The 288,358-nt window shown below is 37.6% G+C and overlaps 1 protein-coding gene across 5 annotated transcripts; it reads left to right on the top strand.

The window, feature by feature from the left end:
- Positions 1 to 24,511: 24,511 nt before the first annotated feature.
- Positions 24,512 to 238,208, top strand: PPP3CA (protein phosphatase 3 catalytic subunit alpha). 5 transcript variants are annotated; one of them, XM_070948213.1, is made up of 15 exons: positions 24,512 to 25,110; positions 116,581 to 116,781; positions 152,231 to 152,355; positions 169,531 to 169,642; positions 171,717 to 171,862; positions 176,648 to 176,787; positions 188,269 to 188,346; positions 193,778 to 193,872; positions 197,134 to 197,259; positions 203,698 to 203,772; positions 216,979 to 217,005; positions 225,768 to 225,852; positions 228,369 to 228,466; positions 231,721 to 231,750; positions 236,435 to 238,208. In XM_070948213.1, the coding sequence occupies exons 1-15, from the start codon at positions 25,053 to 25,055 to the stop codon at positions 236,629 to 236,631; spliced, it is 1,593 nt and encodes a 530-aa protein (XP_070804314.1). In that variant the 5' UTR covers positions 24,512 to 25,052; the 3' UTR covers positions 236,632 to 238,208. The 5 variants fall into 5 exon arrangements, with proteins under 5 accessions (XP_070804314.1, XP_070804315.1, XP_070804317.1 ...); XM_070948214.1 differs by having other exon boundaries at positions 216,982 to 217,005; XM_070948216.1 differs by lacking the exon at positions 231,721 to 231,750.
- Positions 238,209 to 288,358: the final 50,150 nt, after the last annotated feature.

A 288,358-nucleotide genomic window follows, 5' to 3' on the forward strand; every position in this document is an offset into this window, starting at 1 on the left:
TTAGCGTGCCTCTCTGGAGCGCAACAATCTTTCTTTAGCCAATCCTTCTGGTTCCATGTTGCACTTCTGTACTGTAAACCAGGTAACACTCACAGGGAATCTTGAAATACAGAATCCCTTAGCATCCTTCCCATTTAACAATGTGTCATTAAAATATTAGAATGTGCAGAAATGGATAGGCTAACACTGACAATTAAGGAAAAGAAAGAAACTGAATACTTTTTGACCCGGGACTTATTTTATCAATGGTTAGCTGACAAAAACAGGAGTTAGAAACAGGGAAAGATAAGGAAAGGATCAATGATTTAAGGGAGGTATGTTAAAATGGTTAAGTAAACATCATCATCATCATTATTAATATTATTATAATCAATAATAATGATTTGATTGCTTATTAGTAACCTATGACTATCACTAAGTGCTGTATCTTATGATTACCTATCACCTCCCACTCATGACTATAACCATGTCGCTTGTATTTTTACGATTTATATTGTTGTGTTTGTTTCCTAGTATGATTTGATTGCTTATTAGTTGCCTATGACTATCAGTAAGTGTTGTATCTTATGATTCTTGATGAATGTATCTTGTCTTTTTATGTACATTGAGAGAATATGCACCAAAGACAAATTCCTTGTGTGTCTAATCACACTTGGCCAATAAAGAATTCTATTCTATTCTATTCTATTCTATTCTATTCTATTCTATTCTATTCTATTCTATTCTATTCTATTCTATTCTATTCTATTCTGTAATGAACACTGATGTAAATATTTTGATTACTATTTCCTAAAACTATGTGTACCCAGACAACACACTGTTTAATTAAAAATGGAATTTTTATATGTTATAAAATAAAAAACTTGGAGGGAAAAAATGTGTCACTGAATTGCACAGCAGCCGTCCAGATGAACGTTGACAGAACGTCAGATGTCAGAAACGTTCACAGAAACTTGTAGTCTTTTATATGAATATGTTTAATATTCAAATTTACAGCAGTCTTTGTCATCATCCAGAAAAACATAAGGTAGTCAGGAACACAGTAACATCATGAGGTAAATCCCAAACAGTATAAAGAACACACAGAAAAAAAGGAGGGGGGAAAGGGAAACTCCCCCTTTATACTTACAACAACCAATTGTAGCGTAGATTGCTTCACGCATGAGTCAGCACTCTCTTAACTAATCAAGTACAACTGTGTGTTCTGGCCTATTGTGCACTTTTCTGTTCCAGCTACTAAATTCATTATCCTAACACAATGATGCTAATTTATTTCCAGCTCATAGGGGGTCTACTTGAAATCTCTGGAAACATACTTGGTTGAAGGATGAGATATTGTAGATCTGAGGAATGTCTCCATTGGCAGAAAAACTCGATCCCACCATGCTTCCCTGCTTCTTCAGTCTAGTCGCTATTTCACAGTGCTGCTTGATGATTATTCAGTTCCACCTTCCTAGAAACTGCTAAAGATCTTTGCAGATGGTCAGATAAATAAATGCAATGTGAAGTAAGGATGGCAGTGGATGGAATTTTTTTTTGTAAACTCCCTTCCTTTTGCATGCAGTAGTATAGGAAGATTTTCTTTTCTGCAGCAGCTGTGATGCATCAGTGCTGGGCAATTATTTTTGCTTCTTTTTCTCAGAAAGGCAATGTTGTAGAAGTGAAGACTGCTTTTAAAGAATTTGGAAGTGAAAGCATTGCAGTGTGGAAGAATCCACCCAAATCAGTTGAAGTCCCCCCCCCCCATCCCACATCAAATAGCATGGACACACTCAGGAAGAAATAACAAGCAGCAAATTATACATTTGCTGATGTCATCCCCCAAATGATCAATTTATGTACTTAGATCTGATGTTAGGATGCTAATATATAATGGTGGCATTTATGTGATGGCGTAATCCATTGTGACCTATCATTTTGGTGGAGTAGTTTGCTGCAGATGCCACTGGGTAATTCTATTGGGTTGCTGTTTTTAAGAAAAGAGCTAATGCAGTTAATTTTTAGCAATTGGAAATAACTCAATTTAATCTTAGATGAGTTATTATCAAATTTCACCCCAGCTTTCTTCCCTGGTCTACTGTGCATGTAGGAACAATTGTAAGCATCTGCAACAACTGTATTTTATGTAGGAATCAGGCCAGAAGTGTGTATTTTCCAGGTCATATGCAAAAGAAATCAGATCATATACAAAAGTTACCGTATACAGTATACAGTAAAGGGATTCTTCAAAATGATGAAACCACAGGGTTTTTTTTTACCTTTGAACAAAATGCTAAACCAACTGGCACTTGAAATCCAGAACATGAGGCAAGATTTCATGCCAAAGGGAAACATATCCCAAAAATTCTGCAGAATTTCATGACTACCAGTAGAAAGCACTTTCCCACCCCAGGAAGATATAAGTACTGATGATTCTTTGTCACTTAATATCAGGGTTACCTTGATCTTTTGAATGAAAACCATTGAGTTCATTGTGGGTTGATAATATGACTTCCAGGATCATAGAATTTCTATGCAAATTCAGAAAAGATCTTAAAAGAAATGAATTATCTCCTGCTTCTCTGATAGACTTGGTGAAACACCTCAGGTTTTCTGGTTTCCAAGCCAGAAAACACTAATCATGGAGGGCCACCAAAGGACAGAAATGTAGATTAATGGGAAGAAAGTTGGATCCAAGGAACAATTTAAGGGGCAGTTGCATGTGGAAATAATAAATAATTGAAAAAATCAATTGAAACATTAAACATATATTTGCACATATATTTCTGAAACCTTATCTTTGTAACCTTAAACTTTGAGATAGGATTTGATGTGTATACTGTATATATACATGCACCTATGGATAAAGGTAAAGGTTCCCCTCACACATATATGTTAGTTGTTCCCGAATATAGGGGGCAGTGTTCATCTCTGTTTCAAAGCCAAGGAGCCAGCGCTGTCCGAAGACGTCTCCATGGTCATGTGGCCGGCATGACTAAACGCCAAAGTTGCACGGAACGCTGTTACCTTCCCACCAAAGGTGGTCCTTATTTTTCTACTTGCATTTTTTATATGCTTTCAAACTGCTAGATTGGCAGAAGCTGGGACAAGTAACGGGAGCTCACCTCATTACACGGCACTAGGTATTCGAACCACTGAACTGCCAACCTTTCGATTGACAAGCACAGCATCTTAGCCACTGAGCCACCGCGTCCCTACACCTATGCATATATGCATCTAAAGCCAATCTTCCAGGCTTACTGGGAATTGAAGAAGTCTGTAATATCTGAAGACATCTCTGGAATGCCACGTTAAAAAAACCCTGCTTTTGTAATCCTACACTTGCTGCAGTTCTACTTTTTTTTTAAAGGATTAATTAGTAGCTGAGGACCACACATTGCAAATAGTAAGAAAAAAAATATCTTATTTTTCTCTCTGCCAACAGAACACACAGCCCTCATTTACTGCTATCCCCAAGGTATAGATCTGAAAGCCAGAACACTTTGAATACATTTGTCTTGGATACTAACGCACTGGGATGCTGCATCCATGCTCTTGGGAAGAACATCACAGCAAGAAATGACCAACCAAATCCAAAGAGCTGTTTCTGCCATCTGCAAAACCTAATCACCAGTAGAAGGCAAACAATAGGAAAGATTGCATCTAAAATACAAAAAAAAAAATTCCAGCTTTTCAATTACTGCTTCTTTCCTTTGTACAAACAGATCTTTTCCCTTCATTCCCTACCTTTTACATGTCTTGCCACTTTAAGATTATGAGGATAGGAAAAGCTCCTAGCTTCCTTTTTTAAAAAGTTTACGTGAACTTCTTTTTTGGAAACAATGGGCCCTTTCATGCCATCGCTTTTACTTACCAAATCCTCCAAAGCAGTTTGAAAATGACCAGCAATTGCCTTCTTGGATGCTGCCTTAAAATGCAGGGAACATGCTGAGAAAATCACTGGCCAATCTTTGCTCCGTCCAGTTGCCCAGTACAAAGGTGGGGGCGGGGAGGGGGAAGGCTCCATTAGCGTCCTGCCCTTTTGTTGCAGTTCCTGAGGAATTGAAAAATCCCCTGCTTCATTCAGCTTTTTAACACAAAAAAAGGAAATAAATTGCTAACCCCCGTGAAAAGCTGTATGAGGGTGTCCTGTTAAAAAAAATAAAAAAATAAACACACTAAAAGAAGCATTTAAGCTGCTGTACTACCGTCACCACACTGTGCATAAAAGCAGCTGAAGGTCTAATACCATCTTTGCACTTTTCCATCTATAACTACTACTAGTTGCAGCTTCTAATATTTCAAATCAGTTGCCTTCCACTATAGTGGCTGGAGAAAGGGAAAGAAGAAAAGTCTTAAACCAGTAGACAGAATCCAAAAGATTCATTTTAAAATGCAGCTGAGATTGAGATCCAGACTATTTACAGCTCCTCCTAGAGGCGCAATACAGGTAGTCTTCGATTTATAAAAGTTCACTTAATGACCATTTGAAGTTACAATGGCACTGAAAAAGTGATTTATGATCGTTTTTCACACAACCATTGCAGCATCCCCATCAGGGCCGGATTTAGATGAAAAGAGGCCCTAGGCTATTCCACTTATGAGGCCCTTTCACCTATAGTGAAAGTGTAATTTTAATTTTGCTAACAATTTGAATGTAGGGCCCTCTTGATCTTGAGGCCCTAGGCTGAAGCCTAGTTAGCCTATAGGAAAATCCGGCCCTGATCCCCATGGTCACTTGATTAAAATCAGGGGTGAAATGCTCCCGGTTCGGGAGTCTTTGTTGAGAAAACTACACAATACATAGCTTTAGCAGTGCATTTGTACACCACCCTTTTTCTAAGAGTATACACACTTTTCTGACAGATACAGCTGTTTTTCCTTCCACATCAAAGGTGTACTACTTTTTCATCTCTTATTCTCAAGAAAGGCAAAATCCCTCCTGGTGGTTTGTAACATTTTCTAGTCATCCAGACATCCTTTGGCTCTCCTGAAAGTTGAGCGATGTATAAATTTAAACAAATAAATAAATAAAAGCACAGGCTTTAAATTGTTTTGAAAATGGTTGGATAATACTAAAATATGCCAAAAGTCACTGGTTGGGATCTGGCCAGAAAGAAAACTAATTTAATAAGAGATATTATATTTTCAAATTAATAAGAGTTGTTCAGGAAATATGGAGATATGACTTAATACCATCATGCCCTTGAAATAATCAGCAAATCAAAATGAACTCAATCATGTCTAGTGTTTGTGTTCTCTATTATGATGAAGTAGAATCAAGGGTGAAATCCAGCAGGTTCTGACAGATTCTGGAGAACCGGTAGCGGAAATTTTGAGTAGTTTGGAGAACTGGCAAATACCACCTCTGGCTGGCCCCAGAGTGGGCTGGGAATGGAGATTTTGCAATATCCTTCCCCCTGGAGTGGGGTGGGAATGGAGATTTTGCAGTATCTTTCCCCTGCCATGACCACCAAGCCACGCCCACCAAGCCTCGCCCATAGAACCAGTAGTAAAAAAATTTGGATTTCACCACTGAGTAGAATGCAGGAGAAATACAAGTTCTAATCTGGTTTATATTCATGATCACATGAAACCATAGTGTGGGTCTGGTAGGTTAGCCATTGAGTTGCATGAACTTAATTTATCAGATTGTTGCTTCCTCGCCTAAATTCTTGGTCTGAGAAGGGGAAAATATGCAAATCATTTTTACTGGGCTTAGTTCTGCTTATATAGAATTATTTGGCAATGATATGGTTCCAGGTCTTGTTGGGTCCTGAAAATGTGAGTTCTGAAAATCCTGCTATACTAAAGATATAACTAGATCTTTTATTCTTTCTTTAAAAAAAAAAAGTAAAAGAAGAAGAAAGCCTAAAATCTAGATAAGGATTCTACCAGGGTATGTATACATGTAAGCGTGAGAACCTCTGCATATATAATATAGAATTTTGTGAACCTAAAAGTAAATTTATTATGGAACTATGGTCTAAAGTCCACTTTGATTAGAAACATGATTTGTCATTCTCAGTTGGCAGATATATAATAAACAAATAGTACAGTACGGTAAATAAATTCTGCAGTGATTATATATGCAAAGCAAGTATAACAACCAATCACTGCAGAAATATTTTTTGGGGGGGAAGATATTGATATCACTGAGCTATCCGCCAAGTTCCCTTTTCCAATCAATCAGTGGTGGGTTCAAGTCATACCAGTGCACAATAGTTGTGAAGGCTGAAATCTTTTGTATCAACATGCATCGCTTGCAATGGTTTTACTGAAATTTGTTATTTTAAGGCCCATAGACTAGGATTGGATGAATACATATTTGCAGTGGTGAAATCCGAATTTTTTTACTACCGGTTGTGTGGGTGTGGCTTGGTGGGCGTGGTGTGGCTTGGTGGGAGTGGCAGGAGAAGGATACTGCAAAATCTCCATTCCCACCCCACTCCAAGGGAAGGATACTGCAAAATCCCCATTCCCTCCCCATTCCTGGGGGAAGGATATTGCAAAATCTCCATTCCCATCCCACTCTGGGACCAGTCAGAGGTGGTATTTGCCGGTTCTCTGAACTATTTAAAATTTCTGCTATCGGTTGTCCAGAACCTGTCAGAACCTGCTGGATTTCACCCCTGGTTTAATGTCAGTAGCAAACATTATATAATGATCAATGAACTATCTGCCAGTCTGGCTCTCAGATGCAAACCTGACTGCTTAATCCTCAGATAGTTCATAAGCAAACTGAAAAATATTGCTCTCAAAAACTGACTTTGAAATGAACATTGCCCATTTATTCTTATTTTTCTGTTCTTTGTTCTTTAACCACTTCCCTATCCATGACCAACGCCTCCTCTCATCTGTCAGTTTGTGTGGAAGATTTTTGTCAGAAATTTTGCTAAAGGCTTTTCAAGGTCCAGTTCATGTTTGTTAACAGCTTCAAAAATAATAATAAAAAAAGTCTAAAAGGTTAGCCAGTAAAGATTTACTTTTGCAGGAACCCTGCTGGTTCCATTTCACCAAAGCTTATTCTCCTCCATGTTTGTTTGTTTATTTATTTATTTTAAAAAATACGTTTTCACATGTTACCAAGAACCAACATTAAGCTAAAAGGTGTGTAATTTCCTGCATCTCTCTGATCCTCTTTATAAACTTCCCTCCCTACACCTACAAACAAAAACTGTGAAGTTAAAATGTCTACTTTCTAATCCTTTAAAACTCCCTTTTTACGATCCGGTGATCCCTTAATTCAGGGTAGAGTCGGTCGGGGCGACTGGATGGAGCTGAGCGTTTACTGGCTGGCTGATTGCACATTTTTGTGGCAAAATGGTACAGTATATTCAGTGGTGGGATTCAGCCAGTTCGCACAACTTCGGGAGAACTGGCTGTTAACTTTCTGAGCAGTTTGGCAAACTGATTGTTGGAAAAAATCAGGGCAGAGAACCGGTTGTTAAATTACTTGAATCCCACCAGGGATGGGTTCTAAATTTTTTTACTACCAGTTCTCTGGGCGTGGCTTATTTTATGAGCATGGCTTGATGGTCATGTGACAATTCTTTAGGATTTAGCAGAGGTACTGGTCTACCAGGCTTTTAACTGCTTGCAGAACTGTACCGGTCTACTCATTTGTTTTGGGAGGCACTGGTCTACCCATTTATTTTTGCAGGCACCTGTCTACTCATTTGTTTTTGGAGGCACCGGTCTACCCATTTATTTTTGCAGGCACCGGTCTACTCATTTGTTTTTGGAGGCACCGGTCTACCACCACACTGCCTTTTAACACTGATCAGCTGTAGGATGGCCCTTTGAAGCCCCGCAACAAGAGTTTAAACAGTTTTTTTCCTTCTAGCTGATCAGCTGGGACTCAGGAGGCAGCAATAGATTGGGGTTGGGGCCAAATAAAAGGTAAGAATAACGCGGGGGGGCAGGGGGCGGGGGGGCAGAACCAGTTCAGTGACATCATATCATCTCCGCTACCGGCTCGGCGGAACCGGGAGGAACCCACCACTGAATCCCACCACTGGGTATATTTTAATTCTTTAAGAATAGATAAAAGTATCAACAAATAAAAACACTGGATGCTCTCTTGAGTTTGGTTGTCTGTTGACCAGGTAATTTCATCAACGCTAGTATATGTGTTCAATCCTGAGCTACAGATAATCTCCTCTGTTGCAAATATTATTATTATAATTATAATTATCACTTATGGTAACTGCTAGAGCAAACATGTTTGCATGTAAGTAACTGTCTTCACAATATTTATGGGTTAAGTTTCTTTCAGTTCAAAAATGTCAAGGATAAGAAACATGGTGCCTACAGCCTTGGCAGTAGTATTATGGGAGATATAATCCCAAAAATATCAAAATTTATAACATAATGTATAAAACAGCTTTTAAAATAGTAGATTTTCCCCCCATCTGTTCAATCGTGTCCAGTTGGACATTGCCTTTATAAGTCCCTTGTCAGATGTAAATGCCTTATTCTCTAATGTGTAAATAGTATATGAACGGGGTATCAGGGGTTAATTTATTCTTCACTTCTTAATGTATTCATAATTCACCACTCCCATATCTAGCTCCACCCATTGTATATATAAGGAGCTGTATGCACCCATTTTCCTTGCTTCTATCTGTGAATATTCAGTGAATATAGAATGCCTAATGTAAATAAAAGGAGAAATATTTAAACCTTTAACTCTTACTAAATTTATTGAGTCTGATCCTGAAAATATTGCAACAATCTGGTAGCAGAGGATGGTTAATTGACTCAATAAAAAATTTAAAAATGTCTAAGAGAGATAGGCCCAACACCAGGGCATACAGCAAAGAAATGGAAACGGACCAAGAAATAATCGACGAATCCACAAACGCGATTTCGAGAGAATCCGAAGAATATACCACTGAAGACGAAGAAATAATAGATGAAAATGATGATCGGGAGGAAATCGAAATAGAAAACAACGAACTCAGGTCAGAGATATTAAAACTATTAAAGAGTCAAAAGAATGATGAAAGCCTCATCGCGAACCTCCAAGACATGCTGAAGAACAGCGGAGCAGCGAGAGAGAAGCACATCACTAATGAAAAACCAAAAGACCCAAAAATAGTGAGTGATATGACTGCAGAAAAAAATACTGTGAAGAAGAAAAACGGTGATCCCGCGCGAAATTTTGAATGGCAGCCATCTTGGTTTCAACAGACCTCCAGGGTGAGCGAAGCAGAGCCAATCAGAAAACTCAATTCAAAATTTCTGGCGCGAAAAACATTATCAGACAACGAAAACGAAAAAGAAGATTCAAACACCTCAGAAGAATCAGAATCGGAAAGTGAAGGTGATTCAACAAATAATCAGATAAAATCAGCAATGAAAACGCTTTTTGCTGCATTTGGGCCAAAACTAAAAATTACCAAAAAGTTAACTAAGAAGCGAGCGAGCAAGCCAGTGCCTCAAGACCTAACCGCTCCCATCCTGACTACAAGAGCGCCGACGCCCGAACCCAGAGAGCCCTGCCGATACCGCCCCACGCCACAGACCGAAGCAAGCACCAACGCTCTCAAAAGAAGAGGAAGAGCAGTCACCATCGTCAGGACTCCCAAGATCGAGCCAGAGACCGATTCGTCTGAGGAGGAGCAGAACGAGCGAGCCGCAACGACGAGAACCTCTCACGACGACTCCAGGGACGAAATGGACAACGTGCATGCGCAAGACTACGCAGACGGTCCGGGAAGACATGAATTGCTGAGAAGACCATGCAGGCTCGTTGCGAGCATCCCCACGCCGTTTTGTAACTTTCAGCATTTACGAGACCACGGACTACCTCAGGTTGTAAGTAATGGACCTAATAATGTCGGAAATTTACCCAGTGACTTCCCAAAGCTGAGGATAGATGGCATTAATTTACAAGAATGGTATCAGCAGCTCCAGGTTGTCTTTATGAAAGAAAACTTACTGTTTTTTATCACTAGTCCCCCAAAAAGACCTTGGACTCTAAAATTAGACTGTTTACATCATAGAGCATTTTTCTTATTAATTTCTAGTGTATCTCCTGCAATGTATCACAGCATTAAGCAAAATCTGAGTGTTTCAGAAATTATTCAATGCATGTTCAATTTGTTTCACAGTGACAGTGTAGCTACTACCACAAGGATGTCTAAAGATTTCTTTTCATCTAGGATAAAACCAGGGGTTTCCATAAGTGAGCACTTAATATCTTTAAACAAAATAAGAGCTGAACTGCATTTAAGGGGGGAGGTGATTTCAGACCAAACAATGAAAAGTGTTATCATCAACTCACTTGACCCATCATGGGATAATTATATGTCACACTTAGACACAATCAATCTAGGATACTTATCCATAGAAAGTCTATCCAATAAGTTAATAGCAGAAGACAATTCAAGAAGGAATCGTTCTAACAATCACATAGAACACAAACCATATAGAAAAGTAGCTTTTCAAGAAAAATATAATGAGACTTTTAGATGTCACAACTGCGGATCCAGGGAACACAATAGAAGAGATTGCCCCAAAATTTCAAAAGAAAGACATAGGTCAGAATATAGAAACAAATACAATTATAGACAGTCTTCCATGGATAGACATAGATATAGAAGCCCACCAAATTACAAAGAGAATAGAGGGGGCAGAGATAATTCAAAGGATAGAAAATCTGGTTCACTGAATGGGTTAAATAAACAAGACAACATTAACATACAGCAGAATGAGAACAATAATTGGCTTATTGATTCTGGAGCAACTAATCACACCACTAATAACAAAAATATATTATCTTCATTTGTAGAAGATAAATTTGTAATAAAGGTAGCTAACCAAGAAAAGGTTCAAGTATTAGGTAGAGGGAATGTAACCTTACCTGGCCTAGGAAAAATAGAGGGGGTATTACTAATACCTGAAATACCTCATAACATACTAAGTGCCATAAAACTAAGCAGGGATTCTGATATTAACATTGTTTTTTCTAAAGGAAAAGCGACTTTGGAGAAAAATAAAATAGATATAGGCACTGTGATGATTAAAGGAGGCCTACCTTATCTAATAACAAAGGAAAAATGGTTGCACAACATTGATTCAAATATGGAAGATTGTATTGAAGTAGATGATGAAAACATTAGCAACAGTGACAATGATGAATGTAAAATATCTCATGATCACAAAGATGCACATAATGAAAAAAAACCAAAAATAGGCAAGCCAATTCATGATGAGTGTGCTCACATCTTACATAGGAAGTTAGGACATGCCAGTTTTCCTGTAGTACAAAAAATGACTGAACACGCAGAAGGTGTTAAAATAAAAAATTGTGAAAACTATTTGGAATGCTCAGTATGTAAATCTACAAAACTAAAAACTAGCCCCAGGCCAAGAAAATCTACTAGGTCAACCAACAAAATTTTTGATTTAGTACACATGGACTTAGTTGGTCCACTAACTCCATCAATCACTTATAGAAAACGTTACTTCTTGACCATAGTGGACGATTATAGTCGCTATGGATTTGTTTATACATTAAAACACAAAGATGAAACCTTTCAGAAATTTAAAGAATTTTATAAATGCATAGAAACACAACACAATATCAAAATAAAACAAATCATGACAGATAGGGGATGTGAATTCATGTCTAAAGAATTCTCCCAATGGTTGAAGGACAAAGGAATGTTACATTACACATCTAGTCCATTTTCTGTGTTTCAGAACGGAATTGCAGAGAGGAAGAACTCAACATTACAAACCATGATTAGATGCACATTGGAAGATGCTGGCTTAAGCAAACATTTCTGGTCAGAAGCCCTACATTATTCCAATTACACACAGAATAGAACCTGGTCCAGCATTATAAATAAGACACCATATGAAGTGATGTATAATAGGAAACCAAAATTGGCACACATGCACATATTTGGAGTCATTGCAGACGTACACATACCTAAGCAATTAAGAAGAAAGAGAGAAAACGTGTCCAGAAGACTCAGATTTATGGGATACGAGACAGGCACTAAAGGGTACAGATTCATTGATAATAATAACAAATTTATAGTTTCCAGAACAGCTGTGTTCCATGAGCAGGCCAACTGGTCTAAAATACATCTTAATGAAATATTTCCAAGTAACAACAAAGATACAAAATCTCAAGAGAAAGGGACTATAGAAAAGCAAAACATCAACAAACATAGAAACAAAACCAAAACATGGACAAATAGCCAACACAAAATAAAGACAGATACACTAACAAAAAAGGAAGCAAGATATTTGCATGATAATAATAGTAAACCTGAAAAAACAATTAGAAACACCAGAAATCAGATGCCAAATAAATACAAAGATTACATAATGCATATGGATGGTGAGTCAACTACACCTAATACATATGAGGAAGTGTTAAAACTTCCTCGTAAAGAAAAAGAAAAATGGGAATTAGCAATGAAAAAAGAGATGGAAAGTTTACAAGGATTAAACGTATTTACACCTGCAATTGCACCAAAAGATAAAACAATTATTGGTACTAGGTGGATATATAAAATTAAAAACTTAGAGGGAGGCAATACCCTATACAAAGCTAGACTAGTTGCACAAGGTTATGCACAGAAATATCCGGAGGACTATACTGACACATATTCACCCACAGTAAGAACTGAGAGTGTCAAAACAGCTCTAGTAGTAGCATCAGCACTCAATCTCGATGTATTCCAATATGACATACAGACTGCGTATCTACACGCAAAACTAGATAAGGAAATATATGTAAGAGCACCTCACAGTCAATACACAAACAAGAATGAGACTTGGTTGTTAAACAAGAGTTTATACGGGTTAAAACAATCTGGTAAACGATGGTATGATTGTTTAGTAAAAGTACTTAAAACTATGGACTTCAATGCTACCACCGCTGATAACTGTTTCTTTGTCAAAAAGGGTGATGATTACATAGAGTTTGTATTGATCTATGTGGATGACATTTTACACATAGGAAAACATAAAGAGAGAAGAGAAACATTTGTAACTAAGCTAAATGAACATTTCTCATTGAAATCTTTAGGTAAAGTAAGTAAGTATCTTGGTGTTCAAATTAATAAGACTAAAAGAGGATTCAAACTTACTCAGAGAGATAAGATCATAGAACTCTTAAACAAATGCAATCTAAGTGATGCCAAACCTTGTGATACTCCTATGCAGACTGACTTTCTAAGAAATGCTGATGAATCATCCCCTGAATTCAAAGATAACACGTTTTATAGATCAGTCATAGGTTCACTTCTTTATATCTCCAATTGGACAAGACCTGATATCGCTTTACCCCTCAATTTATTATCCAGACATGTCAGCAAGCCAACAATGTATCACTGGGAAGCTGTTAAAAGAATATTAAGATATCTGAAAAATACATTAGACTTTTGTTTAATGTTAGAACCTAACAATAATAGAGAACCAAAGCTCACATGTTACGCAGATGCGGATTGGGCTGGAGACACCTCATGTAGAAAAAGTACATCTGGTTATATATTCCTCTTAAATGACTGTCCAGTTTACTGGTACACTGGTAAACAAGAATTAGTGGCCACTTCAACGACAGAAGCAGAATATGTTTGTTTATCTAAAGCTGCGAATAACCTTGTATGGTTTAATGATTTAATTTCAGATGTTTGGAGAAAACCTGCTTTACCTTTTGTTATGCATGAAGACAATAAAGCAGCTATTGAAATATCTAGATCTGACGCCATTGGACAAAGGTCCAGACACATAGATATAAAATTTAAACATGTGAGACAATTATCTCAGGATGGATTTATTAAAGCAGTGCATTGTGAAACTTCAGAACAATTAGCTGACATATTGACAAAGCCTTTACCTTCTAAGCAGCATAAATACTTGACTTCTAAGTTATATGTTTTGTACTGTCCTGAATCTGAATGTAATTGGTGTAGCATAACGAATCGGCATTTAGAGGGGGATTTGTCAGATGTAAATGCCTTATTCTCTAATGTGTAAATAGTATATGAACGGGGTATCAGGGGTTAATTTATTCTTCACTTCTTAATGTATTCATAATTCACCACTCCCATATCTAGCTCCACCCATTGTATATATAAGGAGCTGTATGCACCCATTTTCCTTGCTTCTATCTGTGAATATTCAGTGAATATAGAATGCCTAATGTAAATAAAAGGAGAAATATTTAAACCTTTAACTCTTACTAAATTTATTGAGTCTGATCCTGAAAATATTGCAACATCCCTGTTTTCTTGGCAAGGTTTTTCAGAAGTTGTTTGCCACTTCCTATGGCTAAGAGAAAGTGAGTAGCCCAAGGTCATCCAGCTGGCTCCATGCCTAGGGCGGGACTATAATTCACAGTCTTCTGGTTTTTAACCTTAACCAGTACACCAAACTGGCTGTTTATTATTTTTCTTAGTTTTTATTTAATTTTTCTCTTAATTTTCTTTAAACAGAAAATGAGAAATCAATAATTATAAATCTGGAAAAATATACGGGGTATTTAATGAGGTTGGCTGTCTTAGCCACTCTTTCTATAGCTAAGACCTATTCCTTTTTGCTACCGCTTAGTAATGCTGAATTCTTTTTATTTTATATTGTTATAGAATTGTACCAGCATTCACACAGTTCTTTATTCACAGGGAATGACTACATTGAAACAAATGCAACCATGCAAGCAAACTAAAATCAACATTTGCTCACATCCAACTTATTTTCAATGCTTAGCTTTTAAATGTCTAAGTATAAATGTGTATAGTTTCAGATAGATTTATAATGCTGAAGCATCTTTTCCTCTTGCAACAGTTTCTTGATCTGTAAAAAGTATTATTCTTCATTCTTAGAACAGCTTTGCCTTTTGCAATGGGAAACTGCAGATTGGGGAATTTGAATTGAATTTGGCCATATGAAATTAGAAACACAAGGAATTTGCAGAAGCTCTCAGTGTACATGCAAAGCAACCAGATAATGATAATCATCATTCTAATAATACTATGAAGATAGTGGAGTAAGAATAATAACACTACATCCATATTGTATAAGAAAATACACATAGACATTAGACAGCACTGTGTTCAGCAGATTGAAGGTGTGAGGGAAAAAACTGTCCCTGTGTTTTGGCATAATAATAATAACTTTATTGTTATTGTATGTGCATACACAATATACCCATACAACAAAATTCACTTAACACCCAAAGACCAGGTGCAACACACATAACAATCCCCAAACACCCCCCACCCACCACAAATTCCCCACCCCTAAACCACCCAAACATCCACACAACAGACCAAGTAATGCTGTCCAACTGCTCACTGATGGTGGCCCTTTAGTTCATTGTTGAGTGCAATTATAGCTCTGGAATAAAAACTATTCAGAAAATGTCTGGTCTGAGTTTTAATTGTTCTGTATCTTCTGCCAGAAGGCAACAGTCCAAAAAGATTAAGGACAAGAAGAGTCTCTGAGAATGTTATGCAACTCTCAAACAGTGAGATTTGAAGATGTCGTCCAGGGCTGGTAGCTGGAGCCTGATGATATTCTGGACAGTTTTAATGATGCAGTATAGCACCATCCTGAGAGAAGGAGTTATGTCCAGGATGTGAAGGGTCTCTAGATACCTTCTCACCCCTCTTTCTGACCAGGGCAATATACAGGTCTTGTAAATTTCCTAAAATTTGCTCAACATAAAAAAAAACTCCATTCAAATCTGAAATTAAAAGCGTTCAAATGGAACAGGAGGCAGACTTGACTAATCCATTGATTCATACCTGCTTTCCTGGCTTTCTGGGCTGAGTTCCCAGTTATTGGTTCAAATCACATTTCCTCTGTGATTTGCTGGTTTTTCATAGCAATCCTTGACATAGAATAAATCAAGGTTTAGCTAACCTTGGATGCATTATGTAACAATCACAATCTGATCATTTTCATGTTGAAAAACTTCCATGGCAGAGATTTTATTGCATTCACATATTTTTTATAGATCCACATCTATAAAATCACCATCAGTCATAGGCATAACTATTTGCGCTGTCATGTTACAAATTACATCCAACTGAATTATTAAAATTATGGAAGTGTTGCCACTATAGGGGCAAAACATGGGTCCGAATCATGGATCCTTCTGAATTCAGTCTTTATCTAAATGAAATCATATCAAAATCATCATTATATTAGAGTTTACATCCATTGGCATGCAATGAGCCATCATGCAATCATGGAGCCAGAGATTTTGATGCCACAGTGGTGAAAAGATTTGACTCTGAACTGCACTTTTTTTTTAAACATGACATCTAAATGGAGCCATTATCAAATTGGATATAGCCAGTTATATATAATGAATCCAATGCTCGAAATCAGGTCTTTCTGAAATTAACTTTTCCACACAATAATTCTGTTTAGGATTTTTATTTGTTTGCTTATTTCTTATTTTGTAAGATTTCTTATACATCTATAATAGTAAAATAAATCATGGAAGTTTGATAGGAAAATTCCTTTTTCAGAAAAGGCAAACTGTGAATTTCTTCCTTATATTGAGAGCTAATTCTACTGGAGAAAAAGATTTTTTTCAGAGTTACCCATGAGCTTTCAGAAATAATTGTAGTTAATCCATTATTTTCATTAACTTGCCTGAACACCATGGAACCAGCTTAATCTATTAGTGCCTGATACAGTTCTTCAATTAAAAAGAAAAGAAAGCAGTATTTTATTCCACTTTCTGCCAAGATTCTGCCAACTTGAAGGAACTGTAATTTACCTTTCAAGAACAGTATAACAGCCTTAAATATTTTCGAAGTATATCTTGATCTTTCCAAAATTAGCATTATAATTGAAATGATTAGCATCATTTTGGAAAACTTTATTTACTTATTCAATTTATATGGCCACCTATCTGAAAGATATGACTCTTTGCAGGTGTGTGATGTCTTGCTATAACCAACATTACACAGCAATGGAGTTGCTATGTACAGAATAAAGAAATAACATTCAAATAAGTTCTGACATACGGTTTTGCACTTTCATATTGGGAACAAATACAGCATTTGCCCAATTTAACTCCATAGTGTCAGTATTTATTTATTTATTTATTTATTTATTTATTTATTTATTTATTTATTTATTTATTATTTTTTATTTATTTTCATGTATTTATATGCCGCCCTTCTCCAGAAGGACTTAGGGCAGCGAACACAAGTTAAAAACATGTACAACAAAATCCCATTTTAAACCAAATTAACTAATAAATAATAAATAATAAAACCCAGAATCAGAGTCAGCCTATTTGCTTGAACAACCAAGTCTTCAGGTCCCGATGGAAGGAGTGGAGATCAGGAGCCGTCCGGAGCTCAGTAGGCAACTCATTCCAGAGGGTGGGAGCACCCACAGAGAATGCCCTGGGCACCGCCAGACAACATTGGCTTGCCGTCAGAACCCTGAGGAGAGCTATGTGAGTGAACAGGACGGTGAGAGGCAGGCAGGAGAAGGTCCTGCAAATATTCTGGATCTAAGTCATGTAGGGCCTTATAGCTGAGAATCAGCACTTTGAACCGGACCCGGAGAACGACTGGTAACCAGTGCAGCTCACGCAAGAGAGGTGTTATATGGGAGTAACGAGGGGCTCCCGTAACAACCCGTGCGGCTGCATTCTGGATCAGCTGGAGTCTCCAAAATCCAAAATCTCTTCTGGTTTAACAAATATATTAGAAGCAATAGACCATTTGGAAATAATTATTTTGTACTTCAGAGCTCAAGATTACAAACTAATGATATTTCAACTTTTTATTCCTAAATTATTGTAATTTTTCATTATCTTAATAAAACTGTTCAGTTGTTTATGTATTGGAGTTGTAGTTTAAGGTCCACTGTTTTTGTATGCTCCAATAATTTAAGTGTTTCAAAGGCTGTTAGTATATTCGGTCTACATTAAAAGATCAACAGATATTTTAATTTCATATTTTGCATTAATAAATAACATCAGCTGTAATTCTCCAGCACTGTGTTGTAGGAACTTTAAAGAAAAACCCTTAAAATGAAAAATGAAAATGGAAAAATTTATGGAAAAATGACTGTACTTTTCGGAGTATAAGACACACTTTCCCCCTCAAAAAAGTGGGTGAAAATTGCGGTGTATCTTTTACACCGAATGTTGCCGAAGCCCTGCCAACCCACTGGCCCCCCATCCTTCGGCCATTTTTGGCCTCTGTGCATTGTGTTTTTGGCCTTCGCACGCTCCGTTTTAGACCCATTCCAGGCTGCAGGGATCGCCGCCTCCGTGCATTCTCTGTGCGTCATGTTTTCAGCACCTACTGCCTGGAACTGGTCAAAAATGCAACATGCAGAGGCCAAAAATGGGGCATGCAGAGGCCAAAAATGTGATGTGCGGAGACCAAGCTGTGATGTTCGGACACGGAGGTGACGATCTCTGGTGATGTACTGTGGTGATCCCCACAGCCTGGAACAGCTGATTGTCACTATTCCGGGAGGCCAATCCATCTGCCAATCAGCTTTTTGTGCTAAATCAGGCTGCAATAATGTGCTGAAGCTTACCAGGTTGTTTGATGTTTGCTGCAAGGACACTAGCCAGATGAATACCAATGGATGCTGGGAGGCAGAATTTTTTTTTTCTCGTTTTCCTCTCCAAAAACTAATGTGCGTTTTATACTCCGGAGTGTCTTATACTCCGAAAAATACGGTAAATAATGGTTTAGCAAAGTAACCATTGTTTTTGGTTTCTTTTGTTACAATACTATTATTTGATATTTTTGTTACATAGCGACTTCCATCATATGCTAATGATGTTCAGCTTTACATTTCTGTCTCTGGAAAATTAAGTGATGTTGTTGATGCCTGCCTCATCGCCTGGAAACTGCTGGAATTTGGAACAATGGACTTCAGAAAACCTGAATGAATTTGGATTTTGGGAACGTCTCATTCCAGAGACTTATCACCTCTTGTTCTGGATAACATGGCACTGCCCCAAACAGACTTTGTGCACAATCTGGAGATCACCCTCGACTCACAATTCCTATTCAAAGAGCAGATGGCAGTCACCGCCAGAAGGGTCTTTTCACAACCTCATGTTGTACCCCAGTTGTGCCTGTTTTTAGACCAGGAGGCTCTAGTATCATTCACTTATACTGAGTCACTTCCCAAATGGATTATTGCAATTTGCTCTATATGTGGCAGCCCTTAAGGAGCACTCTGGAAGGTGAAGCTGGTCCAAAATGTAGCAGTATGGGCAATTTTGTGTACTCTTTGATTGGCATATACTGTTTTCAGTATGCTTCTGAGTTCACTTCAAGGTGCTGCTAATGACTTATAAAGCCTTACATGCCCTGGGATCAGATTATCTGAGAGACCTTTTCTCTACTTACATATATCCAATTAGGTATGTCAGGAAAGGCATACTTTGATTCCAATCTATTAGGGAGTGCCACCTGAAGGGTTACAAAAAGATAGCTATTTCTGTTGTAGCACACACATTATGGATTATCTTAACCCCAGAGCAGGGGTGAAATCCAAATTTTTTCCCTACCGGTTCTGTGGGCGTGGCTTGGTGAGCGTGGCAGGGGAAGGATATTGCAAAATCTACATTCCCACCCCACTCCAGGAGAAGGATACTGCAAAATCTCCTTTCTCTCCCCTCCTGGGGGAAGGATATTGCAAAATCTCCATTCCCACCCTACTCTGGGGCCAGCCAGAGGTGGTATTTGCCAGTTCTCCGAACTACTCAAAATTTCCACCACTGGTTTTCCGAACTAATCAAAATTTCCATTACTGGTTCTCCAGAACCTATTAGAACCTGCTGGATTTCACCCCTGCCCCAGAGATCTGACTTTGCTGGCCTTTCAGAAAGTGCTGAAGACATGATTTTACCACCAGACTTTGGGATCTGATTGGGGGGTAGAATCTGTTCAACATTCATAATGTGAATGGTTTCTCACACCGGTTGATTATGTGATTTGAATACAGATTTTAAACTAGTTTTGTGTGCTTTTATTTTTATCTTTATTTATGTTATTGTTGGTATTTTAACTATTATGACTTGTCTAGAAACACGTGAGATGGCTAGCTATACAAATTGAATGAATGAATAAATAAATGTTCATAACAATGCAGCTCACACAAAATACGTAGCATTTCCTAAGAAAATAGTGGTCAGATCTAATAAATTTAAGAGCATTTTGTAGCTACTGGGAAGAAAGCATCTACACAAATCTAGGACTATGTGCTGGTTTGTGACATGGATCTAAAAACTAAAAACTACATATTTCATTATAATAATCCATCAGTACAGATGTTCTGTACAAACTGATGAATGTGAGAGAGGGGAGAATGACCTATAAAAATCCATAGGATTAAAAAAAAAACTCAGTTCCTTGTTTTTGGGTCATGGTAATGTCTTTAAGCTGAAGGTCTATCATTCAAAAGTGAGCAATTTATGAGCTCAGATATGTGTTTGGAAGTTAGTTTTAGAGGAATACCCTGAAGAAATCCAGAAAATCCACATTGAAGCATGACCTGGAACCGTGATTTGCACTGCGATTTTTTACTTTTGCTTTCTGATATTTGGTACTGCAAATTTTGCATTATGAAGGAGCTATGAAATACAGTCTTTAATTATTTAAGTGATCATAAATACGATATACAAAGTCTAGTTTGGTATAATGCTTAAGGCACCAAGCTAGAAACTAGGAGACTATGAGTACCAGTCCAATCTTAGGCATGAAGCCAGATGGGTGACCTTGGGCCAATTATTCATTCTCATCACTAGGTAGAAGGCAATAATAAACTATTTCTGAAAATCTTTTCCCCAAAACTGCAGGGACTATCCAGAAAGACCTCAGGATTCAATCTTGACTCCAAGGCACAAAATAAACTAACAAAACTAACATAATACATACTGTGTAAAAGAGAACCCATAATGAAATCATCTAAACTTTTTTTAGAATGCATTTTATTACAGTTGTTCTTCATTATGATTTTGCTGATTTAGTCCATGGAAACATGTGATATTTCATTCTGCAATGGCTGTCTGATTTTTCCTTATATGAAATCAAGCAAACTTTGCTTGTATTCATGTTTGGGGAAAGGCGATAGCACAAACCATTGCAGCCATGATTATTTATTGGTGAAGGCAGATTCATTACGTGCTTGATGCCAAGTGAATTCCATGTAAGAATTTTGAGAAATAAGGGGATCAGGGGTGAAATCCAGCAGGTTCTGACAGGTTTTGGAGAACCGGTAGTGGAAATTTTGAGCAGTTCGGAGAACCGGCAAATACCACTTCTGGCTGGCCCCAGGAGTGGGGAGGGAATGGGGATTTTGCAGTATCCTTCTCCTGCCACACCAACCAATTTAATTTAATTTAATTTAATTTATATGCAGCCCCTCTCCGAAGACTCAGGGCGGCTCACAATACATTTAAAAAAATCATTATAAAAAAAAATTAAAATTAAAAACATTAAAAACTCATTCACACCATTCATGGCCGGATCTCGCCAGATCACAAAAGCGAGATCAACGGCCCAGGCCTGCCGGAAAAGCCAGGTCTTCACCGCTTTTCGGAAGGCCAATAGGGTGGGGACCTCAGGAGGTAACTGGTTCCAGAGAGCTGGGGCAGCCACAGAGAAAGCCCTCCCCCGTGGGCCCGCCAGCCGGCATTGTTTAGCTGACGGGACCTGGAGGAGACCAACTCTGTGGGATCTTACCGGTCACTGGGAGCTATGCGGCAGAAGGCAATCTTGAAGATAACCTGGCCCTGAGCCATGTAGGGCTTTAAAGATAATAACCAACACCTTGAATTGTGACCGGAGATCAGTAGGGAGCCAGTGCAGCTCGCAGAGAATTGGTGTAATGTGGGTGTAACTAAGTGCACCCACGACAGCTCGCGCGGCTGCATTCTGGACCAACTATAGTCTCTGAACACTTTTCAAGGGTAGCCCAAGCCATGCCCACCAAGCCACGTCCACAGAACCGGTAGTAAGAAAATTTAGATTTCACCACTGCTCCAGATAATATATTTTCCCATAACATTTAAATAGCAGTGGCACTCAAAATCATACATATTTTATATTCCTTCCATTATGAATATGTCGTCCGAGAGCCAGTTTTGCCTAATGATTAAGGTGCTGCCTAGAAATCAGGAGAGACTGTTAGTTCGAGTTCTGCCTTAAGCACGAAAAGCAGCTCAGTGACTTTGGACCAGTTACTGTCTCTCAGCCCAACCCACCTCACAGGATTGATATTGTGGGTAAAACAGGAGGAGGAAGGAACATTCGGTATGTTCACACCTTGAATTACTTATAAGGAAATAGAGGCGGTTTAAAAAAAAAAAAAAGTCTGATAAAAGGGATGCACGAGTCCCTGCAGTTTTCTTGGCAAGGGTTTTCAGAAGAGGCTTGGCCTTAACTCCTTCCTGGATTAACTGGGCCAAGGTCACCCAATTGGCTTTGCACCCGAAACGGGATTAGAGGAGCCTGTAGAATAGTGAACTAAAGCACTGTTATTAACATCTGCTGCTTGCAATTACTGCAAGTTCAAATCTCACCAGGCTCAAGGTTGACTCAGCCTTCCATCCTTTCAAAGGTAGGTGAAATGAGGACCCAGATTGTGGGGGCAATAAACTGATTTTGTATAAATAAACAAAAGTATGAAGGCTATTGCTTAATGCATTGTAAGCCATCCTGAGTCTCCAGAGAAGGGCGGCATATAAATTAAAGCAAAAAAAAAAAAAAAAAACCCCACCTCAAAGTCTCTAGCCTGATGCCTTAACCACTACATAAACCGGGTCTCCTTTACCAATGTTGCTTTATTTTGATGCCATCTTAGAAGCACTTCCACCAGTGCAAAATCTGTTAGCTTTATCAGCCATTACCTGGGCGAGAAGGCAGGAGACTGGCAATGGTCAGAACAGGGGAAATAAAGAGGCAGAATAGGAAGTGCAACGGGGGAAAAACAAATTTCACTTTTGTCAGGCTAGCTTTCCGCTGAGTCAAGCGTGGGGAAATGCACTTCCCAAATTCAGAAGTGGGGAGAAGCCGCTTCGGGGACGAGGGCCACGTTCGAGGTGTGCTTCACGTGTGGATAAAACTTCGCGCTTTTCCCTCCAAAGCGCGGTTCTAAAACAAACCGGCTGGAACATACGCTGGGATTCAAAGGGAGCCTCCTTCTCAATTCACACAAGCCGTGCGTGCGCGCCGAGCCTAAAATTCCAGATTTCAAAGACATTGTTGGCGTCACTGCGAGCACGTGGTTGTTTGACGCTTGCAAGAAGGGGAAGCTCTCCTGACAGAACAACCATCGATCAAGCTTTGCAATTATTATTACAAAAGAGCCGGGGGAGGAGAAAGAAGGGGGCGGGAGAAGGAAAGAAACAACAGCAGCAGCAGCAGCCCTCTCTTTCATCCTCAAGAGCTAAAGCGGCTCTTGCCCGCCTTTTCCCGAAGAAGTAAAGGCAAAAGGCGGCGCTGGCGGCCGAGCGCGAGATGCAGGAAGTCCTCCAGGCCCCGAGGGAAGCCTGCCAACGCTGTCCTCCAGCCTCTTTTCTTTCCTTCGCTCAGGTTGGCCGCAACACCGCGTGGAGAGACGTGTCTGGAACGGCTACAAAGGACACGCAGGCGCGATTCTCACCCCGGTGCTTCCTCTCCTCTCTCCCCGCCCCCCCTCAGTCTTTCTGAAGCAAAAGCGGTGAACGGTGACTGACAGGTGACTCGAGTCCGCCCCCCTCGCTAATGATACGCACATTCTACACAGTACTGTACAAGCTTTCTCTCGGCGACTGCAGCGGCCTTGAAGCTGCCCGAGTTGGGGCGGGGGGAGAAATATGAGGCGCCAAAGGATGTTTCTCAGCAAAGACCCGGCCACCTCTCGCTCCCGCCTCTCTCGGGAGCCGCAACAACTGCGAGCTGCCGCTTGCAACAAGCTGCCTTGCGGTTTTTTGTGTGTCCCCCCACCCCCCCACCTCGTCCCCTTCGCCGGAGGCGTAGCGCAAAAAGGGCGCCTCGCTCTCTCGGCTGCCGCTCAACCAAACCCTCCTTGGAAGATGCCACCCCCTCCCCGCCTCCCGCTGGTACCAGCCGCCCTCCCACCTCCCTTGCCATTGGTGGGGCGGTTGGGTCTCGCTTCTCCCGCCGGCGGCAGCCCTCCTCTCCTCTCCCCTCCTCGACGCGCCCGCCCGTTCCAAAAGGTGGACGGAGCGGCACTGCTACGCCTGGTGGCAGAGAACACCTGGGAAGAAGGGCAGAGGCGCCCGAAGGGGCGGAGCTTCTTTTTGACAGTGATTGGCAAGTCGGGCTCCGGCCAATCGTGGCGGAGCTAGCGCTTTTGGCAAGGCAGGCGGGCGGCGCGAGAGGAAAGCCGAGGCAGGCGAGGATAGGGTGCGCCTTGGACTGAGCGGCGCTCTAGTGGCTGGGGTTGCGTGAGTGAAAGGAGAGACCCTGCGAAAGGGGTGGCGGCAGCGAAAGAGGGAGACGACGCCGAAGAGGAGGAGGCGGCGGCGGCGGCGAGGAGGAGGAGGAGGAGGAGGGCAGGGCGCAGCCCGGAGCTTGTACAGTGGCGGCAGCGGCAGCTCGTCTCCTCTAGGCTGCTGTTGGACTGATGCGTTTTTCCCTCCCGTTCTAGCAGCCTGTTTAATAACCTTCCGATCTTCCGCTCTGCCTCTCCTTGATTGCAATTACTCTCCTCGGCCCGCATTTCTAATACGAGAGAGGGAGAGAGAGGCGTGATTGACATCTCGAGGGGGCAAGGAGGGAAAAGAAAAAAAAAAACCCGGAGGAGGAGCGGTGGCGGCGGCGGCGGCAGCGAAAGCAGGAGAAAGCCGAGAGCCAAGGAGAAGAAGGCAAGGTTGGACGCGGCAAGAGCAGCAGCGGCGGCAAAGGCGTGAAAGTTGAACCTGGTCCTGAAGTCGGGGCGAGAGACGCCGATCGCTTGGCCGTGGTTTGCTGCTGCAGCCGCCGTCGCCTTCGCAAGCTTTGTGTCTGGTGAAAGGAGAAGAGAGAGAGAGAGAGAGAAGCGAGCCTTCCGCCACCTTCCTCTTCTCCTCCTCCTCCTCCTCTCTCAGGTCGCTGGAAATGTCTGAACACAAGGCGCTAGATCCGAAGATATCCACGACGGACAGGGTGGTGAAAGGTAAGAGCCCGCGGACGCCCAGCCGGCCTCAGGAAGGAGCCGGGGTGTGCGGGGAGGGCCAGATCCGTCTGTGGCCGCCTGCTAGACGGGCAGGCTCGTTCCCGATCTCCCTTTCCTCCTTTGCGCTATAACTGGGGGGGGGGGGGAGCGGGGAGGCGGCGGGGGAGGAAGTGTGTGTGTGTGTGTGTGTGTGTGTGTGTGTGTGTGTGTGTGTAAAAGAGAGGCTGGCATAGCCCGGGCGGTGTGTTTATTTACTGTGGCTGCGGTTGCAAAATGAGTAAGGCGTATGGAGGCGGGGAGGGGAGAGAGAGCGAGGGAGAAAAGAAGAAAGGAGGAGGTCTGGTTCGAAATAGGAAGTGGGTGACTGGTTAGGACTCTGTTGGGGTGGGAGGAGGAAGAAGAAGAAAAAGAAGGGGGGGAATGACCAATAGATGGGGCGCGCTACACTACCGACGTAGGCGGAGAAAGGCTTTAGGTGCAGAGGGAACACCTAAAGGGACGTTGCTGGGGCTCGATCGGCAAGAGATCGCCGGGGGGGGGGAGTGCAGCTTCTGGAACGGCTCCCCCCCCCTCTGGGGTTGTGGTTTGCCTACGGCTTGAAACACACGTAGACACACACACACACACAGCGCCTATGCTTTTCTCGCGTTGCAGCAATTTCCCAGCCTCGGCGTGGTTGCGCTGGATGTGCCTGCCGGGCGGGCGGAGGAGCGGGGGGTGGGCGGGGGAAGGAAAACCCTCCGTTGCTTTCTTTGCGCCTGGAAGATCCGGAGGAGGAGGAGGAGGAGGAGGGAATTCGCACCAAAACTCCCTCCCTATTCATCGCCCCCTCCCAGTTCCTCGGGGGCATTTCCATCTTCTCCCCGCCCACTTTTGGGGTGGGTCGCTCTCTTGAACGCGGAGCACTTCTAGAAGTCTATTTGGGTTCGCTGCCTGTGCAAATAGGCCTCTGTGTGTGTTTATGTGTGTGCGTGTGTGTATGCAGCTAGGATTTGACAGCCGGATCTCTTCTCCCAACATATTTGCTTCTCTCCCCCCCCCCCCACACACACTTCCCTACCATTAACGTGTTGCTTGATATGTATGACAAGCTGGAGGTAGTGACTGTAAAGTCATGGAGGGAAGGTGCCTGGAGTGGGAGAAAGAAGGGAACATGAGGGAGGGCAGCTAGTTCCCCTCCGTTGCCTGCCCTTTTTGGCCCATTGTGTGATTGTGCAGAGGTGCAAGAATTCACCTGTGCAAATACAACTCCCTCCTTCCCTTTTCTCCTTCCTTCCTTTTTAGCTTCTCCACCCCCCAACCCCAACCAGGAAATGCTGATATGGTAACAGGCAAGCTTATGCTGCAGTAGCAACAAAAGAAATCATAGAGTGGTACCATTTTATCACTGGCTAGATCCATCCGGTTCCGGATAAAAAATCTGCATTTTTCATCCATGAATCTCCAACTAGACTACTGCAGTTTAAGAGATAAACGGAAATGTTCTGGTCCTCCAGCGAAGGAAACAGAATAGAAAGAGATACAGTGCTTCCCGCATAATTTTTTATTTTGCATTCTTCTTTTCCGTACCCTAAATACATAATGTATACAGCTCCCAGAATTGATTGGGTGGACTTTTAAATTCTCTAAGGCACCTCCCCAACTTTAGCTTATTTCGGTAGGGTAGGATGGGAGACTACCAGAAGATTCCGTAGCAGTAATCTAGTTTGTTAAGACTAGGAAATCAAAACAGAAGGAAGGAAGAGGAAAAAAATGAACACTAGAAGTAGGTAATGGTAAATTATGTTCATGTCAGAAAATTTAAGTGGATGTGTCAGTGCAGTCATCAGGAGTTTAAGGGACTCAAGGGACATTTTATCTTCAGTATACCTAGGATTCTAGCTTTGTTATCTGATTTTACATTTATTTTTTCCCCCAAGTGAGAATTTAGGAATTGTAGCAAGTGGGTTGTCTATTCCACAGTGAAACAAATATCAACATTCCTTGATTGCTTTTGGTCAGGTAGGGAATATGCCTGCGTGGTGAAAACAGTGATTTGTTTCGCTTAGTATAGCTTCCCAATCTGAACATCTTCCAGATATGAACTCTAGGTCAGCATTCTTCAATAACCATGACTGAGAAAAGTTTTAACATCTGAATGGTGAGCAGGGTGAAGAAGAAAGGTTTGGTTTCTTGAATTAATCCACCTACCCTATCTTGTAAACACTGGTTTGTAATATAATGTTAGGCAAGCCCATTGTTGTGATGGGTTAAGCATGCTGTGGCTTAATGTGCAAGGGCTGAAGTTTTCTTAGAATGTATTTGCTCCCATTTTCCTCAAAAGGGTTGGAATCAATGGAATTTGCAAACCTCAAGAATAATAATGGCATCTATCTGAGCTGGTGTGAATATTGATCTAACATTATTGGTTCTCCTGCATCTTAATCCTAATATATGATTATGCCAGCATTCCAAAGAAAAAGAATTTGTCCTTTAAAGCACTAGTTTTTGTTTTTTTGTTTTAATCAAAGCCTACTTATTTAGGGGGAAACAAAGTTCCCTTAAGCTCAGTGAAGTCGGCTGAATAAACATTCATGAGATAGTATCAGAACCTGTATTTAAACTGAGCAAATCCATTGAGCTTTAGCTGCCTGCTTTCTGATCTTTAATATCAACTAAGTCTTCCATTTTCAAAGGTCTGAATCAGAGCATTGTATGAACGTTACATCCTTTCATCTTATCAAAATCTAGAAACCCTGGGGTTTGAAAATGGAGAGCTATCTTAAGTGTTGCGGAAGATTCCCTGCAGTTTTAGGAGGAAATTCGATAGGCATTCCCTGGCAGATTTTTTAAAAAATTGCATTGATTAGCTATGCCTAAATGTGCTCTGTTTGTGGACATCCCTTTCTGTTCACTAAAGCAGCAACGTTGAAATACTAAGGAGAAATTCTAATACACACCTATCTGGGGGCAAAAAACACTGTTAAATCACTAAGGCATCCTTAGTCTAGGATTAGATTCAAAGTGAAATAATTAACTTGCCAGAATTTTCATGCTTATTTTCTCATTTAGACAAAATGAACTTGTCATTGAAAAGACAATTTTGATATATTGTTTCTCAGTTTATAAAGCCTGTTTAAAAGGTAACTACAGTTTATTCATCCAACATTAACAGGAACTTATGCAGATTTTGCAAGCATTTTTTTTTCTGTGGAGGATACAATGAGTCCATAATTTGTTAAGTGTCTGCTCAAATAACTCTTGTCCTCTAATATACATTTTTAAAGAAAACATAAATATCCTTAATACTTTTCTGCCTTTATCTTCTTCAAATTAACTCTTACACTGTCTGCCACAATAAGATTGAAGCAGTGCATTAAATGACACTTTGCTGTTGTTCCCCAATGTTCCCTATGGCAAAATGCTATGGGATACAAAGTAGAAAGATGAAAAGACCCAATTTTTGACAATCCTGGCATTCTCTGGGGACTGTCTTCCCCCCGCCCCCCCTGTCCCGAATATTAATACCTACCTATGCATATCTAAGTACAAGATGAAGGTTGATTTAATTCAAAAACATGGGACATTTGGAGCAAAGTTGTCCAAATAAGGTATATATTTATGACTTAACTAGCTGAAACCAAACCTCTATGAAATAATTAGACCGAATCAAGAGATTTTGTGCATGGTACAAAATATTGGTATCCTACAGGAAACAAGGACATGTTGGTTATGTTTAATACCGGCTTTTGCATGCTAATAAAGTCTCTGTTGCTTTCCCCAGGAGTAAAAGAAATGTAATTTGCCTGTGATCATGCTTGTCAAAGTGGCATGCTGTGTTTTTTCTATAAAGCTGGATAATTACAAAAAGTACTTTCAGAATAATGAGGATAGAAGCAAGCTTTCCCTTCTATCAAAGAAGAAGAAGAGGAGGAGAAGAACTTAGCATCTTTAGCACCATAATTTAACTTGCAGTATTGTTCTGAAATATGTGGCCCATCTACCTGGCTTGAATGGGACAAAAAAAAGTTCACTTCATATGACTTTATTGTAGCACATAATCAGTTTATTACATATTAAAAAGGTCTGTTACTAGCTTATTATTCATCTTTATGAACCTTCTGAGTAGATGCATAAATCCTTTATGTAGCAAGAGAAATTTCCTTGCGTGGTAGGTTAGAAGTAGCAGCTTAATCTTTGATCAGCTTTTTGTATTATGTTAATCTGTAGTTTGGGTTTAGCATGTACAGTGAATTAAACCGGATGTAGTTTGTTCACCATAGTTTATGGCTTTGTGCATTGTGTGAATGCAGCCAGCTGCAGTTTATTTTGCAAACTATGTTTAAACATGCCATGGCTCATTGCAGTATTAAATCTGGAGTGTGGATGGCTAAGAAAACATTTGCTAGCTTTGATCTAGAAACACTGTGTGAAGACATTTTGTATCACAATAAGAATACAAAGTAATACAGTGGTTAAACATTTGGTTCAAATCGCCAAGCTTCCTACAGTAATGCTATCTTTTAAGTAGTTGTACTCATTTTGAATGAAATTATAGATCTGAAAATGTTTTGTATTATTTTTTTCCACTTGCATTTATCTCAAGAAGCTCCTTCTGTATTGTACTATGGAGTACTTTAATGCATAAATGCTACAGGGAGGATGGCAGTCCCACTCGTACTGATAAGTCTTTTCAAAGTTTTTTCATTTACCATTTAGGCTCTGAAATACAGTAGGACTCCAAACCATTTTGTGGTTGTGAAAGAAATAACAGTGTTGTTTCTAGCAATGACAGATAACAATTTATCATGAAATTATCATGTATTTTCTTGTGAAATACCTGGTGATTTTTTAAGGAATACTAATTTCATTTTTTTTTAATCTAGACTAACCTTTGGTGTATTCTGAGATGAAGCTAAATCAAAAATCTGTTTAATTAGTATGGACTCTTATCTTACTCCTTACATATCTGATTCTTTGAATGAAGTCTTAGGCTTATTAATATTACTTAAAGTCAGGGTAAACACCATCTCAGCTTTACAGAAATCTGGAATTGTAGGACTACACTCAGTTATAATTGGCAATTTCTGTAGACCCCAAATAGCAGCTGCCGAAATAGGTTGACACTAGTCTATTACCCATGACTGTTGGGTCATTGTTTCAGAGATATTTTCTTTCCTAAAACAGAAACAGAAAGACTAAGGGCAAAAAAGCAGAGAGAGTGGAAGGAATTTCCTGCTGGCTTGACTGTGCTAACATCTGGCAGGTGGTGGTGGGATTAGTCTGCTTGGCTTCCAGAGAGCTACAGTGGGAACCAGTCTACTATCCTTCCGTTGGCAATGCAGCAACACATCAGCACTGAAGCAACCACAAATTTGCCAAATTTCAATCCCATGGAAGTCATGGGTCCCAGATTTTGAATGCATTCTGTAAGTTAGCCCATTTGAGATGTGTCGGTTCAAAATTATTGCCCTATGATACACTATTTTACCCAGTGAACGGTTGCAAACTTGAGAGTTTTAATAGCATATAGATACTGTAGTAATTCTAAAACTTCAGTTAAAACAACTGCAAATGATATAGGGTATGATAGCTTTTGCTTTAGCATGGTGTGTGACCACAGCCATTGTGTTATTGATTGGGCAAGAAGAAGGAATGCTGGTTAAAGGAAGAGAGAGCTTAATTAATAATGTAATTGAGCCAAATTAAACATATTGAAATCCTTTTGCATTAAATGGGAAGAGTTTTAATTATCAGTTTGAAATCAGTCAGATAGTCTTAAATCTGGAAGGCACTGACTCGTGAGTAACTAAGAAGGGAAAACTAATTGTATTAGTTTTGAACTAATTACTATTCTGAGTTGGAGATGAATATACTGTTTTTGAGAAGTTGGATTTGGACCTACCGGTATCAGAACAGCAATAGGAACAATACAGAAGCTGCATACATACTGTTTTACTGTTTTCCTGGTTGTCTCTTACCAAGAATCAAAAGTTTATATATTACCTAAATAAACATTATAATTAGAGGATTATTGGACAATCTGGGAAAGTCTCTGGATTCCACAAGATAATGGAAGTGAGATTATTATATGATTTTTGCAGATTTATTCCTACCATCATTTGGGGGTGATTGCTTCAAGATTGGACAAACTGTTTCATAACTATGGCTGGAACATACATACCCTCTTTTCTTAATGAGGGATATTTTCAAAAAGTATTCCACATTATTACTTGTGGAATAATGGGATACTTTTCATTATCTCTCGCCTCCTGCTTCTTTGCCTTTGGTTCCCTGATGAACCATGACTCCCACTGCCAAGTACTGCTATTTTCTGTGTAAGAAATTTTTAAAGAAGTATTTGGAGGGAGGGAAAAAAAAACTTGCAGATACCTCTGTGCAGGCCTTTCCACATAGTTCACTTTGTTCTGCCCTGTTCTCTATTTTTTATGCTTCCAATTAGTACAGAATCATTGGTACTAGAATTGTAGGAAAGGCCATAACTCTTCGGTGAGGTTATAATAGCAGCTGACCTGTTCATAATGGCAAAGTTTTGCAGGAAGGTACTTGATTTCTCCTCTCTTTTTTTTGCTGTTCGAAGAGATATTTCTAGGCACCAACATCATACATGTAGCTTTGCCCACTTCCTTTATTGCATGATGTGTGCAAAAAGAAAATAGTTATCGCATGTAAAGACATTCTCTGTTACTTTATAAGGTCCTTAGCTGCATGGAGAGGCTGGGAAGCTGGCCTGTACATAATTCCCACTTAAGGACTTTTGGGGCAACTTTTGGGCAGTCCTCTTCTGAACCCTTTCCACTTCTATGTTATTTAATTGTTCTCTTATTGTGAGCAAAATGTACATTTGGTTAATTGTACCAAATTAAAGTAATTCAATAATTCAGCAATACTGGATACTGTCAATGTATCCTTTAGCACAGGGGTTGCCAACCTTTCGGATCTCAGAGACCACTACATTCATAATTTTAAATCCTGCGGACCACCAATATGAATTTTTCAAAAAGATAAGTAGTATTTAGTGCAATATAAAAAATGCAAATAATTTTTCTGCGGACCACCAAAATTTTCTTACGGACCACCAGTGGTCTACAGACCACCGGTTGGTGACCGCTGCTTTAGCAGAGTTAATTAAAAATAATGAGAATTGCAGGTTCCTGACTTTTGTGCCTGTCCATCCATTAAGAAGCATTTTGATCACTCACTAAAAGTTAAGTATTAGGCTGGGAATGCACTTTTAATAGTCTTTTTATCTTTATTTTAGCCTGAATTGTACAAATATTTATTTATTATTTATTATTTGGATTTATATGCCACCCTATCTCCAAAAGGACTCAGGGCAGCTCACAACAATAAAACACATACAGTCCAATCCTTCCTTTTAAAAATACCCAATAAAACTATAAAACTATAAAAACCATTAAAATCCCCTCTAAAACCCCTCTAAAACCCCTTCAGTCCAAGCCGGCCAGGCGAAATAGCCATGTTTTAAGGCCACGGCGGAAAGAGCGAAGGTTGGGGGCCACCCGGAGACCCAGGGGGGAGCTGATTCCACAGGGTAGGTGCGCCCACAGAGAAGGCCCACTCCCTAGGGGTTGTCAGCTGACATTGGCCGATGGCACCCCAAGGAGGCACTCCCTGTGGGAATGCACCGGGCGATGGGGAGCTGTCACTGGCCGCGGATGGTCCGCCAAATACCCCGGGCCTAAGCTATGTAGGGCTTTATAATATGTTTAAATAAACTTTAAAGCTGAGGTCGATATTTCTTACAAATAATGTAATGGTTGACTTAACAACAGTTCATTTAGTGACCATTTGAAGTTACAACTGCACTGGAGGAAAAAAAAGACTTACAATCATTTTTTCATGCTTATGATGGTTGGGGCATCCCCATGGTCACGTGATCAAAATTCAGATGGCAACTGGTTCATATTATGATGGTAGGATGCAGTGTCCTGGGGTCATGTGATCACCTTTTGTGACCTTCTGACAAGCAGAGTCAATGGGGAAGCCAGATTCACTTAACAACGGTGGCAAGAGAGGTTGTAAATTGGGGCAAAATTCATTTTAACAACTGTTTCCCTTAGCAAAAGAAATGTTGGGCTCAATTGCGGCCATAAGTCGAGGACTACCTATATTTATTCTTTTGCATCCTTCGAGAAGCCTCATAAAGACAAATGGAGGAAGCCACAGCTACAAAAAAAAGTGGATGCCACTTCAAGGCAGACCTTCACAGGCACCGTATTTTATGTGGTTAAATGAGCTATGATTTAAAGATGTGTCTTTGGTTTTTGCTCTATCAGAGACTTCCGAGACTTCCATTTTTTGAAAGGATTTTCATTAAATTGAACTTCATTTCACAAAATGCTTCACAAAATGAGATTGAGGCTCTAACTATGAATAGGAATTGAGTGTGAGTGCCATCTAAACGTTTCCACAGAATGCATAAATGCATAAAAGACAACTTGAGGCAAAAACCAAGGGTACAAGTAGTCCTCAACTTACGACCACAATTGAGCCCAACATTTCTGTTGTTAGGTGAGTTTTGCCCCATTTTACAACCTTTCTTGCCATTGTTGTTAAGTGAATCACTGCAGTGGATAAGTTAGTAACTGTTTGTTAAGTGAATCTGGCTTCCCCATTGATGATGTTGGTCAGAAGGTCGCAAGAGGGTATCACATGACTTCATGTCATAAGTATGATCACATACTTATGACACGGCAACGGTCATAAGTATGAGCCAGTTGCCAAGCAATCTGAACTTCGATGGCACAATCACGGGGAAGCTGAAAAGGTTGTAACTATGAAAAATGGTCATAAGTCACATTTTCCAGTGCCGTTGTAACTTTGAACCATCACTAAATGAACCACGGTAAGTCAAGAACTACCTGTATTGTAATTTCCTATATCATTTTGATTATATGGTACCATGAATTTGCCATGATCTTCATCTCTAGAACTTCCAACCCAGTCTTAAAAATCAGCTGAGGAAGACATTTTTTCGTCCTTCTTGAGCCTAGAATTTACAAGTAGCTAGAAGTTGAGCAGGCTTAGTTTTTAGCATTAAATATGCATCTGTAGCCTGTCTGAGTGCTATTGCTAAACCACATAAAAGAGACATACTTATATAACATAACTTGGATCCAGAGGATAGAATAAGTTGTCATCATTGTGTTTCATTTTGCACTTTGTCCTGAGCAAGGCACTATCTGAATAGCAGTTTGAGGATACAGCTGTTATATCTGTCTTATATAAGCCACTCTAGAGGTCTCTATTCTTTTCACCAATACTGTCAAACTACGTTTCATGTTTTCTTAAGTCTCTGAACAAGAAATAGCTTTAAGTATGGATTTTAACTATCTCGTCTTCTGCATTCCTTTGACTTTGAAATAGTGAAAAGGATCCAGTGTTATTTAATTTTTTTTTGATGGACAGTATCCGAACCTATTGTAAAGAAGAACAATGTGAAAACTCTGTGTGCATTATGCTTTTTTAGTTGTCGACTTCTGAAAATGATGGAAATCACTGGCTTGGTTTATGACTTGCTTTCCTGGTTTGATAATGGATATTAATCCAGATTTCCTAGATAAGTGGGATTTCTTGTTGAGGCAGTGGGTACGGAGGATTATAGTGTAGAATATTCAGAGGGCTGCAGCTTGAAAAGTTTGCTCTATTCAGGCCTGGGATCTTTAATTAAACCTAAAATACAAGATGTTCATTTCAGAGTTTATAATGTCTGTATAATCATTTAATGAGGTCACATCTTCAAGGATGAACCTTCAGCAGCTGAGGGATTTCAACTCTCAGAATTTTCAGCAACAGGAATGCCTTTTGCATCTGCTTTTCTGTAATAAAATATTGTCATTTAATGCTGCAGCTAAACAAAACTTGTATTTGGAGCATCCTTCAAAAATGGAGAGGCTTCTTTTCCATGTAAAATTAATTTTTAAATCATTAGCATCGATAGAGTTTTCTTTCAGCTGGAGTCCTAATGTTAGAGCTTGCTGGTGTAATTGTTTCATTTATTACTAATTTATATGGCCGCTCATCTCACAAGCAGTCAGCCTGGTATATAGCAAAAACTATCAAATGATAAAGAAGAGCCTGGATAGCTCTGCAGACAAAGGCACTGTAATTTAACACCAGCTGTCTGCAATTAAAGTAAGTTCGAATCTTGCCAGGCTCAGGGTTGACTCAGCCTTCCATCCTTTCTAAGATAGGTAAAATGAGGACCCAGTTTGTGGGGGCAATAAGCTGACTTTGTATAAAATATACAAAAGTATGAAGGCTATTGCTTAAAGCACTGTAAGCCGCCCTGAGTCTTCGGAGAAGGGCGGCATATAAATCAAATTTAAAAAAAAAATCAAAAACAGTCACTTTTAAAAAGTAACACACACACACACACACACACACACACACAAAATTAGATCAACAAGGGAGCCACTTCAAGATCTCATCAGTTCCCTGAAGGCCCCAGGCCTGATGCCATAGCCAGGTCTTGAGGGATTTCTGAAAAATAAACATAGGCCTGGAACTGGCAGTCCCCAAAACCCAAGCCGCTCAGTCAGAGTTTAGCTGTTGACATTGGATATGACTTCCACAGCATTACTTAATTCCACAGGGGTGGAGATATATAATTGGGGTATCCACAACGTACTGACGATACTTCATCCCAGGTTATTTATTTATTTATCATATTTAAGAACCACCCATCTCTCTCACAGAGGGTTTTCCTGATTTGGATGAATAGTAAATGAAAGGACCTAACATATTGCTGAATTACTGCATAATTTTTGTTTAATTATGCAGCCTAACTAGATACTTAATTGTTGTGCTATTGCTAAAGAATTTTTAAATTATTTAGTTAGAAAACAAAGGATTCCTTGTTTGTTAACAGAGAATTTTTTAATGATGTTCGATCTGTAATACTATTTTAATGATTTTTTCTACTATTATGCTGCTGCTGCTTGTCTATGTCAAGGGGATTCTGATAGCTACTTTGTATTAGCATATTTGCAGAATATTTTCTGACTCTTATTCCTCTGTCTACTCATAACGTATGTTCTACATTGAGTGGTGTTTGATGGGGCATGAGTTTGGCCACCAATTGGAGTGTGTATGTTGAGTTTAATGAAAAGAATGACTAGGGTTGACATGATAGCAGTGTTCCAATATCTAAGGGGTTGCCAAAAGAAGAGGGGGTCAACCTATTCTCCAAAGCACTTTATTTATTATTTATTTATTAGTTTGATTTATATGCCGCCTTTCTCCGGAGACTCAGGGCGGCTTACAATGCTTTTAAGCAATAGCCTTATACTTTTGTATATACCTGCTTAGTAGGGCTTTTGGCCCCCCCCTAAGTGGTGTTCTATTTTATACAAAGTCAGCTTATTGCCCCCACAAACCTACTTCGGAAGGATGGAAGGCTGAGTCAACCTTGAGCCTGGTGAGAATTGAACTCACAGTAATTGCAGGCAGCTGCAGCTAAATACTACTTTTAACAGTAGTTTAGTCCACTGCACCACCAGGCTCCTACTTGAAGGCAGAGCAAGAATCGACGGAAACTAATCAAGGAGAGAAGTAACTTAAAACTAAGGAGAAATTTACCGATGGTTAGAACCATTCATCAGTGGAACAATTTGCCTCCAGAAGTTGTGAATCCTCCAACGCTCAACTTTTCAAAGAAAAGATTGGACAACCATTTGTCTGAAATGTTGGAGCAGGGGTTGGACTAGAAGACCTCCAAGATCCCTTCCAACTCTGTCATTCTGTGATTCTAAATTGTTGCTGGCATATTTGAAAAAGTAGCAGTTTTGTGTGGAAAACAGAAGGCCTGTTGCAAAAAAGAAGTAGATCAGGATTTAAAAATCCAATAAGAGGGAAGAATAAAAATGATATGCTCTAGCTTTTACAAACAGAATATTTAATTAAGGCTAAGTTATCATTGGGACATAATGTATGATATTTGCATTACATTTTCTTGTGTTTTATTAGTAATGGCTGGGATCTAAATCATTATATGCAAGAAACAAGTTGTCCATAGTCTTGAAGCATTGGACTAGCTCAGTGGTAGGCAAACTTGGCTCTTTCACACCCTGTGGACTTCAACTTGGCTGTCTTAGGAATTCTGGGAGTTGAAGTCCACGGGGTGTGAAAGAGCCAAGTTTGCCTACCACTGGACTAGCTGATACATTCTCTTCTACTTTCTCCCAAGCGTAGTAGAATAAATCTCCCTGAAGTCATAAAAGACGAAGTACAAATGAAGAAGTAGCAATAGTAGAATAAAAGTGCGGCTATAGATTAACGCTTTCTACATCTCCGTGCAGAGTTTTTGGTTTTTCAAGTTCACTGGAAGAAATAGCGTGGCTTTGGGCCCGTCACTCTCTTTCAGTCCAGCTCACTTTATAGGATTGTTGTCGTGGAGAAAATAGTAGGAAGAACTGTTGGATATATTTGCTGCTATGAGTTATTTGTAAAAGTAAAAAGGCAGGCTACAAATAAATAAAATATATTTACTGAGAAATATTGAGTGGTTGTACTGCATTATTGGGGTCAACATAGTGGATGCTTGATTTGAAGCCTTAAAAACCTTGCATGCAACTGTCCTTTGATATCCTTAATTAACACATGCTTTTAATATATTTCTGGGTGAAGAAGGCACACCTGAACATTGTACTGCCTTTGTTTACATATATTTACATTTTGTCTAATAACTATTTCAATTACTTCTTCAGAAATGTTTTGTTACAATTTACCTCCCACCTGTCATTTATTTTTGTTTAACGTCAGCATTGTTTTTGTTTCATTTCTAATTTGTAAGTTGGTTTTAGGTTTTTCTCTAAATAAATTTTTCAAGACCGCTTCCAGCAATGAATAGAAAATGCAAATAACAACAGAACTTCAAACAAAAGAACCGACGATCAGTTCTTTTAAATTTGATAATCTTATTTCAATTTAGGTTCATGTTTGAAAAGCATTTTTGTTCCTTTTGGCAAGTCACAATGGTATTCTAGATTACTCATTGATACTGGTTTATATTTTTTGTATGTTTCAGGTATTTTAATTTGTAATATATATATCTGTAAAATGTAAAGTACATACATACATACACATATACATACATACATACATACATACATACATACATAAATACATACATGCATATATGAATTGTCTTTAGGTATATTAATGGTGGAACATCAGGCCAGTTAGTTTGCTATAACTTTGTTTCTTTATTTTCATGCACCATTGGAGTGACATGCATTAGGTGGCAAACAATGATCAGAATACATTGAGTTCATGAGGTAAAAACATCTTCCATTCATACAAAACTCTATTTGTGGTCTATAGTTAGTTTTCAAAAATTTTCAGTCCACATAACTCATTAAAAAGAATTACAGATTTCTTCATAAAGAGATGAAACTTCAGAGATAGAAAATGGTCTAGATAGAAGGTAATCTTCTACAGTAGTTTTCACAGATCCCTGTTATGTTCTTGAGAAACACTGAGTTCTCTGAATCATCCATATGACAAAAACTATGTACACAGGAGCAAAAATAAATATTATGATTGTTAATCTTGCTTATTCAAAGAGCTTGTGGTTCGTGTTCATATCTTCCTCCTGAAATTGATAGCATTGAAGCAACATATTTTGTTGCATACTCTGACATTCTGCCTTATCTATGCAAGTCTGAGTGCAGAAAAACTTCTGGATACTCAAATTCCCTTTCTATTGCCCCCAGAGTTTCCTTTAATTAACACAAAACATTCAGTGCTAAAGTTGACCAAAAAATAGAATGGTTTTATGACATTTTAAGGTAAGAATCCTATGAAAAATTCTGTGTAGGTTCATAAAATGCAAAGAAAGCTACCAGTCCTTTTACAAGCAGAAATTTTTGCTCATTCTACATCCCTCTGTATTATATTGTGTTGCTTTGCTCACTGTGTCCCTCAGCAAGTGCAGTCCTCAGTGTCCAACAGGTTGTCCATTCATGTTGTAGGATATGCTTCGAAAGGGCCATATAAGGGCATAACTGAGAATCCCTCCCTTCTGGAGGATGACAATTCTGTGATCATGACCTATATGCCTGGGTCATTTAAATGATATCCCATTCGAGCCACTTTTTAAAAAGTAGACTTGTGTGACCAGGGTAACCTTGGAAAGGCCTCTGCAATACCTACATATAAGCAAGGCATGCTGCTGTTGGCATAGCAACTCTGCTGTTTGGAAGTCAACATGGGCTATCTTATTATTTTGCTAAGGATTTTTACAAGGCTGCCAACTCTGAGTCCAAGTTAACTTGTTTATGCAAAACCCTGAGGTTAAGATGCCAGAAGACAGTAACAGAAATTATATTGCTGATTTATAACTTCGTTTATGTGAGTTATGAGAGTGAAATGCCAATTGTAGCTTGATATGGTCCTGTAAACTGTTTTGCGATACAAGCAAGCCAGGAAAACCAGAGGGCAAAATTCAGGTTCTGTATTTTGTTCTGTGTAACTGCAGTCCTTTTATGTACTGTCCAAAAGGGTAGGAAATCTTCCTCTCTTTTCTAATTATTTCATCTTTGGCTTGCCCAACCTTTGTTCTATTTAAATTATCTTTCTGACATCCATCTTGTATGCATCTTAAATATCACAGATTGATTTTTATTCCTCAAAATTATGTAGCTATATAAACTGTAGATAAATCTTGTATTCTCCCAGATTGTGGAATTGGTGGCCTAGAATAACGAGCATCAATAGGATTGCTATGCTTCACAGCTGGTTGAGCACGGTCCTGCTTGATTTTTTTGCAGGCAGTTTTCCACAGAACTAAAAACCCATTTAAATCCTACTAACAGTTTCCTGCAAGGTCATTTTGAAAAATTATCATATCTACCTTCAGATTGCATTTAGATCTTTAGACACTTATGATGTTGGAATTCTGTATCTCTAATTTTCTCAATTGAGGATGGCATTGTCATAACTTGATAGTCCTCTGCAAACAATAAAGATTTTACTGGGATATTTGCTGATGTCATGTTTGTGAGGTATATCAAATCATTTCATCAGCCCATTACTTTAGTGTAGCCCTTTATAACTTGTGACCCTTGTAGCTGAATATAGTCCATCATCCATGCAATATCTTGTCATAAAACCAGATGGTGGGCCATCTATTTCTGTTTCCAGCCTAGAGATTGAAAAAAACAGAACAGCTGTTACTTATCCTGCAAGCCACAACATAGTCCTTAGTCTTATGTCATAAGAATAAGGTTGGTGGGTTTTTTCCCCTAGAGGTCTACAGCTGAAAGGAATTCCCTACTTAATATAGTTAGAAGTTAGAAGAAATTTCCCCAACTGGACACCTTCCAGATAACTGCCCAGAATCTCTGGCAATTGGTTAGTAAGCTGATTTAAAATTGAAATTTGTACTCCGGCTTGCTGCATTCAGCTCAATCACTAATAACTACTGAAGGGAGCTTTAATCTAAAACTGTCAACATTTGCCAGAAGATGATAGCATGCTGATCCTGGAAGACCCTTTCCTTGATATGCTCTTCCCTTAAGTATTGTGCATCTGAGGTCAGATGTGGTGAAGCCCATGCAGGGAGCCATAATTGGAGCAGCCATAAATTAACCAATAAGCAACAGCCATACATCAACAAATAAAGTATCAGCTTTGGAAATCATTGTAAAATTGGCTAAGGAAAGCCATTATTTTAAAGTTACAAAAAGCAGATTCCTGCTCCCAGGTAAGCTTATAATAATAAGTAAGCTTAAAAGGAACACCTATTGACCCACATTTTACATATTTCCATTTCCTATATATAAAGGTTGTACAGAGATTATGTTTATTCCTGGATATTCTGGTAATAATAAAAATGGGGTAATTCTCTTCATGGTGTTCCAAAGATGAATAACATAATCAAGAAAATGGCAATGGTAACCAAGAAAGTCCAGTTGCCTTTAGAAAAAAGCACTTTTGGGACAACCATGACCTGGATGATTTGAAACCCTCCATAGACATTCTCTTTATGTTCCCAATATTTGTTTAGATGCAACCAGCACCTGTGGAATAGATGGATAGAGGTGGGTAGTAACAGAATGCCACAATACTAAATACAAATAGCTTCTTAGTGTATAGTCAGCATTATAATACTAGAGAGATTCATTTCCTTTTCTCAGAACTATCCTTTTTGTTTAATTTTCCAGGTCTGGGTAAAGATTTCTTGTGAATTCTCCAAGAATTCTGCTCATGCTGGTTTTTCTTCGTTTTATAATAACTCTTGCCTTCTTTTAACTTTTTGGTTATATTTGGACTCTAGCGATAATAAATTTCTCCCAGTATTACAATGTACATTCTTATAATTGGGGCATTTAAATTTTCCTGCAGTTCACTAATGTTTTACTGCCAGGGTAGATGTATAACAGAAGGGGGAATCTTTTTTTCCAGCTTTTACAATCTACAAGCAATCTACTGCAGGATAAGTATGTTAATCAGTGAACTTTTCAAGTATATCAATTGATCTCTCCTTTTATTTGACGGTAAATGTTTTAAAACTGCACCTAATAAACTACACTGTACATTGAAAACCAATGTAGTTTGGTTTACTTGATTGTGAAAGATCAGGCTTTTATGACATCCAGAATATAACCTCACACAGGCAATGCTTTGTACCCATTTGCTAACTATAATTGAAGGCATATTATTATTATTATTATTATTATTATTATTATTATTATTATTATTATTAATTGAATTTGTATACCGCCCTACTCCCGAAGGACTCAGGGCGGTGAACAGCCAAATAAAATACATATAATACAAATGTTAAAAAACCATTAAAATACAATTAAATAATTGGCCCAAAAAATGAAATATTGAAACAGGACTGTAAGAAATCCTTCCCTAATGGGTGGAATACTGAACTATAACCAGTGGCTGGAAATCCTGTCCTTACATGAGCCAGTCTTGGGCGAATCGCTTATCCCTGGATTACAATTGCATAGCAGTTTTCAGTATATTCACAAATATACAATAGAAAATGAAAATACGTAGCCCTATCTTGATCTTGCAGAAAAGGCAAGATAAAAAATAAGAACAAAACCATTTGACAAATGTTAATACTGTCTCACAAAAGAGTTTGGAGCCGATACATATCTGCAATTGCTTTGGGGTTTTGAAACGTATCCAAGAGAAAGACAGCAATTGATAAACAGTTGTGCAATTTGCATTAAAACACTTCAGTGTTCTCCTAGAGTTGTATTTTTGGGAGGAAAACTAATAATGTGGTCTTTCAGGAAAGCTTGTTTGGCGTTTCTGATTTTGCTACTGGGAATTTCTTTGCTAAGCTTTTTAGGATGGGCTTCGCAGTTTATGAAGAGTACTAGTTTGGGAAGACAGTTATGATTTGCAATTTTAAAATGAAAATCTCCCTCCTATACAATTGTGTCCTGGTTCTTATGTCTTTCTAAGTATAATTTAAAGCAACAGCATGACTATCTTTATAGTCTTACTTGTTTTTTTGACCAAGTTACTTGCTTGAAGTTCGAAAAGATACTCTATGTTGTTTTTATTTGAAATGCAAAAGGGACAGGTAAAAATTAATCTCTCCCTGAAGAAAATGCACACATTGGGGAGTAGAAAACCCTAGCACTTGCACTGTGATTTCCCTAAGGTTGTGAACCTCAGGTGTAGCAGTCTCTCAAGTAAACAATGTTGCTTTGTAGGGATTAGAATAACATTTTCATTAGAGAATCAGAGAAGAAAAATGAATTGCTCTTGTGTTCACTTCAGATTAATTATATATAATTTCATTGGCTTTCACTAATCTCTGTGAAAGCCAACTTTGGTTAGAGTAAATGACTGTAGACACATACTTGTTGTATAATCTAGTAACTAGGGATTTACAAATACAGTACAATTCTCTTCATAGCCTAAATTTCATCTGAATAAATGGCCTGTTACCACATTTTCAGAAACTGGGAAATGAGAAAGTGGTGCAATGGCTACAGAGGAGGGTCTCAGAGGACAGGGGGAAGCTGTGTTATCAAGGCAACAGTCAGATAAACGATGGTTGAACCCAGACCAAGAAAGTAGTTTATGAAAATGTCTCAGGATCCTGCTCCCCACATTACATGAAGATAAAAGAAAGAGGAATGAAGCACATTCAGACTTGTAGGATTCTATTACAATAACAGCTGAATTAAAAGTAGCTGTCGGTCTATGTAGTGTCTGTTTCTTAGTCTGTTGTACCTTATAAGGCAGATAGGTAGTTCGGAAAACAAACCATATTCTGAAGATCTGCTTATTCTTTCTTTTTCAGAGAAAGAGAGAACTAACTTTCCTGTCCTTCCAGGGGTGTTTAAGAAAGGTTGTCCCCAGTAACTCACAGACAAATTGGGTTCTAAAATTGAACATATGTAGTAACTGAGTTTTCTGTAACCAATCTTTTTTCTCTTTCAGTGAATCTGATTATAGAGATCTTTGTGAGAATCGTGTTTTCCATTGCCCAGAGCTTGACATATCTGTACCAGTAGCCCATAAAGTATCAGAAACTACCTTTGAACATTTCCTCTTCTGCTGTTTTTTTTTCCTGTTAGGTTCTCATGACGCTGCCTTTCTCTTAATCCCACTCTGAACCTGAAACAATTTAATCCTCAGATGATCCAGTTTCATGTAGTTTTTATTCTCCCATGCAATTTTTGCCATGGATCCACCAACACAGGCTTGCCACTTTAGGTTCCTGCAGCCCATTCTCTTTACTCTGGTTATTTGGCACTACCATGCAAGGCTGCTTTGCCATATGCCATTTGCCATATGAAGAAGAAACCAGATATAGGGCTTCAGCAGAGACATGTGTTCTAGATCTGTTTTATCACTCTTTCAAAATAATCCATTTGGGCACATCTACACTTTTCAACTGCTTCTACCAAAATGTGGCCATAATGTTTCACCGTCTTTATTATTTTTATTGTAAGTCTCCCAGAAAAGCAGTATAATTACTGTCCTTTATTTCTTTCCATTTGTTTGTTGGGCGAGTTGACAGTAGATGTAATTCTACCGTTCGAAGTATCCATCTACCCTGTTTTCCCAAAAATAGGACCCAACCGGAAAAGAAATCCTAGCATGATTTTTCAGGATGCTCGTAATATAAGCCGTACTCCCAAAATAAGCCCCAGTTAAGATTGTCAGCCAGATGGATGCATTTAGTACCGTATTTCCCCAAAAATAAGACCTAACCAGAAAATAAACCCTAATATTGATTGATTGATTGATTGATTGATTCTATACTGCCCTTCTCCCGAAGGACTCAGGGCGGTGTACAGCCATATTAAAACATAGATTTACAAAACTTAAAACCAATTAAAATCAAATATATAGAATTTGGCTCAAAAATTAAAACACACCTACACCCCTTATAAAATTCCTATTAGGCCAGTCCGGCTTGCTGGAACAGAAGGGTCTTCAGGGCGCGGCGAAAGGTATGCAGGTCGGGGCTAAGACGAATCTCTAGGGGGAGCTCATTCCAGAGAGCTGGTGCCCCCACAGAGAAGGCTCTCCCCCTGGGTGTCGCCAGTCGACATTGTTTGGCTGATGGCACCCTGAGGACTCCCTCTCTGTGGGAGCGTATTGGCCGGTAGGAGGCTGTCGGTGGCAGAAGGAGGTCTCGTATATACCCTGGTCCTAAGCCATGTCTTTTGGAGCAAAAATTAATATAAGACCAGGTCTTATTTTCGGGGAAACATGGTAATCCTATAGCATGCTTCACCATCCTAAATTTTAAAGAATGATTGGTAATTTCTCTCCCACCCCCCACCCCCAAGCAGGAGATGCTTGGTGAGAGGGGACACAAAGTTGGAGAATCCTTGGATCCCTATCCTCAACTTAGTCTGCCATTAATAATTAAAGATGGGATAATCTGCTGCACTCGGTGTGACAGAACAGAGCCAGCAACAGGGCCAGTAAATTTGCCATTTGGAAGATGCTGACGTAGTTTTCTGCTGGCCCAGGAACTGGTGGATAGCACTTTTATTTGGTTGCAAGGAAGAATACTTTGTGGACAGTATGATACACTGTGTGAATATTCACAGCAACCTTTAACAGCACGTGTGGACAACATGTAGGTGATATTTGTTGCTCTTTTTGTGAGTTGGGAAGCCCAGCCTACTTTTTCATTCTGATCAGCTAGAACTAAGCCTGTACAACTGTTAACAATGAGGATATTTTTATCATGGCTGAAACCTTTGGAGATGAAAGAAGAGTGATTTTTTAAAAATCATTCCAAGTAAAATTATTGCATAACATCAGAATTATAAATCTACATTTGATCAATCTGATTTGGATTATTGGATTACTGCTATTTTCTATTAGCTAACTTTTTTTAAATTAATTTTTGTTTCTGACCAATTTTTTTAGTTCTTGTAGCCATGCTCCAAATTTCCAAGCAATGTTTTCTTTTTATTGTCGTTCCTTTTTATTAAGAGAATTTTTATATATGACATGCGTATATATTCATAGGATGTTTTTCATATCAATATTGAAAGATAAATTTGAAATGTGTGCTTTTTTTTTTTTTTTGTTAACACCATCATCTTTAGATAAGTTAATATAAGCTTATTCAGTAAGGAAGAAAAAGAAACATGTTTTTCTGATATCCAAAACGGTAGAAACTTTTAATAATTTTTTTTAAATTACTCATCTCCAGGAATATTTATAGCATTTCTCTGTTTAGTAAAACCATCAAAGAATTTTGAAGTACCCAGAGCATTTAAAATAGTAAACTTGTTCCCGAGAGTGAATTCTCTTGGATAAATATAGGCCACCAAAAATAATAATAATAAAAAAAAAATATTAAGGTGCTGCAAGACTTTCTCTGTATGCGAAACAAAACCAAATCCCCAGATTTTGCATCTAGAGGTGATTTGGTTTGAAGTTTGAACATAAATGTTGCATGTTCTTTTCTAATCATCTTGGAACGATTTTAGAATAAGTCTGCATTTGAAGTAGCAAGAACATTTTGCTTTGAAATCTTGAACTCCTCATTCTGGAACAAACTTCAATAAAGTTTATAAAGGCATATTTCAGTATGATATTAGATAATGTTGAGAGGTTATATACAGTATACTGTTTTTAAGCAAGAGACAAAAAGCAGAAGGGAGAATACTTAAATTCTTCCCAATAATGACCTGATTTTCAACCATTAATATGGCTTGTGCAACAGGGTTTGATATGCCAACCCAACAATAAACAGCTGTCTGGAGAATGTCGAAGATGTATTCCCCTGACAATTAGTTTAAAGCATGCAAACTTCATTATTTTGTTACCGAATTCCCAGCATCCATCTGGAATGAATTAATTCATGAGACACTTATTTTTAAATCCTGAGGAAATAATTTAATTCATTTTCTATTGCTAAATTAGTGTCTCCTTATTTACATTAACCCTTTGGGGAGAACACAGAGACACATTGATGTTTCTAAAGAGCATGTTTTTAACCACATGACAGTCTTTTCTATTTGATTAGCCCATAGTGAAATTGTTCTTTAAGATACATTAAAGGATCTATTAAACCATTAAACTTATTCATGGAAACTAGAACTAAGATAAAAGCTACATACTGTAGTTAAAAAAACTATTCTTGGAGTGACCTTTCTCATTCTGAGATATTTAGTTTATGGAAACACTGTGAAACTTTTATGGGTACTCTATAACAATGTACAATAATGCTACCAGGATGTATAGACTTTAGTTTATATATAATATAAATTCTACAGCATGGATATTTATTTGAGAAGCTGATGAAAAGTGCAGTCCTTTCTTTTGTGAACGTGAGTTCTTAAACTGCTTATTTTCTAAAAACCTTTGTACAGTATAAGCATGAAATATCAGTCCAAACTGCAATCCAGTTTTGTTTGACTCCTGCTTCAAGAATGCAGATGTGAGAAAGAGGATGGAGGGCATTTATTTCATGGGAGTTGCTAAAAGTTTGTAGTAAGTTTCAGATTCAGGATATGTCAAGTACTTCTTGAGAGGGTACTATTACAATCCACAGCATTATTTTGAGCGAATTGGAAGTTTTTTTTAATGCTTAATTGTGCTCAACCTATTTTAAACTTATACTAAGGATATTAGGATGTCATGCTGGCAATTTCAGCAGTTAATGCTAATAAAATCTTGCAAGCAGGTGGAAGGATCTACAGAAGCCCATCCCTCCTCCCACCACTGAAAGGGGGTCATGGGCTTGGGTTAGAACAGCAGTGGACAATCTTTTTAGGGTTCAAAACCTCTGTTTTCATCTGTAAGTTAGAGACCCTAAGCAAGTACGGGCACAGGCAGAAAAAAATAGGTAAAACTAATCATAGGGTAGCCTTGGAAACTAAAGCAAACTGTATTTATTTAAATAAATCAAATATTCTTCCTTCAACAAAGGCCAGTCATTTTCCTTCTAAATGGAAAGCTATGGAAGGCTTAATAGATATAATAGCACATTCTAATAAGTTTCCAACATTTCCTTTATTTTCTTTTTTTTCAGTTGAAGTTCAGATCTTCAGAGCCATCTATGTCTGTATTTTTTTGTTCATGCAGAACCAATCTTTCTTATAAAGTAGGGCATTTAAAGAGATGAAAAGATGCCATTAAAAACTAAGTGGAGATATTCCAAAGTGTTCCTGATGTATACTTTAATATACTGTATAACTAGTCCTTAAACTCATATATCCAGCATGTTTCTCATTTGTTTACTACTATTTTTTATGGCCCTATTTCCAAATGAGAGAGAGGTTTTCCAAGTAGGTTGCCAAGAACATTGGATTTTCAGTGGGAAATGGGAGGCAGCTGTGAGAGTCCAAGACTAGGATCGCTAAATGGACTTGCAAAGATAAAAGAGATTATTAAATCAGGCCAACAGTCCCTCTTCTCCAGCAATGTTTATAATAATAGGGTTATCCATATTAGATACCACTTCATAGTGCTTTATAGCCATCTCTAAGCGGTTTACAGAACCAGCATAATCCCCCCCCCAACAATATAGGGCTTCATTTTACCGACCTCGGAAGGATGGAAGGCGGAGTCAACCTTGAGCCGGTCAGGATCGAACTGCTGGCAGTGAATAGAGTTAGCTTGCAGTACACATTCTAACCACTGTACCATCATGACAACACTATCTCTTTCATTGTTGCTCCTTAACAATTAATATTTAAGGTATCTTGCCTTAAAGATACCCTGGAACCATCCAGCCCAGTAGATTTTGATAACCAAATGGCATGCCATTATAGAGCCTTGGTGGCACAGCAGACAAAAATGCTGTTAAGTAACACCAGCTGCCTGAAATTACTGCAAGTTCAAATCTCACCAGGCTCAAGGTTGACTCAGCCTTCCATCCTTTCGAGGTAGGTAAAATGAGGACCTGGTTTGTGGGGGCAATAAGCTGACTTTGTATAAAAAAGAACACCACTTGGGGCCCCTGAAAGCCCTACTAAGCAGGTATATACAAAAGTATGAAGGCTATTGCTTAACGCATTATAAGCCGCCCTGAGTCTCCAGAGAAGGGCGGCATATAAATTGAACAAACAAACAAACAAACAAACAAACAAACAAACAAATAAAGCTGTTGTTCATGTAAGGGAGGCATGGACTGGGGTGGCTTTTGCCAACTGACAATGCATGGCAGGGAAGTCTAGCTGAAACAGTAAGAGATCCTGGCTTCTAAATGTGGGGAGGCTGCAGTGGATTTCTCTAGGCCAGGGTATCAAACTCAAGCCCAGGGGCTGGATCTGATCCATGGGGTACTTAGATCTGGCCCACGGGGCTGCCCTGGAAACAGTGAAGGACTGGCCTGTAGTGCCTCTGCCAGCAAAACCGGAGCTTTGGAGGGCCATGGGCGGCCCTCCCAAACTCTGTTTTCGCTGGCAGGGGGTTGCAGGAGGCTGTCGCAGGTGAAAACGGAGCTCGGGAATCCATTTTCACTGGCAGAGCACTTGGGCCACCACAGGTGCTCCTGACACGAGTGATGTTGAGCTGGCCATACCCACCCTGGCCCCCCAAAGTGAAACACAACCCTCAGTGAAATCAAGTTCGATACCCCTGCTTTAGACCATCAATATGCATAGACAAGATTTGAGGCAGAATGCCAGATCATGCCTTGAAAGACCTGGTTCAAATCTGCATTCAGGGATGAAGTTGACTAGGATGAGTGCTTAAACACCACTCAAAAAACATCAACAAAAAGGGAACAAAATGCTTCACTGGCATGATATTGATGTATTAATATTTATGTGTAGATGCCAATTTAGAATTTCCTATAATTTAATTACGACTGAGACACATCTTACCAGTGTGTGAAAGAGTTTAATCAGATGAAATGTATGGTTTTCAGTCAATTATCCTGTTAGTGAGTGTTAATAGATAGTTTCAAGATGTTAAACAAAAAAGCTTTTGTTTTCCTATTTTGTTTTGGGATACTTTTAGGAAGTCTTTTATTGTGCATTTGAGCCTATATCGTTGCTACAGAGAGTGTTTTTTTATACATGGTCATCTGAAATCTTCCAGGGTATCCTCTCCTCCTGAACCCATCATGAGATAAGTCACCTCAAGAGATTTTTCCTATGATTCAATGGAAGAGTATGAAGGCAGAATCTGGAAATTGCCAGTTATTAGACAATGATTTGACTTGATTTTTTTTCTCTTGGGGGTGGGGGAATTAAAGCTGTATCTTCTCTATTAAATTACATGAAACTGATCGAAAAACACAGAATAACTTTTTAAAAATACAATATTGGATATTGCACATAGAAAGGAGCGGTAAGAGGTTCTTGGCATGAAATCAAGTCATCCTCAGCAAACAACAATTATTAAGTATGGAGAGCTTAAAATTTACTAACTATAATAGGGTGTTTGAAGAAATAATGCAAATATGTATGAAGTGAGCTGAACATTAATTGGCTGTTGATAAATAATGCCAGGTGGCATTATTAAAGTGTAATATAAATATATATTACCATATGTTGTCACCTAAATTTACTGTTAGATTTCAACTTATGTTTTTTGTTTCATGTTCTTAAATACATGCAGACACAAGAGTAGTATTGTTTATTATATGGGCAGATAATAGGTGCTCTTGATGCACTTATGTAAATAATTATTTGTTATTTGTGAAGGGCAGAGAAAATGGCCATGAGAGACAGGAGAAAGAGCTACCGAAGAAGGCAGTCAGACAAGAGGAACCTGAGCCCAGGCCAACAAAAATGACGTGAAAAAACATCTCAAGCAAGCTCCTTCCTAGTTAATACAAAAATAAAGAGAAGAAGGAAAAAGCACATTTGGGCTTAGAAGATTCTGTTCCTCCATCTGTTACATTAAAAGCACCAATGACCTACAAGGCATTAATCCATTAATGTGGGCTACCTTGTAGGGGCAATATTTTGTACACTATGCAAATTGTGCTGGACTGCTTTATCTTTGAACTGTACTTTAGTTACAGTTAGCTGAATAAGCCACAGTTTACTAGACTCACACAAACATGCTGAGACATTAAAGTTAGTGCATTATAACCTAAGGGATGCGATGGCTCAGCGGTTAGGATGCTAGGCTTGTTGGCTGGAAAGTCAACAGCCACCTTTGAGACTCGAGCACCACATAGCAGGGTGAGCTCCCTTTACTTGCCCCAGCTCCTGCCCACCTAGCGGTTTGAAAGCATGCAAATGCAAGTAGATAAATAGATATCATTTTGTTGAGAAGGTAAAAGCATTTCGTGCACCTCAGTGTATAGTCATGTTGGCCACATGATCATGGAAATAGTGTTCTCTAATATACATGAGAGACACTCATATGACATAGAGGAATACTCTGGTACACCTTATTCCTAAGGAACAGAGTTGTTGAGATATGGGTTATTTTAAAAGAGAAGATGGGGGCGGGGTGGGGGGGGTTCAAGTTTGTTGAAGAGTAAATTCATGTAGGCTCTGCATCTTAATCTTGCCACCCAGATCAAGTGAGAAACAGATAAGAGATTTGGAAGAGGAAGAAAACTAACGTGTTTCCTGTTTTAAAAAATATTTTTAAATTTTAACCCTGCTTGCCCAAACAAAAGTTTTCTATACTAATGTTTCAACTTGGTTCATGTGACAATTTTGCAATGCAAAATAATTCTGTCTGCGTATATGTGATGAAGGGATAGTAGAATAACAAGGTAAAAATGTAAGCCTTCAATAGTTTGTAAATATCATCTTGGGATTTGCTTCTTTTGTCCTAATGCAGTACATAAAGACAAATATTTACATAAACAATCTTGGCTTAGTTTGTATAATACACTATATTTACAATGGAATTTAGAAAAAAAATCATACAATTTTCATCCAGGCCTTCAAATCTGCATTTTATTTATTTTTTTAGTTACATGAGATTTCTTCTTTATTCTAAACTCCCGGTTTGCAGCATACAGAATAAAACACCAACCTCCAAGGGAAGGGGGAAGGAGGAAGAGGAAAAGGATGAGAAGAAAAGAAGAAAAGAAATGAATAAAACAAAACTGAATGGAAAGGGAGGATGCTATTCTGTTTGGCATGAGGAGCACTGTAAATATTGTGGATTAGATGTACAATAGTGTTTTAGATTTTATTTGTTCAGTTTCTTTATTGGACTGCTTCATTGGCCACCAAGAGGTCTTCGAACTTGTAGACTTTAGGGGTTATGTGTTTTTCATTTTTATTATTAATAGTGCGAGAAGATACTCATTGATAGGGGTATATTGTGACCGGATTCTAGTGTCTGTAGATGGTAATTTAGGGCTCATCTTCTTAAACCCCTCTCTCCACAGGTCCCTTCTCCCTCCAGAATATAAACTGAGAAGAGGTATCACACTATGCTTTGATTGATAATGCTAATACCCAATTTTTACAAGGTGGGCAAAATATTTCACCTCAAAATATTTTAAATAACATTTGCAAATCATCTTACCCAAAAGTGAAACAGGCTTTTTGTCTCACTTTAAAAATGTTTCAAGCAGGAAATAAAGACTTGAAATCCTTTTTTGAAAAGCACAGGTTTCATAATTGCGCAGATGTCCAGTGAAAAGTACTTGGGTTGTGAGTTGTTCCCATTTCACATCTGCAAGATTTCTAAATATTAACTTTGTTTACTTGTTTTTCATTTACTGGTTCAGGAATGCTAATTTTGAATTTCAGTTGCAGCATAGCTTTGTACCTGGGTCCCAGTATAATAAATAGACAGTCCAGTGTTCCTCCAAATATTTTCCTTGCTCAAAGATAGCTCCTGTCCCATCTCACTTTGAAACTGGCAAGATGCAAAACAAAGTGCCAGATTCCAGCAAAATCATTTTTTCCGAGAATACTGCTGCATTCCACAAATATCCCACAATCTTCTTTGGAAAACTTACTTTTGTAACATGCCAACTTGTTTAAAAATAAACAAAACAAAAAGAAAACCAAGGAATTGATGGAAATCCCTCAGATGACCAACAGCAACATTCAACCTGATTTAAAACATGGTTGAATTTTTTTCCCCCAACAGCTTCATGAAATGTTAAGGCAAAGGAACCTGTTTGAAACTCTGAAGGCAAAGATTTTTGATGTCCAGGGGTCCCAACAGAAAAGGCTTCTTATCTGGCCTATGCCTTTCTTACCTTCTGTAGATATGAATTTCCCTCTGCTTCTTTTGGAAGTGTATCTACCTGCCCAGAATAGAAGAACAAGTAACCTGTGATAATCTCCCCTGCTTTTTAATATGTATAACAGTGGTGGCAAACCTAGGGCACGCATGCCAGAGGTGGCACTCAAAGCCCTCTCGGTGGGCATGTGTGCCATCGCCCCAGCTCAGCTTCACCATGTTTCCCTGTGGTATTTCTCACCGTTGTTTGCAGGGAAACCGAAGTTTCCTGCAGAGCTGCAGGTTTTGTGATGCCCCACCTCCCTACTAGTCTTCGGCTCTCTGGTCTACGTGCGGGTGTGTGCGCGACTTGCAGTTTCGGCACTCAGTCTCTAAAAGGTCTGCCATCACTGATCTATAAGAAGCCACTGGCAGAAGTCATCTAACAACTCAGAGTGATCAAAGTTCATGTCACCCCAATCCATGGAAGAGATGCGATCTCTACCCTTGCCTGGTCCTGTAGGCTGTGAAAGTTGAGATGGACGATTTTGTAATTATAGAAGGTTACAGCTTCTCTGTAAAGGACAATTTGGTTTGCTCTTGGTTTTTTCCCCCAGAAATTGTTTAAGGGAGCTCACCCCCTGATGTGACTGCTTCCACCTTTATTTTTATATATTTTATGTGTACGTTATATTGTTAGGCTTTTAATTTTCTGTTGTTATTGCAGCTATTATTTAATCTGCAGCTGTCCTATATAAGCCACCAGTAGCCTTTTGATTGTGGCAGCACAGAAATAAAGACAGAGAATGAAAGATTTATTGGAAGATAAGACAAGTGACAGCTAGCAATCTGGCAAATCAATGTTTTCCAATTATTTTATATATCTAGTGGAAGCAGTTTTGTGAACAGACTTTTCTCAGAAGTTGGGGACCCCAGTTTTTTATGTTGGTCCCAGCGGGGCTATTCTTGCTTTTTCTGAATCAAAACAATGATCAAAAGATATTGCAAAATTTCATACCATATAATCATCATCAGGCATAAGTATGCGAAGAGACAGGGAAAAAAATAACAGGCTTCCTGGTATATTTTGTTTAATGGTTGCCTGATTACATTAGATAATGGAAAGGAAGTGAAATGGGCAAGCAGGAAAATGTTTGCTAGGGCATGATATGAAATGAATAAATAAGGATTGGGGGAGAGGAGGGGGGAAACAGAAATAGCAGGATGTTCCACTATATAATATTGCTGATTTAGTCACATGCATTGCCATAAAAGATTTTCTGAAAGAGCATGCAGCACAAATCCAAAACCATTCTACTTACAACTTACTGTGTCAGAGGAAACAACAGAACATAGTAAATGTGCATCACGTTAACAGCAATGCGGGATTCTACATGTAACTATTGGGAAAAGAAAGCTATCCATGCTGCAAAATTGGAAATAATTACCTAAGAAAAGAGAGTAGCAGCTTAATTGTTTCTGCACAGAAAAAATAATTGCCAAATATTTTACCTGGCACAAACTGAAATGTGTGTTGCCTGCTGTCCTTGAGAATTGCTTCAGTAATCTTGTAGAGATTGTCTAGTACGTTGATGGCTAACCTTTTCTGGACCAAGTGCCCAAAGTGCGTGTGAAACCCCAAAATGCAATGTAGGCGTGGCCCCTGTGCATGCCCCGCCCCCGTGCATGCGCAGCAGACAACGAAAGACCAGCTGGCCAGTGGGAGGCATGTGCAGCGGAGCTGAACTGGGACGACGGCTCGCGTGCCCACAGAGAGGGCAAGTGGCATGTGTGCCATAGATTCACCATCACAGGTCTAGTATAATCCAAGAATTAATGCTGGCTTTTGGCTTTAGAATACAGATCTTCATAACTCCATTCAAAGTTTCCCGAATGTCTTGAATCCTTGCAGGTTGCAAATGGCAATGAAATACACATGCTTTGGAAGGAAAGGACAAGGAAAGAGCTGCTAATTTGATCTCTGCTGCTCTCAGATAATGTGCTGTTTTGTAGGCAATTAACTGCAGATCAATAGGATACCATTTGGTTTTAAAGGCCCGGTTGGATTGCAATATATGTTAGTTTGCCTCTGATCTGGCTCTTCCTCAGATTTTCCTGCTCACCTCTGGACAACTAATTTGGCTAATCAGTATAGTAAATCTATTAGCATCTATTGTGTAGCAAAATAACTCAAATTACTGTCCTAATTTAATTAATTTTATATAAATTTTGAAAATATGAAACATTTTTAAAGAACAAAGCATTTCTAAACTGCCTTCAATCTTTATAACAGGAAGGTGTATATCATAATGCTAGAAAACATTGCAAAGCTATGATATAAATGTATACTTTAAGTTACAGGATGAGTAGATGCAAATTATCTTTGCATCTGTATAGTCAAATTTCCCCAAACTTAGGTTAGATTCCTAAATGCAATTGAAAGATAATACATCTTTTTGAATGCAATGGATGAACTACTGAATACTTATGAGAGGATTGTAAGTTTAACTTTAGTTCCTGAATTATCAAAGGAAATACTCAGTTATTAAAGGTTATATAATTATAGTGCATATAAATAAAAGACCTTGGCATACATTTTCCAAAGGAGAGAATCATGTCTCTGTTTAAGACATTGACATCAATATAATTAGCTCATTTAAAAACAAATAGTTCTTTAATTCTGTATCTTATGAAAATTCTGATTAATGAAAAATAAAATAGCAGCAGCATGCTTTTGGATGAGAATGAACTAACTTTTAAGCATTTTATTGTCTTTACATATTATCTCCAAATCAGAGGTTGCCAAGGAAAAATTGAGATTGGCTTTCAGTGACATTTAGCAGATGATACACAATTATCCAAGATTGTTTCATCCAAAGCAGACGGTGAAGAGTTGCAGAAGGATCCCATAAAAATTGAAGTATACAAAAGTCTGTGCCAGATACAAAGTAGTATGAAGTTATGTGTGTTGAGATAATCTGGTTTGTGTCTACATAAATTTGGATTCTTTGTAACTGGTGTGTGTGTATGTGTGCGAAGACTATCCCTTTCAAACTCACAGTTGACATATGACTTTCAAGCTTTGTGAAAGTCAAAAGTAACTTGCATAATTAAGATTGGGTATGATTGACATTTCAATGATGCCAACCAAGGTGATATCAAAGGAAGAATACCATTCATTAGAGAAAAACAAATGAGTGTGTTCTGAGAGACGTTAGTATAGTTGTGGAGATGGCTATGAAAAGAATTATCCAAATTTCAGGAGTCCATTGTGGGAGGCCAGCAAGACAATTGCTGTATCCTCAAATTCCTTGGTTCACCTGTACCCAACCTTCCAACTATTTGCAGATTTGTGTGGTAATGAAGCAAGAATGAAGAATCCAGTACCAACGCTGGCTGCCAGAGCAATTCCACAAAGAAACACGCTTGGGTGGTGGTTCGCAGATGGTTTATTTGCAGCGAACAGCAACAGCTTGCTACCGATATGGTAACAGCAATCAAGTCAGAGTTCCCGCATCGGCGTTTAGCGCTGTTTAAATAGCGCGCTGAGAAGCCAGCATCCGTTTCCACCTTTCCGGCTTTCAGCGGCGTCCTGTGCTGATGTCAGCCCGGATCTGTTAATCCTGTTGGTCCCACAGCCATCACCCCATGTGATCCCACTCTGCCTGTCACCGTGCAAGCAGAGCCCTATCCGCGCCCCAAAACCATCACCAACACCCGTGACGCGCACCCACCCCCTTCCGATCACACATACACACGTCGCTTCCAGCAGTCATTGTCGAGTTCCGTTAGCAGCAGCAGATAGACGGCTCGACACAAAGTTTCCTTCACCCAGAAACTGTCTCAATTATTATATCAGTGGTCCATTCCAGTTGAAGTCCAGTTCTTCCCATTTTCTATTTCATTACTGTATTTTTCGCACTATAAGATGCACTTTCCCCCCCCAAAAGTGGGTGGAAATGCATGTGCATCTAATAGAGCGAATATTGTGGTGGAGGGGAGGGGGGTTGGTACGGCGGCGGTGTTTGCCACAGCCTGTCACCAATGCTGCTGTTCGCTGCCGCCAGGGAATGCTGGAGGGGGAAGAAACTTCAGTTTGAAGAGCAGGTGAACACACAAATATTTGGTGCAAATCTAGGGAAATATAATATACAGACTCATAAAGCATTATAAACACTGCTTAACTCTTTTTTCATGCAAGTTGTGACAAATATGTGAAGTAAACCAACAATCTGCGATAGTCTGAAAAAAATAAAATGATCTGCATAATAGCGTTTTAAATTAAAGCGAGAACGCTTCTTGGATGTTCATCTTTGAAAATATAGTAAACCCTCTATTTAATGGATCTTAATTTATCAGACTTTTTTATCAGATTTAAGACAAAATGTCCTGCATCCAAGTTGTGCCAATTTTCAGGCAATAATGGATGCAATCAGAAAAACAGTGCCATTTCTTTTCAAAATAGGTTTTCAGGGTTAACGGCAAAATAATTTTTTCATGTATGTTTTTGGTGCTCAAAAATTCCACTTGCCATCTAGCAGGCCCTCTGATTTAATGAACATTATTAATCTGTTAAATCAAGAGCTCAAACTGATGTAGGTAACCAACAAATAACACCAGTTTTTACTCTTCTGTTCCATATTTATAAATTGGTTCTTGTTTGCTGCTTTCCACAATGTTAAAAGTACAAGTATTAATATATTAGGCAGATTCAGATTTTTTTTTTTTTGCTTCCATGTTGTTTTGAATGAGAAAAAGAGCACTTGGTCCAGACTGTAGTTCATACCCTGTTGAGGATCATAGGTTCCTTGTTCATCACACTGTAGGTGAATGAAGCTATTCAGAAATGGAAAACAGCCGGTGTGTCCTTGTGGCCATTCAAAATAAAAGAGTCTTTTCATTTCCATTTTTGTCAGTTGACTAAAAATGGAGCAAAGGGCCAGTTTTTCATTCTTTATAAAAATATCAGCAATAAGTACCATTCACTTCAGACCAGGGTTAACCTGTCACTAGTACATATTTTGTCTGTTCTGCATACTACTTTGTGTTTTTGCAGAGTGGACTGGTGCGGTTGAAATAAGCAAGATTCAGTTTCCTATCTCCAATCTATCCCTCTCGCCCTCCCCGCTCTTCTTCCCCATCCAAAAGTTCCTTAACTTTTTCTGAGATGCCTATTTTTAGCTTGTGCCCCTACTTAAGCAAAGAGGCTTTGCTGGCAGAGCCCTGGGGATTCCTGAAGGTGATATCACCTAGTGAACAACAAGTCTTCTCAGACTGTCATTACCCCATTTGGCTGCTGGTTCAAAAACAGGTTGATTTTATTGCCAGATGTTTCTACTCCTTTTCCTTATTTGACAGAAATACATTCTATTTGCAAGCCATTAAAAGTTCAGGCTGTCCATTTCTTAAAAAAAAAAAAAAAAGTGAAGTGCACCTAATCATAAAAGGTCCTGAGTGCCCTGATCTTTTGGTTTCTAGAGAGAAATAGCACAAGGAAGATTGTTAAGAGATGAAGCTCATATATTAGTTTTATTTTTCCATTTACAGCTTTTTAGTTTCCTCACTGAAGTGAATGGCAAAAACATGACTATCCTTAAAAACACTGCTATATTAGACATTAATTTATAATGTACACAATGCACATTATTTATATTATATATATTATACACCTTTATTATTTGTATATTATATAATGGTCACGGCATCCTGGATTATGTGATCACCATTTGCAAGCTTCACAACAAACTTCTGACAAGAAAATCAATGGGGGAGTCATCTAATTTCCATGATTTGCTCAAGAACTGTTGCAAAAATGTCATAAAATTGGGTGTGAATCACTTAAAATTGCCTTGCTTAGGAATGGAAGTTATGATTCCAATTGTGGTCATAAGTCAAGGACTACCCAACCAAGAATTGCAGAGTGGCACCAAACCTTTGTGAAGAACTTATATCTTTTAGTGGTGATTAGATGGTTTTTGAAGACCTACATTTTTTTTATCTAGTCCTTTTCTATAGAACTGTTTAGATAAATGGATCCTTAGCTTTTGTTTTTCTCCTCCCTCATTTGTAAATTACAGTTTTTATTACTTTGTGCTTTGTATTTTGCAAACAGCTTTGAGATAGTTCTCAAAGGCAGCAGCCTGCAAATATCTTCAGTAAATAATACATAAGAACATTAGCTCCGTATACAATTGTTCAGTAAGTACCAATGGCCAAACAATATTTTTTACTGCTTTTGCTGACTTAGGTTGCTGAGTTCTCACTACTGTTAGAAAAAGTGCAGAGGATTTTCTTTTTAGTTTAATTAATTATTCACAAAAACAATAGTCGAATTGAGAAAACAGCATTTTATGAAGTAGTTTGATGATCTGTAAATGTACGATTGCGGTGGTTCTGGCGGGAATATTGATATTGGACACCTTCTCATTGAGATTACAGGCAAGCACTTCAGCAATATTCAAGATTCTGTTTCGACAATCCAGCCTATTTTAATTTTGTTTAATTGAAAAAAAGAAAGAAAGCATTACATCGACAAATTCAGAAGTCACGGGACTGAAAAATATCTAAAGCGGGAAACCATTTTTTTTTGTTTGTTTGTTTTTAAAGCCATATTTGTAAAACCAACCTTTTCTATGCCATGTCCTCAGCTACACCCAGATCCTGAAAAAGAAATGAAGCCCTTAGTTGAAAAATATACCGGGGTGGTGGTGTAGAAAGCACGGAAGATTCCAGTCTCAGCTGCTGAAAAATGATACTGAGATGCCACAGATAGCATGTTCCTCCAGTGAGTAGCTTGAACCCTGTCACAGGTGACAGTGACCTATTTACTAAAAACCTTGTTAAAAGGTGCTATATGCCCTGGGCACCTTTAACTAGTGTGATATGCATGGCTATTGTGTTCTTTTTCAGGGTCTCTCCCTGCAAAGCAGTTTGCCATTACGTCTTCTGTGCCTTTAGTATAACTGGCCATCTCCCAAGTCGAAGGGGAATCTTGGCAGTATTTCAGCAGCTTTTAATGAAGGGGAAGAGCAAAGTTCATAAGGACACACGGGTGCCTATATGCCCCCTCCTGCTTTTACTGTCTTCAGGTCAGTAATGGGAGAAGATGGCTCAGGAAAAAGGGTACATCATCTAATACCCAGGAAGAACTTTTTATTTATGTGGTTGGGATCATTTAAAAGGTGCTTAATGGATAGCAACGAACACTAAAGACATTTTAGAGCTGTCAGCTCACAAATGAGGCACATTATTCTTGTGGCCCTGATTCTGTTTCAAGGATTATTTTAAAAGCAAGGATAAGAGCGATTAAATTAAAAAAAAAAAAAATCTTTCAAACGGGCGTCTAATAATGTCCTGATCTTCAAAGTGACTTTTATTAATGGCTTCATTTCGTGATTTAATTGTTAGCAGTTCTCCTTTTGCTTGGGTTTTAATCTCGGGGAGAGACAGTTTTCAAAATTTCTAGTGTATGGTTAAGAAGAGACATAGTTGCCTTTCTTTTGAAGGTTTGCGATTTCAGTAATAGGGCATGCCATTTGGGATGGCATGAAAAAGATACAGGTAGTTCTTGATTTATCACCGTTTGAAGTAACAATGGACCACCCAAAAGATAGTTACGACCCAGTTATGATGGCTGCCAGTCACATGATACCAGGGGTGAAATGCTCCCAGTTTGGACCAGCTCGGGCGAGTAGGTAGCGATGATGGCCGGTGGTTCGGAGAACCAGTAGCAATGGCAGCTGGAGGCTCTGCCCACCCGCCCACCCGCCCCATTCCCCGAACTCGGGGAATGCACCATTCCCGGACTCCTACTGATCACCTTTCTCCCGCGGCTGGCTGTCAGGGAAGGCAAGTGCCCGAAAGGTACCGGAGTCGCTCACTCTCCTTCTTGAATGAGCCGCTCTGGTCCATGCGCCAGCTGCGCAAGCGCACATCGTTTATTTAATTCAGCGGCAGGTTGGGTGTGCGCTTGCGCTCCGGTGCATGGACCAGAATGGCTCATTCAAGAAGGAGAGTGAGCGACTCTGGTACCTTTCGGGCGCTTGCCTTCCCTGACAGGGAGAAAGGTGAACAGTAGGAGTCCGGGGAATGGGGCCGGTGGGTGGAGACACAGGAGAAAGAAATTTAAAAAGTTCTGTGGGCGTGGCTTGGTGGAAGGGGGTCTTGTGACTGAGTGGGCATAGCTGTGAGTGACATCGAGTTGGCCATGCCCACTCAGTCACAGGACACCCCCCCCACCAAGCCACGCCCACAGAACCGGTAGGGAAAAATTTTAGATTTCACCCCTGCATGATACCATTTTGGGCGATCAGCAACTGACAGCATTTACAACTGTTTGCAGCACTCTGCAATCATGTGACCACTATTTATGTTTTTGCCAAAAACTAGTTTTGACTTACAGTTTCTGGCAAAGAAAAATCTCCCATAGAAAAAAAATGGGTTTGCTTAATGAATTGCAGCATTCACTTAATGATTGCTGCAAAAAAAAAAAAATGTTTAGAATTGGGTCAGTTGCATGATAACCCACTTTATGAGCATCATGACTTATGGCTGCAATTGTCAGGTCGTAAGTCAAGGACTATCTGTCCTTTGCAGATATTTTGGGGCCAGGAAAGCTAGGATTTGCTTTATTCAGGTAGGCTTTGGACCCCCTGGGTGTATCAGCCTTACCCACTCTGAGTAACCTGATGAATAAGTCTTTTTTTTCAGAATTCCCTATCCTGGTTATTGATGCATACTTTTTTTACCACACAGAATCTGGAAAGTCAGCAAAAATGATTACAAGTGAGACAATAGAAAAACAAAGATCAAGCACATTATGGCATAGTTACGTAGCTTTTGCTTATGCGTGGTGCGGTGACCTAGAGGTGGAGCTCTTGTCTCACAATCAGGAGGCTGTGAGTTCGATCCTAGGTAGAGGCAGATCTCTCTCTCTCTCTCTCTGGGTATACTGAGAATATATCTGCTGAATAAAACTCCGCATTAGCAACAGGAACGGCATCCGGCCAGTAAACACTCATCACCATTCAGTTGCCCTGACTCCACCCTGCAAGGGATTATGGGGTCATTAAAAGAAGATAATGGTGTAGCTTTTTTGCTTATGCATGTTTTTGGCAATTTGAATGATGCACTGTATTTTTCTGGTGTAATGGAATCTGTATACTTCTGTAACACTAGCCAGCTGTTTTCATCTAGTGCTCTCATTCTGAAGCTTTAAGTTTGACAAAAAAAAAAAAAAAGGAGCCCCAGGCCACCGGTCGCTAGTGTCCTCATGCATGTTCACTCTCTCATTCAGAAATGGTTCTGGCAATTACAATCTTTTGGAGTTCCACTGTACGTTTCTTTTTCTCTCTCCACTTTTTGCTTTATCGCATGAATAAGTCATAATACATTTAGAATGCTTTAAAACATTTAACACAGCAGGGCATAGAAAGATCACCAGGGCTTTGAGGAACTAAATGGGTTTTCTTCCCTAGCCTCCATTATACATACATACAATTACGCATTCCTGTTAAGTAGAAGAACTGCATGTACTAGTACTTTGTGCATTAATGAAACAACAGCAGGCTTACTGCTGCTTTCACTTTCATCCTTTACTTCCCTAACCTTCGATAACCTTAGCCAGTGTATGATGGAAGAGGGCAGCCTGATGCTATTTCTTTAATTTTATTAATAATCTTCAAGCAGCCTGGTGATCTTCAGGTGTTTGGAAGACAGTTCTTACAGACATTTGTTGCCATCTGGGGCTGATGGGAATTGAAAAGCCAAGCATTTACTCTAACTTAGTTTTAAAGGTTAATCATCAGTGCCCAATTTCAGCTCAGAAGAGAGCCAGAAAAGCTCTCCGAAATGGAGAAGTGTATTACGTTTACTCAGTGTTGCTCTCCATCTCTCTCCCTCTCCCTCCCTCTCCTCTCTCCCCCCCCCTCTCTCTCTAATTTTGCATGGCTGCCAATCTTAAAACACAATTCTGGGTGGGTCACAGTAAACAGTAAAAAAAATACAAACTATAAAAACCACAAGACATAAAAGTGTAACAATTGATACCGTATTGATAGTGACCTCTTAACAATAATTTCCATTACTCTGTAAGAATAGCATCACTTGCCATCTTCTAAAGAGGGTTTACCAATGTTTTCAAACGCCTTTCCACGATGAAGCATGAAGGAAGGTGAATGTCTATGGAGATTCTCAGTCATCTGGGTCACGGTTGGCCCAAATGTGCTTTTTCAAGAGGCAACTGGACTTTCTGGTTTTTCTTTGAAGACATTTCACTTCTCATCCAAACAGCTCTTTCCCCACCATCCAGTCAGAGCTGAAGAAGCTTCTTGGATGAGAAGCAAAACATCTTCAAAGAAAAATCATGAAGTTCAGTTGCCTCTTGAAAAAGCATCTTTAGGATAAAGGAAGGTGGCATACATGGGTTTTCAGAGCCCTGTCCTGTCTCCAGAATGGATAACCTTAATTCTAGCAAAATTGCTAGAATGGAATGGAATGGAATGGAATGGAATGGAATGGAATGGAATGGAATAGAATAGAATAGAATAGAATAGAATAGAATAGAATAGAATAGAATAGAATAGAATAGAATAGAATAGAATAGAATAGAATTCTTTATTGGCCAAGTGTGATTGGACACACAAGGAATTTGTCTTTGGTGCATATGCTCTCTACGTAAAAGGAAAAAAGAAAAAGAAGAAAGAAGAAAAAAATACATAAGATGCAACACTTAGTGACACTCATAGGATACTAATAAGGAATCAAATCATACTAGGAAACAACAGAACAATATAAATAGTAAAAATACAAGCAACATGGTTATAGTTATAAGTGGGAGGAGATAGGTAATAGAAAGGATGAGAAGAAGAATAGTAATACAGTCTTAGTAAATAGTTTAACAGTGTTGTGGGAATTAGTTGGTTAGCAGAGTGATGGCATTTGGGAAAAAACTGTTCTTGTGTCTATTTGTTCTGGTGTAAAGTGCCCTATATGTCGTTTTGAGGGTAGAAGTTGAAACAATTTATGTCCAGGTTGTGAGGGGTCTGTAGATATTTTCACAGCCTCTTTTTGACTCATGCAGTAAGTATACAGGTACTCAATGGAAGGCAGGTTGGTAGTAATTGTTTTTTCTGCAGTTCTAAATATCCTCTGAAGTCTGTGTCTGTCTTGTTTGGTTGCAGACCCAAACCAGACAGTTATAGAGGTGCAGATGACAGACTCAATAGTTCCTCTGTAGAGGAAGCAAAATCTGTGATGTACAGGTAGTCCTTGTCTTACCACCATTTATTTTATTTTAAGTTACAATGGCACGGGAAAAAGTGACTTATGACTATTTTCTACACTTACAATGGTTACAGCAGCCCCACAGTCACATGATCAAAATTTGAAAGCTTGGCAAGTGGCATGACGGTTGTCCTGGGGTCATGGGATCACCATTTGTGATCTTCCCGGCCAGTTTCCAACAAGCAAAGTAAATGGAAGAAACCAGATTCACATTAACAACGACACGATTCGCTTAACAACTGTGGCAAGAAAGATCATAAAATGGGACAAAACTCACTTAACAACTATTTGGCTTAGCAATGGAAATTTTGGGCTCAATTGTGGTCATAACTTGAGGGCTACCTGTACTAGCACAATACTGGCAGAGAATCAGAGATACATATTGGATTCACACACATTTTCTATACTCTTTCTAATCACAATGATATTTTATCTATAGTGCCCCTATTGTTTTTTCATCCTGGTTAGCCATTGTTAGCTTTCTAGAGAATAGGTTTGTATTTAAAGGAAACATGTTAATTTTACCTTTGCATCTAATATTAGAGTAACATGCGAAGGGAATTTTAAAAAATAGGACTCATCTGAATATATAAAATGTAACATTTAAAATAAAACATTTAAAGTTTGCTGAATATGCATATAAGCAATCCACTTAACCCTGTCGTATATTAGTTTATGACATATTGCACAAGTACCTTATTTGTCCTTATCTTTAGATGTCCATAAAAACATTACTGTATTCACGTGTGTAGGGCTTCTAGATAAATGATCTTATATGCCATATTTTCTGTTATTTAGAAAATGTGGGTAAAAAGTGGAGTGATAATGAACAATGTCCCTAAATGTCTTTTAAAGGTTTATCTAACACTATTTTGCTTATTTCATGTGAAGCTAGCCAGATATAATGCTATTCAAGTAGAAGTTTGGAAGTTAAATGAAGTTGAAATTGGATTGAGACATACTCACAATTAAATATGATTCGCTTTTAGAGCAGAGCCAAATAACGCCTCTCTAGTGCATCACATCTTCACAGCATTGTAATGGGAAATTGCTTCACTTTATCAAAACAAATATATTTTAAACTAAGCTGTTTATCTTGACATCGTAAATAACAGGAGAAGAGGATTATGAGCCCAGCTGCACGGCAAATTTGCAGAACATAAATGGAATATGCCAGGCATCTGTCTGGATTTTAAACTTTCATTAACTGTTTGGATTACAAAATACACAATGGACACTAAGGGCATTCAAGAAGGGCAGCTTTATAGCCTTTTGGGGGGCAAATTTCCCTAACTTTTCCTCCTGGTTATTCATTTTCTGTCTTGTTTCTCATTGACTTTAATTACTTCTCTTAATAAATAATAATTGGGGAAAAATCATTTTAGACTGATACCACTTATTGTTCCTGTATCTGGACTACGTTCTCAAAGAGTTTCTATCATTATAACTGCTACAGAAAATGTTGTCTTTATCTCAAAACCCACATTTTTCTCAAGTTTTTAAAATATAAAAATGGGGATATACTTCTGTGTTACGTTCTCAATCTATCATGGGATTTATATGCTACATTTAAAAATATATGGGATTTAAATACTACAAATTTTTATGCTTTCACAAATTGTTTCTTGTTCATTTTAACAACTCTCAGTGTAGTCCTGGATAAACATCACAACGTCAGGTTGTGCTTAATTTGAATATTTACACATTTTCTTATATTCCATTGAATTCCTAGATGAAATACTTTCCAACCTCTTTATACTGCATCCCTATTTTCTTAACTTCTTGTCTGCTCACTAGGTATTTCCTTCCCTTGTGAGAAATTCCAATTTCTTCTCCTCTTAGTTTTCTTTACTATAGCCCTTCTGGTTTGGGAGAGATTAAGTGTTTTTTTATTGATAGAAAAACACTTAATCTCTCCTCTGGCTCAAGCTGATAAAGGGAGGAGAACTTGTGACTCAGAAGTTAATACAACTGCCTAATATGCAGGCAGCCCAAGTTCGAATCCGAGTAAGGTATGGCTAGCTGATGAGAGCTAAATAGCTTGAAATAGATCTATACAAGTCTCCCTTTATTTCTTTATCAGCAAAATATAAATTTGATATAAAATGGTTTGTCATGAATGCGACTGCTTGAGGGCTCCTGGATTGGAGCTGAAAGGGAAAGGAAAGCAGTATGCTCCCTCCCATATTGGGTCACCTTTTTTCCTTGGGTGCCAAAAGCGTGTGTGCTCACGCCCATAATGCAATGCCCCCCATGCATGCCCCGCCCCCCTGCGCATGCTCATGCAATCCCCCTGTGCTGCCGCGCCCCCCTGCATAGGTGTGTGTGACCCCCTCGAGCTCCCAACCCCCCACCCCGCGCCCCATTTTGGGCCTAGCAGGCCTCCCTGAAGCCTCTGGATCCCAGAAATGGCCCATTTCCAGACCTCCGGTAGGCCTGTTTTTCATCCTCCACAAACTATGGAGGCTTTCCTGCAGCCTCCAGGAGGGCAAAAACGACCTTCCCTGGCCCTCCAGAGACCCTCCGGAGGCTGGAAATGGCTCGTTTCCGGACTTTCGGTAGGCCTGTTTTTCGCCTTCCCCATAAGGGAAGATAACTAAATATATTAAATAATAAATATAAATAACTGTTTTAAATTTAACTACAGTTAATTTAAATTAAAACAGCTTTTTTTCTTTAAAAAAATGTCCACCTCTTTCCCTCTACTTTACTTTGGTAAAAGGTAAAGTTTTCCCAGTGAGTCGTGTCTGACTCTAGGGCACAGTGTTCATCACCATTTCTTAGCTGAGGGAATGAAAATTATCCGAAGACAATGGTGTGTGGCCACCATGGCTATATGCCAAAGGCACATTGTTACTTTCCCACTGAAGTGGTATCTATTAATTTACTCACATTTGCATGCTTTTGAACTGCTAGGTGGACAGAAGCTGGAGCCAGTAACAGGAGTTCACCCCATTGCATGGAGATCACGTCTCAAACCCAGGCTGTCAGGTCCCCAGCTGACAAGCTCAGCATCTTCAACTACTGAGCCATCGCATCCCCTTGGCTTTGGATTTCTTTAATTTTTAGCTGGTGGCCCCTGGCATGCCAGTTAACAACCAAGTGTGGTTCTCAGCCCTGTAATACCTGTGTATGCTTGCTGTACAGTTTCAAAAGAAAATAAGCAAACTCAATGTGGGATAAAATAAGAACAATGAAAGTTGTGGAACATTTCTATTAAATATTGTCTATATGGTTGTGTATTGCTGCACAAAAGAAATTAAGATTTCTGAGGCCCGATTTTACCTGATTTTTAAAAAATTAACAAATGATTCTATTATAAATAAATGAAGTTGGAAAAAAACTTTGTATTTTACCTACTATAAAAGGTGATACGTTTGATACAATAAAGAAAGAAATAACGGATTGACGATGCTGTTTTAAACTTTCTTGGTGTAAAATATTGATGTTAATATGCAATTCCTCTGCAGTTTCCAACATCGGGATTAAAAAAATCTTAGATCCTTGGGAAATAAAATATTTAAATATGAATAAAAACCCTGAATATTCTTCATTAGCCAGGAAAGGGCTCTGCAGATGACTCATTTCAATGACTAATGAAATAAAGCTGTAAAGGGTCTGTATAGTCTTGAAAAGAAATAATGTGTATTTGTGTGTATGCATAAGAATGAAATGTGCTCAGGGAAATGTGAAACAAAAACAGTGTAGAGGTGATACTCGATTTATGACCATAATAGAGCCTGCCCATTGTTGTCAAAAGTCATGATAATTGTAAAGCAGTAATCATATGACTGGACATGTTTTTATGGGTTTTTTTTTTTTTTGTGGTGGCTGTTAAGTAAATTATTTAAGCATTTTTTACTATAGGCCTTTTTTTGCTGAAAACCTGAAGTAAATGCTGGGTCTTGGAGAAAATATCATAAATCATGGTCATGTCACTGCAGGATGCTGCAAACAGCCGTAAATGTAGACTGAGTGCCAAGCACTCAAAATGCAGTCAAATAATCATGGAGGAGGGGCCTCATCAGAACGTCAGAACTGGGATAAGTTCCTTTTTGGTGGTCCATTGTAACTTCGAATGGTCACTAAGTGACCCGTTGTAAATCAAGCACAGTCATAGAAATATATCCATATTTTATCACAGAAGATCATAGGACCCAGCTATGCCTGAATGTCTGCTTCTTAGTAGCTGGGTTTATACCAGCTATGCCATTATTTCTTTAACCATGGTTTGTTGGACACACACTCAGCTGGGTCTGTAACATGCTCAGCTTAGTTTGTACCATAAAGCTTAGTTTTATAAGAACCAAGTGCAATGCAAGCTGGAAACTACTTTTTGGCTCAACTGGAGGAAGGTATTTGGTTTAAACCTTTGCCACAAAAGCTTGCAAGTTGGCATTCTTGCCTGCCCTGTTCTGCCATACCTCCCCTGTGTTAATTCCATTTCCTGGCCACTGTTGCTTTTTCTTCTTCTTGGGCTTTTTCTGTTTGCCCCCATCCCATCCCATCCCATCCCATCCCATCCCATCCCATCCCATCCCATCCCATCCCATCCCATCCCATCCCATCCCATCCCATCCCATAAATAGATTTATTTTTGTACTTCTGAAAATCTTGTGCTCTGCTGATCTCCTCTCTGGTAGATAGAAATATTTGAGTGCCATAAAAACAGCCACCCTGGAAATGAAAAAGTTCTGAGACTCCAGACTAAACTGGGATTTAAAATAACTATCCCAGAAAATGACCGTGGTAAGCCTTGTACACAAGAAAACAACAAGGACTCTTTGGTCACTAAGAATAGTCTCCATTCAAGGGTAAATTTCCTTTTTTATATCAGTGTTTTCATATCTCATGAAGCTGAAACGTATCAGTCAGTACAATTTCCTTTGAGTCAAGCTCAACTCCTGACATGTTTATGAATTTAACAATAGTGTTTGCTATTTCTGTTTTCAGGATGCTTCTTGACTTTTCATTTTAACTTATAGTCCTGAAATTCTTGGTGGTCTGCCAGCCAGGTACAAACTTGGCTCAACTCAACTTCAGTCTCAAAGACCCAACAAGGTCAGCCAGGTGTTTCTAACTGCTGAGGCAAGCAATAAAATCTATTAAATAATAATTTGCAAAGGAAAGTGATATATATATATATATATATAGTTTTTGTAGTATTTACAGTTTTCAAGCTTTTGCCTCTTTGAGAAACCACTGGTATCGATATAATTCTAAGTTTGTGTAAACCATGTAAATATTCAAATTTATGTGGTAGATATGCATCTGTTTTCTTAAGTCAGATTTTAAATCCTAAACTCTCTACCAAGTGTCAAGTCCTGAATATGGCATTTAGTAGAATAACTTATTGCTGGTGAGCAGAGATAAACTATATTTTGGATGGGTGGGTCAACCTGGTGTGAGAGTAAGGATATTTTTGGTGACTTAAAATCCAACCTTCGCTGATATTCTAAACTTTCAGCATTTGTATGCCCATGCTCAGTCTTTTAAATATAGGCTCTATATACACTTTTTTTTCAACAAAAAAGTGCTTTCTTAAATAGAAGTGGGCTTTTATACATGTTTTAATGAAGTTGATTTATAAATGTGGCAGGTTATGGCCCCTATATAGTCTTCCATCCTAAAATAATTGAGAGAAGTTGGGTTAGGTATCTGGGCAGGCTGCATATGCATAAACATGCTTAGGGACCCTGATGTATATCTTAGAACTGTTTTCTGTTGATTATTGGATTTTTTCTTTTCCTCTGGTTGTGTCCAGGTTTTGTGACTTGCTTTCACTATGTTTAGTTATGTAATCATCGTGATCAGTGTCAATGGTATAATCAGTGTAACTGCCTTGCATTTTGTTATGGATATCCTTATTAGTCCAGGTGGTGTTTTCCCCATGGGGTTCAATTACACAGCTTTGCATGAAAGTTGCCACACAGGCAACACACACAATCTCTCATTGTTTTGCTTGTATCATCATCTTTGATGATGCCTATGCACTTGAAAGCCTTTTGTGTTTTTTCCCTTCCTCTCTCTATTTAATCCCATCACAATATGGACAATGAAGTTGGCATTCTGAAGGGAACTCTTAAAAAATCCTTTAAACTTTGGATTCTGCATCATTGTAATATAGCACATTGCAAATCAGAACAGCATCATACCAATATCAAAGATTCCATTGTTGGGATGTGAGTTTCTAGATTGGAGCAGCCAATAACAAATATTTTAATATTTATGTCCCAACCCTTTTGAATTTGTAGAACATAAAATGGCATTTTGACCAACTGTGTTTCGTGCCGTGTGTTTTTTTAAAAAAACATTGCTATCTTTGGAAAAACAAAGTAGTTTCCATGTTACTACCATGACCAGACAAATAATGAGCAGAGTTAGCAGGGACTTGGTCATCTTTTCTTTGACAAATATCTTCCCCTCACCATCCAATACCAGAAATGACTTATAAAGCTCTTCTCAGTTTTATAAATGGCTTCTGCATGCTAAGATGTGTGTGATATGGTGAGAAAGACAAATCAAAGGTCTTTTCAGTATTAAACAGGTCTTTAAAACTCATCCAATAAATTGGAATTTCAAGAAGGCAATGCATGCTTAGTGGACTGAAGTGGCATAATCAATGGAGACTCATTATGCTTAGTTGTATGTGTAATAATCACAGTGAATTCATAATCTCTCAGTTTTTCAATGGTGTTGTTAGGGTCACAATGTCAATTTTTCTCAGCCACTGTAAGTTGACAGGAATTATAGGGCAAAGGATTCAGTTTTCTAAAATGAAACCTGTTGTGCACACCTGAGACAATTATGATAAGTAAAATGGGTAGCGATGAAATGTATATCAATGGTTTTTTTTATTTCTATCAAAACAATGACTAAAATGTCAGACTAAGAATTTGAAAATAGGGTGGAAGATTTTATTTCAAAATAAAAAGAGAAGAGAAGTTAGGAGATCTCCTGGCATCCTGATTTTTTTTTTAAAGGCAAAGGTTTGCACTTTCAAAATATTGTTTCTGTCTTGAGTTTATTATTTCAATTTCTTAATATATAGGATTTGGAACATATTTACTTAAAATTTTTCTGAGGAACAGTTTTAAAAAACTTCCAAACATAAGACTTACAGTTCTGGTAGCTAACATGTACATACAATAAGCTACTTTGCATAGTGAGAATTAATAAACATATTTTGTCAATATCAACATAAGTTACAAATGTTAAACTACATAAATATACTAATACTTGGAATTATAAAGTAATAATACACCAAAATACTGTCCATATATTGATATCCAAAACTGATTTTAAATCATAGTATTATATGTTGCCTTGCTAAGGCATAAGATAAAATAGAACGAAATATTCATTTATCTAGTTCACACCAAGCTGTTCATTCTACCTCTCTACCCAATCTCTTCTACCATTTCATGAATTGTTTTTTTTTTGTTTTTAATTCTCATTCAGAAATATTACATCAGCTGCATCCAAACATGACTTTCTCAGCTTCTCTTCCTCTTGACCTATACACTCTTCATTCATATATTTGTTTAGTTAATGAAGCCTCATTTATTCTCTTTATCACAAACCTCAACATAGTTTGTACTGGTGACTCATGTTTGTATTCAATACACACTCATTCAGTACCCTTTCATTCATGACCTTTTTCTTTTCTTTAACCAACATATATTTAAGTATCACATTCTCACGGCATTCAATTTCTCCTGCTCTAACCAGCTATATTACAAAGTTCATTGAAACATGCTCTTGTACACCGTTGATTCTTTTGATAAAGATTCATTCCTTGTCACAGGGAATGCCTTTTTACCAATATATATTTCTTCATCCATTTTTCCATTGTTAGTAAACATTCTATTAAGATTTACAAATTTATCTACTTGCTCTGTTTTTTCTCACTTATGTATAAACTTCAATTCTTCACTCCAATTTCCCTGTCAAACATGGTTATCTTGATTTTTGATACATTTATTTCCAGTTCTGTATACTTTGTTCCAACATATAGTCATTTTAATGCTTGCTATAAATCAGTACGATTTTCAGCCAACGACATGCATATTTATGTCCCCAAGCAACACACCTCTAAGGTAAATCCAAAGCTTTCCATATATTACATTTATGTAATAATGCTTAAACTGGTTAAGAGGGACTCACAGCTGCCTTGGTCCCTGCTCAATATCGAACCATTCATTAACCATTTCAAACCACCTGAAATACTATTAGATTTATTTTCAGACATTTTTACTATGGGGTCCTTGGTACTCTCTGAACTTGGTTGTTTCATTACCCAACTAGGTAACATTGATGCATTGATGTTACTTAGTTGGGTAATGAAACATCTACAAGAAAGCAACCAAGGTCAGAGAGCACTTATAACCCCACAGTCTTATTTCCAGATAACTGGATAGTGTTACCAGGAGAACTCCTAAGTGTTCCCATGTATACCAGAGATGACCATATTGCTTGCAGTATTTTTCCCCTCAAACATGTTTAATGTCCTTTAATCCAGAATGTATTGCTTTGTGGGATCCTCCCTCCCTCCCTCTCTCCCTTCCTCCCTTTCTTCATCTTTGAGTAAGCAAGACAAATCCATGCAGTTTTCTTGGGAATATTTGGGAAGTGGTTTGCCATTGCTTTCTTGCTGAGAGACAATTTGGCCAGTGGATTGCCACCGGTTCACTGCCCACGCATATGTGGTGTGTGCCAAAAGCACACTGTGTGCGCACGCGTGCATGCAAAGGGCACACCAAAAGCATGCTGCATGCACATTGCCCACCAAATGCAGGCTTCATGCATGCACAGTGCGTGCCAAACTCAAGCTTCGCACGGAAAAAGGAGGCTTAACAAGGTAAGTAGAACAAGGTAAATTGCTGTGCCGTGCAATTTAGATTAGCTAGAAAGCAGGATTTCCTACTTTCTAGCAACGGTACAGTTGATCGTCAGAAATACCAGTTCAGACGAACCGATAGCTTTTATCACTACTGGTTCACCTGAACCGATGCAAACCGGTAGCATTTCACCCCTGAATCTGGCCCAAGGTCACTCAGCTAGCTTTTGCCAGACATAGAACTAATGATCTCCCTTTACTAGCCTGGTATCAGATCCACACCACCAGATTAGTTCTCTTTCTTTTATTGTATGGAATAATGAGGGTTATATTACAACTGAATAGTTATCAACATTGGAAAAGTAACTAAGCATCATTTTCACCAGTTACAATTATATACAAGAATTACATATCTGTGTTAAAATGAGTCAACTTATTTGGGAGATCATGTTTCTTTTTAATTTAATTTCTCCTTAAGTTTTGCTTAAGGTTACTGTAAATTTCTTTAACAGAACCAGGATGATCCTTGTCAGACAGCTGCTACATATCTACAGTCCTTTTGCAGAATGCCTGCTGTTTTGACAACTGTTTGGGTTTTCTATAAACTAAATGAAAAACTTTGTCCAGCTGGGATTTCCACCCTTCACATTTCTAAATTAACTGTAAAACCATGTCTTGGAGCTGGGATTTTAGACATATTCTTGGGTTCAGAATTAAGGCATCTGCATTTATTTTCCTCTGATGTTCCTATAGCACTGGCTTTATAAAACTTCCTAATATTTTGAACATTTAGTATCTCATTCTATTAAAAAAAGAATCAAACCTGGTAAATCAAAATTTATTTATTTATTGGTTGGATTTATATGCCGCCCTTTTCCGGAGACTCAGGGCGACTTACAATGCATTAAGCAATAGCCTTCATACTTTTGTATATACCTGCTTAGTAGGGCTTTTGGCACCTCCCCAAGCAGTGTTCTTTTTTTATACAAAGTCAGCTTATTGCCTCCGCAAACCGGGTCCTCATTTTACCCACCTCAAAAGGATGGAAGGCTGAGTCAACCTTGAGCCTGGTGAGATTTGAACTTGCAGTAATTGCAGGCAGCTGGGGTTACTTAACAGTGCTTTAGTCTGCTGCGCCACCAAGGCTCTGCCTCATCATCTCAAAATCTCATCATGAGAAAAAATACTCAAGTATTAACAAATCATTTGTTGTCTGTATTCTCTTCGCATGCTTTCTTATGCTGAATATTTTAAGCATTTGAGTTACACATACATTTTACATAATCTTTATGACTTCCATTTTGTTAATATTAACTATTATCAAAGGTTTTGCTTTTTAAAAACATAATGAAATTTTGGTTTAAATTAGCTTTTAAATTATTATCATATTGATAGTAAAAACAGGTATCCCCTAAATTTCGTTATGCCAGAATTTATACAACACATTAGCATGTTTTCTGGAGATAATCCATAGAATCATAGTAAAATGGAACCATAGATATATAGGACCTAGGTCTGTGATGGTGAATCTATGGCACGTATGCCAGAGGTGGCACGCAGTGCCCTCTCTGATGGCACATGAGCCGTCAGTTCAGCTCTGCTGCACAAGTGCGCATGTACCTCTTGCCAGCCAGCTGGTCCTCGGGTCTCTGATGCACAGAGGGCAGGGCTCGTGTAGGGAACCTGCGCACGAAGGGGGGGGGGCGCACATGCATTTTGGCGGTTCAGGCACATGCAGGCTTTGGGCACCCGGTCCGGAAAAGGTTAACCATTACTGACCTAGGTAATATCTTAGGCCTCTTTTAACTCTGATTCTAGATTCTAACATTCTATGTCAGCATCTGCTTGGTGCAGGCTCTGTTAAAATATTCCAAAAAATGACTACCCAGTCTCCCTGTAAAGATTTTCAGTGGTGGGAAACAACCACTTCATGAGGAAATTTACTCTACCCTTGACAGTTTTTAATCATCAGAAAATTCCTCCCACTTTCAACTCTCAATTTACTTTCTTGCAATGTCAAGAAAGTTCTTCCATTGGTTCTGGTCCAGCAGTCTGGTGAAAGAGTGAACAAGACCATTGTCTCTTCTACAGTATGTCACAGAAGTGAGTACACCACCTCACATTTTGTAAATATTTAAGTAGACCTTTTCATGTGACAACACTGAAGAAATGACACTTGGCTACAATGTAAAGTAGTGAGTGTACAGCTTGTATAACAGTGTAAATGTGCTATTCCCTCAAAATAATGCAACACACAGCCATTAATGTCTAAAGTACTGCAACAAAAGTGAGTACACCCCTAAGTGATAATGTCCAAATGGAGCCCAAAGTGTCAATATTTTGTGTGGCCACTATTATTTTCCAGCACCGCCTTAACCCTCTTGAGAGTTCACCAGAGCTTCACAGTCCTCTTCCACTCCTCCATGACCAGTATGAGAGAGTGAGAGCGATAACACCAAATTTAACACACCTGCCCCCCCTTCACACCTGAGACCTTGTAACACTAACGCGTCACATGACATCAGAGGGGAAAGAGGCTACTTGGGCCCCATTTGGACATTATTGGTTTTTGTCTTCTTGGTAGACTAAAAACTTGTTTGTTTCTCAACCTTCTTTTTAAACAATAATGTCTAGAACTGGAAGGGCCTGGTGGTTCAGCAGACTAAAAGCATTGTGATTAACACCAGCTGTCTGCAATTACTGTAAGTTCGAATCTCACCAGGCTCAAGGTTGACTCAGCCTTCCATCCTTTCTAAGGTAGGTAAAATAAGGACCCAGTTGTGGAGGCAATAAGCTGACTTTGTATAAAATATGCAAAAGTATGAAGGCTATTGCTTAACGCATTGTAAGCCACCCGAGTCTCCGGAGAAGGGCGGCATATAAATCAAATTAAAAACAAAAAACAAAACAAAACTGGACAGATTATTCCAAGTAGAACTACTTGGAATTAAGAAACTTCCATTGATTTAGATTGTATGCTTTTGTTGTTTTGTTGTTAAATCCCAAAGCACTATTCGTCCTTTCAGCAGCCACATGATCAGCAGTTGACTGACATTGAACTTGTGGTATACTAGAAACACAGGTCCTTTTCTCATGTATTTGTCAAATGCAGGTTTCTTGCATCCTATTTTTGTGCTTTTGATTTCTTTTTCTTCCCTACAAGACTTTATATTTCTCTTGTTAAATTTTATCCTGTGTGTTTCAGCCCACTGTTCAACTTTTCTAGGTTGTTTTTTTTTTAAATTTGATTTATATGCCGCCCTTCTCCGGAAACTCAGGGCGGCTTACAATGCGTTAAGCAATAGCCTTCATACTTTTGTATATTTTATACAAAGTCAGCTTATTGCCCCCACAAACTGGGTCCTCAATTTACCTACCTTAGAAAGGATGGAAGGCTGAGTCAACTGTGAGCCTGGGGAGATTCGAACTTGCAGTAATTGCAGGCAGCTGAATGTTAATAACAGGCTATTAGCCAGCTGCGCCACCAGGCCCCTGTTCTTGTTTAATATTAGCTATTCCTACTAATTTTATGTCATCTGCAAATCTGATTATCCACACTTCAATCCCTTTATCCAGGCAATTAATAAAAATTTTGAACATGCACAAATTCCAGGATAGAGATTCTTTGATACCACATCCAGTCTTGCTTGCTAACTATTGAATGCTTAATATGTAGGGCATTTAGCTATTATTAAGTAGAGCTGGATTGATATTTTTGTGATAACCAGTTAAGGCCAAATCTAGCAAAAACTCAGATATGTGCCTTCCATCTTCGTAATAAGCAGGTTGATAATGTGGAGCTGCACTTTATATGGAAAGAGATATTATTGGAGCATTACTACAGTCCTAAATATTTAAGGGTCAGTAAATATTTAGGGGTCAATCTAGATAGGGTGCTACAATGCTCTAACATACAAGCAGCACTGTAGTAACACTAAACTGAAAGTCAGTGGAAGAAATAACATTCTCAGGAAATTCATGACCTCACCTGGGATGCCAAACCAGGGGTCCTCAAGACAACAGCAGTAGCTCTTTGCTACTTGGCAGGCAAATATGCTTGTCCAGTCTGATATACTCAATCTGTATACTCAGATATGCAGATGATACCACTCTAATGGCAGAGAGCGAAGAGGAACTAAAGAGCCTCTTCATGCGGGTGATGAAGGAGAGTGCAAAAGTTGGCTTGAACACCAAGAGCCTTGGTGGTGCAGCAGACTAAAGCACTGTTAAGTAACACCAGCTGCCTGCAGTTACTGCAAGTTCAAATCTCACCAGGCTCAAGGTTGACTCAGCCTTCCAACCTTTCGAGGTAGGTAAAATGAGGACCCGGTTTGTGGGGGCAATAAGCTGACTTTGTATAAAAAAGAACACCGCTTGGGGGGAGGGGCGAAAGCCCTACTAAGCAGGTATATACAAAAGTATGAAGGCTATTGCTTAACACATTGTAAGCCGCCCTGAGTCTCCGGAAAAAGATGGCATATAAATCGAACCAATAAATAAACAATAATAAATAAAATAAACACAACATTAAGAAAACTAAGATCATGGCATCCGGCCTGCTCAATTCCTGGCAAATAAATGGGGAAGAACTGGAGGTAGTGACAGATTTTATTTTCCTGGGCTCCAAGATCTCTGCAGATGGGGACTGCAGCCAAGAAATTAAAAGATGCTTGCTCCTGGGGAGGAAAGCTATGGCAAATCTAGACAGCATTCTAAAAAGCAGAGACATCACCCTGCCAACAAAAGTGTGTATAGTCAAGGCTATGGTTTTCCCAGTTGCAATGTATGGCTGTGAAAGTTGGACCATAAGAAAGGCTGAGCGCCAGAGAATTGAGGCCTTTAAACTATGGTGCTGGAGAAGACTCCTGTGAGCCCCTTGGACTGCAAGGCGATCAAGGCAGTCCTAGAGACGATCAACCCTGACTGCTCTTTAGAAGGCCAGATCCTGAAGATGAAACTCAAATACTTTGGCCACCTAATCAGAAGGAGGACTCACTGGAGAAGAGCTTAATGCTAGGAAAGACTGAGGGTAAAAGAAGAATGGGACGACAGAGAATGAGGTGGCTGGATGGAGTCACTGAAGCAGTAGATGTGAGCTTAAATGGACTCCAGAGGATGGTAGAGGACAGAAAGGCCTGGAGGAACATTGTCTATGGGGTCACGATGGGTCGGACACAACTTTGCAACTAACAACAGCAACAGGCAAATATGCTTGCCTAGTCTGATATAAATCAGTACATGCTGGGAAAGTAGATGTTGGGCTAAATGAAATTAACAGAATTATTAGAGGATGCCTTAAGCCAACCCCTCTACATAAGAGCTACCATCTAGCTTCTAGCAGGCATTGCCCTGCTTGCTGTTCACAGAGAAGCAGCAACTGAGAGACGGTCAATATCAATATTTGGACAACCCTCTCTAAGTTGAGCCAGTTCATCAAATATTAAAATCCAGGAAAAGCTTTCTTAGGCCAACAGGTGACATTGAAGAATTTGAAAGCAGAATGGACCTATGAAAAGCTACAAAGAACCAACATGGGATGGGAACCATGGATGATCTGGCACCTGGATCTGATGAAAGCTGGGAAGTATGGAAATTGTTGAATAGACTACACAGTTACAACAAGATCCAAAGGCACCCTGAACAAATGGGGCTATCCAGTGATATCTTCCCTTCGCAGTTGTGGTGACATGTAGACAGTAATACATATGCACACGTGTTCTTTGTGTCCCGAACAGTGTATACTTGAGGGCCTCATCGCAGGGTGATAGAACGCCATTAATGTTGCTAGTGGACAAGATCTGTTTAATTGTACATGTTTTAATATTGTATTTTATATTTTACGTTTTATGCTATATAGTATGCCTTATGTTAATTGTGATATTTCTGACATGAATCCAGTTGTATTATGTATTATTTTATTAAGCTGATTATAGTAAGACACTAACATGTTTTGCTGAATGAATTATGTTCAAGCATTCCTCCTCCTACTATTAAGTCAATAAAAAAGCATTTCTACTTCTACTGTTAAAAGTGCACTTGGTGCTTGGCAATTAGAAATTCTGGTCCTGGTTGTAAGTCAAAGACTACGTAGTAAATCAGTAAAAAAAAAAAAAAAGGTAAAGTTAGCCTGGCATGTTTTTGTTTGCCTTCTAATGGAAACACAGATGTAAAATATATGTTACAGTAAGCTATTTTTTTCCTTCTTGCAATCACCTGCTAACAATTCACTCGTCTCTCCGTGCAACAGCCTTATAAACTTATTGCATTTCCTTTAATTTCTAGTGTCCCTAAATTGATTTTTTTTTCTTGATGCTTGGGGTGGCTTATGTAAATCTCAGCTAATTCTAAACTTTTCTAATGCAATCCCTGCATTCTTCTATGCTAAGATGTCTTCCTTTCAGTTCTTATTCATGTCATTTCTTTTTTCTTTTTAGCATTTTAGGAAGCTCTCTATGTCACGTGTCACTGAAATTGAAAGTAGAAACTTGTTTCCTAGAGTATATAAAAGGCAATTATTTCTGCTTTCCCCAGTATAATAAGGTATGAAAGAGAATTGTTTGATGCAGACCTAGCTTTAAATATCCTTGCTCTTCCCATTAATCTATAAACAACATTATCTATGTACCTCATTTGTGGCTAATAAGCAAGTAGCAACATCTAGTTAGCTTTTAGTAATCTATGAATAAATGAATTTGTTAGAATTCAGCTTGACTCAAAGAGGTTTTATTCTTTGCAAATGTGAATCATGATGCCTGCACATAACTATTGCTTCATGTATGTTTTGTTTGACATGTACATGATTCTTTAAATTGCGAAGCAGAGAGATGGCTGGCTCTTCTAAAATCAATATGACTTTTCTTGTTACACTGTGCTTTGCCTAGTGTGCATTTTTACATTGCTAGGGAGACACCTAATTGTTTTTGCCCCTTGTAATTGGCCAGACACTAAGTGATGTTATACAAACTAAAATTCTGCTAACCTATTAATCCGAGTAATACTGTGTCCTTTATTGGGGATGCTGAATATACATTTTGGCTTACTGACTTTTAACTGAATGGTTTTCGATATTACATACTTTCAGGAGTGATCTATTTTAGGTTGGTTGTTTTATATTCTTGTAATTTGTCCTTTGATAGTGTCTTTTGGTTATTCTGCAATTTGCTTTTGAAGAGTTCTCTGACTCATGCTTTTTATCACTTAGAGATGCCAAATGAAAAGAAATTAGATTCACCCTTTTCCCACATATCTCGTTATTGCTTTTTAAACCAAGCATAGACTGAAAGGCATTGGTTTATCTATTTTTTTAAAAAGGTAGTGAAATACAATCAATTTCATATAGTGATCTGATAACTAGAAGTATAAGAAATCTTAGCACCTTGGATTCATTTTATGTAATGAATCTTCTATCCAATGTGTCCAATTAGAATAAAACCAATTAGAATAAAACAATGAAAATCACAATGTTAATGCAAGTGGAACAATATAGATATTGTAATAGGGTTCTTGGTATTTTCTGAGCTTAGCTTTTTTACTGCAGACGTTTTGTTACAAGCATTATTAGTGTGGGAGAAGGAGAGTGGAATTTGTTGCCTGTTTATATATAGTAGCTTATAAACAACCGGCAATCTTGACTCTTCTAGGCACTGGTAATGTTGGTTACCTGGCTGGCAATGAAACATCTGCAGAAAAGTAACTAATATCAGTGAACACCAAGGACTCACATTTCAACATTATGCTTGTTGTGATGTGTAAGTTAAGAAGTTCAGCAGCTCTAACAATGTCTAAAGCAGAGGTGTCAAACTGAAGGACTGGGGGCTGGATCTGGCCTGCGGGGTGCTTAGATCTGGCCCGTGGGGCCACCCTGGAAACAACGAAGGACCGGCCTGCAGTGCATCTGCCAGCGAAATCAGAGCTCCTGCGGGCAGTTCTTGCAAGCTCCATTTTCGCTGGTAGAGGGTTGCATGAGCCGTCACAGCCCAAAATGGAGATTGGGAGCCTGTTTTTGCTGACAGAGTGCTCGGGCCACCACAGGCACCCCCCTATGCGAGTGAGGTCGAGCTGGCCATGCCCACCCTGGCCCCCTGAGGTCGAACACAAGCCTGATGCGGTCCTCAATGAAATCGAGTTTGACACTCCGGGTCTAAAGAATCAATCTTACTTTAAAAAAAAAACAAACCCTTCAATACTTATAGGAGAAAATTCTATAAGTATTGAATTTCATCAGTACTTTCTTCCCAAGGAATCACAAATGTCATGTTTCCTTTGCCTATTAAAAGTTGACTCAAGGTGAAGAAACACATGCTTGAATTCTGAGAAGCCTAATTTGGAAAGAGCAGAAGATACTATTTGACTGGAGAAGTATTTTAGCCTTCGAAGTTGAAGTGGGACAACTTGAAGCATGAAAAACTGCAGCAGATAAATAGACAGGAGAGATGCACTAGAATTCAAGGCTGGAAAAGATTATGCTAAAGTGATAAGTTTTGGGTTTTTTTTTAAAATCCTATATCTGCTTCTTGAGAAGACTCACATGAAGATATATGGGACTGGGCTGGATGATACATTCCAGTTGTAAAAACAGTGTTAGAGATATAAAGATCTAAGGAGGAAAAGCAATGAATATTCCTGTGCGTATCTACACATGATTTGTGAACTCGTTGGTGAATGACATGTTTCTTCAAGAAAACTATTCCTTGCTTCCAGATGCTTCTGGGTTGAATGAATTAGCAAGAATGTGGCCAGGGTGACCTTTTATTAAAACTACTTTTATGGAGATTGGCTACAGAATTAGAATTTTGGCTATACTATTATAATTTGTGCTGTAGTTTCCCCCATTTTCATATCCCAATGAGCAGGGAGGTGTCAACCTGAGCCACTTTTGAACATTATCTCATTTCCCAGGGTTTAAAGAATGCTTCATCCCCTTTTGCCTACGTAACAATTTTTGTGTATTTTGGTCAAGGTCACTTCCCTTATTTTCTATAGACGGAGCAGTTGTCATTTTAAGAATTCCATTGTACTTTTCAATTGTGAAGACAATACCAAAAAGTAGAAACAATAAAAATAGGCCTTTTAGTAACTGGTGATTATAAAAAATGATATGAATAGGAAATAAACATTCATTCAGCATATTAGAACCCTGTTTATAAGCAATTCCTGTAAGTAGGGATATAACTTGATCCAGGATTGTTCCTGACAAGCAGACTTAATGTACCTGCATCTTTCTTCACCTTTTGTTGAGCTCTTAAACAAACAGGCACATTTTCACACCAACATGCACACACATATCAAATGTCAAGAACAATTTTCCTGGTTTTGAAAAAATAATTATAGCATACTTATCTTAAGGCAGAGCAAACTCCCAAGAGCTTAGTGGCTTACTTTGATGTTCTTCCACATCCCAAAATATTTTGTATGTAGCTTTGCTTTTATCTATTAGATGGTATGATTGGGGATTTAAAAAAAAAAAAAAAGGCTGTCAGAGACAATTCTTATTTAAAGAGTCCCTTTGGAGTTAAGAGTGCAGTATTTTGCAGGTGCTTGGTGGCTCTTGGTTGCTTAGTAAACAGGAGGTGCCAGCTGTACTTGGTTACTTGTTTTGTGGCAGAAAATATAAACAATTAACTCAGTCCCACTTAAAGCTGAAATCGTGTCTGTTCAATATTATTCAGACTGGGAATGGAAACATGCTTAAAATTAAGTATTTATACTAAAGGAAATGCCTTTTGCTCAATGCTCCTCTTGTGTTGCAAGTGTTTTCATTTAAAGCCCAGTATAACATTGCCTCTGAGATTGCTTGAAAGTCTTTTCAGAACTGCCAAAGATCCTCCTCCTCCTCCTCCTCTTCCTCCTCCTCCTCACTATCTATCTTTGTAAGTTACTAAATATGGTGCAAAACTATTTTTGTCATTGCTTGCTTTCTTGCAGTCCATTCTATGACATATTCTTTTAAAGCTCGATATCTAATTGTTAGGTTAAGAAATGTTAAGTGTTAGTATGAAGACCATTAATCAGTTAATGTAAACACCAGTTCCTTAATTTTCTTAGTGAAACAATGGAAAACTGGTTAATTTCTGATAAGAGAACTTTCTCATTTTTTCTTTCAATGATAAGGTAGTCAAGATTCACAGATGAAATAATTTTTGAAATAATGGCTAGTTCTTTAAAAGTAATTCATCACTTCAAAACTCTATGGAGCTAAATACACACATTGTGTCGTACTGCATGTTTTTTTTTAATTTTTGCCTTAGCATGTTGTGTGAATCCAGGCACCAGTAGCTTAATCAATAAAATGTGTTCAAGGAGCACATGATTTAGTTTAAAGTGGATTGATTTCTCTGGAGAAAGGTGGCATATAAATTGAACTAATAATAATTTATGTATCTGTAGTTTATGCAGCTTAATCTATATTTCTTAATCATTGGAAACCAATGTTACTAAATAAATAAAAAGGGGGAGAAGTAAAAATGGAGTGATCCATTTATAATATGTTTCTATCTCATGGAAATAAAATTAAGTTCAATTTTAATTTATTAATTTAGATGCCTCCTAATGCAAAATGACTCTAGGTATCTCACAATATAACAAAACGCAACATGAATAATACAAAAACAAAATAAAGTGCTGGTTTTTAGATAGATAAATAAATAGATAGATAGACAGACAGACAGACAGACAGACAGACAGACAGATGGATAGTGCTGGTTTTTTTCATACGGACACCAGCCTCAAAATGGCTTTTGAGATTAAATTACTTAAATGATTTTAAATCACAATTCTTGCTTTAGATACCAAGGACAGTTTTTTAATACCACATATGGAGGCTTGTGTACAGATTGTGGCCAGTATCATGGTTTTGACTATATATGAACAAGTCCTTTTAATACACTTTACTTTTTTAGCATGCTAAAATTTAATCTTCGTTCATGCCAGTTCAACTGATGGAAAAGATCTCTCTCTCTCTCACACACACACACACCTCAAAAAAATAAAGGGAACACAAGCAGAAGACATCCGAGATCTGAATGAATGAAATAGCCTTATTAAATACTTTGTTCTTTACATACAGTAGTTTATACACTGCTCAAACAACTAAAGGGAACACAAAACTACTGTATGTAACGAACAAAGTATTTAATAAGGCTATTTCATTCATTCAGATCTCGGATGTCTTCTACTTGTGTTCCCTTTATTTTTTTGAGCAGTATATATTAGAAAGACATGAGCATATGGTCCTTAATTTACTGTAAGTGACTATAAATATTTGGGGTGTTGTCCAACATCCAGTTCAAATGCTGCAATAATCCTATTTTTGCTGCATGGATGAATTTTCAAAGTGCCAAAAGATATGGACCCTTTCTTCTGCCTGGATTTTATCAGTCCCACATTTAAATCTGCTTAGATTTCTTGGTACAGTAATTAGTATTCATAGACCTCTGTGCATTTTATGTGTATGTGTAGGTTTGCCATGAACTCATCTTTCTCTACAGTGTGCTTTTTACTGGAAGAAAAAGCAACTAAATCTACTTGAAAAATGTGACAAATGCTAATATTGCAGCTCAGCCACACTCACCCTGTAGAGGAAAGCGTTACTACACATGCAGTATAATCCTGCCTTCCTGGAAAGGGTCTCTCTTCTAACAGATAACTATTGCTGTATGTCTTCTACCCACCAATTACCCAATTCGCCCACTCACCCGCCCACGAATTATGTAGGATACTCTGCTGTTGATTTGCTATAAGTTGAAGTGGTAGTTTTAGAAAGCACTTCTGAAATTTGCTGCGCTGTTAAGTGTTGTTTGTACAAGAAATGGCAGTGAGGTTTCAGGACGAGAAGCATAAGAATGAGGACACTAGCACACATCACATATACAACAGTGTGCCAAAAACATTCATCTGCAGATCATGCTATTGCTAGCATTGGGCGAGAATTTTGTTGGCTCAGGGTTTTTTTTTTTTTTAATAAGAACTTATCAAAATTTATGAGGCTCTTCCTAAGTAGGACAAAAGCGAATGAGATTAAAAGAATTCTAATGTACAGGAAAAAGAGAAAGCTCAGAGTCTTTTAAAAATATTGGTTTAATTTCCAGCATATCCATCCATATTTGTGATTCTCAGCTTGCTGCCTCCTGGTTTTTTTTAATCCTGCTCCCGATAACGTGTGAATTAAAGTAGGCCAAGAAAAAACAGAGGCGATACCCATTCATTTTCTTGTAATGTGTAGTTTATTAACTTGCCAAGGTCCCCAAGGAAGTTAAAATCTGGGCCAGGTGGTACTAAGGCAATAGGTTTTGTTGCTACCAATATAATTATTAATGTCATTCAGTTAATTAAGTGCATGTGTGCATATAACAAAGACATAATTGGGCATACCCATCATTGCAGAGTGGCATGCCCTTTGCTTCCCAGGCTGATTAGGGCAGGGAATATGCAATAGAATGTGAAGTTGAAAAAAGGGCTTTGCCACATGCAAGAATAGAAATGAAGGTGCCTTGCAGAGTTACATATGTGAGATGACTGGCTATGCAAATTGAACAAATTAATGAGTGAGTAAATAAATAAGAGTTGATATATGGCTACTTTGAAAAGTGTTCATAGCTCACCCTATATACGAGTACACACACACACACACACACACACACACACACACACACACACAGAGGGAGGGACGGAGGGAGAGGGAGAGGGAGAGGGAGAGGGAGAGTTCTTCCGCAACTCAAATAATTTGCAGACCCAGGATTAAATCTAAATCAGTCCTATTGAAGACTATCAAATTTGGCACATTTTTTGCCTCAGTTGATATCCTGACATAATGCATATGTTGGCATTTGGGCTATGTATTAAAATTACACAAGAATTGGTATGATGTATATTTTATATCCTCTAAGGTTATTAATCTCATGTTGATTTTAAAAAAACCAGGGTTAGATAAATCAACAGTTGGATAGACAGGAAGACATCTTTGATAAGGAGATTGAGACATGGGCAAGAATTTGGGAGAATTGCCAGCATAAGTTTGTACTGGGAGAAATGCTTAGGCTGAACAAGAAGATAGAGATAAAGATAGAGATAAATATGAGGAGTGTGGGAGGCGAGTAAAAAAATGGATAAAAATTGAAACACTAAAGAGGAGAAGAGATGATGGATAGAAAAAATTGCCTTTTAAACATTAAGGGAGTTTGTTGCAAACTGATAGAAGCAGATTAGATATTAGAACATATATTTTAATAAACAAAAATAATAGATAGAAAGATTAGAGGTTTATAGATGTTAGGCATTTTTTTCCTGCTGTTTAAATAATATTATGAGGATCACCTAAGTTTGATAAATGTGATAAAGATTACTAATATTGTTAAAGAAGGGAAAAAAAACCAGGGTAGTTCGAACCTCTTTTCTTATGGTGCTTTAATTCTGCTATCAGTAATTAGGGAATGTCCCAGATCTCCGTTAATAATTTTACTTATATATCAAGATTCTTCAAGGCCACCAAGTAATCTCTGTAAAAGTTAGTTTCGGATGTAGAGAAAATTGTATTGAAATTATATCTCAGTTTTGTTTTGTGTTGTTCACGATACAATATATGTAATTCCCAGACAATTTCCATCGGACCTTGACCAATCCCAATTCTGCATTGTTCCGAGCAATCTTTTATAATCAGGTACAATAAAACTTATTTATTTGAGTCCGGTTTCATCTTTCAGCATCCTCTAAATTGATGCTATTTCTGATTTGCTTCAATGATCTAAAAGTCAGCAAAAATAATGACCTTTTTTCATTAAATATAGCAAGCTTGGATGGTAGTGAGATTAGAATTGAAAATGACACCTGTTACTTTAGAGACATAACTATCCAGTTTGAAACTCTTAGACAAGAACTTGTGTATGCTTGAAAGAAATATATTTTTTAAGTCATCCACTCTGGTTGATGAGCATCAAACTATGATAAATGATTTTATGTCTTGATATTTAGTTCATGGTTTCTAAAACTATGAGTTGTACCTCTCTTGAGGAGTGGAGAGATTGTGACAGGTATGAAAAACTTTTCATTGTACATTGTTACAATGAATGGACCTTTCCCATAGTTTCATTGTATAGTTTTTATTGCTCATTTGCATTCATTTTGGTGTTTTGATTTTTTAGGGGAGGTTTGTGCATTAGAGTATACTAAAGGGATGTACGAGTACAAAAAGTTTATGAACTATTGATTTCCATGTTGATTTCAAAATTTCCATTTTGATTTAAACCTGCGATTAGCAAATACTTGTTTATAAAAATGAAGAGCAGTGTAGAGAGATTGAGAACTAAAAATCCTATTATCAGAGAAATAACTTTTATGTAATATATTGAAAATAACATTATAGCAGGTAAATTCGTTTACACACACACACACTTTTAGCTTTTCAGTTGTACACTAACACATTTTGGTGGATTTCTTAGAATATGGAAAGATGATCTTGTAAAGCTATAGAGATCTTTTCCCTGACTCTTTTCTGAAACAATTACAGTTTAGTTAGAGTACGTACATGTTTATACTTTGCTTCATTGTTGTAAACATCCTTCTATGATTCTTTTCAAAAAACTGAAGAACTGGAAAGTTCAACTCTGATAACAAGAGTTACTTATTTTTCTTCAACAGTGGTAAACTAGTCAGGGTTCATAAACAAGGCTAACACTTTTCTGAAAGTCCTGATGTATTTTTTAAAAAAGAATTACATATGCCAAAGACAGATAGTCCAAAACTCTTTGGGACTAAGTTCAAGCATTGGGTGTTGGGATTTTTGTTGTTGTTGTTGATATTATGTGGTTTATTTGGTTTTGGCTTAATGTGTTGTATGATCCCGGGTAGTTGTGGATTAGTCAATCAGTTCATGTTTAAATATACCATGGTTTATTTCAGTGTAAGTCTAGATGGCTTGTAGAACCCCAGTGATTTTATGTATATCATGGAATTAAAGGGACTTTGTGTTGACCAAAGTCTAATACTCAAATGTGTGTAGAGTCTTGAGAAAAGTTCCAACTGACTGAGTGGAAAAAATCCTTATTCCAACTTTCTTCTAACAAAGATAGAACTGAACATAGCTATTGAATAAATTAAGGAACTCTGTTTGCACAGGGTAGGAAAATACTAGAATTGGAAATCAGTCTATATAGATACGATCTATATAAGATCAGTCTTTTAGATAAGAGTCACTAAGAGAAACTCTTTGAACCATACACTGATACCATGAATCACATTTTAACAAACTCCACCTGTATTGCTAGCATATGGTTCAGTTTGTCATGTGAGTTGGAAGCAACAGAGCAATTAAGTAAACCATGATTCAGTCAGTCATGACTTGATGTGTCATGTGAAAATTAAGCCAAAATTATATGGTAGTACGAGTCCCTAAATAAGATCTTCAAAATCTCAATATGAATTTCACCTGACTATTCAGTCTATATATTGCCTATGTAACACCACAGCTACACAAGCTGCATTGGCTGCCAGACTGCTTCCTGATGCAAATTCAAGGTGTTAGCATCACCTTTAAAGCCCTTCCCAGCTCATCCCAGTGGGATTGGCCCGTTCCACCCATGCATGCTGCTGGCCCTATTGCCCTAATTATTAGTGGGGTCCAGGAAGAGGGCCTTCTCTGCTGTTGCTCCTGGCCTCTGGAGCATCTTAGCCCCTGGTGTGAGGTTGGGCCCAACCCTTCTGACTTTTCATAAGAGTCTAAAGATCTGGCTTTGCCAGTTAACTTGGTGCACCAATCGGGAAACATCACAGTGGATGTGGTTGATCAATTAACAGCAGATCCCACTGCCCCCCCACCCCTTCACCCCAATCTGTAACTGGATGGTAGCATTTGCTGGTATTAATTTAGGTTTATAATGTATGTGTGTGTGTGTGTGTGTGTGTGTGTGTGTGTGTATGTGTGTGTGTTTATTTTTTATGATTGTAAACTGTCCAGAATTACCCTGTGGTGGTAAAGAAAGGTAGCCAATAAATTTTATTAAAAAAAATTAAAAATAATAAAATAAATAAATCTTTAAAAGAAATATTTAACTTTTTCAAGCTTGACTCTTCACGTCCACACTGTTCCTAGGATAGGCACATTGGGGAACTGCTGGTTCTGCATTGCTGGTGGTCCCCAAACCACATTTGCAAAAAGGATTGAAGATTGCATTTGAAACAAGAGCAAGCAAAAGAATTTCAGTCATTGGAGCTGAACATAGGAAAGCAGGGCAGCAAACTTCTGAAGCAGTAAACTTGGGAGATTATAGGTTATGTTGCACTGCTTGCTGTGTAACTAATCTAAGAATTGATAGATTTAGCAGCTGTTTTAACAGCTGAGTCTTGCAGTCAGAATACAGGACTTTCTTGCAGTTATTTGAGATACAAGTTGGTTTCTAATAAGCTAATTAAATAACAGTAAAATTAATTGAGTTGTGTTGTGCAAAAACAAAACAAAAAAACCCAGCAGAGCCTTAGTTAAACAATTAGTTCGGATTAACTGAGATGTTCTTAAATTTAAACCACTTTATAAAACAGGTTCTGGGTATGCAGCTGTAAGTAAATTATACTATGAAAGTGGCACTTACGAGAATGCAACATTATTCTGTCAGATATGTCAATTTGTAGTATAAACATATGACACAAAAATCTCAAGTATATGTTATTTAAACCTCTTACGATTGCAATACGATTTCTTATCATTAGACTTACTTCGCCTCTGTTAGAACCTTTTTTTTTTTTAAATAATCTGTGTTCTTTTATCCTTGTTCCTATATTTTGGAAGATCATGTGGATTCTTTAATTTCATCTGAAATGAGTGAATATTTAATTATTACTTGTATCTGAACCAGGAAAGGGGCATCTGAACCTTTTCTCTTTTGTTGTTTAAAAGAACATGGAAGAAATGCTGATAATGTTATCTATTCAGTTGTGTCGGACTCTTGGCGATTCTGTGGGCCAAGTCCCTCCACATCTTCTAATCTTGCATGTCTTCTTTTGAGAATAGAAGAAATATATCAATTTTTCACCTTAAAAGGATGGTGACAAATGTATTTGCATCAGTTATACACTGCAATACTGCAGGTCTTGTACTGTTTACTGATTAGTTATAATTTAAAACAGGGGTCTCCAATCTTGGGAACTTTAAGCCTGGAGGACTTCGACTCTCAGAATTCTAGGAGTCAAAGTCTTCCAGGCTTAAAGTTGCCAAGGTTTGGAGACCCCTGATTTAAAGTGCTGGTTTTGATTTAAAAACATTGTTTATTCTTTAAGCCTCTATGGATTGGCACCAATAGGATTTATCTGCTCCAAACATCATTGGTCTAACCCAGGGGTGGGCAAATATGGCCCCTTCATGATCTGTGGACTTCAACTCCCAGAATTCCTGAGCCAGCTTGGCTGTCTCAGGAATTCTGGGAGTTGAAGTCCACAGGTTGTAAAAGGGCCACAGTTGCCCATCCCTGATCTAACCTATTAGAACATCTAAGGAGAAACTACTGTCTTTTTCCATGTATAAGACACTACTTTTTCTTTAAAATATGATAATTGATGCATGTTTTATACACAGGAGGCCAAGGAGAAGACCGCACATGCCGGATGAGCCTCTATCTTATATGCAGTTCTATCATTCCTCTCTATTGTAGTTGTTTCCTGTATCACATTACCACTCTAGGTTTCATCTCTATCATTCCTGTGATGCATTTCCTGTTCTTGTTGTATTACTCACTCTAACAAGATGGCTTCTGAACCATCTTATTAGCGTGAAAGTGATGTGTGCTTACTACAAGGAACTACATTAAACATGGGGGCGTCTTATTCATGGGGGGGGGCTTATACACAGAAAAATACGGTACTTACCAATTCACATTTTTAGAGATACAAGAGGTTGAAGCGCAAGATGCTTTGGAACAAAGCAGATGGAGAACAGCCTTTCTCTCTCCTTGATGCCATTCCAAAATAAGTCCGTATTATAGAAGTTACATGCAGTCCCATCTTCCCTGAAGCTTCCAGAGCACAGAAATACAGATGTTATTTTGCATGATTTTCTCTCCCACTCCTTGGAGAGAAGGAGAACATTTTTTCTGTTTTTATACAATATACATCCTGTGTTTTATAGTGCAATTTACTTAAAGCTGGGGAGGGAGAAGAGAGCATGCTGTTCTATATAATGGTCTATGATCAAGTACCTCTCAGTTAACCCAAATTGTTTTAACTAAAGCTCTGCTCCTTTATTCTTTTTCCCCCCCTTCATTACCATCTTGTCAATTAATTTAATTGGTAGTTAATTAGAAACCAACTTATACTTGAAAGAGCATAAATATGGTGTCATTAACTGGATTAGTTTGGAGCCTTTTTCTTAAGTTTATATTTGCTGTCATCTTGCTTTCTTGTCCTTTTCTATACTTTCCTGTTATCTTTATATTCTTTTTTTAAAAAACATTGTGTGATAATTTAATCTGGATTGGTGCTAGGATTCCAAGTAATGCTCCCAACGAAATAAACCTCCGAGGCTTGAGTTTCCTCAAAGTTACATTTTATTAGAGATGACATATTGGCACACCTGGGAAAACCCGAATCTGAAAGTTTCCAGGTTTTCCCACCCAAGGAAGAGTTCAAGTCCCTGCCCACACCCACAAGTCCATCACATGGTCCAATCAAACATCGTCCCAACTGGAAATGCCTCCCAGGTCCATCCTTCCAGGTGCAGGGCCAGATGGCCTTGACTTTTTGAGAAAGGAATGTTGTTATGACTATACATCACCCCTGCTCCATACAATCTCCCCTCCCAGTTTCCCACAGTAGTAAACATGGCAGGTCTGACGGCCTAATACAAAAGATGGCTTCCAGGCCTGACACTCTGGATGTGTTAATTTTTGCTTTCTATAAGAGTCAAATTGATTGTGGCAGATGTTTGATGAATGAACAAATCAATCATAGCCTGTTGTCCCCTGCACTACCTTAAAAATCCAAAGCCCTAGATTCTCCATATATGTCTAGATGTCTTCCAAGATTTATAGATTTCTCTATAGTAGGTAAATATCAGTGAAGAACAATTTGCTTATCTGAGTACATAAAAGTATTTATTTTTATAATTTCAGCTTTTACTAAAAGAAATCCATCAGGTATATTATTGAATCATATAACTAGAACTGTTATAGCTGGTCCTTTTCACGTGGCTTGGATTAGTTCTTCTTACATAATATTTGATTTTTTAAAATCTATATCATTTACTTTCCCATCATTTTTATTTCTTGAAGGTGGACAGTTTGCCATGTTTTACAATCTATTTCTTCCTTGGACCTGTTCAAGAAGATTTTTCCTGTTGATGCTGGTAACCTGTTCAAATAAACCATAATTTAGAGAAATCACTTTTTTGTTTCTTTTGTTCACTTTCTTTGATAAATAATTTTATTAGCATTTACAAATGCAAAGATACTAATACAAAACTAAGAAAAATATAAAAAGTGAAGAAGTGCAAAGAGCTAGAAAAAAAAAAGATAAGATATATGGAACAGCTCCTGAAATTCAGTAATTTAATTAACATTTCCATAATAATATTTCTCATATCTCATCCCTTATCAGTAATCAAATTATAAATCAGCCTTAATCATAGTTTCTTCTTATGCTGATCACTACTTTTATATTACTGATGGTATCTTTTAAGATCCATTGTTATTGTGTAGCTTGGTATTAAACCTACATATGCATATACCTATGCATATTTACAGAGGAGTAAAAATCACAGCAGTCAGTACTGATTTACATAATTCTTTATTTCGAACCTTTTTGTTAGACAGAGGAATCCCAGGGCATTTCTCCTTGCTTTATGTTTTTAAGAGTTTCTCTCTTTTTTTTTTTTTTTTTTTTTTTTGCTGTAGGTGACAGTCTACTGATACACAGGTCTAAATATGTTTTATTTTATTTATTTATTTTTGATAAAATCCTTGATAGTCAAAAGAGCTAGACTCAGAGGCTGGCAGGAAAATAGAAGAGCAAATTTCTTTATGTAAAGTTCACTGATGTTTGAGGTGGTATTGTGGATCAAAGGTTGGTAGAGTGTGTACGTGTTCTTGGAATTTATTTGTATTTGCATGCTGTCCCAATTGCAAGACTCTGCAAGGTTCCTTTGATAAAATTGTAGGAGGAAAGTGTCTTGCTGTGGCCAACATGAGCTCTTCCTTTCCTTGGATGTTTATTCCCTGTCCCCCCCCCCCCCATGATTTTAAGGCAGCCTGAGGAGCACTGGATCACACTTGGCTTCTAATTGCAAAAGGCGAATGCTGGTAACCCCCAAGTGTGGGGATGAGTGGGAGAAAGATTCTTGTTTTGTGGGAGAGCAGACAGGAAGAGTTTGCAATGGGAAAGCTTCAGGATAGAATGCAGTATAGTGACGGCCTGAATAAAGGAAGAATAGGTGTAGGTTTTTGCAAATCGACAACAAACAAGTTGAAAGAGGACACACCGAAGATGGAAAGCCAGCAGTTTAATAAGAGAAGCTACAAACTGTTTCAATGATAGCTAAAGGCATTATTCTATCTCAGTCGACAAATGAGAAAAGAACTTTAGTAAAACTCCTTTGGGGTTAGATACAGGTAGTTCACAATTTATGAGTAGTCATTGTATGACCGTTGGACGTTATAGACTATAGAATGGATGGTCTTTGTGGCCTGTAAATGGTCACGCTCCCTTCTCCCTCCATAGTGTTTTGCAGTCTTGTGACCACGATTCTTCGTGCTTTTTCCCAGTTTGCAGTAAAAAAAACCTCATTCAGATGAAGCAGGGTTTGCTTTTAAAGACTGTCGCATTTGCTTAAATAGTTGCTGTGAAAAATTTACTTCTAGTCAGGTGGGTACCTCAGCTTGTGACAATAATGACTTACGACCGGATTTCCATTCCCAATTACAGTTGTGAGTTAGGGACTATCTGTATAAACACATCCATATTAGTACAGATTTTTATTTTTATTTTATTATTCATATTTCTATGCCGCCCATTCTCCGAAGACTCTGGGCAGCTTACACCAAAGACAGTATACTGAATAGCATATTGCCCCCAACAATCAGGGTCCTCATTTTACCCACCTCGGAAGGATGGAAGGCTGAGTCAACCTTGAGCCAGTGAGATTTGATCCGCTGATCTGCTGAACTAGCAGTCAGCTGAAGTAGCTGCAGTACTGCACCCTAACCACTGCGCCACCTCGGCTCTGATACAGGTAGTCCTTGACTTACAATCACAGTTGAGCCCCAAATTTCTGTTGTTAAGTGAGACATTTGTTAAATGAGTTTTGCACCATTTTACGACCTTTCTTGCCACAGTTGCTAAGTGAATCACCACAGTTGGTAAGTTACTAACCTGGTTGTTAGGTGAATCTGGCTATCCCTTTGACTTTGCTTGTCAGAAGGTTGCAAAAAGTTATCCCATGACCCTCGGACACAGCAGTGGCCATAATTATGAACCAGTTAACAAGTATGTGAATTTTGATCCCATGATCGTGGAAATGCTACAAAGGTTGTAACTCAGAAAAACGGACATAAGTCACTTTTTTCAGTGCCATTGTAATTCTGAATGGTCACTAAATGAATTGTAAGTCGAGGACTACCTGCATAGTGTTGCATTTGGTTTATATAAATTTGGTGATAAAATTCAGAAATAGATTATTTTTACATAATAAAAATCTGCCTAGAAACAAAGGGAAGATAATATCAAGTTTTTTGTTGGTGGTACACATTCAATATTATGATAGCTGCTGTTTCTTACTGAGTGGCCTATCCATTAATTAAAATTAATTTTTCAGAATATAATAATTGTAACAGAAGCAACTTTAATAAGAAAAAAAAGTTCTGTTAGTCAAGGTCACTTTTTCAATTTTCAGTTTTCAAATCTGTCACCTGTAAAGAATGTTTACATTTGAAAATAGGTTTATTTAGAAGGACTTAAGTAGTGAGAAGCTGGTGTAGCCTTCCTCAATTTGCTTCTCATCAACTCCTGCCGTTCCAAGACAATGGGGGAAAGTTAAGTTAAAGAGAGTGAGGACTATGCAAAGCATTCAAGAGGTACTTTGCAAGGCATGGGAGTTAATGTGGCTGCATTGTTTACAAGGCACATACAGCTAGTTCAGAAGCAGTTCCCAGCTGTTTTTACGTGGGATAGAGGTGAAGTGGCTGTACCTGCTTTCACACATAGAGAAAATTAAGGTGGGTGGCATTTATCACAGGTAATGTTGTGTAACCACTGTAGCTGAATAAATTTCTTTGCAGTAATTTCTTAATACATTAATTGATTAGACTTTGTAACAGTCCTGTACGATTAATTTATAAGATACTATCATTAGCGTTTTGTTGCAGGAGACATTACCATTTTCCCTTCCTCATCCAGAATAAGCAGAGTTAGGAAAATAATATGCTCACTACTCTGAAAGAAACCATAAATCAGATGCAAATGTTTTATAGAGTAGAAACATAGCTTAAGTAATGAACTAAGCAAAGGCTATGTGTATTTTATGTGGAATATGTTTATAACAGTCATTATGTACATTGAAATTTTTAAAGTTTTTTGTTTGGGAAATTGCTAGCTCTCAAACTCAAATAATTTCATGTGTCTATTTTCCAATGTCTTTGTTATTTGCAAAAAGAAGAATCAGTTTATTTTGTGCAATATGTAGAATACAGGTTAATCTGCTGAAGAATGACGCTGAACATTTTTCATGATTGTCAATAGCTTCCATATTAGAGGCAGAATGATAAGGTAGGTGATACATTTTGAGAGTTTTTTCCATCTGTCTAATCCATCCATCTGGAGCAAGAATCTGGAATTTGATAACTTGTAGTGGAGTGGAGCTTTTTAAAAATGGTAGCCTCAATAGAGCCTCAATAGAGCTTCAGAAAATACAGAATGACTGCTATTGTATACATGGCCAGCTGTGTTATAAAAAGTGAAATAGTTTCTTCCACCCCCTCTAACCAGCTGGGAGGTGTTTCATCACATCAGTTTACTTGTACACATACACATTTTAGAAGTTCAAGTGGAATGGGAAGTTTATAGAAATCACCAAGTACATTAGAACTCATAACATCTGTAGTGAGGACACGAGTATTGAATAATAAACATATACCGTATTTTTCAGAGTATAAGACACACCTTTTTCCCCCAAAAAAGAGGGTGAAAATCTGGGTGCGTCTTATACTCCAAATGTAGCCCCGCCCAGCTTCTCAAACGGAGGTTTCAGAAGCTGAAAAAAGCATCAGAAATGAAGCTTCAGAGAAGAAGCCCCCCAAAAGCCTTCAGAGACTTTTTTTCTGAAGCTCTGTTTCAGAAGTTTCAGAGGCAGGAAAAAAAAAAAAGCAAGGCACAGAGCTCACAACCAACGAACCTGTTGCTAAGATTCACCTCTGAGAATAGCTGATTGGGGGTATTCCGGGAGGCCGATCCACCCACCAATCAGCTTTTTTCTTATTTTCCTCCCCAAAAACTAAGGTGCGTCTTATACTCTGAAAAATACGGTAATAGCAAAAGATCTAAGTGCTAAAGAGATATCACTTTATATGGAAAGAAAGAGCAAGCTAATGTCATTTAATCAGCAGAGTAATTCTGAATAGCTCTTGGTTTTCCTGATTTGGCAAGTAGATGAGCACAAAAACGAAAGATTAAGAACATTGGGCATATTGCTATCAAACATAACTCAAAAGTGACAGTTGGCTGTTTTGTAAAGTTAGTGTAAAGAGCTAGAGTTGCATGTTCTTTTGTAATCTGGAACTGGAACAATTATATTGTTGTCTTCCAATTCATTTCCTCTTTGCTGATTGTGATATTCAAATAAAATAGCTGAACAGCTTATAAAAAGGTTGGGGAGCTCACACTGTGCTATGGTGAATTCAGCAACAACTTTACTCCTACCTACAAAGGACTGCCCACACACTCCTGGAACGCTCAGTGGGAGTTTAACTAGGTACAGTTGGACCTGTGTAATTAGCTTACATTTCTCCAAACCTTTTCTGAGCTGTAAAATGTCAAACATTTAGCTTTTTAAATGAAGCCACCATGGTGCCTGAAACACCAGGAGCCAGGAAATAGTTTCCTTTTAGATACAAAGCAACTGTACATAGAACACTTGTATTAAGCTACAGGTAATGATTGTAACATGGTTTGAATGTCAAATCACTAGGGCTATGCTCAACCAAAAGAAAAACACCAGCTTTCGGCAAGCTTCAAAAGAGCTAAGCCTCAATGCAGTTAAGGGATATTGTTTTGGGGGACATTTCATAATGCTTGCAGTAATTTTTTTCCTCAGACGCAATATGTTTAATGTTGTTGAATCTAAAATGTATTGCTTTGTGGGATCCCTTCCTTCCTTCCTTCCTTCCTTCCTTCCTTCCTTCCTTCCTTCCTTCCTTCCTTCCTTCCTTCCTTTGTTGCTTTTAACTTTGTTGCTTGTATCCTTGCAATTTATATTGATATTGATTGTTTCCTAGTATGATTTGATTGCTTAATGTACCGAATGACTGTCACTGGGTGCTGTGCCTTGTGATTCTTGATGAGTGTATCTTGTCTTTTTATGTACACTGAGAGCATATGGATCAAAGACAAATTCCTTGTTTGTCCAATCACACTTGGCCAATAAAGAATTCAATTCAATTCAATCCTTTCCTTTCCTTTCCTTTCCTTTCCTTTCCTTTCCTTTCCTTTCCTTTCCTTTCCTTTCCTTTCCTTTCCTTTCCTTTCCTTTCCTTTCCTTTCCTCCCTCCCACCCTCCCTTCCTTAGGAATATTGCTGTCATATTTCTAGAAAATGTGAACCATTTAAACATGGAGGGTTTCAGTGTAAAAACACTTTCTTAAAGCACGGAGACTTTATTCTCAAATCTTAAATAGCTCCTTTTAGCAGACAGTAGTTTTGCAGAATGGCAGAGTGGCCAAGGAATATGTGAATAATCCAGTTGAACTACAATTCCTCAAAGACTTGCTCTTTTCTTCTTTGGGGGTATATGTTTTCCCAGATTGAGGAAAAAGAGTGCTTTTTATGCGCTTTGGTTAATAGAGCTGCTGAATCACTATCTTAAAATTGGTACATGGTTTAATTGCTTTTGTATCTACTCCAGAAATTCCCTTTTTACCAGATGCAGAAGGAAGGCTAAGTTCCAGAAGGCCTGAAAAAGACCACAGTGCACCTGTGCTGAAAGCTTTACCCATCTGGCTCCTTTTTGACAGGGAAGAATGTAAAATGTGCCTTGTGTTGCCTTTAAGCCTTATTCCACTTGGGCCCAAATTATACAAAAAGGCATCACTTTCTATAAGATTGGACACTGGACATTGATTTATTTCAGGATGTCTATTTGTCTATTCGGGTAATCCTTGTTGGAACCCTTTCATAGTTACAATGATAATGACAAAGCAACTCCACAACCAATGCTTATATTTACAACCTTTGTAGTGCCTCTATCTCTCCCAGTCACATTTTGCCATGACAATTAATATGCATTGTCCTGTGTTTGAACTGTTTTTTTTCCTTTTTCCCTCATTCCATAACAGAGACAATACTTATTTATTTATTTATTTATTTATTAATCAAATTTCTATACAGCCCTACTCCCGAAGGACTCAGGGCGGTGAACAGCCAAGATAAAATACAGATAATACAAATATTAAAAGTCCCTTAAAATTATTAAATATTTTGGCCGAAACACAGATTAAAACACCCAATTTATAAAATCAAACGAATTAAAAATTTAAAAGAGGAGAGTTAGGCCAGGCTACTTAAACAATAGGCTGCTTTTCCACGCAGTGCAGCACTTCTCCAAATACTATAACTGCAAGTTAACTGGCTCAACTCTTTGATCTTAATTAGGTGATTAGAACCCTGCCATTGGCCTGTGCTGCTTCCTGAAACTGACCAAACCTTAATCAATTTCACACTGGACTTTTGTTTACCTCCTAAACTGCTCAGGGCAAGTGGGGTAGGCAACAGCTGGTGCTAGTATATTCCTTTTGTTGTATATTCTGTATTGTATGCCTGCTTACTCTCTTGTAAATCCCTTTCTCTCCAATGAATGTAAATACAAATATTAATTCTCTACCTGTGAGTTATCCCAGCAACAGGGTGAGCAATCCCAAAGGATGAGAAAATTGACAAAGGAGCTATAGCATTTTTCTTTTTATCTGACTTCCTTGTGAGTTGAATTCCCAAAATGTTCCCTGCCATTTGGACTCACCTTGCTGTTTGGGTTTTTATCCTTCTGACAGTGTAAAACAGGAAAGTTGAAGTAAAATCTTAAGCACATACATGATTATGTGATTTTCACTGAATGATGGCTTTGCTTAACAACTTGAGTCATCAGTCCAATTCACTTGTTCAATATACAAGGTCTACCTTTAAGCTTTATAGACCTATTCACGGTCACACAAATGTTTTTCCTGCTGTTCCAATTCCTTGGAATTCTGTACCTCCTGACTGATAGACCTAATTTCTTTATTGCTTTTTAGAATGACTCAAAGTATACTTCTTGAAATCCATGTTTAATTGTTAATTTCAGTTGCTTGGTATTAATTCAGTTGCCTGGTATTAATTATTTGATTAATTGATTTTATTAGGCATTGTAAAATATCAGAAAGTTTCAATTGTCAACGGTATAATAAATTAAATCATTGATAAAATAAATGCACTTGGAATATGTTTCTTACAAAATATGAAAATGATGGTATTTACAAAATATGTAATTACTTGCACTTTTTGCCAAATCAAAGTATTAGATTTAATTGACATAAATAGAGGCTCTTGGAATTTTATTGTTTTGCATCAATTTTTTAAAAACTGTTTAAATGATCAAGAGTCAATAAAAAGGACTGGAGGCCAGTTAGTTTATTATCTGTTCAGAGAAAAAGAACTGAAATGATTGTTAGAGAGAATACATTTAATACTGTGTATCTTAAACCTTGCAGAAAAGGAACCAGTGTAACTTCTGCAAAGGTAAATCTTTTCATTAACCTTAAGAGTTTTTGTAATATCAGCAGGCATGTAAACAATGATGACCAAGAAGTATTACATACTTGGAGTTTTAATAGGTGTTTAACCAAGCTCCTCGCCAAAGTCTCTCTAGCAGATTCAACCAATAATAATAATAATAATAATAATAATAATAATAATAATAATAATAATAATAATAATAATAATTTTATTTCTCCCGAAGGACTCAGGGCGGTGTTCAGCCAATTTAAAAACACAAGACAAAACAATGATTAAAAATTAAAATAATTAAATAGATTTGGCCCAGTTTAAAACCCCGAAAATTTAAAATACCCCAATTTAAAATTATGTCGATAGCCCGGCCTGGCGGAACAACAGGGTCTTCAGTGCGCAGGGAAACACCCGGAGGTTGGAGATCTTACGTATTTCCGGGGGCAGTTCATTCCACAGGGCTGGAGACGACAAGAGAAGAAGACAAGAGCTTAAGTGCCTTTTTTGGCCTTGCAGATCGTTAAGAAACAAAATAGAACAAATGGGAAACTCTCATACTAGTGAGGGGTATAAAGAGGATTTTCCCCAGGGATTTACGATGGGACCAGTGGTGGGTTTCAACCGGTATTACAACTGGTTCGCTTCACGCACGCGCTTTGCCCTTGCAAGCGCAATGCATTTCAGAACAGCTGAAGTGCAGCAATCTGCTCTGCAGTGCCTATCAGCTGGGCTAAAAATGAACGTATATAGGTAAGTATAGCGCAGGGGCGGGCAGGAGGGCCCAGTTGACGGTCGGAGTGAACTGGTTTGCTCTCAGCTCACTATCGCTGGTACCGGCTCGCCCGAACTGGGGCAAAGCAGTAGAAACCCACCACTGGATGGGACCAATGCGTCTTTAGCTTGCATGTAAATTATTTGGGAATAAGTAGCCATGTTTGCTGATGATAGCAGACATCAAAGTGCCAAAATAAAAAAATGAAAAAAATTGTGAAGAGCTACAAAAAGAACTCTCCAAACCATGTGAAAAGTCTTTAAAATACAGATACCGTAAACAAGTGTAAATTGATGCAGGATAGCACAAAAAAGCCAAATCCAAAATTGTAAGAAAAAACAGTGGAAGGAGCATTTCACTTCTTGTCCAGATTTGTGAAATTCCCAAATTCAGTCAGCTGGTCTGTATGTGACACAGAATTCTGGACTATATGGATCTTTTTTAGACTCTTATACTTATAAAGTTGGCAAGTTTCCTTTAGAAACACGGGCAGGATATAAGGCAGGATGCATTCGCTAAGAGCAGGTAGTTATTATCTTGAATTCTTATGCTAGATACATTCCATGTATGTACCTTACATAAACTCTGATGAAACTTTTACTTCATACAGGTAGGCCTTGATATACATCAGCTCATTTAGTGACTGTTCAAAATTACAATGGCACTGAAAAAAGTGACTTACGACCATTTTTCACATTTACTACCATTGCAGTATCTCTATAGTCACGTGATCAAAATTCAGACGCTTGGCAACTGACTCATATTTATGACGGTTGCAGTGTCCTGGGGTCATGTGATCACCTTTTGTGACCTTCTGACAAAGTCCATGGGAAAGCCAGATTCACTTCACAACGGTGGTACTAAATTAACAACTGCAGTGATTGTACTTAACAACTGTGGCAGGAGAGGTCGTAAAATGGGGCAAAATTCACTTAACAAAAGTTTCACTTGGCAACAAAAATTTTGGGCTCAGTTGTGGTCTACCTGCAGTTCTGAGGTGGGTGTAGTTCGAGACTAGAAATATAGAACAATAATGATAAGGAGAGAAGATTAGAAGTATAAAAGATATATATCTATGTAACAAATGTATGGAGAGGAATAAAAATTCCTGTATCTAACAGGAATGTAGAAATGTATAATATTAAAGGTAAAATTAAAATATATAGATCTCCATAGGGGAAAGGGAAGGAGTAATTTACTGTTTTTAAAATGTCTTTCAAATTAGTCTTACTTTATCTTCACTAATCTAATAAAGAGCAAACCTTCCACACGTAGCTTAAAAGCTTATGGAACAAACTTGAGTTGGATACCATGTATAAAAATAAATTCAACTCATGGAGGTCAGGAACTTTCAGTCAACTTTTGCAAGCACAATACTATACTATATTTTGCATTTACTGTAGTAACAAGGATTATGTTGAACTTGATTCATGTTAAACCCTACCTCTAAAAACTTTTTTAAAAACAAATTCTTGACAAACTGGAAGTTGGTACAAATGACAACTTGCATATGCACAGCCAGGGTGGATAAAAATCGATGACTTTTTTAAAAATAAATTAAAAAAATCAGAATTTTTAAATTTAAATGATTTTTTTTTAATTTTTATCAAATTTATTTCAATAAAATGCTTTTGGAGTGAAAATCTATCTAAAGATAGTTTTCTATTTAAGATACATTAGTTTATTCAGCATGAAATGGAGCTTAGTTATGTAGCATGAGGCTGTATATTCTGCAATATTGGGACTGTCAGTGTGTCAATAGCAGGTCAGAGGAGGAGCTACTGTGGGATAGGTGACAGTTGCTTTTTAAAAATTATGATTTAAATTGAGTTGATTTAAATCAAGCCTTTTTACTAGTGATTGAACTCATGATTGAAATCGTGATTTAAATTGACTTGATTTAAATCAAATCCACCCTGTGCACACAGTTCTTTCATTGTTAGTATTGTATAGCATTGCATGTGTTATATGTGTTATTCCATGTTGAGAAGCTAGTTAAAGGAAGTTTTCTGACAGATCGGTCTTTGATCCAGGAAGTATCTCTGGACTGAAATGGATCATTCTACCTCACCATACACACTACCTGCTCAGCTTAATCTGACCATAAAATAATAAATCTTCCAATGGCACCACTTTTTTTCTGTCATAATTCCGTTATCCTCCTGAATTAGCTCTTGCTTTAGTATTCCTAGGTGATATAGTGCAATTTGTTTTGATGTTCATTCAGCATCTTGAAATAGTTATGTGATATAAATATTGTTAGGAATAAATTTTCTTCAGTCTTCCCTGCTAGTGAATTTTGGGAATTGTTTAATTGTATCTGGAGGACAACAGGACACGGTTAGTATACAAAACCTGTAAATATAATTTGTATTTGGTTGCTAATGGAAAAAGATAATATATTTTTATTCTTGTTTGCATGAGAAACCGTTTGAAAAAAATTCTCATTTTGAACTCTCATTCAAAAATGCCAGGTAAAGGAGTTTGGGTTTATAGTAAAATAGCAAAAAAATAAGTGGTCTGTGTATGTATGTATGTATGTATGTATGTATGTATGTATGTATCAATCAATCAATCCCACTGTGTGCCTTTGGTTTGCTGAACCCGTATTTCCATCAAACTCGGCTAAATCAATCATCTGTAGGGCATCAGGTTTGGAAAGGGTGTTATAATTTCTCAGGTAGTTATTTATTGTAGTACTTGGTTTGACAGTTCTTCTTTATTAAAGGGCTGTCACTGCTATTTTCATAGCAAAAATGAATTGTAATGACTCACTTTTTAGATGTACCGTACGTCACTGGTAACAAGCAACTTGGCAAAGTAGGTCTAAAATAGCTATTCCTTCATTTCAGTTGCCTGCAAATATCCCTTCATCTTTCATTTTTATTATTAAAGCTGGTAAAACATACACACACGTACACATATGTTGCTGGAAGACATAGGGTAATATATTAGTTCTCATTCAGTTTAATAAAAAAAAAAAGAATTGCCTTGGAGGTTTCTTTTGACTAAAAATGTAACTTTGAAGAAATTCCTTAGCTGGAGTGTGAAGACGTTAGTCAAGAATTATGAGCAAATATCTTCTCACTCATTGTATGATTATAGTTTGTGGTGATTGGCAGTGAAGATGTCGGGAGCTTTTCTAAGTAGTGAGAAGGTTTTCCTAATCAAGGACAAAATCTCGTCCTTGGAAAATGATCAGGATTTTTTTTCTTTTCCTACAAAAAGACCATACAACTGTGAGAATCCATGGAAAAAGAAAACACTATAGAATGAGCTAAGTGTTATGTAATATAGTAGGTACTGTAAAACTAAAAAAAAAATTCCCCTAGATCAGGGGTGTCAAACTCGCGACCCGCCAGATACGTCACTCACTGGCCACGCACACCCCCAGTTTAGTGAAGGAGGAAAAAAGTTGCGATACGTCATGTGATGACAACGTGTTGTTGTGAGTTTGACACCCCTGCCCTAGATGAATATTGTTAGGTTCAAATAATATTAATGAGGAGAATGGTTGAGGGTTGCTATGCAAACTCTGAAAGACACTAGTGAGATTGTGACCTAATACAAAATCACTTAAGTTCATTAATAAGCATAAACAAGATCCTCAGAAAGTCAGGATAATTATACATTTTTAGAGCAATAATTTAACAGTTCTTAGGTATGTGTGATATAGCAGTTTTCTTCCTTAGCACAAGCAAAACAAAAACCTCTACTTTGCTCTTTATCTACAAGACTACATGTACTTTATCTTTCAAGTACATGTAGTCCTCGACTTACAACAGTTTATTTAGTGAACTGTTTGAAGTTACAGTGGCACTGAAAAAAAGAGATTTAATAGTTTATTTAGTGAACCGTTTGAAGTTACAGTGAAGTTACAGTGGCACTGAAAAATGAGATTTATCAGTGGTTTTTCATACTTACAACCATTGCATCATCCCCATAGTCACGTGATAAAAATTCAGACACTCGGCAACTGACTTATATTTATGAAGGTTGCAGCGTCCCAGAGTCTCGTGATTACCTTTTGCGACCTTCCGCAAGCAAAGTCAATAGATAAAGCTAGATTCACTAAACAACAGTGTTACTAATGTAACAACTGCAGTTATTCACTTAACAACTGTGGCAAAGACCATAAAATGGAGCAAAATTCAAACTTTGCAAATTTGTTTTGCTTAGCAACAGAAATTTTGGGTTCAATTGTCACAAGTCAAGGACTACCTGTATGCATTATTTTGCTCTGATCGGACATATATTGTTGAAGCATGTTGAAGATATTGAGATACTGGGGTTGAATCCAGTGTCTTCGTTGTATTCAGCATACTTTTGAGTTCTTAAGTGAGATGGAACATCTGGAGTTCATAATAGCCAATAAAGTTTCATAATGCCTTATGAACTTATAAACTGAATTTTCAGTACTTGCTACATCTAGGGTACTAGCAAAACCTGTTTAAAGAGGTGGGGCTTATTGTATCTAGGGTAACTTTTGAAAAATTAAGCATAGTCACTGAAGATTTAAGGGTAGCTCTTGTATACATTCCCTTAAATCTTCAGTGACTATGCTTAAATACAGTGACTATGATAAATACGTGTATTAGTTGCTTTTATATGATCCATAAAACATTATGAAACTTTGTTGGCTAGTTGCTTTTGATTACTAATGGTTAGTCATAAACTAATAAAAAGATTTATGGAACTAATAAACATGGTCATTTTTTTTAAAAAAAAAGTAACATCGGTTTTGAGACCAGTATATGGAGAGTACTGTATTATTCCTCTAGCAAAGATACATAGTGGTACTTAAAGGTGGGATGAAATATATATTTATTATTGATTGATTAATTATATGCCAGCAAATTGTTTTCGATATCTAGTGGCTATATAGATAGATTCTCCATGATGATCTATCCCTAGCCTGTTTAAAAGATCTGCCTCGGCACTTTAATTGAGTCCATCCATCTTGCTGCCGGTCCTATTCCTACTCCTACTCCCTTCCACCTTTGCCAACTTTAGAGCCTTTTTGAGACACTTAGGTCTTTGCATAATATGTCCAAAAATAATAACATTCCATACTGTTAAGATACAAATATTAAGTACTGTGAATCCTAAGGCATGCTTAATCAGAATAACAGAGTTGGAAGAGATCTTAGAGACTTTTAGTCCAACTCCCTGCTCAAGCAGGAAACCCTATACCCGTGATGGCGAACCTATGGCATGCGTGCCACAGGTGGCACATGAAGCCATATTGGTGGGCACGCGAGCTCAGCTCTGGCACACATGCATGCGCTAGCCAGCTGATTTTCGGGCCTTCCGGTCCCACCGGAAGTTGGCAAATGGGCTGTTTCTGGCCTCCGGAGGACCTTTGGGGGGGGAAGGCCGTTTTTGCCCTCCCCAGGCTCCTAGAAAGCCTCTGGAGCCTGGGGAGGACGAAAAACGGGCCTACCGGGCCAACTGTGCCATTGTGTGCCAAAAGCAGGGGGAACGTGGGGGGTTACATGTGCATGTGCGGGGGGGGGCAGGGGGCATAGAATTATGGGTGTGGGCACATGCACACACGACCCTCCCGCGTTCCCCCCGCTTTTGGCACGTGATGGAAAAAAAGTTAGTCACCACTTCCCTATTCCATTTCCGATAAGTTATACATTAACATGACACATTAAACTTGATTAGCTTTAGTTTGGAGAGGGAGAACTTAAGACAGGGTCTGTAACTACATTGTGCCATCTTAACTTTTTTTTAAAAAATATTCATGCAAGTGCTTCTATTGGTGAGAACAGTTTTGGTTTGTTTATTTTGTGTTACAAAACATTTTGGTGGATTAGTGTATTATTCAACCCATTCCTTTGGATTAATTTTTGATTCAACCTTTTTTTCAGCTCAGAAAAATGGGTGGAATACTGTGTAGCCAATGTATAATAATCACAGGGAGTGAGTTGGGAGGTCATATAAATTTTCTTATATAAATAAACAGTAAAAATGACTTGAATTGCATGAAGAACAGAAATAAAAAAGATAATACTTCAGCTTATTTTTTCTGAGCCAGTTATCAAACTTTTTTAATTAGAATTTTGTTGTTGTGACCGTCCCTTGCAAAAGTTACATAAAAATATAAGGTGTTCCTTACATGTGTAGAAAGCAGTAAATGACAATATAAAGAAAGAAATCAAAGTCTTTATTTTTTGCAAAGTGTAGTATCAATTGTGGGTAACTGTGAAATGTTTGCCATTAGGAGTTTGGAAACTGTTAAATTTTCAGACAAATTCTAATCACTTCTAAGAACTAATCTACACTAGGGTTAGAACAGATGACTTACAAAAATTAAGGGGGATACAGATAAGAGCATATAATTTTGTAGTATGTATGTTATGATAAATATTTATAATATATAGTGTTATAGAAACCCTTTGCTTTCAACTACTTACCTATGTAGTTTACTCAGTATCATCCATGAATTTCTTTTAGTAGAAAATGATGCATGAGGCATTCTTTATTTGTTATAAAAGTTATTTGTTAAATTTGTCCAGTCACCTATCTTAAATGCATGACCATGGGTGTAACAAACTATAGCTATCTGTTCATCAATATTCTAGAGCTTATCAATTCACTTTCAAAAAAAAGATTATGTCACAATTTTTCTTTGTTATGTGAGAACATTAGGAAAAGACATTCTGAATCAGACCAACAGTTTATTTAACTCAATAGTGTGTTTTCACATTTACACATTCATTGCAGAAGATTTCCCAACCAGATGTTTTTGGGAAGCAAAACATTTTATTTGTCTTGCAAATATAATGTATTTGATTTAGGCATTGCCTATCTCCAAATGACTTTGGTAGACGTGGGAACGGGAGGGGGAATTCACAATATAACAACAAAAAGGACATACTGGAATGCCATTCAAAAACGATCAACCAATAGAAGAGTATATAAGTTAGAATTAAGGAAAATGGATATAAAGTGATATGGAGGTGGTATTTAACACCACGTAAACTAAATCAAATAGATGGTAAATATTCAAATATATGTTGGAGGTGCAAGAAAGAGGTTGGAACATATAAACACATGTGGTGGGATTGTGATAGTGCCCCAAAAAATTGGGACATGGTGTTTAGACAAATTAGAGCACTTTTGAATGTAAATTTAGATATGTCATTTGAGATAATAGAACCATTTAATTGATAACCGTAAATAGCCTTGGTTTTTTAAATTCCTTTTTAAAAAAAATTGTTTTTCTTTCCTTGCCTCCTAGATCCCCTTCTGTTTAGCTCAGAGGTAACCCAGGATTCTAGTAATGAATTATGACAGTGCTTTAATAAAAACTCTTTTAGTTTGCATCACATTTCTTCTGAATAACATAAATGGCTAAACAGGTAAATGAACAAATAACAGAATTCAGCTGAATTATCAACTCCAAAGGGTCTCCTTACGTATTTTTCCTTTATTGAGGATTAAACATTTTCATTTCATTGTCATTTGCATCTGATTTTTCTTCTTGGTTTGTGCATGTAAGAGAGTGAATGCCTGTTAATGATGGAGACTACATGCATTTTATAAACTGGAATCTAGCCTATGAAAACAGTAGCAACAAGTAATATCTTTGAGATGCTTTTTCCCTCTGTAATTAAGAAAAGATTGCTGTAATTAAGAAAAGGTCAAGAAATTGTACATTTTAAGAGTTTTCACTTGGAAGAGAAGCTATGGCCAAAAGAGTGGGCTATGGCTCTGCATTTAATAAGAATCCTTAGTGCCCTCTCTTGGTGATGGTATGAATTGCATGCTTAATAGAGACCCGTTGTAATCATTTCTGTTTAAATAGATTTCTATTCCTCTATGGAAATTTTTGGCCACCCATTTCATTTGCATGTGACTCTGGCCATTGTATATAGTTAAAACACAACAAACACACCCTTCCACCATTAAAACGAATTAAAAAGCAGTTAAACATCCTGTGCATATGTACAAAATAGTATTACCATCATGCAAATGGGTAAGATGGTCAACCCTGGTTTACTTTCTTCTTTACTTTGAGCTAATTAATTGCAGCTGCAAAATGTGTATTACATAGCCAAAGTCTGAATATTTAGTCATTTCTATTATATATTCAGTTCATGAAACATTTTAAGTTTTTTTTAAGGACTCAAACATACTGAACTCAAAAGATTGCTTTTTAGAATTCTTCAGCTTGAAGAATTGTAAAAAAATTTCAGTTCTTCTCTCCATTTCTACAATTAAATGAGAATTAAATATAATTATTCCTTTACTTAAACAAAACCAAAACAATTTATAGTTGACTTATAGTTGACTTCAAACAAACAAACAAACAAAAAAAGAATATAGGTAAAATAATAGGAAAAGCAGTTGCAGTTTTCATATTTTGTAAATCAAATCAAGAAAAGGATTAAAAGGAAAAAGTTCTCATGAGCAATATGGATTTCAGACTTTGATACTGATGTTTTTTTAGCCCAGCTCCAGTTACGTGACTTATTTGTACTTGTTTTTTTAGAATGATTTTTAATTGTGGTCAGGCTATATCAAAATTGTCTTTGAAGTGCCCTAAACTGGTGTTAAATAGTTTATGGGGGTGTTGCAGGGGTAAAATTCAGCTGGTTCTATCCAGGTCAGGCAAACCGGTAGTTGCGGCTGCGAGAGGCTCCGCCCATCTGCGCGGACGTCATGGCATTGCTTTTTTGTGACCGTTTTAAGCCTCTGTGCATGCGCGGAAGCCTTTGCGCAGGCGCAGATGATGGCGCATGCACATTTGTGAACTGGTAGGGAAGGTAACTGAATTTCACCCCTGGGGTGTTGCCATTTCTTCCAACATTATGTTTGGGAAGAGAATGGGGATGCATCAGAGGTGGGTTTCAGCAGGTTCTGACTAGTTCTTGAGAACCGGTAGCGGAAATTTTGAGTAGTTTGGAGAACCGGTAAATACCTCTGACTGGCCCCGCCCCCGAGTTCTCTGCCTCTCGAGTCCCAGTTGATCGGGAGGAAACAGGGATTTTGCAGTAACCTTCCCCTGGAGTGGGGTGGGAATGGAGATTTTACAGTATGCTTCCCCTGCCATGGCCACCAAGCCACGCCCACCAAGCCATGCCATGCCATGCCATGCCATGCCACGCCCACCAAGCCACGCACAGAACCGGTAGTAAAAAATGTTGAAACCCACCACTGGGGTGCATATGCTTGCAACTCATACTAATTTCTTAAATATTGCAAAATATTATAGAATCTGAGCAGGCGAAGGAAAGGGCATGATGAGAATGAGGATGAAAGAGACCAAAGCTTTCTTTGTCTTGTGTCAATATAGTTTGACTAATCCTGCTTTCCCTAATTTGTGCCCTCTAGATGTTGTGGAATGATAACACTCTTAACCCCCGCTGGCATATTTAAAATGGCCACAGTAGACAGCAGGGTGGATAAAAATCAATGATTTTTTTAAAAAAAATCAAAAAAATCAGATTTTTTTATTTAAATCGGATTTTTTTGATTTTTATTGAATTTATTTTAATAAAAAACTTTTGAAGTAGGTAAAAATCTATCATAAGATAATTTACTATTTAAGATACATAAATAATTTAGTTTATTCAGCATGAAATGGAGCTTAGTTATGTAGCATGAGGCTGTATATTCTGCAACACTGGGACTATCGGTGAGTCAGCAGTGGGTCAAAGGAGTAGTAGAGATGACAGTTGCTCTTTAAAAATTATGATTTAAATCGAGTTGATTTAAATCAAGCCTTTTTACTAGTGATTTAACTGATGATTTAAATTGTGATTTAAATCAACTCGATTTAAATCAAATCCACCCTGGTAGACAGTAATGAAATGCAGTATTTAGCACTACATTTAGCAATGTAGTTGAATAATCGGATTTGACTATATACTTCTGAATCATTTGTATATATATTCATGAAAAGAAAAGGATTGCCCTTCTTTGTAGTGGGAGCTTAATAGAAGCTAGACTATAATTGGTAAAATGTCAGGAAGTTGGAGAATACAATAGCACAGGAGCCAAGATTGGTGCTGGGTTCCCCTCTGCTGGCACTGCAGTGACTGGTTAATTAAGAACTTCATTCCCAAAGCTATGCTGAGAACATTGATATTGCTGGCACCGTCAGCACTAAACCAAAAGATGAACCATTTCGGTTGCATTGAACAATTGTACTTCTTTGTCAATAGTTTTTAGAAAACTTATTAGTAGAAAATTATGAAGCAAGCCAAGATTTACAAGAGTGACCTTTTGCCTGGAAAAAAAAAAAAAAAAAGCTTTTTTTGCTTTCGAGTTTCCTAACTTATTGAAAGCCCAGTTTCATTCTCTACCAGAATTGTGTCCTCCTTTCACTCCTCAATATTGCTTAGAGTAAACCAGTGGTGGGTTGCCCCCGGTTCGGACCGGTTCTATAGAACCGGTAGTAAAACCAGCGGGAGGCTCCGCCAACCGACCCCAACGTCATCAAAGTGCTTCTGCACATGCGCAGAAGCTTCTGTGCCTGTGCAGAAGAGCGCGCGTGTGAGTGAAGCGAGCACGTGCGGCCCAGTTGCGAACCGGTAGTAAAGGTAAGTAGAACCCACCCCTGGAGTAAACATATAATAATCTTCAAGATCGTAAGTGGGAATTGTGAAAAACTGGTATTTCCCATAGACATTTATTTATTTATTTATTTATTTGTTTACATTTCTATACCGCCCTTCTCCAATAGGACTCAGGGCGGTGCACAGCCTAAGTAAAAACAAAGCATACAAAATTTAAAAAACAGTATTAAAATAATTAAATGTTCTGGCCGTAAATTAAAACAACCCAATTTAAAATCAATTTAAAATTAGCTCAAGCCAGCCCAGCTAGTTGAAATAAATAGGTTTTCAGGGCCCGACGAAAAATCCGGAGGTCTGTTATTATACGTAACTCTGGGGGAAGGTTATTCCAGAAGGTGGGCGCCGTCACAGAGAAGGCTCTCCCCCTGGGGGTCGCCAGCCGACATTGCCTGTTTATGGATTAGAAAGAACCTCTGTCTCTTAGAATAAAGCAAACTAATGTTCTGGATACAGGAAGATATTCCGAAGTACATATTACTCCCTATTAATACCTTTAGGAGAATGGCTGACCTACTGCATAATTTTATAAATAATATGGATTCTTTTGTACACAGCTTTGTTAAAGAAAAATGCATATGTTCATGCGATTGACTTCCAGTTTCTCACACTTTTATTCCTCTGCAAATGATGCTTTTTTCAACTTCTGTTTTTAGGATGCTGGATAATTCCTTTGAAGTTTTTGAGTTTATTGTTGCAATAGGACAGAGGATATTGGTGGTGATTTTCTTGTTACACGTATTCCTATCATTCTGCAGCTGGTTAGAGATTTTGACATTTGAAGAGAGAGGGTTGGAGAAGCCTACCCTACACTATGAAAGTATCAAGTCAAGTCAATCTTTATCAAAGCCATAGATCAGCATATACCGTGAGACAACTTTAGAAAGTACTGTATTTTTCGGAGTATAAACACACACTTCCCCTTCCCCAAAGAGGGTGAAAATTTGGGTGTGTCTTATACTCCGGATGTAGCCCCCCCCACCCGCTGGCCCCCACCCTTTGGCCTCTGCCTCCCAGCAATTTACCTCCTTGCAGTAAGCAACAAACAGCAAAACAGCCCATTTCAGCTTCAGCACAGCCTGATTAGTACAAGCAGTTGATTGGCGGTTGGATCGGCTTCCTGACCCTCAGCTGTTTCAGGCTGCAGGGATTGCCATTGCCTATTGCCACGTGGGCCTCCGCTGCTTGCTGTAAGTAGGCAAATTGCTGGGAGGCAGATTTTTTTTCTTGTGCTAATTACGCTGTGCTGAAAATGAAACTAAAGCAGGCTGTTTGCCGCAATGAGGCAAACTAGGAGGCAGAGCCAGAGTTATTGTGTTTTATGAGTCTTATTTTCTTCTTTGTGTCCTTTTGTTGTAAAATTTCTATCTAGAATCAACAGTTAGCTGGAATTTAAAAAGCATTTCATTAACTTAATTAAAATGTTACCTGAAGGAAAATAAAGAGAGGGGAAAAAAGCTTTACATCTAACAGATTGCGTGCTGAATAACTTACTGATCCTGATTACAATACCAATGTATGCTAAGAAAAAAACTTAAAACAGTTCCAAACTGATAAAATTTCATATTATTTCCCATATCCACGCACTAGCGTATAACTTTGTTTTCCTCCCCCCAAAAAGTAGGTGCGTTTTATAATCCAGAGCGTTTTATACCCTGAAAAATACGATAGTTTAATTACAAGACCCCCTTGAATGAGAAAGAATGAGTGAGGGCAACTGTTCAGCCTACTGAAGACACCAGACTGACTATTAAACTTTCCCCCCTTTGCTTGGATATTTCAATGTGCATATATTTTTATGAATAAATTTATGAAATACCTTTCTTGCACAATTTTTTTCATGAGCCCATCTGGTGATTTTAGTAGCTGTTTCATATAATATTTTTAAGATCATGTCATTTATGGGAAGGATGAAACTGAATCAAAAACCATTCATTAGGTAGTAATAAAGATCATACTATTCCATGAGATACAGCGTTCCAGAACACTCCTGAAATGTTCCATTTCTTCTCTCGATCTTTCTGATCTGGTCATTCTGGGAATGGTCCAGCAATTTTGGGAAGTTAAGTCTTCCTCCAAGAAGCAAATCATGTTATTGGAGACGTAATATGTCCTGTTGGGGGCAGGTCCACATCCAAGAATAATATCATATGAGATCAGCATCATCTGGAGAGAATGTTTTAAAGTTCTCTGGTATTTGTAGTTTAAATTCCTCGTTGTGAATGAAGAGGAAAACAGCATATGAAATACCTCCTTCAGAAGTCTTCCATACCTTTAGAACCAGATTTTCTTGGAGTACAATTCCCATCACTCCATCTATAGTTTACGTAATGAGTGTTCAGCCTTCAATGGGACCAAGATTGGGAAGATATACTTTAATATTTACAAATTCAGGTACTCCTTGATTAAGAAATTGCAGTATACTGTGAGATGAATAAATTATATAGGTTTGTGTAAATTATTGATGTACTAATTCTCAGTCCTTCTCAGACATTTTCATTCATTTTTCTCTAATCTGAAGTATCCACAGAAGCAGCAGCTGTTTGAATCAATATAATTAATTACCCTGCAGCTGGCAAGATAGTTTCTAATGCCACTCCAATTTAGCAGTTTGGGAAAAGGGGTTAAGCTGGGATAACCTTCCTGTTGATCCTTGAAACTGACCAGATCCTCCCTCTAATCTGGGGGCAAGAAAGTAAAAAATATGTAGTATTAGATGAGGTTTGTAAAGCTTATCTCTACTACGTGACAGTACCTTAAACCTTTTTAAGTGTCATCTGAAATATCAGAGGGCGCGTTCATATATCCATAGTAGGAATGTGTACAAGATAAAAAAGTCATTTTTGAGTTTAGAATATGACATTTCAATTTTATTGTAACAAAACTCAAAATATTATAAATGTTCTAATTATATAAAAAAATGAAAATTCAGAGCAAGTTCTTTGCTCCTGACATTTTCATCTTCTTCCGGCCAGCGGACCTGATGCGTCATGTGCTGGCCATGCCGACACCCAGTTTAGCGAAGGGGGAAATAGTCCCGATATGTCACATGACGTTGCTGTGACGATGTGAGTTTGACACCCCTGCTGTAACCAATTGTCTAATTTGTCAAAATATCAGACAAAGAGATTATTTTTAAAAAATCTTTGACAGCTTCAGACTGCACCCAACAACATGCATTTTTCAATTGAGGGCAACAAGGTTTTTTTGGAGTAGATATGAGTATACTGCCTCAAATTTCTTTTTGTGACAATTGGTGATTATTCTAAAAAGCTGCAGCTTCTTTAAGGAGATATTGACATGGGTGGGATCTCAGATCTCCTTCAGCTCCAGAAGTCTATTCGCTTTTTAGTTTTCCCTAAAAATGATGCTGAAAGGTAAATGCTTTAAGGTTGGTTGCTGTTTTAGTCAGCCAGTTTAATCAGCTGATGAAGCATGGCTTGTAGTTTTGTTATGTTTTCCATTTGTGATTATCTAGGATTAAGCGGCCCAAAAGCCAAAAGGCTGCAGCTTTATTTCACAGAATGTTTTGTTTCGCTTGATCCCGAATGCAAAGGAAGAGAAAAGGCTGCTTTCCCAAAGTTGTAGAGCGTTTTAGTTTTGGTTCGGGTTTTGGTTTCTTGTTTGTTTGATTGACTGATTGATTGATTGTTTGTTTTTACCTACTTGTAATGCATCAGTGCCGTTTTGAAAGTAGCTCTGTATGATTGACAGGGTGTATCCAATAACACCTGCAGGGGGAAACATCCTGTTGTAAGTCTTATTGGCTTATGGAAAGAATAGCACTGGTAGTTTTCCTTTGAAAATTCTAATTGGGACCAGAATTTGTACTGCTAAGCAGTTAGGTTGTTGAAACGCCATATGACTGTATCCATTATTGACCATACTGTCATTAATCCAGGATCTCACACTTCTCCTGACTACTACTACTATTACTACTACCACTACCACTACCACTACCACCTCTTCTTCTTCTTCTTCTTCTTCTTCTTCTTCTTCTTCTTCTTCTTCTTCTTCTTCTTCTTCTTCTTCTTCTTCTTCTTCTTCTTCTTCTTCTTCTTCTCCTCCTCCTCCTCCTCCTCCTCCTCCTCCTCCTCCTCCTCCTCCTCCTCCTCCTCCTCCTTCTTGTGCCATATCTGTCATCGGACGTTGGCGATCATGTTGGCAATCCTATTTTTATCAACAGCTACACAAAAAAGTCCTGCTGAGTTTTAGAGTATTCAAACCAGTCCCTTAGATTTTGAAGCCATGATGTTTTTCTTCTGCCTGGACCTCATTTGCCTTCAATCTTTCCCTTGAGGATTAAATGAAGTGTGGCGTATTTTTCTGGGTGTCGCATCACATGGCCAGTCTCCTGCGCTTCAACTTCAACTCCCCACCTCCGCTTGTCTATCTCCATCTCTGCCCTGTGTCCCCCTCAGTGTGGGTTCCCCTCTACTCTCCTGTACTCGGCCTGCACTCCTTCCACCCTGCACTCCACTGCCCTATCCTCTGTCTTGCACCGTTGCTGCCCCCTATTGACCTTCTATGTTTTCTTCCTCCTGCTATTGATCAGGCAAGCCTGCCCTGGCTCTTTGGGAGGGAGCTGCTGGCTACATGAGGCCTTCCCAAATTGCATGTGGTGAAGGCCTCATTGGCCAGCAACTGCCTCATGAAGGCCAAACCAGGCTTGCCTCATCAGCTATGGGAGGAAGAAGATGGCAAAGGTCAGTTGGAGACAGCAGAGGTGCAGAAGAGCAGGGCAGTGGACGCAGCTGGGACACCTGAGTGCAAAGCAGCTAAAATGGCAGAAATGGGGTGAGGGGGGATGAAGATAGCCATGTGAGGGAAGTTGAAGTACATCCTTCATTGATAGATGTGGACAGGCTGTCAGCATCTGCATTTTGACCATGTGACTGTGGGGGATTGAAATTCCTATAACTTCAAGGATCAGGCATACATATTTGTTTGGCACCGTCGCAATTTCAATCGGTTCTAGAACAAGTCGTTAAGGGAGGACTGCCTGTAATGGAGAATTCAGAATAGCTTTACAAGTGTTTTCTTGGTTATGTATACTGTATTTACTGCTTTCTCTTCTCCTTCTTCTCCTTCCCCTTCTCCTCCTCCTCCTCCTCCTCCTCCTCCTCCTCCTCCTCCTCCTCTTCCTCCGCCTCCTCCTCTTTCATAAACAATATTCAGATGAAATGTTCATCATTTAAAAAAAAAAAAAACCCCAATGTAGAGGTATAATGCTTGATTTTTTTTAGGATGGGGAAATTAGCTAGCTACAAATAATTGCTAGAAATAGCAACATAGTTCTAAGAAGCTTGCTAACAGCATCAGGAAATACTTTGCTGCATTGCAATCTAGTAAGTACAAAGCCTTTTTGGAAGCCAAAGCACTGATCAGTAATGGAGATAAAACATTGCTTTTTATTGAGACCAAGGGGTTTTCTTGGTGCATTGAATCCATTATCTTTGTTCTTGCAGCTGTCCCATTTCCTCCAAGCCATCGGCTCACAGCGAAGGAAGTGTTTGACAATGATGGAAAACCCCGAGTGGATATCCTAAAGGCACACCTTATGAAGGAAGGAAGGCTGGAAGAAAGTGTTGCTTTGAGAATAATAACAGAGGGTGCTTCGATTCTGCGCCAGGAAAAAAATTTGCTGGATATAGATGCCCCAGTTACTGGTAAGTACAAATAAACACTAAAGCAGTAACAGGAAATCTCCTCTATCATAATTATAAAATGTTTGGTTTAGGGCATAATAAGCCATTACCAAAATGTTGCTTCACTACATGTTATATTGCACAAACTGCAGCAGAACGTCTCATATCTTATGGTAGAGGTAAGCAGTCTTTGAGGGGTTGGGAGCTGCACCTCAGCGTTCTGATTGTCGGTCATGCTATAGTAGACATTCCTGTCACACTGTGAAATGATCAGAAAGGGTAGGTAGGATCCTTACTCTTGATTTTGGGGGCAGGGTCTAAAGGGCAGAGATGAGAACAGAGGCTTTTGCTTTAATCTTTAATCAGAATAGAGCTGGACCGGACTTTGGAGGTCCCCTCTTCAAGCAGGAGACCCTATATCAGGGGTCTCCAACCTTGGCATCTTTAAGATTTGTGGACTTCAACTCCCAGGCTCTGTGAGTTGCCAAGGTTGGAGACCTCTGCCCCAGGGGTGAAATCCAGTAGGTTCTGACAGGTTCTGGAGAACTGGTAGCAGAAATTTTGAGCAGTTCAGAGAACCGGTAGCAGAAATTTTGAGTAGTTTGGAGAACCGGCAAATTCTACCTCTGGCGGGCCCCAGAGTGGGGTGGGAATGGAGATTTTGCAATATCCTTCCCCCAGGAGTGGGGAGGGAATGGGGATTTTGCTGTATCCTTCCCCTGAAGTGGGGTGGGAATGGATATTTTGCAGTATCCTTCCCCTGCCCATCCACCAAGCCACTCCCACTAAGTCACACCACGCCCACAGGACCCGTAGTAAAAAAAATTGGATTTCACCACTGCCCTGCCCTATACCATTTCAGATAGGTTGGCTATCCAGTCTTTTGTTAAAAACCTCCAGTGATGAAGCACCCACAACATCTGAAAGAAGCAGTTCCACTCTCTAATTGTCCTCACGGTTAAGAAAGTTCCTTCTTAATTCCAGGTTGCTTCTCTCCTTGATTAGTTTCCATCCATTGTTTCTTGTCTTGCCCTCTGGTGCTTTGGAAAATAAGTTGGCAGCCTCTCAAATACTGAAATACTGCTACAGTATCATGTCACCCCCTAGTCTTTCTTTTCTCTAGACTAGCCATATCCAGTTCCTGCAACCATTCTTCGAGATGTTTTTGTCTCCAGGCCTTTAATCATCTTAGTTGCTCTTCTTTGAAAAATCCCAAAGTCTCAACATCTTTTTTGTAATGTAGTGACTAAAACTGGGTGCAGTATTCCAAGTGTGGTCTTATTAAGGATTTATAAAACAGTATTGATACTTCACATGATAACCCTAAGATATACTGCTGAAGTTATTAAATGCTTGATGAAATTTGAGATAGAAAAGCTCAAAGGACTACTGGATTGACAGATGAACCTGAAGAAGGTCTACCTATGTGATCATTAAGAAGTAAAGCGGACTGGATTACATATGTGTATGGAAATGGGAAGAGTTGCAACCAAAAGGCTTCTTTTCCATCCAAGGGTGGGGTCTAAAATTGCTGTCCCTAAAATCAGAAATTTTCCTAACCAAATTTAGGTTGAGTGCCACCATAGTGTTGGACAGCCATAGACGAGTCTGCTGCATGCAGAATTATAGCCTTCTATGCAATTTATTCTCCATTTTATGTTAGTGCTTTTTAACTAATTTTGAATGGAACAGAAAGGTCTTCATTGTGTGCAGAAAGATCTTTGCTCTACAGTAAATTGAGAGGTGAAGGAATGCTAGTATATTTGCATTGATTAATTAGGATCCTGTACATCTTAAGTCAGGGATTTTTTTTTTCAGCATGAGCTCATAAATGAATCTTGCCTGATAAAGTGATGCTTGCTCTATTTATCTAATAATGTAAGACTTATTGAAGCTGTTCTTTTGATATGAAATGCTGGGAAAAAAGGAATAGTATGGTGACCTATAATTAATTAGGATTTAATGAAGTGATTTATTTGAAACTTTAACATCTCATCTTTTCCCATTTTAGTCAAGGGGAAACTTAATGGGTGTCTTCCATCCAATTGTTGTAGTAGAAAGTCTGCAAGCTCTCTCCATTGCTTCCTATGCACTGTATCCCCAATGCTGGCTTTGTATTGCTCTAGAATTCATGAACCTTGGCTGTCATATGCCTCCTCCCTACCATTTTCAATAATCCCAATATGTTGCCACTGGTGTAGGCTTGGGGAGTGAATCTTACATTAATAATACCCGACTGTCCCAGGAAGACTTAGTTAACCATCAACAAGAGCCTCCCAGTCTCTTTACACATGCTGAACCAAGGGGATTCAACCAACCCCTTTGTTTACAATTATATCCCTGGAGGTGAGCAAGATCAGCTGGGCAGCCTAGAATGCAGCTATAATCCCTACAGACCTTTGGATATTATACACAGCTTCTACCATGTTCATATGCAAATTCATATGCAAGCTTCCTACAGAATTAAATGTAATATAACATACAAGTTGTTGCTGTTAGTTGCGAAGTCATGTCTGACCCATCACGACCCCATGGACAATGTTCCTCCAGGCCTTCCTGTCCTCTACCATCCTCCAGAGTCCATTTAAGCTCCCACCTACTGCTTCAATGACTCCATCCAACCACCTCATTCTCTGTCGTCCCCTTCTTCTTTTGCCCTCAATCTTTCCCAGCATTAGGCTCTTCTCCAGTGAGTCCTTCCTTCTCATTAGGTGGCCAAAGTATTTGAGTTTCATCTTCAGGATCTGGCCTTCTAAAGAGCAGTCAGTCAGGGTTGATCTCCTCTAGGACTGACCGGATTGATCGCCTTGCAGTCCAAGGGACTCGCAGGAGTCTTCTCCAGCACCATAGTTCAAAGGGCTCAATTCTTTGGCGCTCAGCCTTTCTTATGGTCCAACTTTCAACATACAAGTAGTCCTTGTTTACTGATGATTTCCATCACTACATGATAAGGTTGTACAACACAATGTCACATGACTGCATCACTTAGCAATGGCAACCCAATACACCCCGTTGTTGTTGTTAAGTGAGGATCACAGATCCTTAACTGAGGCCAGGGCAGCTGGTAAATAGGTGGTCAGGGAAGTAAGGCAAGTGTGCGTGCCCGAGCAAGGGAGGATATTATGCAAGTGGCCCAAGAGGTGCAATTGGGCCAGGGGTGATTGTATGGGGTAGGGGAAGATGTACGAGAATCTGGCAAGGTGTTGGGGCTGGCTGCTGCTAGGCAGTGAAAGTTGTGCGAATAGTGTGCAAGGTATTGTGTAAATGTGGCAGAACTTGAGGTGGCTGCTGGGAACATACAATTGATGTACCAGAGCAACTTGTGTCTTTCCCTGCCAGCTTCCCCATTGACTTTGTTGGAGGTCAGCAGGGAAGATTGCAAAGGGCAACTACATGACCGCCAGACTCTGCAACCATTGTAAACCAGTTGCAAAGCACCCAGATTGCAAGCACATGACTGTGGATGTGCTGTGACAGCCAAAACTTTGAGGGCCAGTTGTAATTCTCCCTTTCCAATGCTGCTATAATTTCAAACAGTCGCTGAACAAATCATCAGTAAGCAAGGACTACATGTAATCTATTGAATTTAATATAGCCGCATCCTCTGGAAAGCTCTGGATGGTTTACAACAAAGATATAATACTCCACTCATCCCAGTGGTGGGTTGCTCCCGGTTCTGTCCGGTTCTTGCGAACCAGTAGTAAAAGCAGCAGGAGGCTCCGCCCACCTGCCTGGACGTCATAATGGACAATTATCGCGCTCCAATTGTGAACTGGTAGTAAAGGTAAGTAGAACCCACCCCTGGTTCATCCCATCCTGGCTTGTATTCAGAAAGCCTTTGATGATGGTCTGTTACTGTAGGAAAGTAGATAAGGAAATGAACCGAGTCCTTAGTGGAGGCTTGAACTCTTTCCCACCTGGTTTCTTTCTTTCTGCTGCAAGGGAGATGAAGAGATGCTAAAACATTGCAAATGTTTTATCATGGTAGGGAAATAGTGAAAGTCCTTGACTTATGACCAGTCATTTATTGACCAAAATTATGACAGACCCTGACCCCCCAAAAGACACTTAAGACCCAGTTTCGAAGTTGCAGTGCCCCTCCCATTGTTCACCTGACCTGAACACTCCCCACCTGCCTATCTGACTCATCCTGCTGGAACCCCCAGGTCTCAGCCTACTCCCAAGCTGGCCATTCAGTAACACAAGGGAGCTAAAGAGAGCCTGCCTCTCATCTGGATACCCAGATGAGGCTCCCCCCCTGCCATTCAGGATTCCTACAGGCCTCTTTTGTCTGAGAAGGGAACTTGGGAGCATACTGAGGCCTAGGGAAACCCCAAGGGACAGGGAACAGCACTGGCTGTCTCAAGGATGGGAGACTTAGAGTAGGCCTCCCAAGGCCTGCCCTGTGCTAGACCTTCAAAGACCTCCCGCACCCCCAGGCACTTCGTGTTCCACTTGACAACATCCATGTTTGTCTAATGATAGTATTGGCGAGAGCGGTGTTGAGGATCATTCTGTGACATGCTTCACACTATGCAACGTAATGGGGAGGCTCCATTACAGTCATAAATCAAGGACTACCTGTATGTTTGTGCACACCTTTTTAATAAATAAGCCTGGAATCAGTCTCCAACTTTTCCTTTTAAGAGAAAATTGCTGAGATGTTGAACTCTGAAAACATATTCACTAAAGATAAGGTTTGAACAGAACAGAACAGAACAGAACAGAACAGAACAGAACAGAACAGAACAGAACAGAACAGAACAACAGAGTTGGAAGGGACCTTGGAGGTCTTCTAGTTCAACCCTCTGCTTAGGCAAGAAACCCTACACCACTTCAGACAAATGGTTATCCAACATCTTAAAAATGTCCAGTGTTGGAGCATTCACAACTTCTGGAGGCAAGTTGTTCCACTGATTAATTGGTCTAACTGTCAGGAAATTTCTCCTTAGTTCTAAGTTGCTTCTCTCCTTGATTAGTTTCCACCCATTGCTTCTTGTCCTACCTTCAGGTGCTTTGGAGAATAGCTTGACTCCCTCTTCTTTGTGGCAGCCCCTGAGATATTGGAACACTGCTATCATGTCTCCCTTAGTCCTTCTTTTCATTAAACTAGACATACCCAGTTCCTGCAACCGTTCTCCATATGTTTTAGGCTCCAGTCCCCTAATCATCTTTGTTGCTCTTCTCTGCACTCTTTCTAGAGTCTCCACATCTTTTTTTACATCATGGCAACCAAAACTGAATGCAGTATTCCAAGTGTGGCCTTGCCAAGGCATTATAAAGTGGTATTAACACTTCACGTGATCTTGATTCTATCCCTCTTTTTATGCAGCCTAGAACTATGTTGGCTTTTTTGGGCAGCTGATGCACACTTCTGGCTCATATTTAAATGGTTGTCCACTAGGACTCCAAGATCCCTCTCACAGTTACTACTATTGAGCAAGGTACCACATATACTGTACCTGTGCATTTTTGTTTTTCTTGCCTAAATGTAGAACCTTACTTTTTTCACCATTGAATTTCATTTTGTTAGATAGCGCCCAATGTTCAAGTCTGTCAAGATCCTTCTGTATCTTGAGCCTATCTTCTGGAGTGTTGGCTATTCCTGCCAGCTTGGTGTCATCTGCAAATTTGATGAGTTCCCCATCTATCTCTTCGTCCAAGTCATTGATAAAGATGTTGAAGAGTACTGGGCCTAAAAAAGAGCCTTGGGGTATTCCATGCATACTTCCCTCCATGTAGATGCAGTTCCATTGAGGACTACACGTTGAGTGTGGTTGGTCAGGCAGTTACAAATCCATCTGGTGATGATGCTGTCTAACCCACATTTTTCTACTTTATCTAGTAGTGGATTATGGTCTACTTTATCAAATGCCTTACATATGGGATGGAAACTATACTGGCTAACAACAACGTTTAAATAGAGTGTGAGAGAGAGATTATTGATCTTGTTGAATCTTTTGTAGCCTTTGAAAGCATCAACCATCTGCAAAAGTTGGAACCATTCTTTGGCAGTGATTCAGCTCCTTCCTGAGTTACTGGTTTCAGTCAGCTTTTGTGAGGAAGGAAAGGCCAAGTCCCGGGGCCCTTGAGTATTGGGGTGCCACAGTGCTCAGTCTCTCACCTCAGCTCTTAGTATATTTAAGATCTCTATGAAGAAGTAGAAACTGTCTTGCCCTAAACTGACCCAAATTCACCCTTTTTTGCCTGAGATGCGATAGAATTCTGGGTCTCCCAGTTTCTAGTCTAACCACAATACCAAATTAGCTTTACACTTTTTATTTTTTAAAAAATATATATACTTTTTTCCTTTTTACAGGCATAAATATATAGTGTCAAAGTAACCTGACTCCCAGAGTAACAGATCAAAGTATCAGTATGATATAGCGATTGTCATATTGGAAGTGGAAGCTTATTATAGATTTGGCCAGTAGTATCCTTTTCTTTCTTCATGAAAATGACACATTTTTGTCTCTAGATAAAAAAGTAAGTAAAGTAAAGGTTCCCCCTGTCCAGTCATGTCTGACTCTAGGGGTGTGTGCACTCATCCCTGTTTCCCAGCTGAAGGAGCCAGCATTGTCTGAAAATGCTTTCATCATCATGTGGCCAGCATGTAGCAACAAATACAAAAGACTAATGAAATGAAAGCTTACAAATGCATAATTCTTTATAACTGAGATCCACAGAGTTCTTCCGGTAGTGGGGCAATGATAGGATGGTCTAAGGAATTGGTACCAGTTCACATGATAAAGGATTGGTAGATAAAGAACAGGTACAAACAATATTGATAAAAGTAGTAAATTCACTTATAGTGTATTTTCAGGGTTTGACGCTTCCCCTATTCTGCTTCATCGTTCCTCCAAAGCAGACCTTTCCCCATTAACCATTCATTGTGCCTTAATTCCGTGAGTTTTACTAGCTATCATTCCTTAATCCAGGGGATGCTTAGATCGTAACAGCTGTTCCTGTCCAGCTGCTTATTCTCTAGATGCATTGATCTCTGACTCCCTCACAACAGATAGCTGAGATTCTTCCATTTTCTGCAAGTTCTGATTTTGGGAGGTTTCACTACCTCCTCACCAGAAAACTGTTTAGATGTTGCCGTACCTTACCTAACGGTTTGTTTTAATTGTACTTTAATTTATATTCAGCAAAGATCCAAAATACAATTCACTGAATAGGTAGGATTTTTTAAAAAGGGAGTACAAAAGAAGACTGCTTTTAAAAATATTTGAAATTTCCTGATCCATTTTTCAGGAAAAAATGCTATTTCTTAATGTTTTCAGGTTTTTTTTCTAACATGATATATAATTCCTGACTTAAATCTCAAAATGAAATAGTACCCATAAGTCCTAGATGCAGGAAAGTGATATTGATTAGGTTTTTTGACAGTGTTCAGAATATATGTAAGCTTCCAGTTTGATATATAGAATGTATAGCTCAACCAAGAATTGGTTCATTCTTTATGTGGCTCTGTATATATGTGCTTTTATTTTTTGTTCTATCATGATTAGTGAGTGGCTTCCATTGTTTTATTCTAAACTAGTGTTTGAGGAAATTAGTATTTTTACAGGTAATTTTTGGGCCTGTGCAGGGATTCTATTGAAGCAGATGACTTTCTGGTTGAGAATTTGGAATTTGCCTTTCTGATTTTTTTTTTTTTTTTTGTTAGCAGCTGTTTGAGTCCTACTATGAGCCAGAAGAAAAATATGAAAATGAGACTTTATAGGAAAAATAAATAATTAAGCCAATGAGCTGGGCTTCACCAACAAATTAAAACTAGCAACTAAAAAATAATAATCCCCAAACAACTAGCAGGATTTGAACACCATCAAAATTGATAAAATCACCTTCAGTCAATTGCAAAAAGGCAGATTTACCTGGAACAGTTTACATCCTGTGACAATAATTTTAATACCATAAACAGAGTTAGCTGATCCTAGGCTGGTTGAAGAAAAAGATGGAGGGCTTAATTCTGGCAGCACAAGACCAAGTCTTAAGAACAAATGCATATAAAACCAGAATTGAAAGCACTGGAATTTAAATTACAGTAAATTTTGCAATCAACATATCTTCTGTTGTGTCCCCTATGAAAACACCCAATTGTTAAGGTCATCTTTGAAGAAACTCTCTTCTATCTTTCCATAACATTAGAAAGGCCTTTTTGTTTTAGATGGTTAACTATGCTCATATACTAGTAGAAGATGAGAATATTCATTCCAGATGGTGCCTTAAGTTGTTTTTCTTGAAATGGTGCAATTTTTATTCTGAAAGGAGATGCTGAGTGGCATACCAGAAAGCTTCATTTTTGCTTCCAAGCTGTCCAACTGATTTACAGATAATTTGGATAAGAGATATTCAGCAAGGTAACTCCAAATTTAAGATGATCCCTTCATGCTTCAAAAGAGAAGATTAGACAGGATTGTCTTATCGTATTTGTTAGTTTCATGTTTTACTTCTTGTGCTAATTCAAGGCAATTCTCATACTTCAAAAGTAAATCTGATGGGGAAAAAAGAGGTTCCTTCTAAGATAGACAAAACATTCTTCATTCAGATAGAAAACGGTGCATTCTGTAAGTGAGCAAGCACTATTTTTTTGAGAAATACGTGTGTCATTGGCTGAAATCTCTGTGGTCATGTGGCCAGCATGACTAAACGTGCACGGAATTCTGTTACCTTCCCACCAAAGGTGGTCCCTATTTGTCTACTTGCATTTTTTATGTGCTTTTGAGCTGCTTGGTTGGCAGAAGCTGAGACAAGTAACGGGAGCTCACCTCGTTACGTGGCACTAGGGATTCGAACCGCTGAACTGCCGACCTTTTGATCGACAAGCTCAGTGTTTTAGCCACTGAGCCATCGCAACACTTTCTTTTTGTAGTCCTGTTTAAATACTGTTGTATTTTTTCCTGGCACTACCAGATCTCATTTGAGAAGCTGCTGATAGTTAAGCTCCTTTCCCTTCCTCATGTTTCTCCACTGTGTATTACTTCGTCCCACTTTTCTTCCAGTCTGTTGGAAGGATAAAGCAGCAACATGCTAAAGTTGCAATGTAATGCCACATTCAGTGCCTTGAGACACTTGCAAACAGGACATGAACTACAACATTTTTATGATGAGATGTCACTTTAGGCTTGCATTTCACATGGTTTGAAAGCCACGCAGAACAGACGTTGGGGAGGGTATTAAAAATGACTTTAAAGGAGCATAATAGGAAAATCTCTATTAATCATCTATGAAAATTGCTGCTTTGATTTTTGTAGTAATCATTACAAATCCAAAATAATGATTCCTAAACATCTGAGAAATACGTATATAGTGTTCCTATTTTTAGATGTATAATTTAGCACATTTGGCAACAGCTGTTTTTCTCCTCTTTTAAAAATGAGTTTTGTTCAAGGCAAGGAAGGAAGTAAATCATACAAATAATTCTTCTGTATCCTTTAAAATTTGTGAACAGGCTGATATTGTTTTGTTGGAAGTGGATTGTTCCTGCTTTCATTTCAGATTAGTTTACACTTCTGAGATTTCCTGGTCTGCTCTCTGATGCAGCTTGTTTGTTTGTTTCAAATCAGCTAAGTCAGAGGTGTCAAACTCGATTTCAGTGAGGGCCGCATCAGGATTGTGTTTGACCTCGGGAGGCCGGGATGGGCATGGCCAGATGTGGATAGCTCCATGTCACTCCTGTCAGGGGACACCTGTGGTGGCCCGAGTGCTTTGCCAGTGAAAACAGGCTCCTGAGCTTTGTTTTCGGCGGCCATGGCATCCTGCAACCCTCTGCCAGTGAAAAAGGAGCTCGGGAGCCCATTTTCGCTGGCAGAAGCACAGTGGGCCGGTCCTTCACTGTTTTTAACATATTTAAAGACACTGCTATCTACTCTGACTGTTTAAATACTAGATAGGGTCTGGTTTATATTGTTTAATAATTATATAGTTTATTTTCATTTATTTATTTGTATCCTAGCTTTATTATTTTTACAAATAACTTGACATGATGAACTTATCAAATGCATCTTTGTCTCCTTTTCCCCCCCTCCCCAACAGTTACTGTTACTCTGTGAGGTGAGATGAGAGTAACTGGCCCAAGGTCACATAGCTGGTTTTCATGGCTAGGGGAGGATTGGAACTCATGGTCTCGTAGCTTTCTATCCTGGAGCCGTAACCAAAAGACTAAACTGGCTAATAGAAAAAAACGTTGTTTTGGATAAAAACAAAATGTAATTTTGTACATTTTTCCAAGGACATAGTGATAACAGAGTGATAGAGGAAACATACACATGGAAGGTAATATTGAATTGTGGAGGTATCATCTCATGAAAACATGTCTGTTGACAAGTGTAAATATATGATGATGATGATGGAGGAAGAAGAGGAGGAAGAAAATAGGATACCTAGCTTCAATGTTCAAGGAAAAAACAATCGCTCAAATGTCACAGGTTCACTACTGAGATTCCTCCAGTGATTCCCTTTATATAGATGCTTTTAGGGGAAGAAAATTGCAAGACTTCATACACTGAAATGCATTAATCAATTCCCTTTTAACTCTGCAGTCTTAGAGAATTTGTTTGTAAAACTATGCACATTAATATGAATTGACAAAATTTCCATTTGCCAATTAAAAAGGGCCCTGGTGCTTGGATATGCTAAGGCACTACATTACAGTATCTTTGGTTCTTGAGAAAAACTCAATGCAAATGAAGGCCAAAACCAGGTAACAAACTGGCAGATGCAATTTCACATTGTAGTAGTAGTAGTAGTAGTAGTAATAGTAGTAGTAGTAGTAGTAGTAATAATAATAATAATAATAATAATAATAATAATAATAATAATAATAATAATCTACAAAAAACCACCTTACTCGGAACAGCTTACATCCTCCGACGATACCTTAGCAGTTCCTAGGTCCTTGGTTAGGACTCGAGCTGCTGAGCTATTAACCAGCCTCAAAGGCTGTGAATCTCACTAAAGATTAACCAATAAATAATAATAATAATAATCCTAGGTCCTTGGTTAGGACTCGAGCTGCTGAGTTATTAACCAGCCTCAAAGGCTGTGAATCTCACTAAAGATTAACTAATAATTAATAATAATAATAATAATAATAATAATAATAATAATAATAATAATAATAGAAATTGCTCAAGAACAAGCACTACAAACTAATGCCATGAAAGAAAAGATACAAAAATCCACTGACAATCCAAACTGCTGACTTTGCAACAGCAAAGTCGAAACTGTTTCACATTTAATATGTGAATGCAGCAAAATCGCACAAATTGATTACAAAGCTAGACACGACCGAGTTGCTAAATTAATCCACTGGTCATTGTGTAAAAAATACGACTTTCCTATATCCAAAAAGTCATGGGAACATAAAGTGGAAAAAGTTATAGAAAATGAGAAGAGGAAGATCTTGTGGGACTTTTGAATACAGACGGATCGTCATTTGGAACACAACATGCCAGATAACACAATTGTCGAAAACTGAAAAGTTCAATTTATTGACATCGCGGTACCAGGAGATGTCAAAGTCGAAGCAAAAGAACTGGAAAAAATCATGCAATATTGCAACCTCGCCATTGAAACTACACGGCTATGAATGAAACACGTAACAGTGATACCCATTGTCATCGGGGCACATGGTACCATGTCCAAGAATTTTACAAAACACATCAAGAACTTGCAGCTTCCTACAATAACACCAGTGGAACTGCAACAAACTGCGCTACTTGGAACATCAAGAAGATACTTGGTTGATACCTAGAACGCCGGCAGCAACCCGTATCAACCATTAGCACCAGCCAATGGTATTTGTGACACATTTTTAAATGTTTAGTTGACTGAGTTTCATGTTTAATGAATAAAAGAGATAAATAATAATACATAATAATACATAATGTAATGCAAATATATTTACCTTTGAAATGTTGGCTAAAAAGATAAATCCTAGACAAGCACTCAAATATGCAGATTTGAACCTTGTTATTTTATTTCTATTAAGAAATAATGTTATATTATTTCTATTAATAGAAATGTTGAACCAATGAACAATGCTTATTCCAAACCTCTGAGCGTACAGAGTGGCTCACTATTTACATGCATTGCTTTCACTGAACATTTAACACATATAAGCTGTAGCTAAGAATAAAATAAAATCTTTATTATGATCATAGAACCATGCAGAGTTGCAACAGGAAATTCAATCTTCCACAGTTTGCTCTGATATAAAATCATTTCCATGAGAAACAGGAAGAAAAGTCAATAGCAGTCCTTAGATAAACACCATTGTAACAGAGAAGAGAAAAAAATAGGAATTGATGTAATTTATGGATGACACATGATGAAGGAGAACCCATCAGAATTCTAACTTTTGTTACTAATTACATTGCCTTTTTTTTTTTTTTTTTTGTACACTTGTTTGTTCTGTTTGCTTCAGGGGCCAAATGGGTGAGAAAGTAAAATCAATTTAATATCTAAAGAGGTTTCTAATCTTGTTTCTCTCTTACTATTTCTACAATTGATCAACAAGGAGCTTATTGATTTAGATGATTTATTTTCACAAACAATATTTAAGAGGAAAAAATAACTTAAATTGGGCCAATTGGAACAAATGTGACTGGGCATTACAAATGCCAGCAACCATTTTAGTGACTTGGGGCTGCAAGAAAACAATATCAAGGTTTGGAGAGTGTTATATTTCAATCCATTTTCCATAGTAATGCATAAGAAAGAATTGGCTACTGTAAACTGCTGATAATAGAATAGATAGAATAGAATTCTTTATTGGCCAAGTGTGATTGGACACACAAGGAATTTGTCTTGGTGCATACGCTCTCAGTGTACATAAAAGAAAAGATACATTTGTCAAGAATCATAAGGTACAACACTTAATTATAATCATAGGGAAACAGTCAATATAAATCTTAAGGATACCAGCAACAAGGTTACAGTCATAAGTGGGAGGAGATGGATGATAGGAACGATGAGAAATTAATAGTAATGCAGACTTAGTAACTAGTTTGACAGTGTTGAGGGAATTATTTGTTTAGCAGATAATAAAGGGAGCAGCTAACTATCTCCAAACTCATGTAGCCTGGAAAATAGCTTATTTATCCCACCAACTTCCAGCACAGTGAAAAATTAGTTGGATAAACTTGGAAATAACTAAACAGCTATGATTGTCTCCAAGGTGAAATGCTACCTGTTTTGAGTCATCAGCTGGCAAACCATCCATGGAAAGAATGATTATGTCAGAAGAAAGGAAAGATCTCTTTATTAATAGTCAATGTATTACCTAATTATGTAACAAAAAGTATTTTAATTATTCTTGAAACACAATATAGAAACCAGCTACAGTTCTCACAATTAGGCTTTATTTTTATACAGCCACAAGCAAATGTCATCCCAGTCCTCTGAAATTTTCAGTTACAAATATGTGAATGGGGGGAGATAACTGGGTCAAGGACAAGGAGTAAAGATAATGAAACATGACTGGGTAAATAAACCTCAGATAGCAAAATTTCTTACAGAATTTGTCTAAAGGTTGCATAAAGAGTTTTGCATCTTCCAGGTGTGTTGGTGTGTTGTCTCCGTACTCTCTGATTATTGCCCATGCTGACTATACTTCATGTGAATTATAGTTGCAAACATCTGGGAGGTGTAAAATTACATACACTGTAAATACTGTAAATCATATTACAGTATGCAGATTTATTCCCCTTTCGTACTGCCCTTCTGGCTTTTTTCTCTTTAAAAAATCGTAGTAGTTGTTTTTTTGGGGGGGTAATGTATTAAAGTTGCCACACCCAATAGTAATAGCACTTAGACTTATATACCGCTTCATAATGCTTTAAGCACTCTCTAAGTGGTTTACAGAGTCAGCATATTGCCCCCAACAATCTGGGTCCTCATTTTACCGACCTGGAAGGCTGAGTCAACCTTGAGCCGGTGAGGATCGAACTGCTGGCAGTGAACTGAATTAGCCTGCAATTCTGCATTCTAACCACTGTGTCACCACAGCTCCTAATGCCACAATTCTCTGTAGGAAATATAAATTTGTGGAACAAGAGACATTGTGGGCTATTGGTATATTTGCATTTCTTCTCCTTACTTATTTGGCTACTGGAATTTTGAGCTGAGGTTTCATAGTGTTTTCCTAGATTAGCGAAACATTATGTAGAGTTAATAAGTGACATGTAAAAATAGAGGAAGAACAGCAACAGGGAAAATGGGATTTTTTTTTCTTTAGATGTGTAAAATAGTATTGTTTAAGTTCTTCTTTGTAATTTTCCCATATAGTAGGAAATTATTTAGCAGGATAATCTTTTAATCCCCCCCTTTGAGAGAAATGGAGGGAAGGGCTGTTGTCAGTGTAGTATAGGCAGTGCCAGAGGCAAGAGTACAATGACATTTCTCTGTGTGTGTTTGGTTCTGCTACAGCCTTTTCTCCTGTGTTTTCATCACATAGTCTTGTTTGTTTATGGATTTCAGAAGCTTCAAAAACTCTTGTCAGATATTTAAATTGAAGGGTTTTATAATTAGCTTAAACTTTTTTTTTTTTTACACAATCTGATATAACTCAAGTTCCCATAAAGGTGCAGCTGTTGCAAACCCATTTGCTTATTAAATGTATTTAAAGCATTTCTACCCAGAAAGGCTCCTAATGCATAGCCAAATCAATAAAAAGACAATCCTTGGCACATAATGTAAGAACCGAACAACATGAAAGGCAAAAAGGTCTGCTAAACAATGACTGGGAGTATCCAGATTCAAGTACGTCCTTAATTTTAGAAACACATTGGCTGACTCTGGGGCCAGTCCTCTTAAAGTTATTATAAGTTCCTCATAGAATTATGCATAAAAATGGTGTGCTTTTGAGGTGCTTTGTAAACTGTCTTGAGCTTGCAGAAGAAAAGTGGTGTATTAAAGTAATGAACAAATAAATACCCAAGTACCAGCGGTGGGTTCTAATCAGTTTTACCACTGGTTCGCATCGCGCACACGCTTTAGTTTCAGTTAATATAGTCTTAGAATGAAATAAATCTTCTGGTCGTGTTTCCTCTCTGGTCTACCTGGGAAGGATTCTTGTTGATAACATCCGGGTCATACTTGGTGATGTCAGAAGAGCAATATTCAGCTTTTCCATTGCATAAGCTGAGCTGATCCTGCAGCTTCCTAGATCAATGTGTGTTGCTCAGTCAACAAATTTTGTTTAATGTGGCAAGCTGGAATTTACACTGCTAGGGGAACAGCTGGCCAAGCTGCTTTGTTTGGATTTGTGCCTTTATTTTTGGCTTGTAGGGTGGGTGAGCAGGTATCTTGTATCACATAGGCTGCGCCATTCCAGTGTTCGTGTTAAGTGATTCGGGGAATTAACAGAAGTGAGGCATGCATTCAGTAGGGCCGACAAATAAGCTGAGAAGTGTGCTAAGGAAGGCCTCTGTACAAACTGTGATACAGCTTTTAATGAAGGCGAAAAAAGACATTCCTCCAGTTTTCTAAAGGAAAAAAAAATCTAATAGTGGGATGCTCGAGGAATTAGATCAGGGTGGGGAATGATGGCCCTTTTATAACGTGTAGGCTTTAACTTCCATGCTGGCTCAGGAATTCTGGGAGTCCATAAGTCATAAAGGGGGCATCCTTCCCCACCTCTGCTAGATGAAACAAAAAGTTCTGCACTAGATTTACTTTACTCATTTAGTAATTTTATGGTAAAATGGAAATCCTTTGCCTCAGGTTTCAGACTAATAGTAAAACTAGTCAGCAACTTATAACTATTCATTTAGTGGCCGTTTGAAGTTACAATAGCATTGAAAAAAGCGATTTATGATATTTTCACATTTACAACAGTTGCAGCATCCACATGGGTCACACGCAGTGGTGAAATCCAATTTTTTTTACTACCGGTTCTCCAGAACCTGTCAGAACCTGCTGGTTTTCACCCCGGTCACATGATCAAAATTCAGTCGCTTGGCAACTGGCATGTACTTATGACAGTTGCATTGTTCCAGGGTCATGTGATCTAACCTAACCTAACCTTTCCAGCTAGCTTCTGATAAATAAAGTCAGTGGGGAAGCCAGATATGACTCACTTAAAACCTTCCGTTGATTCACTTAACAACTGTGACAAAAAAGGTCATACAATGGGGCATAATGCAGTTAACAACTGCCTTGCTTAGCAACAGAAATTTTGGGCTCAATTGTGATCATAAGTTGAGGACTATCTGTATTTTTGGAAAAAACGTGAATTGCTTTAAACAGCTTCCAATGTATAACTTGCCTTTCCATTTGTAAAATACTGAGGGACTCAAATAAAGTTGAAGGTGAAAGGGTACTTTTAAAAAAAAGTAGATCCACATTAAAAAACACAACTTCTCTTTACCTACCATTTCTGGAAAATCTTCTGTTCATTACGGTTTAATTACAATATGCATAGGATATTGCCTGTATTGGGCAGGGAAATTGAACCAAAGCCGTTAGACAATATCATGCATTCATTGAGAAACATGTGTCCATAATATGTGGCTTCTTTTTAAAAAATTGTATGATATTTGATGTTTTCATGAAATATACTAATATTGCCACTGCCTTTTTATTTCCTTGCTCCTTAATCTCTTTTTTCAGTTTGATTGGCTTCTGGATGGCGAAAATCTATGTTTGATTTCCGTCTTGTTATAGAAATCTACATAGATGCACAAGTAGATTGGTTATAAATTGATTATTTTTAAGTATAAAAAGCGACCATATTAATTACTATGTACAGGAGATAATTCATATTTTTTGCCTCATCCTTCTAAGAGTGGTCCATATGTTCTTTATTAAGTAGCACAGTTTCTATCTGGGATAGGGAATACTTTTGGGGAGAATTTGGCCCTAAAAAGCCTTTGTAATAAAAGTAAAAAGTGCAAAGCTTCAGACATCAAGAAAAGCCCCACACAGCATGTTATTAATCAGAAGAATAACTTAGCCAAATACAATATGTTGCTGAAGGGAGTTAAAAATGAGAAACTAGTTATTAAATCTAATTATCACTGTTTGTCTCTGCTGGTACAGAATTATTTACAGAACTATGAAGCTGAAAGATTACAGCAACTTTTCTCAACCTTGGCAGTTCGAAGATGTATAGACTTCAACTCCTAGAATTCCCCAGCCAGCATGGCTGGCTGGGGAATTCTGGGAGTTGAAGTCCACACATCTTCAAGCTGCCAGAATTGAGGAACACTGGACTATAGGAATATAGCTTGTATTCATTCAGTGGTAACATCCAAATTTCATTTGTAAAACATAGTGACATGCAAATGTCTAGGAACCCCTGCTTCAGTTGTATTGAATTGTATGTTTCATTGAATCCTTGAAACTGGCACGTCCTCACAATGACACCAAGTTAAAAACAAATTTCCACAGATCTGACCGCAAACTTTTGATGAAGTTATATCCGGAATAATAAGAAAAAAAAAAGGAATATGAAAGATGCAGAAGCTTGGACATGCATTTGATTTAGTACTGTTGCCTTTTTTTTTTTTTTTAAATGTCTGGTAAATTTGTTAATAAGCTCGCAAAAGTCAATTGACCCACAGGAGAAGACAGTTTCACAAATAACTGACCCTTTTTAACCTGTCAGACTGTGATTGTTGTTCTGTCTTCTTTCAGCAACAGTTGGGTCTTCTAAACAGCTGTCTGGGCATTTGAAAATGAAGACATTACATTACAGGGAAAGCTATAAAAAAATTAAACTGCTACCAGCTGTCAATTTGCACTGCGTGATACATTGCTAAGAAATGGAAGTAACATAGGGTCGTTGATGTAATGGCAAGACAAAGAAAAATCTTGCTAGAACTGCTCATACTGGTTAGATATGCAGAACAAAAACCAGAGCTCACTGTGACCTGCTGAAAAAGTGAGCAGTTGTCCTCAGATCCACAGTTACCCAACTGATTAGCCAACTGATTTGCATGGGAGATTTGTCAGAAGAAATCTTTTCTTCAGACTGATCACAAAAAGCTATTGTAGGTATAAATCTGCATAAGCCAGAAACATTTTTGAAGAGAGGGTTTTGCACCGATGAAACAACCAAACAAAATAATAAGTAAGATATCTCCAATATCTCAGGAGTTGCCAGAAAGAAAAGGGAGTCAAGCTATTCTCCAAAGCACCTGAAGATAGGACAAGAAACAATGGATGGAAGCTAATCAAGGAGAGAAGCAATCTAGAACTGAGAAGAAATTTCCTGACAGTTAGAGCGGTTAATCAGTGGAACGACTTGCCTCCAGAAGTTGTGAATGCTACAAGAGTGGAAGTTTTTAAGTAGCAATTGGACAACCATTTGTCTGAAGTGGTGTAGGGTTTCCTGCCTGAGCAGGGGGTTGGACTAGAAGATTTCCAAGGCCTCTTCCAACTCTGTTATTCTGTTCTAACTTTGTAAAGTTGCAAATATATTTATTTAATCCAGATATATTTTATAAAAACCATATAGGATGCATTTGGATTGAAAAGGTGAACTATTTGGGAAAAAAGAGCATCTTGTCAACTGTTAAGCATGGGGATGTTTTTATTATGCGTTTGGTTGTATGGCAGATAGTGGATTAGGAAACAAAGTGTAAGTGCCTTACGCACGGTCATTCATGCCCTCGTCACGTCCCGCTTGGACTACTGTAATGCTCTCTACATGGGGCTCCCCTTGAGGAACACCCAGAGGCTCCAACTGGTCTGGAATGCGGCCGTGCGGGTGGTGATGGGGGCGACTCGACACTCCCATGTAACACCTCTCCTGCGCAAGCTGCACTGGCTCCCAGTGGTCTTCCGGGTGCGCTTCAAGGTATTGGTTATCACCTTTAGAGCGCTCCATGGCTTAGGGCCCGGGTATTTACGAGACCGCCTTCTGCCGCCAGTAGCTTCCCACCGATCAGTACGCTCCCACAGAGAGGGGCTCCTCAGGGTTCCGTCGGCCAAACAATGTCGGCTGGTGGCCCCCAGGGGGAGAGCCTTCTCTGTCAAGTAGAAGGCACAAGTGTCAATCTGCCCTAAAAGCGGATGTCGCATGTCAGTAAAGAAATTAAAGCTGAAAGTGATTGATTATTTCAGCAAAACACTCATCTGAAACATACCTCCTAATCAACGTGGACATACAGGAAAGAAACATGATTGTTTTGGAACAGCCTTCACGATTGCTAGATTTAAATATAATTAAAACACAGAATGATGGATTTTTAATTTGGATTTTGGTGCTGAGTAGGGAATTAAACTCAATAGCTAAAGTAGACCTTTCCAACTATGTGATTCTATAAAGCGTGAGAAAGATATAGTTGGGTTTCTCTATTTTAATATGCAGGATTTTAGTCATTATGTTTATGACTATTGGACCATGACAGAGATTCAGTTTAAAATACATCCTGAATCACTGAACCTCGCTGGACAATTTTGGGTAGTAACCTGCCTCATAGGGTTATTGTGGAGAAGATTGGATATGATAATGTCTTTAATGTAATAATCTTTCTTTAATTCCCGGAGAAAACCTGAAATATCATTGATCAGTTATCAATATTTTAAGAACATTTTCTTAAACTATGTTGTGATAGTCCAGATTAATATATCATTCTAGCCATTTATTTATTTATTTATTTATTTATTGGTTCGATTTATATGCCGCCCTTCTCCAGAGACTCAGGGCGGCTTACAATGCATTCATACTTTTATATATACCTGCTTAGTAGGGCTTTCGCCCCCCCCAAGTGGTGTTCTTTTTTTATATATACAAAAAAAGCTTATTGCCCCCACAATCTGGGTCCTCATTTTACCTACCTCGAAAGGATGGAAGGCTGAGTCAACCTTGAGCCTGGTGAGATTTGAACTTGCAGTAATTACAGGCAGCTGGTGTTACTTAACAGCACTTTAGTCTGCTATGCAATGGGAAATTGTGAATGGAGCCTGTCAAAGAAATGTAAGCGTGGTAACCATCTATGACCGGATCGAGTTTTTGCTCTTGAAAGTTATATTTTATGTTTATGTTTGAAAAATAATAAAAAATATTTACAAAAAAAAACAAAAACAGCACTTTAGTCTGCTGCGCCACCAAGGCTCTTCATAATATATCATTCTAGCCATTTTCTATCCACTGTAAGATGAGGCCTCTTTTGCATGTTTCCAACCAATATGTCCTCTCTTTTGCCAGTTGGGCCTGTAATACCTGCTGATGTCATCGGTCAACCTTGTTTCATAAACACACGCACACACATACACACACAACATCAAATAGATTTAGATTATGCATACATAGTCTTATGGGTTACTATTAACTCCCATTGATTTCAATGTTTGGACATAACTCACAGTTTCTCCTCAATTTATATCATGTACTTACATGATAATTCCATTCCTTACCAAATGAGTCTGTTTTAGAAGATTGAAAATGTTGGACTAGCTGCTGTAATGCCCAGGTAATTTTATCTATATATCTAGAGCAGTGGTGGGTTCCAACTGTCGTTACCACCAGTTCTTTTCATGCACGTGCTTTGTGCACGATCGCCGCTCCACACAAGCGCGTTAGGCTTTTGCCCAGCTGAGGTACGGCAATCCACTCTGCTGCGCCTATCAGCTGGACTAAAAAAAGAAGAAATAAAGGTAGGAATAACACGGGGGCGAGCGGGAGGGCCCAGCTCCCAAACAAAGAGAACCGTTTCGGTGACTTCACATCGTCACCGCTACCGGCTCGGCCGAACCAGTCCGAACCGGGAGCAACCCACCACTGATCTAGAGGGCAATGCACTGGGGAAATTGTCAAGTCCCAAAACTGAGAAAGACATGTGGTGATGCTTACAAGTGTGAGTCCTTCATTGTTCCACCCCCCACTGGCAGAATCTTTTCAAACTAAAACACTGTACTTTCTGCATCTACCATATGTTCTGCGAACTATTAGGGAGGCCTGTCTTCGCCCTCTTTATCTTAAACAAACTATCTGAATTGAGCTGTCTCTTATTCCTCTGAAAAACACCCACTCCCTTCCTAGGAATACTGCCTACTGTATTCCATCACAGAAATGGAGATTATAAGCAACTCTATAAATTGGACAGACCAGCAACATCAAAAGGCTTCTTTCTCCAGCTGTCTGTTTATGGTTCTCCTGTCATAGAAGAGAACATATAAAATTATATCCTATATAGCATTTCCAAGAAGGTCTTGCTATATGTGCACTGTGCATCCTTTCACTCAGTGAAAGGATACCAGATTACATTATGAAGGAAGATACAGAAACATACTGTCCCTTGCTAGCCTTTTAGTTTAATAACTGTTCAGTTAATTGAACAAAACACTGCTGCTAGCCAGCAAACAAAACTTCAAATCCTCTGTTTGTTCACTATTTGAGAAAGATATATCTTCAGATAGATTAGCTAGACAGATGTATTTGTAATATGATTTATACCCTTTTTAATTTGGGGGCTTAAACGATTATTGAGGACAGAATATAGATCGTTAAATTCTTAAATCAGAATTAGGATCCAGTTCTAAGACACAATGACCAGGAGGTTCAGCTGATATATATTGCTGTATTATTAGTGTAACTAAGTCAGAATTGCAGGAGAGAACACTGATGATGATGTTACCATATAGGAGGGTCAAACGTTTTATATAATGCTTGCATTTCTTGATCCAAATTTCTTTGGTTATTTTCAGCAGAATCAGCATCTGACATACATTTCCTTGATTTTTAACTGCATTTTGCCTGTACTTGGTCATTTACCCATGCTCTGTTCTCAGCTCTACAATATTAAAACATTTTCATGAATGTGAGAACTCTGAACACACCTCTTATGGTCCTTTGTCTTACTCATTATTGTTACACAAATTCTAGGCAAATTCTTCAAATCCCATACTATAAATTGTATTCAGTATAAACTTGATTTGTAAATAAAATAGTATACTTTGTGGTCATAGTAATATTAATACTATGCTACTTGCGAACAAATCACAATATGATTCTTTTTTATATTTAAAAAAAAGTTTGCATATAGCAGATAATTAGTCTATTGCCATTTTTTGGATTCCCCAATGTAACTGTCATATAGATTGCCAATTAAGTTTAGAGACTTCACTGAACCAAATATTGACCAGCTAAGTTTAATTATGCCACCTAGAATTGCAATCTCATATGCCAACAACATTGTTGACTGCGAAATGCTGAAATTTTTAGACTAATATGCCTTGAAGGTGTTGGGAAAAGTTAGATCAGTGAATTAACCCAACCCTTTGAGCACAGAGTAAACATTTTGGAGGTCAAATCATAATTTATGATTATCAAGTTTGCTGCCAGATAGTAATATCAACAGTTGGGTAATGTCCATCTGTTCTATATGTGGAGTTTTTTTATAATTCCAGTACTGCTAAATAAAGGAACAGCAAGAGTGAGTACCTCATTACCAAGCAATTAACTCTCCCTAAAATGTGGATTGTGTTCACTTTTAAGACTTGGAAAACAACTTAGAGATGTCATAAACTGATTATGAAGATGTGTTCCCTGTTTACAACTGATTAGAGCAGATACTGAAATGGATTGTACTATTCTAAATAGATCCTTTGTCTTCTATAGGTTCCAATTTATTAAACCACATTTATGTCTGAGTAGAAAACAGCTGTCTTAAGCTGTATTTATAGTTGATCTGAGGAAAGAATTTCTAGAATATGTTTAGAGATATTCTTCATTCTTCATACATACCCATAAAGATAAAATGCCCAGTGAAAGGACTATATGAGTATATTCACATAAAAAGAGATGAACATAGTGGGTCATTTGAAATATCCTCTATGTTCATCACGTACTGATTTGTCATATGGACGTTAAAATACATAAATAAATGTTCATACGACAGGCCCTTGTAGGAGATGCAGAGAAGCTGCTTCCTTCCTCTGCAGCTAAGAAAGCAGAAGTTAGGTAAGAGAGGAGGAGGATATAGGAACAACAACTAGTGAACAAACAGAAAACAGTATACAAACATCTCAGTGTTCAGTGACAGATATTAAAATTGCCATTAAAAAGTGATGTGGCAATAAAGAGTTATGTCTAAGCCCGGGATGGCGAACCTATGGCATGTGTGCCACAACTGGCATGTGTAGCCATATCAGTGGGCATGTGAGCTCAGCTCCGACGTGCATATGCTCACCGGCCAGCTGATTTTCGGGCCTTCTGGGCCCACCAGAAGTAGGGAAACAGGCTGTTTCCTGCCTCTGGAGGCCCTCTGGGGTGGTGGGGAAGGCCCATTTTTTGCTGTCCCCAGCCTCCAGAGCCTTTCTAGGACTCTGGGGAGGGTGAAAATGGCCTTCCCCACCCCTCTGGAGGCCCTCCAGAGGCCAAAAACAGCCCATTTGCCAACTTCCAGTCCGGAAGCCCTCTGGAGGGGTTGGGAAGGCTGTTTTCACTCTCCCCAGTCTCCTAGAAATACTCTGGAGGTGGGGACAGCAAAAAACGGCTGTTTCTGGCCTCTGGGGGACCTCCGGGGGGTGGGGAGGCTGTTTTCATCCTTCCCAGACTCCTAGAAAGGCTCTGGAGCCTGGAGACAGCAGAAAACGGCCCTTCCAGTCCCACCAGAAGTTGGCAAACGGGCCATTTTTGGCCTTCGGAGAGCCTCCCGGGTGGGGGGGGAGGCCATTTTCACCCTTCCCAGACTCTTAGAAAGGCTCTGGAGCCTGGTGAGAGAGAAAAACGGGCCTACCAGGCCATCATGTGCTGGGACCGGGTGTTGCATGTGTGGGGTGGGGCGCATAGAATTATGGGCGTGGGCATGTGTGCACACGATCCTTCTGCCCGCCCCCCCCTTCCTGGCACACCATGGCAAAAAGGTTAGCCATCATTGGTGAAACAAAGGGCCACTTGGCTTGGAAAAGTTTCTTTCCTTGCTCCACAAGCAAGAGGAGTAGCTTCAGACTTTCTCTCATGTTGGGACTGTGAACCAACATCCTTGGCATGCTTGGCTTCTGTTCCCTAATATAAAGAAAAGGATAGCAGGAGTGATACAAAAATACACAGGGAATGGGATTACTGTCAGGTGCACGTGAGACAACTGTTTAGCATGATTCGGATAAGAACCAGAGTAATAAGTGACATTTGGAAGTGCAGAGCAGTTTTATGTACTGGTTTCAGGCCAGAATTTTGTTCTTTGGCAAATTACTGAAAATTTATGAATGTGAGAAATATTCCCTTCAATCATTCCTTCCCTTCATTCCCCATATCACATTGTCACTAAAAAAAAAAAAATCAATTATCTTGGTTGGAAGCCTTGTTTAACTTTTTTCATCCACTTCCAATAAACATTTTGTGTTTCCTTAGAATAGCTCTGGCTTTTCCTGTGTCTCATGGTTTTAACTATGCCTTGCTCTCTTTGACTGTGTTTTCTGTGATTATGTTAATTTTTATGTATGGATTATATCTTTTTCTCATGCTTCTTTGTTACAGCAGTCTATCTCTTTATGAACAATTTTCCTTCATGTATAATTTCCTTCACTACATTTACATCATATATCAGGCATTTCTATGACACTTTGCAACGTAATTATTTTCTCTCTGTTTCAAAAAAGTTCTACATTTTCCTTCTATCCATCAATTTCCCACTCTTTCAGAAATTAAACTATTTTATATTTTTAACACAAATGTTTATATTTTTTCTTTCTGCAATCATTCTATTTTCCCTTTAGTTTCTTTCATAACTTTCCTTATTTTCCAATCCTATTTCCATCCCAAAATCCACTCCGGGCAATAGTTGTCTGCTCTACATCCAAATCTCTTATCAGTGTTGTATCCTGCACCAATTCACTCAATCTTTCATCATATATAAATCAAGTCAAGCAAGCATTTCCAAATTTTCATGCATATGCGTGAATAGATGGCTGCTGAAGCACATATTCAAAATAAATTAATGTTCTGCCTGTGGCTTTTAATAATCATTCAGCTGGTCCGTCTGTTCAGTTTCTGAGCTGATTCTGTATAGAACAGCTATATCCACTTAGCTGGTGAATTTTAACCTTTTTTTTAAAAAAATCACAGAAACATGTAAAATAGGACTATTAAAGATTTTTTATATAAAATTTATTTTGTCAGTTCCAACAACAGACCTTTAAGCTGGCATTCAAGACAGAAAAGGGTTTGGGCTATCTACAATCTGCAAGTTTTATGTAAATTACTGAGTACTCATTAAAAGAACTTACTTTGGCTGTTTATGAATGCCACACTTCAAGTAAACTGTATGGTATACTTGTTTTTGTGTTATTTTAGTGGTTCAAGGATAGTGGAATCTGCAGCTCAATACCCAAAACAGAATTCCCTATAAGCTAAACAGAGAGAGTTCTTTTTAAAAGGCCCTTGGGATCTTTTTCAATTTTCAGATTAAAACCTTTAATAAATATCTGTAGAGATCAAAGCAAGCTTTCATCTCAAAAGTCAATAAATAATATTCTATCCATTTGCAGCCATTGAGGAATCAAAACATGAATAGATATACTGTAATATAGTCAGATACTTACCCACTATACAATATTTTTCCTCAAAATATATTTAATGTTATTAAAATGTTGTACCATATAATACTTTTATTACATTGAATGAGAGGCTAGGTGGTAAAGTGGACTTAATGGTTTTATTACAGTCAATTGCATAATGTGGACATTGGTAATATAATAACTGAAAATTGCTTTGACTTTTTTTTTTAGAAAAATAGAAATAAATTTAATATGCAATTGTTAGATATTATTAGATCCTATTTTAATGAAGCTTTACAATAATTATATTTATTAGAATCTATAAGGTGGATAGTGACTTTGATTTTATGGCAACTACCATAGAACACATTCTCCACCACAATAAAAAGGTATTACAGGGTCGTTAAAAGGAAAAAAAAACCCTGTAGAATATATTCTAGATTTACTTGAAGTTTGTTGATTATTTTCAGCTCAAAAAGAAGCTACTGATACCTGACAGAGATTGATCAAAACAGGAAAACCCAGTTTGCATAGAATAATCTAGACTGGTGAAATTGAGTCAGATAGGTAGAATGCAATCAAATTAAGTAGGCCAGGTCTGCTGAAAGTTAATGGAGAAGCTCTCATTTCAAGAGCTTGTTGAAACCAGAACCATGGATAGCTCCAAATAAGCTTTGTGGAGTGAAGTTTTCTGTAGAAGAAATACAATTGTCTCAGCTGCTAGCTGAAGTCAATTGGAAGATAAAGTTTTTCCCCAAATAATTTCTTATGAACTGGCAGTCCTGCTATTTATTGGGTAGGGAAAAAAAGCAGTTGAAAGCAAATGGAAGTGGATACTAGTGGATTCAGGTATTGCTACTGAAAGTTCAGGGACGCGGTCACTCAGTGGCTAAGATGCTGAGCTTGTCGATCGAAAGGTCGGCAGTTCAGCTGTTTGAATCCCAAGTGCCGCGTAACGGGGTGAGCTCCCGTTACTTGTCCCAGCTTCTGCCAGCCTAGCAGTTCGAAAGCACGTACAAAATGTAAGTAGAAAAATTGTGACCACCTTTGGTGGGAAGGTAACAGCATTCCGTGTGCCTTTTTTTTTTTTTAATTGATTTATATGCCGCCCTTCTCCGGAGACTCAGGGCGGCTTACAATGTGCTCAGCAATAGCCTTCATCCTTTTGTATATTTATACAAAGTCAGCTTATTGCCCCCACAACTGGGTCCTCAATTTACCTACCTTAGAAAGGATGAAAGGCTGAGTCAACCTTGAGCCTTGGCGAGATTCGAACCTGCAGTAATTGCAGGCAGCTGGTCTTAATAACCAGCTTAATAACAGGGTGCCTTAGACCACTGTACTACCAAGGCTCTTTGGCGTTTAGTCATGCCAGCCACATGACCATAGAGACATTTTTGGACAGCACTGGCTCTTCAGCTTTGAAACAGAGATGAGTACTGCCCCCTAGATTTGGGAACGACTAGCACATATGTGCAAGAGAAAACTTTACCTTTACTGAAAGTTCTTTTAAAGATTAGAGTCTCAGGAAATTGGGAGAGATGGGATCTTTACATACTGTGTTTTCCTTCTCTTGATCTTTTTAAGAGTGTGGCTTTTGGAAGATACACAAGAATCACATAACATGCATAAATAGAGATATATACATAAATATATATGTGTTCAAATGTAAACAAGTAAACCACAATCCATACCATTGGGATGAGGTGATCTTCAGTTGGAGTTGAGAATCCTAGGGTGACAAGAGAAGGATGTGGACATTGTATAGAATTTGGGTCTGTGTTTATTATGTTTTTCCATTGGATTCTTCCTTTGTTTGTCTTAAATTCAAGCTCATCTTCCTTTTTTCTACCTATGGTGTGTAGACAGCAATAATGCTTTACTTCGTTGCCTCTGGAGCCTCATATTTATGCTGTGCTGTGGAAATGAAGGTTCTGCCGAGAATTATCTTTTTATATAAAAATATATAAATTTTATTAAAAGTTTTATAACAAAATCATAAAAACCAGTACAAACTAATAAAGAGCGAAAGAAACAAAAGAAAGAATAAAAGATTAAATGTGCAGAAAGAATGAAAAGTAATAGAAAAAAGTTTCTGATTTCTTCTGCAGAAAATATAAGTACATTTACAATATTATCTGTTACTTTATGATTACAAAGAAGAGCTCATTTTTTTCTGTTATCTAGGTTTTTTTCTAATTATCAGAACCACAAATCTTTTCCTGTTTCGTGCAAAAAGTCTAAAAGGGTTTCCAATCAACCATTAATATAGATATTGATTTTTTTTCTTTAGAATAAGTTAATTTAGCTAGCTCTGCAAATTCCATCATCTTCACCAGCCCTTCCTCCACTGAAAGTATTCATTCATTCATTTATTTATTATTCGTATCTCTCCAAGGACTCTGGGCGGCTTACAACAAAGACAGTATGAACAATATACAATAAGAAACGTTAAAAACCCATACACACCATTCATGGCCAGACCTCACAAGATTGCAGTGGTGAGATCAATGGCCCCAAGCCTGCCGGAAAAGCCAGGTTTTCACCATTTTCCGGAAGACCAGTAGGGTGGGAGCGGTCCTGGCCTCAGGAGGTAGCTGATTCCAGAGAGCCGGGGCAGCCACAGAGAAGGCCCTCCCCTGCGGACCTGCCAGAGTAGCATTGAGCCTTTCCACTTTTTAGCCTCATTGCAGTTATCGTGTGTGTGTGTGTGTGTGTGTGTGTGTGTGTGTGTGTGTTTGTGCATACATAGTTCCATTACTTTTTTCTAGTTGCCTTTCCATTAGTCCCAAAAGAAAAAATGCCAGTTTCAGTTGAAACAAAAGTACAGTTAAAATTCTGCTGTCACAGTAGATGTCATCAAGCAATGTTCTCTGGTTAAGGATGTCCAACACATTTTGGACATTATTCCTATGTGGAACCATTCACAGCTAATATTTAACCAGTGTGGAAAAGGAATTTTTTTTTTAATTTGATTTATATGCCGCCCTTCTCCGGAGACTCAGGGCGGCTTACAATGCGTTAAGCAATAGCCTTCATTCTTTTGTATATTTTATACAAAGTCAGCTTATTGCCCCCACAAACTGGGTCCTCATTTCACCTACCTTAGAAAGGATGGAGGCTGAGTCAACCTTGAGCCTTGGAGAGATTCGAACCAGCAGAAATTGCAGCAGCTGTGTTAATAACAGGGTGCACTAAACCCCTGTACTATCAAGGCTCTTTCTTTTGATTTTTTTTAAATATTTCCTTAGGTTAATGTGTGTCCTGCCATTCAAGTTTTGTACCTTTGGAGTTTTTCCCAAAACTTGGACAGAAAGGGAGAGAAAGAGACAATATATTTTAGCTTGTCTTGTGATTAATTGCATGGTATAGGAAGGACATGTTCAGTCATTGCAGGAGGATATTAATTCCTATTTTCAAAAAATAGTACTTCCAGTTTAATTAGAGAAGCCACAGTGAAAGCACTCCTGAAAAATTTATCACATTGAAGAATTGAAGAATAGAAGTCCCATGGTGAGTGTTTGAAGTGTTTGACTGGATCTAGACAGTCAATTTTTCTTCATTCATTTCAATCAGATTTTGTTTATATCTTGTTGGTCACTTGTTGGTCTTTGCTGAGAGGATCAGGGGGAATATGAGCCCACTGATTTTCCTAGAACTCACAACATCTTTCGGTGCTGTCAAACATGGTATCCTAGTAGGATGCATTAAGAAACTCATATATTGCATTAAGGATACAGTAGAAATGGTTACCATGGCTACTACTGTATACAAACCCTGAAAGAAACTGGCTTCTTTAAGAAATACTGAAAGGTGCAGCAAATGTGCTCCTTATGAAACATCTTTTCGGATCCCAAAAGCTGCCAGCTCAACTTTCATTTCTTGGCACCAAAATCTCAGACATTTTGCTTGACTTCCAAGATCAACTTGAAAATTCCACTTCTGATGTTATCCCAACTGTTTTTATGTTTGTATTACGGTGTATTTAAATGTTTATTTTTATATGTGATATTTATGTTGTAAGCTACCCTAGGAAAATATGGATTGAAACAGGGGCACAGTATTTCTAAAATTCCATAGCAACACTGTAAAATTATTTTTTAAATAAAAAGAAATCCTGCACTAGAAAATTATTCAGAGCAAAGGACAATCTTCCACTAGGTTTGGGGGTACTTTCTTACTTAGATTGTTCCTCCAAAGCTTTATATGTATACAAGCTACTTTTCTGCTGATATATTTCTTAATATGTTAGAGTACTTATTGGTATATGTCCATTATTACTTAAACTTAAACCAGAAGTACATACTTGTTCCCTTCTGTCTTAAGAAGCATGATGTTTATAAATATTTCTATAAATATTGGAAAGCATACCATTTTAAATATTTTTTAAATTGTTGCAATAAATAAAGATTTGAATAACATATTCCATCTGCTATAACTGGCTTGTATATATAATTCTCACTCCTTTGTACCTTCAGCTGTGGGATTCTGTAAAAGAAATCCCTGAGCTTAACTTCTTTTCATTAACAGAAACAAACACATGAGTCGATTCCATCCATTAAATATAATATAATTATCCAAAATGTTGGATACCAAAATTTAGAAATGAGTAATTAAAGATAAATATTGGAACAGAAAATAATATGGATGTGGATTTTAATGTTATAGGTAACATTAAATTGTATGCTTGACATACAATTACAATTGGGACCAGAATTTCCGTTGCTAAATAAGACAGATATTAAGTGAGCCAGTGGTGAAATGTAAAATGTGTAACTACTGGTTCTGTGGGCATGGCTTGGTGGTGGTAGGTAATATGACTGAGTGGGCGTGGCCAACTTTTTTTTTTTTTACTTTTAAAACCATTTTTTTGACAACCTCTTCGGCTGAAGAGGTTGTAAAAAAATACTTTCAAAAGCCTCTGACGATCCCAGCTGACTTGCCTGATCAGCAGAGGCTTTTCTTTTTTTTTAAAGCCTCTGACGATCCCAGCTGACTTGCCTGATCGGCAGAGGCTTTTCTTTTTTTTTAAAAGCCTCTGACGATCCCAGCTGACTTACCTGATCAGCAGAGGCTTTTCTTTTTTTAAAAAAGCCTCTGACAATCCCAGCTGACTTGCCTGATCGGCAGAGGCTTTGTTTCTACTTTTAAAAGTATTTTTTCGGCCGAAGAGGTTGATGAAAAAATGCTTTTAAAAATAAAATAAAAAGCCTCTGATGATTGCACGGCTCAGCTGGGCAAAGGGGAGGATGCAGGGATTTTTGCTACTGGTTCTCTGAACCACCTACCGCCATCGCTACCGGATCAGGCGATCCGGTCTGAACCAGGAGCATTTCACTCCTGAAGTGAGCCATGCTCAATTTAACTACCCTTTTTGCCATGGTGTTAAGTGAATCATTGCAGTTGTTAAGTGAATCACACAGTAGTTAAGCAAACCTGGCTTCTCCCATTAACTTTGCTTATGAGAAGACACTGGGAAGGTTGCAAACAATGATCACAAGACCCCAGGACCCTGCAATTGTCATAAATTCAGCCTGGTTGCCAAGTGCCCAAATTTTGAGCACATTATTGTAGGAATGCTGTGAAGAACATAAGTGTGAGAATCAGTCATAAGTCACTTTCTTCAGTGTCGTTGTATCTTTGAATACTTGCTAGATCAGTGTTTCTCAACCGTGGTAGCTTGAAGATGGGTGGACTATGGGGATTCTGGGAGTTGAAGTCCACCCATCTTCAAGCTTCCAAGGTTGAGAAACACTGTGGTAGATGAATGACTGTAAGTCGAGAAATACTGTTATAGCATAGGACAGTGTTGGTGAACCTTTTCAGCACCGACTGGCAAAACGGGAGTGCATGCGCAGGGGAGTGCTGGAAACAGTAAGAGTAGTTCCCCAGCCCTCACGCGCGGGAGTGCCCTGTGCACCAGAAACTGGAAGCTCAGCTTCCTGGAACGCACATGCGCACCAGGGAACTGCTCTTTCAGCTTCTGCCACTTCCACGGGCGCAAAGAGCAGCTGTGCACCAGAACCCAGAAGAGCAATGGGCGGTGGCTGGCGTGTCCAGAGAGATGGCTCTACCTACCACTTCTGGCATGCGTGCCCTAGGTTTGCCATCACGGGCATAGAATGTGAACATAGTTGACATGAAAATATCTATATTTGAGAATGCTTTAAACTAGTTTCCTAGACAGAGAAAGAAAAGAACCTAAATAAGCTATTCTTACTGAAGGAAGCATGCCTTTTCCACTGTGTGAATAAAGACTATAGCAATAGAGTTTTTACTAGGGTTGGTACATTGAGTTCTTCTATTTGTCAAGCAAGGGTATCGCAGCAATTAAGGCAAAGACAAGGGAGGTTTTTTTGCAGTTTTCTCTTGGAAAATAAGTCAAGATAATATGGCACCATGCTGTGAAAAAATACTCAAATAAAATATGACTATGGTATATGTATGATATGATAAATTTTAATGCTATCGTATTAACAGCACTTCTGCTACACATAATTTCAACTATATAAATATGGCTTCTCTTGTTCTAAGTCATACATTGACCTTCTTTATCATGGGGGTAGCACCAGTGGTGAGTTGCCCCCGGTTTGGACCGGTTCTATAGAACCAGTAGTAAAACTGGCGGGAGGCTCTGCCCACTGACCCTGATGTCATCAGAAGCAATTTGCGCATGCACAGAAGCAAGGTGTTCACGCTCGCTTTGCTCGCGCACTCACGCAATCTCGTTGCGAACTGTAGTAAAAGTAAGTAGAACCCACCCCTGGGTAGCACATGGTTTTAGTAAATAAGTCTGATGAGAATTTATTATTTGTTTGGGTGCAGGAATAGTTGTCCAAGTAAAGATTTCTCCATGTTCACAAATAAGCTATGAAAATATGGGAATGGTGAGGATTGAAATGTCCATGCGCAAGACTAATAATGTAAAAATGTAGCATAAGAATCGAGTTACATCAGCAGAAAGCACAGATAGAAATCTTGTTTATTAAAAAATCATAGTTTTAAAACACAAGAGTGTAAGTTTAATATTCACTAATATTATACACAAGATGTTGATACAGTGCCATAGTGTGATTATCAAATCGAGCTTCCATATTTCTTTTCTTTTTTGGGTATGTGATAAATTCTGTAATACTGTTTCAGTCTTGAATTCAGTGTTCCATGAAAATGAACTTACCCTTCTTAAAAGAAAAAACTAATACTCTTGCATTCTTTCACTTATGTAGCTCAAGAGTGTATTTCATTATGAATATTTGTTAAGGGTATATATTTGATAAGAGAATATATTTCTCAACGGTATATATTTGATAGAGTTTAGATGAGAAAATAGATTTTAGTAGAGATTTACATATTAAGGATGGTTATTTTACAGTTAATTTTTTTAATAGTGAACTAATATTTGGGTTTTATTATTTTATGGTGAACTGTTTTAATGAGATTTATATAAGAATATAAGGATGGATGTTCAGTGGTGATTAAGATTTTTGTCTTATGATGGGTGAATAAAATGAATTAAATTCTGTATAGGATTTTTTAAAGGATTATATTAGTGAGGTAGATATAATGTATAGAAAAAAAACCAAATTAATAAGATTTTGCTTAGGTTTGTTTTTAAATTAGGGATTAATTTTACAATTTTGTTTTATAATGATAAGTATTTTTGAATTAATGATTGAGTAGTTAGTTAAATTTGTTTATGTTATGCTTAACTTAGATTAAAAGATTACCTGATTACCTGTACTGAGTTGGAATTCTTTCATATATATATATATATATATATATATATATATATATATATATATATATATATATATATATATATATATATATATTTGTTTAACCTTCTACCCCTCCCTTTTTCATATTTTAACTTTTTCCTTTGCCCTTTTGTTGTTGTTGTTGTTTTGTATTTTAGTTTTGTATTTCATGTAGTTCATGAAATTATTTTGATATAATTAAAGAATTATATACAGGAAAATACTGTTTATCTTCAGTATTTTTCCTGAATGCTTTATGACTTGTGCTAATGTAAACTAAATGTAGATGTTTTAATAAACCATCTTATTTTATATTATTGCATATACAATAATTATTGAACATATTAAATTTAAAATGGCCAAACATCTTGAGATATCAGTATAATTTTATTTGGGTAAGACTGTGCCTCAAATTATATCACATAGTGGAAAGTGCAAAGGAATCTATTTACGTATAATTGCAGATGTGCATATTGATAGCTGTTGCATTATTAGTCTTATTTTCTTTCATTATTAAAGGTGATATATATACAATTCCAAATAATTTCTAATTTAGCTTCAAACCAAACTTGGTTATATCATGCGAACAGAAGCTGGTATGTTGGGTCATTTGAATCTACAATATTAAGATTCAAGACTTAATTAAGATTATTAAAGATATAAATGATGTTATATTATTATAGCTAATGTAATCCTACATCTAATAATTAAATAAAAAAGTTCATAGAATTCTGCTATTGAAGAATATCTGGCTTTAATTTCTCAAAATTCTACTACTGCCGTTTTAATTCCTGACAGTTTCTTCTAGTATAATTGTAAAGTGGAAAATGACTTCAAATGATTGATGGACCAAAGTAGTTCAATGAAGCTTCCTAATATTTAACCAAGCAACGTTTTTAATAGAGTTGATACACTATTTCTCATGGCATACATCTAACCTTATTTTCTCCTTTTAGTCCACTATTGTTTTGGTTGCTAGAAGACATGCTACAAAATCTCCTTGATCAAAAATTCTTAGAGAGACTGAATAAACTTGCATTTTAAATACAGTTGTAATCCTTGAAACTTATCCGATGGTCTCTTAATATAGGACTGTCTGCAGCATTTTGTTACTGAGGCAAAGAACAGGATAGCGTTCCTTCCCATGTCGTGTTCAAAGGCTGACTGAACTGACAGTTGACTCTTACTATCACATCACCAGTGTTGAAGAATCTTACACCATGGATGCCAGTTTATGGATCAATATAGTCTAACATCAGGAAGGCAGAGGGCTGCATGGCATTATGGCTATCTCTATAAGACATTGCTACCAGTTCATAACATGTGTAACTTGAGGCAGTCAATATGCTTCACGTAAAGTTATGCCTGAGCCAACTATGCATCTAGAGATGTAGATGTACAGTTCCATAGTTCTTCTCTTATTCCATGTTTCATAGCAGCTAAAGAATCTTGGGATAGCAAACTGGAAGTGTAGATCAGGAGTGGGTAACTATGGCACCTTTATGAACTTTGCCATAGTTGCCCATCCTGGTGGCATGTCAGTGATGTAATATGTTAGAAAAAAATAGTCCAGATCCTACGTTTTAGATATAAGTTATGTTTCACTTATTTGTTGTGGTCCACCAGCAGCCTGTGGAGCTGGCAGCAGAGTCAGACAGTGAGGAGGCTGGGGAGGAAGATGGGCCAGTCCTGGAGTCTGGAGAAGGCTCAGATGAGGACTCTGCTTTGGAGGCAGAGAAAGGGCCATCTGGGAGGTACGTGCTGCCTCCGGAGCCTCCAGAGTCAGACCTCAGCAAGGCAGAGGAACAAGGGGCATGCACGCACAGAGCTGCTGGAAGGCAAGAACAGTTAAGACAAAAGGGACGACTTGGGAGTAGGGCTTGGAGATTATTGGCCCCTCCCATAAGACTTAAAGGAGGAGCAAAGGCATGTGGGCCTTTGTAGGAAGCAACATTGTTAATTCTGTGCAGTTTAAAGTCTGAAGCTCTGTTTGATTCTGGACTCCATGTGGCTTTGCCAATTAAGTCTTTGGCAGTGTGTCAAGGGAGATAAAGGTGGGTGATTATCCCAAAGGACTCTTTACAACTATTTGGGACTCATCTGTGAATTCACAGCTGTTAAAATAAAACAGGTTTTTGGGACTACTCGTGTGTTTTACTGACTCAGGAAGCCTAGGTCAGAACATTATTATCTAGAAAATAAATACAGTTCTATAATGTATAAGATTATTAATTATTATTTCCATCATTTTCTTTCAGTTTGTGGGGATATCCATGGACAATTCTTTGACTTGATGAAGCTGTTTGAAGTGGGAGGTTCTCCTGCCAACACACGATACCTTTTTCTAGGGGACTATGTTGACAGAGGATACTTCAGTATTGAAGTAAGCATTGTTTCCTTCTTTAGCTATGAAATTAATTTGCAATGCATGTTGGTTTATCTTTTTCTTTCAGTATATTATAATTCTAAAAGTATATTTTCATGCTGCCACTTTGGCAAACATGGTGTACAGAATTGTTCAGTAGAAAGCATCACGTTGATTTACTGTAAGCATATTTGGTCTTTTCTAGGTTAAGTATTACACTTTTAAAAAATAGTTAATATTTTATATTTATTAAATTCAGGTTGAATTTATTTTGTTAAGTCCTGAAATCATTACAGATAATCCTTGAGATAGATAGTCCACTATAGTCCACTATAGTCCTACAGATAGACCTCTTGTTTAGTGACTGAAATTACAATGGTGTTGAACAAATGGTACTTAAAATTTGTCTTTGACTTTGACTTTGCTGTTCCAACACCCTTGCTTTTACACGATCACCATCTAGGCTTGCACTAATGAGAATTGCAGCATCCCACAATCATGTGATCACAATTTAATAAATTTACTTGCTAAGTTCACACAAGGAAAGTCAACCAGAAAGCTGGCAAAGAAGGTTGCAAGTAGTTCTGGTAAATTACTCGCATAGGAGCAGTTACGCCCATCCAAGTGTCTTACACACCACCAGGACATTCTCCCCACCTGGCAGCAGTCCCATATCTGCCTGCTGGCTTCTTTGCAAGCTATCTGGAATTATATAACGACCCGTTATTTTCGTTTAACAGTGGCCTCAGAGAGTGCCAGGATTGCCAGTTCTAAACGTGCAATCATTTCACATTACACCTGACATTACATAACCTCAAACTTTATGACTGCATCACTTAGCTATGGAAATTCTGGTCCCAATTATTTTGCTTACCTGTACTGAGAACTAATCTGTAATGTTAGCCTAGTCATTAAATTAGTCATTAAAACCAAATGATACTGCATATTCAAAAATGTCAAAATTTTATAGGTAGACCTCAACTCACAACTTGTTGTTAAGTGACCACGTAGGATTTTATAAACTTTTTGGGGGCACTTGTTATGTGAATGGAGTGGTCCTTAAGTGAGCCCATTTTATCCATTGGGTGATTTTTGCTTTAAACTGGAAATAAACATTGGTTTGCAGCAAAAAAAGGTCATAATTTGTGGTCATGTGGTCATTTATGGACATTGCAAATGACCATAAATATGTGATGGTTGCTAACTGCCATAAATGCCATCAAGGTAACTAGGGGAGCAGTTGTTGGAACTTCAAAAGCAAGTCATGAGTAGGTCTGGGGAGGTTCACCGAAACTTCAAATTGTCACTAAGCAGCTGGTTATAAATTGAGGACTATGTGTAATCTAAATGACTCACTCCCCTTTCCTTGCCTTCCCTGCAAAGCATCTCTTTTTTTAAAGACATCCTTGTGGATTCTAAAAAGTTCTCACATCGCCCTGCAAAACTATTTCTCCCTGTTTCTTCAGACTAAGTCCTTCTGAGTTTAAATCATTCATGTTCACCTTCCTGATAGTTTTAAAATGATTTTTAACTTCTTTGTAATTTGGCCAAGTCTAAAAGCAATCTTCCTTCCCCCCCACCCCCCTGCAGTAACATCAGATAATTGTGATGACTAACAGTTATTTTGCATTTAATTATATTCCTTCTATATAAAATACAGTTAAGAGGAATAAAGGGGCAATATGTATTCTTCCTGGCCATGTTAAGTTACACTTTGTGTAGGTTAATACGGCTCCTTAAGGCCATTCTATGTTTTTAATATTCCAGATATTAAGGAAAAGACAGCATCTATTGTAAAGTCAAACAGCTTTTAAAGGCTTGGACCATCAACTTTTAAGTTCTCTGAATCTGTCTTTTTTGTGGTGGGTGGAATTGCCTGCTGCCTACAAATTGTTTCAAATAGAGACAACAGTGCATGAAGAAAACCTTTGTATTTTTAGGAACAAGAATTGGAAATTATACAAGGTGGGAGGGAGAAATATAATAATGCATTGCAAAGGAAAATGAAGCATTTCAAACTTTTATATATACTATGTGTGTGGGTGCATATAATGTGTGTGTGTGTGTGTGTGTGTGTGTGTGTGTGTATCTGTATACATACATACTGCAAAGTTCAATAAAATATCTAGATTTTTTTAAATGGTACATTTGTCCTTTTCCTTTTCCACCCCAGAAATATGTTAGGACTAGGCTATGTTCATTCTTCTTTAATTTACCATTTACTTTATAAGTATGATTACTTTTTTTTCTTTTTAAAAAAAAAACAGTTCTTCCTTTGAAGGGAGAGTGTTAGGTAACACTTCAGTTTAGCCTAGTAATTAAATCTTCAGTTTAGCATAAAAATTAAGAGGAATAAAATGAGGGTGCCAGGTACACTTTTCTGTGTTGCAGTACTAACACCGCAAGAGAACGGGTGTCTCTAATAGAAGACCTATTTGAATCTTCTTAAAGTGCTTTAAATTATCAGATGAACATTGTTACAAGCTACCCCATGACAACCTTTTCTTAAAATAAATTATTATAGGAATCCTTCATGCTCAAATAATCGGAGACAAAAATAGACATGTTTTAGACTAAATAGACAACATTACTAGAAAAAAAAATTGATGAAAAGACTTCTCTCTTTTTCTTCATTCTAGAACACAGGATCATTCATTCAAGACAAATGAACCATGAAGAATGCATGGTTCCAGAATGGAATATTTTATAGACAATTAACTTGAATTATTTTAAAGGGCTATAATATAACTTCATGGAGGACATTATAGGTACTAGTTACAACTGCAACTAGTATGAAGTATTCATATTCATTCATTCATTCATTCATTCATTCATTCATTCATTCATTCATTCAATTTCTCTAACTGCCCATCTCAGTCAATGACCCCGGGAGGCTTACAATTACAATAAAATTACAATAAAAATACTAAAATATTTTAAAATAATAAAAACAATACCGTGTTTCCCCAAAAATAAGACCCTGTGTTATATTTTTTTGAACCCTGAAATAAGGGCTTGGCCTTATTGCCATGTGCTCAAAAGCCCGATTGGGCTTATTATCAGGAGATGTCTTATTTTGGGGAAAACAGGGTAGAAACATCCTAAATAAATATACATAGCAGCTGAAATATTTGGCCAGTTAGCAATACAGCCTTTAACACATTCAGCACCCCAGGTTCGGGAACATAGCCAGGTTTTTAGAACCTTATGAAAAATAACAGGGGTTGGGGGCCATTCTAATCTCCAAAGGGAGGTTGTTTCATTGATCATGGGCCTCTGAGGAAAAAACCCATTTTCTGTTCCTGACCAGCCAACTCTCTGGCTGACAGGTTTCTCAATGCCCATTCTGCTAGATCTTATTTCATTTTGAATTGCACTTGGAAACACACTGGCAATCAATGCAGCTTACACAGAAGTGGTGTTAGGTGCATCACAATTTCAGTTTTGGTGTAGGAGTTACTATTAAAACTTCTGATTTCTTGTTTCTTTGATATTTTAACTTCCCTGACATGTATGGCAGTACAATTCCTAGTCAGCGCTTCCTGACTCTTCTAATATAATTTATGTCCAGAAATAACATAAATTATATTAGAAGTTCTCTCCTTTTCTTCAGCTTCCTATTGTGTCCATTATATCTATATTGTCCTTTCTGCTTGTATAGCATTAACTTCTTTACTCAAGGACTTCTAGCAGTAGTACACAGCAGGGGTGAAATCTAAAATCTTTCCGTACCGATTCTGTGGGCATGGCTTGGTGGGCATGGCAGGGGAAGGATATTGCAAAATCTCCGTTCCGCTCTCCTCCTGGGAGAAGGATACTGCAAAATCTCCATTCCCACCCCACTCTGGGGCCAGCCAGAGGTGCTATTTGCCGGTTCTCCGAACTGCTCAAAATTTCTGCTACCGGTTCTCCAGAACCCGTTAGAATCTGCTGGATTTCACCCCAGGTACACAGGCATCTATATACCCTTGTCCAGATATCCATAGACATGGGCATTTCTTCATAGTCCTTTGACCACTTTGATCAGTAGAGTTGAGGATTCTGTAAACATTGTGCCTTATCTATCTTGCTAGGTTGGACCTCAAGAAAGTTCCTGATCGTTTCTGGAAGGCAGATTAGGACAGAGGTCTTCAAACTTGGCAGCTTTAAGACTTGTGGACTTCAATTCCCAGAAATTATTCAGCCAATTCTGGGAGTTGAAGTCCACAAGTCTTAAAGCTGCCAAGTTTGAAGACCTCTGGATTAGGAGTTTGCAGGTTCTTCAGCTGACATAACCAGCAGTACCTACTCTGATTTGGTTACTGATATCTCTACATCAGAAGAAGAAAAAAGAAATTGTGAATTAAATTTAACAGTGTTATCAATCTTTATCTACATATGGTCTCTGGAAAAGATCATCTAATGATTCATGATCAGGCAGCTAACTTATAACCATGTGTCAACCCTTTAAAATGGACTAGGATACCATGCATATTTATCAGAGCAGTCTTCAGTTCACTATTTCTTCCCCAAATGTTGTCTTTTTTCTGTTTTCTGGACCCTATCCCAAAATACTGTTATTTTAAAACATTTAAAAATAATGTTAATGTCCCCTTGAAAAGGAGAGGATAGCTCTCTGATGACCAATGATGGTGTGAAACTGCATACTAGTTTTTATGTGTTACTTATCGTACTGAGGACTGTATCAGTTCTTCCAGGTTTGATTATACTGCAGGTACACTCTGCCATTCTAGTCTCTTTTGAATTCTAGCCTCTTTTAACCTGATTTTGAATATACAGGTTGGTGAGGAGTCTTTGGTGCTCTCTGAGCTTGCTTCTTGATTTCCAAACGTTTCCTTACCCTAACTAGGTAACCTCATCAATGCTAGCTGATTAGTGCTAACTGATGATGTTACCTAGTTAAGGTAATGAAACATCTGCAAGAAAACAAGGAAGCTCAGAGAGCACCAAGGATCCATCATTTCAACTCTGATCTACAAATATTCTCCTTTATTGATATAGGTTGGTCTTTAAACAGTCGCATTTCTCTTCTTTGCAAAAATGAAAAGCAGTAATGATTGTTTAAGAAAAGCATTCCAGGAATTATCAATAGATTTCTCTTGGCTTCTCTTATTCAAATTCTTCTTTTCTGCAGAAATCTAAAAGCGTACTTTCTTCGTTCCTTAAAAATATACCTTAGTCTTCCCTTTTAAATAGGAGTCTCAAATAGGCAAATGATTTGTAGCTGAGAATGCAGCTAGAATGGAAGCCAGACCTGCAGGATCTTTTAAGTCCATAAATTTGCACGATTTAGCTTTTCTCCAGTCATCCAAATGCTCAAAACTGACTGTGCCAATTGGAAGTAATAGTGTTCTCATGCATTTTTCCACTATAGCGCCTATATACTAGAAGTGTTATAATTCAAGCATGTTTCGTTAGAGCTGACCTTCAGATAAATGTCACTTGGAGAAGTCTTTTGAATTTTATATAGAGACATATTTTGCTAAAGGGTCAAGCAACAAATATGATTTGTAAATAGAGATTGGCAAATATAACATATCTTCTGCAAGCAAAATACATTTCTGGCTGCAATCAAGATTCCCCTTCCATTATCTGAATATTTTGCAATATGCTAAAATCAAAGAGGAATGTCACAGCACAGCATTCTGCTTAATTTGTGCCTTGACGTATACTCTAAATTAAAATGCTGGGTATTGTGACTTAGTATTCTGGGATTTGAAGACAAGACACAGAATTGTGACCTGTGCAGTTTCCAAAGTTGTTCTAATGCATGTGTATAGTTATGTGTATAGTTAGCGTAAGGGATACATTTGCTGCTGGTTCAGTAGTGCAGAATTGGAATAGTTTTGAAATTGGACAGGAATTCAGATACAAGTGAATCCTCCAATTATGAAAAGAAACCTAAAATAATTCTGAATGCAATCATCTGAAAATAGTTGTTCTGTGAATGGAGTACAGAGAGGTTTGTGCAGTGTATCTAAAGTCTGCTCTAAGTAGCAATCTGATAATTGTCTGAACAATACCACATATTTAGGATTAGCAACTGCCTGTTTGGCATTTGCTAATGAGATAATACTCAGTGGATTTTATAGATGTTCTAATTTTCATATTTAAACACTTGATCTGACTATTAAAGTAGAAATACACATTTAGGACAACATTATTTCATACACAAAGCCTTTGGTCAATTTTCAATAAAAAACAGTATTCAAATTCTTTATATACTGTTTAGAACAAGAATGCTGTGAAGTGTGTATATGGTGACAGCAGCTAGATTATTGATAGGTCAATATTGGAAAAATGATGCTTTGCCCACTATTGAAGAATGGACTTTGAAGATGGCCAGTTTTGCAGAGATGGCGAAGATTTCAGCATATTTAAAAGATCGAATTCAAGAGACTTATGTATGGGAGTGGAAAAAGTGGATAGATTATGTGCAGAATAAATATCAAATTAGGAAATATCAGATAGCTTTTAGCTGAATGAATGTATTATGTAGGGATAGATTTATTGAGTTTTATGAAGGTATAAATGGTATATAGGGGGTGGAGGGGTTTAAGTTTCATAAAATGTATTTTTGATTAGGATTTTATTTTGTGGAAGTCCTGGGGGGAAAAGGGGAGGGTTAGGGAGGGTCTGGGGGGTTTGGGGGGGGGGGGAAACTGGGGAGAAAATGTATTTGTAAAACTTTTTAAATAAAAAAATAAAAATAAAAATAAAGAATACTGTGAAGTGGCCAAGTACCTACTCATTAAATTAAAGAGTGAGCCATAGGAGATTACATTATTTACTTATTTAACTGAAGGGTATTTGCTGCCATTTAAAATCAGGTCTTCATGAAACTGACAATATAAAAACCTTGCATTCAGTAAATCTAGTAAATATTATTTAAAAGGCTAGGTGGTTAATTAGTACTGAATCTCTTAGGGTGAAAAGCATTTCAAATATGACGATTTTTCTTTTTACGTATCATCATCTTAATGAATTATTAATTTAGTGATCAATCCTAAAGTTGATGAATGAGCTTCTCGATGTCATAACTAAACAAGTTGAAGAATATTCAACATATGGCAAAAGAAACGTGTGTTAATACGATCTTTGAGAGTAAAATAAAACAGGCAGATGTTACCAGTGATAATGTAACACCAACTTGAGGCAGTGCAGAAAAAATGAGATTGCAATGCTTAAACATTTAAATTCCCAACCAGCTTGGCTTAAAATTGCTGCTGTATCCTCTCAAGCTGCTTAATCACATAAGGATGCCACTGCAGTTTCCTTTTCTTATAAGTATGTTGTATGTTCTGAATGCATATGGTTAACATATAGTATATCATGTAATATGATAAAAAGAGAGAGAGAAAAAATCCTTACATTTATTCAATCCTTGAATTTATGATCTGACAAAAGACACATATTTGGAATGGGTTGTCTACAAGGCTTCTGGATGAGGACCTATGGTGGGTTAGATGTCCCTGTGAGCAGGGACAATGCCATAGTGAAATCAATAACCAGGAGACAGGTTCTGAGAAAAAGCTCTCTGCAAGAAGAATCAATCAAGAGATTGATCACCTATCTCTGTATGGCTGCTCCTTGTGAGGACATGACAAGAATTGAGTTGAGAATTGAGCTGCTCAATTCACCACAATGATTTGAACAGCTTGGGAACCAAGGGAATATCAGAACACCAAAGTTCTCAATGTAGGCTTTACAGATATGGCCAGAGGTGGGTTTCAGGGTACCGGTTCTGGAGAACCGGTAGTAAAAATTCTGACTGGCCCTGCCCCCATCAATTCTCTGCCTCCCAAGTCCCAGCTGATCAGGAGGAAATTGAGATTTTACAGTATCCTTTCCCTGCCACGCCCTCCAAGCCATGCCCACCAAACCATGCCACACCCACCAAGCCACACCCACAGAACAGGTAGTAAAAAGTTTTGAAATCCACCACTGGATACAGCTAGCAAAAACATTACTTTCTTAAACTCCTTTAAGACATACCGGTAATCAATTTACAACTTAATGGAGAGATTCTGAACAACAAAATAAGGAACAAAGTCAGTATGTTATCTTCTTTTTAAAATTAAGAAGAGATAGAAAATGCTTCCTTAAAAGATTTAAATTTAGAAGCAAAAAGCTTAATAAGTTTGTGATTCAAGAAAGTTTTAAACAGATGTAATTTTAGAAAATAGAAGTATACATTTTTTTTTTCTGGCAAAAGTGTCTTTGAAAATAGTAAAGTTAATTAGACAAAAGACCAGAGCTTTGTGAGAATGCTGATTGTTTATTATTAAAAAAATAGATAGTTACAAAGCAAGAAAATAAATGTATTATGAACCAGACTGTGTGACTCTAACTATAGAGAGCTAATTGAGTGTAAAGTGTTAAAGACTGAGAAAAGCAAAACCGAACAAAGAGAAGTATGCTTTTAACTTTCACCCTAGTTATAAACATACTTTCACTTTATCATAATGGCAACCACAAGAAAAGATGCAAAATTAGAAGGAATGAGGTTCAGCAGAACAATTTATGCATAATGACATTTCATTAGATTTACTGCAAAAATGTTTGAGGAACTTGGCAAGAAGATGACTGCAACAGTTGCCAATAGTTTGGGTGCTTTCAAAAAGTAAATGGAAGAAAGATTTGTAGGAATAGAAAAAGGATATGGAAGAAATAGTTGAAGAAACTATAGGACCATTGTGTGAAGATCTAAAACAAATTAGTGACAAAGTGTAAATTATGTAAAATAGTTTATAAACAGAGATGTAGTAAGGTTTGGGCAAAATGGTGAGAGAAAAAGATTTTTGTTTAAGATTCAGAACAATTCCATAAAAACATGCATGTCAGAAAAAAAGATTCTTAAATCTCTGTCTAATTTTCTGTATTGGAAGGAAAATGATATTGAGCCAGAGACTGATTTACAGGATTAATACATGATTTCCAAAATTAAGAAATGTTCCAAGGGATGTCCCTGTGCACTTTGTCAGGAAAAAAGATGTTGGAGATCAAATTTTGCAGCAGCATTTTAATATTAGGTTAAGTATTGATAATACAAATGTAATTAACTTAAGAAACCATCAATTAGAATATTACATAAGAGAAAACAGTACTGTATTTGGAACAACGCAGCCAGTAATTCTGTATGCAGAGAAGTCCTTTGACAATTTAAATATATATATATATATATATATATATTTTAAACAAACAAACATACAAACAAACAATACATCCTTAATCATTCAGTGCTTCATCTGACTACATATTTTGTGTCTGCTACTCCCTCCTCCATCATTTTCATATTATATTTCTATCATATCTTTATATTTTCATTTAGGTCGTTCTTCCCAAATTTCTTATGTTTATATTAATTCATCAATTATCTAAATTTTTATATATATCTCTTCTCTAACCATTGATATAATTGCCCCCATACTTTAAAATAGTCCAATTCTTTCTTTTCTTTAATTACCAATGTTAATCTATTCATTTCTGCACATTCCAATATTTTCTTAATTACTTCTCCCTCTAAAGGGATTTTCTCTCCTTTGACAATTTGAATTGGATTTTCTTGTTTAGAGTTTTGGAACATTTTAACTTTTATTAAGTGGGTAAAATTAACTTATACATCATAGAAAAACAAATACTGTAATTGTTAATGGAGAACTAACAAAAACTTTGTGAGATTCAAAAAAGGCTCCAAATAAGCATATCTGTGGTTTCCACCTTTGTTTGTTTTAGTTCTTGAGGTACAGGTAGTACTCGAATTATGACCATAATTGAGCCCAAAATTTCTGTTGCTAAGTGGGATATTTATTAAGTGAGTTTTGTCCCGTTTTATGACCTTTCTCCCACAGTTGTTAAGTGAATCACTGCAGATCTTAATTTAGTAACATAGTTGTTAAGTGAATCTGGATTTTCCATTGACGTTGCTTGACAGAAGATCGCAGTTGAGATCACATGACCCTGGGACACTGCAACCGTCATAAATATGAGTCAGTTTTCAAGTGTCTGATTTTTGATCCTCTGATCATGAGGATGTTGCAATGGTCATGAGTGTGAAAAACAGTCTTAAGTAACTTTTTTCGGTGCCATTGTAACTTTAAACGGTCACTAAATGAATGGTTGTAAGTTGAGGACTACCTGTATTGAATAGAGACATAAGACAAGATAGGAAAATTGTGGGAGTTAAGCTTTAAAAAAGAATTTGTGGATGACCCAATATTAGTTTTGGTAGAACTGGTAGTAGGAGTAGAAACATTAATGGGAAAATTGCTAACAAGTGTTAAGTTTAAGAAAATGAAGATGCTAAGAAAAATGTGAAATTAGAAGATTAAATAAAACTTATGGAGAAAACTGAATTTAAGATTGAAAAAAGTAAAATGACAAATGTGAATTGTATGTTATTTCAAAATAACTGTTACTGGAATAAAATTAAGAAAGACACATTAAGATGGGACAAATTAAAATTGTCACTGTCAGGGAGAACTTCTGTGGTGAAAATTAATGTTTTTCTTAGAATGATGTTTCTGTTTCAGACAATACCTATTTTGATAAGTGATGTACAATTCAAACAATGGCAAAAGATATAGCAAGGGGAAAAAACCCTCAACTTAAATATAATGTGCTACAAGAAGCAAAGGAAAGAAGATTGGGTTTACTGGATTTGAAATTGTATTTTACAGCTTGATGTTTGAGCAGAGAAACCCATTCTTGGTCTTTTAGAGTTAGATGACCATGACCATGACCAGATAGCATAGATATATGTTATGATAAAGTTAAAATTAATATGTATTTTAAATATCATTTTATTAGATATGCCATATTGAGAGTGTAAAATAGATACAGGGTATGCCTGAAAACATTTCTGTGGATTACAGTGCATAGAAGAGATACAGCAAGCAAAAACAAATAGTTAACATACCAAGAATTATTGGAAAATCTTTAAAAAGAATATAAAATTAATCTATAGAGAGAGCAACTAATAGCAGAAGAATGGTTGTCAATGGTTTTGCCATTTACAGTTATCAGAAAGATTCAAAATGGATAAAAAGACTTCTGGTACGGAACAAAGTAAGACAGAAATTGAGGTAATGTTGTGCATTGAAGATGAATATATAATTGCTAAAATGTATGGACTTTTGTTGACGCTTGAAACAGGAAGAATGGGTTACAAGTCAGCTAATTATTTTTGATTATAATATGCAGATGTATCTGGGAAAATACAATTTTAAAAGAGTTGAAATTTTCATTATGTTGCAATTTTAAAGAGAATTTTTATAAAATAATGTATCATTGGTGCACAATGTTAGAGAAATTATCTAGAATGTATGTTGGAAATGTGAACAAATTGAAAGGGCATTTAATCATGCTTGGTGGACGTGAAAAACGTTAAAAATTGATTAAAATACATGTATCATATATTTTAATACATGATACAGTGATAATCAATGTGATACAGTGGATTTTGAAGTTTAATATTCAATTGAAGACAGAACTTCTCCTTTTAGGATTGATGAACAATTAGAAAATGCTATTAGGAGATTATTTCAATTTTTTAAAATTAGACTATGCTTTGTCAAAGAGAGAAACAGCTTAATTTTCTCAGTTTTATAATACCTAGTATTGTTCAGAGTAGCCTTCTGGCTTTGAGTTCCCATAATTCCCATCTAGAATCAGTGCAGTAGTAAAGAGCGTATTGTTGAAACTTAAGGAATGGGTAGTATCTCAATGCTGTCATTGAGTTGAGTCGTGATCTTAGATGAAATACCAAAAGCTTGGTAATTCTTATTATACTGTAATGTCATTGAATTTCAGATTGCAATTTACACATACATTTTACATTCTATATTTGTTAAACGTTTAGTAATCATGTGATCATTATATGAAAAAAACCATGCCCTTTCTATAGCCTAAAAGAAGACACAATTTTTAAATTAAGCCCCATGGCATTCATTTGCGGTAAATCAATGTTATGATTTATAGTTTATTACATATATAAGCTAGAATACAAAGAAGTGATGCAGCCTTGCTTCGGGCCACTCAATTAGTTGTCGGCAAAAGGAAATAGAAAAAAAAAAACCCTTCAAAATAGAAAGACAACGAGATGAAAGTATTTCACTATTTTAGGCTGCCATTCACTACAAAGAAAGAGAACTTACCACTAGAGAATGTTAGGAAATGATTCAGTGCCTTAATGAGAAGTGAATGGGCCTAGGAATCAGGGAGAGTGACTTATGGAAAGAACTTTCATCAAAAGGAGAAGAGAAAAAAAAGGCATAAAAAGATTAAAAAAAAATAGGATTCCCCTGCAGTTTCTATTTTCACACTATAGGATCGGCTTAGGATAGCCCATATCTTAATATCATATCCAGTATATGAAATCTGACTGGGACACGAAATATAATTGGGTTTGAGAAACAAAACCAGAATGCCATGGTACTAAAAGACAGTGAGTTGAAATGCAATAGGACAGTGGTGTCAAACTCAAGGCCATACCCGGCCCACGGGCTACTTAGAACTGGCCCGTGGGGCGCCCTGGAAACCATCCATCCATCTATATAATCCATCCATCCATCCACCCACCTACCTACCTACTACCTATCTCTCTCTCTCTCTCTCTCTCTCTATCTATCTACTATCTCTCTCTCTCTATCAACCATCCATCCATCCATCTATATCATCCATCCATCTACCTACCTACCTACCTACCTACCTACCTCTCTCTCTCTCTCTCTCTCTATCTATCTACTATCTCTCTCTCTCTATCAACCATCCATCCATCCATCCATCTATATCATCCATCCATCTACCTACCTACCTACCTACCTACCTCTCTCTCTCTATCTATCTATCTATCTATCTATCTACTATCTCTCTCTCTCTATCAACCATCCATCCATCCATCTATATCATCCATCCATCTACCTACCTACCTACCTACCTACATCCATCTATCTATCTATCTATCTATCTATCTATCTATCTATCTATCTCTATCTATCTATCTATCTATCTATCAACCATCCATCCATCCATCCATCCATATCATCCATCCATCCATCCATCCATCCATCTACCTACCTACCTATCTATCTATTATCTATCTCTATCTATCTATCAACCATCCATTCATCCATCTATATCATCCATCCATCCACCTACCTACCTACCTACCTACCTACTACCTATCTCTCTATCTCTCTCTCTATCTATCTATCAACCATCCATCTATATCATCCATCCACCCACCTACCTACTATCTATCTATCTATCTATCTATCTATCTATCTATCTATCTATCTATCTATCTTGAAGAAAGGGGCTCCTCCATTAGTTCAATTTCCTGTCATGTAGCCAGAGGTACTCCTGGAAATGTCACCTTTACAGGAACTTACCGCAATGAAGGGAGTTAAAGGGGGAGAGGGAGGTTGACAAGGAAATATTCTAAATCTTCACCTGGGCATGGCTATTTTGTTGGGTAGATGGTGAATGACCCTGTTATCCCTCTTGCCTTCCACCAGGAAAACAGCAAAGTATTCTCCCTCAAGTTCCTGTGAGCCAGAGGGAAAAAAAAAACAAATCTGCCTTTTTGAAAAATGACCTATAACTTTCCTGATATCTGTTGGATTGTTTAGTGCATTGTGTGCAGTCTTGTAAATAAGAAGGACGAAAGGGACAGATTTCCATGACAAAAAGCTCGTAATTTATCATATAGCAACTGGTGTCTGCAGATCAAAAGAAATGAGAAGAACCATAATCCTTCATCTTGGAGTGCCATAACCCAGTTTATGTGTATGACCATCATTTTAAAATACCTTTAACACCCCCACAGGCTATTTTCCCTCTGAGTTTAAAGTTATGGCTGTTGGATTTTCTTTTGTGGAAGAGAAGGGATTCTTGAGGTTGGAGTTGGGTTTTTCCTTTTTTTTTATTTTGCTTTAGTTTGACTAAACTAATTGACAAAAAGTGATAAAACAGAAAAAGACAAACATAAAAAAGACAAATTAAATCTTGATCCATAGAATAATATAATCAGCTTTTTTATTATATATCAACCTTTTTATTTATTATATAAACTTATAAAAGAGGTTTAGAAGGGAAAGCTAATACATTCCCTCAATCCGTGATTGTAAATTCCAGTTGCCCATCGTTAAAGAATAATCTTTTTTGTTATGCACTCACAGTACATCTATATGTCTTCAAATAATGAAAACTTCCAGATTTGGGTTTCATTCACATCTTCCACCCATATTATTCTGTCTGAAAGCAGACAATGAAAGACCGCTCTGACCTATGTAGAACAGTCATGATAGCGTGTTGACAGACTTTAGATGTTTCATTATGAAGCTTTGCATTCTGTTGTTAAAAATAAAAGAAATATATTTTAAAAGATTAATTCCTAAGGATCTTCAGCTTAGCATCTGTTGTAAACAAAGACCTTCTGCTAGCCCGTGATCTTCCAGATGGGGCTGAGGTACAATTTTCCATTGCTAAATTAAAGTTTGGGTTGTGAGAAGATAATAGCCCATCTAAGTGAAGTATCGATCAAATATCAAACTGGATGGCACAAGACAGCTTGGTCTCTGTGTTCATTTGATGGTTCTGATCCATTCTGGAAAATGGCAGTGTTGTTAATACCATATGGTGCTACCTTAGTAGCATGCTTACATGGAAGAGTAATGGGTTCATATAGACACCCATAGTGGATATATGTCAATGACAGAATAATGTATGGAAAGTAAGAATCCGGACTTCATGTATTGGATTTTATTGGTAATGTTAGTTGATTAGTTCAAGGATTATAACTAGCAAGAGTTGCAAGATCTGATAGTGTTTACATTTAATAACTAAATCAATAGGATTCAACTAAATTGGGAGAAGTTGGTCTATCAATGCCTCATTCTATTTTGCTAATAGATAGACCTGCGAAAATGGAGATGCTAAATAGTGTCTCTGCCAACCTAGCAGTTCGAAAGCACGTAAAAAAAAAGCAAGTAGAAAAATAGGGACCACCTTTGGTGGGAAAGTAACAGCGTTCCGTGCGTCTTTGGCATTTAGTCATGCCAGCCACATGACCACGGAGACGTCTTCGGACAGCGCTGGCTCTTCAGCTTTGGAATGGAGATGAGCACCGCCTCCTAGAGTCAGGAACGACTAGCACATATGTGCAAGGGGAACCTTTACCTTTACCTAAATAGTGTCTTCCTTTTATATATGCCTTTTTTTTAAAAAAAAGTTACTTATTGATTAAATTTATACACCACTCATTTCAGTCTGAAAAATGATTCTTATTTGCCAGACTATCCTCTTCCATAGTCCTCCATTGCATTTAATTTCCCCTTTCCTTCAGGTTTTCCATTTCTCTTCTCCCCTCCAAAGCAGTATCCATAGCCATTAGCACCTTGTATTTATGTGGTCTTCGGGGTTTTTTCCCTCTAGAACATAGGTATCAAACTCGTGGGGGGTCACATTCCCGTCATGTGATGTATTGTGACGTTTTTCCCCTTTGCAGAGCTGGGGTGGGCGTGGCTTGCGCGTGACGCATCCGGCCTTCAGGTCGTCAGTTTGACACCCCTGCTCTAGAAGTATCTTGTTGCACAACTTGCATACAGCCTCTTATCTCTGATGTAAGTAAAATATATAGAGAGCTAAATAGGAAGTATTAGATACAGAAATAACCATGTGTAAGTAGCATCTTTTATTTTATGATTATTAATACTTCAGAAGACTTCTTAGGAAATTCTTTGGATTATACAGCAATTTCTACCACTTATCAGTTTGTAGCACTAAATTAAGCACGTTTTGTATAACTTGACTTGAATGGAATTATGGCTGTCTAATAATATTCAGCTTGTTTGCTTTTCAATATAATTTTGATTCTTATGTGAATTTTTTAAAGTGATTTTGTCTTCTGGCTTAGTATCAGTTTTTCCAAGCCATTATTCTTTTGGAGCAATGGTTTTAAGACTACTTTTCTATATCTACATATGCCACGATTGGGGGTTAGTGTTGTAACGTCCCATTCCTATCAGTATGTTAGAACCTGAACTTGCCTCTGAACTTACATCAGGTATTTTGCATAACAATTATTAGCAGTTGCTTAGCAGTTAGTACTGCTTTAAAATTATGTTCTCCCTTCTTCAAAATTAAGAAAGTTGCTTTACAAAATTCCAAACGTTCGCATTTTTGTATTTGTAAAAATGTGTAAAATATTGCATTTCTGGATATTTTCATTATTTGTTGAGATACCTCTAAACTTGACAAAGCTGTTGAAAGAAGTGTTAACAAGCATCATCTATTAGCTTATGGGAGGCATTTGTCCACCTTCTAAAGTAGCTAAATAAATAATAACAGATTTGTTTTAGAGTTGTTTACAAGAAAATTATTTCAAAAGTGTCACTTTTTTTCTTTTTAATTGAAATGTGCCCTTCTCTTTCATTCAGCTTTGCTATTTGTTTAAGCTCTGTTTAATATTGTAAGATTTCCATAGGAGATATGACCCAGCCTACCCAAACACAGAAACCCATTCTGTTTATCCCTCTGAAAGTGAACTAGCTGTAAATCTTTAAGAAAACTGAAAATCCAGGTCCTCTCTAATATCAATAAGCTGAAACAAACAGAGGAAATTCCCAAAGTAACTCTTACTTTTCCTATTAACTATTTTCTTATTTATTTAGTGTATGGCAATCCTATAAGCTTATCAAAGCAGTTAGATAAAAGGAGTCATTGGTCAAATTCTCAGCAGCCTAGGAGGCAATGCAAGCTAATGACAAAGATAACTTGGCTGTTATTCATGAAAGTAGAAAATATTAAGGTTTGTTTGTTTGTCTGTTTCATTAAACAAAGAAAGCAACTCTTGTGAGGAAGAGTATTTCTTCCCTTCTTCTCGGTGAATGTCATTCCTGCCAACTGAATTGATCTTTGTGTATGTATATAGCATTACCAAGTTTAATCATTTTTCCTAGTATGAAAACAACATTTCTGAAAAAATTATGGCTTGTCTATCACTAGTAAATGTATTAAAAATTCATGTGGTATTGGACTTCGCTGAAGCAAATAGAACAAGTGTGTAGTATCTAAAAGCCTAGAAAAGCCTTTATATGTGACCAGGCATGATTAATTTAGTATCTGTGTGCTGTATAAAGCAAATTTGAATGTTCATTCTTGATCACCTTTCTACCTTTTTTCCCTTTGCAGTGTGTGCTTTATTTGTGGGCCTTGAAAATTCTTTATCCCAAAACACTGTTTTTACTGCGTGGGAATCATGAATGTAGACATTTAACAGAGTATTTCACATTTAAACAAGAATGTAAGTATGACTCAGAATGTCTTCTTTTGATTCTGTTCCTTTTTGAGAGAGTGTTAAAAATCTCATTCAGGAATAAAACAAGTAAACTAAATACCATTTTTAAAACATGCATTTCGATTTTTCAAAAATGCTCATGGATAGTTGCCATCTAAAAACATTCATTCCTTGATCTTCAAATGTGATTATATTTCTTGAAATGGTATCAAGATTCTGTGAGTTTACTTTGACTGAATTAATGTTCCATATTCCTCTGGCACAATATGAATTCCTGGTTTTCCATGTTCTCAAAGTTTCAGAAATGTATCCTTTTATGTTATACAGTGGTGGAGTGCAAACAGGGATGGAGTAAATCTGAAAGCAAATTGTTCTTATTTCCACCATTATCAAAATTCATCCATAAAATAGCCTAAAACTGAAATTAAGCTTGCATACATCTGCAGTAAAAAAAAATTATTACAGATGGGACAGCAGTAATATTTCAGTTTCATTGATCTCAAATAAAAGATCATGGGACTGCAGTCAGAGAAATTAGTAAATGTTGAAAGGGTGCATTTGACCTTAGCCATAAATTATAGTTCTTTCCAAAATTGAAGTAAAGAACATTAAAGAGTTGGTTTCCCACTCTAATCCTTACTGTTTTCTACTTCCTTTATTCCTATTTGCTTCTCATTGCTTTCTCATTTGATAGTTGCATCAAAATCTGGTGTGGTCAGTTTAGGGGAGCTATGACCTATGGAAATGTGTACAGTGGTATTTAGTTTATGAGCAGAGAATGAAAGGTCTATTAATTTACTTGCCTGTGTCATAATTTATTGTTTCTTTACTATGCATATTTATAAGTTAGCATTTCAGATTAATTTTATGTTCTAATTTATTTATAGCTATGATTGTGTAGATAATTAAGGAAATGCAGAGGGGAGATTTTGGAAACTGACCTATCCTTAAATAGGGTGGAAAATGTTTAATGGAATATGGAAAGAAATTTAGTTTTTGGAAAGAAACGTTTGCATTGACTAAAAAAATATTAATAGCCTTTAGTGGGAGCTTTTAACACATTTTTAAGACTTATTTATAGTGTATGAAATTAATTGTTATTACTACATAATTTTAAATTTAATTTATTGTGCTTTTGCAAAGTGACACTCAAAGTAACTCAACAAAATTTATTAAAAAGCTGAAAATTTATTAAAGTTAACTGGCAAGCAGAAAATGCACCATAGCTAAATATAAAATGAATAAAATCTATAATTGAGCTACAAATCATGTTCAACCCAAATCAAAGAAGTTATCCCAATTAAGTCACCAAAATGAACTACAAATGTTTCACATGAACAAAACATATTCCATATGATACCCGAAGGACATCAAGAAAGACATTAAATTCATATACACTGAGATGAAATTTTTGCATATACAGATAGTCCTCAAATTACAACACTTCATTTAGTGACTTTTCATAGTTACATCTGAAAAAAAATGACTTATGACCATTTTTCACACTTGCACCATTGCAGCATGCCCATAGGCATGTGATCAAAATTCAGATGCTTGGCAACTGACTGATATTTATGAAAATTGCAGTGTCTCAAGGTCATGTGATCACCTTTTGCAACCTACTGACAAGCAAAGTCAAAATTCGCGTGAAGAGGTGTTACTAACTTAACAACTGTGGCAAGAAAGGTCATAAAACGGGGCAAAACTCACTTAACTACTGTTCACTTACTAACAGAAATGTTGGCCTCAATCGTGGTTGTAAGTTGAGGACTACCTGTACAGAAAAGCTTTCAATTATTTTATTTATTTAGACCAGGGGTCTCTAAACTTGGCAACTTTAAGACTTGTGGAGTTCAATTCCCAGCAAAGCTGGCTGAGGAATTCTGGGAGTTGAAGTCCACAAGTCTTAAAGTTGTCAAGTTTGGAGACCCCTGATATAGACAGTCATTGTCATAAGACTAATGCTAATACTAAATGCTAATACTAGCTGATATCTGTAGATAGCAACAACCAGCATTCTTGGCCAACTTATTTTCATTTCTTTATTTCCATTTTTTTATTTCTTTTATCATTACAAAAGGTAAAATAAAGTATTCAGAACGTGTGTATGATGCCTGCATGGATGCCTTCGACTGCCTTCCCTTGGCTGCTCTGATGAACCAACAGTTTCTATGTGTGCATGGTGGCCTGTCTCCTGAGATCAATACATTAGATGACATCAGAAAAGTAAGTTTGGAGAGCAAGTACTCCTTGTATACATCTTGGATGCCTATTCTGGATCAGGGTAAAAATGTTTATTGCTAAAGAGGTTTCCAACAACCTATTACCATGATGGCAAAACTATGGCACGCGTGCCACAGGTGGCCCATGGAGCCATATCTGTGGGCACACAAGCATTGTCCTAGCTCACCTCTAGCGCACATGCGTGTGCCAACCAGCTAATTTTCTGGCCTTCCAGACCCACTGGAAGTCTGGAAACGCGCCGTTTCCAGCCTCTGGAGGGCCTCCGGGGGGAGAGGCCGTTTTCACCCTCCCCACGCTCCAAGAAAGCCTCTCGAGCCTGGGGAGGGCAAAAAACAGGCTACTGGGCCCACCATGCCATCGCATGCCAAAAGTGGGGGCAGCGCGGGGGGGTTGTGCGTGCAGGGATGGGGTGGGGCACATTAAATTATGGGTGTGGGCATGCTTGCGTGCGACCCTCCCGCACTCCCCCGCTTTTGGCACGTGATGGCAAAAAGGTTACCCATCACTGACCTATTAATTTAGCATATCCAGTTGACATAGATTACTAAAAGGGATGCAGAATCTAATTTTAGATTCTGCATTAAAAGTTCAGTTTTCCCCCTCTAAGTAATTATATTATCACAGCCTAAATGGTAGATTGCGGCAAGGAATCAATAAAGTATACTTAATAATATTAAGTAATATATAATAAATATAATTAATATTTATTTATTATTTATTAAATATTAAATATTTATTAATATTTATAATAATAAATATAATAAATAATATTTATTTATTTAATAATAAATAAATAAATAAGAGTACACTTTATACTACATTTTAACCGATTTCAAGATTTATTACAAATCATTTTAGGAGTTACAGACCTTTTTGTCTTTTAGCAATTATTTATTCTTTTGAAAACTCTTCCATTTTTACGATGGAATTTGGAGGATTAAAGTCATGCTGTTCCATCACACCAGTAGTCTAAAAGCTGGGGATGAAATATGTAATTGAAGATGTGTAACTTAAAGTTTCCCCATTACTTGATTTGGATGGGTCAACTTTATTTCCTCTGTCAGCCCAGATCCAAAAGCAAAGTGCATAAAAGATAAAAGCTGCTCTCAACCTCAGCAGTCGCAAAGGATTTAAATTGGAGAGGAAGCTGAGAATAATTTCATAATTTCATTCAGCAAGGGGATACCCTCTGTATACAAAATATTTCTTCATTATGTTGTTTAAGCCAAGCAGATCTGATTTTATTTATAGCAACTCATCAGTGTTTTAACTGTTGTTCTGGTTTAAATAGAATTAAAGAGCTTTTTATTAATATGTACCTAGGGAGTTATTCCGTTGATGGAATTGATTTCCTCTATACTTTCCCCTGATCAATGAAAGAATAGAAAGCCTATGTGGAAATAAGTTATGAACTAGAAATGCCACATTCACCAGGATGAATTTGCAAAGCAGTGTCCAAATTTCTCAGTCAATATGGCTGCGAAGTGGAGAGGCCTGGCTTAATGTTGATTTTTCAGCATTCTATATTGTCATCCAGCACAACCTTTCAGTCTGTCACTTTATGTGAAACAGTTCACAATTTCACAATATGCTCTAGATAGAGATTAATTCAGAATGAGAAGCACCTTTTTGGGGATTATGTCTTAACTGGCCTTAAAAAAAATCACATAAATTGCCTAAAATAAATTGCAGCACATCATCATCATCATCATCATCATCATCATCATCATTATTATTATTATTATTATTATTATTATTATTATTATTATTATTTATTGGTTAATCTTTAGTGAGATTCACAGCCTTTGAGGCTGGTTAATAGCTCAGCAGCTCGAGTCCTAACCAAGGACCTAGGAACTGTTAAGGTATCGTCGGAGGATGTAAGCTGTTCCGAGTAAGGTGGTTTTTTGGAGAGTCAAAATGTTCAAGTCCGGCAAATTTAGAATTTCTAAATAGCAGGGTAGCCCTTTGTGTATTGCTCCGAGGGCAATAATAATAATAATAATAATAATAATAATAATAATAATAATAATAATAATAATAATAATAATAATAATAATTATTATTATTATTATTATTTGCAATAGTATTGTTCCTATTGTTTAACTCATAAAAAAATTTAAATGGTAGGGAGGCTGCCTTCTTTGATTTATTATTTTTTAGTATTAAGCTTATTTTTCAGGCTGAATAAAACTGTTTCTGGTTTAGAAATATTTTATTTATATCAGTTATTTATAAAAATTAATTGTTTCATTTTATGTCAAAGTGATTTAAGTATCAATCAGAATTTAGCCTTAAATATGGCCTGGATGAGATAGAAAGTACATTGGTTACTCTTGTATGTGACCTTTGATAGGAGCAGGATAGAGAAATCAGACCTCCTGGTCTTGCTGGATATTTCAGGAGACTTCAGTCTCATCTACCATGAAGTCTTCTCAACCATCTGCAGGGATAGAGAATCACTTCTGTCTGAATGGCCAGTGGCAGTCACGGGGAGAACAGTTGTATCCTCTGCATAATGTTAGCCCTTTTCACCCTGCTGTTAAAAAGCTAGGTATAGCTGTTGGGGAAGATCATCCCAGTGAAAATCTGAGGTGGCCCAAACCTATATTCTTAAACTACATTCTCTGGATTGCAGCTGTCTTGTCTGGTGAGATTTGAAAGGAAAGGTGTAATGAGAGTCCCATCATCAAGGGAATGTCAGAGAGAAATCTCATTGTTGGCCCCTTGGTATGGAGCAGCTTTCTCCAGATATTCACTCCATGCCTCCCTATTTGTATTTGGAAGAGCTGGAAAAAGATGGGTCTTTAGGAGAGCATTTGCAGTTGGATGACAAATTATCTGCTGCAAATGATGGTGAATTATTATAACTGGTATGTTATAATAATTACTATTTTATGGATTATTGGTTTTAATTCTACTGGTTGGCATAAAGTGCTCAGAGGAGTTTAAAAATATAACAGCATAAAAACTGAAGTAAAAGTAGTGGTTAAGATGCATGAATCCATTTGAGTTTTGGGAAATTCTGGTTATGTTGGTCTGTTCATTACAGTGTCCTGGGAATAGAAATTAAAAGGATTTTAATTCATGGAGAAATTTACATTGTATGTGACATGTTGCTCCCCAAGGGTTTTTCCAAATATGTTATTTGTAATGGGATGAAGCAGCATATGGCTAGGTGACTATGGTGTTGTGTGTAGGTGCTGCTGTCTACTTACTGACAGGCTGATATGTCAACAGTTGCAGGGAGCACTCTAATTAATACATTTGTTTGTCATGATGTTCTTGTAGTAGGACCTCCCTATCCTTTTTTCAAGAAAGCATTATCTCTAAATATTCAATCCAGTGTGAATATCGTCAACATTTCTTTTTGTATATAACATTTCAAAATTTTGTATGTAGAAAATATTGTAATGTTGTGAGGTCAATATTTGTAGTATACAAAAACTATGGTATATAAGCCCCCAAAGATTTGTGTCAACTTCATCAACAATGACATTTTAGTGAGGTACTCTCTCTATATAAGTTGGATTTGTAACTGGCTGACCAACCACACTCAACGTGTAGTTCTCAATGGAACTGCATCTATATGAAGGGAAGTGGAGTATCCCAAGGCTCTGTTTTAGGCCCAGTACTCTTCAACATCTTCATCAATGACTTGAACAAGGTCATCAAATTTTTAGATGACACCAAGCTGGCAGGAATAGCCAACACTACAGAAGATGGGCTTAAGATACAGAAGGATCTTGACAGACTTGAACATTGGACGCTATCTAACAAAATGAAATTCAATGGTAAAAAAATTAAGGTTCTACATTTAGGCAAGAAAAACAAAATGCACAGGTACAGTATATGTGGTACCTTGCTCAATAGTAGTAACTGTGAGAGTGATTTTGGAGTCCTGGTGGACTTAAATATGAGCCAGAAGTGTGCAGCAGCTGCCAAAAAAGCCAACACAGTTCTAGGCTGCATAAACAGAGGGATAGAATCAAGATCAAATGAAGTGTTAATACCACTTTATAATGCCTTGGTAAGGCCACACTTGGAATATTGCATTCAGTTTTGGTCGCCACGATGTAAAAAAAGATGTTGAGATTCTAGAAAGAGTGCAGAGAAGAGCAACAAAGATGATTAGGGGACTGGAGGTTAAAACATATGGAGAATGGTTGCAGGAACTGGGTATGTCTAGTGTAATGAAAAGAAGGACTAGGGGAGACATGATAGCAGTGTTCCAATATCTCAGGGGCTGCCACAGAGAAGAGGGAGCAAAGCTATTCTCCAAAGCACCTAAGGGTAGGACAAGAAGCAATGGGTGGAAACTAATCAAGGAGAGAAACAACTTAGAATTAAGGAGAAATTTCTTGACAGTTAGAACAATTAATCAATGGAACAACTTGCCTCCAGAAGTTGTGAATGCTCCAACACTGGAAGTTTTTAAGAAGACGTTGGATAACCATTTGTCTGAAGTGGTGTAGGGTTTCCTGCCTAAGCAGGGGTTCGACTAGAAGATCTCAAGGTCCCTTCCAACTCTATTATTCTATTCTATAATGTCATAAAATTTGCAGCATCATGAATCACTACAACATTGTACAGCTATATTATTACAACCACTTTCTTGTGGCTTTAAGGCTCAGTTGTTGTTAAGATAGAGATGTATAAATTCAAGATAGCAGCACAAATGCTAACATAATTGTAGTCAAAAGTTGGTTTGGTTCTTCTGATCCAGACATGCCCTTAGCCTTTCTCTTTATGTTCTCTTTTTCTCAGTTAGATCGATTCAAGGAACCACCTGCATATGGACCTATGTGTGACATCCTCTGGTCAGATCCACTAGAGGACTTTGGAAATGAGAAGACTCAGGAACATTTCACTCACAACACAGTCAGAGGGTGTTCATACTTCTACAGGTGAGAATGGTTTCTTTTTTAATATATGAGTTTCTGTTTTGTAAGCCATCATTATTCCTTGAGCATGTACATATATCTTGGTTTCTCCATAAAAACATTCTGGCTAAAAATTCACTTTGAGGGGGCTGTGAAGAAGATGCATATCAAATGAGATTTTATTTCATCTTAAGATATTGACTCACATTTGAAAATTTTAATCAAAAGGATTATGAAACAACAAATTGTATTATAGCAGAATTTAATGTGAATCTTGGAAAAGCACAAAGCAAAAAGGGAAAAAGGAAAGATGTTTAAAATGCAGCAAGAGGAACAAATGAACAAAGAAAAGGAGACAGATTGATATTTATCTACGGTATAACTTTCATTCTGGGTTAGTTTGAATTTAGGCTTCCTCAGTTTTACTCTAAAACTGCTGAAAACCAACAGAGTTGTAGGGACTTGCAGATGCCAATTACAGGTAGTCCTTGACTTACAATCACAATTGAGCCCAAAATTTCTATTGCTAAGCAAGACAGTTGCTAAGTGAATTGCATTCTATTTTACAATCTTTTTGTCACAGTTATTAAGTGAACCATGCAGTTTTTAAGCAAATCTGGCTTCCTCCATTGACTACACTTGGTCTGTTGTGTGGATGTTTGGGTGGTTTAGGGGTGGAGAATTGTGGTGGGTGGGAGTGTGTTTGGGGATTGTTACGTGTGTTGGACCTGGTCTTTGGGCGTTAAGTGAATTTTGTTGTATGGGTATACTGTGTATATACGTACAATGACAATAAAGTTATTTATTTATGTCAGAAGCCAGCTGGGAAGGTTACACACTCAAAAGATCCTGCATGATAGGCCAGTCATAAACCGTAGACCCTAGACTAAACATAATCGCACTGGAGAGAATATAGAAAGACAAATGGACATTAAGAAACAAGAGAATGTCCATGTGATACTAGAATTTGTCTTTTAGCTCAGAATGTAAACTATTGAGAAAGACAGAAGACAAATACAGCTACTACCTCTGCTCATGCTGTGATCGGATTAAAGCTGAAAGAGCATGCAGCTGTTGATAAGGCAACCATGAACCAAAATATAATTATTATTGTCTTTGAACATTGACATTCTGGTTTATCAGCAAAGTCAAATAAAATGGAGTGGGTCAATTCACATCAGAGAACCATCAGATCTTATGCTGAAAGAAGAAAATCATAAAAAAATATGGAATGTACATCATTATTAACAAAACTCACTGTTTTGATACACACAGAGAGGGAAGGAGGGGGAGAGAGAGAGAGAGGGAGGAAAAAAAAGAGAGAGATGATAGAAAGTTCTCATTTGAATCTGAAATAAGCCATAGGGATTGAATCTGTGCTGCAACAATAGATTAAACAGGTCTTATAAGGATTGTAACAACTTGTAATCAGATCTCCGAAAAAGATGACTCACTAATAGTAGAATATAGGAATGCCAAAGTTGACAACTAAAATGGCATCCTAAACAATGGAAAAAAATTGTCCCTTGGTGTACGAAAAGATTGGAACCTCAAGACAAGAGGAAACACCTTCAACACCATGGTCATTCCAGCAATGCTCTATGGATATGAAGGGTGAAACCTGCAAAACCAGACGCAGAAAATCTTCAAGTCACACAACATGCCATGGATAGACAAGTGCTAAAAAATCTCACTCAAACATTGAATCAGAAATGAGGAAATTCCATAACAAACTAACTTCAAGGATCTTATAATGAAAATGGCACCTTTTACCGTCGTATACTAAAATAGAGAAAAGAAAAACAAAAGGGAAAATGTTTTCTTTGTGATTTTTTAAAAAGTCAACTAAAAGAAAAGTGAAAAAAAGGAAGGGGTTAGAATTTTTATCCGGGGGCAAGATATTTTTCCTAATAGATCAGAATTTGGCTTTCGGTTTTAAAAGGTAGCAAAGCAGAATTTGGCCACTGCCCGATATGTAAGTTTGTACAGATCAGCTAGCAATAGTTGAGTATTAAAAAAGATTTGTACATTGTGGAAAGTCCATTAAAAGAGGCACAGTTACAGTGTACCTGTTCTTAATTTCTATGGAGAATAGGCAGTATAATGAAACATGGCTTCAGGATTCCACTCTATTCAAGTCATAAAGAAATAATTGGTTATTATAAGAGACTCTTCTGAATTTCTCTTTCAAGAAAAGAAGTAGAGCATCACAGCAGAAGAGTGAGAAACTTTCTAAATTTAGGTATTGTTGTACGGTTCAGGGAGCTTGCTGGTTTCCACATAGGGGCTGAGTTGTTAAGAGAAATGTTTAGTAGATTAGGACGTGAAACTAGTTTGTTATTCTATATCCAGTACACAAGAGTTTATTATTTTGGCAACCTGCTTATAGGTTAGCCTAGGAAGGGCTCCCCAAGATAATCCTAATGACTGGATTCCTTTCCCATCATTACTACCTCCTGTACAATGGAATTATTACCTAATGCATGTGGAATCAGAGCAATAATGGATAAAAACATATAAGTAGGCAGAACATAAGTGGAGAAATAAATTACATGGGGCCAACCAATTTCACACCCTCACTTCAGTGGTGGATTTCAAATTTTTTTACTACCGGTTCTGTGGGTGTGGCTTGGTGGGTGTGGTATGGCTTGGTGGGCGTGGCAGGGGAAGGATACTGTATAATCTCCATTCCACCCCACTCCAGGGGAAGAATACTGTAAAATCTCCATTCCCTTGCCAATCCAGGGGAAGGTTACTACAAAATCCCCATTTCCTCCCGATCAACTCAGGAGGCAGAGAATAGATGGGGGCGTGGCCAGTCAGAATTTTTACGACCGGTTCTCCGAAATACTCAAAATTTCCACTACCGGTTCTCCAGAACTGGTCAGAACCTGCTGAAATCCACCTCTGCCTCACTTGTATAATCTCCTGCAAGATGGAGAGATGGCTTCAGAACCAACATATTCCAGATAAACACAATGATAAAATGAAAGTTAATATGAAATAAGAAACAGTTTGATAGAGTTGTTATATAAAGATCATTATAAATCTAGTATTTATAGCAAATATATCTACAAGTATAGGAGAAGGAGAGACAGAGCCTGGGGGTGGAGCGAAAGAGAAATCAGCCTAGTCCTTACATTCCCACAAGCAGTCCAGGTCCAACCCCTCTTGAATCCCGTTAATTCTTATCTAGCACCAATTTAGTGGTTGGTGCTAGTTATTAATTGACTAGATTCTTATGCATAAGCATGAGGAATAATAGCAATAGCACTTAGACTTATATACTGCTTTAAAGTGCTTTAGAATCCTCTCTAAGCGGTTTACAGAGTCAGCGTATTGCCCCCAACAATCTGGGTCCCCATTTTACTGACCTCAGAAGGATGGAAGGCTGAGTCAACCTTGAGCCTGGTGAGATTTGAACTGCCAAATTGCAGGCAGCTGGTAGTCAGCAGAAGTAGCCTGCAGTACTGCACTCTAACCACTGTGTCACCACAGCTCATTCAAATCAGTCAGTCACCTAACAAAAAGATATATCCACACATGGACATACTAGTTTGATTCCCGCAAAGTCACACTGATTATATAATATGGAGACAAAGACGGAGTAGCTCTATTCAGTCAGAAGAAACAAAACTAGTCTGCATTATCTCCTTGAAAATATACAACTTAAAATAGATGATCAAACCAAGATTTGCAGCAATCTATATGGCTATGCTGAGAAAATAAATAATTGCTTTAAAGTATTATATTTGTTACCTAGACTTCCTGAGGAACTATATCCTGAAATTTATGACATCATTAAAGACAAAGCAAACAAAAATATTCTGAACAGAAAAAGAAGGCAAACTATCTATTTACTGACACACTGGAAGCAGCTGAAGAAAGGCAGAAAAAATAAAACAGAGGAAAGTTTGCCAGAAGGTTATAGAGATGACGTAGAAAATGCAAGATGTTTTTTTTCCAAATAATGAAAATAACTGATGATGATAATACAATGGGCAGGAGAAGAATTTTAAAAAAAATATTACAGAAACCATTTGTGCAGAAATAGGTACAGGAAAACTCAAAGAAGACAAAAGATCTACTGAAACAGAAAATATGTATGTGATATCCAGACTCAATTTGGAGTCAAGCGGTTTCTAATTTAATAAATAACATAATAAGAACAACAAAAACAACAATATGGAAAGTGGTGGCGCAGTGGTTAGAATGCAGTATTGCAAGCTACTTCTGCTGACTGCCGGAGTTTGGCAGTTCGAGTCTGACCGGCTCAAGATTGACTCAGCCTTCCCAAGTCAATAAAATGAGGACCCAGATTGTTGGGGGCAATATGCTGACACTGTAAGCTGCTTAGAGAGGGCTGTAAAGCACTGTGAAGCAGTATATAAGTCTAAGTGCTATTGGTATTGTGCAAATAATAATAATAATAATAATAATAATAATAACAACAACAACAACAACAACAACAACAACAACAACAACAACAATACAAACTTGATGATATATATAAAATTTTAATAATTGAACTAGAGCTAAATGAGCCTAAACAACAGTAAAGCCATTGGTGTTAAAATACTGTGTGCAATTTTCAAGCAGGGATCGAAAAAAGAAAAGCACTGCCAAGGGACTGTAAAAGATCAAGTTAAAGTCCAATATTCCCCCCCCCAAAAAAAAGGATGCTGAATAATGTTCAAATTGCTGAATAGCTATATTTATCCCACATGCTAGTAACATTATGCTGAAGAATTTCCAATCTATATTTCAACAGTATAGAGAAAAATAATTGATTAATACATAAACTGGATTCAAAACAAGCAGGATGCCTAAGATCACATTGCTAGCATCTGATGATTAATGGAAGAGGCAAGTCCCAGAATAATATCTGATTTTGATTCATTGATTATACAAAAGCTTTCAACTATGTAGAACATACCAAAAGTATGGGTAGCTCTTTAAAACCATATACCAATCTATATGTAAAGAATGTCAGTTTTGGAAGACAGTTTTCTTTTTTGCTTCTTAACTGCCACATATTTTAGCTGGGGAAGTTGGGAGGGGTTGTTGTTGGAGCGGTAGAAAGTTAGTCATAACAACATTCCGTATTCAAGGACTTTTGCCTGCGTCTGATGGAGACTGCCGGAAGATTATATTCAGTAGACTGTGAAGAGTTGATTGGACAATGTGATGAACTTGTGGGTGTGGGGCAGGGCTGTGAACTGTTAACTGGGTGGAGAAAACCTGGAAGCTCTCAGATTCGGGTTTTCCCAGATGTGCCAACATGACATCTCTAATAAACTCGAACTTTGAGGAACCTCAGAACTTTATTTCGTTGGGGGTATGCATGACGGTATAGAACATGCATACATACTATATTATAAAAAGCACTGGTCTAGAAGCAGTAGAAATTGGAAATAAAATTGCTGAAAAAATGGACATGCTGATAATAGTGGTTTGCTGGCTGAAAGCAAGAAAGACTGGAGTCGTTTGTGGAGGATGTGTGTATGTCCTCTGAAGTTTTTTTTATTTGTAAATTGGATCAGATATAATGCTGGTTTAAAATTAAATCTGCAATTAAGCTCTAAGTGACATCTTTGTGTATTCTGTTTGTAATTCTATGGCAATAATTCTTTGTTTAAAGGCATCTCATTGGAGAACCCCAATTTACACTTACCTTTTTTTTATCTGGAGTTTCCAAGAAGAATAGGATTTATCTGAAAGAATAATATGTGCAAGGCTTTGGGGCTGAAAGTTAGTTTTCAGCCAATATCTATGTGCACATATTTCCTTGTTTCAGTTGTTATAAACCTTCCTTCAAAACATGGAAGAGCATTAGGCACACAGTCCGCTACCTGAAATAACTTCCTTGGGAAGCCATGTTTGAATGCTCGCAAATTTGTTCTAATTGACATCTGATTTTAACCGAGTTCGATAGAAAAAGCTTCAAAACTGCAGGTACATGCTGAGCTCTTCTAAAGAATAAGGCGAGAATTGCTTCTGAACTCTTCTGAACATTCAAAGCAACCTGTCAGTAGAAGCAGTTTTTACACTGCTTCTAAGAGAAGTAATGACAATCCTCTCATTTTTGGTTTTGTTCAAACAGGAGGAAGATAGTCAAATGTTGGGGATGCTTTAATTTGGATTCCTATTCTGAGCAGAGGCTAGACCCAATGTCCTAAATGCCTCTTTCAGACTCTGTGATTCCATAACAAGCTGGGACAATTGTGTGCTGCCTTAGAACTATATTTCTAAGATTTTTGACAGGAGTTCCTGCAGTTCAAGCCTAGCTCCTGTCAATCCTCAGTGTGCCGATGGCAAACGCAGTTCCAGTTCATTAAACTATCTTGCACTCCATTCATCTTCAACAATGCTTTTGTTTTCCTTAAAAATAAAAAAAAAATACACATTCAAATAAATATTCACATTCCTATTTAACTTTTTAATTATATTAAAAATTGGAAGATTGGTTCAGGATTAAAATAAGTTCCTTAATCACATTAAGGCTACTATTTCTATTTTCCTTGATTTGGTCTAGGAGACAATATTATATGCTCAAACAACATATAATATGTAGCACATGTACTTTCATATACAGTATACAGTATGTATGATGGATAATTCTGCACAAAACATGAGAGGATTTGGTAATACGAACCCTGGTGCCATAGTTGGTAAAGTGTAGTATTTGCAGGCAAACTGCCCACAGCCTGGAGTTCATTCCTGACAGGGATTGAGGTCTTCCATCCTTCCAAGGTTGGTAAAATGGACCCAACTTATTGGTGGCAATATGCAAGTAATGCTTCAACATTGTGCTATAAAGCACCATGGGGCAGTATATAACCCTAAATGCTATTGCGAAATGCTATATGAAAGGGGGGATTTTTGAGATTTTTATATTATTCTATTAGCAATCAGGTAATATGCTGAGGTTTCATTTGGCAGTGGTGTGAAGTCTTTGTTTGAATTTCTCTTCTACACAGTCATTTATAAACATTTATCCATGTTTAACTTGATCTTGTCAGGTAAAACATGTTCCTCTTTTACAGTATCTTTTAGACATAATCTCAATTAATTTCACAATCTATCTGGACCTGTAAATCCATTTATAACTTACTAAAATCAAAGTTTTAAATCATTCTTTTGCTCTTTGTATTAAAATTTTTTTTTTAAATTTCTTAAACTTGTAGTTAACACTTTTCTTTTCTAAGGATTAAGAGAAACTTGCCTAGGTTGATAAAATTTGTTGATACAAATTTGTATGTCTGAAAAGCAGTTAACAAGCAATTTTCATAAGTGATTAGAAAAAGAAGTGTGTGAACTTAATATCTTTTCAAAGGCACTGACTGCAGTTTGAACAATATGATGATTCCATCATCTCCCAGAGCTTTAAACCCACCAGAAATCACTGTCTTGCAATCTCCTCGTGGGGAGCAAGATGCCAGGAACACTTTGGGTGATCTCAAGACCTCTCCTTGTCCAGAGTGGTTTCAAAGGCAAGTTCAATTGCTGCCTCTTTGCTGCTGTCATCAGCTCCACTTGTTCCTCCAGAAGTCCAGAAAAAAAGCATATCTTTTGTGGAAATAAGAACCTTTCAAGACCAGTTCAGATGAGCAGATTTAATTCTGGGAAGTGTTGCCTGATATGTCACAGTGCTTTAATTGTTTCAGAACCTTATCTTAAAAAATATAATAAGTAGGAAACATACAAAAGGTTTGACTTCAGAAAGAACATTTCTCCTTATATCTCATGATTTATAATGTTGAATATCTGAAAATGTTCAAAAGACCATCTCTTTATAGTGGAAGTAAATTAAAATGAAGTCTTTTTCAATTATCTGTAGAAGTATATCCAAAAATAATTTTTAAGAAGAGATTGGCAGCCATTTGTCACAAATGGTATAGGGTTTCTTGTTTGAGCAGGGGGTTGGACTAGAAGATCTCTAAGGTTCCTTCCAACTCTGTTATTCTGTTATTCTTGTATAGTACAATGCTCTCTTTGGTCTTTAACAAGACAACTTTTGCAAATCCTTCATGGATATGATTCACACCATGAGCAAATTCTGCTTTTTCTCTACTGGGGCCTTTCTTGGTCATTTTCTTATTACAATCCAGAGTGTCTCTAAGACACAGTTTATTTCCCTAGCATTTTCAGATTACTGTTTGCATTTGTATGTGTTACACATTTAGCATTGTTTTTATGTTATCCTTATAAGCCCCCAGAGCTACAAAACTGAATATCATGCATTTTCAGTAGAAAGAAAGAAATTCTTCCTCTCTATTTCATGTCACCTGTAGCTTTCTTGGTTATATAACTGGAGACAGTTACCATAGTTACTTCAGCATAATGCTTGTGTTAAGGGTAGATTCATGAAAAGCATTTATCCCACTGTAGTGAAACAGAATAAGAAAGTATTGCATGCTGTGGATATATTGCAGACCCTTCTTTGGTAACATTCTTATCCTTAAATCCTTATCTGTCCATTCTTAGCCATCTTTTTCAGGGGTGAAATCCAGCAGGTTCTGACAGGTTCTGGAGAACCAATAGTGGAAATTTTGAGTAGTTCGGAGAACCAGCAAATACCACGTCTGGCTGACCCCAGAGTGGGGTGGGAAGGAGATTTTGCAATATGTTTCCCCCAGGAGTGGGGAGGGAATGGGGATTTTGCAGTATCCTTCCCCTGGAGTGGGGTGGGAATGGAAATTTTGCAGTATCCTTCCTATCCTGCCATGCCCACCAAGCCACACCATGCCCACCAAGCCACGTCCAGAGAACTGGTAGTAAAAAAATTTGGATTTCACCAATTTCTTTTTTTTTTTTTGCACATTAAAAGAAAAGTAAAAAGTAATCATGTTGATATTTCATCCATTTATTTCTGTTTTGTTTTTTTTTTTGAAGTGGGTAGTGAAAAAAACCCGAAGTTCTTAAACTAACCTCATGAAAGCCCTTATTAACGTTCTCCCAAAATTGGAAGTAAACAGTATGTGAATGTCCCTAATAAGCCCTCCCTTCTAATTAATATAACTTGTGTCACAATAGGGGGAGGCACAATTTCAGTCTAAATTACTTCACAATTGTACACAGGATTTGAACTGGGTCTCATCATAGGACTGTAACTTTCCTATGGTCTAGCTATGTCTAGCTTACTAAAACTGTTATGTTAAAACCTTGACTAACTGAAGCTACAATGATTGGCAGAAGGCTGTATCAGTGGATCCATCTAGTGATTACCATGGCAAGTGAAAGATTAACAATTGGAATGTAATTCCAATGAGTGATGAAGAACACAGATTAACAAATGAAATGAAAAAACAAAGATTTTTCTTTGTAAATGTAAAAAAGAAAGAGTAACAGAGGTGAATGAAAGTAGCCTGAAAATAGAGTTGATGGATGCATGCAGGGAAGTAAGATATAGGTTTAATTCTGAATGAAAGTGCAGAGTGATATATGCATTATATAGTGTCATCTAGATTGAAAATAAATTAAATTAAGGTTCTATAAATTAAGGACGATTACATATTACATTCCAGGGACTAGAGATATTAGAAGAACCAGGACCGAGTTTGGAAAGAATTTGTGCAACATTCTGAATTAATGCAAAGTGTATATTATTGCGGGAGATGGGATGGGAGATTATTCTTCTAAGTGATATGAATAGATCAAAGAAACAAGATGAATAAGAAAAAATATTAATTTCGTATAGTACCAACAGTGTAGAATGAGGAATTATAATAATTGGAACTATATAAAAGGATGCTTGGTGGACTGATGAAATTTAAGAGGCAATGGATGCAGAAAAATGGTTATGAGAGAATGTTTGCTACAAAAAAATATTGGAATAATAAAAAAAATAGTGTATAATGGGTTTCAAGAGAACCCATTATAGTTGCAAAACAAAAGTAGTAAAAGTAATAAGTTTGTTAGCATTAAGAAGAAGCAGAGAAAGCAATTTTGATGGGAATAATGATAGGAAAACTGCCACCCCAATGAAAAGCAAACTATGAATACTATGAAAATGTTGCAAAGCCATGAGGTATTTTTGGAAGTAGGTGAAGAGGGAGCAGAATGAATGGAATTAAAAAGTGCTTAAATGATTTAGAATGATCTGAAGTCAGGGAATGCTGCAAGGTACATTTTATTAGAATATCATTCTGAGATTCGTATTACTCCTACCCTGGCTCCATTTAAATGAGCTCTTAAGGCCCTGAGCTAAATTGGATGATATTTTGATTTTCTAAATAGTTTCCCCCCCTGACTTTTCAGTTTGGTAATGTACTGTAATCCTTTGTCATGACAGACTGCGTAGCCCATAAATTCAATAAATAAGTAAATAGTGTCTCTCCCCCCACAATGAAAAGCAAATCATGGATGCTATGAAAATGTTGCAAAAGCATAAGGTGTTTATAGTGTAATAGTGTTAAATATAAATGTGGTTTGCTTATGGACTGGCTGTGTAATTTGTTTAAACGTGTGTGAAGACTTCAGTTGTGTCTGGTGATTGGAAAAATGACATTATTGATCCCCTGTACAAAGGATAAGTTAACAAAAATGAGTACTGTAACTATCCCAGGGAGATAAGCTTATTAATCGTATCTGGTTAGGTGCTTAGCAGAATTTGGGTTGAAAGGGTTTGAAGAGTGAAGAGAAAGGATAAGAATGAACTTGGAATTGCAGGCTGACTTTGTTCAAGGGAAGGTCTGTGCAGACAAGATTTTTATTGTCGGCAGGTCACAAAGAAAATTAGAAACACAAAAAAGAAAGTGTATTTATGTTGTTTAATTTAGAGCTAGCATATTATAAAACAAATCACCTTGAGTATGGAATGTTTTACCCAAATGTGGAGTTGAAGTTAGCTGCTGAAAGAGGCATATGATGGAACTAAAACATTTGTGAGAATGTTTTATGAATAGTTTAACAATGAAAAGGGAGTAAGGTAATATACGTGGTGTCCACTTCGTAGTACAATATTATGTTTTTATGCATAAATATTTAAAGAGCATTTGTTGCAATGATAGAGCTTTGTTGGCTGGAAACATGAATGTGAAAGCATTTTGATGTAGGTGATACTGCACTGTTGGCTGAGAGCCCAAATAATTTGCAGTGAATGTTAGATAGATGCATCAGATGATCTGATGACAAATGTGGATTTAAAAATTGAAGTAGCTGTGTTTGGTAGGAAAAAAAATGGAATGAATGGATGAAAGTTATACATAAATGGCAAATAAACTACAAAAATTGTATAATAGAACTTTAAAAGAGTAAGACATCAAAAGCAAAGCGTCTGCTTTATGGACTACGGAACAAAAAATGGTAGGAGGCATTTATGTCACTTTCAGGTTTTTTTCATGGCAAACTGGACTCTATAAAAAAAAGGAGGTGCACAAATACTTTTGACTATATCTATATATTCTTGAAGAAAGTGACTGATTTATTTGTGTGTGTGTGTGTATTTTAATCTAATATTTAAATTTTAAATGAATTAATACCTTTCTTCTTAATCTTAAACAGTTACCCTGCTGTATGTGACTTCCTACAGCACAATAACTTATTATCTATACTCCGAGCTCATGAAGCCCAAGATGCTGGGTGAGTAGTAACTCTCTGTCTCTTTTTTAAAAATTATATGGTTTATATATATATTCTTTTTGGTACCATTGGGCTTTGTTTTGTCTTCCAAGTATTGGAGAAAGATAAATACCCTATTTTTCAGAGTATAAAATGCACTTTTTCCCCCTAAAAGAGGGTAGAAATGTTGGTGCGTCTTATTCACCGAACACAGCCATTTTTGGCCTCCCAAAGCCCCACCCTGTTCGTTCCATTTTTGCAAAAAACAGGCCCGTTTTTCACCCAATTTTCACAAAAACAGCATTTTTGCCCCTGCCCAGCCCCCAGGAGCACTCTGCAAGCCTCCCAAACCCTCTGCACAGCCCCATTTTTTCACCCATTTTGCAAAAAACGGTGCACGCAGAGGGTTTGGGAGGCCTGCAGGGTACTCCTGGGGGCTGGGCGGGGGCAAAAACACCCCCGTTTTTGCAAAAAATGGGGCGCGCAGAAGGTTTGGGAGGCCTGCAGAGTGCTCCTGAGAGCCAGGGAGGGCAAAAACTTTTTTTTTCTTACTTACCTCTTCGAAATCTTGGTGCATTTTATACACTGGTGCGTCTTATAATCCGAAAAATACGGTATGTCAGGGTAGGCTTCTGCCTTTGGAGATATTTCTTGGAGATCTATAGCAGGAGTCCCCAACTCCCAGGCCAACAGCCTTCTACTCGGCTGTGGCCTATTCGGAACTGGGCCGCCTGAGTGTAGTGAGCATGCGTGCTGTCCTGCCACTTACGCAAGTTGAACTGCACGCTGCGTGCCAGTCCACGAGTCACACAAGGGCTGCATGTGCATGTGTGGTAGCAGTCCACCACTTGTGTTTCACAGTTCCCTTCTTCATCCCTGCTGTGCCGCCCACTCACAAAGGTTGGGGACCGCTGATCTAAACAACGTGCCAACATTGTTGTTTTGTTTTGTTTTTTAATAAACAGGGAAGAAGCCTTTTTTCAAAGTTTTGTAATCCATCAAGTCCATCAGTCTTGAAATTACATTCTCAGTGTGGATATTTAGGTATTTTTGAGCAAAACATACTATAAAAGGTGCCCTTTCTTAACTTCAAGGAATACAAAATGGAGTCCTGATGTTCAAACTGTTTTAAATAGCCTTATACTCAAAATCTCACAAAAAGCATAATGATGTAATATTAGACTTTTCCCTTGTTCAGTAGATAAGGAGCAGCAGAGAATATAATTGCTTTTTACAGCTGTTAATTTCCCAGACCTACAGATAAACAGTTTGAAAGAAAAATATCTTTTTTTCATCTCTGAAAGGAAGTACAGTTTGACAAACTAATAGTTAAATTGGAGAGATGCATCCTTTGCATAAGATCTTCCACATTTAACCCTTTCTTCTCCTTTGATGAAACAAATTTACAGCATGTGACTTAATTTAATTAATGTGTATCCCAGTTTTTCTTACAAGACGGCATAAAACTGCCAAGACTATATCCTTATTTAACAATATATGTAGTTTAAAACACCTTTCAAAATAAATGGATTTGAGAAAATGAAATGCCAGATGGATCTTTTGAGCTATATAGCTCTATTAACTTAGTAGAGACACAGCAAAAGTGGATATTCTGTTTTTCTATTGTACCTACCTGCCAACTCCCACATAGCTGGCAAGACTAAGGAAGCAAGAATGATACAGATTTCAGTAAGGTAGCTTAATGCCAATTTAGAATATATACAGAATCTTGAAAAGTATAATTGGGCTTACCCAGTCTCAGTTACAATGTGTTTATGTCAGAGGCGCTTTCAAGTATTTTTTCCTTCTCTTTCAGCAGACTTAATTGCTTTCTATGAGATAAATATTCAATTGACTCACTCAGAGCTTTACCTCAATGCTACTGATAAAGATGAAATGCCTACTTGAGTGCAGCTTTGCAAAGTAGCGTTTCACAAAGTATATTTGCATGAATGAAGTGCTTGTGTTTCCAAAGCATTAAAGTAGTCGTGTCCTCTGGAAGTCTTAGTGCAGCTGTTTCAAAATCGCCAATCTTTTGCAAGTTTGTATGGGTCTGTCCTAGTAGATATATTTGTATGTACATAGGCAGATAACCAGGAGCAATATTCAAGACAGCCATATCTTAGCTTCTGGGAAACATGCTTGTTTCAATAATTCAGGGAAGGAAGACGCCCCCTTTTTGAGTACGTTGGAAACCCTTACAAGAGGTCCCTTACTGATTTCAGAAAGGGAGAATTTCATGCAGGAAAGATTTATATTGGAATAAAATAGCAGTTTGAGGTAAACCTAGGATTGGACTACTTACTTGTTTATTGTGTTTCCATTTGCAACTTTTGTTGGAAGATTCTTGGGACTGTTAACATACATTTATTCTACAGAAAGGTTCTCTGTTTTGCAAGATGAAAAACTGCATTATCATATGTAAAAAGGACATACCCGTAACAGCTATGACAATACATTGCTTTATTTTGGATAGGAATAAAAGTGGCACACCTCTGAATAGCAAAATAAAGCTTTTGTAGAGAGAATTCTATTGAGAATAGTCTGAATTCAGTAAAAGTGAAATATTAGTTTTATACCAAAGATCAATAATCTTTCTGACAGCATATGTTTCATTCAATATCATGAAAGCTAAAAAAAAAAAAAAAAATCTACCCAGAAGATATTAGAAAGGCTCAAGTTTTTTGTGAGGATACAGAATGCTTGAAAAATATGGAAGTCCATCATTTTTAGTTTTCTAGAAAAATACTTTGGAGGTCAGTGGGTAATGCCATTTAGAGATGTTACAGAAAGTATTGTGCCTGTAGATACCAAATTGCAGACACCTATTTATGGGTGAGAATATAGATTTGTCTTGTTCAGAAATCCACCATTTATTACAAGGAAGACCTAAGGCAGGGATCACCAACCTGTGACTTGCAGTGTGAAGGGTTTACAATCAAGCCACGGAAACGGCCAACGAGCACCCGTGCATGCACACACACATCCTCACTTGCATGTGCAATGCAAATTAAGCTGCATGTGCCACTGGCCTCAACCATCCCCTCTCCCCCCACCAGTCCTCTTAGCTGAAAACATTGGGGAACTCTGACCTAAGGCATTTTAAATTTATCAGCCAGTCCAATGGCCCAGTTTCACTTTTACTACCTTCTGTGCAAATGGGAACAGACATGATGGTAGGGAGGACTTTGAAAATTCCAAAGAAACTTGCAGGCATCTCTTTAAAGGATCTTGAACATGTTAAATCCATAGTCTCATTCCTTTATTAAACTTTATTGAAAAAATGCTTGGAAAGACATGAAACCATCTCTCAGACTATTTTTTTAAATATATATTTTCAAAAGTCAAAAGGAAATATGTGTAGGAAGATAAGAGTAGCCCTGCTGAATCAGCCCAAGAAATTTTGTCAACAAAATTGTGAGCCAACAAAGTTGGCTTGCGAGTAAGCATGGAAACATAGCCTCCTCCAGTTGTTTTCCCTGTATATAATTTTTGGAATCAGGCTGCTCCCAACCCAGAGGTAGCATTCATGAACTTCTGCAGCAAACAAACAAACAAACAAACAAAAAAGCATATCAAAATGATCACACTTGCTGTGACAATATGAGATGCATCTGTCCTTGCCTCCTTGCATCTTAACAATTGTTACAAGTACTGTACATAAGGACATGTATTGACACCAGGCTACACACCAGGAATCTTAGATACCTATACATCAGTGGTGGGTTCCTCCCAGTTCCACCGAGCCAGTAGCAGTGACGATATGACATCACCAAACCGGTTCTGCCCCCCCCACCGCCCCGTGTTATTCTTACCTTTTATTTGGCCCCACCTCCAATCTATTGCTGCCTCCTGAGTCCCAGCTGATCAGCTAGAAGGAAAAAAACTGTTTAAACTCTTGCCCCAGGGCTTCAAAGGGCCGCCCTACAGCTGATCAGTGGTAAAAGGCAGTTTTATAGTAGACCGGTGCCTCCAAAAACAAATGTAATTATAAACTTGTTTTCTTCTTTTTAAAATGTCAGCTCAAATATAAAACAAAATCAGGATAATCAACAATGTAAACTAATGGCGCTGTTAAGTGCATCTAACAGTCTAGAGATTGATTATAGCATGAATCTAATTATACTGAGATATATAGCCCATGAAATAACTCACTTTTAACATTACATATTTCCCTTATGGTCAGAGAAAGGAGAGAATCTAAAATTGATTTTCATACTCCAGCTTAAAAAATTCTAGGACTGCATTGGCCTAAACCTGATTGCGAAAAATGTTCCACTTTATTTCTGGCATTTATCCTTCCTACTGTAGATGTAGATGTATCACATCCTTATCTATCCAGGAGTTTTCTCCTGTAGCAAAAGAATCTTGGTGCTCCAGAAAAAAAGAAGGAATGGGAAGATTGTTGTGTATACCTAGGTCTGTTTACACAATCTTTGAATCCAACCGATTGTTCTTTTTTATTTGGAGGGGTGAACAATTTTTAAGGATGCCTTCCTTCTTCCCATTAAAAGCGGTATTCAGTCTGAGACTTCAAGACTGAATGCAATCATTGCTTTTCCCCTGAAAAGCAATGATTGATATGTTCTTACTACGTTATTATTTTAGTGTGGACCAAGGAGAAAACAGATAACTGTCTACTCATAATCTCCTGCAATAAGGTAACACAAATTATTTTGCAAGATTTGAAATGCTGCCTGAAAGTAGTTGAAAGTGCCCAGGTGGATATAGTGAGTTAAACTGTATCCAGCCTGTATCTGAGCCTGACTAGGTGGCTCAGTGGCTAAGACACTGAACTTGTTGATCAGAAAGGTCGGCAAGTCGGCAGTTCAAATCCCTAGTATAGGTCTCCTGCATGAGCAGGGAGTTGGACTAGATAATCTCCAAGGTCCCTTCCAACTAACAGTAACAGTTAGTCATACCTTCATTCTCCTACACTGCAGATAATTTGCTTGCTTTTATTTGGTTTTTAGATATAGGGTTTTTTTCAATAAACAGTTTTATCTATAAATTTTAATTGGCTTTGGTCTGGACTTTTGAGAGACAAACTAAATAAATAATTTATCATTTAGCTTGACTGAATTACTATTTATTTTTTAATAGCCAGGGTAAAATCATACCAGTTCCAGAGAAGAAAGAAGCTTTAATCGTGTGTTCTCCATCATGTTTTCAGAATTTTCTTGAAATGCCTTTTAAAATGACTAATGTACTTTTAGTTTATCCATATGTATGTATGTCAATTTGATCCTCTCTATATAAACATCTCCAGATTTACTAAAATTGTAATATACTGACTTCCATCCAAACATCATACGAAGTATGCACATGAAATACGAAAAACATTTAACCAAAATCCATGAAACAGATATGCACACATTACGGTTAGCCTAAATAACATTACTAAATGATTAGTTAACGGTGCTAATGAAGTGTCTTGTGCAATTTGTTGTAGGTATCGTATGTACAGGAAAAGCCAGACAACAGGCTTCCCATCACTAATTACAATTTTTTCAGCACCAAACTATCTAGATGTATACAATAACAAAGGTAAGAGCACTTGTCTCACAGCATGCATTTCATTATAACTCACTCCTTTACTTTTATTTCTCCTTCTTTGTTATCAGTAACAGTTTGACATAATTTATAATGACAAAGTATTAATATTGAAAAAGTAGGCTTTTTTTCTGCTTAACTGCATCTGATGTTTTCATTATTTAGGTATGGATATAGTTATGTGTTTTACTAATAGGTCATGAATTAATTTGCTAAAGGAAGAAAAAGGGAAGTGGAATTACTTCAGATATGATTGAACTACATCTTAGTCTACACAGTAACAGAATGATCCAAACCTTCCTTACATTTCAACTTGAACTTCAGTATATTTCATTTGACCAATTATTTATCTGGGTACCTTAATAACTGGAACTAGAGCATCGACTACCAGTTTATAATCATCAACAATTTCAGATTGTACGTTGGTTTTGTTTGGGGTAGTACAATCCAGAATCAAAGATGGAAGATCACTAAAGCAGGAAACACTACAACCCAGAGCCACCTATGTAGTCTTGCTAGGATTGAGATCAGGGATGAAATCCAGCAGGTTCTGACAGGTTCTGGAGAACCGGTAGCAGAAATTTTGAGTAGTTTGGAGAATCAGCAAATACCACTTCTGGCTGGTCCCAGAGTGGGGTGGGAATGGAGATTTTGCAGTATCCTTCTCCTGGAGTGGGATGGGAATGGAGATTTTGCACTATCCTCCCCCTGCTACACCCACCAAGCCATGCCCACCAAGCCATGCTCACAGAACCGGTGGTACAAATATTTGGATTTCACCACTGATTGAGACGAAACCTATTCTTCCCCATTCAGAATCCCCATTTGCACTCAGAAACATGTCTTCCACTCCATCGCTTGTTCATGTTGGGGGAAAGGGAGATTTAAAGCTGGGTATTATCCATGCCATGACCTCAGTCAGCAGATTTATATTTAAACAGGAGTAGTCAGTTGTTGAGCCCCGAGGAAACCCCCAAAGGAGGGGCCATGGAATTCATCGGTTTCTGCATTCCGCGACACCAACTGGAATCCTGTCTACCTCATCAGGATTAACAGGATCAAACACATCCCCGATAAGAATTCCTGAGCCTCAGGAATCGGCACATGGCCTGCCTCAAGACCTTAGTACAAAAAGATGCTAATACCTCAGCTGATGTGCATTCCTCTCATATAAATTTATTACCCCTGAGCTTCTCTTTTTATCTGAAAATTTGAAAGAAAGAAAGAATTGAAATACCACTGTATCACTAGTACGGTATTAAAAAGGGCAAGTGAACAATACTAGGGTCTGAGAAAAATTTCTGCTATGATTGTAGTTTTACTTTTGCTCTAGAATACTGGAAACAATCAGATCATACAATTATCCATTTTAGTAGTTTGGATTAGAATTAAATTTGGGAAGGATTGATAACGTTTTTTTCTCTAAAGCTTAATTAGACAGCCTAATAATCTTTTGCATAATATTTGAAAATTGGCAGTACTTAAATATTATGGATTTAATGGAAAAGAACACTGTAGGAACATATTGAATTCAATTATTTTCCTCCTCTATAGAAGCTTTCAGTTATCAACTCTATAACTGGTTATTTTCACAGTAATTGGTTATTAAATGTGTGTCTTTTCTGCCTTTTTCGGATAATGACTGCAATACCTTTTTGCCCCCGGCTTTTAAAAGAAAGAAAGCTTTTTTTGAAACACAGTTTAAATTGTTGTTTTAAAGTTGCTAGTATTGGACTGCAGTATCAGCAGTATAAATTTTTAATGTGTTGTACGTTAGTAGTGTTTAGATTCTCGGATGAATTATTCATTTAATCGCTTATTTTCTAAAATTGTGGGAACTTTGTCATTAACTGATCTTTTCCTGAGATTTTAGAATGTCTTCCTAATTTTTGAGTCAGTGAATGCTGATTACAAATATTTGTCCATGCAGTTTTCAAAACTGATTTTTCATTCCTTCTTCTGGGTTGTTTATGATTTCTCAAAGTAGCCCAATATATTTGAGACATAGGAAACCTTTCCAGCTCCATGGATTGGCAGCAGCAGTGGTGGTGGCGACGGGTGGGGTGGGATGGGGTGGGGTGGAGGGAATGGTTTTTATGTGTGAGAGCTTTACGATTGTGTCAAAGAAATGATGATGATGATGCCTAGTTTGGTAATGAACATTTTGTTGCTCAGAGAACAACTGGGCTACACATATCGTCCACCATGTACCAGCTTACTAGGAACAGGCATATAAAAATTTCCTTCCTTCCTTCCTTTTTTATTTAATAAAAAAAGCAAGCTACCCCTCCTAAGGGGGGGTAGCAAAATTGCTTATGGATAAAATTGAAAGACAAAGTGTATTTCATAAGTATCTTTTCCAGAAAATATGGAGTACAGAATATTTCACTGCAAGATAATTAATGGGGAGTTAAAACAACATGATGCAATACAGCCTGTCAAGCTTTTGCACCTAACCTAAAACAAATCTAATTTATGCATGATTTGGAGTAGCGTTAAGAAAAGAGCTAAAAAATATTTCTTGTAAGAGATTAATAAAAAAATGAGGAGACTTAAGACCATTATCAGGAACTTTGAAGCTACAATAATTTGTTTACAAATACTTCATCGTCTTTAACTTTAATTGTTTTTGTTGCTGCCTGGGTTTTCAACTGTATTTTTTTACCTTTACCTTTTGTTTTCTTTTCATTTTTTCAGAAAAAGGTGCTATGGAGTTTGGTGGCCTTAAAATTGAAATAAGAAATAGATAATATACCTAATATATAGTTGGTATATACCTAATATACTAACTAATATTCCTGAGAATTCAAATAAAATTTATTACAGTCTTAAGGCCAGATACAAAAATGTATCTACAGTAAAGACGTACTATATCTATCTCTAATAAAAGAAAAATAATAAGCATAATTCTATTATGCTTATTGTTTTCTTAATACATATATAATTAAGAATAAAGATTAAAATAAATCCACATAAAACTGTTCACAAGAAGTTCCAAATCTAAGTAATGGTGCAGTATATCGTACAAATGGTAGCACAAAACTCGGTTACTTGAAAGCTTCCTTTTGAGTCTGTATCAAAAGAAGTAACATTAAATAGAAATCACATTCCTTACAGTACCTGGAATTTTCTGTAAGACAGAATATTTAACTGCAACAGTGCATGAACAAAGGACTAGTACATCTAAACTTTTCTGTAATTTGATCATATTAAAAATATTAAATGGCTAAAATGATTTTTTTTTTCCTTTTGCAGCTGCAGTATTGAAATACGAAAACAACGTTATGAATATCAGACAGTTTAATTGTTCTCCTCATCCATACTGGCTTCCAAATTTCATGGACGTTTTCACTTGGTCTTTGCCATTTGTGGGAGAAAAAGGTATGTAAATTGTTTGGTCAGTGAGTAAAAAGGGAAGAACTCTTTACTGAAAAGGGGGTTGGCCCATTTGACCACCCAGAATATTCAGAGATGGTGGAAGTGTGTCAGGAATAAGGGGGAAACTAGATGGAAGGCAATGGACCATGCATGATAACAGCCAGGAGCAGTATGGTGGTGAGCAATGTAATTAGGATTGGAATTTCCTTTGCTTAGCTGTGTATTTGTAAAGTGCAACGTGACCACATTGCGTATCAATAGGAGTCTCCATTGCCATTCTTAAGCAAAACTCAGCAAGAATAACCGTGACTGGTAATTTCCTGCTTGATTCCCACAAGTAAAGTCAATACCCTGTTTTCCCGAAAATAAGACCCAACCAGAAAATAAGTCCTAGCATGATTTTTCAGGATGCTTGTAATATAAGCCCTACCCCCAAAATAAACCCCAGTTAAGATTGTCAGCCAGATGGATGCATTTAGTATTGTGATTCCCCAAAAATAAGACCTAACCAGAATATAAGCCCTAATGCATCTTTTGGAGCAAAAATTAATATAAGACCCGGTCTTATTTTCAGGGAAACATGGTAGGGAAACTTGATGGAAGTTGGCAGGTCCAGGTAGTTCACAGTCAGGCTGGAGGGCAGATAAATAATACAGAGTGAGATAGGAGATGTGCAAGTGAGAATATGTGGGTTGAAAACAGATTGTTACGGTGCCACATGAATGCCTACAGGCTGGGGAAAGATGTTACAAGTATTGTGAATGCCTTTAAGCTGGGGAGGGAATGCTGTGATGCAAGCATGCCACCATGAAATACCTTGGGATCTAACAAAAAAGGGAATTTCTGTTAAAGATATTTTTAAGATGCAGTTTGCTGGATGATACAAATCATGAGAAATGTCAGTAATATGTATCAAGATATTTTTAAAGTGGTACAACAATTTGTTTCATGGCAGTATTTATGAAATTACTTCATTTTTTAAAGTTTTTGCCATGATGTTAACATATTTTTGAGAATATTTAATATTTTGACACTAGATATTTTATGACTTTTTAAAATTTCTGCTATGCCTTATTGGTATACAGTATATGCATGTTCAGATGATATTATAATTGCTGCTTTTTATTGTAATGGTGTCTTCAATGATTTTGATTGGAATTTGACTCTAAAAAAGACAACTAGTGGTGTCCAAAGATATTATTTCTGTATTTGAAAATACCAGTGGTAGCATTTAACCTGCAACTATGCTGTTACTGCTACATAGTTACATAGTTATCACATCTATTAAAATTATTCTTCATTCCTATATGAGTTCTATTTCAGCAGACTCTGTCTACATCTATAAGATCAACAAGCTTAAATTGATCTCAGATACCTCCGCAGTACTAGTAGTAGCAGCAGGAGGAGGAGTTGTCAATGTTTATTGTCCAGTAAAACTCTGTCATTTCAGCTGGATTTGCCCAGCTGACATCCAATTCCAATTATGAGAATTTTTATTCTCCAATTCATTTTGAGGATTCACCTACACATAACAAAGCTTCTTTTGTGAAGAAAGGTTTGTAAGCTTCTTAGTTAAACTAAAAAAAAAAAGGCCTTCTGAAATTTCTTCACAAAAGAAGCGATGTTAAGAGTAGGTGCAATAAATTTGCTAAGGAGCGCCTTAATTAAACTATGATGGTGTGAGTTAAAAGGGATATTTTGGAAACAAGGAAGTAGGTAGGTGAAATTAGGCAGGCACTTATACTGTAGATGTTCTCTGCTGTTTTAATTTTTCATAGTAATTTTTCAGATGTTGCCAAATGATAAAGGTGAGATGAGGTTGCTTTTCTATGCTTGTGATGAGGTGGGTGGTAAAGGTATTAGTCTATATCTCTACCTAGATAATTTTCCAGCAGAAGCTTGGATTTCTATAGAGAAACAATTATATGGCAGGTGTATGTGGGCACAAGAATAGATAAATGGAAGTTTTGCAAATTGGCCTTTGTAGTAAAAAAAGTAAAATGTAAGGGAATTTCACTTCAGGAGGGCAAAAAGACTGAAAAGATTAAAGGCCTAACCATCCAAGTCAACAACAGCCTAGAAAAATCAAACACTGGGAAGCAAATCAAGAGATGCTTTTCCTTTCCCAAGTGGGCTTATGTAAAGGAAAAAGAGAGAGGGGCAGTGTCCATTTTATTTTGGTCATTTGACATTTGTATTTTATCCTTTGAGGCTGTGTAAAATCGGGCTAAAGGCAGAGTTCCAGTCAACAGCAGTTGACTGAATATAACCAATAAACTGGGATCATTTGCAGTATATAGTCCATTTCTTTTATAGATCAAAATCTGGTCTATATGACTTTGTTTTATTTGGAGGCATGTGTGTTTGTATGAGATACGTTTGTGTGAGATCCAGGAATGAGAAAACAGTTAGTTCCTGAGCTATGAAGGTTATCTACCCTCTTAAGAAAACAAATTTAATTCATTTCCCCATTTTTTTCTGTTTCCAACTTCCTTGTAGATCTGCAACCTTATTATATATAACTTTTTACTGAGTTAGCTTTCAGTGAGATTGAGCAGATTTGTTTTTTTACCTTGATGTCTAAAAGAATAGATTTAATGTTTCACTTTTCTCCTACTACAACATTTTACCCTGATTTTAGCAGCAGGATAAAATACAAATGCAAAAATAATTCATATCCCCAAATAATTTTATTATATATGCATGTCTTCACTTTGCCCTCAAGGATATTGACTGAGAGATTTGATAACATCACTTAGTTCCCAGGAAGATCGTTTTGTGCCCTATCTATAGTGGTCATAAATAGTTGCATTTAAACATGGTTTGAGTATGCTAAATTCCTACTATGAATAGGCTGTTTTTCTCAGATACCAGAAGTTGTGGTAAAGATATTGTGTGATAATGAGATGAAGGTTTGCAGGCAAACTACAACAGCATGTTGTACAACAGCTCCATTATATGCTTCCAAGCCCGTATATATTTCTGTATATCAAATATCACCTTTCTTTAATATACAGTAGTAGCCAAAATTGTGGAAAGCTTTTGGGAAAAGTGTATTTTATACAACTAGCTGATAACACCACCTTTTTTTTTTTTGGAATAGTACCATAGAATTATACTGTATATCAATGGAAAGATAATTTAATCAAGAATGTAATGCAATACTTTTTATCAAGAATTTGCTATTGGAATAGCAGTTACAGCATAAAGAAAAAAAGTGAAACACGTAGAAAAAACGAGATATACAAAAACTATCACGTCAGTTAATACTTAGCTGGGTAACCTTTAGCATAAATTATGGCCTTACAACGTCTTCCTGTGGAGTGAACCAAGTATTTTAGTTCTGCAGCTGTTATAATGTGAAGCCAAGATTGAATGATTGCTTCTATTAACTGGGTTTTATTGCTGGGTCGCTTCTGACTGACAAGTTTCTTTAGTTGGCTCCATATATTTTCAATTGGGTTAAAGTCTGGGCTATTCACAGGCCATTCCAGCAGTGGAATATGATTATCTTGAAACTCCCAAAAAAAGTGGTGTTATTAGTCATCAAACCTCAAAAATACACTTTCCCCAAAAAGTTTCCACAATTTTAGCTACTACTGTATTTGCACTCTTTTATAATTTTGTTATATTTCAATTAGTTTGTTTGAATTACTGGAATATTATTAATATATAGGTGGTCCTTGACTTACAACTAATTGTTTAGTGACTATTTGAATTTACAACTGCATTGAAAATGTACTTATTTTATTTATTTTTTATTTTATTTTTATTTTATTAGATTTATATACCGCCCTACTCCCGAAGGACTCAGGGCGATGAACAGCAAAAAAGATAAAACACACAGATTATAAAATTTAAAACAGTATAAAAACGTATTAAACAATTTGGCCCAAGACGAATTTAAAAACATCCTCATATTTAAAACAAATTTAAAATTTCTCATATGCCATTTAAAAGGGAAAGTTAGGCCAGGCCAGCCTGTTGGAATAAAAAGGTCTTGATGGCGCAGCGGAAGGTGCATAAATCCGGGATCCTCCGTATCTCTGGGGGGAGCTCATTCCAAATAACAGGTGCCCCCACAAAGAACTGCCAGCCGACATTGTTTGGCCAATGGCACCCTGAGGAGCCCCTCTCTATGAGAGCGTACTGGCTGGTGAGAGGCTATTGGTGGCAGCAGGCGGTCCTGTAAGTATCCAGGTCCTAAGCCATGGAGTGCTCTAAAGATGGTAACCAAAACCTTGAAGCGCACCCGGAAGACCACTGGAAGCCAATGCAGCTCGCGCAGGAGAGGTGTTACATGGGAGCACCACGTCACTCCCATAACCACCCGCGTGGCCGCACTCTGCACCAGTTGGAGCCTCCGGGTGCTCCTCAAGGGGAGCCCCATGTAGACAGCATTGCAGTAGTCCAGGCGGGAAGTGACGAGGGCATGAGTGACTGTGCGTAAGGAGTCCCGATCCAGAAAGGGACGCAACTGGCGAATCAGGCGGACCTGACGAAAAGTCCTCCCGGCCACAGCCATCAGGTGCTCTTCTAAAGACAGCCGTGAGTCCAGGAGGACACCCAAGTTGCGAGCCCTCTCCGTGGGGGCCAACGACTCACCCGCAATAGTCAGTCATGGCGCCAACTGACTATATCGGGACGCTGGAAACCACAGCCACTCAGTCTTGGATAGGTTGAGCCTGAGCCTGTTTCTCCCCATTATGACTATTATTTAAACTTACAACTGTTGCAGCATCCTCAAGGTCAAATAATCAGAATTTGGATGCTTGGCAACTGACTCATATTTATGATACATGGTTATGTGATCACCTTCTGCAACTTTCTGACAAGCAAAGTCAATGGGGAAGCCAGATTCTCTTAACAACCATGTTACTAATTTAATAATTGCAGCGATTCACTTAACAATGTGGCAAGTAAAGTGATAAAATGGGGCAAAACTCACAATATCTGCCTTGTTTAGCAATAGAAATCTGGACTCAATTGTGCTTATAAATCAAGGGCTACCTGTATTCTGCATAATTCCACAAATATATGACTTTTGAGCATTATAGCCTTCCTAATAACATCTGCTTGTGCACAGGTTATCAAATTTCCATCAAATCTTATCTTATTAAAAGAATTGTGTAATGAATAGTAAAATCCTAGATATATCAAGGTTTAGTTTTGATTGGTATTCTGGAAAACATCTAATTCTTGACACAAAAATCTATCACATATGAAAATATCACTCATTGGTTTAAAATTATAAATTAATAAGGTCTTTATCTACCAAACTTTATCTTGCATAGTATTTTCCAGTTACGCTTTTTTTAATATTTAACCCGTGCACCGAAAAAAATCCCTTATTTACTTGTTTGTTTCTTTTCAATTTACTGTAACTATTGCAAAACCGATTTTAATCAATAAAAAGATTAATTAAAAAACATTAAAACTTCTAATTACAAAATTATCTAATTCTTACTTACCTTTGTCCTAAAATACGATCTTTATTACACATGCAGTTTCTAAGTTGTGCAGCTTAGTATAGCTTTAATCTAGCTAAAAATATGATATGGAAAGGTGACTAATACCTGGTTATAATAATATGGTTACATTCTACTAACCCACTGTGAAAAGCATGCAACTGGCTGAATTCCCTACCGAAAGTACATTTAGTAGCAAATTAAGTTTGTTGCTATGGAAAAATAAGTATTGCCTCTTTTACGTGTTAAAGAAATTGTTTTTGCTTCTCTTTCAATTATTCCAAGTAGGAATAATTTGATAAATACCTTTTAGGCTTACCTATCTGTCCAGTAAAATTTCCTGGAGAGTGAAAGATTGTCGATATACAACACTTAAAGGATTCAATTAGCTTGCATTTATGGCCATCTAGAGTTCGGGTCTGCTAATTTCATAGCATGTTCATGTAGGCCGAAATGCCTTTTTTCCCTGTTTAAATATTTATGGATACTTCATTAAAATATTTTATTTTGTATAACTTGCAATGCTAAATTACCTCAGCTTTATGCCTAGTGCATGAGAGAGAAGGAAAAAGAGAGGCGTGAATAGCACAACTTTACTGGAAAACAATACAACTTGACAAACATTGCTTCAAATTAATCTGATAACTCAAGATTTTTGGGAGAAAAACAAAAGGAGACATGAACGTCCCTCTATTTATAAGCCAGACATCAAAAAAGAAGGAATGAAAGTGGATTTATTAAAACAGGAGTTGTATTTTTGCAGTAACCTTTCTGTTGAGCATTGAACTGTATCCCTCCTTAATCGCCTAAGGATTTGAACCTTGTTCTCTGGATGTTCATACAAATTTTGCTTTATTTATTTTGTCTTACAATTTTTTGCTTAAAACTCTGTGTGGTTGTTTTTGAGGTAACTATGCTGTGACTTTAATCACACCTTAATTGTCTCACACCTTCCACTTGGTTTTCTTAACAGTAACAGAGATGCTGGTCAATGTGCTGAACATTTGCTCAGATGATGAACTTGGAACAGAGGAAGATGGTTTTGATGGTAAGAAGCATTGTGTCTTGTGTCTTCTATTCAGGTGGTTTGCCTTGATTAACATTTGTGCTTGAAAATGTTTATTAATCTTGAGGAAAGTCATAGGGTGACTTTTAGAAGAAAGAGTCTAGATTTCATTTCATCCATGCTTCCCCAAATAATATATTTGCTGGATAATGTGTTTGCTTTTATGCATGGTTTGTATAAAGAAAGAATGAACATAAAATGTTCCGTTTGCTTCTTTTCAAATCAAAATGGCACTTAATACTAAAATACCTTTTCTGTGACTATGCTGTGCACTGCAAGATTTCTAAGTACAGAAGCTCATGTTGTGGAGAAATTAAAAACTTAGTACAGGTATTTTGGAACATGGACAGAACATAAGGTGAATCATTCAAGAAGTTGAGTCTGATGTTCAGAACCCTTAGGTTTTCCAGAATCTACATGGTCAGACTAATCATGTGGGCCAGTCTTCTCTGTCTTTGCTCTTTCCAGTACTATTTGAGTATGATGCTTAAAATTTCCAGTTTCCAGCTAATATGGCTCACGTCTATGCTAACTGGGAATTCTGTATTCTGTACTAAATTTCTGATTAAACATGGTGTGAATTTTGGCATTTATGTAAAATGCAACTTTTAAACTAAGAATCACAGAGGAGAGAGTTTATTTCATGTAGATCAGTATAGCTTCATTTTTCTCAAATACTCAATATAAGATTACCATCATCTGAAGAACTTCTAAAACTCTGAGATAAATTAAATGTAATAAAAAAAACTATATTTTTCTAAAGCTTTTATATTAGAAATATTAACTAAAGAAATAATTCTATCTTGAGAGTATTAGGTTGGAGAAGGTTGCGCTAGAAATATAGTTCTCTTTAAACCTTTTAAATTGGAAAAAAAATCCATTTATGCTCTTATGGGAACAGAATAGCATCATCTACAAATACACGGTGACCTGATTCACACATTTCATTAGTTATGGCTTTTTAAAAAACCATGTTTCATTCATCTCAGTTGGGTGGTTTATATAATAGATTAAATAAATATGGTTCACATTTGATATTATTTCATGTACCATACTAAGACAGAAGCACTATATATAAAGGGAAATTCTTGCATAGCAGTTCTGGAATCAGAGTGTGGAAATTATTTTGGAATAATAATTCCATAATATTATTCCTAATAATATTCTTTGGGATAAGAATAAAAGGAGAAAGAAATAAAAGATATACTATTGTGGGAGTTTATTATAGATTACCTGAGTAGACAGAAAAAGCAGATAGGTATTTCTGCATGAGATGACTAGTCTTTCAAAAAGACTAATGTGATACTGATAATGTGAGATTTCAAACATCCAGTTATCTTCTGAAAATCAAATTCTTCCAAGAGTCAGAGGACCTATAAATTCTTGTCCTCTCTTGCTGACATCAGTTGTCAGAAAGTGGAAGAACTTAATCCACTGGACTTTATCCTTGTCAATAGTGAGGGATTGGTTGAAGTACTGAATGTGACTGGTACCTCAAAGAAAAATTGTCAAGTTATTCTTGAATATGTAATATCCAGGGGAGGAGAGTACCTGATAAAGTCAGACCTGCGCACTGAAATTAGAATGTGATGTTTCATGAATTCAGAGGGAAGATATGTCGTATGTAGCGTCTACAAATGCTTAACAGAAAAGCATCCAGAAAAGATGCTGAAAATGCAATGAAAACAATCTCCAGAAGAAACAGGATAAATTAAAGAGGCTAGCATGGATACATAAAGAACTCTCTTAAAATGTTGAAGAGAAAAGGTGACACATATGAAAATAAAAAGATGGAACACAGAGAAGAATAGAAAATAGTCTCCTGAAACTGAGTCAGAAAAGCTACAGGTCAGAATGAGCTGAAGCTTTCAGCAAATCCCCAAAACAACAAAAAAGCTTTATTTGGATTTATTAGAAATAAAAGGAAAGCCAAAAGACTAATGATCCATAGGGAGAAGAAAGTGATGATGGAATAATGTGCAATGATGGGAAAGCTTAGTTTCTTCACTCCTATTTTCCATATTTTCTTTAGGAAGGGAAATGAAGCCATAGGTGATCATAATTATGTGACGAGGGGAAAGGAGTTACTGCCACTTAGGCTAGCAAAGGAGATGGTAAAAGGGAATGCAGTCTATTTCAATGAATTCAAGTATCCAAGGTTTCATAGATCTAAGAGTTCTGAAAGGACTAGCAGTGGTTTCCAAAACTGGTATTCTTTGAGAACTCCTGGAGGACTGGTGAGAACCCAGAAATGTGAAGAAGAAATGTTATCCCCATGTTTAAAAGGGAAAAGGTAGATCTAGGAAACTGCAGGTATGCAGGCTTGATGTCCATACTAGATAAAGTCTTAGACAAATTATTCAGATCTGCACAAATAAGCTGTTAGATGGTCAGGCTAAAATTAACAGGAGCCAGCATGGAAGCCAAATGAGTAATGTCAGGCTAACCTTGTCTCCTTCTTTGATAGGGTTACTAGATTATTAGATCAGAGTTGTGGTGTATCTGGATCTCATTAAGGATTTCAGCAGAGGATTTCATGATATTCTTCTAAAAATATGGGCTAGACAATATTGCTGTAAAATAGTTTCACAATTGGCTAAATGATTGCAGCCAAAGAGTGTTCATGAATGACTCGACTTCAACTTGGAGATAGTATCAAATAGAGTACTGCGGAGCTCTGTTTTTGGCCATATGCTTTTCAGCATTTGTTACTAATAACTTGGATGAAGGGATTAAAGGTACATTTTCAAAGTTTGTAGATCAGCCAACACTGGGAGGGTAATAAATATTTTAGAGGAGACAGATATGTGCAAAAATATAACAGCTTGATGATTGAGGTGAAATGAATAGGATGGAATTTAATCTGGAAAATATTGCATCTGTATAAGAAAAAAATAAAATACAATCATATGATAAGGAATACCTGATCTCACCGTAAAACATGTAAAAGAGGTCTTGTTGTCCCTGCTGACTACAATTTAAATATAATCCAGTAGCAAGATGCAGACTCCATGTCCACCACAGTTCATAGGGGAGAGTTCAGATTGGAACAAGTTTGCAAGAGGGCTACCAATACAACAGTGACTCTGGAAACTAAAATTATCTGAGCACCAATTAATGTATTTTTGTTTAGACTATAGAAAGTCTAGCTGAGGATAGCTCCTAGTCTTCAGTTATCTGGCCATTGTAACACAAAGAGGGAGTAGAGTTAGTTAGAGTTAGGGCTGGACCAGAACCAGTGGGTTAAACTTACAACCTCACTAAACAAAAACTCAGTGTCAGAGATTCTCTCATGGATCTGAACAGGTGGTTGGATTAGATGTCGTCTATGGTACTTTAAGTCTCCATGATTCTATGAAACAAACCACGATATGGCTTAATACATTCTGTGAATCAGGCCAGGATACATTTTTTTATAACTACATGGTTAGTCCAACGAATCTCAATACATGAAGAAGAAAATGGTACTTGGTAGTACATGTACTTGGTAGTACAGTGATTTAAAGCACCCTGTTATTAAGACCAGCTGCCTGCAATTACTGCAGGTTCGAATCTCGCCAGGCTCAAGGTTGACTCAGCCTTCCATCCTTTCTAAGGTAGGTAAATTGAGGACCCAGTTGTGGGGGCAATAAGCTGACTTTGTATAAATATACAAAAGGATGAAGGCTATTGCTTAGCACATTGTAAGCCGCCCTGAGTCTCCGGAGAAGGGCGGCATATAAATCAAAATAAAAAAAAATAAAATAAAAATGTATGGTACAGACTGCATAGATTATTTATTTAGCTTAATTTAGAGGAAAAATTTCTTCCTAGACCTATATAGCAGTATTATCATATATGAGATTCAGGTTAATTCATGAATGTGGCCATCATGTGACTATTAAACTGTTATACAGTATTTGTATGTAATTTACATACAATATATATATATACAAAAAATATATGATATTTTACGAAAAGAGTCCTCCATTCCTCTACCTGCAATAAAATACTTTATGCCACCAGACTCCAAATTTTGAGCTTAGACAATTTAGAACTACACCGACGTCAGTCTGATCTAAGCATAGTACATAAAATTATCTGCCACAATGTCCTTCCTATCAATGACTACTTCAGCTTCAACCACAACAATACACCAGCAAATAATAGATACAAACTCAATGTAAACCGCTCCAAACTCGATTGCAGAAAATATGACTTCAGTAACAGAGTGGTCAATGCCTGGAATGCACTACCTGACTCTGTAGTTTCTTCCCCAAACCCCCAAAACTTTAACCATTCCTAAGAGGTCTGTAAGGGGCGTGCATAAGTGCACCAGCATGCCTACCGTCCCTGTCCTAATATTCCTTTTTACTTACTCTTTTCATGTATTCAAATTATGTTTATACTTTTACCTATTATCTTATATATGCTTGACAAATAAACTTATGATTATGATAATTATAATATCATGACCATAGTACCATGATATGTTTATTCCAAGGGGAGAAAATGTCAAACAATTTCAAGACACTACATCATCCAAAACAGCAAATCAGTTTTATGATGTGTCTGGTTCTAATACAGTCAGTTCTTTTCACATTTAAAACTTATGCTACAATAAAATGTCCTTTAACGTTAAAGGAGCAAAAGAACACAGGGCTGTGTGTATCTATTCAGAATTTAAGACATTTTGTGCTCAGCTTCACTTCCAATTGCTTTTCAGTCCCTTGACTGATAATAGAATGGATATATAAATTCATACTTTACATGGGAAACCTTATGTTAAAGCCACAAATACAGTTACAATATTTCTGCTTCAAAATAAATGTAATATTGAAGCCTTAATGAAAATAGAATTACAGAGTTTAAACAGTATTCAACCATTTTCTTCTTCCTATCAATTTACATATTATCGCTAAGAGAAATCCTCAAAGTTTGGTTTGGTTTGCCTTACTTCAGGTGTGAGTAATAGCTTTCTTTTGGGGGGTGGACTTGTACCTTAACCAACACATTTTCATACTCTATGACAGACGTCTTCAAACTTGGCAGCTTTAAGACTTCTCCAGCCAGAATTCTGGGAGTTGAAGTCCACAAGTCTTAAAGCTGCCAAGTTTGAAGACCTCTGCTCTATGATATAAGTGGCGTGAACAGTAGGCTCAAGGGGTGGAGCAAATTGAAACAAGCAACATATCAGAAGCAAGAGTGGGAAATGTGTTTCTTTTAATGAAAAAATAAATAAATCTGTTAGACTTTGCAATGAATAAATATACCAACTTTAAACCTTTTCCCCATGCAAAAAATCATGTCATCAGATTCCAATAACATAGACTTTGGATTGTCTAGAGATTGCAAAAATAGACCTGGGGAGACCTTACTTTGACAGCCATCTGTGGTTGCCACCAACTCACATTGATATATTTAGATACTGTTATGAAATTAAGCTTCTTCTTTCTTCTTTCCTTGGGTCCTCTTGAGAAAAAAAAAATAGTTTTATGCTATTTGTCGTGGGGGAAAAAGGGTAAGAAAGAGTTGCAGGCAGTGGTGAAATCCAAATTTTTTTACTGCCGGTTCTGTGGGCGTGGTTTGGTGGGTGTGGCTTGGTGGGTGTGGCAGGGGAAGGATACTGCAAAATCTCCATTCCCACCCCACTCTGGGGCCAGCCAGAGGTGGTATTTGCCGGTTCTCCGAACTACTCAAAATTTCCACTACTGGTTCTCCAGAACCTGTCAGAACCTGCTGGATTTCACCCCTGGTTGCAGTGTCTTGGGCTTTTTTTAAAATACTAGTTTGTTAAGGATGTTGGTGAATGACATGCTCCTGAAATCTGTCTGAAAAGCAGTTCCTGTTGCTTCTGGTTAATGGGTAAAACAGTCTACATTGCTCTGCTCCCATTAAATTGTTCCAGTCGATTATTCAACTATAAGTCTTCAAAGGGAAAATTACAGCAAGCCAAGTAATGTATTTATTTGTATCCATACATTTGCATTTATATTTATATACCACCCTATTCTGAGGAAAAACTAAATAACATATTGATACCAAAACAGTTATAGTGCCTTGTGCCATGTCACTATAATTGTCCACCATAGTCCACCATGTGCACTATGGAACCAATGGAATAAAATGGTTTTAATTACCATGTGAAAGATATGTAAAATGGAAGTTCCCTATTTTATGGACTATAGTGATCTCTAAGATAGGGCTGCTTCCGAGAAGCCATGCTTCTAATGGCTCACTTACTTCATTTCACAAGGGATGGAGAATTCAGGAAAAATAGTCCCATTAGTATATTGGTGTTGGGCCATTTAGGGCTTCAAAATCAACACTTGGACCCACAAACCTATCAGTAGGCTAGTGCAACAGTTGGTAAGTAGACAAGTCACTTACATTTTACACCAACACATGTTCAAGGAAAATCACATATATAGTACATTGCAGTAGTCTAAATTCTAGTGGTCTATATCATGAGAAACTTTTGGTCCCTAGATAGTAAATCATCCAGAGCAGGAGCTACCTACTACCTATGGATCAGAGACTGCTCAAGTAGGACCCAAAGTCTCCATAGTTGCAATTGGTTCTTAGGAGGGGAATGAGATCAAGCCATGTCAGTCCCCTATGTATGACAATTTCATCTTTGAGAGATTTATCCACTCGGGCACTGGATCAGGACTACCACACCCTTTCCAGTTTTACCTGGGATGGTGATATAAACTGGGTATCATCAGGGTATTGGTGACACCCTACTTGGAACTAGTGAATATCCTCCCCTGCATTTCATGCAGATGTTGAATAGCAATGTGTAATTTCCACATGGGAATTACAAGGTTTCAAATATTACATGTGGAAGTATTATAAAATATAAAATAAATCTCCGTGACATGACAATCACAGCTATGTTTCCTTTCTGCTTAATACTCATGGTCCCTCATATTAGCCTAAAATAGCTTTTTGATGTTTCATGATCTACTGCTTGATAGGTCTTCTAAAATGATTCAGTTGTTATTGAATATTGTACTTTCCTAATGAAAAATGGCTATTATTTCTCTGCCTCTCATTTTCAGAGAGAGTAGTCAGCAGTTTGAAATAATTATTATTCCTCTAATATTCAAGAAACCAATTTTAGATTGCTTTCTTGATTTAAAGTGTATTGCTTCAGGTTTTTTAAATTAAACATTCCAAAATAATAAATAACAGTTTTTGAAAGGATGGTTATTTATTCAAATCGGAAGAATAATTAGTAAACATATACATAGCAGAAGAAATTGCAAAAACAGATTTCTATAAAACGGTAGGTGATAGATTAAATTACAGGTTATTTTCGTGATTAGCAACCTAATCTGTACTTCCCAAAGTGTTCAGAAAGCAAAATCTTTATTGTTCAGTATAATCAGATTTTTTGCTGCAACTCCATAGTTGGGGTCTCCATATTGGATAGTTTAATGAGAATAGCATATTTGTACTGACTTTTTTGTATAGTTTATATGGCAAATTCTGTATTTCCTATGAAATAGAGTAAAGCAAAATAAGATGCAGTATAGGTGACCCATGTTTAAACAACCACAATTGGGACTGACAACTTGATATTTAAGTGACATAGTTGCTACATGGAAAATCACGTGACTATGACTTTTTATTAATTTTATTTTCAGCTGTCCTTTTTTCTCACTTCCCTACCTTTTGAAATGCTTACTCTGATGCTGGATTAATTAGCAGGAAGGGAATTAAAGTTTGGATTTACATTCATTGGAGAGGAAGAGATTACAAAAATATAAAGGATTACATGAGAGTAAGAAGGTACACAGGAATATACATCAAAAGGAATGCGCTGGCACTGGCTGTTTGTGTAGCATGCTTGAGGTTGCAGGCCACAAACACACCAGGCAAACATCTGATATATATATATTCCCCATTGTGTACCTGCTTATTCTCTTATAATCCCTTCTTCTCCAATCTCTCAGCAGGGAGAGGATAGGAAAAAAATGGGCTAGGGATAGGACAGATTGCTTTAAAAAGCGATCTCTTTAGATAATCTGTCCTGTGCCTCGCCCATTTTTCCTCCCCCTTATCCTCCCTGCAGACTGAGATTGGAGAAGAAGAACGTACAAGAGAGCGAGCAGCACACAATGGGGAATACACATTGAAAGGAATGTGCTACTGTCAACTGTTTGGCTAACACACTCACAGCAGTCCTGAGTGCAAAAGATATTTTAAAACTATTACAGTGTTCAAAATAAATTAAACTAAATTCCAAGTGCAGTCTTGTCTTACTTTGGTAAATTATATTTCATTACAATGCTGAGAATTGCTTTTTTAACCAGTCTAGTTAGATAATGTTGATTATCCTGTTTCTGAACCAAATCTGTAATAAAAAGTTTAATTCCCTGAATATTAGTTTTTTTTCTTTATCCTCTTTTTTTTTTGTCATCCCACTACAAAGGAAAGCAAATGTCTCAATTTAAGTAGTCATTTATAATCAAAAAATTAAGTCATTTGTTTTTCTCCTAATTCTGCTTTTTGATAAAAGAATTGGTCTTGTAAGTACAAATAGTCCTCAACTTGCAACAGTTTGTTTAGTGACCATTCAAAGTTACAACAGCACTGAAAAAAGTGATTTATGAACGTTTTCCCCCACTTATGACTGTTGCAATATCCCTGTGGTCCCATGATCAAATGCTTAGCAACTGACTCATATTTAAGACAGTCGCAGTGCCCCAGGATCATGTGATCCCTTTTGCAACCTTCTGACAATCAAAGTCAATGGGGAAACTGAAATTCACTTAACAACCATGTTACTAACTTAACAACTGCAGTGGTTGACTTAATAACAGTGGCAAGAAAGGTCATAAAATGGTACAAAATTCACTTACCAACTGTCTCACTTAACAACAGAGACCCTTGGGAGTTGGGCGGCATAGAAATGCGACTAAACAAACAAACAAACAAACAAACAAACAAACAACAGAAATGTTTGGCTCAATTGTGGTTGTAAGTCAAGAACTACCTGTGTTCAGATTTGCCAAATATGAGTAGAGTAGAGTAGAGTAGAGTAGAGTAGAGTAGAGTAGAGTAGAATAGAATAGAATAGAATAGAATAGAATAGAATAGAATAGAATAGAATAGAATAGAATAGAATAGAATAGAATAGAATAGAATAGAATAGAATAGAATAACGGAGTTGGAAGGGACCTTGGATTCTTCTAGTCCAACCCCCTGCCCAGGCAGGAAACCCTACACCACTTCAGACAAATGGTTGTCCAACATCTTCTTAAAAATTTCCAGTGTTGGAGCATTCACAACTTCTGGAGGCAAGTTGTTCCACTTATTAATTGTTCCAACTGTCAGGAAATTCCTCCTTAGTTCTAAATTGTTTCTCTCCTTGATTAGTTTCCACCCTTTGCTTCTTGTTCCACCCTCAGGTGCTTTGAAGAATAGTTTGACTATCCCTCTTCTTTGTGGCAAACCCTGAGATATTGGAACACTGCTATCATGTCTCCCCTAGTCCTTCTCTTCATTAAACTAGACATACCCAGTTCCTGCAACTGTTCTTCATATGTTTTATCCTCCAGTCCCCTAATCATCTTTGTTGCTCTTCTCTGCACTCTTTCTAGAGTCTCAAAATCTTTTTTACATCGTAGCGATCAAAACTGAATGCAGTATTCCAAGTGTGGCCTTACCAAGGCATTATAAAGTGGAATTAACCCTTCACATGATCTTGATTTTATCCCTCTGTTTATGCAGCCCAGAACTGTGTGGCTTTTTTGGCAGCTGCTGCACACTGCTGGCTCATATCTAAATGGTTATCCATTAGGACTTCAAGATCCCTCTCACAGTTACTACTATTGAGCAAGGTACCATATATACGGTACCATGCATTTTGTTTTTCTTCCCTAAATGTAGAACCTTACTTTTTTCACTGTTGAATTTCATTTTGTTAGATAGCGCCCAATGTTCAAGTCTGTCAAGATCCTTCTGTATCTTGAGCCTATCTTCTGGAGTGTTGGCTATTCCTGCCAGCTTGGTGTCATCTGCAAATTTGATGAGTTCCCCATCTCATATGTTTTTGACGAAACCAAGCCAAAGAAGAACTTGTGTTTTTCATCTTGTTGCTTTCCTAGTTACTGCTTTAATCATCTTGCTGTTATTATTATTTTATCTAATTGACCTTGGCCACCCACATTATTGGGTTTATAGATACTTGTGATGTCATCACACTGGAGGTCACAATGTTATGAGCAAAATCATACAGTTTGGCTAGCTGATCAGATAAACAGACAAGTGAGACAAAGCATGAAAATAAAGAAGAGATAAAACTTGCAGAGATGCAGCACTGATTGAAATAATTTCACAAACTGTTAATTGGCATGAGAAGAAAATAGCTTTTGACTTAGCCCTAAGAATACGTAATGTCAAAGAGTGATGTAGTTGAATGGTGGAATAACATTATTCTGTACCATGCAATAAGAGCCATATATTTGAAGAAATCTCTTATTTGATTTAGATGTTAATAATTAAATACTGGGGACCAGAAGTAAATACTGTAGATATTATTAAATGCAAGCATTTATTTTAGAATTTTCATTTACATGTATGTGTGCGCGCACACACATAAATACATACAATGATTCTAATTCCATTTAATTTATTCTTCAGCATGTAATGTTTATGAATTAATACAGAGCACACATATTTGCTGAGGTATCTGAAACTAGCTATATAGTGTTTTCAGTTTTACTTGCTTTTCTAATTAATAGGGATATTGACTTGGTGGAAATGAATGAAATAATTAAGTACTAATTAAAATTACCCACTTACATGATAGACAGCTTGATAGCAAAGAACTTGATTTGTTCTCTGTACTTTCGGCAATGCTGAAGCACATTTTGCTAATTACCTGACCTAATTTTTTGTTCCTTAGATTAATTTCATTGAAATGTAACTGTAACACTTTTAATTGTGACAGATATCCACCAGATGACATTGCTAGAAATGTAGTTATTTCACTGTCATAATAGCAAGGAAAGTGAGAGATTATTCCTGTTGGAGGGTTTTGATATCTTGAGTGTTAAAAATACCACTTCACTATTTTTTATTGATACTGGTAACCATAAACAAAAGTAGAACATTATTTTGGGATATGTGTGAGTTTATGAAGAAACATTGCAGGGTGAAAGTCAAAAGATGAAAGCTTCACCCCTTAAACAGACACATGCAATATCATGACATTTGTTATGGTCATAATGTAGCTTTCATCAATTGATAGCTCTGAATGTCTACCATTACTTTCAGGAAAGGAGAAAACTGCATTTGAGAAAAATAGTTGAATAAATTACTAACTGGTGTGTTTATTAATATTTAAAGAAAATTACCACAAGATTGTGTAACAAAATAACTGATGGCACTATACAATAAAATGGTGTCATTAGTCATTGATTATGTAGTCAAGAGGAGTTAAATCAGGAAGAAATGTAAATTGGGAAATGTAAATTGAAAGTTGCAAACAAATTTTGTTCTTATTGTACTTTATCTGTGACAAAGAAGGAACCAAGAAAAGGGGCTATGGACAATCATCTATTATATATATATATAGAACACATAAATAGTATACATAAATAACTTACAGCGTTAATAAACAGAAGCCAAAGCTAGATCCTGAATTGGATCTCAAAATGCCATAGCCTGCAATTTTTAATATTCATTTGAGTGGATTTTTTATTCAAATACATCATCTGAAGTAGAAAGGAACAAACCATAGATATGAGATTGCACTCTGAAGTATAAATTCAGAGTTGAATATACCAAATGCTATTGTTACTGAGCCTAACTAGGTTAGATGTAAGACAATGGTGAAGAAGAGTTATATTTCAAAGCTACTTTCATAACGATGCTGTATATTTATCTTGCTTTTTCTCCAGGGATTTTAAGGAGGCTTACATGGTATTCATCTCTACTATTTTATCCTCATAACAACCCTGAGAGTTAATTACTGATTGAAGAGATTCAAGGAGTTTTTTTGACTGAGTAAAATACTTGAACTAAATCTCCTTCCTGCTACCTTTAAGACTTTACCCAGTATCCAGGAATGGTTATAAAAGAGTTTAGATTTATTCTCTTAGGTCATTGAGCCTAATTATAGAGAAAAGTCATGACTTGAAATGTCTGGCCAGAGTAGGATGCATATGATTTATGCTTGTTTAGATGGTAATGAATTACTTGATCAGGATTCTACATGTTGCAGCTCATTTTCAGAATCTTGCTGAATATGCAGATGTCAGAAAGTGTTGATGGCCACTTTATTCAGTAACCGAAGAGTCACTGTCGTTCAGCACAAAAATGCAAATCATTATGGATATAACAGCTGAATAGGTCTCCTGGAAAAAGTATTATGAAGTCCATTATTAAAAGGGGGAAAAAAACTTTACTGCAATAATTAATCAAATGAGTTGAAGGAATACACAAAGAGGTCTCTAAGATGCTGTGGCATTTTTAAAATTGTTTTTGGACTCTGATCTTCAAACATATTTATTTGAGAATAGTTGCCTTGAAGTTGGTTTGCTTAATTCCAAATGAATAAATTTTGATTTAAATCTTATTATTGTGTTTATTTCTTGTCTTTCATTTAAGGGGCATTAGACAGGTTCATGTTTCTTTTTCCATGACTCTTTCTGCTGTTTCTTCCCCTTCAGCTATCATGTTATGAGAAAGATCAGGGATTGGTGTTAAGCCATGGCTTGATGCAGATGTGACTGAATGAATCTATGCTCTCCGCTCCTGGCCCAACATTATATAATAAATTACTTTGGGAGATATACATGGCAAAAAAACTCTTGAGAAACATATTTCTCAATATCTATGAACTCCTGTGGTTAACATGTCATACTTGATCTCCTAAACGAATCATTGCATGACCCAAGCAGCATGGCCAGTAGTGGACCAGCCTTATGATTGTCTTCCTGCATTTTAATTTATTGCAAAGTTTACTAACAAAGCTGTGCTGAAGTGTGTTTTTTCTTCTCATAATTCTTTTTTCTATTCCTTTTCAGTGTTCCCTGTCTAATTTGTTTCTTTTCTATTTTTCAGAATTACTTAAGTATTACTTTCCCATTGATGTTGTCTTGTATTACACTCTTCGTTCTCCTTTCTTTTAAAAAAAATCTCTTATCTTCACTGATCTGTTTTCTTTTCCCCCCCACTCTGGAATTTCATAAGAAGATCCTATTTATGCACAGAAGAAAGGTATTATTAAACAGTCAAGAAAGGCTTAAATTTAATTTGCTGTTGTATAACTTTTCCTAGTGCTAACTCTCAGAAACTTTCAATTTCATATCTTCCTGCCAAATTCTCAAAATTGTATTCTATATTATATGCGCTTTCCTAAACTCATATTAATCAAATGACTATTTAGAATAGGTATGGGGATCGTGTAGCCCTCCAGACATCATAAAACAATAACAAAACAGCATCCCTATTGTCCATAATTGATGGGATTTTTTTGTTACACATCAAGTAGAGAAGAATAGGTTGCTCAATTCTCTAGTAGGCCGGCGTAGATCACTATTGACTAATTCTGTAAAGGTCAAGTTGATTGTGGTATATTTGCATCCTTAAAACTGATTTGCCTTATTCAAATTAAAAACGGGTTGTGTGTGTGTGTGTGTGTGTGTGTGTGTGTGTGTGTGTGTGTGTGTGAAAATGCACTTCAAAGAAAAAAATGCCGCATGGGGACTGCTGAATCTTTACCATCTACTGCTTTGATACAAATAATCCCCCACATAGCACCTTTTCCTAACCAGTTGGATGTTAGAGCAAGATTCACCTTCCTTGATTAAGTGGTCTTCCACTATCCACTCTGTGCATGATTTGCTCAAAATTACAATTACTGACTGCAGTTTATCGTAGTAATTTATGTCATTAGGAAATGAAAACGTCTTTACATCTGCCATGATATTATCAAGCTTTACCATGAATGGTATGGAAACTTGGTTAAAGTTATGAAACATTAAAGAGATCTAAAAGTTGGTTGCACCCGGATATTTCAAATTAGTTTCCAGGGGAACCGTGACTTGAATAAATGTTTTTAACTGCATCGCATTTTTCTGAATTTTTTGAATAATTGAGGAAGAACTTTTAGCCTAAAAACTTTACAATTGCTATGATGTTAATAAGCTCTTGTTAGCAATTAATATATTGACAAACCAGTTCACTATATATCATTTGGTGTTAAATTTTAGTGCGCACACAAATTTGCCAATTGCTTTAACAAGCCAATTGAAGATTTGAAGTACTGGATACTGCTTTGTTGTACTCTGTAATACATTTTATACACTTGCAATACTTTAAGCAATGCCATGATGGAGGAAAACTTTGCCTTTTTGAAATTTACACTAGTCTACAACACAGCACTAGCTACAGAAGTTCCTTAGCGTAGAAATCTAGCTTTTCATTGAGCAGTACAACATAGACCTTCTGGAGCCATTTTGGTGTCAGGATCCAGAATATACCTTTAATTTAACACCTGTTTGTCATTGGCCACGTTTGAAATTTTCTAGAATGAAGTAGTTCTGGCACAAGAATCAAATCAAAACCCACCCATTCCTATCACTATTTGCTTAATTTCATCCAGTTCTTAGGCTGTCCATGAGTCTCCTCTGTGATGAAGAAGAGCTTCCAGTAGACTGCTGTTACTCAGAAGTGTTTAAAGTACAGTTCCCTTGGCAATGTGGTCAACAGATTTATATGCTCCCTTTGTTCCAGAGAAGAGAAAGCTAGGAAAAGAACAACTGGCTGAACATTCCCCATTGCATTAAGTCTCCCAAACCTCCCATCTCTGCAAACAGTCCCTAATAAAAAGACTAGATATACACATTAAATATTCTACTTTCCTGTAATTCCTACGTAGGCTGTGAAACCCAGCTGGATAGTCAAGAGTCTCGGGAATTTACCAATGGAGAAGACTTTTGTCCACCTTTAAAGCCCTTCATGGCATGAGTCTAGGTTACTTGAGGGACCATCTCACCCCACTGATATTGGCCTGTGCCACTCGTGCTAACAGAGAAGGCCGTCCTCTTGGACACCACCAGCCAGAATAATTGGTCTGAGGGGAACCGCAGCATGAGGCATGCTGCGGGTCCCCTCAGGCCAATTATTCTGGCTGCTGGTGTTCAAGAGGACGGCCTTCTCTGTTATTGCTCCTTCCATCTGAAACATCTTACCCCCAATGTGAAGTTGGCCCCAACCTGCCTATCCTTTCATAAGGGTCTAAAGATATGGCTCTGCCAGTGGGAAAACAGCACAGTGGAGGTAGTTTATCAAATAACAACAGATCTTACCTCCATCCCCACTCCGCCCTCACCCTCTCAGGTTTTAATGTTTATTTATTTATTTTAATTGTTCAAGTATAGATATATTTTTATGATTGTAAGCCACCCAGAGTTACCTTATGGTAAGATGGGCGGCTAATAAATTTTATAAATAAATAATAAAATAAATTTCTCAGGAAATTAGTTTGTAGGCATTAATTTCTCTCTTTCTTACGGGATTTATAAAAAGGGGGCTGGGCAGATTAGGAAAGATGATGCTGAGACCATAGTGGCCTGAATTAAGGATATCCTGACATTAGTGATGTATGTGTCCCATTCATGTAAGAATGACCATTTTCCCCACAAATTCAGACTTCTGCACATCCCTAATAGAAAAGTTACTATTTGCACACCACCCCAAATAAATAGTCCAATCCGTGTTTCCTCCATCTTAAGTTTATCTTCTAGTCTGCTCACAGTATAAGAAGCACTGAGATATGAGATCCAGTTTACAGTGTTATCTGAGCCTAGACCAAATTTTTAAAGCATTTATCAATTCTTGTCCCAAACTGCATAGAGAGGTGGTGGTAGTAGGACAACGATATAGTGATATTTTGTTATTGTTGAGAAATTGCTAAGAAACTAAAGTAATTCTTAGGGGTTACTGAAAGTAGAGTTTAAAAAAACACAGCAAGGAATCATTGTAGATTTTATTGCAGAATGAAATTATTGAAATGAAATATTGCACAAGAAAAGCTGCCTACTTTTATCAATCATCATAATGTAAAAGTGAATGTTATCTTCAATTTAAAATGTTCGATCTAAATTAGATTCTAGCAGGCCTCCTTCTTTCCCTTTATATAATCCTTTTTTAGTCTTTCTTTCCTATAATATATATTTCAGAGATATCTGTAATTTTCTTTTAACTGCATCTTCTAGTTTCTTTCAACTTTCCTGTGTAAAATTTGCCTATTGTCCTTTTCTCTGACTAAAAAAAATTGCATACATTATTTTATTGTATTTATAATTTGTTTTTCCAATCCTACCCTGAAAATCAGTTTTAGCTTCTTCCAAATATATTTATGTCTTTAAAACTTTGATTTACATTTATTGTTTTAGACCAGCCTTTTAAATATTAAACCTCATTTCTGTTAATCATGCCTTTGTTTAATATGCATTGGTAAACATCTTCATTTCACCAATTCATTTGTAAAGGTAGCTAAAAAATATCAATTTGAATTTTGAAAATAGTTGCAAATAACTCAAGTTTTCTGAGCTATTTAGCAAACAAATGTTTTATTTATAAAGAACTGGAATAATACTTGGTTGTGATTTCTTAGAAATCTCAATTTATTTTTATTATTTGTATTCTTAGTTCTAATACTATTTATCCTAACCCAAAACACATTATATATACTTTATATATATATTTATATATTATATATAAAGTATACTTTATTCTGAGATATTTTTTTATGCAAAAATATAAAGAAAGATAAATCTGTCCTACTCTATTATTGAATTTAGATTTAGATTTTATTACACTTCTATACCGCCCTTCTCCCAAAGGATTCAGGGCAGTGTACAGCCATGTTAAAACACATATACACTTACAAAATTTAAAAACAATTTAAAAACAAATATATAAATTTGGCCCACAAAATTAAAAGCTAACAGACACCCAATTTAAAATTCCTATTAGGCCAGCCCGACTTGTTGGAATAAAAGAGTCTTCAGGACGTGGCGAAAGGTACGCAGGTCAGGGATCATACGAACCTCTAGTGGGAGCTCATTCCAGAGGGCTGGTGTCCCCACAGAGAAGGCTCTCCCCCTGGGTGTCGCCAGTCGAATTGTTTGGCCGACGGCACCCTGAGGAGCCCCTCTCTGTGGGAGCGTATTGGCCGGTGGGAGGCTGTTGGTGGCAGAAGGAGGTCTCATATATATTATTACATGCATTACATACTTGTTCAATAATATAGCATTTGATAATAGCCTAGTTACATTTGTGAAAGAGTATTTTAAATGCATCAAAAGCGAACCATAATGTTTTTACAGGGATTCTATCTATTCATATTGAATTTAATGACTAACAACTTTGGCTGCAATTCCATTTTCCCCCCACTGTATAAGATATATTTTTTTTCAATTAGTGGTCATGAGTACATAAAAATATTCAAAATAATAAAATGTAGCTAGGGAAAATATTAAAGCTGATTTTTTTTGTCAGACCAAAGAATACAAAGCCATTCTTTTTCCTGAAAAAAATCCATATTAATAAAGCAACATCCAGTTACTTGATCCTTTTCAAGAGACAACTAGACTTTCTGGTTTTTCTTTGAAGACGTTTCGCTTCTCATCCAAGAAGCTGTCCAGCTGTCTGCATGGAGTATATAAATCCTTTCATTGCCCACAATCCAGTCAGAGCTGAAGAAGCTTCTTAGATGAGAAATGAAACATCTTCAAATAAGTCCAGTTGCCTCGTGAAAAAGCACCTTTGGGATAACCATGACCTGGATGACTGAGAATCTCCATAGACATCAGTTACTTGAATTAACTTAAATCCAACTTTTTCCAAACTTAAGTCTAGATACTACTCAAAATTATCTAACAAAATTTCCAAACATTTTCACTGTTTATTCATATATAATACATGACTTTCATATAGATTCCTTTCTCTCTGACTCTTCATTTATTCTTATTTCTTCTGCTAAAGAAATTACTAAAAGTGTGTTTAATTATGACAGTCCTAAATAGGCCTTCTATAAACATTTTCAAATTCTGATCTCAATTTTCATGTCTAGATCTGTCTCATTGTATATATATTTTGTACCTATTTTAATTTATTTGGTAAATTTACTGTCCATATCAAATTTCTAAAGAGCAGAAGGTAAGTGCTTCACTATAAGAGATTAAGAGAAAACATACAGTTTTTACAATGTATATTTTAGAGGTGTATCAAGAATTTTGAACCATATTTTTAAGTCTTGATTCAGGATGACTACACATATATGGAATTATTTCTTATGTGGATTATAATCTCATGTGATAATTGTTTCACTTCTTCCCATCTAAGGTACTTTTGTTTTGTATGATATCACTTAATAAAGCATTTGAAAACAGAGATAATTTTCTCCAGTGAATCTGGGACTTTGTTAACTATTTACATATACAATTGTTCAGCAGTTTATTACCACAATAAGCACTTGTAATTCCTGTCTATCTCTAGTTCATTGTAGAAATTTGCCCTAAGAATTTTTACCTTCTAAAAGATAACATTAAAAATAAAAAAATACTATATTTTAAGGATATGCAGATCAATTTAAATCCTGGTCAAATCAGCTTGAATTCAGAAGCTAGTCTTACATTTTCTGCACAAAATAAATAAACCCACAGGTATTTGTGGTGGATAATTTCCTTTGATGTATGCACTTTGCATGTTTTAGCATCTTTCCTTAATATTCTATATGCATGTTTTACTTATCTTTCTCAACTATATTCCCTTTCTCTCTCCTGCCCTCCCCCACCCTCCCCTCCCTCTCTCCTGATCAAATGTATGCAATTTGTATACAATTTTTGAGCTGGAAATATTTCAAGATGGCTGTTGGTTGGCTCCATGAATTACATGCATGTCCATTTAAATACTACACATTGTAGTGCATAACATTTTTTTTGAAAAGAAACTAATGATTTATTTCTATTACATCCCTACCATATTATCTCGCTGTATAATATTCACTGAAAAAGTTACTATTTTATTCATTATTTTAATGTGTGTGAATTGCAGCATTATTTATTATCTAAAATTAATCTAATATTTTTTATTTATTATAATTTCTTTTTTCATATTGTCATTTAAAAAGATAAATATTTTCTTCTTGTATACAATTAATTGGATCCCCTTATTTTCTCTATGCCTCTTGTGAATTCTTTGTGAACATGTCTTCTTACACTTTTGACATTGTCATACAAATTTATAATTTTTTATATTTTTCTTGAATAAAAATTTCTGTGAATTTTAATATTTCTAACTGTGGCTTTAAAAACTAAAATTGGCTATAAAAAGTAACAAATTGCTTTGCTTTATCTGTGATTTATACAATTACACTTTTAGAAAGTACATTATTATATCTATATTCATTTTGCTTATAAAGCCTTTATACTATTTCTTTTATTGAGAAGCAGATAAATCTTTCCAAGGGAACTCAAGAAAGGAGTGGGAAAAACTCACCTTGTTCTAAATGCAATATCATTCATATTGCATATTGCATATTGCATATAATTTTTAATATCAGTCTAGGAATTCTTTTATTCCTTACTTCTCCAGTTCTTCAAGTACAATTCTAGTTTCAAATAAAATTTCCTTGTCTGAGTCTAGCTCCTTCCTTCTTTAACTTCTGACATAAATCCTTAAGTTTATGTAGCTATATCGTTATATTTGGACAGTAACGTTCTGGTTTTTTTTTATCATTTCCATTATTCCAGGAACTTTTTCACAGATCACTTTTCTACTTTTAAGAACCATATTTCTATGTTGGATAGAAAAGAGTTTTGTACCTGAAGCAATGCTGCCATTTTTTCTCCTTTTATAATGACCCCGCCCCTCTTGGCATGATACAAAAAAGATAAGGATGTGATAATATCCAAATCAGCATAGTTCCCTAAACAACCACATAAAATTAGGAAAGAGCCTGATTTGAGCACTGTGTGTGTGTGTGTGTGTGTGTGTGTGTGTGTGTGTGTGTGTATCCCCAAAGATGTTGCAGCAGGTACCTTCAGAACAGTGCTCAAATCAGGCTATTTCCTCATCTTATGAAAATTTATGTAATTTTATATATCAAATTTATAGGCTGCCCACCAGGGGTGAGTTCTACTTACCTTTACTACCAGTTCACAACTGGAGCGCGCACACGCGCTTCGCACACACACGCTTCTGCACATGTGCACGTCATTCATGATGACGTCCAGGCAGGTGGGCAGAGCCTCCTGCTGCTTTTACTACCGATTCGCAAGAACCGGACCGAACCGGGCGAGCAACCCACCACTGCTGCCAACCTTACCTCAAAGTAACTCTGGGTGGAATTATGCCTTTCAGCTGTAAATGCAATACTGTAATAATGTAAAAATGTGGAAGCTCCTTTTGTGATATTGCAGTGCTCCTTAACTGTGAACCCTGTCATCCCCATAAATGTCACTGGTTACTCGACATAACTGCAGAGCATGCCACAAATCAGTAATCTATCCATTCTTGTGTTGTTTTATGTTATCTTGTTACTTGTATAAATGTCAAGCATAAACAAAAAAGATATTTTCTTTCAATAATAAGCCTTGTTTCAAACATGTATTTTAAAGATTACAGACTATTTTATGCTACATATACTTTTTTTTTTTATCATCTCTAAATGCAATCTTGTTTAAAATTAATCAGGCACAGGTAGTTTTGTAGTTAGTTGACTGAACATTATCAGTGTAATTTCTTATTTTTCACATGGATCATTTGCCATAAAGATATCCAAGGCAATCATTTTTATGCTTTTCTTTCAGTCATTAAAATCTGATCTTGAACCACTGCTCTGTAATAATTCGTTATGTATATATTTTCAGCTGATTGAGAACTATGTTCAAATTCTATGTACAAACGTTTAGATAGATTCATTTTCATGTATGGTCCAAGGCCCACGACAAAAATAAACATTATTTTTCTGAGCATTTTTGATAAAAATTCAGGGAGGACAGAATCATTTGATCATTTGATTAGGAACTGGAACCTCCAAGACCTTCTAACTTTGTATTTCTATTATTCTAATGTAATATATGTACCAGTTCCTGATCAAATGATCACTTCCTGCTCAGGCAGGAAGCCCTATATTATTTCATCCAATCTCTTCTTAAAAATGTAAGCTAAATATCTTATACATTATGTCATTCATATAATGTGCAAAGCAGCTGGTTCTATGCTTCTTCCCAGTTAGATGTAGAGAACATATTTTTCAAAATATTTATGATTGATATGCAAGCATTCCCTGAGAAGCCACCTGACAAGATACCTTAGAAATAGATATAAAGAGGTGTCATACAGAAGCAGTAGGTCTCATATAATTTGTAGGTTACCAATATTTATCTTCTATTAAAATTAACTCTTAATGTCAGTTCTTCAAATATATACCACACAAACACAGATGTTTGCAGTATAAATTGTAGACTATAATACTTTCTTGGTGGCAATTTAGTATACATTTTTATTAAAATACAGATAAAGGGAAAGGGTAAATATTTCAAAAAGCAGGAGAAAGCATTCTGGGAACCAATAGAACTGTACATATTAAAGTATTATTTAATATATAATTTAACTGCATATAACCCAAGTGGAAAGATAATAACTCTATTCTAAAGTGTTCTAACTTGCACAGTTTTAAATTAAAATTTAAAAATGAGAGCTTATATCATAGAACCATTGCAGTCAATTATTTGTGTCTTGTAAAAGAATAAAAATAATTTGAAGCCTAAATCCAGGTTATAATAAACAGGGAAAGCATATAGCTGAGGTAATTTATGCACACATGAACTATATTAAAATAAAATTATAGGATTATGGGGAAAGAGGAAGATGAAATGTATCTATTATGGGTTCTTGAAGTTCAGGTATTATTCTAAAATAATTTTAAAATAATTTTTATTTCTTTATTTCTTTTCTCCTTATAGGAGCCACAGCTGCAGCTCGAAAAGAGGTTATACGGAACAAGATCCGGGCGATAGGGAAAATGGCTCGAGTGTTTTCTGTACTGAGGTATGGCTTCTGTGTATTTTAGCATCAGAAATTATTGTTCGTTCCTTCAGAGAAACATTCCTTAGCAAAATAATAATAGTAATAGACTTATTACACAGCTTTATAGTGTTTTATAGCAGCAATCCCAACCTTTGTGGCTTGGCAGCCCGGCTGGTGGGGGGGAGGAGAGATGGGAACGGGGCCGCACGACTGGCGGGCTGGCACGTGCATGCATGTGGACCAGCATGCATGCAAGCAAGTGTCCAGCAGCCTGCCACATGTGCACTCTGGCCAGCCACTCACGTGGCCCAATTCCAAATAGACCATGGCCTGGTAGTTGGCTGCGGACAAGGAGTTGTGTACCCTTGATTTGCAGCATTCTTTAAACTGTTTACAGAATCAGCATATTGCCCCCAACAATCTGGGTCCTCATTTTACCGACCTCAGAAGGATGAAAGACTGAGTCAACCTTGAGCCGGTCAGGTTTGAACTCCTGGCAGTGGGCAGAGTCAACCTGCGTTCTAACCACTGCTCCACCGTGGCTCTAAAGCAGAAAAAGACATTTTCATGCATTCCCTCAGGGTTCACCCGATCAACTTCATTAAAAAAGGAAATTGCCTTCTGCCAGTTGTATGTTCCTTTACAATACAGATAGGTCATACAATCTCTGAATAGACATACAGGTAGTCTTTGATTTGCCACCATTCATCTAGTGACTGTTTGAAATTACAACGGCATTTCAAAACGAAAAAGTGACTTATGACTGTTTTTCACACTGGTTTTTTTAGAATATTTATTTAATTTTTCACAATGTTTTTCACCATGATCATATGATCAAAATTCATACAATTGGCTCGTATTTATGATGATTGCAATGTCCTGGGGTCATGTGATCACCTTTTGAGACCTTCTGACAAGCAAAATCAACGGGGAAGCCAGATTCATTTAACAACTATGTTCCTAACTTAACAACCACCATGATTCACTTAACAACTATAGCAAGAAGTGTAATAAAATGGGGCAAAAATCAACAACTGTCTCACTTAGCAACATAAATTTTGGGCTCAATTGTGTTTGTAAATTGAGGACTAACTATAGTTTACCATCTTAGATTTTTTGTATTTTGCAAGCTTCAGAACAATCCAGAAGATTGAACCACGGAAGTTACTCAAAGACATTTTGCTGCCTGAAGCCAAAAACAAAAGCAAATACTCACCCACATAAGTGCACAAACATCTTTTTGTTTGCGCCATTCTGACGCAGATCACTCCTTCCTCCTGGGATTTGGGAGGCCAAAAGCTGTACTGCAGAATTGAGTACAATAGCCTTGCTGAAATATTGCCAGTGTTGTGAATAGAGCTGAGTGAACATCCTATGTATGTTGAGGGTCTGTACTTCTATGGCTGTGTATGGTCTTGCTCTAATTTCCTATAGTTTTACCTTAATTAGAAAAGCTCTGAACAGTGCAGTATAGCTCACTGGTAGTTGGTAAGCATTAGAAATCTTTTTCCTGGAAGCTATTTTGAAGAGAGAAAAAGAGAGTTGGAAATACAAGAAAAGAGTGGTTTCCCCCTTCATCCTTTTGGCTCCGACACTATCTTTGCTTTGTTTCAGCAGTCCTCAGAATGTTGACCCCAAAAGATTATTCCTGAACTTTCAGCAGACAATATGGTGGTATATTATTTATATAGAGCCAGTGTGGTGTAGTGGTTAAGACATTAGGCTATGAACTGGGAGACCAGGGATGAAATCCAGCAGGTTTTGACAGGTTCTGGAGAACCGGTAGCAGAAATTTTGAGGAGTTCGGACAACCAGCAAATACCACCTCTGGCTGGCCCCAGAGTGGGGTGGGAATGGAGATTTTGCAGTATCCTTCCCCTGCCACACCCACCAAGCCACGCCCACCAAGCCATGCCCACAGAACCAGTAGTAACAAAAATTGGATTTCACCACTGTGGGAGACCATGAATTCTAGTCCCACTTTAGGCATGAAGCTACCCGAGTGATCTTGAGCCAGTCACTTTTTCTATGCCATAGCAATGGTAAGTCACTTCTGAAAATCCTTGCCAAGAAGAGACTTGTCCAAGCAGTCTCCGAAAATTGGTCACAATTGAATGGAGAAAAAAAAGTGTGATATGAACATTCACCAGTATGTTCATTATGTGGTTAATAATCATGTGTCCTTACCTTCTTTCTTTTATAAATGTCTTACTATCCAAACTCTCTTCATATCTAGATGAAATTGTCTACTCACCAAGATGGACTTGAGATTTATAATCACTTAGACAGTACAGGGATATACAATATGTCATAACTCCTGGGCCTGTATTAGTGGGGATTTTGTTCTGCTTACTCTATGTGGTCCTGCTTTTTTTACTCAAAAGACTGGCGTCCAAAGCAGCTTGCCACAATTAAAAAAAAAGGTGTAAGAACAGAAGTGTTCTTCAAGTGTTAGAAGGGTGCCCAGCTGTACAACCTGTTTCCTCTGATTGTGTCTGTTGCTAGCCACAGCTGACATCTCATTCTGTTCCTGTTAGGGAAGAGAGTGAGAGCGTGCTGACACTGAAAGGGTTGACTCCAACAGGAATGCTGCCCAGCGGGGTGCTCTCTGGAGGGAAACAAACTCTACAAAGCGGTAAGTGCTTTTGCACATGTATACTGTGATAGACATAAATTTTTCATCCTCTTTCCATTATAACAATATGGTATTTTGAAGAGAAAAAAAAATTGAGGGAAAGACCACAGAGCTGGAATGTAGTTCACAAAATTGGGTTTTTCACACACACATGCACACACATGCACACAGACACACAGAACAAGTCTTAATTTTCAAACCAATTTTATCTCACTTGATATTATTTAGAAGAAAAATAGTTAATCTCCGGGAAGGAATCTCTTGTAGAAGGAGCTCAACAATCTTGGGGGAAAGAATGTCTAATTCATATCTCTGCTAGCTTCCTAAAATTCATCTGCCTAATATAGTATAGCTAAATGACTGGGGATCAAATATAAAGATCAAATGTTCAAACTGAACCAGGCTCCTTTCCCTAGTCTACTCCATAATGGTTTGAGCAGCAAGAATGTAACTCCGCAGCAATTTAAGAGGCAGAATACAAAATGGGTCTGAGTGCCCAATTTATAAATGCAGAGATATTCCCCTTGTACATGAATACGTCAGTGTAGTATTGTTAATAACTTGCATAATTCTGAAAAACCTTCCTTCCGGGAAGCAAGCACACACTTGGAGTCCCTGACACACCTGATACCTGGTGGGATGCTGATAGGAATTTCTGTCCCTATTGGCTTGTCTGGCTGTCATTGTTACCTTCCCAGCTAGACAGTGTTTGCAGTGCATATATGATAAGCACTGTATTGTGAGAAAGTTAAAATGGGCATGCAAGCAAGGCCAACCATAGAACACTAGTACTCCACATACGCTTGCTGCTGTTGCTATATTTCTTTTCCTGCAGCAATGCTAAAGTCTATATGACTGGTGTAGTGAGCACATTGTCTAGTTCCATTTAACTGCATCCCAATAGGGTCGGGTTTCTTTTAGCCCCATGTTTAACATGATGGTTGAACCCATTGTGGTTTCATAAACACAAGGAGCAGATTGGGGAACAAAGTTTCAGGAATACTGATAGTTTGGGGGAAGAAAGTTTGATACAGCAATACAGATCTGAGTATTTTTCAGGAAAATGTCATCCTTTTCTCCTTCCAAAGCAAAATGCAGCAACCGCTCCAATGCTGCCTTGCCTCTCCTTACACACACACACACACACCCAAAAGTGTGCCTTTTTGTTCAAGGAAATCTGCACATTTGAATTGGAATTCAGGTTTCTTTCATAGGTACAAATCTAATGGCAAATCTAGTGATTAATAAATCACAAATTCATACATGGGGAAGTCAGAAATGAACTTGAGAAAGCATTCATTAATTCACCGTGATTTTGATCTAAATGCAGCAGGAAAGCATTTTTACCCGTGACTGTATCAAAACATATTTTATATGAATTATGTTATAGAGAATAGCTAGTAGGATAAACTTCTTGAAGTAAGGAGCCACAATCAAATTCATTAATGTATATAACTTGTTATTTTGCTATTTGTTTTTAACATATATTTCATGCACCCATGAGTGTCCTACTGTAATTATGATGCAACTTTTAGTAACCATGAGACATGGACATTCACCTTTCCAATAACTCAGTCTCAGCCTCTAACTTTCCCATTTCTTCTTGGAGTTTCTTCCCTGTACTTTTCCCCTTTTTGTCTCTTTTTCTCTTATCTAGAAGATTCAGGTATTCTGTGGTAAACTCTCTTTTTGGTAGCTTGTGTGTTACACATATTGTAATGTTCTGCTTTGTAAATGCTGCAGTATGACAGAATACTTTTGATACACTGATGCAATTTGTAGTGCCTGGAGGATATTTGACTTTCAGATAATTTGCTCTTCCAAAAATGCTGCAATCCTAGTTAAAGAAGTAAAATTTCCTTCTGTCACATCATTCAAAAGTCTCATTAAAGTATGCACTGGCAAATACTGCAGTATTAAATCTAGTAGAACATTACTATACCCACCCATTAGTTAATATCTTGCACCATCCATCAAATATACTGAAATTCACATAATTTCTGTTAAGAGCAATTAACAGAAAATATGGGCAATATATTCTGTGAAATGTGCTCATTCTTAGTAGTCATTATTTTCAACATTTCCATGCAATTTAGATCTTGTTGCTCATCTTTGTTCTTTATTTTCTTTCTTTCATGTTGATTATGCATATTTATTTTTATTATTTGATTCTCCTGCCACAACAAAAGGCTGTAGATTCTATAGGGGTACATACCCTTGATGCAACATGGCATTTAATGAGATATCACAGATGTCTATTTTAAACATTTCATTTGCAAAAGTACAATATTCTGATTTGGTCAGACTCAGGCTTGATGGTATGTTAGACCCAACTGGCTGTCCAAGGAAATTCAAGCTAACAAGAGTATTTTTAATTTCCACTTGTATATTCTTAAACCCAGTTTTAAAAGGCAAATTTTAAATCTGTGTTATACTACCAACAACTATGAAACGGCCTGTTTTTCAGTATTTTAGTTCCATTCAAAAATTTACATATAGATACATATAGAACAAAGAATTCTAACATTTGTTAGAATTTCAGCCATTCAGCCAATCAGTGTGTTCAAAAATAATAAGAAATATGTTAAACAAAAATGTTGGACACTGGTGTAAGTATATAGAGAATGAACAGAAAATGGGGGGAAAGATGCTCACCAAAGTTCACAAATAGCATATTCCTTTTAAAAAAAAACTGCTATTAAGAACCAACCTTCCACAACCTTATGCCCTTTGAATGCATTGGAATTCAACTCCAACAATTCCCAATTTACTGAGAATAATGGGAGATGAAATCCAAGGCATTTTCAAGGTTACCAAGAAGTGGAATTGAGAGGAAATGCTGTTTCAGCAATGGTGGTGGTTTCTTCTGCCTGCTTAAAGTTTTGTTTTCTCTATATGGCGCTCCTCTGTTTAACTTGCCCTATTCAATACGGCAATTGTTCTTGTCCTAAATTGACTGAATCATTGGGACTTCCCATTTATATTCTATTTAACCACTGTGGTCATTTTTCAAATACCAGAGCACATGCTTCTTCACCCCCTGCAAAAAATAAACAAGAAATCTATTGCCTGCAAGTTACAATACCTGTGTTTGTTTCTGTATGTGGCCTTTTGTGTTGTCTTCTGTGTCAAAATCCAGCACTTACAGTAACCTTTAAGTGTACTAGCTCCTTTGCTATTCACTGACTTGTTCTGAGAGTTAAATCCTCTGCTCATTTTTCTCATTCATTTTGCTACCCCTTTCTTCTCTTCAGCTACTGTTGAGGCTATTGAGGCTGATGAAGGTAAATTGGCCAGATCCCTTTCTGTTGTGGTTACAACAGATAAGGGCTCTGCTGGGTGTATTCATTTTTTGCTGTAGCTTGTATAGAGTGTGTGGGTGTTGAGCTAACAATTGTGGCTCAGTATTAACCTAAGTTTACTTGCTTTAAAGGGGAAAGTGTTTCTTTTGTTGTTGGTGTTGTTTCTTAAAGTTGCAAAAATGTTCTGATATGTGTCCATGAAGCTTCAGATGCTTACAAAAGGATAAGAAAACTTGCAATCCAATTAAAAGTTATTTGGCAAACAAGCAGTTTCTTTGAGGGGACCAATCTGTTCCTCGTGTTCTCTTTAGCTAGCTCCGAAAACGGAGAGTACATAAGTAAAATTGAAAGGAATTTCCCCTGTATTGAAGTCCATAGCAAAGTTAATGGGTCTTCTCTGTAATTCAACGCATTTTAAAATACCCTTTGGGGAAAGGGAAAAAAAAAATCATGAAAACAATGAGAGGATGGTAAGACAGCATTTTTTTCCCCAAGCCTTGGGAAGTTCCTGTAATTCCACCCTTAACATCAGCATTATTTTACAGGATTTCTGGCACAAATGAATTATTGTCAGAGCAGTTTGAATGCAAAACATTAAGCCGCCTCTCTTAAGCGTACCTTTCATTTCAACACCCATGAAATTCTGTTAGTAATGCAGTTAAGAGGTCTCCAATTTTTTATGATGAAATATGTTCTGTGCAAGAGAAAATTAATATTTCAAATTGTTTTGCAAGATGAGAAGACTCTCTAAAATTCCCCTTTAAAACAAAACAAAACAAACATATTCAGTTGTATTTTGTTCTTGCCCACATAAAAATGTGAGTTTTTCTTAAGGAAAAAAAAAAGTATTAGCTTTCTGGCAAGACGTAATAGTACCATTTTGGCTTCTCCTATCTATTTTTGCTTTTAAGAAAGTTTTTGTTACAGAGGTGGAAAAAGAATCATAGAAATAAGTAAGAGAAAATACAACTGCTTTCTAAATAGCAGTGAGTAAGCTGCTATTTACATTGGAATTCTCTATTCCTGTTGGCAAATTCTACTCTGCAGTGTGCATTCTTGTTGACAGTTTGGCTGTTTTTTTTTTCCTGTGATTTGTGTGACTGTGTTGTGTTTCTAGCATTACTCTCAATGTAAACTGCTAATAATCATTGTCTGACCAGCAACAGGACACATTCTTCAGCACTATGATGTATAAATATGTCTTCTTGACATAAATATTAATTTACAGTATGCTTCCCATTCTGAAAATATATCTTCTTCAGATTAAACTTCTATTTATTATTAGCTAGTAGTGTAATGGAAGTTTTACTTCATCACTATTTTATAATGGTTTTCTCCTTTGGGAAATCAAATAGAGAATGTGATTATCAGTATAGCTTCACCGTGGCCTCTCCAGGCCACAGGACACTTCCAATAGCAATACATGCTCCACAGAAATAGACCACTTCTACCTCACTGCCATTCTTCATACTCCTGGTTCATAACTGAATGGGTCATAAGTAGCAGCAGTGTGGTGAAAATTTAAAGGAAATATTCTCAATAATCGTTGTTCACCCTTCCCATAGCTCTGAAGCATCTCTGAAATTTGATGGGCAATGGGTGAGATTTTAAACTTGAGTGATATGTGGGAAAAGAGAATGCCAGGAAAAACATGATATTTTTAGCCCTTTGACAGTTTCCACAAAAGACTGTGTTGTCTAAAAGAAGCTAGTGTACAACCTTCAAATGTATTGGATTGATATCCAGTACTGTAGTGAAATATTCCATATGCGAATATGTTCAGTTTATACTTTATAACTGAAGTCTTCCCTAAAAGAACTAGAATCAAATTCTATCTATATATTTTTGCTTGCAAATTCTTGTTCAAGTAAAGGTATAACAACTTAATTATTAAAGCCTCTTGGACAAGATTTTGTAGAAGTAAACAATTAATAACTTCTTTTTCACCCTTGGTTCTTTAAATCTAATCCATCAGCAATTTGTTGGGATTTTCACAAACTGAATGCCATTTCAGATGGCATAAAATGTTGTGGATATCATCCGACAATGAATAAAAAACAATTGCCACATAATGTGGGAGAGAGGTGTCAATTTTCCAGATCTTTCTACAGTTCTCATTTCCATGGCCGCGGTGGGCAAAACATCAGCATGAGAGCAGTTCTACAAAATTTTACCCAAGTTTAATAATACCAGGGACAACAAAATTGAAAATCAAACCAAAATTCAGAAAAGAAATTGCTTTCCCTCTAATAGAAAATAGATTTAATTAGTCAACAGATCAACAAAAAATGGATTTCTTTACACTCTTTCTTTTGCTCACATCCATCCAGTAATTTTCCCCTGTGTTTTTGTTTGGACTAGCTGGACTCTGTGCATGTTAAAAAAAAACCTGAACAGAAATAAACATAACCAAATATTTTTGAAATGATTTTAATTTTATGAAATAAAATAACAGCATGGAGTATAGTAGCAATTGAAAAGTTAAGCAGTATTAACGGATTGTTGCCCAAAATTCAACCCATTTTCATTTTGAAAATATTAAGAAAAGTGGCTTGCATAGAGCCCTTGAAGAGAACAGAAAGTAAGCAGTATCTAGTGAGAGCAATGTGGAACTCAATGCCAGTGCTAAATGGAAGATTCATTCACTTTTTTAAATTCAGTTACCTTCTCTCCTGTTCTTACACTTTCAAAGCTAAGAATGACAAATATGCTAAAACAATTATATTCAGAGTCCATGGCACATTGAACAACCACTCTAATTGTCTGGGATTGACAGAAATTTATTGTTTTTGAATAGCATACAATCAGTTCTGCTACGCTGAAGACACTGAAAGTTTTCCGTTCAATACAGTAAAATGTTTTCCCTCAGGGATGAATCTTAGGGATACAACGCAGGTTCCTTAACAATGGGGCAGTCAGTGTACCACAATAAAAAAATTCAACCGTTGCATAGCATGCCACCAACTCAGCAACCCCTTTCTTTTCATTTTTTTAAAAAAAGAAATTATGTTTGAACAACAGGTAAATGTGGCTTCCGTAATAATATTGATGGGAATGAAAGGCTTTCTTCTAGATTAATCAGGATCTTTAATAAACCCCAATTTTAAAAAGCCTTAAGATTTTTTAAATCTTGGCTCTAATATAGCAGGTATGAATAATTCCTGCAAGAAGAGCAAAAGAATTGATGCTATTTGTAGTTTGGATCCTTTATCTTAATAGTGATTGAAAATATAACTATTTGTTATATTTTCCCTCTGGATTTTCCGTAGGGAGCAGCATAGCAAGCTTTCACATTTAGGAGTGAGACTATAAAATGATTGGAAGAGTCCTTGGAAAGCCACTCGAATAGAATAGAATAGAATAGAATAGAATAGAATAGAATAGAATAGAATAGAATAGAATAGAATAGAATAGAATAGAATAGAATAGAATAGAATAGAATAGAATAGAATAGAATAGAATAACAGAGTTGGAAGGGACCTTGAAGGTTTCCTGCTCAGGCAGGAAACCCTACACCACTTCAGACAAATGGTTATCTAATCTCTTCTTAAAAACTTCCAGTGTTGGAGCATTTGCAACTTGTTCCACTAATTAATTGTTCTAACTGTCAGGAAATTTTTCCTTAGTTCTAAGTTGCTTCTCTCCTTGATTAGTTTCCACCCATTGCTTCTTGTTCCACCCTCAGGTGCTTTGGAGAATAGTTTGACTCCCTCTTCTTTGTGGCAACTCCTGAGATATCAGAACACTGCTATCATGTCACCCCTAGTCCTTCTTTTCATAAGACTAGACATATCAGTTCCAGCAACTGTTCTTTATATGTTTTAGCCTCCAGTCCCCTAATCATCTTTGTTGCTCTTCTCTGCACTCTTTCTAGAGTCTCAACATCTTTGAGATCTTAATATTTTAAAGCCTTTGAAAGTTGCTAAGAATAGCAAAATTGCTAAATTTCATCCTTTTATTATAAAGAAATAAAAATAATCTATGAAATCAGCATAAATTCTATCACAAATGAAACCATGAGGACCTTTCAAGAATCTATTAAGGGCAATCCACTTTTTTAAAAAAACAACAATCGCTTTATTCAAAATATTCTTAAAATCCTCGTTTCAAATTGGTGTCTCCATTCATACTCACAGTTTATTGTTGGTATCAGACTGAGTTAATCTCCTCAATGTTAGGACCAAACAGATCTCTTGCTATAATTCCAGCTACCATTATGGAAAGAAATGAAATTTCCTACAGGAAATAATTGTGATCATCAATTCCTGCCACCGCCACCCTAAAGAAAACTCTAGTGAGAATTGGCTTCCAGATCTTAAGAAAATCAATTTTAGGTTTTTTTCCCCTCTCCCTCTCTCTCTCTGAACTCTACTTGTCCTGAAAGTTGTTCATTTAGCCTAAACTGCAGAACAAAATGCCAGAACTGGATTTTGTTGGGAGCATATTAATCATTCAAGAGACATTGGCTGTTCACCTTTTATCTGTTTCCAATTACATCCAGAAGCTTTAATTGTGTTGCCATTTTGTTTTCTTCACTTTGAAGGAATTTCTCACTCATTGATCAGTAAGCTGATAGAAAAGCCCAACCCTTCGTCCCTACTGACTTTCTTTCCCGTTTTGTTTTGTTGTTGTTCTTTTCTTCCCAACCCCCTTTTTTTCTCTTCAGCTATCAAAGGATTCTCGCCACAGCATAAGATCACAAGCTTTGAAGAAGCCAAAGGCTTGGACCGGATCAATGAGAGGATGCCCCCGCGCAGGGATGCCATGCCTTCTGATGCCAACCTGAATTCCATCAACAAGGGAATCTCTTCAGAGACGAACGGCACCGACAGCAATGGCAGTAACAGCAGCAATATCCAGTGACCCATTCTGACTTACAGGGATATTTTTTTTGTTTTTGAGCAGGGCACCGTGGGACTGCTGCTCAACAGCAGTTGGATTTTCTTGCCTCTGACAGTAGCTTACCTGCTCTGGGGCCAGATGTTGGATTCAGTTTACAATATCATCTAAGAAGAGATAGTAAACTTTATTTTGGTGGGGTGGGGGTGGAGGTAGAACACCTCCTTGGACATGCCTTTAAAATGCTTGTAGAGAAATAAACGAAAGCTAATGTTGGTCTATATTGCAAAGTTAGGGGAATGAACATGTTTTCCTATTGCATTGGAAACCTCTAGATATGTTAACTGAAAGGCCTTTTATTATTATGTTACTGGACATGACAACTTTGTCTGATTTCTTACTAACTATTGTACGTTTACAGTTGCAGCACTATACATGGACAACATCCAAACCATTTTTAACAGAGTGATGTACAAACTAAATAAGGAGACTATTTATTGATAATGTTTTGCTACTCTTGTCAGACGACGGCTATCTAAAACAAGACAAAAAAAATTAGGCAATCTTTAAAAAAAATATATAAAAGAAAAAGAGAATGTTGCAAATTTGTTAAAAATGCCAAAAAAAAAAGACAATTTAATTTTGTACACATTATGCTTACCTCAGGTTTCTTTAGTGTGCTTGAATACCCTTTAATTATAACATTTACCTTAATTAATTTGGCAGTGAGAAATCTTTTTCATTTATGTTTTTAAGGAAAAAAAACTGGAATAACGATATCCTTTTTTTTCTTTTAGTAGTTTCAGTTTATATTTAGGATTATTTTCTTCTTCTTCTTTTTTTTCTTTCCTTTTGGTAAATCAAGTCTTGGTTGTGGCTTGCTGAATTTAAATATTTATGAGTGGTGCATTTTTAAGTATAGTGAACAAGACACCATATTAAGTGCAGTGAAAGCATCTATATTCTGTAAAAAATCTGCCTATGCATGTTTTTTAAGAAAAAAAAATTGGCTGTATAGGCCTGTATGGGACTGTAATGCGCTTAGTGGTCTGACTTATACTGGAAATGTATGTATACTGGCGTACTTTATATTCTCTAAAAAGAAAATGCTAATGCCTTTGAAATTTTGTAATCAAAAAAGCTTTGAAAAAATCTAAGGGGGAGAGTATTCTTAAAAGTTTTTAATATAAGCTTGTCAGTGCACATATAGATGGTTAGCATGTTTAGCAAACCTTGTGAAATTTAAACTAAGTTTGTAGTTACATGTGAAACTAAATGCATGAGAACTGTTAACGTCATGATGAGTTAGTCATTTTGTTACGTTCTGTCATGTGCCACAAAATGTGTGATTTTTTTCACTTTTTTTCCCTTTATATATCAGTTACGGGTTACAACTGGTTCAGTCTTAAAGGAGGAGGAAAAAACCAACAAAACAGTCCACTGATATTTTTTATCAATTGTATAAGTGCCCAAGTAATTCACTACAGCCTACAGCCTTGCCTTTGTAATTTGACTTATGAAATGTTGGCAATCAAAGCATGCACTTGTAACAATGAAAAAAAAAGCATTTTATATTACTACTCAATAAAAATGTGCATGAACCTAGAAGATCTCTTGTTAAATCTCCAATATGTAATAGTACATATTTAACACTCGGCTCGGGCTTCTTTGTGAGGGGAGCAAACCTCTTTTATTACCTGGTTTATGTGTTACCTGTCCTAGTCCACAAGCTCTCTTTTGCCCAAAGGACTGTCTTTGTTGTCTTTTAAGCTGACTGACAAGTCTTTATATAGGAGGTCCAGCACACCAAGAGTGACCTGGTTGAAGAAGGATAGTCTATTGACAATAGGAAATTGCATATCTGGATTCACAGAGACGCCTTTTAAAATTTCAGGGAACAGAATGGGATCTTCTACTTTCCACATTTGCTGTTTGTTTGTTTATTGAATTTATAATCTGCCTAATAATCCATATTCAAGTGACATCATTGTTAATGTTTATAAATAAAGCAGTATAATGAAATAAATAGGACAGGAAACCTAAAAAAAATCCACCATACCCATGGAAAAACAGGCATTTCAAATAAAATTCTTTTCAGAATTATTAGTATGCCGTTCATTAATTCACAAACGTGAGGTGCATCTTTGTAACAGGAAAAATATGTCTTGTAGAAGTTCCCTCATTCCCTCTTAAAATAGACTGGCCTTTCCAACTTGTTTTCTTCTTTCCAAGTTCTAATGCCAGACAGTAAACTATCTTGCCCATCCTAAGAAGTGAAATTCAAATATTTGAATCCCATAATGCATGGATACTGACATTTGTTGAACCCATTATTATTTTCTTCATCCTTATCCCATTCCTGACACATCCTATTTTGTTGTATTTGTGACACATAAAGTCTTCATTTCCTCCAGAAGCTCAGTGTGGATTTCATGGGACATCAATTGGGCTGTAAAAAAGTGAATGACTCAAAATTAATCACTAAGTCCAAGGTTTAAGGCAGACCTGTAATCTAGTCCAGTCCCATAACCTAATGCCACACTGGAAACCATTTAGACAATGAATGTGTTCAGTAACTACATGGATGCCCTTTGCTTGATTGCCTCAATAGATTAATTTGTTACAGCTTAGTACATATTTGTTATATTAGCATTTAAACATGTTTTTCATTTTCTTACATTTTAGGCACTAAGAACATAAAACCTTTTTTGTTTTCTATTTAAATGGAACTGGAATGTCACCAAGTTTATAAATACTGTATATAAAATTTTCATGCACAAAGATTCCAGCTCTGGTCTTGAGATACTTATGTACAACTTTTAATTTCATATCAGAGGCCATCTGCAACCAATAATATCATACTTTTCATTATTACTATATGGAAGTAGACAAAGCATAATCCTTTTTTGCATTTGTAATTTTTTACATCTAGCATTTTTTATATCTAACCCTAACTCTAACCCCACTAAAACTAGCACAAGTCCTGCAAATCCTGAAAGGAATGAAACCTCTGATGATTTCATAAAATGGGTTGACCAATTTCCCTCAAATCGTTATTTTAATATAAAAAAAAATAATGAGATAATTTAATATAAATAAAAATAATGAGATAATAATGAGGGACGCGGTGGCTCAGTGGCTAAAACACTGAGCTTGTCAATCAGAAAGGTCGGCAGTTCAGCGGTTCGAACTGCCTAGAGCCGTGTAATAGGGTGAGCTCCTGTTACTTGTCCCAGCTTCTGCCAACCTAGCAGTTCGAAAGCACGTAAAAAATGCAAGTAGAAAAATAGGGGCCACCTTTGGTGGGAAGGTAACAGCGTTCCGTGTGCCTTTGGCATTTAGTCATGCTGGCCACATGACCATGGATACGTCTTTGGACAGCGCTGGCTCTTCGGCTTTGAAACAGAGATGAACACCGCCTCCTAGAGTCAGGAACGACTTGCACATATGTGCGAGGGGAACCTTTACCTTTAATGAGATAGGTTCTCCTGGAGTACATATAAGAAGACACAATTGTCTAAGTTGACACATTACACAAGGTAATCCTCAATTTACAACTGCAATTGGCACTGGATTTTCAGTCATAAATTGTTACAGTTTTAAGTCACATAACCGGACCCAATATTATGACATGCTTTGTGCCAATCTTTTAGTGAATTAGCATGGTCAATGAGCAAATGTCACAGTGTGAAAACCATTATTCCAAATCGGTATTTTTTGCCAACAAATTAGCAAAAAAATGCTGGAAACCAGGAAAAGTTTGCAAATCACAATCATGTATGATGCATTTTTTAAGAGATTAACAGAGTTGGAAGGGACTAACTTCCATGAAACACTGCAACTGGTTTTAAAGGCAAGCCATTTACCAAGTACTTGGAAATGCAGTCATGTAATGGGGGGGCAACATTTTATGACAACAGGATATGGCCCATCATAATGTCAAACAGTTGATAAACAACCAGTCATAAGTCAGGAACTACCTATGCACTGTCCTGAAACCTCTGAATTGTATTACAAAAAAGAAGTTTGCATATTTCCTTTCTTGAGAGTAGATAACTGTATTTTAATCCCTTCAAACTTCTCAAATTTAGGACAAATTAATTCAGACCTAATCAGAATCAAATTTATTCCTTAGTTCCTGTTTTGACTAAATGGCTACATGCCTTCACGTCTGCTGTGGAAAAGTCTATGCAGGTTTTCAGAAGTGGTTTGCTATTGCCTTTTTCTAGGATATGACAGGCCAAAATCACCCAACTAACTGCCTACTGCAGAACTAGAGGTTATAATCACCTCATTTGTAGCCTTGTACCTTTACTGCTAAACCAAATTGGCTCTCTAATTCTTTTTAGATGAGTCTGTTCCAAGCCTGTACACACAACCTCTAACATCCTAGACAAACAGCTGTGTAATGTTTGCTTGAAAACCTTCAGTAACCTCACAGGCTGAATAATTCACATCTTTTAGCTTAATTGGTTAAAAGTTTCCATAGCTAGGAAATCTCTTCTAATCTTGAGTTAGAGATCTCTTTGTGTAAAACGTTTACCTATTGATTCTTGTCCTATCCTCAGATGTTATAGAAAACAATCCACACCCACTTACCTATAATGGCCCTTCAGGTATTGAAAAGTGCCATGTCTCCATTTAGCCTTTTCTTCTTTAGGCTAAGTATACCAGTTCTTTTAATCATTCTGTAATCATTCTGTATTAAGATCTAGCTTCCAAGTCCACTACCATCTTCCTTACTCTTCTTCTCTGCACACTCCAATTCTTCTGCCTTTTTTATATTGTTATGACCAAAACTGGACACAATTCTATGTGTGGTCTAACTAGTGCAGCATAAAGCAGAACAATCACTTCCCATGATCTTGACACTATAAGTCTGTTAATACAATCCAAGATTGCACTGGTTTTTTTCGCAACTGCAGCACACTGTTGGCCCATGCTTAATTTGCAGTCTACCAGAATGCCAAGATCCTTCTCATTAACACCACTCCAGCTTTTGCCTCTCTAGTATCTTGATCTAGTTTTCCCAACCTTATAAGTCTATCAAGATCCTTTCAATTCCTGAGTCTGTCTTCTGAGGGTTATCCTTGGTAAAGATGGAATAAGTACTACTTACCAAGTTCATTTCTGTTTTATTGTTTCCAGTTCTCAATAATAACTTATCACTGAAAAATATCATGACTGAATGTGAGATGCTAAGGTCACACACGTTACAATCACTCTGTCCCAAATATGTCCCACTTCCTCCTCCTGTATTTTTGGGAATAATGAAATTATGCAGACAGATTACTGCACAGGAGCATCTGTCACCATAAGGTACTGAGTGTGCCATTGCTTGATATTTCACACTTTGAATTCTGCAGAAGAGGCACCCTAGAGATCTGTAGCATATGGAAAGAGAACAACGGTAGGCATCCTTCCCTGATCACAGAAAACCACAATCTGTAAACCACTTGAGAAAATTCAAGGCACAGCATCACCAATGCACCATACCATACACTCAGCTATTTAATTTTCATATATGTTTTTGGATCTTCAGTGCGGTTTTATATTTTTTAAATAATAATATTTAAAAGATTTTATATTTCAAGATTCCACGCTTAGTTGTTCTGCATCAGTTAGTGGTAAGTGAGGGCTTTTTAAAGCAGCTGGCAGAAATGTTGAGAGCTAAAAGATAGTTTTGTTACACACTTACACACTATGTTGGCACAATGTTCTTGGTTAAACTTAGCTAGTTTGTGGCTCTGAAAATTGTATAAGCCCAATCACTGCAATTAATTTGCTTCGATATGTGGAGCAAACCCAGTAAATTTCAGTTTAACTAACTACAGGTTGGCGTACCATGTGAATATGGCCACCTAGGACAACTTATGAGCTGTATATTTTGTTCTTGCTCAATGAGTTTAGGTTCCCTTCCCTCCTTCCCAATATTTTCTCCTCTAAAACTAGCATGATACTTCAGCATTGATTCAGATAAAGGAGCCTGGTCCATATCTTCTACTTATCCAAAGCCAACTAAAGCACACTCCATGAACCACTTTGTGTTTAATAGCTGAATCTCTTTTGAGCCTGTGTCCCAAAGTCTAGCCTGACAACACAACTGCATTATGGGAATGGAGGTGCTTCCGATAAAGAGGTCACAGAATGGGTAACATTATTTGCTGATCTATTTATATCCATGTTACCGCAATCTGGAAAAAATCCTACCATGTTGATTTAGGGGAAGGATCTAGATGTGTGTTGAAACTAGAAATAATTATCATGATTGACTTGAAAAATAGTTATTTGAATTTGTTGATCAACCACTAATACCGGAGGCTTGCCAAGTTCTAGAACCCAGCTCATTTAGCCACCAAATGTTGGTGATGTCATTAAAGATAGATCAAGATTTGGATTGTCTTTACTGAAATCCATTTTAAAGGGCTTTATGGATACTTCTTGGATCAAAGTTCACAATGACTGAGTTCCTATACGCTGAGTTAAAGAGCTTAGTTAATAGGAATCTGATCTTGTTGCATACTGTTTTCCACCACTTAATAAATGTAAAGCATCTGAATTAAGTAAACCTTAAGTACCATGAAATCAGGGTAAAATGGCAGCAAACGCACTCATTAATGAAGCTTTTGGGCTTAGTATATTGCGTGAAGGCTGCCTTCCTCTCCTCCCCCATCTCTCATTTTGGTGGAACTATTAGCAGAATAGGGAAGTGTGTTGGGTCACAGAGGGGTATTTTGAGCAGAAAGCTGATTCGTTTGAAAAAGCAGAGCCAGACCAACTGCACAAATATCTCAAGCTGTTACTCCTGGTTTTAAATATATAATCACAACAAAATAAACATTTGCTATAGCTTCAAATTCAGCAGTGCAAATATAAACTATTTTTAACTATTATCTCCATCAGAGGTAGGGACAACTAGCTTATCTGAACCAGTCCAGAGAATCTTCTAGATTTCATAGAATTCGGAGAAAACAATTTTAATTTGATTTTTCTCTCCATCCCCAATATAATATCTTACAATTTTCCCTGAATGAAATACTTAAAAACAACTTTAAACAAAATTGTCGGTTATTGTCATATAAATATATAATTTATTTCTTGTGCTGCAGATCCAACATTTGAGAAAGGTAAAAAATAAAATTATAATTTGCTTCTGTGGGTCTATTTTAACTCTTTAGGACAATAATCAGCATGAAGATGTTTCGAAAAACAAAACTGGACTGTTTTAGAAGTGGTTGCATTCTTCATGAATTTTATGAGTGTTCTTAATTTTGCCTGAGATGTGCTGGTTCCTTCTACATAAAAGTCACTCTTTTATAGATGATCCATGAGCAAATGTAGAATTCTGTTCTGCCTGGAGAACAGGGTGTCCTTATTCACAAATTACTATTACACAAAGTACTATTAATTTAGGTTTTAGAACAGGGGTGTCAAACATAAGGCTGGCCTGGAAAATGTGGTTGGATCTGGCCCGAAGGGTCGGCCTGGAAAATGTAAGTGGCCGGCCCACGTTGTTTCGCCCAGTCTACCCAATGTGAAGAGAAAACATCAGGCCAGCATGGCTTCGGCCCGGTCTACCTAATGCAAAGAGGAAACATGCCAGCAGTTTAGGGAATGGCGGCAAACTGCCCACATCCACCCAGTTGGCCATGCTCAGTGAATGGCATCAAGCTGGCCAAGATCACCCAGTCAGCCACGCCTGCCTGCCCCCCCTCCCCGAGTCAACCACAGCCCTCATGCGGCCCTCAGTGAAATTGAGTTTGACAATTGTTGACAATCCTGTTTTAGAAGAAAATAGAAATGTAAAAGTTAAACTGTAGAAAATACACAAAATAACAGCCTAAAACTGGAGCAAGTAACCTTCGTATGTTTAGAAAAATGTCACTGAAATTTGCACACGAAAACTCTGGGGGTTTTTTAGTCACGCAATCTCTCACTTCTCATTTTACAAACTATGGTAAATTTAAGATGTGTAAAATTATCTTAAAGCATCCATTTTGTTCTTCCTTTCTCTCAAACTTCTAAAATGTTACCTTAATGTAAAACATCCAACATCCATTGGAAGCTAAAAAGAATAAAAGATGAAAACCTATTCCTGACTGGGGAAAAAAAGAAAGTTAAATTGATCATTAATTTAAAGCTTTTTTTTTTTTTGTCATAGCCAGGGCACACATAATTTTTTTGTTTTCTCCCAACATTCCTTATAGACTGTGTTTTAGCTTTAATGGATTAGAGGAAAAATGTCAGACTCACAGAGCAAAATATTTTATGGGTAACCATGAGAAATAGCTTGATAGCTTGATACATACACAGATATCAAAGTTCAGTGATCTGTGAATAGCGATGCTACCTCAGATTTTTCTTTTCTTCATTTAATTGAGACTATGCTTTCCATTCACAGTTATGTTTAAGCAAAGTCAGTTGCCATAGTGACACCAGAGCTTTCTAAAAGTATCAGTTCCTGTCCAAAATTGCATTTTGAAATTAACTGTTTAGAAGAGAAGTGAACCTTTAGATATTGAACTGTTCTCAGCACAGATGTTAAAAAGGTCAAAATAATACCTACCATTTACCTAGTGCTTTAGCACTTGATATTCTCCCGTTTTTCCACCCTGTGATGCAAATTCTGGAAGACAATACATTTCTCCTTTTGATTTTGAATGCATTTGATCATCTGTATCCTGCCGAAATTAGTTCCAAGAAAGGGCAGAAAAATCATGTACCCTAACTGAAATTTGGCACAAATGTATTCCTTCAAAGGGCAATTGTCACATTCAGTTCTAAAATGATAGAGTATAATGGTTCTGGGGATGGGGAGAAACCATTAATACTACATGGTTTCCATGAAAGTTACTGCATTTCCTCATAGCATTTCTGGACTTTAAGTCCATTTGCTTTATTAAAAAAAAAAAAACAAGTGTGAAAAAAAATAAGTTTTTCCAAATTATATTCCAGATATGAACATCACATTGATAAGTATCGGACAGGGGTCGGCAACCTTAAACACTAAAAGAGCCACAAAGATCCTAACCAGAAGTCCCCCATTCAATTCTGGAGCCAACCAGAAGTCCGATCCCCCCACCATAGAGTCTCCTAGCGCAGCATCCTTTTTCCTCTGCCAACCGGAAGTCCGATTCCCCCACCATAGAGTCTCCTAGCGCAGCATCCTTTTTCCTCTGCCAACTGGAAGTCCGGTTCCTCCACCATAGAGTCTCCTCCTAGCACAGCGTCCTTTTTCCTCTACCCGTCCTAACAGAAATCCCTATCAATGGTGGAGCTAACCGGTGACACGGAACTGCAGCAGAGGGATGAAAGAGCCACATGCGGCTCCAGAGCCACGGGTTGCTGACCCTGGTATAGGAAGACGTATAAAACAAACAAACAAATAAATAAATGGAAAATGGGGGGATTTAGTTCCCAGTGGCTCCATTAGAAACTCTACTCCCATTATAAATATTAAATATTGGTTCAGTCTGAGATCATAGGACAAAAACTTTTCCCACAGAATTGTTATGGAGAGCTTCAAATAGCCACATAGAGATTGGATACATTATGTTCTTTTCTCTTCCTTTTTCCCCTTCCTTTTCTCCAAACTAGGTATCACAGTGCTGGGGTAGGGTGCCAGGAGGGGAAGAGTCAGCTCTTAAAAGAATGGGATCCTGCAAGATAATGTAGACGAAAGGTGTCCACGGGACAGGAATTCCAGGATTTATTTAAGATGGGTGAATGGCCCAGTAAATTAGGGATGCAATTCAAGTAAGCATAAAGTGATGCACATTGAGGGGTATGGGAAGTGGGTAGAGGAAAGATCCTAATTCACATTGATATTGAAGGGACCTGAACTGTCTGTAATTAACCTGCAGTGACAAATTTTAATAATAGTAGTGATCCAACAATGTTATAGAACATACTGTGAAAAAGATAAATTCCGCTTGCACAATCATTAGGGAAGGATCTGAAAATAAAAATGACAGTAAAGCATGTCTCTAAATGAAACTATGGTGCATCCACATCTGAAAAATTTGTCTAAACCTCTGGTCACCACACTTGAAAAAAAGATGCAAGAGAGCTGGAAAAAGTGCAGAAAATGACAACCCAAATGAACAAAGAAATCCACTCCTTCCTCGAAGAAAAGGCTAGAATTTTTGAGAAGCCTAGTAGGAGAAAAAGAAAATCAACCAGAGGCATGATGGGGGTGCCTAAAACGATTGATAGAAAAACTTAAAAGGGAAAGATTTCACTGATTCATGTAGTTCTCTTCCAGAGTTGCTTAGTGTCTGCCAGGAATATAAATAAATATGTTTATTCTGGACATTAAATAAAATGAAAAGTAAACTAACACCTACACAGCTGCCAGACTCATTAGAGTCAGGATCTAGTTTTGAGCATATGCAGTAAACTCAGACGAGATTGGTTTGGTATCCATGCAGGGGTGGGATTCTACCTGTTCGGACCAGTTCGGGCAAACCGGTAGCTCCGACAATCAGCTGGGAACGAACTGGTTTGCTCCGATGATCAGGTCGGCCTGCCAACCTGCTCCTCCACTTTACTTACCTTTATCTTCTCATCTGATTGGCACAGCAGAGCCGATTGCCGCGCCCAGCTATGTTACTTCCAAGTGGTAACCCAGAAGGTTAGTATTTGTAAAACTGCATGCATGCGCAAAGCATGTGATCACAGACCAGTTGTTAAACCAGCAGCATCCCACCACTGAATCCATGTGTTGTAATTTCTACACCCCTGGAGCCCTGCAGGTAATTTAAACCCAGTTTGGAATCAAGGAGTGTTTTCAAAGTAGAAGGCACAGTAAGAAGCAAACCCCACATTACATAAAGTTGGTATGTTTCTTTGAAATTCTTTTTTATGGAATAGATAAGGACTTTTATTTTTATTTTTTATTTTTTATTTTTATTTTTTAATTTGATTTATATGCCGCCCTTCTCCGGAGACTCAGGGCGGCTTACAATGCGCTAAGCAATAGCCTTCATTCTTTTGTATATTTATACAAAGTCAGCTTATTGCCCACAAAACTGGGTCCTCAATTTACCTACCTTAGAAAGGATGGAAGGCTGAGTCAACCTTGAGCCTTGGCGAGATTCGAACCTGCAGTAATTGCAGGCAGCTGGTCTTAATAACCAGCTTAATAACAGGGTGCCTTAGACCACTGTACTACCAAGACTTGGACTATTATTATTATTATTATTATTATTATTATTATTATTATTATTATTATTATTATTATTATTATTATTTACCATGGGACTGCAGATACACAGGTTTTTTGAAAAAGTTGACTTTTTTATAATAGAGTGTAAACCAGGGGGAGGCAACCTTAAACAATCAAAGAGCCACAAACGTTCTAACCAGAAGCCCCCATTTAATTCTGAAGCCAACCAGAAGTCCGGTTCCACCACCATAGAGTCTCCTCCTAGCACAGCGTCCTTTTTCCTCTACCTGTCCTAACCAAAAGCCCTATCAATTGTGGAGCCAACCAGCAACAGGGAGCCACAGCGGAGGGATGAAAGAGCCACATGCGGCTCCAGAGCCGCGGGTTGCTGACCCCTGGTGTAGACAATGGAAGCGCCTCCATGCTCTTTACTGGAGGTAGAGGCAATTTCACTCTGAGGCAGAAATTCAAGATTTTCATGAAACTCTTGTGTCTACTCACATCAATACCTTGTGATGAAGCAATGCCAATGAAAGAGCCGAAAAATAGAATGCACATGTGTTTGGTATCCCCATAAACCATCCATAACATTTTACATTTCATAAATCTGAGTATAAAGAGGCAGGACAAGAGAGAAGAAAAGTTTGCCTTGAGGATGTGGTAGCAGTGTTTTGAAACGCTGCCAAATATCTTCAGGGAAGGAGGAAAAGAAGAGACAGTGTAAGAAATGCAGGTGTAAATATGAGAGTAGGTCATCAACAAACATTTCTGACTCTGTGGCAAGAATCTCTATATAATATGCCAAAATCAATATGGTTTTGTTGTCAAAACAGCAGCACCATATCTGAAGGAAAAGCAGCTGACTGCAGAGCATCAGGTTAGAGTGGCCAAGTGTTAAAAGGGCATACAGGGCAGAAGTGTGAGCTTTTGAAGACAGATATATTACTTATTTCTATATTTGAAATTAAAAAAATTATTTTAGTAAAGCATGTAGACAAGGAGAGAGAGAGAGAGAGAGAGAGAGAGAGAGAGAGAGAGAGAGAGAGAGAGAATGTTAGCTCCTATTTTATTGGTCTTGGAAAAGTGAGTCTTTTTTTAATGGGTATTTGAATGCTAACTGTGGCACAAGCTATTGTTGGGGTGAGAGACTAGCTTTTTCTCTTTGATAAAATCATAGATTTCTTTTTTTAATGTGGATGATATTCTATACCAATCCATAGATTTCTGTGGGTTTGCTTGCTTGCTTGCTTAAAAATAAATGACATTAGCTGCTTTTACTGTTTTTTATATACTGCCTTATTATTGGATTAGGGTTAGGTTTTTTATAAATGTCAAGAAGGACAAAGCAGGAAAGATACTTTCTTAGCAATTAGCATTCTAGCTTATCCCAAATATTTGCTGATTGCAGAGTGAAGTTATATAATCAAAACATCAGGGTAAAATAATATAATCTAAAGTCAAGAATTTTCATTGGACATTATCTCAAAGGCAGGATATGGATAGGATTTACTGAAAACTGAATAATATTTATACCTTGACTTATAAATGATCAATAAATATTAACATGATTCTGTGAATAACAAAAGTAGCTTCCAGACCACTTGCTCATTTAGATTACAGCCTACATGGTCTAGAGCAGGGGTGCCTATGAGCCAGATACGTCACATGCAGGCCATGCCCATCCTGGCTCTGCAAAGCAAAAACTGTCGCGAGTGACATGATCAAGTTTGACACCCCTGCTTTAGACCATGTAGGCAGGCCTAAATGTAGGCCATTTAGGCAGTAATTTAAATGGTCTAAAGCAGTGTTCCTCAACCTCAGCCACTTATGTGGATTTCAACTCTCAGAATTCCTCAGCCAGTATGCTGCCAGAGGCATTCTGGGAGTTGAAGTCTATCTATTTTAAAATGACTGAGGTTTAGAAACACCGGACTAAAGGATGGAAGTGTTCTTCAAGTGTTGGATTCACATGGGTTTTTTCCCTTGGGAAGAACTCCACATTCCAGACACTATGATCTCTTCTTGAAGAGGTTAAATATTGGACTTCCTTGCCCCCAAGCTTCTTTCCTGAGCCATCCTCTTACTCAAATGCAGAGAATATTGACAATCACACCATTTGAAATTTTTCTTTGATATTGAAAAAGCTGGTACAGGATATAGTTTTCAATCCCTTTCCATGTTCTGAAAATGTAGCAGTGGCTGTGAACAATGAATAAATGTGCTGGGTTAAGCTGATCAACAAAGAGTCCACAAAGTGCCCGTGGATCTATGATATGTCCCACATAACTTACTACTTTGGCCATTTCGATAAGGATTTACAACTGATAAGAAGTAGCTTGTCTAAAAAAGGACAAATCAGGATATCTAATAATAATGCAGATCTTGCTTCTAGCATGAATCAAATATTAGGGCTATCAATACAGCTAATATAGAGATGGGAATTTGGAACAAGCTCAGAGGCCAATTATCATTTTGCCCTATTCCTATTTCTATTTCTGAAGAACTAGCCAGGATGAGCCACAGTTAATATTTACTGATCATTTATAAGTCAAGGTATAAATATTATACCACGCTACCAGTGGTATTATCTATTAAACCACTCTACCAGTGGTTAGAGTGCAATACTGCAGGCTACTTCTGCTGCCTGCTTACTGCAATTTGGCAGTACAAATCTCACGAGGCTCAAGATTGACTCAGCCTTCCACGCTTCCGAGGTGGGTAAAATGAGGACCTAAATTGTTGGGAGCAATATGTTGACTCTGTAAACCACTTATAGAGGGATGTAAAACCCTGTAAAGTGGTATATAAGTCTAAGTGCTATTGCTTCAATTTACAATATTTTTGCAGCAGTTGTAGAAAAAATACAGACGAACAATGGTATGGATGACAGACGTGCTCTTAACAGCATATATATCACCGATCCTTTGTGTTGGAAGCACTAAGAATTTTTGTTTAAAGCAAGCATTTGTTCATTTGATTTGATGTCTAAACTTGCACAAACGTACAATATACCTCTTGGTAATACCGTGTTTCCCCAAAAATAAGACCCTGTCTTATATTTTTTTGAACCCCAAAATAAGTGCTTGGCCTTATTTTTGGGGAGGTCTTATTATTTTGGGGTGTGTGGAGCAAGATGGGCGGCCTCCTCTTGCCATCTTACCTGATTTCCTGCTCTGCGTTTAAATATTTTTGGGGAGGCTTATTTTCGGGGGGAGGCTTATTTTAGCACATGCGCTCAAAAATCTGATTGGGCTTATTATTAGGTGATGTTTTAATTTCCCGGTAAACAGGCTATATATAGGAATAATTTTCAAACATGATAATAAAATATACCATGGTATAACAACACAAAATAAGAAATTAATAAAAAAGCAAGTAAACCAAAACAGTATAAACATCCATGCAGCATTCCCTCAACTAATTAAAAAGGTCCTTCAGACTAGCTGTGCTTTAACCTGCTTCCAGAAGCCATTAAAATCGGAGTTAATCCATTTACAGGTAGTCCTCAATTTACAACAGTTCTCTTAATGACCATTCAAAGTTACAGCAGCACTGAAAAAAGTGTCTTATGACCATTTTTCACACTTACAAATAGCAATAGCACTTAGACTTATATACCGCTTTACATTGCTTTACAGTCCTCTCTAAATGTTACAGCATCCCAATACAGCATCACATGATCAAAATTCAACTTGGCAACTGACACATTTGTGATGGGACCTCCTTCTGTGACCTTCTGACCAGCAAAGTCAATGAGGAAGCCAGATTCACGTAACATCCACGTTACTAATTTAACAACTGTGTGTCAGCCTTGGAAACCATATTAGGCTGGAAGCTTCAATGCTGCCACCTCCTCGTGTGTGGGAAAGTAGGAGAGGGGATTTAGGAGAGGGGAATTAGTAGACTTAATAGCATTCCTTCTATCGGTCAAGGTCAGGGCAATCCAGCATCTGGAGGAGGAGTGGTCAGGGGCTGGGTCGAGGTGAAACGGACGGTGATTGGAGCATGTGACCGACTGGGGAGGAAGGGGTTGGTTTTGGGAGCTTTGAATTACTGAAGGGAAGCCCGGGCTTTTCAGATTTGGGATTTCCCAGATGTGCCAGTTTACCTATTTCTAGTAAAGAGAACTTTGGAAAATGCCTGCTTCCGCATCTTTACTGGGAATCAGGGGTTTTCTGGAATGCTGACACTGTGTTGATTCACTAGTCATAAGGCAAGGACTACTTGTACTTTATTGTATATGTCAAATAATTTGGAATTAAGTGAATTCAGTATTGTGATGTGTCTATGCATGCAATTTATAACAGCTTGGTTGAACTTAAGTCATAATTTTTTTCTTCCACCTATATTGCTCCTGCAATCAAATTCATATGGATTAACTTAGAGCAATGCTAAAAATTGAGATAAAATTGGTTTGGTGCACCCTTTGCATTTCTAAAATATCAAAAGTATGTCATCTACAGAAGGCTGAAGAGATTGGATATTCACACCGAAGCCACTTTTTTATTACCATGTTGCCTGCTGGGATATTTTTAACTCTCAGTATTTTTGGAGCTATTTTGTTTTAGACATATTGTAATGTCCTGTTGATATATTTTTTTAATACACACACATCCTGCTTTTATAAGCAGGTGAACAGGTTTAGTAAACAGGAGTTTGGAAAGGCCAGCAGGAAAGGAGGGACACTTTTTCCCTTTTTATTTTACTTTTTTTCCCCATCTATTTTATTTGACTGGGCTAGTGCTTACCCCAAACAGCTAATTCTGGCAGTGCACAGCTAGAATACACAAACAAGAATGACTTGCGTGGAAGTTTGACTCAGAGACTTAGTAGGGAATGGCTCAAGCAATATGGACGGAAAGGGAAGCCTTATAGGTAGTCCTCATTTTACGACCCTCACTGAGCCCAAAATTTATGTTATTAAGTGAGAAATTTGTTAAGTGAGTTTTGCCCCATTTTACAACTTTTCTTGCCCCATGTGTTAAGTGAATCACTGCAGTTATTCAATTAGTAACATGGTTGTTAAGTGAATCTGGTTTCCCCATTGACTTTGCTTGTCAGACGGTCACAAAAGGGGATCACATGACCCAGGGATACTGCAATTGTCATAATTGTGAATCAGTTATCAAGCATCCGAATGTAAATCAGGTGACCATGGGGATATTGCAACGGTCATAAGTGTGAAAAATGGTCATAAGTCACTTTTTTCAGTGCTGTGGTCACTAACTGAAGTTGTGAGTCGAGGACCACCTGTGTTGTGACTTGCAAAGATTGCACAATGCTTGTCTTTCTATCTAAAGATAACTCAAACTACATCTGCTCCAAATGCAAAGTCATTTCTTCATTGGAAGAGAACATATAACAGACCCAAGAAGAAAGTTGCTGAGAAATGCATCAGAGAAGACCCTTTTCAGGGGTGGGCTTCAAAAATTTTAGCAAGAGGTTCTCTGCCTGGTTGCTGGGTGGGTGTGGACATAGTGGGCATGGCCTAGTCGGCCTCCTGCACCATGGAGGGGGGAGGGCATTTTTTCTCTCCCCGGGCTCCGGAGGCTTTCCTTGAGCCTCCGGGAGGGTGAAAATGGCCTCCCCAGGCTCTGAAGGCCCTCTGGAGGCCAGAAATGGCCTTCTCGAACTTCCGGTAGGCCCGTTTTTTGCCCTCCCTGAGCCTCCACATGTGCCCTGCACTTACCTACATCCAAAATGGGCCGTGTGGGGACTCCTGGGACGGGAGGGTGGGGTGGGAGTGGCCAGCCAGGAGTGGGATTTGGGGGTTCAGAATCTTAACTAGAGGTTCTCCTGAACCACAGCAAACCCCAGCAGCCCACCCCTCACCTTTTTGGACAGGAAAACTGAAGCTTCCCAGGAGACACTGACGTGAAGTGAATACATGGATGAATGTGACAACCCACTCCCTCTCAAAAAAAACCAGATCAGAAATCACTCAATGCCAGTGAAACTCAGGAACCTAAATAAACCACACAGCAGAGAATTAGGACCAAAGAATATGAAGATTTATGCAAAAGACCAGCATGGGGAGTTAGAGTTTTGCAAGATCTTGTAAGACACCGGTAGTGATACTTAAACCTCAGAACATTCAACATTAAAAACCTGGAAGGGGAAAAAATGTGCATAATTGGTATATTACAAATTGTGCCATGCTAATCTTATCCTTATCTTTGAGAGTTGGCACCTTAGTAGTAGAATGTCATAGGTTAACCAAACCTCAGCAAGGCTTTTTCAGCTATAATATTCTCCTCCACAAAATAAGATAGAGCAAAAGTTAGAGCAAATGATGCTCCTTTTAGATGAGATCACAGTGGGCTGAATGGCTGAACCCAAAGAGTATTTATTAATGGTCCCACTTCAGCTTGGAGAGTTGTACTAAGAGAAGTGACACAGTGGAGAGGCCACTTGAAAATGGCACAAAGCTGTAATGGCTAGCTCATACTTTAGGTGAAAGAGAAAAGATTCAAAACACAGGCTTAAGCAGTGGGCTGAAATGAGTAAGATAGAATTTAACTTAGAAAAATCAAAATTTATACATCAGGATCAGAAACCTCTATAAGTATAGGATACGAGGTATAAGAATTCCTCCTGGCTCAGTTGTCATACTTGGGGAAGAGATCTAGTTGTGATGCTACGTAAAATGTAGTTGCTAAAAAAGCAAATGTTATCTTAGGATGCATTAACAGGAGTATAGTGTCCAGATCAAGGGACACGGTGGCTCAGTGACTAAGGCACTGAGCTTGTCGATCGAAAGGTCGGCAGTTCAGCAGTTCAAATCTCTAGTGCCCCGTAACAGGGTGAGTTCACATTATTTGTCCCAGCTTCTACCAACCTAGCAGTTCGAAAGCACGTAAAAAATGCAAGTAAAAAAATAGGGACCACCTTTGGTGGGAAGATAAAAGCGTTCTGTGCACCTTTGTCATTGAGTCATGCCAGCTACATGACCACGGAGACGTCTTCAGACAGTGCTGGGTCTTCGGCTTTGAAACGGAGATGAGCACCACCCCCTAGAGTCGGGAACGACTAGCACATATGTGCGAGGGGAATCCTTACCTTATCTTACCTTAGTGTCCAGATCACAGGAAGCAATTCTTCCACTCCACTCCTACCATGGTCAAACACTGTGTCAAGTTCTGGATATTAGAATTCAAAAAGGACAGTAAACAAGTTTGGGGGAAAAACTACCAAGATGGAGAATGATCTGGAAACCAAGCTACATGAGGAAAAGCTAAAGTTCTCTAATGTTAACCAATAGAACATATGACTGAGGGGAGTACGATAGCAATTTTGAAATATCTAAAAGGTTGTCACACAGAAGATGGAGTAGACTTATTATCGATTGCTGCAGAAAGTAGGATTTGAATTAATAGATTTAAACTATAAGAAAGGAAGTTTGGGCTAAATATCAGGAGGAACTTCTGAAATGTCCAAGCCTACCACATGAAGTAGTCAACTCTCCTTTGTTAGATAATTCCACAAAGGCAACGACAAACCACTTCATAAAACTTGCTTAAATAACTACAACGTTGACTCTGAGACAAAAGAAAAAAGAGAGCTCTTCAAACAGAATCTGAGTGGTTTTCTGCCAGAGATATTCTAATGGATTCTGCATGGAGAAGGATGATTATATAATTATTGATAGGTTCATAAAGTTGGTTAAAGAATTTGGTGTTGAGTTGTTTTGAATACTATCATCCAGTTCAATAGATTTGGAAGTGTGTGTTTTCAACCAGATGAATAGCATGGATGCAAAAGTTCCTGTTCATGTTTCCCAGAAACTAGTACACAGAGAAATATGGGCTCCCCAACTGCAGATTATATAATCATCATTATTAATAATTTTACTTTATGCAAATTTGTAAAATTTATCTTTTGAAGCCCTCACTGCATCTCTTAGTAACAAATTCCATAGTCCATCATGTACTGAATGAAATAGTTATTTTTATCTACTTTAATTGCTCTACTCTGGATACCATTATTTTTTATCAGACATAAATGTGAATAAAATATTAAAAGGGAAGAACAAGATATGATAGGAAATCAGGAGATTGAAGAGATCTTAGTTATTTTGTGATATGGAAACTGAATGCCCTAGTATATAGGAGGGGACCTTTTGGGAGGAAGTTGCAATGAGATTCTGAAAGAACAAACCTGGTAAATTATAAATATATATATTACTGCTCTGTTTCATTGATGATTTCCAAATGGTATTTAAGTACATTTCTGCCCTAAACAGACCAAAATAATATAAAGAATCATACATTCTATGTATACCAAGTACTGTAATTGATTCAAAGTACTTTTCATACATCTCCTTACACATTTGGCACAAGGATGAGCTTTCACTAACATTTGTTAAGTTGAGTAAAAACAGTCCAGATCTTCTCTCTGGATTTGGAGATTTTATCCAGTTGACATAATTTGATTGCCTTTTGCTTGTTAGTTTTGTAAAAACGAGAAAACTCACCAGGATTCTCAGGCATAAATTCACCACGGTTTTTAATCCGATGTTTTTAAGCAGCAAAATCAAAGATCTTTAATGAAAGTGCCCAAAGATGAGACTATATAGACAATTAATGTGACAAATGTTTTGTTTGCAAACACAGTATGAGCTATGCCAAAGGCTTTCACTTTCTTTGAGTGAAAACATGAATGAATCTCTGAGATGAATCCATACCAGCTCAAAAACTGCAGACTTAATAGATGCTTCTGGGCCTATTGATCCGATTGATAAAAGTGACATCACACAGTTGCACCACAAAATTCACCCATTTTGTATATGTGTGCAACACCACAATGTATATAGAAAAAGACCAGCGTTTCCACCATGACATCATAGGGGTGCTTTTGTCACCTGTCCCTCAGTTCACTCTGCCAACAAAGGCTTCTGACAACCAACCTCTGAGTAATTCTGCACAAGCAGCGTTCTGTGCTTCTATAAATCTTTCATCAAAGTTAAAATAAAAATAACATTTGATAAAATGACATGATGATGATGATAGAAAACCAACTCTGCCTCCTTAAATCTCAAGATATGCCATGCCATCATTAACACAGACCCTTTTCAAAGCTATCTTCAGCCACTTTCAATTGACTGACTATATGGAAACATGAGTTGTCCCAAGGTTTATAGTTTTGGACATGCAATAAATCTCAGGAGAACAAAAGTTCTCGATGTTCTGCAATGCTGCTCCACCTCCTCCTGTGATCTTTGGACTATCACAGCATGTCTGTCTACACATAAGAAGAGAACTGCCTCCCCAAGGTCCAATTTAGCACAGTTCCACATCTTCAGGTGGGTGAGTCTGACAAACTTTTACTTTATAGTATTCTCCAGAGTATGTCTGCTTCAAGAAAAACTGGAATGTCATTTGCAAAAGAAAAAATAGCCAGTCTGATCATCCACTGAGATTGGCTGTTCCATTTTTTTTTTAAGCAGACATTATTCTCATTATTTAGCTTGTCACGGGAACCTGAAGTACTTACAGTACATGTTATTAAATTGCCCAGATGGAAACAGCCAATCTGAACTGTTCCAAAGATTTTTTAAAAAAATGTCAGACAATAAGAAGTTACAAAACAGAGCCTGTAGTACAGTGGACTAAAGCACTGTTATTAACAGATTAACATCTGCTGCTTGCAATTACTGCAAGTTCAAATCTCACCAGGCTCAAGGTTGACTCAGCCTTCCATCCTTTCAAAGGTAGGAGAAATGAGGACCCAGATTGTGGGGACAATAAGCTGACTTTGTATAAATATATACAAAAGTATGAAGGCTATTGCTTAACGCATTGTAAGCCGCCCTGAGTCTCCGAAGAAGGGTGGCGTATAAATTAAAGAAAAAAAAAGTAACCCTACCAAGCCTACCATTAGGCAGTGAGCAACTATTTCATCAAGTTGATGAACGTCAAGAAAATCAGTAATATGCTAGTTACATTATGAAGGCAGGGCGGGTTAGCTGGGGTCAGATCTATGTTTAAACTTTTGGGTTTAGTTTGAGCTGAGAAAATTGAGAGTTGAGCTAATAGTTCATTAAGACTGTAAAACTACAACTGTAAATATCCATAAGCTATCCTACCTACTTGACTAGGAATAATGGATACTGTAGTCCAAAAAAAAAAAAAAAAAATAGAGAGCAGATGTTGAAAATGATTTTGTTCAGCCAAAGACAGAGTCACTAAAGAAATGTATTTTCCCAAAGTTTACTCATACCTGGGGTTTTTTTTGTAAATAAGTTTTATTAGAATTTTTCTTTCATCATACATATTTTATGAGTGTTGACCGGGTCACATTTTATACATCTTATACATAATAATCTTTATAATCTATTCTAATCTTCCCATTTTTTCTACATTCGTCTCTTTTATGAAATCCTTTATCACAAATTAATCATTTTTCACCATATCTTATTATTTCAGCTTCTGCCATGTTCTCTTTTCAAATCCATTTTACATCATATCTCTGTTTCCAATTTCAGCCATAACATTCTCTTTCCATACTTTTTTATCTCATCTTATTTTCTTCTTCTTACATAAACAATATCACTAATTGTCCTAATCTTACAATAACATCAATTATCTTATTTCTCCATTGCTAGATATATTTCTCAAATTCCCCATTCCACTTTTTAACATTTCAACTTCATTTCTTAAATTGTCTTCAAAATTAAACCAAATTACCATTTTACATTCCATCTGCTGTTCTATTTTACTATAAGCAATATACATCATCATATTCAAATCTTACATAAAAACCCTTTAATTTGGTTGACTATCCACAATTAATAATATTAATACAATTCCCTTAAATCTACTAATACGTACCTTATTTTCCTCCCTACTTTCCACTAATCTTCCACTCTTTAACCATTTTCTCTTGGCTTCTCCAAAATACCCTTTCTTGGTGATTTTCTCCTTTTATCCCATTCTCTTAACTTCTTCTTTTTCTTCTTTTTCTTCTTTTTCTTTTTCTTTTTTTGTTTTTATATGTACTATACCTTTTCTTCTGAATCCTTTTTCTCACTTTTGAATATATTATTTGAATAGTTCTCCCCAAGCTTTCTCCTAATCTCTTCCCGCTATTTCTCTCTTTACCCTTTGATTGATTCTTTTTTGGGGGACATTCCCCCCGTCTACTCTTTTTGTGCCACTGTTACAAAAAAAAATCGAAACCAAGCAATGTAGAAAAACAAAACACCCCTTAAAAGTTCTCACAGTTTCCAAATTATCTTTTCCAGTAGTCAAGGTCATAGCTGTACTTTCTCTTCTATCTTCCACCAAGTATCTCTTCTATCTTCCACCAAGCAGATGTCTCTCTCAAATCCACGATATTTTCCAACCAACTAATTGTCAACACTGTCAAAAATACTTTAAATCCATATAGAAAATAATTTTCCTTGGGGTCTTTTCTTTTATTATTTTTAGTTTCTCTAAATCTAATTGTAGATGCAAAAACCTTCTTGGGCTTTGATGTTTTAGCCTCCACTTTGTCCTTCTCCCTCTATGGAATTTCCCAAAATGCCAATTAGCTGCTCATTTCGGCTCCAGAACATCTTTTAATATCCAAATTCAAAATGTTCTTTTACCTGTGAGTTGGTCAATCACTCACCCGGTTTCAGCACTCCGTTCAAACACTGCTCAGGCACAAAAGCTTAGTCTGGTTGTCCCAGCTTCAGAGTGGTCATTTTGCAATGGCCGCCACGCCCATCGCCAGTCCAAAGACCTGTCGAGAAATTTGCCTGCTTCTTGGTCAACTGAGACACCTCTCCTTCTTCGCTGTCCCTACAGGATAGTTCCGGTCCAAAGACACTCCCCCCATGGCAGTTTGTCCGGTTGGATTTTCAAGGAACTCAGCAGAGCCCATTATTTTTCTAGCCAATCTCGCCATGACGCTTCTGGTCTCTCTATTCATACCTGATGGTTGGCATGTTTTTCGTCTGCAGTTACGGTTCAGTTATCCCAGATACTATTCTGTTAATATAAATGGATCTTAATTTTCTCTCTGACCTCAGATTCTCAGTGTTCCAGGATCCAGGAATACCTACTAGAAAGTTGGCTACCAGTCCTCCTCCAGAATCAGTAACTTTAACCAATTGACACTCAGCAATGCTCCCTTGAAATATCCAGCTTGCCTTCATTACTTCTCAGCCTGACCTTAACTTATTTCTGACCTTGACTTTAAGAATTATCTGTTTTCTTGCTCTCTCCAGCTTTCTCTTGGACCTTAGATCTTCATTTTACAAATAACATGGTGATTTCTCTGTTAAATGCTGTTATTGCATTCCTGGCCATCAGAAGGCATTTAACAAAGTAAATTATAGGCATTCTTTTTCTCCTGTCCAGCGTCTAGATTATTCTTCTGGTTTTAACATAGTGAAAACTATAATAACAACTCTTCTTCAGAATAATTGTTCTTATGAAGTGGCTTTAAACTCTGGACTTAAATTAATAGCTTGTATGAACATATATTATCTCTCTCCTTTGCCCCTTGAAATGATGTTGTAGTAGTATGGAGACTTTAATTACTGTGACATCTGTTGGAGTCTAAATCTGCAAAGTATTGTCCTTCTGGGAAATTCTTGACCTGTGTCACTGACAACTGTCTCCTTCACAGGTAGAGAATAGACAAGGGAATTTGGAATAGATATGATAATGTGGTGCTGGAATTTTTAATAATAAAGAAAACAGAAGCTAATTAAATATAGGCTTGTGCAAAATTGCAAAGGGGTGTTTAGTTTCAATTCTTCTAGTGAAGTTCCTTTCCAATGTACTTTTCAATTTTAATTTTTATTGAAGATTTTAAGTATGATTGTGAAAGCCAGGTGGGTGACCTTGAGATAGTCACTCTCTCTCAGCCTAACCCACCTCATGGTGAAAATTAAGGTGTATTGGATATGTTCACTGCCTTGAGTTATTGGTAAAATAGTAAATAAATAAATAAATGCTAAAAGTAAATAAATAAATAAATGCTAAAAGTAAATAAATAAATAAATGATACAAATTAAACACAGAAAGAGAAAAAGAGAGAACGAATAAAAAGTGCAAAGAAAGAAAAAACAAAAAAGAGGAAAGAAGTAGAAAAAGAAAAAGAAATGAAATAGATAAGGAATTGACTTCCAGTCTTCATCACAATAAATATAAAACAAATTGGATTCACTTATCACTTCCTATAAAGTTGCAAACAAATAACTCATCTTCTCATAATTCAGCCCTTCTATATGTAGAATCATAATGAATTTTTCAGCCTAGGTGACAGCAAAAAGTCTGTGAAGGGTTACTAGAGCTTTATTTAAAAAAAAACATGTCTTTGATTTTAAATTTGATCAAACAAACCAACTTTATATTTTTCTCTTTTATATCCAACAGTCTTGATCTTTAATTCCTTCAGACATGTCTTTCTTTTCCCTCATTGCAGAGGCTTTTTTGAGACTTAACATAAATCGAGTGGAAAGTCATTTCAAAGCCTTAACTAGCTTCTTTTGTGTATCCAGTAAAAAGTCCTTCTTAGTCATTCTCTTGGCTTTTCTCTGTTTTGTAATCCACACTTTTACTACCATTTGTATTTTCGATTTGAATACTTGTCTGCTTTTAATTCACTCTTTTTTAGCCAATACTTATGATTCCACCAATCTATCTGTAAAAGCAGATACTGTTGTTGATATTGTTACTATGATGCCTACTAATTTTTCTCTCCATTTTTCAAACATCTCCTTTAATATTTAATATTTCTTCTTTAATGTTTCAGGTGTGTTTTGTGTCATTTTGTAAATCCCAGTCCTAAATGAAAGGTGCAGTTTGTCCAAACTCTTAATTCACCTTTCCAAACTACTTTTCAAAGCAATGCAGTTTCTTCCTTTTAGAAGAAGAGAACAAAGCTGTCAAGTTGTTTCACTTCACATCATTTCCAAGATCTCTTCCTGCTACAGGAAGTGTCAAGAGGTACCAGGAGTAAGATGTGGTGCTTACAAAACACACTGCTTCATTGCTGTATTGCAACAAGGCAAATCATGTCATATTTGAGGTACAAACACTTTTCATTGAAACAAACGCACTTTACATAAGCCAAGTCAAATGTATGTCTTACATTTCAAGACAGCACATTTTAATAAAACCAGAGCAATAAGTATAATTCCATGGCAGAAATTGTCATGGGCAAAAAACAGTCCACTATTTACAAGAGGAGACAGTGAAAAATGCGCACAACTCCAATGGTTGGCGAAAAGAAAAAAAGAAAGCCAGAGGGTCAATGCAACAACAACAACAAAATGCTTGGTAAAAATCAGACATTCTGAAAGCGCAAGAATTGGAACAAGACACTATGGGTTTATTTGGGGAGCCTAAATTTGTAGAGTTGGTGCAGGAAAGCTAAATGTCCGACTGGAATTAGTGAAAGATGGAAACCTGGATAGTTTCAATAGTAGTTAATAAAGTTAATGTTTGATTGCAAAGTGGTAAGAGTTTGCTAGGACTAAGCAGTAAAGTTCAAACCTGATTAAAAGGATCTATAGTTTTTACTTTATTTTTTATTTATTACATTCCATATCACTGTCAAGGGACCCTGAGTGGATTACAACCTCATAAAAAGCAAGTACAAAATGTTAAAACACTAAATATTAAAATAAACAGAGATTAAATGAGTTAAGAACCAAAGTACACCAAGGTAGAGGTGGGATCTTCTTCCTAGTCCATTAACCACCTCTAACCCCATTAAGGCCCTGGGGTCAATTGGGAGAGTCATATTTTGAGGTGCTTTTGGAAGACCGAAAGGATGGGGGTAGATCTCACTAGAGAGGCATGACATTTCAGAGGCAGGAGCCACAGCAGAAAAAGCCCTTCACCTGGATTCTGTAGCATGTGGAATAGTAAAAAGTAAAGGTAAAGTTTCCCCTCGCACATATGTGCTAGTCGTTCCTGACTCCAGAGGGCAGTGCTCATCTCCGTTTCAAACACAAAGACCCAGCGCTGTCCGAAGACGTCTCCGTGGTCATGTGGCCGGCATGACTAAATGCCAAAGGCACATGGAACACTGTTATCTTCCCACCAAAGGTGGTCCCTATTTTTCTACTTGCATTTTTATGTGCTTTCGAGCTGCTAGGTTGGCAGAAGCTGGGACAAGTAACTGGCGCTCACCCCATTACGCGGCACCAGGGATTCGAACTGCTGAACAGGCTGTTTCCTGCCTCTGGAGGGCCTGGGGATTGGGTGGGGAAGGCCCATTTTTCTTTCTTACCTGGCTCCAGATCCTCTTTTGAGTCTAGGGAGGGCAAAAACAGCCTTTCCCATTCCCTCGGAGGTCCTCCGGAGGCCTGAAAGGGCCCATTTCCCAACTCCCGGTGGGACAGGATGTGACATTTTTTGCTGTCCCCAGCCTCCAGAGACTTCTAGAGAGGCTCTGGAGGCTGGGGACAGCAAAAAAACATCACTTCCTGTCCCACTGGGAGTTGGGAAATGGGCCCTTTCAGGCCTCTGAGGGAGTGGGAAAGGCTCTTTTCACCCTTCCCAGATGCATAGAGAGGATCTGGAGCCAGGTAAGAAAGAAAAACGGCCTACCGGGCCATCGCGTGCCAGGAGCGGGGAGGGGGAGGGGGGTTGCATGTGCATGCACAGGGCAGGGTGCATTGTTGGTGTGGGCACGTGTGTGCACGAACGACCTCTGCCCCCCCTCTCCTGCCACGCGATGGCAAAAAGGTTAGCCATCACTGCTATATACAGTATCTCTAATTTTGTTTTCACAATCTGATATCAAGAAGATTCCTCTTTTCCAATATTGTGACAGATCTGGCCTTGCAGTTGTCAGCATACAACTTAATAAATTGTGACATTTTTCATTTATGGTTTCTGTGAATTACACCTAATAAATGTATTTGTGATCTCGGTTCAAATTTTATTTCTAGGATTTTCTCAATATTTTTATGTACTTTTTTCCTGTACTTTTGAGGATATTTTTTTTGCATAACTTCCACATATGTTCTTTCTTTGTTATGACTTTTCAGCATTTATTGTTATATTATTTGTCTGTTATGGTGATTGCTGATAGAGTTATATACCAACGATAAAACACTTTGTGCCATGTTCCTTAAATAATAACTTGGTGTAAGCCTTATTGGGTTTTACCATAACTCTTCCCATTGTTTTTTTTAAATTATTTTATTTTATTTTAATACAAACATTTCATCTTTCATTAAACAGTGTGTTGTCTGGTAACAAATATTTTGTGCAATAACAATTAAAATTTACAGCCATATTTAATATTTTGTCTATTCTTAACTTAATACTAATATCTAACATACTACTATCATAACAATCCTTTTCTTACCTTATTTAACTTAGTTAAAACATTTTCCATATTTCACTTCTCTGCTTTTTTTTCTAATTTTTATATTTGTTCTCTAACCATTGATAGAATAACTCCCATATACTATAAAAATCAGATTCTTCCTTTTCTTTAATTGCAAGTGTTAATCTATTCATTTCTGCACATTGTAATATTTTCTTAATAACATTCTCATCCATAGGGATCTCTTCACTTTTCCAATTTTGTGCAAATACAATTCTAGCTGCAGTTATTACATGAATAATCAGACTCTTCCCATTGTTGAACTGTGATTATTTCTATGATATTGTGTGTCACTTTATCATGCAAATTTTTATTTGTTCCATGTCATACCTCAATAACAATTTATATATATTTCCTAATAACAATGTTAATTTTGTGTAAGTTTCAAATTCTATCAATTTTCTCAGAGTCCCTCCTTCTTTCTGCAGATGTGTTTCTATTCTTCCAGAAATTTGCGAATATATCAACCACAATAAATTCTTGCCTGCAGTAAAGCAGTTCTTGCTGACTAAACTCTTTTTTTCTGAGTTTGAATGTACCATTTTGGCATATGCAATTAAATGCTTCTTATTTTAATTTTTCCTAAAGTATATCTTTTTAAAAACATATCTTAAATCCTATTCTTGTTTTTGCTACCTGCGTGAGCTGCACTGGCTCCCAGTGGTCTTCCGGGTGCGATTCAAGGTGTTGGTCATCACCTTTAAAGCGCTCCATGGCACAGGACCCGGGTACCTTCGAGACCGACTTCTGCCACCAATAGCCTCCCACCGGCCAGTTCGCTCCCACAGAGAGGATCTCCTCAGGGTGCCATCAGCCAAGTTATGTCGGCTGGCATAAGGGGGAGGGCTTTCTCTGTGGGAGCCCCAGCCCTGTGGAATGAACTGCCCCCGGAAATACGTAAGATCTCCGACCTCCGGGTGTTTCGCTGCGCACTGAAGACTCTGTTGTTCAGCCAGGCCGGGCTATCAACATAATAATTTTAAATTGGGGTATTTTAAATTTTCGGGGTCTTAAACCGGGCCAAATCTATTTAATTATTTTAATTTTTAATCATTGTTTTGACTTGTGTTTTTAAATTGGCTGTACACCACCCTGAGTCCTTCGGGAGAAGGGCGGTATAGAAATAAAATTATTATTATTATTATTATAGAAATAAAATTATTATTATTATTATTATTACTTATTCATACTCTGTTGAGTGTGGATTTTTTTAAAAAAATATGCTCAGGTTGTTATTTTTTTTTCCCTGAGAGGGATAGCTAGTACTTTAGAAGCCAGGACAAAACTTTAATAGACCTTGGTGGATTAGAAAAGTGGTTTAAAAATATCAGAATAAAATTAACAGAAACAAACGCCAAAGACTTCACCTTGGAATGAAAACTCAAATGCAGAGGTATAGAATGGAGTTATAGCTGGTTTAATAAAAGTATGTGTGGAAAAGATCTCGGAGGAATAGTTAATTACCAAGTAGTATGAGTCAGCAAGAATAACATTGCCAAACAGGAAATACAATTTTAAGCTGCATCAACAGAATATAGCTGCCATCACAGGAAGTATTTCCATTGTGCTCTGCATTCAAGTATTGTGACCAGTTCTAGCAGCCACATTTTTTTCCCGAAAAATTCAGGAAATTGGAATAGGTGCAGAGAAGGGCAGTGAGAATTAGTTGCTTTTCTCTCTGAAAACTTTATTAAAGTTTTGAACAGAGCTGGGGTTGTTCACATGCAAACAGTTTGCATGAGTTTGAGAGAACAAAACAAATAATTTCAGCCCCAGCATTTAAAAATTCAAATGTGAAAGAAAACAATTATAATTCTAACACAATTAAAGACGTGTGAGAGGTCAATAAAGGATTCTCTTCCAGAAAATAATAGCAATGCTTTCTTGATATATGAGTCTCTCTTTTCCCTTCCTCTAAATGTCAAATTTCAGTGACCACAAAATCCCATTTAAAAAAAAAATAACATTCCATCTCTCCAAAATATTACTGCTGCATTGCATCCAATTAGTGATACAGGTTGGTAAGCTTCCTGATACTCAAAGTGTCTGCGGGATATTTCCACCTACAAACCTAAGTAATTGTGTAACTTTTGCCTGATCCACGCCTTTATTTTTTTTGTGCAAGACTCAATAGCAAACAAAGGCATGGATCAGGCAAAAGTCAGGCACAATTGTTATTCCATTCTAATGGAATATTAGAATGTGTTGCTTTTAATACTAAAACTGGTGGATTTGAAACTGGGGGAAAAGGGAAAGATGCCTCCCCAAACTAAGCAAGCCTCCATATTCCTGAAGCAGTTCCTGATATCTAACAGCCAAGCCTGTGTGTTTGTAGCTAGGAAATATTGCTGGGTATTTGAAAAAGCAGCAGTTTGAAGGAGGTGGGTAATCTGTGGGTGTATTAGATAGAAAGAACTCCATGTTAAGCCTTTCAAAGATGAACTGTTTTTTTTTTTCAAGACTGTTGCTTAAATTCTGCATTGCCATATAAATGGATTTTGCAGCCCTAGTTTCCATGGAAGTATAGGTCAAGCACCTTATAGAATTAACACCCCCAAAAATGATGTCCTTATCATCAGGGAGGGATTGGAATGCTAAAGTAGGAAGCCAAAAGATAACCGGAATAACAGGCACGTTTGGCCTTGGAGTACAAAATGAAGCAGGGCACAGGCTGATAGAATTTTGTCAAGAGAATACGATGGTCAAAGCAAACCCTCTTTTCCAACAACCCAAGAGACGACGCTAGACATGGACATCACCAGACAGTCAACATAGAAATCAGATTGACTATGTGCTCTGCAGCCAAAGATGGAGAAGCTCTATACTGTCAGTAAAAACAAGACTAGGAGCTGACTGTGATTCAGATCATGAGCTTCTCATTGCAAAATGTAGGGTTAAATTGAAGAAAGTAGGGAAAAGCACTAGGCCACTCAGGTATGAACTAAATCATATCCCTGAGGAATATACAGTAGAGGTGACAAATAGATTTAAGGAATTAGATCTGATAGACAGAGTGCCTGAAGAACTATGGACAGAGGTTCGCAACATTGTACAAGAGGTAGCAACTAAAACCATCCCAAGGAAAAAGAAATGCAAGAAAGCAAAATGACTGTCTGAGGAAACTTTGCAAATAGCTGAGGAAAGAAGAGAAGCAAAAGGCAAGGGAGAAAGAGAAAGATTGAATGCAGAATTCCAGAGAAGAGCTAGAAGAGATAAGAATGCCTTCTTAAATGAACAGTGCAAAGAAATAGAAAAAAAACAATAGAATAGGGAGGACCAGAGATCTCTTCAAGAAAATTGGAGATATGAAGGGAATGTTTCATACAAAGGTGGGCATGTTAAAGGACCAAAATGGCAGGGGCCTAACAGAGGCAGAAGAAATTAAGAAAAGGTGGCAAAATTGCACAGAAGAACTATACAAGAACGAACTTAACATCCCTGACCAAGATGTGAAGTCAAATGGGCTTTTGGAAATATGAGCAACAACAAAGCTAGTGGAGGTGACAGTATTCCAGCTGAGCTATTCAAAATCTTAAAAGATGATCCAGTAAAAGTGCTACACTCAATTTGCCAGCAAATTTGGAAAACTCAGCAGTGGCCCCAGAAGTAGAAAAGGTCAGTTTACATTCCAATTCCAAAGAAAGGCAATGCCAAAGAATGTTCAAACTTTCACGCCATTGCACTCATTTCACATGCTAGTAAAGTTCTGCTTAAAATCCTACAAGCTAGGTGTCACTGCATTTTTTGTATTTGCCAGCTGTGCTTGAACTCTAAGACTTACGGTAGCTGAAAACTCTTATCTCTAAGCTACTGCGCATGTCCACATTCTTTCTTCCACATTCTTTCACTTTCTTCTAACTTTTTTTGTTTGCCTGCCAAGAGGTAAGGCAGGAATGCTGCCAAGATGTAATCATTAGCTAGTAAGACTGTTTTTACTTTCTTTATAATAAAATGTGTTTATTAGAATATATCTTGGGTTTATTTTCTTAAAGTATGCTGCAAGGAAAAACCACGGTCCCATCTCTAATTCAGGTGCAATTACCCCAAAGCGGAATGGGATTAATTGCCACCCTGACACTAGGCTCCAGCAGTATGTGGATCAAGAACTACCAGAAGTACAGGCAGGATTTCGAAGAGGCAGAGGAACTAGAGATCAAATTGCCAACATACGCTGGATCATGGAGAAAGTCAGAGAGTTCCAGAAAAACATCTATTTCTGCTTCATTGACTATGCTAAAGCCTTTGATTGTGTGGATTACAACAAATTGTGGCAAGTTCTTAAAGAGATGGGAGCACCAGACCATCTTATTTGTTTCTTAAGAAACCTATATGCGGGTCAAGAAGCAACAGTGAGAACTCGACACGGAACCACTGATTGGTTCAAAATTGGGAAATTGGGTTGTATAGTGTCGTCCTGCCTACTTAACTTATATGCAGAGCACATCATGAGAAAGGCAGGGCTAGATTAATCAAAAATTGGAATTAAGATTGCCGGGAGAAATATCAACAACCTCAGATATGCAGATGATACCACTCTAATGGCAGAAAGTGAAGAAGAACTAAAGAGCCTCTTGATGTGGGTGAAGGAGAGTGCAAAAGTTGGCTTGAAACTCAACATTAAGAAAACTAAGATCATGGCATCCGGCCCTCTCAATTCCTGGCAAATAGATGGAGAAGAAATGGAGGTAGTGACAGATTTTATTTTCCTGGGCTCCAAGATCACCACAGATGGGGACTGCAGCCAAGAAATTCAAAGACGCTTGCTCCTGGGGAGGAAAGCTATGGCAAATCCAGAGAGCTTACTAAAAAGCAGAGACATCACCCTGCCAACAAAAGTGCGTATAGTCAAGGCTATAGTTTTCCCAGTTGCAATGTATGGCTGTGAAAGTTGGACCATAAGGAAGGCTGAGTGCCAAAGAATTGAGGCCTTTGAACTATGGTGCTGGAGAAGACTTTCTTGTGAGTCCCTTGGACTGCAAGGCGAGCAAACCGGTCAGTCCTAGAGGAGATCAACCCTGACTGCTCTTTAGAAGGCCAGATCCTGAAGATGAAACTCAAATACTTTGGCCACCTAATGAGGAGGAAGGATTCACTGGAGAAGAGCCTAATGCTGGGAAAGACTGAGGGTAAAAGAAGAAGGGGACAACAGAGAATGAGGTGGCTGGTAGTACGCATGAGCTTAAATGGATTCCGGGGGATGGTAGAGGACAGGAAGGCCTGGAGGAATGTTGTCCATGGGGTCGCGATGGGTCGGACACGACTTCGCAACTAACAGTAACAACAAATAGGTCAAACTCTCCTGAAAAACATTGGGATCTAAAGCTTGCCTTTAACTTTATTTTCAGTTAGAATCAGGAAAATAATTATCATAAATTTAAGCCAAAAATAATGAATGAAAAACACATAGATTTGTGAAAGGACCCTTCCTTCCTTCCCTCCCTTCCTCCCTCCTCCTTCCTTCCTTCCTTCCTTCCTTCTTTCTTCCTTCTTTCCTTCCTGTTAACAGCAAGATACCTTACTGTTTTTGAAGAACACTAACCCTAACCCTGAATTATATCCTGATATTGCACGATGAAATTTATGCCTAATATCTTTTTAAAATAGTCTTCCAATAAAGCCTGATGGTCATTAAATGAGTTCTACCCAATTTTACATCTGTTTTGCTATGGTCATTAAGCAAATCACACAGTTGTTAAGCAAACCTTGCTTCCCCCATCGACTTTGCTTGTCAGAAGCCACCTGGGAAGTTCAAAAATTGGGATCATGTGACCCTAGGATGCTGCAACCATTGTAATACATACTGGTTGTCAAGCACCCAAATTTTGATCATGTGACCGTGGGAATGCTATGACAGTTGCAAGTGGGTGGACCAGTTATAAGTCATTATTTACAGCATCATAACTTTGAACTGTAATTAAGGAATATAATAAGTCAAGAACTTACTGTATTTTTCTTGGCGTTTGCATGAAGATCCTTGCCTCTGCCTTCTTTTTATCACTTTCTTACTTTCCAGTAGAGCAATAGCTTTTCACAGTCAGCCGAAGTTGTCCTGGTTCTACCACTTTCTGTAAATCTCTTGTGTATAAGGTGGTATTACAGCACTTTTAAAAATATGTATAATGGCTTCCAATATCCTCTAGCAGAGACTCTATGATATCATATAAATTATTGTTACATGAATGAGAAAATTTGACCATATAGTATTATCCATATCAGACTTATATTCCACTTTTGTTCAAAAGCTCAAGACAATATGCATAGTTTTCCCTTCTCCTGGTTTTGCCCACAACTACCCCTGTGATGTAGGCTGGGCTGAAAGATAATGACTGGTGAGGAACCTCCTGTGTTGGCGAGTGAACTTTGAACTCCACACTTATAGTCCAACATTTTAACTACTACATCCGTGATGGCGAACCTATGGCATGCATGCCCAAAGTGGCAGACGGAGCCATGTCATCTGGCATGCCAGACATCGCCCCAGCCGAGCTCCACCACGCATGCCTCCCACTGGCCAGCTGGTCTTTGGGTCTTTGCCATGCAGGGGGTGCATGGGTGGGGGTGGGGCGCATGCGCAGGGGCGCTCGCATTGCATTTTGGGGGTTCACAGGCACAGCTCTCCCCCATGCCCCGTTTTGGGCCTGGAAGGCCTCCTGCACCAACCTGGAAGCCAAAATGGGGCACAGGAACACTCGGCACCAAAAAGGTTAACCATCACTGTACTACATCATTCTGTTCCTCTTATGCATCTGTGTCTTATTTCCTTGTGAACTTTCTGTTTTTCCAAATTCAGCTTTTACAGTAACATTTATTCATTCCAAACTATTACAATAGACTGTAATAAAATGATTCAGGAAAGATTTGGACTGTTTTATCAAAGCATGCATCTTAAGGAAGACATATCCAAGGATATCTGCAGGATCCAGAGCTTTCCTCAGAATTATGTTGCAGATTTGCCTTTTTTGTATGTGTATTCAACATTCTGGCATATGCTCAAAAAAACGTGATGATTGTGCTGTAACAGTACAATACAGCAGCCTTCATCTGGCTTCCTTGAACCCTCCTGCAGAAGCTTTATGATACTTCTTTTAAGGTCATGCAGAATCCTGAAAAATATGTATGTGCTTAAATGGATTGGGTTGGGTTCTGTGTTCACATTTTGCATTCAAGGTGCAAAGCAATTATTCTGAATCATTTCTGAAGAGTCCTTATGATTTGTATATTATCATGCATCTCTCTTTTTTGGGATATGAATTCATATTTCCCAGTTTTGGGGTCAAACAATCTTGTTCCATTTGACAAAATGTAGCCAGCACTCAGACTCTTCTCCTGCAGTCTTTCTTTCTGTTTGACATCTAGTCTATTGCTCATCATACTTCATTTTCCAGTGTAGTCAGTTCCTGAACATATTGTATTTCCACAAATGTTCCAATCATTTTATAAACTTCTTTTTAATGGGTTTCAGTAGCCTTTCTACCTTCCTTATCTCTATCAGAAGTATTCAGTGACAATTATTGAATATTTCTTTATTAAGGGAAAATTTCTCTGATCATCTTGAAAAAAGGAATCTCAGTTCTAATTTCTTATCATAATTATCCACTGTGTATGGATATTTTTAATTAAGGTCTCTTTCCTCATGCCTTTTTGTTTGATAATGGAAGTCTGTGTTCAATCATCATGCATTTTTCTTGATGCCCAAGGCTTACAGACTCTCTCTTTTTCTGTTTATTATGATAGTTTATTCTGAAAGATACTTCCTGTGTAAAATTTTGGGAACATTTTTTTTTCTGCAGTTTACATAATGTCTCATCTTTTCTAGTAGTTTTTCAAGATTTTTTTCCTTCAAAAATTAAGCACACTGAATTAATCTCTATTTAAGACAAAGTTAAGAGTTAAGAGTTACTTAAGCGCCAGAGCTCACTGTAACAGCATTGCTAAAAAAATTAAGAGTTGTTAACCTAATCTTGTGTAGCTTCTTCTCCGGTAATATTGAATTGCAAACTAGGGCATACAAAACTTTTGCCAGACCAATTCTTGAATATAGCTTATCTGTCTGGAACACGCACTGCATATAGGACATTAATACAATCGAAAGAGTCCAGAGATATTTCACAAGTACAGTCCTCCACTCCTCTACTCGCAACAAAATGCCTTATGCAGCAAAGAATTTTGCTACCTTAATGTAATCTTAGAATCAGTATCTTGGAGTAAGAAGCGAAGACTAAGATTTTCAGATAATCCAGGAAATCTTTGGCAAATGGGAGAGATAAGTTCTGACCTTACCTCCCAATAATGGGGGCATGTAAATACGATGTGAGCCAACGATTCCGGAGATCGACCATCACATGAACAGTAGGTGGATTTCACACACCCCGAGCACCTGCTATCTAGGACATTTGAGGGGATCACATTAAAACATGCCTTTAGAAAGGCCAACCTGTATTTAACAAAGGATAGCATAGAGAGATATTTGGGGGGGTGCATTCGGGGAGTAATACCGAGAGAAAACGGAGAACATACTCCCGCACCAAGTGCCAAATTCTGTTGTCTTTCAATATCATCCAATCGCTGAAATATCAGCGATTTGGCTGCATCTGGGCCAAGCATGAGGGCTTCAATAGGGGGAATATCTATATTCATAAATTTGGTGTGAATATTGTGGGCCCAAGGACTGTGGAAGTTGTCCCGCCATAAGCACTGGCCTAAATAGTAATTTGGAAGTCTGACCCACAGGGTCAGCCAGTAGCCAATAGCACACTTCCACAAAACAGTAGCGAGAGATGGTGTGCCCAGTTCCAAGCGGATTGCAGCATTGCTCACACAGGGGGGAACTCCCATTAGGCAGCGTAAGAACTGGCTTTGAACTGACTCAAGGAGGGAAATATTTGTTTGAACCCAAAGGGGGGCGCCGTATGTAATGGCAGCTATCACCTTTGCCCTATATACTTTCAATACTGAGGGAATATGTTGGGCTCCCTCCGTGTAAAAGAATTGCAGAAGGGCATGCGTAATGGCCTTGGCCTTGGTGTGGAGGGACTTGACCTGCGCAAGCCACATGGCATTAGATTGGAAAAGAATGCCTAAATATTGGAATCTATGGACCTGTTCCACTGGTATGCCATCGAGCTTCCGTTGATAGTTTTTCCTGCTTCTTGAGAAGATCATAATCTTAGACTTAGAGTGGTTGATAGACAGTTGGTTGGCACAACAATAGTTGGAAAGGATTTTAAGGGCTCTAAGCAGACCCACCCGAAAGAATGAAAGAATCGCAGCATCGTCCGCATAGAGTAGGAGCAGGCACCTGTAGTCAGCTAATCTGGGGGCATGGATATAATCCAGTTGGACCATTAACACCCTTCTCCAATTGCTAATATATAAGTTAAAAAGAAGGGGTGCCAATATACATCCCTGTCTGGCCCCCTTATTAACAGGGATGGAGTTGGAAAGGTCCCCTTGGGGGGGTAAGGTGCACTTTTGCCTCTGTTCCCTCATGCAGTTGGGAGATGAGCCAGAGAAGTCTTTTATCGATGCCCCAGGAAAGGAGTTTGCCCCACAGTTTATATCTGGGAATACTGTCAAAAGCAGCCTTTAAGTCTATAAAGGCAACACAGAGACGGCCTTTCCTAGGGGTAGAGTATTTTAAGGCTAGATAGTATAGGATCAGAGCATGGTCAATAGTAGAATGATCTGGTCTGAACCCCGCCTGCTCATGACCGAGCAGACCAGCCTCCTCAACCCAGCACTCCAGCCTGGACAGGAGGAACCAGGCATAGAGTTTCCCCAGTACTGACAATAAACTGATATTTCGAAAGTTGCCTGGATTGGAGGGGGAACCTTTCTTATGAATTAGCACGATGATGGCATCCTTCCAGAGTGTTGTGGCTCCGTTACCTGAGTCTGTGTTATCGGCAGGAGAGGACTCCGAGAGTGAAGGAGAGGAGTTGGCAAGGCCTCCCTCTCCAGGACCCTCCTCTCTGGCAATGCCTTCGGTGTCCGCCAAAGGTCAAGAGAGAGGCCCGGGGCCAAGCACGTCCATGCAGCCACAGGTGGACAGTAATGAGGGAGATGAGTCTTGGCTGGATCCTCGGCAGCGTCGCAGAGATAAGCGCGCGCAACAGAAGAAGAGGCGTTCCAGGGATTAGGCTGAGTCATTGGACCACACCCCGCAGGGTATAAAAGAGGGTGTGGTGGCCGATTCAGCTCTGTGACAAGCAAAAAACAGATATCGGACGACCTTCTTTGTATTTACTGGACTTTGTTGATTATTGTGTATTGGCTTTCCCGGACGAAGGGAGAAACTCCCCCCTCGTGAGTAAAGAATACCTGGCAGCCAGCCACTGGGTTGCTGCCAATTCTGATACCAGATAAAACTGTTGTCAGCTGAGTTCTTTAGCTGTTGCCTGTCTGTGGGGGTGCGTGTGTGAGACGGGGACAGAACACAGAGCTTAGGGATAACGCCTGTTTGATTAATCGCATTAAATACCTCAGTAAGGACAGTAATCCACCAGTCCTTATGGGCTTGAATGGCCTCAGCGGGGATAAGGTCAGGGCCGGGGGCTTTTCCCGATTTGAGTTGTCGAATTAGCTTCGAAATGGTGGAGGGGTTCACAGGGGGCCATCTAGGGAGTTGTTCGGGGGGGAAATCTAACGCCGTAAAGGATGGCGAGTCTAAAAGACTCGGCATAATTCTGATATTCCTTCGTAAACAATTCGTTTTCATTTTTTCACCATGTACAAATATGATTCTAGACAGGCAATCCAAAAGACAAGTGGTGGAGGAAGCTGAAGATGAAATAGGGGGAAAGCACAAAGAAGTTTCAGCTGCTTCATCAGTAGTTTCAGAGGTGACAAAGAGATTCTCTAAGACTGTGTTCATAATTATAAAAGGCCATCATTTGAAGCTTACTCATATCCTCTCTTCATCTCCTAAACATCATACATTTGTTTAATAAATAAATAATATAATCTCTTCAGTCCTTGGCATGTCTCACAATGCCTTGTTCTCTGGGATTTTCCTTCTTTCCCTCCCACCTTCCATCTGTTTAAACTTTTCAAGAAAGAAGAGACTTAATAATACTTAAAAATTGAAATGAATTGCAGATAGGTTTGCCCTCCCTTCCACCAAAACCTGCTGCCAAAAAAGCTTCCTTTGACTCTTAAAATGCTACAATTTAGGAAATCAGAAAAACTTGCTATACTGAATGTTCTGCTGGCCAAGCTTTTCATGATCCACCAGTGTTGCCAGACAAAAGAAAAGAAAAGAAAAGAAAATTGGCAACAATCATCCAGAACAGGGGTCTCCAATCTTGGCAACTTTATGACTTGTGGACTTCAACTTCCAGAATTCCTCAGCCAGCATGAACTGGCTGAGGAATTTTGGGAGTTGAAGTCCACAAGTCGTAAAGTTGCCAAGATTGGAGACCCCTGATCCAGAATATATGCACTTAGGTGACAATGGGGTATAAAGAGAATTTGTAGAAGACCCACAGTGCTTCTTCTTGTTCAAAGTTTCAGACATGTAGAAGCAAATGCAGGATTACAATTTTTATTCTTCATTTCTTAAACTGAAAACTCCTTTTACTAATACCTATCCATGTATATCTTCACAACTCTTGGTTTAGCTGGTAGGCAAGGTCTTAGTTTCAGAAGAACGCAGATAAAACATCTACTGTACACAATGCCTTGTTCTAGGTGATGATTCCAAAGAACTACAAATCTAAGGCATTTTCATAATTTCCAACAAGGAGTGACAATTTTATCAAAGCTTGACCTGCCCCACTTCAGCACTTTTCCCTATCTCTTGGTGCTTTCCCTCTGAAATACAAGTACCTTATTTAATTTTGTTATTATTGTATATTGTCCTCACAACAAGCCATCGTTTTCCCTATCCTATGTAAACTGAAAACTTTGTGAGTGATCATTTCTGCCTTTTTTGAATGCTTTTGGGAGTTCTCATGTGCTCCATTTTTCATTCATGTCCATTTAGTTAAATATGTGGAAGAAAGCTTTGTATCAATTGGCACATAAATATAAGGTGCCAATCTGTTCATTGGTTATATATTACATTGTTATAGATTAATACTCAAGCACCTAATCAATAGATATTCAAATTATATGATTTAGTTATGGACCTTTATTATTGTTTTGCAACTGATACATTTATATCCAAGAATACTTTTGTTCAGTTTCTGATTAAACCATAGACACACGTTACTTATTTTTAATGATCATTTGTAGTTCATTTCCCCAGATGGTTTCTAAATGTGGTATGTATTGCAGAGATCTATGGCACTTGTCAAAATTTTCTAAAAAGTAATTTTCAGCTTCTTCTTAAGCAGAATGCTTCAGCTACCTTGTCAGACTTTAGAGTGGCTACATTAGAATTACCAAAGCTATTTTATTCATTTTTCAGCAACAGCCTCCTGCCACATCTAAGAATGGCTATTTCAATGAAGAGAACTGTATCCTGCAGTGTACTGATTCTGACTGAGGCATACACAAACACATATACATGATGGCACACATATTGATTATGTGCAATCAAGTTAGTGTTGATTCTTAGCAGCCATGTAGACAGACCTTGTCAAAGATGATCTGTCCCCAGTCTGCTCCTTCAGCCTCCTAAAAGGGCATCCAGCTATGCTGTAATCAAGTCCACCCAACTTCTTATCCTCTCCTTTGTCCATTCACAGTTCCCACATTATAAACTTCTCAAGAAATGTCCTTAACCTTTGCAAATTGTGTCCAAAATATATAGTTTGAGCCTCAAGTGAGAACTACAGATGAATTTGCTGTATGATGCTCATTGGTTTGACTTCTTGGATATCTATGGAATTCTCAGGACTCTTATCCAACATTTTCTATCCTGTTTTTGATATCATTGAGTGCACAAGAAAAACTATTGCCTGCGGAGTTCTGAACTTGGTTAAGTGTAGACAACATGTCATAATATTTGAATAGTTTTTCCAAGAGTCTTCATTGCTACCTTAAAATATGCTGGTCTGCAATGTATTTCTTGAATCTTGGTTCCATAACTGTTGATAATTGAGCTTAAAAGCAAAAGCTATCCACCACTATCTTCATTGTTCATTGTTAATTCTAAAGGTGGCTGCTGTACCTGTTATCATTACTTTGGTCTTTATTTTAAAGTATATGCTCCACCAATTCTTTAGCTTTATGACTTGATAATGACTAGAATGCATATCTAGCTTCATTTTCTAGTAATAGAGGTTCATGTAATTCATGTAAAAGAGCCGTGGAGGCGCAGTGGTTAGAATGCAGTATTGCAGGCTAATTCTGCTGACTACTGACTGCCAGCAGTTCAGCAGTTAGAGTCTGACTGGCTCAAGATTGACTCAGCCCATCCCTACTGATGAGAATGTGATTAGGAAAATATTAGAATGTGCAGAAATGAACAGATTAACGCTTGCAATCAAGGAGAAAGAACAAACTGAATATTATATGATATGGGAATTATTTTATCAATGGTTAGAGAACAAAAATGTTGGAAATAAAAGGAGATTAAAGAAGAATAGAAAATATGTTAAGATAGAGATATAAACAATACGATGATTGTTATTATTATGACTATTCGGATTATTATGCCTAATATTATTTTTATATTCTTATTAGAAGATGTGTTAAGAGGGAAAAATGAATAGGTTTACTATGTTGAATACTACAACTGTAAGATCAGAGAATTAATATCAATGTAATGAATACTGTTGTAAATTTTGATGGTTATTGTACAGAGATGTTTGTACCAGACGACACATTGTTTAAGGGAATGTGGAATGTTTAATGAGGACAGTAAAATGAGGACCCAGATTTTTGGGGGCAATACGCTGATTCTGTAAACTGCTTAGAGAGGGCTGTAAAGCACTGTGAAGCAGCATATAAATCTAAGTGCTATGGCTACTGTTATTGCTAATTAGGAATATTTTCTAAAGTGTTTTCAGTCTTGAATTCAATACAGTACTTCCATATTTGCTTGATCATGTCTGAATCAGTTACTAGAGCCTTTCGTATAACATGTCAAGGTTAGAATCTCCTTCTGAGTACTGAAAATTTTGGGGAAACTTTCCTTATACGTTTTTATGTTCAGTGACTTACTCACAGTGATGTCACTGTGATATTGTTCTCCATTCTAGTCTCTTCTAACAGCTCTCTGAAATTCTTTTAAATTCCTCCCTGAAATCTTCATCTTTCTTGACATTTGTGTCTCTTTTCTTCTTGGCATTTTGTGCTACCTGTTCTGAGATCCTGTTTGGTTCCTTCTATTTCTTGAATGTGTTGGGTTCCTGGCGATGTCTTTGCTGTCATAATTCTGCTTTTCCATCTCCTGGTGCCAATAATATCATTAATTTGATTGCTATGTGATGTTTTTGTGATGCATTATTTTGATTGTTTGAATGGTATCTTAAAAATAAAGAAATCATTGGATTGACAGAAATTCTCAGAAGAGAAGACTATTTAAGGGGCAGTGATTCCTGTTTTCTGGTTTTCTGTTGGTGGAGAACTATTTGACTGGGATGGTATAAAGTCTCCTGCCTTGAGCAGGGAGTTGGACTAGAAGATCTCTAAGGTCCCTTCCAGTCCTATCATTCTATATTCTGTATTATATATTATGAAATAAAATATATCTAAGTAATGCCATTTAATTATTTTCTCAGAAAATGTTATTTTTTTCCTCAAAGTATTGTTCTGATAATTCCTCTTCTGACTCTTTGGCCTAGAAATAAAATAACCAGTGTACCGCCTAACGCTTGATTAATTTTGAATAGGCATGGGGAAAGATGAGGGGGGGGAGGGAGGAAGAGGGAGGGAATCTCTAGAACTGTGTGAGTTTTAGACAGCCGTTCCTCAATTCACAAAGTAATCTCTCATTTAACACTAATACATTTGGCAAGCTGTACTAATCTTGAGCAAACTGCATGGAAGCTACTTAATAAAACAAAACAACATCCTCCAACATTTCTGGTAGCTGGGCGGTTGAACCCACGCAGCTTCATTATTGTGATTTTTAAACCTAACAACAACTTTTAACTCATACAAGATTGTCCTTTGCTAAAGAAGAGAAGGTCACGGAAGGTGGTATGATTTTTGACTCTTTCTTTTCAAATATATCTCTCCTAAACTAAAAGATACGGGGAAAATCTTTCCCATTGCATGTTTTCTACTAAGTCTTCCTTTTAAAGCTCTGTTAAATGCTACTTGACAGTCCTTGCTAATGTCCTCATTATTTAGAAGTGACAAGGAGAAAATATATTATGTTTCCAGGAGAGTAAAAGGTCTTAATTTTCTTAACATGTTTATCTCACTTGGGAGCTATTCCCAGTGCAGGGCTATTATAACAGCATACATTTAGAGCAGGGGTCAGCAACCTGCGGCTCTGGAGCTGCATGCGGCTCTTTGGGCCCTCTGCTGTGGCTCTCTGTCAGGTGATCCCACCACTGGCTGGCCCCACCCCTCGTCCTCCCCTCCAAGTCACTCCTCACCTGGCCTGAGAAGGTAAGGTGATGGTGGGGAATGGAGAAGCGGCGAGGGCAGAGACAGAGAGATACAGAGAGAGGGGGAGAGAGAGAGAGAATAGAGAGATACAGAGAGAGAGGAAGAGAGTGGGAGGGAGGGAGGGAGGGAGGGGAGAGAGAGATATGTCAAAAGGATTTTGTGGTATTTTTAAACAACTGGTTCTCTGCCCTAATGACCGGCTGGGTAGGCGTGGCTGGGGGGGGTCACGTGGCTGGTGAAAGTCAGTGACATCGAGTTGGCCACGCCCACCCAAGTTTTGTGGCTTCCGGTGTTTTCTTTTCTGTTGGAAACTGGTCCAAATGGCTCTTTGAGTATTTAAGGTTGCAGATCCCTGATTTAGAGTAAGTGCTGCAAGCTGCAAACTTAAAGACTTGCCTGTATTTGTTTGTTTTGTGAATGTGGGTGTTCTAATGATAATCATGATACAAACATAATGATGAGCAAAAATGGAACTCTTGTTTCTGTTTTAGTGTATTGACATGCCTGCTCATTTTCCCAGTTTGGACAGGGACTCTCAGTTTGGGATGGGTCATCCCACTGAAAAATCCACCATAAGAAAATCATGCAGACATAGGAAAATCATAACACCGAAATAGCAATAGCACTTAGACTTATGTACCGCTTCACAGTGCTTTACAGCCATGCTAAGCAGTTTACAGAGTCAGCATATTGCCCCCAACAATCTGGGTTCTCATTTTACCTGACTTGAGAAGGATGGAAGGCTGAGTTAACCTTGAGCTGGTGATAGTCGAACTGCTGGCAGTCAGCAGAAGTAGCCTGAAGTACTACATTTTAACCACTGCACCACCATGGTTATCAAGTAACCCTAGCTGTTTCCCTCTAGAGCAGGGGTGTCAAACAAACAGCCTGCTGGCCAGATGCTGTCATGTAAGTCCACGCCCACCCCAGCAAAAGGGAAAAACATCATGAAACATCATGTGACAGCAACGGGACATGGGAAGTTTGACACCCATGTTCTAGAACATGAGTTCCATGGAATTAATCTGTCTATTATCTACCTGAAAGATCCCATTTTTTCATTGTTTATGAAGGATCTTACTTGCCCCAATATTGCCTTGTCCACCTCATGCATATCAGGGGATGGAATCATCAGGAGAGAGCTGGTGGCATCACCAGTACACTACCTAATGCATTCTTGGAGATATTTGAAGTGAAATCTTATTTTTCAAGCACAGGAAGACAAGAATCAGTGTGCATGAAAATAGCAGGACAGCAACTAGCAAGGATAATAGCACCACACCCAAAACTGCTATCATATTACAGTGAGACAAGAGTAGGGAATAACTACCACTGTAACATAAGCTATCTGAGAGAAAATCAAATAACTTCAAATTCACTACAGAGAGATCCTGAACACCAAGCAACTATCAGAGTTCATGCAAATGCCAGCAGTCATTCTTAGGCAGTTGATTCTACTTCATAGAGGGCAAAAGTTGAAAGAGATGAATATTTGGGAAAGTTCCTAAATCCCTGAATCAACTGTACTACAGAAGCAGTACCATTATGCAACTAAGACTTTGGTATATGAATATAGATCTCTTTAACACTCATATTTTACTGTGCTTTTAATTTAGGTGAAATGTGAATATACATTGTAAGTTCATGTATGTTATGCCATAAGCTAGCTAGCTACCGTATTTTTCAGAATATAAGACGCACCTTTTCCCCCCAAAAAAGAGGGTAAAAATCTGAGTGTGTCTTATACTCTGAATGTAGCCCTGCCCAGCTTTTCAAATGGAGATTTCAGAGGCTGAAAAAACCATAAGAAGCTTCAGAAAAGAAGCCCCCAAACAGAGCTTCAGAGGCTTTTTTTCTAAAGCTGTTTCAGAGGCTTTCAGATGCAGAAAAGAAAGTTTTTTCTGAAACAGAGTTTCAGATGTTTCAGAGGCAGAAAAAAAAGCAAAAAAAAGCAAGACACAGAGCTCACAACCAAGGAACCTGTTGCTAAAATTCACCTCTGGGAACAGCTGATTGGAGGTATTCCTGGAGGCCGATTTACCTGCCAATCAGCTTTTTTCTTATTTTCCTCCCCAAAAACTAAGGTGCGTTTTATACTCTGGTGTACCTTATACACCAAAAAATATGGTAAATCAATAAATAAATGCAATTAACAGACGCCAAATATACGAGAAATGGGCATTAAGTTCAAGGCCCTGTTCATTATCCAGAACCAAGATTATTTAAATGTTTTAAAATTATTATTTTGAATTTTAATGATTCCCATAAACTCTTAAAGTAGGGTTTTCTTTTTTTAAAAAAAGGTTGAGGTAGACTACAGCACTTCTGTTGTTGTTTAAGGAGATTCCAATACAAACTGGTGGTATTTAAGAGTTGGGTCAGAACACAGTTGGGTTGGTTTTCCTTGCCTCTGCTACAGTATGTTCTTTTGAAGGCTGTTTCAATAGAATAATAAAAGTTTCTTCATACCTACCTGACTGATATCTCTTTAGAAGGAAAAAAAAATACTACAGAGCTTCATTTTCAAAATTGATTAAATGTTCCAGGCAAGTGACATTCTTATCCTAGACAATATTTTCTTTTTTTCAAAAAACCACTTCAGTATTTGTGTAAAAGGCATTTTTATGTAAAAAAAAAAAAATTCCCCTGATTTTCACAAACTTCTCCTGAACAGAATATAAGACATTTTCTTAAATAAAATAAAAATGGAAATACAGTATTACATTCAGTTCATCATTCTTCAGAGAGCAAGGGATTTATACAGACATCTGGGAAAGGGAAAAAAAAAACAAAAACAAATGCCATTTGGGAAACACGTGCTTGTGACTTCTTAATATCTCATCATTGGATTTATGGTGTAAAAAACAATGCCCACTTTCTTTTTCATTGTTTAACTAAAAGACTCTTTATAAGTTACAGTTAGATGTGGCAGACAAACAAGTGAATGCCTAGAGAGAAGTTTTATCAGTATATGGTATCTACCGATACCATTTCCTCTAGTCTTCTAAAAGGTAAAGGTAAAGGTTCCCCTCACACATATGTGCTAATTGTTCCCGACTCTAGGGGGCAGTGCTCATCTCCGTTTCAAAGCCGAAGAACTAGCGCTGTCCGAAGATGTCTCCGTGGTCATGTGGCCAGCATGACTAAATGCCAAAGACACATGGAATGCTGTTACCTTCCCACCAAAGGTGGTCCCTATTTTTCTACTTGCATTTTTTTACGTGCTTTCGAACTGCTAGGTTGGCAGAAGCTGGGACAAGTAACGGAAGCTCACCCCATTATGCGGCACTAGGGATTTGAACCGCTGAACTGCCGACCTTTCGATACACAAGCTCAGCATCTTAGCCACTGAGCCACCGCATTCCATGCGCCTTTGGCGTTTAGTCATGCCGGCTACATGACCACAGAGATGTCTTCGGACAGAGCTGGCTCTTCAGCTTTGAAACGGAGATGAGCACCACCCCTTAGAGTCGGGAACAATTAGTACATATGTGTGAAGATTTACTAATCTTCTATTAAGATATTAAAACCCACCAATCAAAATAGGTATGAAAGGTACACAACTAATGCAAGAGACGTCTGCTTCCAAACACATTATGAACTTTAAGACTGTGTAACTAATACTGGATGAAATATCCTGTTCATAAAAAAAATGCCACCTGTGGCTAGTCCAAAATTTTCATTTCAGCTTCCCATTTTAGGTGGGAAAAAAATCATACTGGTGTTCCATTTGGGAATCAGGCTTTTTTAGATGATTTACTGCAAATCTCTCAGGGATTTATGAGTAGATCATAATTTATGTTCTGCCCACATCTGCCTTAATCCAACTGGGATGCAATGCAAATGTCAGTGAAATATCAGACATGAATCACACAGCCTCTTGGCCTGAATCAACATTCTCAGCCTGTGAGGATAAAATCTGTGAAAACAATATCTTCTCCCTTGAACTGAGAGGACCAAGCCTAAGGAGCAATTCAGATATGATATGATGTTAAGTGCAACTTTAAAATTCCTTTTCAAAAAGAGAAAAAACAAGCAGTGGTGGAAAGGATCTTTAAGAAGCACACAGCTCAAGGCAGCTGGTAGAGCATAAGCCCGTGATGCCAAACCTATGGCACGCATGCCACAGGTGGCACATGGAGCCATATCTGCGGGCACGCAAGTCGTTGCCCTAGCTCAGCTCCAGTGTGCATGCGCACGCTGCTGCCCCTCCCCTCCCAGGAGTCTCCACGCGGCCTGTTTTGGATGCCAGGTAAGTATAGGGCTCACTTGGAGGCTCTGGGAGGGTGTTTTCGGCCTCCGGAAGGCCTCCAGGGGGATGGGGGAGGCCATTTTCGCCGTCCCCAGGCTCCAAGAAAGCCTTTGAAGCCTAGGGAGAGTGAAAAATGGGCCTACCGGAAGTCTGGAAATGGGCCGTTTCTGGCCTTCAGAGGCTTCAGGAAGGCCTGCTAGGCCCAAAACAGGGTGCGGGGGGGTCGTGCACACATGCGCAGGAAGCATGGGGGGCTCACATGCATGCGCAGGGGTTGGGGTGCAACGGGGGCATTGAATTATGGGTGTGAGCACAAGCGTGCGCGAACCTCCCACACTCCCCCCGCTTTTGGCACATGACGACAAAAAGGTTAGCCATCACTGGCATAAGCAAATCATTAATGTTCTGCTTGTATGAAAAACAGCCATGTTCAGATCTCTGCTCCACTCCACCATAGATCTACCTAAATGACTCTTGTTTTTGCAACCCAATCTGCATTACTGGAGGTTTTGTAGAAATCTAATGGAAATATCCATATATTGCTACCTTGAGCTGTGAGGAAAAAGATAGGATATAAATGCAGTAAGTAAATAATAACAAAAACAAAACAATTTGTTGTTGTTGTTAGTTGCGAAGGCCTATCCGACCCATCGCGACTTCATGGACAACGTTCCTCCAGGCCTTTCTGTTCTCTACCATCCTCTGTAGTCCATTTAATCTCACACCTACTGCTTCAGTGACTCCATCCAGCTACCTCATTCTCTGTCATCCCCTTCTTCTCTTGCCTTCAATCTTTCCCAGCATTAGGCTCTTCTCCAGTGAGACCTTCCTTCTCATAAGGTGGCCAAAGTATTTGAGTTTCATCTTCAGGATCTGGCCTCCTAAAGAGCAGTCAGGGTTGATCTCCTCTAGGACTGATCGGCTTGATCACCTTGTAGTCCAAGGGACTTGCAGGAGTCTTCTCCAGCACCATAGTTCAAAGAATAAAACAATTACCTTCCCATGAAAATGTTTATACAATTCATTTTAATTTGAGATTAAATCTAATAGAGAATTTTCTCTAAAAGGTCCTTATTGTTTTTCAACATTAGGAGAAAATTGGTAAATAACCTTTCAGCTTATTAATAAGACACATATGCTTTTTTGTAAAATACAGCTTCTTTCATCAGATGCACGGACTGACTAAAACTGTATTTCATGCAAGTTTATGTTTTTAAACACAAATTATTAGTCTGAAAAGATACTGTCAAGCTTTTTCTGAAAATGTTATGTAGAGAAATGCATGGATTGCTCCATAGAGTCTCTAGGAGTCCAATCTGATCAGAAAGAAATTAAGGGATAGAAAGACAGAGATGGAATGATGAGAATCAGTTATTATAATAAAGATTTGCTACTTTATTCTCCTTGTTTCTTGTCTCTAGCCCCCTCTCTGCCCATTCACTAGCCAATGATTTATCCATAATGATGTATCTATGGAATTAGATGATTTGCCCATGAATTCTAGCAATGTTTTGGCATCAGGAGCGCTCATGTAGAGGTCTGAAAGAAAAGGAAGAGGCAATAGCTGTGAAAGCACTGAGAGAGACTGAGTGGTGGGGTCTTTTGATAACAGCTTTTATTCTGAGATCTGTGACCACGTTGGGGGAAAAACCCACCTATCGTGGAAGTATTTGATCCTTCAAAAGCACACACAGAGAAAGACAGAGAATGTGTGAAGAGAAAGATGTGTGAGAGAGAAAGTTACAGGGGTGGTTTCTACTTACCTTTACTACCAGTTCGCAACGGGGCCGCGTGCATGCGCTCGCTTCGCTCATGCAGAAGCGTTCTGATGACATCGGGGTCGGTGAGCGGAGCCCCCTGCCGGTTTTACTGCCGGTCTGAACTGAGGGCAACCACCACTGGAAAGATATGAGAGAAAGAGAGGGAGGGAGGGAGGGAAGGAGGGGGAGAGAGAGAGAGAGAGGGGGAGGGAGGGAGAGAGAGAGGGGGGGAAATGGTATTCAAAGCAATATGCTGTTTTGGCCATATTATTTTCAGTTTTTAGACTATAGGAAGTTGCAAAACACAAGTGCAAGACTGCTATTTCCCATGTATAATTAAAAAAACTTTGTAACATCGATTTTTCCAAATCTCCACTGAAGACATTTTTTCACCATATTTTGATGCTACATATGGAATCAGGGTTTTTTCAGACTTTTGTTTTGATTGTTATTGTTGCAAGTTCTAATATTAGGGTTATTATGCCTTTATCTTTACCTAGGACAAAGTGATCATGTCATTTTTCTACCAAGCCCACCATTTTCCAACTTTTGATGGAAAGGCTTTTTGCTAAATAAATTAAAAATAAAAAAAAACATTGGCACTTTGTTTTCTCCCATTCTGTTTTCTCCCAGACGCATTTGCTTTGGCCTCTTTGTTGCTTGAAACTATGAACCTGAGCACTCAGAATCTCTATTGCAAAGTTTTAATACTTTCAAATTACACCTCTGCAAAGATTACGCCTTTGTAAATAAATTGAGCTTTAACAAAACACTAGCCATCCTTTCCTTTTGAAGTGGTAGTTTAGAGCAAAATTAGAGAACAGGTGCACAGTGTTATTAGCAGAGAGAGATTATGTTTGCTATAAAGTATAAAATGTAAGCCAAGCTTCCAAGGGTAGCCTTTTGTGTTCATGAAACTGAATATAACTTGTTGAAAAGGACAAGAAGCAAATCTGTCTCCAAATTCAGGCTGTATGATTTCCTTCTAATTGTGTGGCAACCCCTTCACCTCAGGAATCCTCTTCATTGTAGGGTAATCCTGTAATTGCATTTAATGGAATGAGATCACATTGACTGATTGATTGATGTTTGCCTTAGCCCCATTATTTTGTTCAAGTGCAGCCCCAGGCATGCTAAACAAGAGCCACACGTGACTTTCTATTGCGAAGAAATTGCACAATTCCCTGGTATATAGCAGGGAGAAAATAAAAAGCAACACTACATTTATTAGTATAAAACTGAGGCTCAGTACTGAGAGAAATAAAGATCTTGGCACTCACCGCTGGCTCAAATTAAGGCCCAACTGCCATTGTATGTTAGCAGGGTAAGCAAAAGAATGATAAAGAATATGAGAAAATTGGTGTAATCAGAGGTATTCAAAAAATTGCTTCTCTCTCGTTTGAAAAACAGCTTTCTAGCACCCCGGAGATAAATATTGTTTCACTACCACCTCTCTTTCTTTTTTCAGATTCATGGGATGATTTGGGGTCAGTTCTTCTTCCTCACAAGTTAGCTGACTTCACAGAAGTGCTGCTACAGCAGTCGTGAGTTGCCCTCGGTTCGGACTTGTTCGCAAGAATCGGTAGTAAAACTGGCGGAAGGCGTGGCCCACTGCCCCGGATGTCATCATCGGTGATCTGTGCATGCACAAAAGCAAGGTGCATGCGCGATCCGCTTGCAAACCGGTAGTAAAAGTAACTAGAACCCAACTCTGTGCTACAGGCATAACATGAAGGCGGGCCTACACAAGTCACTTTTTTGCTCTTGAAGTAAAATGGAATATAATACTACCAAACAAAGAAGAAAACACTTCGGAAAGTACAGACTGATTTTAAAACACTTAAATGCTATTGAAATTTTATTAAGATTTACATCTATCCCAAGTTTCAGATACCTATAGAATAGTGTAGATTAACAGAGTTGGAAGGGACCTTAGAGGTCTTCTAGTCCAACCCCCTGCTTAGGCAGGAAACCCTACACCACTTCAGACAAATGGTTATCCAACATCTTCTTAAAAACATCCAATGTTGGAGCATTTACAACTTCTGGAGGCAAGTTGTTCCACTGATTAATTGTTCTCACTGTCAGGAAATTTCTCCTTAGTTCGAAATTTCTTCTCTCCTTGATTAGTTTCCACCCATTGCTTCTTGTCCCACCCTCAGGGGCTTTGAAGAATAGCTTGACTCCCTCTTCTTTGTGGCAGCCCCTGAGATATTGGAACACTGCTATTATGTCTCCCCTAGTCCTTCTTTTCATTAAACTAGACATATCCAGTTCCTGCAACTGTTCTTCATATGTTTTAGCCTCCAGTCCCCTAATCATCTTTGTTGCTCTTCTCTGCACTCTTTCTAGAGTCTCCACATCTTTTTTACATCATGGCGACCAAAACTGAATGCAGTATTCCAAGTGTGGCCTTACCAAAGCATTATAAAGCGGTATTAACCCTTCACGTGATCTTGATTCTGTCCATCTGTTTATGTAGCCTAGAACTGTGTTGCCTTTTTTGGCAGCTGCTGCACACTGCTGGCTCATATTTAAATGGTTGTCCACTAGGACTCCAAGGTCCCTCTCACAGTTACTACTATTGAGCAAAGTACCACATATACTGTGCCTGTGCATTTGGTTTTTCTTGCCTAAATGTAGAACCTTATTTTTTTCACCATTGAATTTCATTTTATTATAATATCTATTATATTATATATTTATTTATTTATTTATTTATTT

The sequence above is a fragment of the Pituophis catenifer genome, unplaced genomic scaffold (genome assembly GCF_029215685.1).
Source record: "Pituophis catenifer annectens isolate HBS135680 unplaced genomic scaffold, rPitCat1.0.hap2 SCAF_8, whole genome shotgun sequence".
Taxonomy (NCBI): Eukaryota; Metazoa; Chordata; class Lepidosauria; order Squamata; family Colubridae; genus Pituophis; species Pituophis catenifer.

Excerpts from the sequence above, each read along its gene's own strand:
- PPP3CA (XM_070948213.1), top strand. The coding sequence starts at position 25,053 with ATGTCTGAACACAAGGCGCTAGATCCGAAGATATCCACGACGGACAGG. Across the intron at positions 116,782-152,230 it reads TATAGATGCCCCAGTTACTG|TTTGTGGGGATATCCATGGA; the intron begins GTAAGTACAAAT and ends ATTTTCTTTCAG. Across the intron at positions 193,873-197,133 it reads AGATGTATACAATAACAAAG|CTGCAGTATTGAAATACGAA; the intron begins GTAAGAGCACTT and ends TTCCTTTTGCAG.